We start from the raw sequence: 288,358 nt of genomic DNA, 5'->3' as shown, positions 1-288,358 counted from the left end.
ATTTTGTGTCCTGTGACAGCGAGTATTAGTACACTTCCAAATCAAAAGGCACACTTCCGCAGAGCGAAAGGGTACTCTGGCAAAAGCGACATAAAAAGCGCTATGGACGTTATAGAAAGGTGGGGAGAACTTTCTTTTAAACCGTTCTACTCTTTTCTTTTGCTGTGAGGTTAGAATATAGTCAATTAAAAGTTATAATTACGGTTTGCGCATCTGTATTAGATTGAATGATGGTGACCCCGCCTCAATGGTTTAGTCGCCAAGGTACTTAGGTGCATTTTTCATGCAGGCGAAAATACTGTAGACCCATTTGCTTAGATTTGAATGCACAAGAACCCCAGGCGGCCGAAATTTCTGGAGCCCTCCCCTAAGGCGTCTCATAATGAAATGGTGGCTTTAGGACATTAAACTGCACACATCAATCAATTGGATGGTGATGTGCAAACTTACGTTGAATAATGGATTTTATGTTTCTTGATAAAATTAACAATACTGAGAAATAACTCAGGCTGGTTGAGTATTTCATAACGTTTTGTGCGAAATTTGGAAATTGTATCCAATTGACACAATTGGCACGGCTGCTGTTCTCTTGAACATGCAAATATTAATACGAAAATATTGTCACGGGGTCGTGACGCGGCCGAAGACAGGAAACTTCGTGTTGGGATTTAACTGTTTATTTTGGCGAACCTGTGCCCGGTAAAGGGAAAGTCTAATTACAGCAGCAGTCTTTCACAGATAGCAGTCTCGGACTGATGGCGGCGAACGCAGCGTCGGCCTTCGATCAACAACTGACAAGCAGCGAAGCGCGTCGGCATTTATACTGTTGCCGTCGAATGTTCTAGCGTTATCGCTGGCGGTGGCGTAGGTTCCAGAACAATCTGTACCGTTCGCACAGTGGGCGTGATCTTATCGAAATGATCTACTACAGTCCGGAACCTTCTCGAAACTTGCAGGCGCGGTTTGCGCCGAGAATCTGTGGTGTTTCGGAACTATAACAAAAACTTGTGAAATGGAACGTGGCATTGCCCCCCTCTGAAAAAAAGGCATCGTCCCGATGCTTTAACTAAAGATGAAGGTACAATAATAATGCAAGAAAGTACAATGAATAAATTACAATGCAACAATAATACAAAAAAACACTGTTTCAGTTTGTTAACGTGCATGAAACGGCTTGGGGTGCGCGAAATGGACGACTTCAGGTCGCGATCGGCGTCGTTGAGAGTTCGTGATGCCGTTGGTGACAACCTCGTAATCAAGTGGGCCGAGACGTCGAACCACCTTGTACGGTCCGAAGTACCGTCGCAGAAGCTTTTCACTTAGTCGACGTCGGCGTATCGGCGTCCACGCCCAAACACGTTCACCGGGCTGGTATTCCACGAAGCGTCGTCGAAGGTTGTAAGGGTGGCTGTCGGTCGTCTGTTGATTCTTGATACGGAGACGCGCAAGTTTTCGGGCTTCTTCGGCGCGTTGAAGGTACTCGCTCACATCGAGGTTTTCTTCGTCGGTGACGTTGGGTAACATGGCATCGAGTGTCGTTGCCGGGCTCCTTCCGTAGACCAATTTGTATGGAGATATCTGCGTTGTCTCCTGCACCACCGTGTTGTATGCGAAGGTCACATACGGAAGAATGGCGTCCCACGTCTTGTGTTCGACATCGACGTACATTGACAGCATGTCGGCGATCGTCTTGTTAAGCCGCTCGGTGAGGCCGTTGGTCTGTGGGTGGTACGCTGTCGTCCGGCGGTGGTTTGTTTGGCTGTATGCCAAGATCGCTTGAGTTAAGTCGGCAGTGAATGCCGTTTCTCTGTCGTTGATAAGACCTCCGGGGTGCCGTGACGTAGGACGATATTTTCGACGAAGAACTTAGCTACCTCAGATGCACTGCCTTTTGGCAGGGCTTTTGTCTCGGCGTAGCGGGTGAGGTAGTCGGTAGCTACCACGATCCACTTGTTTCCGAAAGCCGACGTTGGGAACGGTCCCAGTAGGTCCATACCAATCTGCTGGAAAGGTCGGAAAGGTGGATCAATTGGCTGCAGAAGTGCCGCTGGCCTTGTCGGTGGTGTCTTGCGTCGCTGACAGTCCCGCCATGTCCTCACATAACGAGTGACGTCGGTGGTAAGACGTGGCCAGTAGTACCTTTCTTGTATCCTCGCGAGCGTACGGGAAACACCGAGGTGACCTGCCGTTGGATCGTCGTGCAGGGCCTGCAGGAGTTCTGGTCGCAGAGCTGAAGGCACCACAAGGAGGTACTTAGCTCGAAGCGGTGAAAAGTTTTTGTTTTGTAGAAGACCGTTTCGTAGAAAGAACGACGCAAGTGCGCGCTTGAATACCTTCGGGACTTCGGTGGTCGTGCCTTCGAGGTATTCTATTAGGGCCTTAAGTTCCGGGTCGGCCCGCTGTCGTTCAGCGAAGTCGTCGGTAGTTATCGTTCCCAAGAAGTAGTCGTCATCCGGGTCGTCGGGTAGCGGTTAGTCGACAGGCGCACGAGAGAGACAGTCAGCGTCGGAGTGTTTTTTGCCGGACTTTTAAATGACAGTAATGTCATATTCTTGAAGTCTCGGGCTCCATCGTGCGAGGCGACCTGAAGGGTCCTTCAATGTGGCTAGCCAACACAAGGCGTGGTGGTCGCTCACAACTTTGAAGGGCCTGCCATAGAGGTAGGGGCAAAATTTCGACGTAGCCCAGGTGATGGCGAGGCACTCCTTTTCTGTTGTGGAATAATTTGCTTCTGCTTTAGATAGCGATCGGCTGGCGTAACTAATAACCCTTTCAAGTCCGTCAGCCCTTGCACAAGAACGGCGCCAAGACCTACGCTGCTTGCGTCAGTATGTATTTCTGTCTCGGCGAATTCGTCGAAATGGGCAAGTAACGGCGGCGTCTGGAGGCGATGTTTAAGCTCCTGGAAAGCATGTTCCTGTGGTGTTTCCCACTTGAACTCCACGTCGGCCTTGGTAAGGTTAGTGAGAGGATCGGCGATGCGGGCGAAGTTTTTCACGAACCGCCTATAATAGGCGCACAGGCCCAGAAATCGGCGCACAGCCTTCTTGTCCGTGGGCGGCGGGAAGTCGGCGATGGTGGCTGTTTTCCGTGGATCGGGACGAACTCCAGACTTGCTGATAACGTGTCCCAGAAACAAGAGCTCCTCATACGCAAATCTGCACTTTTCTGGCTTCAGTGTGAGTCCGGACGTCTTGATGGCTTGAAGTACAGCTTCAAGGTGCCGAAGATGCTCGTCGAAACTCGAAGACAACACGACGACGTCGTCCAAGTACACAAGGCAAGTCTGCCACTTCAATCCTGCCAGTACTATATCCATAACGCGTTGAAAAGTTGCAGGCGCTGAGAAAAGGCCGAAGGGCATCACCTTAAACTCGAAGAGGCCGTCCGGTGTTATAAACGCCGTCTTCTCTCGGTCTCTTTCGTCGACTTCGATTTGCCAATAGCCAGTCTTGAGGTCCATTGACGAAAAGTACTTGGCGTTATAGAGCCGATCAAGTGCGTCGTCTATTCGTGGGAGAAGATACACGTCCTTTCTTGTGATTTTGTTCAGGCGGCGATAATCGACGCAGAAACGTAGGGTCCCATCCTTTTTCTTCACTAACACCACGGGGGATGCCCACGGACTCTTGGACGGCTGAATAATGTCATCTCGCAGCATTTCATCAACTTGTCTCTTCATGGCCTCACGTTCTCGCGTCGAAACCCTGTACGAACTCTGACGGAGTGGTCTGGCATTTTCTTCTGTTATGATTCGATGTTTCGTGATTAGGGTCTGCCGAATTTTCGATGACGACGAAAAGCAATCTTCGTATTGCAGAAGCAGGGCCTTGAGCTGTTCTTGCTTATCGTTCAAAAGTCTGGGACTGACGTCGAAAGCTATGGGAGGGGCTTGGTTCCTCTGAGCAGGTTCCCCAGAATCGGCGAGGGCGAAAGCACTGGTGGCTTCGACACTTTCTTCGATGTATGCGACCGTTGTTCTTTTGTTCACATGTTTGTACTCATTGCTGAAATTCGTGAGCATAACCGTTGCTTTGCCTCCCCGCAGCTCTGCAATTCCTCTTGCGACGCAAATATTTCGGGTGACCAACCGATGCTGACTGCCTTCAACGACGCCTTCCAAGTCAGGTGATTTAGGAGCGCCGACTGAAATAATGACGCTTGAGCAAGGCGGAATGGTGACTTGTTCTTCCAGCACATTCAGGGCATGGTGTCTTGACGGCGTGCGCGGCGGTAGTGCTTCTTCTGTGAATAACGTTATCGACCTTGTTTTTAGGTTGGTGACAGCACCATGGAGGCATAAGAAGTCCATGCCAAGGATGACATCTCTCGAGCAACGCTGTAGGACTACGAAGTCTGTAGGATAAATACGGCCGTTAATGGTGACTCTCGCTGTGCAGATTCCTGCAGGCGTTACGAGATGACCTCCAGCTGTGCAGATTTCAGGGCCTTTCCAAGCTGTCCTAACTTTCTTTAACTTTGCGGCGAACAACCCACTGATGACAGAATAGTCGGCTCCAGTATCGACGAGAGCAGTCACACTGTGGCCGTCGATAAGAACGTCGAGGTCGCTATATCGTCGTCTCGCATTACAGTTAGGGCGTGGCGTCGGGTCACGGCTGCGTCGGCTTGTTCCACTGCTTCCATGTTGCGTCGTCCGGCCACCTTCGGTAAGTGAGCTTTTGCCTTCAGGGCTTTGCCTGGTTGGTGTTGTGTTCAAAAAGCTCCGTCGCGGCGGCGGCGTCGTCGGAGGATCTTCGGTAGTTCGTCGCACAGCAACCGCACCTCCATCGGTTGCTGCCCATAGTTTCCCGGATACGGGCTAGGAGACCGGCCCCCGTTGGGCCAGAGTACTGCCGGAGGTGCGGTGACATGCGGCGGCTGGGCGACGGCGAACGGGAAGGACTTCTTGGTGTCCATTGAGTTCCTGCCAGGTAGTCGGCGATGTCACGTGGCCGATCTCCTGGCTGCGGACGCGGTGCATTGACGGCGAAGCCACGCAGTCCCATCTGTCAGTACTGGCAACGACGGTATGTGTGCCCAACCTCGCCGCAGTGGTAGCAGAGCGGGCGGTTGTCAGGTGCACGCCAAACGTCCGTTTTCCTCGGTGCACTGCGCTGGCCCGCTGGGGAACGGTAGGACGTCGGTGGGGGTGGTGGCGGCGGTGGCGTCTGGCGACGGAAGTGCGACGGGGCGGCGTTTTTGCGTGGACGGGGAGGAGCGTTGTGGCGCACTGCAGCGGCGTAGCTCATAGTTTCTGGCTCGGGCAGCGGTGTTTGGGGAATTCGAAGCGATTGCCGGACTTCTTCTCGCACAATGTCGGCGATCGAATCCACTTGAGGCTGCGCCGAAAGCAACAGTTTGCGCAGCTCTTCCCGCACGATCGCTCGGATCGTTTCACGCAGGTCGTCGGAGTCACTGGCTTGAGCAGCAGCGCATTCTGGAGTCAGGCGACGATTATACTGTCTGGTGTGCATGTCCAGCGTTTTTTCGATGGTGGTCACCTCGGATACAAATTCTTGGACGGTGTTGGGTGGATTCCTCAGTAGTCCCGCGAAGAGCTCCTGTTTGACCCCTCGCATGAGGAAACGAACTTTCTTTTCCTGAGGCATGTCTGGATCAGCGTGACGGAATAGGCGGGTCATCTCCTCTGTGAAAATTCCAACTTTTTTATTTGGTAGCTGAACCCGGGTCTCGAGTAGAGCATCGGCCCTCTCTTTGCGAGCGACGCTCGCGAACGTTTGCAGAAATGCGCCGCAGAAGACATCCCACGTTCGGAGCGTGGACTCCCGATTCTCTAGCCAGGTCCTTGCGGTGTCTTCCAGGTAGAAGTACACACGACGGAGCTTTTCTTCGTTGTCCCAGTGGTTGAGGGCGGCCACACGGTCGTATGTTTCTAGCCAGGTTTCCGGGTCTTCAAACGATGAGCCATGGAACGTTGGTAGTTCCCTGGGTTGATAAATGACGATCGCGGGCCGGGACGCTCCGGTTGTCATTGTCGCTGCAGTCGAGGTCATGGTCTTGGTTTTCCGCGCCTTGTCTTGTGGAAGGCCGTACTCCGGTGGGAGACCTTGCTGTCGGCGGCTCGTTCGCTGCTCTTGGTTGGCGTCAGTGTCTTCTCCGCGACGGGGGCTGGGTTCACGGCTTGACGGGGGCGTCCGGTACATAAACGAAGCAGCACCTCCACCAGATGTCACGGGGTCGTGACGCGGCCAAAGACAGGAAACTTCGTGTTGGGATTTAACTGTTTATTTGGGCGAACCTGTGCAGCAGTCTTGCACAGATAGCAGTCTCGGACTGATGGCGGCGAACGCAGCGTCGGCCTTCGATCAACAACTGACAAGCGGCGAAGCACATCGGCATTTATACCCTTGCCGTCGAATGTTCTAGCGTTATCACTGGCGGTGGCGTAGTTTCCAGAACAATCTGTACTGTTCGCACAGTGGGCGTGATCTTATCGAAATGATATACTACAGTCCGGAACCTTCTCGAAACTTGCAGGCGCGGTTTGCGCCGAGAATCGTGTGGTGTTTCGGAACTATAACAAAAACTTGGGAAATGGAACGTGGCAATATCTTGTAATATTGTGCTACAGACATTAAACATGTGCTTAAATAGACATGAATGCCTGAATTGGATAGTCAATTTCGCGACGAAAGCACGATCTCACAAAGGAAACACATGGACAGGACGGGTGCTCACTAGCAGCTGTTTGTACCATATATTCATAATATACCATATATTCATACATACAACCTTAAAGAGGTAGCGAGTCGGCATGAAGTACTGATGGTGTTCATTCCCCTAACAAACTAGCAAAGTTGCGCCGGTCCATCGCTGAAAATCATGCTGAGCAGCTAAAAGGCTGTAAAAAAAGCATGGGTAGCCATTCACGAAGTCTGCCACTGAATTGGTTTACAAAATACCCCTATCGTGCACAAAGACACATGTTAGCGAGACGACGAGGCGCTGCGTCAATGATCGAGCGAGGGAACACGCCCTTACTGCAAAGAATAACGACGGTGCCTGTTCAAGAGCGCATGTCACTTCATGTGGATAGACACCAAGAGCAATTTCGAAGGGTTTTCAAAAAAAAAACGGGGTATCAGTTGCGTTAGCAAAACTTCACTCATCATGTATGAGCTGAAAGCACGGAGCTAGCGATCATGTGTCCTATAGCGTGACTAGGTAAGGGACGGCCCGAGTAGGTTGCACAAGCGTTGACGAAAAGTGGGTTTATATCAGCCTATTTCCTCGAAAAATAAACAATTGCAAATGAGTGCCCATCCCGTTTATGTGTTTTCTTCGTTTGTGTGGTCGTCATTTTGCGCGAAATTGACTAATATTTATTGCAAACATGCACCAATTATCCCAACAGCGAGTTCTACTAGAATTGAATGCTGTTGCTGCACATGTAAACAATGATAGCACGTACAGCCGCCTTAGAACTGTGAAAAAAGCAGCATTATACAGTGCCTCAGAGGAGGCACTTTCAGTATATTTTATAGTAAATAAAGAACTTAATAAGCATACGACCTTTTTCTGTGTTCATGACACGTTGTTAGGGTGGTTTCATGCCAAACGCTTAGCCAGTTCGGCGACCATCTCAAATGCATTCGAAAAATATTGTGCTGATTAACTGTATTGAAAGCAGTGATATGGTAGGATATTTCGAAGAGAAAAAATGTTTAGTCACGTGGTTGGCTTTGGAACTTTCCAGAATGTCGTTTGGGTGTTGTTTGTGAAAACATTTGTTTTAAAAGTACGTTCTATACCAAACTTGGTCTACATATTGAGTAAAGGTCCTTATGTAAGGTGTTTGAAGCTCAGTAATATTATTGCAATTATACTGGCTCTTATGTTTCCAAGAAGTTATTCAAAATGTGTTATGTTTGCAATTTTTATTGCAATACTGCAGTTTGTGTGAATATCTGAGTAGTGAATACTTACTCCACGCAAGGTATATTTCGAAAAAAAATTATTTGAGACCTCTCAAGCTGGTAAACTTTATGGGAAAAAATCATATATTCTACAAATTTTTGTTCATATTGAGATGCGATTTACGCCATGTGGTACCTCAACTAAAAAATACCTTTATACATAAATTGAAAGCAAATGAACACTTCTTTTCATATACCAACATTAAGTTTTTTTGTTTTAAGGAAAAAATAATTCTTTAGCATTCCCATTGGCACCTATCTTCCCATTTGGTCATACGACAGCTGCCGCCTTGAAATTTTCTATATTCATCAATGCAAAAGTTCAAAACTTATTTTCTTCTTTAAAGCAAAAAATGTAATGATAACAATTAGCATATGAAAATACCTTTTTTTTCTTTCAATTTAGGTTTGAAGGTCATATTTATTTGGGCCACTCCACAGTGCAAATCGCGTTTCAATATAAACGAAAATGACAATTCTGTGAAATTCATCATTTTTTCTCGTAACTATTAGCAGCTTAAGAGGTCTCATATTATTATTTCATCAAAATATACCTTTTAAGTACTTAGTATTCTTTAGTCAGACATTCATAGAAAGTGTAGTACTGCAATAGAAAAAAAGTAAATATAACACATTTTGGCTAAGTTCTTGAAGGTATAGTAGACGAAAAAAGTGCTTAACAGCGCAAATGACAAGAGAGAAAAGAAGAAACGAGAACAGAGCCCTGAACAAACAATTAAAGTTTATTGCAAACCAACTGCAATATATAGAAAATAGAATCTGTGCATAACCACGCACCATCAGCAGAATCGCGCATACATGCACCACACGGCCTACCTTATCAACAACCGGTCATGTAAATGGACCCCAGATAACTAACTTCATAGCAGTTAAGAAACATTGAGGGTGCGCTAACACAGGAAGCACCAAGTTGTTGAATATAGAAAGCTTCACTAATCTCGTGCTCGCGCCGATTTTTATATCCCCCGTGATCAAACACTTGTCAAGAATTGGCTGACAACAAGACTCATTACAATGGTCTGCCAAGTGGCTGGGAAGAAAACCTTTTAGAGAGTTAGCATGCTCCCTCAACCGATCATTCATGCATCGCCCTGTTTGGCCAACGTCCACAAGTAAATAATATCTTGTAGAGAATCACTAAAACACATTTAACATGGCACATAGCGTATTTCTTAGTGCATGCTTCTTCCTTAGGTCCCTCGCTTTTGACCTTGCGACATAGGCCAGCGAGCTTGTCCATGCGCAGAACGCAACTCTTACACTTATTTGCCAGCGACCTTCTTTAGCCTATGGGAAACTTCGTGTACGTAGGGAATAACAGCCTTGCTAGAATCAGGCTTGTTGAGTTAGCTATTGCTTTGTGTCTTATCAGGCAATCTTAGTGACGTTAGAGGAGTTTCGGCAATAAAAGTTAGCAGGGGATTAGAAAAGCCTGCTATTTGAAGGCGGTGAACTTAGAGCGAAAAACTGAAAATTTCGCAAAAAAAGGAAAGCTTGCGATTCGGATCTGAACGTATGCAACCACAGACAAAAATGTACATACAAATTGGGTCAATCCCCCTTTTTTCCTCTTTCTATCCCCTTGCACGCATAAATCCTAGCAACACCCCTGCAGTGCTATTAGCTTCTTTTAAATAACACTCTGCCACTCAGCAAGAACCGGGGGCTATGCTTTTTTTACCGTTAAAGTACAAAGGACGCTTGCTTTTATTCCATCTTAAACTTTGTGTGAGCATAGCAATGTGCGATTATCAGTGCATTGTAACGCGACAGTAACAACTGTCAATTACAATGCTGCAATTAGTCAACTACTCTCTATCTTTGTGGCACGGGTACATTGCGCTAGTGTTGTCTACGACCGTTCACGTATATATATATATACGACGCGCAAGCGTGCATATCGATGAAATAAAAAAAGAGTAGTAAGTGTCCACAGAGTGGTGCGACCCATTGGAATAGTTCACCCGTGCTTAGCGGATGTGCGCCAAGCTTGTCCTGCGGCGCAGAATACGTGCACAGCAGCTGCATCAGAGTAAGCTTAGCCTGTTAATTGTAAACATGCCTAGTTCCATGGCAATGCGAATACTACAAACATTCAATTTGAACTGATCCATGTTTATAGATCTAAATTAACTCGCTGAATAAATCGGGGACCTGTGTATTGACGCAAAATACTTCAGTGTGAGGAAATATGTGGACCCGCATCAAAAAATTGGCCCCGTATCTGCATGTTTCTGCAAATGTCGTCGAAAGACAATAGTCTTGCGTGTGGAGAGAGTGAACAGGACATTTATTTGGTGTTCTGCGAAAGAAAATCGGTAAGTGGTATTCTGTAGGCACTGCGTTTGAGTGCCAGAACTCACCAGAACTTTGGCATGCGGTTTGATTGCATCCGTTGAGATGTGACATGTATTGACGCTCTAAACTATATACATATATGATAGGTGTAACGTTCAAGGAAACACCCTTGGGTGTAATTTGCTAACATGGACCTATAGTACACGTAAATATGACAAATGGGTGTACAAAAGGTGGAATTGCAGAAATTACACCCGTGCGGATAAGTTTGGTAGAAATAATAGGTGTAAGAAAGGGTGATTTATTGAAACATCCACCCTTAAGGGTGTGAAATGATTTGCAGTGTGCACTCGAACGTTAGCAGTTATGCTCCAACTAGCGCTTGCATTGTTCAAGTAGGCAATTCAGCTACACACACAGACAAAAGGTCCCTTCAAAATCAAGTCCGGCTTCTGTGATCGATCCGCTATACAGTCGCGGCTGCCGGCAGTGCCACACTACGTTCCGGGTGTACGAAAATACCGGTGAAGACAAATTTCACAAAACTAAATGTATTAGCAAGTATGCAAACTTCGCGAGGCGCACCTAACGCGAAGGAATATGCTCTGTTGTCACCCCATGAATCAACCCGAGTTATCACGGTAGTTTTAGCGCAAAAAACGAAAAAGTACCTAAAAGAATGACATGGACACCAGGCCCTTGTTTTCCGTTTTCAGCCTTTTTGTGCGAGAAAAAAAGAGAGCAAATGAACTACCAACACCCAAGCATATGCGTCTTAGATACGCTTGATGCTTACAGCTAACAGGCGCCGTCACCACGCATGTAATATTTAGTAAACAAAAATTGATGTTCATTAGAAGTGGGCCCCGCTAACTTCCAACAAAGGGCACCGCAAAAATCTGTTCATATTCCTCGCTGAACCACAGCCGTGCCTTCGCACTCTGCTTTGTTCTTCAAACAGTCCAAGCAATAAAATCCATAATAACCCAATCACAATCACCCACAATCATTCTTCTCCTTCATCCCAGTGAAACAGTTCGCACAAGTATTCTCGCTAAGTAAACAAATGCTGATTTCTCATCAACTAGTTAAAAACAAAATTGTTTGAAGGCGTCATTCTCGTGCTCAAGCAGTTAACAAAGCTCTGAACGGAACAACATGAGAGCGGCACTCTTTATTTCACTTCGAGTGCCCCACAATATGAATCCGCAGGTCCAGCCTTCAGTATGGCGCATCTTCGCAATAAGCAGCACTGGCAGAACACACAGGTCGAGCACAAAGCGGAGGCACATTTTAAACAGGTAAACACCGAATAATAAACTCTACCAATCGAGAAGTCACGCGCACCACACGCACACACACGGGAGGGTATTTTGCCAGCGCACGCAGTGACTTGTAAGGGCCGGTTTCTGCCCCGCCATGGTGGACTAGTGGCTAAGGTACTCAGCTGCTCACCAGCAGGTCGCGGGTTCGAATCCCGGCTGTGGCGGCTGCATTTCCGATGGAGGCGGAAATGTTGTAGGCCCGTGAACTCAGATGTGGGTGCACGTTAAAGAACCCTAGGAGGTCAAAGTCTCCGGATCCCTCCACTACGGCGTCTCTCATAATCATATGGTGGTTTTGGGACGTTAAACCCGACAAATCAATAAGGGGCGGTTTCCGCTGGCGGCAAGCATGCGTTGGCGACTGACGTTCTTAGGCAGCCGTGGGCGGCTGCTGGCTTCGCCAATCGCGCACGTCTGCTGTTCTTCACCATTCAAAAAATGGTTCCGAGACCCATTTTCGTGCTGTTTGCCGTTTGCCGAAAAGTAGTTCAGCCAATCAGCGACGCAGGAGCGGCATGGCTGAGCCGCGTCATCTGCTTTCGCCTCTCCGCATTGCCTGCGTCTGCCACGAAACGCTTCGAGCTGCTTGCTTCTTGCTCCGTGGTTTTCACGATATGTCGTACGTGTTGTTCCCAGACTACATTCCAATAGTGAATATAGCATTTTCATCTGTCCGGTATTCACAGAGTGACGTCCCCAAAGCAGGCGTTTGGACAAGTGGCGCCAGCTATCTAGCGTTTGCAAAAACAAACGTTTATTATGCCCTATGAGATTCGGCAACGCCTCCTAGGAAGCGTTGGATTCGGAAAGGCTTGCTTAGGCGTATAACATCAATTATTTGAGTGTGGTTCTCAAAAATGGTGCCAAATCGATTCGAGTACTGTGTTGTCAAAGCAAGAGGACATGAGTCTAAAGCGAATGGAAGCATCAGTTCGTAGCTTACGAGCTACAGGGCACACGGCGGCCGCTTGATAGATTCGAGCTTGCCCTACAATTGGAACAGCTCTCCTGCGGGCGGAGCCGGCTGCCGGTGTACGCCACGGCACCGTCAAGGCATGGTTGCCGCTAGCCTGAACCGGCCCTAACACGACGCTATTTCCTTTCCCTCGCTCTGCGCTCACTGCACACGCGCAAAAATCTTGGGAAGCCGAGGTCGCCTAGGCGGTGAGACTAGATGGCGCTGGTGGCGCTTGCACACCACTTAGATGCGGTTTAACGCTAACTCCGGCCATCTACTCGTAGCGCGGGCTCCACATTTCTTCTTTTTTTTGCAACAGTGATCTGTAGCGTTATACTTGTTCTTTAACAGTGCATCTGAATTGCAGTCAACATTGTGACCGTGCAGCGCAGCCAGTACGAGCTGCTAGTCAGAGCGCGCATTTATAATATTCAGGAGCAACATTTAGCGTACTTTCACCGACCTAATGTAGTGAATAATGGTTAAAAAGCAAAGCTTATGGCTTTTGCTTAGCCCTATGGGTATTTAGGGACTGCGCATTCTTACTCAAGCAGGCGATATTTTATCGGCACTTTCATTTCGGTAAAGAAAATGATCCTCTCAACATTGCATCCATTGGCCGTCACACTATTCGATAAGAACATATTGCCAAGTGCGTGCTGCGAGGAACACGAACACGACAGCGCATAAGCGCATCTACACAATTTCATGCAGAAAGCAATAACGAGAAAGAAGAGGAACCTCTGGCCCGCAGTAAATAAGACTGACCTGTTGCTACTTTCTCAACCTGTTAAATACTACTTCTGTCTTCACGTCACGACAATATATTAAATGCGAAGCATTTTTCAGTGAACTTCGGCGACTTTCAGCGTATCTATCTATCTATCTATCTATCTATCTATCTATCTCTATCTATATATCTATCTATCTATCTATCTATTTATCTCTATCTATCAATCTATCTATCTATCTATCTATCGAGCCACCTACGATTTTAGCTCTCCGGGTCGTTTTGATAATGCTATTAATACCAAACTTGGCATGGCATAACATGACTGCATGAAGAACATATTTGACTGGTCCTAGCATGAAATTCATGACATCGATGTCACGAATGTCATCATTTCCCTTCCATGGTCCTGGAGCTCTTGCGGTTATTTCGCTCGCATGGCATGTTGCAAAACTGGTATGGTATGACACGATTGCATGGCGAACACAATCGACAGACTCTAACATGAAAATCATGACATGCGTGTCATTGTAACAACATGACTACACGCGACGATCATGATGCACTCACGGCTGTTTTGCTAGCATCACATATACCTAATTTGGTATTCCGGTATATGAATGGATGACGAAGGTATGTGACTAGTGCAAACACATTAAACATGATATGCGTGTCATGTAACAACATGACTACATGCTACGGTCATGATGCACTCGCGGCCGTTTCTCTAGCTCCACATGTACCAAGCTTGGTATTACGCGAAGTGAATGGACTACATACGTAAATAACACATCCAAACAAGATAAAAACGACATGCGTGTCATGTAACATGACTACTTCCCACACTCATGATGCGCGTCGCAGCCGTTTCACTAGCTTCACATTTGCTGAATTTAGTATTAGGTGACGTCAATGGGTGACGAAGGTATGTGACAGGTGCAAACATGATAACCATGAGAGGCGTGTCTTGTGAAAACATGACTACAAGCCACAGTCAAGGCACAAATACATTTCGACGTGACACAGTGCGCGTGCTCTCGGGCATTCATTTCGTGGCATCTCGCCGGCGTTGCTACGCCAGGTGTCAGTCCTGCCATATAGAAGCAGGCACGCGCCGCACTGCGTTGCTTTGACGCATGCGCGTTTGAGCTGGTCCAGTGTCCCTCCATCACAAAAAGAGGGAGTTGAAGTGTTGTCTAGGTAACGCACCGGCGCGAAATGCAGCACGTCGCATATCGCGCCGGTTGTAGTCGGGCCGCGCCAACGGACGCTGGTCGCGCCTGGCATCAGACTATAGAGTGCTCACGTTTTGCTAACGTAGCGTCGCTGTGCCCAGCATGCGCACGCGTCAACGCTGCATTGGAGTATGTTGGGCCCCTATGATGTGCTCGCGGCCGTTTTTCTAGCTCTACATATACCCAATTCGGTGTTACGTGAGGTCAACGGATAGCGAAATATATGACTGGTGCAAACATGATAATCCTGACACGCCTGTCATGTGAGAACATGACAACATACCACGCTCATAGCATGCCCGCGGCCGTTTTTTCTAGCCCCACCTATACTAAATTTGGTATGACGTGACCTGAGTAGATGACGAAGGTAAACGAGACATCCAAACATGATAATCATGAATCAGAAGTGATTTACGGCATCAATTACCTCACCCTCGTAACACTATGCTGATTTTAAAGTGACATATCAACTTTTCTCTGTTGTGATTCGCATAACATTGATTCGCACTGTACGTGAAATCTGCCAATTTTTTGTGCTTATAATGCAGTCCTTGGAACAAGACTGTGGCTAAAAATATTTCAGCAATGTTGATTTCTCGCTATCTACAATGTAAAGGCTTTGACCGAAGTACGTCCGCTCGGAAAGGAACATAAAATTTAAAGAAGTGGATCCACAAAAAGAGAGAGAGAGAAAACCGGAGAATGCGTTTCGGCTCCCCTGAGGAGAGCATTGTTCGTAACTTAGTCAACAAGGTTCCTGTCATTGTGAGCAAGGCTGCGTTAAGAGCACCGAAATGTCTTTATTCTGCAATTTTCTTCATGGTTGGTATCCTCTTTCTAACTTTCATGACGCACACTCAAGGACACATTAAGAAGAATATTTACTACAGCAATTACATAAAGCGTGCCTGCTAAAATACATTACGTCAATGTTCGATTTTAAGTGACCTGACGGGCCATTGATGTACTGGCTATGGCTAGTAAACTGTGCGGCTGTTTTTTTGCAGGTGGCGGACGTATTACCTCAAGCTTTAGAAGCTTCAATCTTATAGGGGACGGTGGGAGGGGGAGGTGGGGGAGTGTTTCTTGCATGGCTATGCCAATGTGCCCAACATTACCTTGATTAGGGCAAGTTAGTGCAGTTTGTGAGTGTTCAATAGTCATGCAAATGACGCAGATGCCAAAAATTAGATACAAAAGGACTGGCTCTTTCTGTATTGGACAAACGGACCTCCTGTTGTATCTTCCGTCCTATAGTAGTATGCGTGCTTTATCGAGGAACGCTGTGTTTCCTTCACATTACTTCCTGCTTTGATTCATTACTAGACCCGCAAGCAGCTAGTAGTGGGACCCTTGCCGGTATCAAGATGGTTAATGTACACTTACAATATAAGCAAAGCTGCTCGGAAATGTGCATTTGTAGCCTTCTTCATATCACCCCAAAAGTGAGGGCACAAGTGGAGTGTTTTGAAGACGTTTTATTGACATACGCCCCAAATTTTGAAGTGGGAGTGTGATAGGGTGTTTATAAGGGTGCTTTTAATTCATACACCTGTGTTCCATCTTTTAGGGTTTAAACATTTTTACAGTGTGTTTAGGAGATAACAGGACGTAAGCGTAACAATACTCTTTCTAAAAGAATGAGGGCTGTATTTTGTAGGCTGGAGCACCGGAGAAAAAAAAGCACGCATCGAAATTTCAGAATATACCGAACCTAAAGTTGATATATCAATCTTAGTGTATCTCTTCTCATGCCTCTTCGGTAGTTTCCTATCCTACGTAATATGCCGACGCCTCGTGCACCCTTTCCAGCTATGTATTCGATGTGTTGGCGCCAGTTTAGAGATGCACAATAAATTACCTCAAAATATTTAGTAGAGTCAACCTGTCGTATGTCCTCAGAATGACAACATAATGAGATGGGCACAGGGTATTTCAAAAGTAATACGAAATATAAAGGACAATTTACTCAGATTTAGTAACAAGTGATTGTCATCAAGCCAGTTCTTCAGGGTGTTAGGATAAGACTGTAGGCGGTCGTATAACGTCTGAATTGTATCTGCCGTTGCAAAGAAGGCAATATCGTCTGCATACACACCTGTTGTTATATCCTGGTTATGTGGAATGGTGCTCTATAGCACAATAAATAACACCGGGGACTGCACTGAGCTTTTCGCCACTCCTCTCGTTTGTGTGTACATAGTCAATAAAAAGCCGCCTTTGAAACAATAGAACTTCCTCTGTAAAAAGAAATATTGAATCCACGTTGCTATGTATGCCGGAAAATTGAGGGATTCCAGTCGATCTATCAGAATATCATCCTCTACAGTATCGTATGCTTTAACGATATCCAAAATAATTAAAGCGTCATATCTGTTGTCCCGTCGATCTAACTGTTGCTACTTTCTAAGTAAACATGGGCGTTTTATATGGAACATCTAGCCATGAACCCGATTTGACAGGGGCTTACAATTGACCGTTTGTCAATAAATCTCTTGATTCGAGTATGAATAATTCTCTCAATAAATATTACTAGAGGCCATCGTACTTCTTCAGCAACGGGGTAATTTTACTCAATTTCCATTCTTGCGGTTTGCATGATATTTCAACGAATAGTTCACAAAATATTAAAAAAACAGTAGGCAATTCTTAAAGTGAAACTTCTAACATAAAATTTGTTAATCCATACAGTCCAAGGGCAGTCATTGGTAAACAAAGTACAGTTTGAGTCAATTCAGATACAAAAATTTATCTAAATTCATGCGTAGATACCTGCATGTTGCAAATAGTTGAGAGCAGTGTTACGGAATGGGCGCCTACATTCCATTCCGATTCCATTCTGGGGAATGAGAACTTGTCTCAATTCTATTCCTTTCGATTCCTCGGAATTACAATATTTTGCCCATTCCAACTCCGAGAATGGCCGGGCTGTTCAATTCCATTCATGTGATTTCTCGACGTCGGAAAGGCGCCTTGATAGTTTTATTCAGTGAAGAATAAATGCCACATAAAGCTGGCGTCATTCGATTAAACAAAAAGTGCAAAAATATACTTTTATCATTGCCATTTTAAGAGCGTTCTGGTAAACGTAACTCGAAAACATATTGAGACCTGACATATTAGGCGCATTGTTTTGTCGTCTCGCTTACGTCCCTGTTTATTAGCGCTCTATATGTTTTCGAGTGTTTACTTCGGGTGAACATATATATACGCCTTGGAAGGGGAAGAATATTGCGAATCTGCACTGGGAGTCTGTGAGGTATAGTAGATGTTTTCGAATTTGCATAAGAATGCAAAACACGTTACCAAGGTATAGGGTTAGTAGCTTGGTGACATATCTCGTGCAGTACATCACCCTGATAATTCCCGTCGGGACAGTTCTACAGCTACCTATGGCAGTTCTACCGCTACCTACTGCTACCTATGGATTTGGATGATTAGCATGTTTAAACGAATGATGGTGCTTTAACTTTTTATAGGCCTAAATATGTTATTGCGAAAGTGAAGGTATAGCGTATTTTTTGCCATCCATACTAGTTTTCAAGAAGACCATGCAGTTCTGCCAAGTGTAGAGTGGTCGTGAATATAAAGGAAACTAAGATATGCTTAAAGCACAGCAAAACCCTCAAGATATCATCGTATCAGTTGTAACAGTGCACCACTCAGGCACCTTGTGCCTTTGCATCGAATACGCGACACTGGAACGCAGCAGCCTCGCTTGTCAAACGCACCTCGCAAGTGTGGATGGAGTGAGAACTTGTGTTCGCCTGTGCGCAGGTATGCAATCTTTTTCTTTGTCGCTAAGGTTATTTACGTCGATCGGTTACTAAAGTGCTGATTGGATAAAGTTCAGGCTGTACCTATAGTATCAATAGGAAACAACGCGCACGGATAACTTGTTTCTCCCTTCAATAGCTGTTGCGATAATGCACTTGTTTCTACACTAACCTATCCCTCGGTTTCTCCTATACAAATCGGCAGATCATTCATACTTTTACGTCAAGCCTACTCTTGACTCTGGCTTGGCTAACTAAATGTGCAGCTAGAAAATGCGTAGTGATCTTCGACTTCAATATTTATTATTGAGGTTTAACTTCCCAAACCACCATATCACTATGCGTGACGGCATAGTAAAGGAGTCTAGAAATTTCGAGCACCTGGAGTTCTTCAACATTGCCTAAATCTAAGAACAGAACCCTCAACCGTTTTCACCTCCATGGAAAATACTGCTGTTGCGGCTGGAATTTGATTCTGTGGCTTGCGGGTCTGCAGCCGAGAGCCTTAGCCACTAGACTGCCGTGGCGGGACAACTTTCGATTTCATAAAAAAACATGTACACAGGCCTACACAAATAATTTTGAAGTGATATTACATATGAGCATTTAAGGGTATAGCAAAATGCATTCGCCCTCAATGCCCTCTGCTATGCGATACACACTCGGGTGTGCTTTACTCCCGTGATAACAATAAAAAAAAGATTACAATAATTTCAAACTATTTCGATATTATTGTCGTTTATCTTCAATATAAATACTATACTATCCGATATGAATGGTAAAATCAGTCATTCAACTTTCTGTTTTTAAGTACGTTTATTCTTTTTGTTATGAATATTTATTTGAAATGCCTAAAAAAACGTCCTGCCTGCGTGCAACACGCAGCACAGTCACAGCGCAAGCAGGGATAGTGGCCTTCAGAGCCTTTTATAAACATTCTTTGGGTAAATCCGGCCACATTCTAGGTACCCACTACGCCATAAATATTCATAATTTTTGGGTAGTAGGCCAGCATTCACAATGCTACTTTTCGTCAACATTCGCGTAAGCGTGGTATCGGCTACACACTGGTTATGCTATCCTCCGTTATTCTTGGGAGAAGCATGGTATCGGCCACGCACTTGATAGAAATTTTTTGCAATGTTTTTATGCAGTGGCTGATGCCGATAACGAACTAGAATGGAATGAAAAAAATTGCCCGCAGCTTCCCTCGGGGGAACACTGAGGAGGATGCGGACCATATAATTGGTTAACGGGGTGTTAAAGTGCGACTTACTTGGGTCGATGGCTAAATTGGTTAACGTGGTTGTGAAATGGGGTGTTAAATTGCGACTTACTTGGGTCGATGGCTAAATTGGTTAACGTGGTTGTAGGAGGGGGTGTTAAATGAGTGAACACGTACACACGTATGCGAAAGGGCGGCGCTGGTCGAAGGGACGTCGATCATTGTGTTTGTGGATTCGTTGGAATTCATTTCACCGCGACCTTGGACGTCGACGCGCCGTACAAACCAACCGACGAGCGGCAACTGAGCGAGCGAGCGCCGACCTTGAGTATATATACAGCACGACGGCGCATGCACTGTCAGCTGTTGAATGTTCTCGAAGCGCGACGCCACATGCGCGTCCACTGGAGAATCAGGAGAATTGTAGATGTCGAACGCGGTGTGTAGAGGAGGAAGGGTGCACAGATGGTGGAGGAGTGAAGCGCGCGCGGTGTGTAGAGGAGGAAGGGATGCACAGATGGTGGAAGAGTGGGCGACGGCGCATGCGCGCGCGTCAGCTGTCGAATGTTCGAGAAGCGGTGCGGACGGCGCACTACAAGGCGCGAGTATAAGATACTCCGCATCTAAAAAACTTTATTTCAGTCCTGCAGGACGCACTTAGCGCGTAGCAGGCGTCTCCCACGCAGGGACCGACAGGGAGTACCTGGCGGCCACTTCGTGGGCCTGCTGGACTGCACATTGCTGGTCGGCGAGAACTGAGCCCCAGAGTGACCTCTCCCACTTGCTTGAGGTAGAGTCGGGAGGAGTTGTTCTACACTCCCAGAGCATGTGTGCGAGTGTCGCTGTGTGTCCACATGATGGGCATGTGTCGCTGGGGTATGCATCGGTATAATAAACACGAAGCGTGGCAAGGTTTGGGTACGTGTGTGTCTGTAATAGGCGTAGGGTTAATGCCTGCGGTCGATTAGGTTTCGGATGTGGGTGCGGAAAAATGCGGCGTTCCAGGTAAAAGTGCTTTGTTATTTCATTGTGCGTAATTGGTGCATTCCGATTGGTATCTAACCCAGCAAGTTGGAGTTGCCCTGTGGCAGTGCGGTCGGTAAGTGCGCGCGCTGCATCATGGGCGATCTCGCTGAGGTTGGATAGGGCACCCTGCCCCTGGCCGAGATGGGCGGGGAACCAGATGACAGTGTGGTGCTTCAGGGTACTCGGGTCCACTTTGCGCGATAGACGCCAGGCGCGACCAGCGTCTATCGGCGCGGCCCGACGGAAACCAGCGCGAAATGTGACTTGCTGCATTTCGCGCCGGTGCGTTACCCAGACAACACTGCATCTCCCTCTTTTCGTGATGGAGGGACGCTGGACGCACTGAAACGCGCATGCGTCAGAGCAACGCAGTAGGGCGCGCGCCTGTGATTATATGGCAAGACTGGCTCCTGACGTGGAAACGCCAGCGTGACACCACAAAATGAACGCCAGTGAGCACGTGCACCGTGTCACGTCGAAATGTATTGACGCCTTGACTGTGCCATGTAGTCATGTTCTCACATGGCACGCCTCACATGATTATCATGTTTGCACCTGTCACATAACTTCGTCATCAATTGACGTCACCTAATACTGAGTTCGGCATATGTAAAGCAAGTGAAACGGCCGTTAGCGCATCATGAGTGTGGCATGTAGTCATGTTATATGACGCGCATGTCGCGTTTATCTTGTTTGGATGTGTCATTTACGTATGTCGTCCGTTCGCTTCGCGTAATACCGAGCTTGGTACAAGTGAAGCTAGCGAAATGGCCACGAGCATATCATGAGCCTAGCGTGTAGTCATGTTGTTACAAGACACGCATCTCATGTTTATTATAATTACACTAGCCACATACCTTCGTCATTCATTCACGTACCGTAATACCAAATTTTTATATGTTACGCTAGCGAAACGGCCGTGAGCGCATCATGAGCGTGGCGTGAATTCATATTCCTACATGACACGCATGCAATGATTTTCATGTTAGCGTCTGTGGATTGTGTTTGCCACGCAATGATGTCATACAATACCAATTTTGGAACATGCCATGCAAACGAAACTACTTCAAGAGCTGCAATACTATGAAAGGTAAGTCATGACCATCATGACATCGATGTCATGATTTTTATGGTTGGACTAGTCAAATATGTTCATCATACAGTCATGTTATCCCATACGAAGTTTGGTATTGATAGCATTATCATAATGGCCAGGAGAGCTAAAAGTCGTAGGTGGCTAGATAGATAGATAGATAGATAGATAGATAGATAGATAGATAGATAGATAGATAGATAGATAGATAGATAGATAGATAGATAGATAGATAGATAGATAGATAGATAGATAGATAGATAGATAGATAGATAGATAGATAGATAGATAGATAGATACGCTCAAAGTCACCGAAGTTCGCTAAAAAATGCTTCGCATTTAAAAAATGCGGTTAACAATAGCGCGTACCTATAGCTGTGAGTTGCGCGTCACAAACATGAGCTGCTCGAAAGAGGTGCTTGACAGCCGGTTTCACTTCACTGTCATGATCAGGAATGCCATAGAAAAAAACGCGTTCCGCGTCAGCTGATGTCGCATTCACGGTGAAAACTGCCCTTGCGAGGCGGGAAAGCAGGGGAAAGCAGCTTGCATTCGCTTTCCAATAGATAACGGGCTTTACCATGTCTGCACAAGTTGCCTCTGAAAGGTAAAGCGAAATTTCCCCTGAAATAAATCTGGGCATTTTGTCTTGGTGGGCACTATCACTTTGCCCGATATTGTTAAACATCAATCTGCTTGGCTCTGCTTCAGTGCCTGCATTCTAGACGGTGCTGGCGCTTTCCTGCCCTAACAAATGAGGTCCCCTTCCCAGCACAGTACAGCGCATCTACTCGGCCGTTGCAGATGAACACCAAGAACACTTAAACCATGGGTCTAGGACAGCTTCCATAAAAAAAGAGACTCAATCCACATGCTTGTGATTCATTTTTTCAGGCTATGATGTAGGCCTCTAGCTGCCTCTTCTCGAAGAAGTGTGTCTTTGTTTAAGGTTGCCGCGAGGACAACTTCCATATTTAGTTACGCGGGAAGTAAAAGCCCATTTTCCTCGTGCCTTTTCTGCAGCATCTGTGTGGCTTCCTCTTCATGGGAGAGAAGCTCAATCAAGTCTGTAGCCAGCCTCAGTTCCCATTTAAACAGTTTAACTTTCTTGCAGGCCAGCAGGGTTTCTGTCAGGCCTAGGTGAGTGGAAAGAGTGGTAGCAAGCTTTCTTATCATTCGAAGCTGCGAGTGCCACGTCGTCGCGTTGTGTGATCGAAAATGCAGATCGGTCACATTAAACACTTCTTCCGTTTCGGCGGTGCTCTTTCGTATAGACGCAACGATGGCACCACATTTTTGTACGACTTCCTCGGCACTTGGGTCCTACAATAAAGTTAGGATGACAATTGTGAACATTAACATTGCAAGTACCGGTAACGCTAACGATCTATGTAACAGAGTTCCAGGAAGAGAAATACGGCATATGCAATAGAAGAATATCAAAGAAGAAAAATAGCAAAAAGCTCAAAATACAATGAGGCAAAAACACCTCAAACAACAAATCAATCTAATCCAAATCCTTCAAATGTAGCTTCAGAACACCATGGGTGTACTTTGCGTGGTGTGCCGGTTTTGTTCATTTTTGTTTGTTTTTATACGCACTTTAAAACAGTTTATTGAAGTGATGAGAGCTGAAATCGAACTGGTGTAATATTACTGCCAAGCCTGCGGCATAAAAATGATCTGCAGCCACTAATTGATGAGAAGCCTAGTTCGTGACCTAGGCCAGGCAGCAAGTGCTCCATGAATCCCTGAGATGAAACAGCGAAGCACGCACAAAATTTAGGCTAAACATCAGGTGGGGATAAATGCATAATAAAGCATTCGTCCATTGAAACTGTAATAAGTACAGTTGTCCGCCCTTCTCAAAGTACGTACAAGAATTGTATTCCTATATTGTTTGTCCACGCATTCATGGCGAAGTATTTAACAAAGGTTGGCTACAGAAAAATAGTAGTGAATGGACGATGTATCTATTGATGCACATACGATGAAACGGTAATGTTATTTATTGGCACATACCTGCCAAACGGCGTCTTTTACGGTAAGATGCAAGCTGTGCGTGCTGCAGCCAAATCTAAATTGCTCCAGCTGATGGAACTCACTTGAAAACTCCATGGTAAAGCGTTCTGGGCAGTCGTCAAAACTGTCATCTTCATCGTCCTTTTCAGTTTTCAATCCGGCAAATTCAAAAGCCTTTATCATTGATAAGCGTTGTCTGTCACCACGCGAATTACCTATAAAATGAAATAATAACAGTTAACGCAGGCTAAATAATGCAAAAACGTATACTTGACCTTTTCAGCGATGTTCTACTGCAGAGACGTTGCGCCATACTCGCAGCGGATCTGAGCACCTGTGCAGGTTCCCGTGAGGAGAGAGAAAGTCAGAAGTTCCATGTGAGCCACGAAGTTGCTGTCCATGAATGCTCTTCGACAGCCAGGAAACTCTTCGTAGAACTTGACGCCCACACGTCGAGTGCGATGCAGACGCACTCCGCACCTGCAAAGGAGGATGATATTTTGGTCTTCAGCGCTGATAATTTCTCGGGAAGCAACTTTTCTCTGAGTCATCCCGCGATGCCAACTTGCTGCCCAAGATGGTAACCTGGATTTGAAAGAACACAAAGCAGTTACTTTGATCAAAGGCGGCTTATAAAATTGTTAAACTTACGTTTACGGATTGTAGGAATCATTCTCTCTAGACGACACGAAAAGGCTCCATGACTGTGCAAATTATGTTCAGCCTGGCATCGTCAAGAGCAGCCTTTCGATGGACAGGTACGGAGCTGCAGCAAGCGGGGAAGGCGGACGTTATCTTCGGCTGGTTTGCCAGCCCTTTCTCTCGTGGCGTATTCTCATGCTCGTGATTTATTTTGAGGTGCCGAATCAAATTCGATGATACTCCCCCTACAGCATGTATGTTTTCGGAGCAAAGTTTGCAGCGTGCAGCTAATTTGTTTCCTACATGTGTAATTAAAGAAACTGTTTTCAGTGTGCCATGTTTGCGGACTAAAACTGCGTGCACGAGCAGCTGGGCGCAGAAGCCAGTGTGGTTGTGCGTTACGGTAGTTCCCGAGCCACCAGCCAGGCGGCGGCAGCGCTGCCCGGGCTGCCCTCCCCCCCCTCCCCCTTGAAACAGAGCGAACGAACGTGGGTTTTCTTGGGTGCGAATCATCAAGTCGGGATTCCGGAAAGGCGCCGCCCTCTCTATCTGTGTTTACGTGCGCTCCCATGTATCGGCTCCGAACCTATGGTTCGAAAAGTTTATTCTCTCTTCCTCGTACAAAGGGAGAGGCAACGCTGTTCGTCGTGTACGACTGCGCTGCGCTGACCTGCAGACCTTCGCCGACTGAGTTTTGGGCAAAGGCGTCTATGTGCCTAGGCAGGAACAACAGCACTGCGAGACGGCGTGAAGGGGGGGAGGGGATTATGAGGAGAGACGGTGCTCAAGCTGGTATAAGAAAGCTTGTAGTCCACAGGAGCACTGCGCCAGTATCAGTACACATCACAACCAAAAGAAGTGTTTTTTCGTCCCACTCCTGGGTGGGGACAGAAGCAAAAATAACAAATGAATGGCTGGGAGACAACCGGCGGCTGGGCTCGGCTTATAAATGTATATAAACGTACCGTGCTTGTAATGAGTCAAGTAATTTTAAAAATACTGCTTTATTGCTAAATTTGAGGCTCTGCTTTACTAATGTATGAAATTTGAATAACAGTGTGTTGATAAAAACGTGCTCTATTTTCGGGTAAAGACGCGATTCTATTCACATTCAATTCCGCTCAAAATGTGCTCGATTCTATTCCCAATCCATTCCTCCAAGTGTTGTCCCTTATTCCATTCCGGTGTTGCGAAAATGTGGAATGATTCTGCAATCATTCCAATTCCAAAATGGCAACTCTGCAACACTGGTCGAAAGATCTGGGGCCGAATTCACAAAGCTTTCTCTTAGGCTACGCATTTTCTTAGCCAAAAATTCTCTTATCTGGAGGGATTACTATAGCGCGGGTATAGATTTAACTTATTCGGCACTTAAGAGGGCAAGGAGGACACACGATAGCCGATGAAACGACAAGGAAAGAAAGAAGTGTGTGCCGATAATATCAAGGTAGCACGCAAAGCGTCTAGCATCGAGAGTATACGATGATAGCCAATGATTTGCTGCATCTAGTTTCAGTTCCGCGAGCGTCTGCTACAGTGCTTACGGGATGCCGCGTACGTTGTAATAGACATTTTGGTGGGCTGTGCAAAGCCAAGCACTCGCCTTTAATCAACGACTGTAGCTAAAAAAAATAATTGCTCGATGGCCTTAAGCCACCGAGCAATCCATGCACTATCTCGCCAAGTACAAGTAAACAACACTCCAGGTGCACCACATAAATGAAACCACACATAAAGCGATGCATGCAATGTTTGAAAATGTGCCTCGAATGTCTTCCCCTATTTAACGCGACCAGTTACCTTACATTTCATTGAAGCTGCGCTGCTACTTAACTAATTCGGTGCAATATAGCAAGGTATAGTGGTGAACGTAAGGGTGTTTTGTACCTATAGTCAAAGGTAGCCTTTGTTACAATATTCTTATTACAAGACACATGAGTGACTTTGGTGCCTGCAGACGAAATGTGCGGAAATAGAAAACAGCAGTAATCAAATGAAATTGTGAGCGCAATTTCGCTGGTTCCATGCACCACAGCATTTTTAAAAAGCCGGAATGCGAGAACGTGCATACGCTTACGCTTAGGTATATGTCTACGTAAAATGAGGGAGACTCGTCGGGAGGTGTCTCAGTGCTAATGCTTTTCACAAAACACGGTGCAAATATTTTGTCCAGCGTTGTTTGAGAGCGCAAACAAAGCAAAGGACGTGTATACGAGTCTTGAGGTCAAGAGACGTTATCACACGTGTGAAAAGGATGAAAAGAGAGAGAGAAAGAGACTTTTGTTTCGGCTTCGCGAAAGCTTGAAATTGATAGATAATACAGACAATTTTCTGGCCCAGCAGACGTCAGGGAAAGTCTCCGCAAAGCAGCGTCAGATGCTCGGAGAGCATAAAAAAGTGGAGTACGCGTTATATGGGAGTGACAGCCACTCAGAAAGCGAGATGAAGTGTGATTGTCCTTAGATGTGAGAATCAATGCTAATTAGGAGAGTTGAGTTAATGAGCCAAAACTTTCCTAAATAACGATAATGGAAGCAAACTGAGCATTCATCTAGTGAAAGTGACACTAGTCACAGTGAACTCATAATAGTTGATTAGCGTTGTCACAGGCTGATATATATTTTTATTTTCTTATTTATATTTGGCAAACTATGAGAAGGTAGCCTACGTTAGAGCCGGCTATCCCAACGTCATGACAGTAATGTACAAGAATAAATAGCGCACGGTTATACAGTCACACGTGGCGGTTTCTATCTTCCAGTAACCTTGGGCAAACGCATTCTGACTATTTTTTCTATTTTTGACAAAGTTTCACTGGACGTTTTTGCAATTGGCTTCATTCGAAGGAATGACGATATAAGCAATAGGGCGAATGCAAGCACTGCTGCAGTGGACGAGCGGTTACAGCGCTCAACTACAATCTAGGAGGTACTTGGTTCGATTCGCAGAATCACTGAGCACTTTTTTTTTTCAAGAGGTTGCCCGGCCTGACATTATGCGTGGTGGCGGGTACTAAATTTTTGAGAAGTAAGCTTTCGCACTTGCTTCTTTCACTCCCCTTTTGACCCAAAAGCGCTGTACTGTGCTCCTTCAAAAATTAAACAATTCAGGGTTCATAATTTTCTCCTCCGTCCTCTCATATCGCAAAAGTGTCCAGTGCTGAAATACCAATATCATACCTGGTATAAAACTTTTCACGTGTTCGGATATTCGACCAGCAATCAGTCTTCACGGTGTTTTGAAGAAAATCTACACATGCAGTGAGCTAATTGCTTGCAGCCAAGTTGACTGCCTTTGTAGGCACACGCTTTCGTGCTAATTTGGTGGGCATCATCACATGCAGCAAGACCAAAGAGCACGGACAGTTAGAGCTGACGCAAACAGAGTGATTAGTTTGTGTCTTCTCCCGCTATTTGTCATGCTGCACGCTTCAGTGTAATGTCGCTGTCGAAGGTTAAAATTAACTGTAGCAGTTAATCGAGTTCTGCTGAGAGGGTCCCCTATTGTCCAGAATGGAACAGAACAATGGCAATTTGATATGTGTGATAAAGAGATGCCCTGCTTTTGATTACTAGAATAAATTTCTAAACTGAAGTTTATTTTTTATTAGCAACAGTTCCAGTGCAGATTAAAGGTGCATGAACAAAATTCGTGTATTCAGCTTGACTAGGTTTGTGACCTTAATTGTTATTGCGAACCGGTATCACAGTATGCATAAATATCACACACATATACAACCACGGGTGATAGCTTACTTATTCTGATTAAAATTGAAAGGTTGAAATCGACATATTCAACCAACGCAATGTGTACGAGATATGCCATGTAGAGTAGCTATGCTCCAAACTAATCTTCGCAGGTTCGTTCCATTTTACCCAATTTCTTGCCCATGACTGTAGGTTGGTATATGAAACAACTTCTTCGAACACACATAATCTGTGTAAGGTTACATTTATTTTTATGCAGTACAAAACAAATTGAAATGTATAATGGCTCAAAAGAGAAATAACTAGAAACTAATTCAGCCAAATCATTACCAAACTTACTCACCAATGATAAACGGATTTTCCTTTAAAAGATACATACATACATACTTACATGCATGCATGCATGCATGCATGCATACATACATACATACATACATACATACATACATACATACATACATACATACATACATACATACATACATACATACATACATACATACATACATACATACATACATACATACATACATACATACATACATACATACATACATACATACATACATACATACATACATACATACATACATACATACATACATACATACATACATACATACATACATACATACATGCATACATACATACATACATACACTCAGGTGTAAATATTAAAATGAATGGCTATAAAACAACAATTCTAATACACTCATTTTGAATATACTACAGAAAGTAACTTACGAGTGAAATCCACCGGCACTGTTATGTCTGAAGACGGTGTTTCTCGAACCATCTCGAAAAAGCTTGATGCATAGTTTTCCGCTGCCGCCCAGTGACAAGCAGTTTTTATAAAAAACACAAGAATAAAGCCCTTGACAATGTCATGCTAAAGAAAAGGGCTGTGCATCAATATTTTGTACATGTCTGCAATATCACTGTTTATTTACATAGCTTGGCTTATTCACAACCCACTAACAAAGCATGTTAGGACAATTGGGCTGAAAGTTGGCACAGCGCGAGTAAATTCTAGACAATACATGAATAATAGAATTATAAGCTACTAAGCTCCTTGGTGCAAACAGTGTTATATTGACAGCTATAGGTGCCATTTCGTTTCCCCAAAACACTTCTCAAAAGTAGAATCAACTTTATTTAGCTAAAAGTTTCTATTCTGGCGCGTCGTGGTGGCTCAATGGTGGAAGTGACTCGTTCGGCCAAGAAAACAAAGACCAATTATTTTTCCAGTTCGTGAATTCACCCCATGCTAACATTGAGGCAGCTGGTAGGAGTGCTTTTGAAAAGAGGAAACCACCACATTCCCACCAGTTTTGACCTTGGGTAGCTACTTCACTTGGACAAAAATGATGAAAAACACTCCTCAAGAAGACTTCAAAGTTTGCACATCAACACAGTTCCCATACAGCTGTCTATTACACTGATTGAAAAATATTGAGTTTACTGGTGGGAAAAGACTGTACACTACGTAAGGTGATGCTCCAGTGAACTGCATGTATGTCTTGCTGCTGGCCGCAACTGCGATGTTGCTCAGCACATATGTGTAAAATAACAACTAATACTATGCCACTGCAAAGTAATTATGTGTAATTTGCATGAAACAGGGACCACAATAAAAGAACATAACAACATTTGCCTTCCCAAAGTTCAAAAAATGTAAATAAAATTCCACAGAGTTCTCACACTTCATCTGAGGATAGTAATATTGGTTGTAAACATTCTTACTTCCACTAGCAAACTATTTTAAGATGCCAGATTCAATATTAGAGTATACCAGCACTTTTGTAGGGCTAAACAATTGTACAAGCACCTAGAAAAACACAAGTGATTGCATGCTATAGCTACATATAAAAATAAATACTTTTATTTCTAGTCTGAGTAGAGCTGCATAGATGATAAGTCACTTGCATTACATTATGAACAAACCTATCCGAGCAAAGTATACATTTAAAAAGTTACACTTACACAGTAGATAAGTAGACTGTTGAAGGACGGACAGGCAGTGGGATAATACCCAAGTACTAAAATCTACTGCTATGATATACTAGGAGTAGTGATGACCCTCTTCCTTCCAAATAAAATAACCCACATAGATTCACTTCCCAGAGCTTATACACTCATGGCATCATTGGTGCTATACAAATGAGTGTACACTGAAGGATTACATCGACTAAGTACATGATTACTGCATCCATGGCTTTACTTCTTGTACTACAAAGAATGCAAACACAGTTACAATTGGCGACCACGGATGCTGTGATTTCTGGCATGTAAATGTAGAGGCACACAGGCACTTAACACACATGTTAAAAACTTCAGCTCAAAAATATTTGCTCACTAACACTACAGCAGCCTTTAAATTAGTGTCATAGTTTGGTATCTTCCATGCAAAATTTAAATAATTTCGAATGCAAGCAAAGGAACTGCTGAATAATGCACTGCTAAGAAGTTAAGCAGCAGCTGTTCCTGACATCACAATGTGCTCTTTCTGCTGTTGTAAACTTTAAGCAGGAGAACAGTCACTTGCAGTCCCTTTATACTTGTTGGTCTTCTGTGCTCTGTTCTTGATACACTGTACATGACCGTGGAGCACCGAACCCCTTGTTGCTGCTGGAACTTAGAAAAATACAGATCATTGTTACAACCATGCTACATGCAAGAGTGTATAGTTGACAATTATGTGCTCATATTTACAGATATGATATTTTCAGAAGCCAATGACAAGCCTCAACACACACACACACAAACAGTGAAGACTGAAAATATATTTAATATGATACAAGAGCAAAACTACAATGTTATAGATGAAGGCATGAAACTTCTGACAGGCATAAAGAGCCAATAGAGTTTCTTCTATTTCGACTTTACACTAGGTGCGAGAAGTAGACCACAAATAAGTTCACTAAGAAACGCAAGTTAGGCTGCATTACAACACAACAGCCAATGTTCATAACTTTAAGGCTGTCTAACATAGCCAGCTCACCATACCGCATATAGGAGCAAATGGGCAGTCTAGAAGACACAAAGAACTTGTGGATTATGAGTGTGCTTGTTGCTGACATCTATTATTCTAAATGAAGAAAACCTTTTAAAAATGCACTTCATCAAGGGAAATTTTCATATGCAACAAACACAACGGGCTCCTACAGGTGCCACCAGCACTCACCAATATTGTTGATACCAGTGTCTCTCCGGATGGATATGCTGCGTCCTGCACAGAACACCAAAGGAGCACTCCATGACTTGGATTGCATGTGTGCTAGCTGCATCGCTCTGCTGCTGAAATAGGCTAGCCACAGACAGAGAAATGAGAAGCCATGGCTCTGAAACACACTGAACTTCACCTTTATAGATCAACAATGCATACTTAGGTCAGGTACAATTTGTAGAAAAATATATATCAGTATGCAATCGTGGTGAACATGTTCGGCTGAAACACAAGCAACAGCACTGAGAGAAAAAAAGCTACATTAGGTAAAAGATGCAGTTACTGGCCCTATGTCATCTGAGGCTTCTTCAATAGGTCTTTCTCCTTGTAAGTTGTGAACAGCCAGGCAATTTTCACCCACTTGCTATTTCCTTTCAGAGCACTTGATCCACAGAGGGAGTCACAAGCTCGAGAGCTCAATAAGGAATCAAAGTATTTGTGCTCGTTTCAAAGCACAAGCTTTTGAGTCGCAGATTATTGGAGTTTCATTTATAAGCTGCAGGCTTTAAGCTTTCATCATTCTCAATTATCTTGCAATTTAGTTCTATAAATGTTGAATAAGAATTATGTGTAAGAATATTACAGGTATCCGCTGAAAGCAACCATGCTTGGGTTTTCAATTTGTGCACAGTAAGTGGTGTTCACGTAATCGTATGTATTAAAGAAAAACTAACCTTGCAGCCAGCCGTTAGACAGTTTTGTGCCCTCGAAGCTCCCAAGCAGATCGCAGTCCTTCCAGGTGAGGCTGCCATGCATGCTTTCCTGCCACATCCGCTGAATGATAACAGTCCCAGCAGTGACATAGGCCTGCACAGTTAGAGAGAACGTGTCCTTCCTATTTTCGTACAGGTGCTCCAAGTAATGATGAGGATTGATGTGCCAGAATGTGCAACCGATGCATCACAGGACCTTAACAAACCAATCTCTGTGATCTGTGAAGAGCCAAAAACGAGATATTTAAAAACAAGTATTAAAAGCACTCACTTCTAATACTTATTTGAGGAAGCTATCACTTCGTTAAAGTGACCAAAATCTGCTATAATCACTTTGAAATAAACTGAAGCCTCATGTAAAATTAACGTACGCAATATATATGTCCTACTGAAGTATAGTACTACCACAGTGGTATTCGTCTATTGAACTAATTTTCCAAAATAACATAAATTTTCAAGTGCAACCTGGCTCCTGAAAAATAAATTCACATTAACTTTGCAACTATCAAACGTGGTCAATAGACAGGCCCAACCTCATCATCAAACAAGTGCTCACTTGTATCAAATCACAAAAAACTTTTTATGTATTTGCTCCATAATATATGTATGTATATAACAGTATTGGTAAATTTTTTATGCTTCAACTTACCATAGAGAAACATTACATCTGATGGGCTTAAAAACTTGCACACGTTATAGAACTGCGTGACTTATAGTACCGGTGAAATTTAGTTCTGCAAGGTGAACTCACCGATGGCAGCATTTAGTAGCCGTCGGTGTCATGAGGAACCAAGTACGGCCAACAGGCAAGGGGCATCTGCAGACTGGAAGCTGCCAATGACAGCAACGAAGAGCTGGCGAGGAGTGCACGTCTATTGATAAAGTGTAAGAACTGGCCATGACCGGCTGTTGTCAAGGCTCTAGTGCCGTGCGAAACGATGGCCAGACGAACTCGGAAACCTGTCGTTAGGCGCTATTGGCCTACAACTTCATTCAAAGCAAGGCACTGGTGAAATCTTTGCTTTTTGAGGGTGCCGGAGGGAAGCTTGACGTTCACGGGCTCTCGCTGCCACATAGAACTCTCAAGTTGTTACCGAAGAACAGTCTAGGCGCGCTTCCAAAGTAACACGATCCACAACAGAATGTAGCATCTCGCAGCTTTGGTTCATCACATCACAGCGCTAGGTCTGGGGGACGGAGGGAAGCTTGACGTTCACGGGCTCTCGCTGCCACATAGAACTCTGAAGTTGTTACCGAAGGAAAGTCTAGGCGCGCTTACAAAGTAACACGATCCACAACAAAACGTAGCATCTCGCAGTTTTGGTTGATCACATCACAGCGCTAGGACTATGGTTATCACAACAAGGAGAAGTGACGACTTAACAAACAAAAGCGCCAAGCTGCCCCACCACAACTTCGCTGGGCAAAACAGTTATCAACGCTGACTTTCAATTTTCGGTTACACGAGCACAGCTTGTTCACAAGTCTTGGAACGTCAACACAGCACCACTGTTCACAACGAACATCGTTTCACTTCCGAGCAGTACATTGCTCTCAAGTAAATAGGAGCGTACGGGCTAACTAGTGGCGAAGCAAGAACTGAGCGCGTAGTTCATACGTTTCCGTACGTACTTGGGGTCACTCAAGTAACGTGTCAAAACGCCTTCAATCCGAAATGTCGCACAGCACCTAACTGAGAGACTGTAAAGTCAAGCGACCGAACTGTTACCGGTACACAAACACACATTGCAGGCTTCTCGAGTGCTAGTTGCCGTCGATACATCGACACCGATCCCCGCTTGATAACCACACCGACGCACAGGCTTCGCTGCGCTTTACCGTACACCATTGCACTGCCACAGCTTTCCGCACTGCTTACACGCACCGAAAGAGCTGCTGTAATCACAACACATCCGGTCAAACGCTGAAGTAACTCGTGCGAGAAACGTTTGCTGAAAGTCGCACTGACCGATATGCTGTTTACGACGCCATGTTGTTATCGACAACTGCGCAGCACATAAGAGAGCTCTTAGAAAGTACTTGCACTATTTTCACGGCGTGACAAAATTTTCTCTTATGTGCGAGGGGGTGATATGACGAACAGGACAGGCGTGCCAGATGAAAGAAGTGTTTTGGCAACGTCACGGAGTCAGCTGATGTGGAGGGTATTGCTTCACAACCAATCACAAGCTGTGCCTGTCGGCCAAGGTGTCGTCTGCTCGCGTTTGTCGTCTGCTTCGATCAGAGCATGCGACAGGGGATTTGCCTTCGCAACGCTATTATTCTCAGGTCAAGTGTTCGCTGCGTCGCACAAAATACATGTCAGTGGCTCGCTCTACCTTTGAATGATGTTCGTGCGCCAAGTTAAATGGCTGATAATTGACACAGGGATGAATTCAGCCAAGGTTTGCTCCAGAATCTTGAGGGTTTGCCTATTTTCTGTGTCAAACAAAGTTACTAGGGTCATTTCATTCCGATTGCTTGCCATATTATCACGGTCCATATCGGTGTCAAAACAGTGAAGGTGAAGATGCATGATTTGTTTGTAGTTCCATGCGTAACCACGCGCACCCCCACTACGCTTTGGTTTACAAAGTACGCTTTGTTCCAGATCGTCCCAAAGTGTATCGACAGCTGTAATTCAGAGATCGAAACCATTGGACAGTTAGAGCCAATGAAAGTACACTAGAGCACAAACTTTATGAACCACTCACTGAAAACTTCCTCTCATTTTTATTTCCAATAGCGTGCAAAGAATGTGCTTCCATTAACCTCTTTGGTGGTAATTTCCATCAATGAGGCAAGGATCTCGAGTCACACTTTTAATTGGATGAGATGGGGCGCAACACAACAACATTACAAATAAGGTTGATCCTATGCCATGCCGCGTTCGAATGCACCGACCATTCACGTATCACATTGGTTTTCATCCAACCACAAATCTTTACATGAAGTGTTTTATGCCATTGACGCCCAATAGAATTCTTCAATTACTGCGACTTCGAACTTATTGGACAATGGTGGTTGTCAACACCATCCACTGCGTACAAGGGAAACAACACGCGAAGCTCAAAGCGCCGAAAGAAATAAAAACGCACCAGCAGTCATCAGGCAGCCCTTAATGGGCGTGAATTAACTCAAAACCAGCCAGGGCACCAAAGTATACCGCCGCGGCAGCAGGTTCTAAGTAGCCACATTGTTCCTAAGAGTGGTCCGGACCACTCTTAGGATTTTCTCTCAGCCATGCAGTTTTTGCGCACAATTTCGCTTCGTGAATCCACTTACGAGCACTTTTCGATGACGTATGCAAATATAGCAACTGCATCACCATCACTGACATGTTCCCGGGCAGTCACAGCGCGCTTTATTTGCAGCGGCCAATGTGACAACGATGGCCTCTTACGACGTTTTTTCGTTTCGTGAATCGACTTACGCAACAAAGTTTCTCTTGCGCAAAAATGTTTTCGTAAGTGAGTTTTGTGAATCCAGCCCCTGTTCTAAAACGACGTTCTAAACCTTTAGCTATCTTTTCTAGTGAGGCGGTCATGCCTTTCGGCGTCAAGATACATAATTTTAAAGTTAAAGGTATTGGTAGTACTTTTTTGACCACAGATACGCGAACAAAGCACGCTTATTGTTTGATTTAGAAAGGTAATCGTAATATTGACTGTCATATTCTTCTTTCGCGCGTTTAAAAGTGCACTTAAATAGGCCGGCAAAAAACTAATAGTCTTTCCAAATTGTTCGGCATCAATTATGAAGAAGCTTCTTTCAAGCGGCTTTCCGTCTTCTGTAATCACGCGTACATTTATCAGTCCACCAACGAGAGGACGGCCGTTTACTCAATGGAATAACGAACTCTAATTTTTCCGACATCCCTCTAGTATAGAGCCGTCCATTGTCATTCCGAAGTTTTGCAATGGCCGAACCCAGAGAGGTTTGAAATTTCTTATGAATGGCATATACTCGAAGTTGCTGCTCTATGGTTGTTATTGCACATACAACGTCAAAACCTGCCGGTAGATGGTCGCTGTTAGTTGCAGAGTCAACCACGGATAATGACAAAACATTATTTGCACAGGTATAAAACGTCAAGTCTAACACTGAGTCTGACCTCGAACAAATGTTACGTGTCCTTTATATATACACGAAAAATTTTTGGTCAATGGTCCACTTCGACAGCCACCTACCACACAGGTCTGTCTTTCTCCCCTAAGACAAATGGTGAGAATTAAAGTCACCAGTGAGCACCGTTTTCTTTTGACAGGCTACCAAAACACTGCTAAGATGACTTGTACTTTGTACACCTGTGGGGAAATAACAATTTATGATAGAATAGGGGTGGTATCCTGGAAGGTACGAATCTAATGCCATGATTTCACAATCAGAGTCCGACATCCTGAAAGCAGTTTTCGCTTGTTTGATGCCCACTATACGGCATTAATAATAAAAAAATTAGAGTAGTAGGCCGGCATTCACTATGCTATTTTTCGACATTCTTCTAGGAAGCGCGGTATTCGCTAAACCATTGCGAGAAATTTTGTGCCAACTGTTCATGCAGTGGCTGGTGACCATGAGTAATTATGCCTGAAATGGGTATGCGCCACAGTTATCAGCTGAACAAAAACAAGTTTTTGTTATAGGTTCGACCATTGGACGACCCACTCGTTACGCTATTCGCTTTGTGCGACGACTGCTTGTACTTTCGCGTTTTAAAACGCTTTATAGGCGGTGATATCTCGATTGCTTTCCGGACATCAAGCCTGCCTAAGGCAAGCTTCCCACCAAGCGCCAAGCACCAGCGTAGCTTAGTGGTAAATACTGGACTGGAACCCGGTTAAAGCCCCACTGTGTCGTGGGTACTAAATGTTTTTTCTTCTATTTTCACACGATGTGGTTACGCACGCCAGCGGCTGTGGCGGCGCCGGAAGACAACTACGGCGCTGCGCAAGACCCGAGTTGTGACATCATAACAGCTTTCGCTGTAAAAAGTGTTGCATGCGTGTAAGCTGTTATCTGGGTATGTGTGAATATCGCGAACAAAAGTTGACAGTTGGGCTTTCCCGGGAAGACCATAGCGGTATGTGTGCAAGAAAGAAACCCTTATTCGAGTTTCAAAAAGTCATGGCATATCCCGAAGGGAATGTTGATGAGTAGACAAAGCAATGGGATCGTTTGGTGTTACCGTATGTCATTCATGACATTGATTACACACGCATATAAGTGAGTTACCAAGCACTGTACAGCTTTATGCAATGTATATTGATCGTAAATGGTGTAAATGGAAGAACTTCACTTGTAGTCCTGAGCAACGCGACTAGCGTGCAGTGGGCTGTTGACTTGTGAATTTCATTTTGCCTTCATTTTGCGTCACCATTATAGTCATGACCTATAGCGGGCACCTTGCATCTGCTGTGCCTTTATGCCACAAGGAGGATGTCTGAATTGTAGTTAGCTTGTTCTTTATCGTCACCAGCGTCGTCGTAATGGTGTATGGTATACTGGGTACCTTCCTTGTGCTGTGCCAGAATGGAAAAAATAGAATGTGTGGTTTGGAACGTGGTTGTTCATGAACATAAGCCTCGTCATCATCCTCAAGAATTATGCTCTGTGCCGTAATGGCCGAAAGAAATGTGGGACATGAAACACGCTTGCTCTTGTTCACCTTCGCTTGTGGCTCATATGCACTGTGGGGATTAGTCAAAACTTCATTGGTCTTAGAAAGCGCTATAGAATTGTATAGTGATAAAGTTAATAGAACGAAAAAATTACAAATTTATATCACATTTGGATGGCTCTAGCCAAACACGCTTCGTCCATAAAATCCTGTATTTCCGTGTAAGCGGTATACGAAAAGGAATAGTCCGGAAATTCCTTTTTACTTTGATATTATACACAACAATCAAAACCGACCGACATTTTAGACAAGGAAGCCTCGGGTACGAATTTACTGCTTTCTGAACTGCAAAGAAATAATTCCGATTTATATTGAAGGTAATAAATGTAGACAAAAAATTTCTCTTTTTATCACTTTGGTCCAAGTTTAAAACCGTAGAAATATGGGTATGATGCTCCGTCATTTGACTTACGACGCAGGACGCCCTCTTACCCACTTTCAGTTAGCATTTGTGTACATGGGCATGTGCAGGGTTCCCCTACGAGGAGGGAGGAGGTTAGTCGCAGCGCCCTCTCCCCCCTTAAACGTCAATTTATTGGGCTGACTGTTCACGCTTCCCTCCTACATTGCACTCACCCCTTCTCAAGTATGTCAGTATATGGGGCCGACTTGCTCTCCCCCTCAAGTGACAAGAAGGGGCGCCCTCAAGAAACGGGACAGCAGTGTCATCAAACAAAATGCTTTTTACGCGTGCGCCATGGCCACAGACTTTCGAGCAGCTGCCGAGTAATAGTATGCTGGTACAAATACAGAAAAAGAAAAGTGGTGGCTATGATGTCATAGTAACTTGTTGTAGCATGGTCACGTGAAGTAGGGGGATCACCAAGAATCACCTTTGAAGGTGTCAATAGCGTGAACATATTGATCGTTCCCGCAAACTTCACAATAATTTAATGGCAGTGGTCCCACTTCGGCAGCGTCACCCCACCGTTTTTGCTATGTTTATAACTGACGCAGCGGCTGTTCTCTTTCTTTCACTTCTTCTGAAAAGCTCGATCTTTGTTTACTTAAAACATGACAATAAAATCAAGTCAACCATTGCTGTTTGGGCATAGAGAGGCCAGAATATGCACTAGTTAGACGGTTTAGACTGACCGTGCTTCAGCTGTGATGATTTTCAGAAAAATCTGCTAATTTACAGCACTGCTTCTTGCAGAATACAATAAAGTTCTGTATCACTTTTCTCAACGTAGCAAACATTGCAGAACTTCAACTTTATTGCTGCTGTTCTTTTGAAAACAGCGAAATTTATTACATTAGCTGCATACAGCTGCATACTGCAGCTGACACATCTTAGGCGGGTGTCTGACCAGTTCTCCAGGACTGAATAAAGTTCATTTCTCTTCACATCTGTGTTTTAGGATGCTTCTCAGCGGAAAACATCATATCCAGCAGATGTATGTTTACGAATCGACGCCACAAGTCATCGCGACCATCCTGACAAAAAAAATCAGGTGGGAGGACTTGCATTTGACCATTTTACGCCCATTTTTGTGTTTGCTGCGCCGGCAGAAGAGCCACCTGCATAGCGTTCGCTGTAGACACCGCCGCCACCACTCCGTCACATCTAAGCGTCGCGAGAAACCACGAAGAACGCGCGCTCCGCATGTTTGGCGTTTCGAGTTTTAGGGGCAGGCTTCTCATAGCGGCACCAGTTCGTTCATCGTAGTAGTGCGTAACATGTCTTACTCTTTGACCTGCAAGGAGGTGCCGGTGGGAGATTTCTCCTGTGCTTTGTTCAACAATAAAAAAATCGCAGCTTGCGCGTTGACTAAAAGCCGAATTCTCCTGTCTCTCATTCCCCATTAGCAGCCATTAGCATGTACATTAATCACTATCTGAAAAGAAAGGGTTGCTACGTTATACTCGCTGGGCGTAACCTCTTTGGTTTAAGAACAGTTTAGCGAGCGTTGGGCCGCAGTGCCATGAATACAGTGAACCAGTATATACAATGAACTCGATGTGGCTAAACGTGGGAAGTAGACACGAAGCGGAAGCTGTAAGAAAGTGTGCGTATGCCACCTCTCGTTTAGTCCCTGGAATGATTGCTGGATAGTGGTGCTTCTGCATGCGGAATGTATGATGAAAAGATGCGAGATTGTGGTACTTGGAGTGTTGACTAGATGGATGAACGGACACACAGACTAATGCATGGACGGACGCACGGATGGCTGCACGGACGAATGGACGCATGGATGAACGCAAGGGAAAATGCATGGACGAACACAGGGACGGACGCACAAATGAATGTGCGGACGCACGAACAGACGCACGCACGGACGGGTGGATGGACGCACGGACAGTCAAACAGACAGATGCTTGAACGGACGGAAGCAAAATGAATGGACGGACGGATGCTTCACCTTACTCTGCATCATTCTCCCTGTGGATATGCTGCCATTTTTTTTACTAGATAGAAATGACCATGGAGGGAGAAAATATTTCGAAAGAAGAATTTGAGGATAATTCTGAATGGCGACCGGTGGGACAGCGAAAAATTACAGAGCAAATGTTAGACCAGCCAAGGGAGCAGCATTCGACAGGACAGAAGGACAAGAAATGAAGAGAACAACGGCTTCGCCAAATCACCAGAGGTAGCGGAGTGCTGCCCCTTCCAAGGAAAGACTACAATATAATTGTTCGACCTTGTGGTTACTTAGCGTCAACGACCACGGTGCCGCCCGCAGCGCCAACCGCGTCTATGAAGCGGCCAATATACCAAGGGAAGTCCGAGAGCAAGACACAATCTGCCTCAACTACCAACAAAACATTGTTGTGGTCAGCACTCCTGTCAAAGAACATGCCAGCAGATACCAGCGAATTGCCTGTATCAAAATAGGCACGCAAGTTTTGAAGCCAGCGCTTACGAAGCAGCCCCAGAAAAAACCTCTAAAAAAGTGATCCAGAGAATACCGCTAGAAGACACTGCCCGAAATATAACTGAAAGCATCGTAAGCCCCAGGAACTCAACTGCATTCGTGGCCAAGCGAATGGGCAATTCCACCAATGTGATTGTACGGCTACCGTGTGCCACGCTACGTAAAATACGGTGGGGCATTGCTACGATGTTCGTTGCACAGAAAACATCTGGACGTGTGCTACCACTGTGGACGCTTGGGGCATAAGGCGGATGTTTTCCCAAACCCAAAGTTAAGATCTGCCAAGCCTGCAGGGTACCAAATCCTCCCGAAAGCCACGAATGCAAAGCCAGGTGCCAGCTTTGCGACGAAGACCACCCCACAGGAGACCGAACCTGCAAAGCAAGATATGAGACATCATTCCTAGTGCGGAAAAGCCGCTGGCAAAGAGCCAGACAAGAACAAGAGAACGCGTCCTTCGCCGCACAAGACAGGCCAATTCACGCCAGCGCAGCAAGGGACAACATATCGGAGTCTTCCCCCAGTTTGCCGCTTGAGAGGAAAAGCCGCTCAAAGTCCAGGAACCGCTCCAGGTCAAAGCCACGCTCACAGTAAAGGGCCAAGGAACCCCAAAAACTCGGCCCCGATATATCTTTCAGGGTTAGCTGGGCAGACAGGGTCAAGGGGACGCGCGCGGAGGCGGAGGCTGCTTCTGACCAGAAAGTCACCAAACTCGAGGCAAAGTCAGCACAACTGAAACAAATGATTCTGCAAAACAATCAGATAATTGCCGCCATGCGGGAGGAGAATAAAACATTAAGGGAAGAAATTCATAACTACGGAACAGGCATAAAACAGTGCAATGACGTAATGATTATAACACAGGATAGTGTAACCAGTATGGAGGAAAGCTCTGATTCCCCTCTCCCAAAAAGTAAGGCTTTAGAGAACAACGACAATGGTACTAGCAAGCACAAGAAAACTAAGACTGCTAACATGTTGCACAAAGATCAAGGTGAGTCTGAAGAATGCGTATATTTACGAATAAGCAAAGTTGAAGAAGCTGTGAAAGTTCAAATTGAGGCAATAAACGACATTAAGGAAACAATGGTAGCGCAAATCAAAGTGTGGGGAACGGCTATCATGCAGCAAATTGACACATTTCTACAACAACAGCAGGTTCACCAGCAGCAACTAGATAGCTTATCTACAGGGGTAAGAGAACTTGGTAATGCCTCTCTGCTGTAGGCCTACGAGCCAGTGGAGTAGAGCCCATTAAAACAATCATCAAACCTCCGCTACTAAAGCCGTCTATTATGAACCCGTCGCTTCCTCAGCAATAATTGCCGCCATGGACAGACGCAACAAATACGTATTATGGCAACGGAATGGTAGAAGTTACAGAAACAAGAAAGCCATCCTACATCAGTATCTTAAAGATAAAGAAAAAAACAGATATCATCACCTTACAGGAGACGCATGGCCTCGCTAAGTTGTCTGGCTACCGTTCTATCAGCAGTGCCGAGGGGGAGACTAAAGCCCTTACAACTTTAGTGCGGAGGGATCACACAGCAGTGCAACACAGCACACAGGTTACTGATATAGAAAATATTCTAATGGAAATATTACCCACAAGAAAAATAAGGGACAGTGTGTTCATCCCAAACGTTTACAGTACCCGGAATTCACACGGTACATATTTTCAGCTCTCATTAAGCGCACACTTTCTATAGCGGGCGACCGAGTTGTAATAATCGGAGGAGACTTTATAGCCCCTCATTGTACATAGGTTTATAAACACGTCCTCCCCAAAGGCAGGAATCTTTGGCTGGACTCGCAGAAGGAAGGCCTAACACTCATCACTGACCCCACAATACCCACTAGGCAAGGAAATAGTGTCTTTGGTGATACCACGCCCGACCTTACTTTTATAAAGAGCATGCAATCTTCGCTATGGCTGAATACACAGCAAGACTTTGAAAGTGATGATTCTATCATTGAAATCCAGCTTATTGAGGGCCCACCAAACACAAGGGCCAACAGCTTAGGCTATTTGACTAGGTTAAATTTAGAAATATACGAGGGGGCATCACAGAAAGCATTACAAACATTGACCATTGGACAGCTAATCTAAAGAAGGATATTTAAGAGGCAACAAAAATAGTACCACCGGAAGCTAAGCTTGAAATTTTGGACAGTAGGCTATCACATATGTGGGAAGCCAAACAAGGGCTGCAAAAGCGCTGGAAAACGCAGAAACACAACAGAACACTAAGAAAAAAAGATACCCCCACTTAACAAGGAAATCGAACAATACGCACAACAGCTTTGTTGCCAACAATGGGAAGAGACTTGTACCGCTATGGACAACCAACTGAGCCTAGGCAAAACATGGAATTTACTTCGACACCTCCTGAACCCAGAAAACACCAAATGGTGCACAAACAAAATATCAACAAAATTCTGCTTGCCTATAAAGGCACAGAAAAAAGACTTTCTCAAAGAGGTCGCCTTTGTGTACATATCCCAGGCACCACCATGCACTTACGCCAATGACGTAGGAGCGCTGAATTCTGACCTTGATGAAGAATTCAACAAAACCAACATACGAACAGTTCTACACAAACTAAATACTACGTCGGCACCGGGCCCTGACACCATTACGAACAAAACAATGGGAAACCTAGACGATTCGTCCATTGGCAAATTAATAGACCTTATTAATGAATGCTGGAGACAAGGCCGCATACCGCAGCGATGGAAAACGGCGCACGTCGTGCTTATTTATACCCAAGCCTTGTAAACGCTTACAGCTTGAAAACCTAAGACCTAATTCACGAACTTCCAGCCCGGGTAAGGTAATGGAACGCGCCTTACTGACTTGATTGACTAACTACCCAGAGGACAACAACGTACTCCCATGTACAATGATAGGAATTCGGAAAAAACTCTGTACACAAGACGCCATACTACAATTAAATCACGAGATCACAGATGACCCTAGCAGATCAACTCGAGCCAACCTCGGGCTCGATCTAAAAAAGGCATTTGATGATGTCACCCACCAAGCCATACTGGATCATGTCAGTAACGTAGGTTTAAGTGAGCGGATGTAAAATTACATCCGAAGCTTCCTAACAGATGCAGAAGCCAAAATAGTTGTAGGAGGCCTCACATCCGAGGCAATATCTATGGGTAGTGCAGGTACACCCCACTGATTAGTAATATCGCCTATGTTATTTAACTTAGTCCTACCTGAACTCCCAAGTATATTAGAAAAGATAGGAGGTTTGCACCATACAATATATCCAGATGATAATACTCTGTCGGTAAACAACGGCAGCGATGGGTCACTTGAACAACATTTGCAAGAAGCGATCGACACCGTAGGGCAATACGTAGAAGGAACTGGTCTCACATGCTCAGCCGAAACATTTGAGCTGCTACTATATAGACCAACATGAAAAGGCTGACCTCCCAAGCACGATAATACACATACCTACACAGACATACAACCTAAAACACGAGATGGACACACCATACTGATTGTCGACAAGATAAGGGTACTGGGGTTAGTATTAGAAGCCAGAGGTACCCACGGGGAAATGCTGTGCAATATCGAAGCGAAGGTTTCTCAAACGATGCTCCTGATCAAAAGAATTACGAATAAGCATAGCGGCATTAAAGAGGCAAAATGTCATAAAGCTCATCAACGCCTTTGTCATCAGCCACATTACGTATGTTTCTGCATACCATAGATGGTTCGCAGTAGAAAAAATGAAATTAAACAGCCTCTTAAGAAAAACCTACAAACAAGAGCTGGGCCTCATGCAAAGCACAATACAGAGAGGCTGTTAGAGCTAGGTTTGCATAATACACTTGAGGAACTGATAGAGGCGCAACGTATTTCACAGTTTGAGCGCCTCTCTAAAACCAAGCCTGTTAGATACATCCTGGAAAAATTAGACATCACTTAGCACACTCAATATGGCACCAAATGCGACATTTCTCGTGACTTGCGGGCTAAGCCTACAGTGCCTCCATTACCCAAAACCTGCATTCCGTGTACAACGCAGGTAGAAGGCTGAGCAGAGCCAAGACGATGACAAACTGCTACGGAAACAACAATGAAGTGGTCTTCGTAGATGCCGCTTGTAACAAACACAAAAGCTGCTTCGTCGCGGCTGTAGTTAACCACAAGAAACAATGCAGCCCCAGTCTGACAATACACACAAGATGCGTTGAAACGGCGGAAAAGATAGCTATAGCTTTCGCCATATCACAAACTGACGCGTGTTATATAATCAGCGATTCACAAGCAGCTGTACGCAACTTTGCAAATGGCAGAATCTCCCCTGAAGCACTGCGTATTCTTAGAACACGCAAAACCAACCAAGACGACAGATGCGTTTGCATTCTCTGGTTCCCAGCTTACATACCCGAATCCACGGGAGATATCAACCGTAATGAGGTGGCACGCAACGTAGCTCGAGCACTCACTTTCCGGGGTATGACAAAGGTTGATCTCTCGTCAGAATTTCCAAGTGTGTGGGAGTTGGAGGACGTAATTACAACGTTCAATGACATAACTATACATTATAAATTACAGAGGCGTGTTTACCCCTCTCCTGACCATAAATTCAACAGGGCACAGTCTGTCCAATGGCAACAATTACAAAGCAGACCCTACAGGAATCCAGTGCTACTACACGCTATGTATCCAGAGATCTACGTGACCGCTCAATGCAAAGATTGTCAGGCATGAGCTTCCTTAGAACATATACCATGGGAATGCCATGGGTTAAAACATAGTAATGAGAACGCGGCCTCCACCGACAGCCTCCGCGCGAATTGGCTGGCCGGGCTGCTCAGTTCAGCCATGGACGATCAGCTATGGGCAATCCAGTGGGCCGAGGAAGCCGCTAGGAAGCAAGACCTTCTAGCCGACACCTAGGTGGAAGCCCAGCCCACTAACAAGCCGGATACAAAATAAAGTTTATTCCTTTCTTCCTCTCTACAAATGGTCACATCAGTTCTCAACCATTCGTCTTCATATTATAAATCGGAAGCCAATTGGGGTGAAGCGCTTGAATATGGAGGACTAACTAGACAACACAGTTTCTATTCGTCATTCTAATTGGTCTACCGGCTTCCGTTTGGTCACTCAACTTACGTTTGGACTGTCAGTCAAGTTCGTTGCACACATTCCGATTTCAAGACGGGTTTAAGGCAGGAAGACACGATCTCTCTATTGCAACTTACCGTGTGTTTACAGGAGGTTTTCAGGGCCGTGGTTCGGGAAGAGATAACAGTTAGTGGGGAGCATCTTAGTAACCTGAGATTCGCTGATGACACTGTCTTGATGAATAACGCAGGGGATGAATTACAGCTCATGACTACTCAACTGGACATGAAAACTAGAAGAGTAGTTCTGTAAATTAATACGCACAAAACTAAAGTAATGTGCAACAGTCTACGCCAAAAACAGTGCTTCGCGATAAGTGCAGAGACGCTGGAATTTGTAAAGTACTCTGTATAAATAGGGTAGCTAGTAACCGCGGAGCCTAACCATGAGAGTGAAGCAGCAGGATGAATAAGGATCGGTTGGTTCACATACGACAAGCATTCTCTAATCATGAATGGCAATCTGCGACTAACCCTCAAGAAGGAAGTATACATAGTACTACATCTTGCCGATACTTACCTATGTAGCTATACAGACCTGGAGACATACAAAGAGTATTCAGCTTCAAGGGTAACTCCGACTTTTTTTTATACTCACCGACTTTAATAAAGCTTTGAACAAGTGTTCTCGTCGGTGCAATTGTTATATGTGCCAAATCATACAACCGTAGGTCAGTTAGGTTTTTAGGAAAGAAAGTGTGAAATCGATAGCCGATTCACGAGTCACACTTGTAAACGTGGGCCATCCTGTGTATGTGACGTGAGGGCCTACTTAAAAAAACACCTTTCCCGGCAGAAGAATACAGCGCGCACTTACTTCTGCGAGGCGACGACACTAGCACAGTTCAGCTTTGTCAGCTGCATACACTGTGCTAGTTGACGTTAACGTACGGTCTTAAATTATTGAGCGACGAGGCGGTTGATTCGGAGCATGTCTGATGCTTCATGAGCCGGTGCATTGAAATCAAAAAGCGATGCTTCCGCGCTCAAATTGTAGCTTGAATCATCGCTGAGCTTGTCGCTGGCAAGTTCAGACGAGCTGGCACAGCTCGATTTTGCCCTAGATGGGAGCGCCAACTTACGTTTCAGGCGTCAGAAGAGACACGTGAGCTATTCTCATACCCTGGCCGGCCATGGTGGGGTGTAGCAGATCTCCTGACGTCATCGGTGACAAATCGTCGTGACGTCATTTAATACCCTCCATAGCAGCCGGAAGAGTTATGTATTTTGATTTCTATTTTGCTTCATCGTTTATTGTGTAATTAAAATTAATAACGAGTTCCTGGTCAAAATGAACCACCCCAGATTCTACTGGGGTCAATACAATTCGAAAACAGCGTTACCTTCGTATGGTCAAAATGGAACCGGAGTTCCTCTTGAAAGAAAGTTCAGCAAAGAAGGCTCAACTTGAGGACGACGCCGCGAGTAAGGAAAAAGAAAATATTTAGCGACGTGACGGCGTCCGAAGTAAACGTGCTGTCGTCGCAGGTTAAATGAAAGGACGAGACGTCCAGGAGGAAGCGAGCTGGCGAAGTAGAGCAGCGGCCATGGCGTCCAGCCAGCTAGAAGCCTACGAACATTCTAGGCTCTTCGCGCCATGAGCCACCGGCGCTCGTCATCTTTTTCATTAGCCGGCCGGCCACCACTAGCGCTACGCCACAAGGGCTCCCCGCCTAGAGTGTTACGCGATAAAAATGAACAAAATGTCAAATTGAAAGGGTTTGTGAGCAGTCCAGGTCGTCAATGGAAGGGGCTATCGGCAATCAGTGGGTCTCTGGCGGGTGACACGGGGAATGGCGCAGTGGACGAGGGTGGCGACGCAGGTACACTGTTGGAAGGAGCGGGCGAGAGTCATGATGAAGGGACCCTTTTTTCAAGAGCGAGTACCGACGACAAGGTGAAAAAAGGGTTAAGGACTGAGAACACACACGGGCCGTTTCGGTGCGGTCGGCTGTCACACGCACTCGGACACTGATGCTTAAAAGATGGATTGTAGCATGTGCGTTGTACGGCTAGTCCGGAGGGTCTAGTTGTTAGTCCTTGTTGGTGCTGGTGGAAACGTCGACAGGGAAATAGGTCAATCCTGAGAGTGTGTTGACGGTGCTGGTACCATCGCTTCCGGTGGCACATTACCAGCTGCGGCGGCCACCTGGTTTGCTGAGTAGGGTGCAGACAAGTTGGAAGTCGTGTGCTCTGGACCGACAAAGCACGACATGGCTTAGCGTGATAACGAGCCGGCTCAGAGGTCACTGATTGATTGCTTTTTCCGGCCTTTGACGATGTGTAACGTGTAGGCGTACGCCGATCAGTCGTCGCGTTCTTCGAGCTATAGCCGATGTTGGTCGACGCCAGATCGAGCGGCGGGTCTGTGGCGTCACGGTTTTCAGGGGCCGTCAACCGCGTTGAAATTCTCGAGCAGGCGTATGGAGCGGTAGGCAGATGGTTTACCTGCGCGTCTGTTGGGGCATGCACGGTGTGCTCCACCTGTGGTGAGCCAGGCGTGCGGTCTTCGGAATTTTCTGACATCGTCGCAGCATGGTATACGTTCATCAGTACATGCTCAGGGGCTTGAACTTCTGTGGGATACATGGAGGATGATGTTAGTAGGTGCGGGCTGATCACGAGGTTTTGAGCTGCAGGCACCGGTATGCCTAAGAAAATTATGGCATGAAGCGTCACAGCAGGCTCTTGTTCTATAGTGTGAGTAGTGTCGCGGGCCTCTACAGGCGCTGGGCAGGCGTGGGATCTGCAGGAAGGTAAGCTGGCCCGGCTTAGGCCATCAAATTGCCCGGGGCCGACAGTGCAACCCACCAGGTCTCTGCAGCGAATCCGACGGTGCACGGGGAAGCGGCCGGTGTGGAATCTGTAACGGAGAGAAGTGGCCAAGCCTTTGTTGGCAGAACCAGCACATTGGAGGAAGGATCAGTGAACCCCGGGGACGTGGCAGCGACTGATGTAGACATGCCGTCGCCACAGGTTAAATGAAAAGACGAGACGTACAGGAGGAAGCGAGCTGCTGAAGTAGAGCAGCAGCCATGGCGTCCAGCCAGCTAGAAGCCTACGAACAATCTGATGCTGATGCTGATGACCTCAGATGTACGGCGCTCACACACAGAGGGGGATGGGCCAAGAACCGGGTGGCAGGATACCTAAATGAAACTAAAATGAAAAGGAAGCCAATCTGAAAAAAATGTTTAAAAATAATACTATTAAAAACAAAAATGTTTGCTGAGCAAGCTGTCGAACCATCTATTGTTTTTGATAAACATAGCTACGAATTATAAACTAAAGATCTTAAAAGGTTAGGGTTCACTAGCACGGTAATCTTTTAGTTGCGTTGATGTTATCAAACACAGTGGAGCATATATCCCTTTGGCAGTAACCAAATGAAGTTCCGCCAAGTGATAAAATTACTGGTAGATTTACTTGTATTCCTAGCTTTTGTAATGTGGCTACTAAAAATATTTTTCTCTGATAAGAATAATGATGACAAAATAAAAAGAAATGTTCAATTGATTCAATTTCGTTGCACCATATGCATAGCCGTGACGCCTTGTGTCGAGCTTTGTTAAGGTAATAATTTAGTTGCGGGCCTGCACAGCGCAATCTGGTGTAAGTGACCTCTAACTGGCGAGATACAAACCACTGTTTATTGCAGCAATACCTCAAATGCTCGAAATCTTTGAATTTATTCAATTTACCTTTTCGCCATTGCAGGGAAGCATTTCGGAACCTTAGCGTTGTCACGTAAGCCGTATCTGGCAAAACAGGGATGGTGGGCCCACTCAGGGATACTGCTGCTAAAGAGCCCGCCATTTCGTTCAAATATAATCCGTGGTGGCCCGGTACCCATAGCAAATGCAGTGTTTTTTTACGTTTTTCGGTACTAAATACCGAAACGTATTCATCAGCTCTGCATTTACTGCCGCAGACAGTGCATTACAAACTGATAACGATTCTGTAATGATAACTGCTAATAATTTGCTTGAGGGCTATTTGCGTAGAGCAAGGAGAATGGCCAATATTTCTGCAATGAATACAGGGGTATAATCTGGGAGTCGAATCGAAAAGGACCAATCCAAAGAAGAAGAGAAGATGCCAACCTCAGCCTTTTCTTTTGACACAGATGCATCAGTCGAAATGATATTGCTTATCTCTAGGTCAGCTAGATAATCTGCTAACTGGCAATTTAAGTACCTATGTGCCAATTGTTTCGCGTTATGAGTAAATATATAATCAAATTGTATGCTAAGCATTGACTTTAGGTTGTGTATTGGACCGATATGTTTACTTTTTTACATTCATTTAATACTATTTGCGGGTGTGTACTAGCGACTAATGTGTTTCGAAATATAAAGCCGGTTCTTGAATGAAAGCGTAAAATGAAAATCTTCGGTGTGAACTGTATATCTTTAAGAATGCTTGCACAAAAATAATTTTAAACCTATCTAGCAGAGAAGGTAGGCGAGCTTTCATATACAACACGTTATTTGCAACAAATTTTGGTAGACCCAGACACAAACGCAAGGCTTCTCTTTCCAGCAGTATTAGGGGTCTGATTTTATAAGCGGCGCTGCCAGAAAATAATACACATCCAAATTCCATGATGGGCCACACATAAAGTTTATATATCATTATTCTAGGCTCCTCGCAGCACGAGCCACTGGCGCTCGTTATCTTTGTCATTAGCCGGCTGGCTGCTACTAGCGCTACGCCACAAATAGGTAGAATCTTAGAAGACAAGAGAGCAGAGTGTGTCAGGGACCGAAACTGGGGTTAACAGTTTAATAGCTGAAAAGAAGAATAGAAATGGACATAGGCGACTGACGTAGCATGTAAGCAGGATAACCGTTGGTCATTAAGAGTAACTGACTGCATTCCCAGACAAAGCAAACGCCCAAAGGGGAAACAGAAAATTAGTTAGACATATGAGAACAAAAAGTTCGCAGGTATAGCGCGGAAGCAGAAATAACAACAGCGGGTTGATTGTAGGATCCCGGGAGAGGCCTTTGCCCTGCAGTGGGTGTAATCATGCTGATGATGATCATGATTCTCACAGGAAAACCAATGAATCAGTGCATTTCAATTGGCCTTGTAATGTAAATGCTCCTTGATCCAAGTGAATGTCAACATTTGAGTTAGAAAATATTTTTCTATTTAATTAGACCTTTTATTTGAAACTTTCGAGTTGTCGAGTGCTCAAGAAAAGAATGAGGTCTTCGGGATACTCATCATCATTATCAGCCTGACTACGTTCACTACGGGACAAAGGCTTCACCCGTGTTACGCCAGTCATCTCAATCCTGTGTTTGCTGCTGCTACAAACTTCCTAATCTCATTCTCCCACCTAGCTTTCTGTCTCCTCCTAACCCCCTTGAATTCTCTAGAAATCCACTCAGTTGCATTTAAATACCAGTGGTTATCTTGTCTACGCGCTATACGCCCGGCCCATGTCCAATTCCTCTTTTTGATTTCAAGTATGATATCCTGAACCCAGGTTTGTTTCCTTATCCACCCAACTCTCTTTTTCTCGCTTAAGGTCACACCTCTGATTTTCCTTGCCTTCACTGACTCCATCGTCCTCAATTTAAGCTGAACACTCTTTGTCAGCCTCCAAGTTTCTACTTTTTGAGTAGGTACCAGTAAAATGAAGCTGTTTTACCCCTTCCTTCCGCCGATCAGCTTGCTCTCCGTCGTATACACCTGATTTACCAAAGTAATTGCCAACAGAATTGAAACAACATGAGAATTTAATCAACCTAAGCAACAAGCAGGATTTCGAACAGGCTATTTAACAATCGGCCACATTCATACTATCAGCCATACTATCAATCATAAAGGCTAAAAATACAGCCAACCAATATACATAGCCTTCATAAATATAGAATACGATTCGGCATTTGACTTAATAGAAATATCAACACCCGTATAGACACTGCTGATCAGGGCGTCAACAAAGCATATATAAACATCCTGGAAGAAATATACAGAGGATCAACTGCCAACATTGTGCTCCATAACGAAAGTGACAGAATACCCTTCAAGAAAGGTGTACGACAAAAAGAAAAATTTGGGCACCTTTAAACTTCGCCTTTAAGAGTTGAACGGGATAAAACAATCCGGCCCCTGGTGCACCTTTCAACCGATAAGTTCATAATCATTCATATGTTTTAAATCCCATCAAAACAAAAATAAATCCCACCAAAACGAAATTTGTTGTTTTCCACTCTCGCCAACGTGAACATAATTATATCCCGCAAATATTTCTAAATCAATTTGCAATTGATGCAGACGATGAGTCGACGTTCTTGGGAATTAGACTAGACCGTCATTTGAATTTTCATTCGCATGTTGCATAGCTTCGAAAAAAATGGCTTACGGCATTCGTGTTCTAATTAAATTTCACGGCATATTTTTTCAAATCCACAATACTTTCAATGTACTACGCTTTTATTCATTCTCATATTAATTACTGTATCACATCTTGGGGCAATGCCTACAGCAGTCATCTCGTCTCCCTTCAAACTATGCAAAATCACTCTATTAGAATTCTTACCCACAGTCATTATCGCAGTGATGCTAAAGCACTCCTGCATATCGACAACATCCTAACAGTCGAGAACACTTTCAAATATAATCAAGGCATACTAGTTTTCAAGCAAATAAAAAATGAGCTTCCTTTGTGTATAAACCCTCCATCTAGTCAAGAGAATACAAACTTGACAAGGTTTGCACAAAATCACAATTTTATCTTACCTAGAGTTCATACAAACTATGGCAAACAAACAGCCCACTTCACTGGAATCCGTCTCTGGAATACTATACCTTCAGGAATAAAAAACCTCAGAATCAATCGGCATATTCAAAAAAAGATATGAAGACTTTCCTCTCATCCAAGTCCATTATCTGGATAGTTTTGGTGACTTCTATTACTCCCACACCCTTTCATGCTTTCTCACAACCTAACGTTATCAAAGCATCACATCATCATCCTACATTGTTATATGAGATGTCACTGTTTAGTTTTCTTTTCTCGTACTTTATTTTTACTATCTTTCACTATGGCGATTTTCTGAAATTCACTTAGGAGAGTTGAATTACCTCTATTTTTTATGTTGTCTCATTTCAGTTTTTGTTGCTGCTTTCTGCAAATGTTTTTCTTAAGTAGAACTCCTTTTTCGTTTTTACCTGCGATGTATGTTATTACCTGTTTTCTGTAGCACTGTTTGCTGCATCAATTATTTTTTTCTATATTCACTACTGTAGGAGGTCCCGATTCACTCTCTGACTATGGGACCTCCTTCTGTATACACAAATTTTTGTAATTGATTCGATGACAAAATAAAACCATTTCTGAATTTCAGAGTTTCGTTGCCTGGAGATAGTCAGACTGTTTTTGTGGTCTCAAATATTGTTTAATTATATATGGTTAATTAACTAGCTTTTCTATACCAGAAGATATATTTAAAAATTTCAATAAGGAAGTTGTAGGTAAGTTTGCAAAATGGTCGATTAGACAGTATGAACTTTATATCTGTTGGGTATCAGTGTTTTTCTACTAATTGCGTATTCTCACGAAATACAAAAAATACCACATCACAAACCCACTCACGCGTAAGTGCGCACAATGAATCTAGTGCTCGCTAACGTTGCTCGTACGAACGACACCCTTCCCTCGCACCGGTTTATGACAGTGATAAGCAGTTACAGCGGTTATAGTTTTTGTGGCCGATAGCAAAACGTGTTTATCGCAAAGCCACCACCATCGTTCAGTGATGTGTTGAACATTTTACAAAATAATTTAGAAAATGATAAAACACCCTACTTTAGAGTATCTGCTACAAACCTTTGTTGGCAATTTACGTATTTTTGACTGGAGCTGCCGCCGCGCTTTGTTCATGCGAAAACATAGTCAGAAAACGGCTAATAAAACGTTGGTTCAGTACTCCCTTCGAAAAACGGTTAATTTGAAGCGGTAAAGGAAAGTGGTGATAAGTTTTAAAATAACGTGTTCTCATTACGTAATTTTGTGTTGTATCATAACGAAAGGATAGTCTTGCAATTTATAGCAATAGAATGGTGTTATCCGCCATTTTATTCTAAGTTCTTTCTCCAGTTACCCTCATTCCCATTCATCCTTTTTCGTGCTCTTATTGCAGACCGCTTCACTCTTCCCGACTTCTTTGATTACACCTCCTGGTGTAATAAGTGAATACGTTGCCAATCGAAGCACGCTTTCTTTGGAACGAGGCTGCAGTGTACCACACGTTCTTCAAAATCCCGTACTGAGATGCGGTGTTGACAAGTTGGAACGGTTCGCTATATTTGGCATTTGAAGGAGTAACTCGTTGTTTCACAAGGATATAATGTCCCGGTTGGATGGATGGTATGTCACTGTTGTGCCTTTTATCGAAACCCTCTTCAGTCGCCGCTTATATACTTCTTGACATTCGGCACTTTTCTCGGCTTCCATAAGTTGGAGTTTCTCTAGGAGGCCTAGATCAAGATCTGCCGGTAATATGGGTGCTCTTCCAGTTGTAGCGAAATGAGGACTGCAGCCTACACTTTTGTGCACGATCGGTTGTGGTGCTTCACAGCGGCCTCAAGCCAGCACTTCTATTCTACGTTAAAGTCCGGATACATCTTCAAAAACTGTTTGATATTCCTTACGGCTCGTTCTGCTTATCTGTTTGCTGCCGGGCGATACGAAGAATAATCTTTAACAACAATTTTTTGGTATTCAGCCCCTTTTGCTAGCATCGTACCACGGAAAGCAGGACCGTTATCGCAGACTAGTGCCTTGGTGTGCTTAAAACACGCATCTTTTAGTAGATTGATGACACTATTCGCATCTTCTTTCCCTGCTTTTGCTACAGTACGTGGATGGATGGATGGATGGATGGATGGATGGATGGATGGATGGATGGATGGATGGATGGATGGATGGATGGATGGATGGATGGATGGATGGATGGATGGATGGATGGATGGATGGATGGATGGATGGATGGATGGATGGATGGACGGAAGGACGGACAGATGGACGGACGGGCGGGCGAACGGACCAGTCAATTTTCTGGTTCACTTCCTCTATTTTGCATCGACATTCTTCATGCACAAGTAGCTGAATACCTTCCTAGCCCTACGCTCCTCCCACATTTCTCTCAATCGCTTCTCAAATTTTATCTTCCTGCTAACTTCCCTGCCCTCAAATGATGTCCATCCCATATCACCTTGTACTCCCTGATTTGGTGTATTGCCGTGAGCTCCTAAGGCAAGGCTACCTATTCCACGTTGCTTAATTTCTGATCTCATGCATAAGACCACATTGCCGAACGTCAGACTAGGAATCATAAACCCTTTCCATATTCCTCTCACAACATCATACATATTGTAATTACACAGTGCCATGTTTTTCATTACCGCTGCATTCCCCTTACCTTTTATCGTCACGTATATTTCCTGTTCCCTTAGGTACTCGGCGCCATTGCTTATCCCTACGCCCAGATATTTGTATTTATCTGTTATCTCTAGCGTGACCTCCTGTATTCTAAGCGCACTATCTTCATTGTCATTAAAATATATGACTGCTGAATTTTCCTTACTGAATCTGAAATCTAACCTATCTCCCTCATTACCGCAGATGTCCATCAATCTCTGCAAATCTTCCTTGTTGTCGGCCATTAGCACAATATCATCTGCGTACATCAATGCTGGTAGTGCCTGTTCAATGAGTTTTCCTTGCTTGAGGAAAGAGAGGTTGAAGCCCAGTCTACTTGCCTCTTATTGCGCCTCTAATCCTTGTGTATACATCATGAATAATAAGGGAGACAGAGGACACCCTGCCTAAGCCCCCAGTTTACCTCTGCCGGCTTGGATACCTGTTTTTTTCACTTTATAACTACCTTGTTACCTTTATAGATATCCTTTAAAAGATTACTGACGCCATCTTTCACGCCTAGTGTGTCCAGTATTCCCCGCAATCCCTTTTGAACCACGCTATCATACACTCCCTTGATATCCAAAAATCCTAGCCACAAGGGCCTCTGTTTCTTTTCTGCGATTTCGATGCAATGCGCCAGTGAGAACAGATTGTCTTCCAACCTCCTGTGTTTCCGAAACCCATTCTCCAGTTCCCCCGCGCCCCCTCATTCTCTATCCATGCTTGCAGTCTTTCCTTTATAATCTGCATCGACAGTGATGTCATTATTATGGGACGGTAGTTGTTTATGTCAGCTTTGTCCCCCTTTTTTTAGAGATCATGCTCGTCCTGCTAAGTTTCCATCCATCGCGGACTTCACCATTGATTATTACTGTGCTCACTGCCTCTCTCAAAGCCTGCTTAGACTTCGGACCAGATGTCTTTATCAGCATAATTGGAATGCCATCTGGGCTTGTTGATATACTACTAGGAACTCTCTTCTCAGCTCTTTCCACTCTCGTTGTGAAAATGGAGCCATTGCGCCACTTGATTCATCCTTGTCTATTATGATGCATATGCACTTCTTTGTTGAAATGTTTCTGTCACCCTTGTTCTTATATATTCAATAGCTTTGTCCCATTCTAGCCTAGCACCTTGAGCTGTAGTTATAAACCTCAGCTCTAGGCTCGTCTCATTTCTGAGGGAGTTTAGATGGTTCTGAAATTTCGCAGCTGCCTTTCTATTTTTTTCGTGTACTTCTGCCAGCCACTGAGCGCCCTTTCTTCTAATCTTTTCATTGATCAGAAGGAACGCATCTCTTGTACAGCCTAAAAAGATTTCCCATTTTCTTTCAACATCATTTGTCGGCTCACACCACTGCTTAGCATGTCTGTGTTCCCTAGAGGCTTCCTGACGTTTTGCTATGACTCTTTTAACTTCCTCATCCCACCAACTTTTGGTTTTGTGTGTTCTTTTCAGGGTCGACTTATCATGTGCCTTAGCAAGCTCTGGCTGAAACAGTCTAATTAAATTCGTGTATGTCCACACTGTTTTATTATTCTCAAAGAATACTTTCTCAATTTGTTTAGTAGTCATTTCAATTAGCCTTTCTGAATAAACATTTTTCTGTACTTGCTCATCTTGTCTCTTTCCCACTTTCACTGCTCTTCCAAAACTTAGCTTCATACGTTTTTGATTACTACCCAGACTTCTCGAGCCGCCTTCATATATGTCCATTCCCCTGAGCTTATCATACATCCCATGTGACATCAGTGCGTAATCAATTGTCGACTGCAGTCTTCCTACCTCCCATGTTATTTGCCCTTCACATTTTTGGTACTGTTGCAAATGATCAAATCATGCCTTTCACGCATATTCATGCTAATTTTGCCTGTTTGGTTGGTATACCCATTTATATCTTCTATGTGCGCATTCATATTTCCTAGTATAATTATCTCACACTCTCCTTCTAACTCCTCAATGTCCGTTCATATACACTCTACCATTGCCTGGTTTTTCTCTCTGACCTCTGCCCCCATCCACAAGTACACGAAACCAAGGAGTGTCATTTGCCCTGCCACTTTCACTTTTAGCCATAAATGTTCCTTGCACTCCTGATTGATCCTTTGCCAGTCTATACTTTTATGAATGAATGCCCCAATACCACCACGCTTTCTGCTGTCTTTGGTCCATTCCAATATTCCCATGCGTAGTCCGGATATTTAGGAGAATGTTCCATGTCCGTAAGATGTGTTTCTACAACACCGTATACCATCGGTCTCTCCTCCCTTAGCTGTTCTTCTATCTCTTCCCACTTCAGCCTGTTCCTGCCACCCGGCATCTTAATATACCCTGTCTGAGTTGGCTCTGTGCCTGTGGCTACGTCTATTTCGGCCCCGGACTCTACCTATCTTAGATACTGGTGCCACTTTAAAATCGTATCTGTCCTTGCCACCTCTCAAAGAGTCTCCCTAGTTTTTTTTCCTCATTACTAGCTATCCTGCACCCCGAAGGGCCCGCGTGCCCCCTCAACAAAGCTACTGCGCGTCCTGGAAGTCGCCAACCCACCTCATGACCTAGCCGCCCATCGAAGTGAATTCTGTATCGCTGAAAACCACCCCACCTATGCACCTCTCTGTTTATTTCCACCACCTCAAAGCCTTTCTCTCGACTCAACCGCTATATCTCTTGGATTGCGTTGGCAACCGCTATTTGCAGGTTGCTGTCATGCACCGGTACCTCTGGTATTGTGCATATCACTACCTGTACCTGAGGAGAAGTGGCGCGCATGTCGTCGAGCCCCTTTCGCCAGTGTGGTTGCTAGTCCTGCTGTATCTTCATTTAGGACATCGTTTAAACCACCTGAAATTATCACGAGATATCGTTTAAACCACCTGAAAACCACCTGAAATCATCACCCTTTTTGAAAAAGGACGCCCCTAGCGCCGCAGACGCGAACTAACGTCTGCCGCCATTGTGAGGGCACTGCAGCAGACGACGGAGGCTGGGTGTTTCAGCGACGCTGATGTGCGTATATTGTTGCGCGCACAGACACCTCTTGCGTTCCTGCAGGACGCGGACAACGTCGGGCGGACACGCCCCCGATAGTCTCTTGGAAGCCTGATCCATGAATTGCCAGTCATAATAAGCCAAATTGCTCGTCCAACCCGTTGAAGGGTACAAAATATTGCTCATTGTGCAGCGGAAGCAGCTAGGGAAGCTTATCGGAGAGTACTAGGCGCTCGTTTAAGCAAGAAAGCGGTGCGATGGCGTTGAATTATACGGACAACTAGCCGCGAACACAAACATCACAGCACTCACGCATTTGACGGCTGGATTTCATGCCCTCATGATGGCTCTAGCTATCCCACGCTCCTTTGCGAAGCGAAACTGACGAAAAGCTACCGACAGGTGGCGTATTTAAAAAAGGGTATATAGTTCTAGTACATTCATCAATGGAAAGCCGAAAACCTTGCGTATGCCTGACTCCGCCCCCTTTTTTTTAAGCTCTTTAAAGTCTAGATGAAGCACTTCGAAGGGTACTTTTCAATATTTGGTGTTCGTCCTGACATCTGTCGACGGCTTGTACTTCACTTTGTTTACCCGGTAAAAATTGCATCTCCAAATATAATTACCACTCTAAAATTTTTACACTCATAAAGGTGTATTTTTTGTCCCATGGGCAACACGCTTTTAGGGTGTCTAGGAAGACCCTAAACAATAAGGTGTTTAGAAACACCCTGAAACCATAAGGTGTAAAGAAACGTTACACCCTACTTTAGTAGGTGATAAACACCCCTAAACTGTGTGTGTTGGATGAAGCTACACCCATACGAGTGTGTTGTAACACTAAAAACTCCCTTGAAATGATGGCAGTTATATGGATAAGCATACTTGTTCAAATGAAGCGCAATTAACGGGACAACAAAAGCAGAGACACAAGAGGAGATGCTTACTCTTGTTTCTTGAGGAGAGCCGTTCATAGCACTTCATTCTATTATATATGCATCACCGACTGGCCCAAGCCTCAATTCTTTTAAGGGAGAAGCATATATAAACCTTCTCTGCGGCTGACAGGGAAGAAGAAAGATAATGGTGTCACCCACTGCACTTACACCTGCATGCATGCAGCTGATAAAATAAGGTGCCATAGTCTTGAATGAGCCGCATAAGACCACTGTATATATGTGTAGGTACACTGGGCTAAAAACAACAAAGTAGGACGCGGCAGGCACTTGCACATACACACACACACACACACACGCACCACGCCACACTAGTGCAAGCAGTAACCTGTAGCGTTAGGTTCAACCAAACATAACGCCGAAGCAAAAAACAATAAAGCCCATATGTTCACATCTGCCTTTATTACAGAAAAACTGCAAGCCTGACAAACAGACCTCTGATGGCATTTTCGAAAATTCAAAATATCTTACGTGACCAAGTTTTTTTCTTTCTATACTAGAAATTCATTGTTACAATACAATAAATCCCCACAACTTTCAAAAACATTTGGGCTAGTCGGCTAAACGACTGAGAGGTATAGCGTTGATTGACACCTATACAATATAAAACACTCGTAGAAAGAGTAAGCGAGTTTCTGGAGTCACATATACAACCTATTATATCTCGCAGTAAAAATTTCGACCTTAAAATTGAGAACACTCGACAAGGTAGCGTAATTAGGATTGTATTATTGTAATGTCTGTGGTATGTACTTCTAACTGGAAAACCACAGCTCGTCACTGCGGCTTGCACAATCATATTCAGCTGCTGCCTTGACTGGTGCCTTTGAGCGAAGTGGGTCGAAGCTGTTCTTTCTGTACAGGAAACTCAATCCCGGAAACCTAAAATAAATACAGAAGGAACAATGACCGAAAGTTCGCAAAAAGTGCAACATACAGTATGCACGCTGCTAACTAACTGCTTTCTTATGTGTAAGAATAAATTGAGTTCATAGCAAGCATACTCAGCGGCATCAGGCTCCACTGCAGTGAGAAATGCAAGAAAAGGTATGCTGAACATTAAATGCCATAAAAAGCGCACTGTGGCAGAGACATTATACTTTTTGTGCCGTAGATATGAACCTTACTTTACCCTTTCAGCTTCCGCGTGCAGGCAAATAAAAAGGTGCTGCTCCAAGTTGATAATGTTCCATTTACTGCATGCGTCGACCAATCTAAGTGAGACCAAGTGCGATGCTTAAGTATGCATCAACACAGCTGCATGTGTATTTCTGCAGATCTACCATCATACCCATTCGATTAGTTTATTAAAAGGAATGCAAAATGACGCGCAACAACATATACATATTTTATCTGTACTGCACAAAAGCACAATGCCAATGAGCATACATGACGGTATGCGCATAGGTAAGGTATTCAGAGCAGGTACCATGTAAAATTAGGTAGTTTGTAGTCACGTGTTAAATTACGAATGATACTAGTGTTCTTGAAGGGGCCCACATTGACATGATTATATAATGGAATGATTGGCTATTGGGTAATTCCACGTCAGACGTGCGAGCCATATTGGAGGCCGTTTCAAATGTATTCAAAATCATTCTTATTTACTGCAATAAAAAGTTAGCTGCTAGAATAACTCGGAGACAAATAATTTTTGGTCACGTGGCTGCCTCCTGAACTTCTCGGAATCTCGTCTGGGAGTTTGTGAAAAAATTATTTCATAAGTCTTCTTCTTCTTCCGTGTCAAATTTGGTCTACAAGTTAGGTGAAGGGCTTGCGTAAAGTGTTTGAAGCTCAGTAGTATTACCATTTTTTTTACCACATGCGCCTCAAATAATTTAGACAGAATGTGTTATATCTGCATTCTTCTATGTCTGCATTTATTCTATATCAATACTGCAATTGTAGTGAATATCTGAGGAGTGAATACTTAATTCACATAGGGTATATTTAGAGAAAGAAAGATTTTAGACCTCTCAAGCTGTCAAACTTTACGAGAAAGAAGCGCGAATTTCACAAAATTGTTGTTTTGTCTATAATGAGACGCAGCTTGCATCATGCGGTAGTTGAATTAAAAAAGACTTTGTACCTAAATCAAAAGCAAATAAACAGTTCTTTTCATGTGCCAAATTTTGTCATAGCAATTTATGTTTTGAGAAAAACATCACAGCATATCCACGGAGTGAATGCTGATTAGTGCAGCGTAGCGTCCGTCCGTCCGGATGCACAAACGGATGGACAGTCTGATGCAAGTATAGGTGGACATAAAAATGGGCAGACTCACGGACAAACCAACACACGGAAGCCCGGACGGACGGATGCACAGACAAACGGACGAAAGCACAAATGTACGGCCAAATTATTCGCCCTACGAATCATCATTTTGTCCGTGTAAATGCTGTGAAAACCACAAACGCTATTGATTATGCAACTCATAAAGTGGCTACATAATACTAGTACAACTACAGAGGAGGGAACGACCCACGGCCTCAAAAGCTTTGCCCCTAAATGATTTTTGAAGTTCCAAGTTTCCCATAAGACATTTGGTCATACAGCAGTCGAGGCCTCGAAGTTCCCTAGTGCCACCGAAGGGTAATTCAAAAATTATTTTATTCCTTGAAACAAAAATTGTAATGATGAAACTTGTCACATACAAAGAACTGTTTATTTGCTTTCAAGTCAGGTAAAAGTTGATTTTTACTTGTACCACTACATGGTGCAAATTGCGTCTCAGTATGGACAAAAATGACAATTCTGTGAAATGAGTAGTCTTTTCTCGTAGACGTTAACAGCTTAAGATGTCTCAAAATATTTTGTCATCAAGATATATTTTCTGTGAAGTAAGTAGTCACGGCTCAGATATTCATACAAAGGGCATTATCGCAATGAGAAAATGCAAACATAACACATGTTGGCTAAATTCTTGCAGACGTATGTGGCCGACAAATTGTACTATTATTACTGAGTTTCAAACACCTCACATAAGCCCCTTTACTTAACAAGTACCAAACATGGTATATAAAAAAGTAGCGGTACTTGGAAATATTTTTTTTCGCCAACAACACTCAAACAACATTCTGGGAAGTTTAAAAGGCAAGCACGTGACCAAAAAATTTTTTCTCCGAAATATTCGAAGAGTTCAGTGTTTTCAGTGTATTAAATCAGAACGCTTTTTTTTCAAAACATTTGCCATAGCCCCGAAATTGGCTAAAAAATTGGGAATAAAGTGACCTTGTTACTTTCAGTCAATGACTATTGCATATACTGCTAAATTAGGGCCATTTGTTTCAATCATGTTGGCAGGCTGAGAAAGCATAACTGAACATAACTCGGCGTCTCTCATAATCATATGGTAGTTTTGGGACGTTAAACCCCACATATCAATCAAAGCATAACTCCTTCCCGATGCAGCGTATAGCTGTTCAGTGGCTGTGCGTGTTGTGTCCCCAGGCAAATACACTGCCCAGTCTTACATTTTGGCTTCAACACATGCTTAGATACCGTGCAGTATGTATAACATTAAAGTATTTTTGTGCAACAAAAATAATAGTATGCTTCACATAGCGAAAATACCTTTAGCATCTGAAGTACTTAACGAAGTTAAACGCCAAAGCGAAGCGATGGGATTAAAACTCTGAATAAAAAGAATATTTGAAAGTTACACATTATGGAAGCAATCTGAATAAAAAGTGCTCCATCGTTAGCAGTTATGTTCAAACAAGCGTTTGCACTGTTCAAGTAGACGATTCGGCCACACACACAGACGAAAGGTCTGTTCAAAGGAATGTCGAGCTTCAGTGCTCGATCCTCTACACAGGCACGGCTGTGAGCAGTGTCACTCTATGTTGCGGTATAACAAAAATACCGGTGAAGACGAATTCAACAAAAATGAATGCATTAGCAAGTGGGCAAACTCCGCGAGGCGCACCTAACGTGAAGCAGTATGCTGTGTTGTCACCCAATGCATCAAACTGAGTTATCACGGTAGTGTTACCGCACAAAACGAAAAAGGACTGAAAAGAAGGACATGGACACCACACCCTTGTTTTCCGTTCTCGGTCTTTTTGTGAAATAAGAAAAAAAGAGAGTAAATGAACTACCAACATGCCCAAGCATATGCGTCTTAGATACGGTTGATGCTTAGAGCTAACAGGCACCGTCCCCACACATGTATTGAATAGTAAACTAAAGTTGATGTGCATCAAGAGTGGACCCCGTTAAACACGGCTGCCAACAAAGGGCAGCACAAAAATCTGTTCAATTTCTTCATTGAACCTCAGCGGCGCACGCTGACTCTGCTTTGTACTCCAAACAATCTAAACAAACAAACAAAAAAACTTGCCCACAATCACACTTCGCCATCATCCCCGTGAAACAGTTCGGACAAATATTCTCGCCAAGTATACAAATACTTATTGGTCATCCACTAGTTGAAAACAAAATTGTTTGTAGGCGTTATTCTAGTGCTCACGCAGCTAATAAAGTGCTAGAGGGAACAACGTAAGAGCGGTACTCACTATTTCACCTCGACTCCTCCACAATATGAATCCGCGGGTCCAGTCTTCACGATGGTGCACCTTCGCAATAATCAGCACTGACAGAACACACAGGTTGAGCACAGAGCACAGGTACATTTCAAACTAAACACCGACTAATAAACTCTACCAATCGCGAAGCCACGCGCACCACACACACACACACACACACACACACACACACACACACACACACACACGCGCGCGCGCGCGCGCGCGCACACACGCACACGCACACGCACACGCAAACACACACACACACACACACACACACGCGCGCGCGCGCGCGCGGGAGGGTTTTTAGCCAGCGCACGCAGCGACAAGTAAGACGATGCCGGTCCGTTTCCCGCCCTCTGCGGCCGCGCGCGCAGCAATCCCGGCGAGATTTCATGGCGCGGGTGCGCTCTCCGACCTGCAAGATGCGGTTTAACGCTAGCTCCGGCCCTCTACTGATAGCGCGGGCGCTGTTGTTGTTGATTTTTTTTTTGCGGCAGTGATCTGTTGCGTTTTACTCGTTCTTTAGCAGTGCATCTGAATCGAAGAGAACATTGTAACGGTGCTAGGCAGAACGCGGATTTGTAATTTTCAGAAGCGAAAAATGGCAGCATATCCACGAAGTGAATGAGGGAGAGTGGGGAGAAGCATTTGTCCGTCCATTTGTTCTTGCTTCCGTCCATGCGTCCGTCTGTGTGACCGTCCATGCGTCCATCCGCCCGTCCGTGCGTGCATCTGTTCGTGCGTCCATCCCTGCGTTCGTCTATGCATCCACCCCTGCGTCCGTTCATGCGCCCATCCATGCATCTGTCTGTGTGTCCGTTCATCCATCTATTCAGCACTCTAGGTACCACCATCTCGCTTCTTTTTATCATATATTCCCCATATAGAAGCACCGCCATCCAGTGGACATTCCAACGACTAAACGAGAGGTGGCACACTCACAGTTTCTTACGGCTTGCGCTTAGAGGCCACTTCCCACCGTTAACCACCTCGAGTTCACGGTATATACTAGTTCACTGTATTCATGGCAGTGCGGCCCAACGCTCGCTAAACATTTCTAAAAGCAAGGAGGTTACGCCTAGCCAGTATAATGTAGCAACCGTTTCATGTCAAATAGTGCTCAATGCACATGCCAATGGCTGCTAATGGGAAATGAGAGACGGGAGAATTCGGCTTTTGCTTTCTTGCGGTTTGCGCTTCGTATCTACTTCCCACCTTTAACCACCTCGTGTTCAGGGTATATACTAGTTCATTGTATTCATGGCACTGCGGTTCAACGCTCGCTAAACCTTTCTAAAACTAAGGAGGTTACGCCCAGCGAGTATAACGTAGCAACCCTTTCTTGTGAGATAGTGCTCAATGTACATGCCAATGGCTGCTAATGGTGAATGAGAGACAGGAGCTTTCAGCTTTTAGTTAACGCGCACGCCGAGAAGTTTTTATTGTTCAAAAAAGCACAGAAAAAATCTCCTACTGGCACCACCTTGCAGGTCAAAACGTAAAACTGGTTACACACTACGACTACTACTACTACGACTACTACGAGAGACGAACGGGTACCGCTTCAAAGAGCTTCGCCCCTAAAATTCGGTGCGTGTTGGTTAACTAAAAGCGGACTGCGGGTCTCTGTGTCCAATCTGGGTCTTCTGTCTCTGCATGTCCTTAAGCAGCGATAGACATGCTCCAGTGAAAAACACCGTCCATAACTGCGTACTTAGCGATTCCCCAGGTTTCCCTCCTGCGCAACGCCGAGATGAGCGCCAGCGTCAACACCGCGCCAGTGTGAGCGCTAGCACGCGCTTTTTCGCATGTACACGTGGTTCTCTTAATTGGGAGATGATGTATTTTTATATATATATTATTTCTGTGAGACAGCTTGAACATCTAGGCAACATTCGTGCGCACGCTTCCGTGGAGACGTGTACATGAAGCCTCTCTTTAAAGACCCTGCGAAGTACGCCACCTTGTGTCATAGCGCTTTGACAACATGATGATGATGATGATGACTTGTTCTTTACTAGTACATCTGAATCACAGTGAACATTGTGACGGTGCAGTGCGGCCAGCACAAGCTACTAGTCAGAACGCGCATTTGTAATATTAAGGAGCAATATTAAACGCACCTTCACCGACCTAATGTAGTGAATGCTGGTAAAAAAGCTAAGCTGATTCTTTTTGCTCAGCTCTATGGGTCTTTAGTGGCTGCACATTCAGGATCACGCAGGTGATATTTTATCAGCACTTTCATTTCAGTAAAGACATTGCAACATTGCCTGCATCGGCCGTCACACTATTTGATGAGAACATATTGCCACGTGCGTACTGCTAGGAAGACGAAGACGACAGCGCATACGCGCATCTGCACGCTTTTGTGCAGCAAGCAATAATAAGAAAGAAGAGGAACGCTCTGGCGCACAATAAATAAATATACTGACCGGCTGCTACTTTCTCAACCTATTAAATACTACTTCTGTCTTCACGTTGCGAAAATGCATTTGTACTTAGCTTGCAGCCTTTGGAACAAGACCACGGCTGAAAATATTTCATCAATGTTGTTTTCTCACTACACAAAGTCAAGGCTTTGTCCGAAGCACGTTTGCTGGGGAAGTTACATAAATTAAAAGAAGGCGATGAAAAACAGAGAGAGAGAGAGAACTGGATTATGCGTTTCGGCTCCCCTGAGGAGAGCTTTGTTCGCAATTTAGTCAACAAGGTTCTCGTCATTGCCAGCACGGCTGCTCAATGTCACCGAAATGTCCTTATTCTGTATTTTTTATGGTCGGTGTCCTCTTACTAATTTCCATGACGCACTTTTAAGGACACATGAAGAGGAAAATTCGCTACAGTAATTAAATAAAACGTGCCTGCCAAATAAACAATATGTGAATGTTCGTTTTTAAGGGACCTGATTGCCTGTTGACGTGGTGGTTATGGCTAAACAACTGTGCTGTTGTTTTTGTTTTTTTTGCAGGTGGTGGACGTTTTATCTCCAGCTTTAAAAGCTTCGATTTTAAAGGGGACGGGGGGAGGGGGGAGTGTTCCATGCATGGCTACACCAATGTGCGCAACATTACCATGTTCAGGCAAATCGGTGCACTTTGTGAGTGTTGACTAATCACGCAAATGACACAGATGAAAGAAACAGGTACAGGAGAAGCGGCCCTTACTCTATTGGACAAGCGGCGCTCTTATTGTACCTTCCGTCTTATAGTAGTTTGCGTGCTTTATCGATGGAAGCTGCATTTCGTGTATATTACTTCCTGCTTCGATTCATTACTAGACCCGCAAGCAGCTAGTAATAGGAGCCTTGCTGGTATCAAGATATGGTTAATGTATTCTAATAGTATAAGCAAAACTGCCCGAAAATTTTGTGCATTTGTAGCCTTGTAGGCACGTGTGCTCAGATTTGGGTGCACGTTAAAGAACCCCAGGTGCTCGAAATTTCCAGAGCCCTCCTCTACAGCTTCTTTCATAATCATATGGTGGTTTGGAACATTAAACCACACATATCAACCAATCATTTGTAGCCTTGTTCATAACACCCCAAAAATAAGGGTGTAAATGAATTGCTTTGAGGGTGTTTTATTCACGAACACTTCAAATTTTAGAAATTAAGAGTAAAAAGGGTGTTCATATGGGTATTTTTAAAGCGTACACCCGTTTTTCACTTTTTAGCGTGTAATTTTTTTACAGTGCTCTGACGTCGTTTTTTTTATACCTGGCCATTTTAACCTCATAAGCAACTTGTTGTATATGTGACAGTACCGTTTTGCACGTAACGTCGAGCTTAATCCGGAAGACACTGCGCTCGCTAACACCAGTGAGCTCGCTGACTTTCCCACATGCGGCTCTCACAGACAGCTGCGGGTCGCTTTTCCTTACTTGCGCGTAAACGTTGTACGCCACCTTCTTGGCCTGTACGGACAGCTTTTGATTTGACAACGCCTGGTACGGCTGCGCAGCTGGTGGACTCGCGGCACGCGGCGGTGTTTCCTCCGTAAGCGACGTTGACGAGCTGTTACCGGCGGACGCCATCTTTGACAGTGAGGAATGCGGTGAGGTAAAAAGGCGATGGAAGCAAAAAACCCCCAAAAAACCTGAGAGAGCGTGAAACGAAATTTTTTCTACTGCGCAACGTTTTTATTCACTAATTAAAAAATAAATCCGCGAAAAATGTAAGTGACGAATGGTAAAATCTTAGTTACCCAGAACAGTATACAAACGTATTCGTTGGGGGACTACATGCTGTGGCGCAGTAAGACAAGCGTGCTTCGGCTCCGTAGCCTTGGCTGTGCTGCCACAGAAAGTTGTCGCGGGGTATAGTGGTGCCATGGTAGAGTTGAAGAATCTTTTGTACCAGGGCGGGCGGGACATGATACTTTCCACCAACTAACTGTAGATCTTCTGTACCTTTCCATAGCTTATTATTATCGATCACTTCTGCATTTTCGCTGGTCTCATGAACAAGCAATCTAGACAGTGCATCAGCATCGGTGAGAAGCGGGCCAGGAGAGCGCGAAATGGTGAAATTAAATTGCTGGAGATAGTTGACCCACCTAGCAATGCGTCCTCTTGGTTGTGCTATATTCAAAAGTTGTGTCAACGCCTCATGACACATGAATAGCTTAAACTTAGCCCCTTATGGTGAGTTTTGAAACACCGAACTGCTTTTGAAACTGCCAGCACTTCCTTATCTGTAGTAAGTAAATAATTTCAGATGACTTCACCATTTAGCTGTACTATCCCATGGCGTAATGTTTCGTTGGATCAGCCTGTTTTGAGCGTTTCTGATACAAAACTGCACTGGTTGCGTAGTGTGGTGCATCCGTATTCAGTACGAAAGGCAGAAAAACGTCCGGTACGCACAGGATGGGATCCGGTGGTATAAGCTTAATGAATTTAGAATAAACAGCTTAGCACTCTTCCTTCCATTGAAAAGGTACCTCTTTTTGACTTAAGCGTGTAAGTCATCGTGTCTTCACTGCGTAGTACTTGATAAAGGCTCTGAAGTGTCCTGCTAGGCCAAGGAAAACACGCAGAAAGTGCACATAATAAGATTTTGCCAGCTGAGAAATTTTTTCTACTGATTGCCATTTCGTGCTTTTGGTACGTCCACCCTTCCGAAAAGTACAATGTGAGATTTCATTGCCGAAGGTTAGCTGCCTATGCATGTAAGTTCTGGGTACTTCAGTTTAATGTCCTCCGGCTCGAAAATTATTCTTGTTTTGTCAGACGCCTGAGAGAGATCTTCGCGTCTATCGATGTCCTCGACCAGTAGTCTGTCATCTTAACAAATATTATTATGAAGCCTCTTCATGTCTTCACGCGACAACAAAATAATCATAGCTGACGTCAGGGATGGCCAATACGTTAGTCGCAGTTGGTTGACCTCGAAATTTAATGTTTAGGGTATTCCATTTGCTATGCGTGCTTACTGACCCATCATAGGCTTGCACGCGCAATGCTCTATCGGCATGCAGGCGACGGCTATCCACCCGACTCTTATGAATGATCGAGACAGGAGCCTCACTGTCAACAAGGGCCTTCATTTTAGTGCTGTTCACTTTAATAGCACCGTAAAGTAAGGTTGATGATAGCAAGTGAACTGTCTCGGTGCAGGTTTCTGCTTGGGGCTTTTCATCGCACATGATTAGCTCACGTGGAAGCTCTGCATCATGTACCGCTGAAAATTGCCCCTCTTCACCAAGCGTTTGTTAACCACCTCACTGTTCTCGCGAAGAGAATGACGTCACTTAAATCTGTATGCATGGCAAAAGATCGTCAAACGTTCTTGGATCACTGATTTGTATTTCACGGGGGATGTTGGCGGGAAAACCTACAACACAAGATGATGGAAGCTTTGGGTCTGCAGAATCCAGCGGGTGACGCCTCTCAAGACATTACTCCAGCAAAAAAGCCCGACGTGCATGTAAAGCGTAGTGCTACATCCCATATTTCAACAGCAGTGCTTTGGAAAGTCGCCAAAACGTTGCTCTTCCACTTTTTCTGACACGTTGCTGCTCTGTCTTTAAGTTGCAAGTCATACCCTTTCGCCGGGATTGCACCCAAATAACGGCGAATGTTTGCAACCTTTGTGTCGTCACTTCTCTACATATTTTTTTGCATTCGTACTCGACAAACCACATGCAATGGTCTGCATTTTTCGAGTCTCCTTCAAAAAGTCTGCTTCTACAATACTTTGTGGCGTTTCTTGTCTAGGCGAATTTATCAATGTTCCAATTCTTTCAGTTTGTTGTCTCATGTTTCACTGCTCTATAGCAGTCAAAATGACGCTTATTTTTTGGAAGTTGTTTCTTGTCTGAAGGTGCCATGGCAGATGGGTTCCAGAACAAGATCGCTGAGTGTCTGGAGCTGCATGTTCACCTTCACCGAGCCTGTTTGTACTACAGCTTGACGGCTCATTGAAGCTTTTTCCAGTACCATGTCCACCAGTCCGGTCAAGCTAACTTCGCGAGGAATGTCCATCGCTGGCTCACCGTGGACTTGGTATCGTGTGAAAACCAGGAGCTATCATGGCTCTTCGTCGATGAGGAAGGTAACCCCCATTTCTGGTCGTCGCAAGCTCTCGGCTGCGCCAAAACGTAGCGTTTCGACCAGGAACTATCACATTAAACAGAGATAATCTACAATAGACGGGTGTCATCTGCCATTTCATTTTAACTTCTTCCTTAAGTCCCCCCCTTTTCACTCAATTCTTTTTCGGGCTCTTATTGGAGACCACTTCATAGTTTATACTTTTATAAAAAAACAGCATTTGCACGGAGTGATTGAATATGAGTGGGGCCAAGCGTCCAATAGCCCGTACATGCTTCCGTCCGTCCGTTCGTTAAAAGATACTAGTAGACAGCTCCTTGCGAAATAACAGTTCGGGTTTCATAAGGGGATGTCAATGGAGATAGCTCTATTAGCATATATATAAAAGAAAAAACTTTCTAATATTTATGTGAAAAGAGATTCACTGTCGCACAATTTCAGACTTCTAAAAGGCTTTCGATTCTATTAAGCGCAATATTTTATGTTTTAAGCCACTGTTTTTCGGCACTCGAGGGAGCCATAAAATGATTTTGCAGTTATTTTTCTCCTAGAATGCTGTACACGTGTTATCACCGCTACCCATCGCAGTTGAAAAATTTTTATATGGTGTACTGCAAGGATCTGTTTTGAGTTCAATATTTTTTATTTTTTATATCAATGATATCATAGCCATCCCGAAAACTCCTGCGATCATTGTGTATGTTGATGACACTAGTGTGTTTTTCTCTGGCATGCAACTCGATAAAATAGGCGTTCAAGCTAATGCATGGTTAACTCAATCGAAATTATGCTTACATATGAATAAAGTTAAGTTGAATGTTAGTAAAACAAAAGTTCTTGTGTTTAAAGCACGTAACAAACCAGATGATTCCAAACTTCAACTTGCATTTGAAAACAGTGTAACTGAACATGTTTTCCCACAAGTTTTAAGGTGTGTTTCTTAAAGAACACTTGGATAGGTCCTATCACATTAAAAAGTTCTTGCCGACATATCAAGGTCGCTCGCTGTACTCTACAAACATAGAGACCTTGTTCCAAATTACTCCATGTTCCATCTATATTAAACCCTAATTAGTTCACACCTTCACTACTGTATGATGATTTAGGTATCTACATTTAAAACTCATCTTGTTAGGCTAATAATACCTCTGAAGAAAGCAATATGATACGTTGAAAACCTCTCACACAATGGCCACAAAGGCTAATACTTTTTAGAACACTCTTTTTTAAAGGTAAATCAATTATATGAGTTGCATTGGCTCTCACGTGTTTTAAAGAAATTGAGCCTAATTCTTCTAGATACATTGAGTTGCAGTCTAGTCGTAATGTGCTTTGTGAATTAAGACATGACCACTACAGCATTCTACTTGTCGGAACCACCTGTTAAACGCAAGCGCTAATATATTTAAAGCCTTGTCTGCTCAACAGACATACGCTGGTTATAGAAATCACGAACAAATCTTTGTCCCTCAAATCTTTCAAATAATATATCAAAGCTTACCTTCTATCCTGTCCTCAAAATTGATAAGTTGTATGAAAACAATTTATGCATGTAATATATATGTGTTATATTATATCTCTTTGACCATGCTCTGAGTGGTGCATTCGGTTGCTGGGGTTCCGTCAGGCAGAGCACATCTGCCTTTTGCCCTCTTATCTGTGACATACATTTGTCTGGAGTAAAGAGCTGATTCACTGATTGATTGGTTAATTTATTTATTGATTGATTGATTGATTGATTGATTGATTGATTGATTGATTGATTGATTGATGTAGTTTTGTTCAAAGCAGCTTTCTGTATTACGAACACCATGAGGGTCCTTTCCTCACAGCTATTCTCACAGGGTCGTGACGTGGATGAAAGGAGCCGACTCGATGCTAACATGAAACTGTTTATTTGACTGAACATGTGGCCAGGAAGCTGAAGGTCAGATTACAGCAATTCACGGGCACTGATAGCGGCGAACAAAGCGTCGGCCGTCGATCAACTGGGAAGCGACAAAGCGCCATGGCATTCGTACATGTGTCGTCGAATATTTCAGCCTTATGATCAGTCTTCGCACAAGATCTGGGTTATTCTCGATTGTTTGTGCCTTGCGGACAATTAAAACGGAACGATCTACAATGATCGAAAGCCTTCTGGGGCAATTAGGTGCAGTTCGCGCTGAGCATTCCTGATCCAGCGTTTGTGGCCGAGAACCGAATCAAGCACAAGTGAAAATAAGAAACGCGTGTTGCACTATGTAGTTTTTGTTTCCTTTGATCTTTATATTATCTAATTAGATGTTTCATTGTATATTGTCTGATTGGACAGGCTGTGCGAGAAGTGGCTCTGATCAGGAAGGTTAAGGTCCCAGCGGTGGACGGAGCGAACAAGGTCTCGTTCGCTGAGCTTCTGAGCTTGTAGTTCGTTCGGTGGTTTGTCCTAGGCTTGGGGAATTTGCCCAGTGGTAGTTTCTGAGCGATATTTATTACTATCATTTAGACAATTTCAACCGTAATGATGGCTAATTCGTTGCCTTAACAAAGGCACAGCTCTTGGTCAGCCTTTTTGCGTAATGATGAACTGCCATTGGAACCCTTTTTCGGCAGGGATTTTACCAGCATCTCTGTTGCGCTGGTGCCTTCTTCTATTAGAGAATTTATCTGACTGGACAACCCAAACGCTGTCCAGGTGGAGCTAGGAGCTACAGGTCACGACATCGCACTATCAATTGATAAGCGACATACGACAGTTTGGAAGAGGTGGTGTGGTATGTAGATAGTCAGATACCTCATGGGTCGCGGACCTTCTTAAGTGCAAGGCATTTGCGTTGGTTTCAGTGAATGTGTTCATTCCGCCTCATTTAGCATGTACAAAGGGAATTGTTCGAGGAGTTGACTCTCGACTGTTGCTGAACGAGACACTTGAGAAGCTGTCGGATGCTGGCGTCATAGCCGCGTACCTTTTTAACCGCGTAATGAATGGTGAGAAAGTTCACACATAATTGGTTATTGCCTCCTTTGCCGGTATTTCTTGCCCATCCTATTTGAAAATACGGCCCCGTATTTTTCGAGTAAAACGCCTAGGTTCTTTCCTCTTTAATGCCGTAACTGCTGGCGTTTTAGCCACAGCGTGGAGGGTTGCACACGAAGTTTCCGATGCCGTGCCTGTGGTGCTGATCATCCCTACAGTGTGTACACTACTGATATATAAAAGTGCTGTCTGTGATAACAAAACCATACGGCCGATTACCTAAATTGTCAGGCAAGGTCAAAGGAAACCCAGCTGCTTGAAACTATAAATAGGCAAAAATGTTCCCGATTGGAAGCTATTGCTGGTGTCAAAGATCGGCCCTTCGGATATGCTGGCCTTGCTGCGAGGCAAGACTCAATAAATGAGTATTTTGCAACTTGTTGAGTCAGCAGTTGAAAAAGCATAATCGAAGGCGATGGGTCCCATAATCACTACTGTAACTGAGTGTGTCTCGCAAGTATTTTTCTTTCAAGTGAGTCAGCTACTTTCAAAAGCTGCCGCACCGATGACAAGCTGACATCTTGCGCGACAACAGCAGCAGACGCAGAGGTGTCTAATTTCGCGCCGCAGCACGAACATCAGGCAGATTCAACGCATGCTGTAATAGCACCTTCTACCTCGAATCAAGTATAATTTCTGGATCAGATGGAAATTAGCCATTATAGCAGGCGTCAGAAGCGCACTTGGTCCCCAGTAAAATCTCCGTGCTCCAGTTGTAAAAGCAAAGAGGCGATTCTAATACCACTCAAACTCATAATGAAAGTATTTGAAGCAGTTGCTGCCGAAGTAATTCGCGCATCACCATAGATACTTTGAAAGTTGTGCAGTGTAATTATCGTTCTTTGATTTCAGCTTCAACAGATTTACTTTGCTTAGTTATTCACCTAAATCTCGACATAACAACATTGCAAGAATCGTAGCCTATGCTTAAAAATTATCATTTTTAAAGTTTTTAATATTTCAGTTAGATCAGCCTTCGCTAGGAAGTGGTGTAATGACACTAATATCAAACTAATTTTGCCACAGAGCAAATCTTGCTTTTCAGTCTATGTCCTTGTACTGCAAAATTCTGGCTATTGCTCTCAACGTGCCAGAATGCCGCCTTTTTTTGTATTTTAAATGCACGTTTCTCCTCGGGCGTACACAATAGACAACAGTACAGGCGCTATGCAGGGTCAGCCGAATTTCGAGAAACTCGCCATCTTTACAAGCTCTTGCGACACCCCCTTAAGAACGAGCCAACAGTACGAAAAGGTCAAATCAACCCCTTAGCGCACTGCTTTTTGTAGGCTACGATAGAACCTGTCACTGCGCAAAGGATGGTCGACTAAGTCGGGCGGTGTTTTCAAACCAGAGGCATCTTCTTTCATTTGTTTGTCGCTCGACTAAATGCAGAAAAGCCCCCATGCAGTAAAACTGTCAGAAACTTTTCGTGAAAATATTTTTTATATTCACCGGGTGTTAAAATTTATTTTGAAGCTTTTCATGCCTGCACTAAATCTATTTTAGAGTTATCAGCATGCTGGCCTCTGAGATCACTAGCGGCCAAGCATCTTACAACATCACTGCTGCAGCAGTACCTGAGAACACGCGTTTATCATTATGGACAGCCTGTACATTCTAGTGCGCTACACAGCCGGTGCGCATCGTCTTTGTTGTCATCACCCGCTAGCACCCTAGAACGCGCAGCCAGTCAATTCGCTATTAGGAACGAACCTCCTAAACCGTGGGTCTTTTCCCCCTAGCTCGTGGGACGTTACCGCCCAGTTGGTGACTCACTGACTCACTCATCAGGTGTGGACGAACGGACAGACAGACACACAATTCCCGGTTTATACCGATAAACCCTCCGAAACATCGCCCCACTCATCATCATTCACTCACTGGATATATGCTGTGATTTTTTCAGCAGGACGGTGTACTTGGCTAGTCAGTCCAGGAAATGCTATGATGAAGCTAACTACACCAAGTCGTGGTAAGGCCGAGGTAATTAGGCCAGATGTTAGGAAGACAGTGCTAATGAAGCCATGTAAAGCTAGAACTGGGTTAACTGAAGCATACTAGTTGATGAGCCAACTAAACTATGCTCATTAACGCAGCTTTGTTATGAGAAGACCAAATAAAAGCTTGCTAATTAACCCTTACTAATTTCATTACAATTAGTGCCCTGATAATCACGATTACGTTGAATAGGTTCATACTGAGCATGGCCTCGGTAATTCGGGCCGATATAATTACCCTTCAATTAAAGCCTTCTCAATGAAGACAAGACAGCACAGTGTAATGGTCATTAAGCTGCAGCAAATTAGTACAATCAAAATTGAGACAGAACTGATGTGGTCTTCATTTCGAAGCCGCCCATGCTCATAAGAAGGCAACCAACTTCAAAAGCTGCAAGAAGCTAGGTAATCACAAACTCCTCCAAGGCTCCAGCCTTGCACAAGTATTGTAAGCCCACCAAAATATCTTATATTCAAAGAAGCTATCGCTTAGCGTTTACCGCATCAAACTCTTGACACTCACACCGGCACCATCACAGTCAGGAGTTGAACTCCGCCCTTTTAGCATCAATGAGTTTGTATCCGAGTTCACGCGTTCATCAGTTTGATTGACAGACGCCCGTGGCGAATATTGGGTACGCCTACCACGTTTGCTCTTTCCGAGGAGCAGTTCACGGTGAGCACCACGATTGCTCTATCCGCTTTATCGCGCTGACGATGGACACACACACGCAAAAGTAAAAGTGATATTACCAAGCGGCTACGATGCGAGCACTCCTGGGCCCTGCTGACCACCTGTCCTTATTTTAGGGGCGAAGCTCCTCAGAGTGCGAGTCTGTCTATCCTCCAATAGTGCATGTAGACACCGGTGGCACATACCCGAAAGAGCGGTCCTTAAAATGTCCGCTGGATGGCGGCACTTGTATATATGATGAATAAATGATGAGAATACGTGAGATGGCAGTACTTGGAGTGTTCGCTAAGTAGACGGACGGACAGATGAATGGACATACAGATAGACGGACGGACTGTTGGATGAACAGAAAAACAGAGGGTAAGACGCGCGGACGGATGAACGAATGGACGGACGGACGGACGGACGAATGGACAGACAGACAGACAGACAGACAGACATACGGACAAACAGACAGACAGACAGACAGACAGGCAGACAGACAGACAGACAGACAGGGGCACGGCCACACAAACAGACGCATGGACAGACGGATGGACAAATGGAAGAACGGACGTACGGGCAGACGCATGGATAGACGCATGGACGGATGGATGCACCGACGGTCACGCGGATAGACGGACACACGGATGGACACATGAATGGACGGAAGCAAGAACGAATGATCGAACGAAAGCACGGACGGACTGACAAACGCTTCGCCCCAGCAATCACCGTTGACTCCGGGGATATTGCCGCCAGCACGTAGTGGGTTGGCAGCAAGAGCGGCTCTAAATCTGGAGGAAAAAAGAAGATCGCGTTCTTCTCTGCTCGAGAGCCAGCCCCGACTGACGCATCGTCCTAGAGCTAGCCACCCGGTTGTTCAATAAATCCCCCCAGTACTTGTGCCTCATCGTGACAAACTGGTGGAGGTGCTGGGTAGCCTCACGGATGCTGCAGACCCCCCCCAGGAAGCCGTAATACGAGTCCAGTGCCAGTCAACACTCCCGTGCATCGGACCAGCCGCCGAATCAGGGGATTGCCTCCGGAAGTCAACGATACTGCTCCCACCACGTCAACAAATATGACCAGCACTTCGGTACAAACCTTGGCAACCGGCACGGGAAGCACGTCGCCGAACCGCTATACGTTGGAAAGCCCACGGGCACCGCCGACGTTCCATGGTACGGAGCGCGAAGACGTTGAGGACTGGTTGGCGGACTTCGAGCGCGTAGCCAACTTGAATCAGTGGGACGACGCGGCGAAACTGGGTCGTGTCTACTTCTATCTCGAAGACGGGGCTCGCACGTGGTATCAAAATCGGGAGGAGCAGCTGACGACGTGGCCCGAATTCTCTCGTAGACTTCTGCAGACATATGCCAGCACTGACCGCCAAGAAAGAGCTGAACGAGCTATTCTTGCCCGCGTCCAGTCGCCAAACGAAACTGTGACCGCGTACGTCGAAGACATGACGCGCCTCTTCCGACGGGCCGATTCAAGAATGACTGAGGACAAGAAGTTGCGTCACTTGATGCGCGGTGTCAAGGACCAGCTTTTTGCCGGCCTCGTGCGAAGTCCTCCGAAGACGGTCGCGGAGTTCTTGTCCGAGGCCGTGACAATGGAAAAAATGCTGCAGCAGCGATCCAACCAATACGACAGGAGAGTCAGTGGCATGTCTACTGCCGACATTTTCACCGCCACTAGAAACAACAACGACTGTCTACGTGAACTCATCCGTGATGTAGTACGTGAAGAGTTACAAAAGGCTGGTGTAACACCTCATCCTACAGTCAACTCTATTGCGACTGTGATCAAGGATGAGCTGCACCAGGCCCTCCGGGACACCTTGCCTCGCGATACAGCTGTGCCAGCTCCTGCTGAATACCGCCGTGAGACAACCTACGCGGAAGCCTTGAAACGCCCTGCTGCAACGCCGCCATTATTCGTCCATCCTGTTCCTGCTGTTTCACTACAGTCAGCGCAGCACATACCGTACTACGAAGGCACGTACACGCCACCGCCCCTGCCCTTTGTCCCTGGTGCTTCTGTCGCCCATCGTTCAGTGCAACCAGTTCAGTACATCGACAATCGGCGCACGTCTCCTCGTAAGTCTGATGTTTGGCGCACACCTGATCGCCGGCCTCTGTGCTTTCACTGCGGAGAAGCTGATCACTTGTACCGCCAGTGCCCATATCGCCGTCTTGGGCTTCGCGGCTTCTCTGCGTACTCGCCGCCACCCCGTTACGGTCAGAGACCACGCGACATCCAAAACTACCTCTCCCAGCAGCATGCACCACCATCTGCCGGGCGCCAGTCGCGCTCGCCATCACCGAGGCGATTTTCATCAACGCCCCAGCGGTATTCTACCGCACGATCTCCCAGCCCCCGCCGGGAAAACTAGCCGAAGCGACCTCTGGGGGCGGGGTCGCTGAACGTCGAAGCGCTGAAGACCTCCTATTGACGCAGAACAATACAGAAACTGGTCCGACATCACCTGCTGCTGCAAAGGATAGCCGGCTTTCACTCGACATAGCAGTAACAATTGATGGTTGTGTAGTTAATGCGTTAGTGGACACCGGCGCAGACTATTCCATACTGAGCGGGAAACTGACAACGCAGCTGAAGAAAGTAATCACACCATGGCATAACTCGCAGATTCGGACAGCTGGTGGCCATGTCGTTACTCCACTGGGTGCCTGCACAACTAGAGTACAGATTCAAGGGTACACATTCGTAGCAAGCTGCCTTGTTCTACGTGAATGCTCCCGTGACGTCATTCTGGGAGTTGATTTTCTACAGGAAAATGGAGCTATCATTGATCTGCAAGAGCGCCGCGTCACGTTCTCAGCCCAGCGAGCAATCAACGTCCAGGATGACGGAATGCGTGTCGACGTACTCCGTATTTCTGAACAGAGCGTGACGCTTCCTCCCCGAGCCAGTGTTCTAGTCGACGTAACATGCTGTTGTTTGAGCGTTGGCGATGTGGTGGCCGAGACAAATTTAGAACACCTCCTGCAGCAAGGCATATGTGTAGCGAGAAGTGTAATACACGTTCGCGACGGCCGATCTGAATTGCTCGTTACCAACTTTAGCAATGAGCATCGACACCTTTTCCGTGGCACTTCGATAGCGTTTGCCCACGAAGTAGCAAACGTAACCAACTGTCTCACGTCAGAAGTAGTGGATAACGCAGACACATCAATGAGCAACATTGACATCAATCCTGATCTGTCCACCGATAACCAGACTGCGCTGCGAGCGCTCTTGTTCGAGTACAGGTCTTGCTTCGCAAGTTGCTCGAAGATCCGCCAGACGTCCATCACTCAACACAGGATCATCACGTACGAGGACGCACGCCCAATACACCAGCACCCCTACCGCGTGTCGGCTAAAGAACGTGAAGCGATACGTACGCAAGTTCGCGAGATGCTTGACGATGGCGTTATCGAACCATCCAACAGCCCGTGGTCATCTCCAGTCGTGCTTGTCAAAAAGAAGGACGGGTCGCTACGCTTCTGCGTCGATTACCGAAAGCTTAACAACGTGACCAAAAAGGATGTGTACCCGCTACCGCGTATCGACGATTCGCTAGATAGACTTCGTCATGCCCATTATTTCACTTCTCTCGATCTCAAAAGCGGGTACTGGCAAATCGAGGTAGATCAGCGAGACCGCGAAAAGACAGCCTTCGTGACTCCAGACGGCCTATACCAATTTCGAGTACTCCCTTTCGGCTTGTGTTCAGCGCCGGCGACTTTCCAGCGAATGATGGACACTGTCCTCACAGGGCTGAAGTGGCAGACTTGTCTTGTCTACCTTGACGATGTGGTGGTCTTCTCTGCCACGTTCGAGCAGCACCTTCAGCGCCTGCGCAGCGTGCTGGAGGCTATACGATCGGCGGACCTCACACTAAAGCCACAGAAGTGCCACTTCGGCTATAAAGAACTAAAGTTTCTTGGACATGTAGTTAGCGCCGAAGGAATCCGTCCCGATCCGGACAAGCTTGCCGCTGTTGCCGAATTACCAGCTCCTGTCGATAAGAAAGCCGTCCGGCGCTTCCTTGGTTTGTGCGCCTACTATCGCCGATTCATTCATGGCTTTTCACAGATAGCAGAACCTCTGACTCGTCTCACAAGAGACGACACACCGTTTGTCTGGGAAAACGAGCAACAAGCAGCTTTTGATGAGCTGCGACAGCGCATGCAATCAGCGCCCGTTCTCGCTCATTTCGACGATGATGCTGACACGGAGGTCCATACCGACGCTAGTAACATTGGGCTCGGTGCAGTGCTCGTTCAGCGTCAAGAAGACATCGAAAGAGTGATAGCCTACGCCAGCCGCTCTCTATCGCGTGCTGAGGCGAATTATTCCACTACGGAGAAAGAGTGCCTCGCAGTCGTGTGGGCAATCACCAAGTTCCGCCCGTACCTTTATGGTCGTCCCTTCAAGATAGTGACGGACCACCACGCCCTCTGCTGGTTGGCAAGCCTGCGCGACCCTTCAGGACGGCTAGCACGGTGGAGCTTGCGGCTGCAGGAATTTGACGTCACCATCGTCCATAAGTCCGGCCGTAAGCATGAAGACGCTGACACACTGTCACGCGCGCCCCTTCATGTCGGCAGTCAGGAAGCAGAGGAAGACGAAGGCTTCCTGGGCGCCCTTAGCTCATCAGACTTGAGTAAACGGCAGCGGGATGACGCAGAGATTCGTCCGATCATCGATCATTTAGAGGGCCAGGACACAGTCATACCACGTCATTTATTCCGCTCGTTGCCGTCGTTCTGCCTTCGAGATGGTGTGCTGTACAAGAAGAACGCTCGTTCGAACAACCGTGCCTACCTCCTGGTGGTTCCTCGAGACATGCGAGACGACGTCCTCTTCGCTTGCCATGACGAACCCACATCCGGTCATCTGGGCTACTCACGAACACTTGCCAGAGTGAGTGAGAGGTACTATTGGCCAGGACTTTCGGCAAGCGTCAAGAAGTACGTGAAGAGCTGTCGGGAATGTCAGCGCCGAAAGCAACCATCTGTTAAGCCAGCTGGTTTGCTTCAGCCCATTGAAGCACCCTGCACGCCGTTCGACCAAGTCGGCATGGACATTCTCGGGCCTTTTCCTATGTCTGCGGACAGCAACAAATGGGTGATCGTCGCGACCGACTATTTGACACGCTACGCTGAAACCCAGGCGATCCCACGAGCCACGGCTTCTGAGGTAGCACAATTTTTCATGCGCCACATCGTGTTACGACACGGTGCTCCTTCCAGTGTAATAACGGACAGAGGGACGGCATTCACGGCGCAGCTTACGGACGAAGTTTTCAAACTGAGCAACACCAGACACCGAAGGACAACTGCGTACCACCCGCAAACCAACGGACTTACTGAACGACTGAATAAGACCCTCGCAGACATGATCTCAATGTACATCGACGTACAGCACAAAACATGGGACCGGATCTTGCCTTACGTGACCTTCGCGTATAATACCGCCGTGCAAGAGACCACGCGATTCACGCCATTTCGGCTTCTCTACGGCCGCGAAGTGCAGACCATGCTAGACTCAATGCTACCGTGTCAGGACGAAGACGAGTTGGCAACAGACGCCGAAGAATTCGCAGAGCGTGCCGAGGAAGCCCGGCAGCTCGCGCGACTGCACATCGGCCAGCAACAGCAGGCAGACGCACGACGCTATAATACCCGCCACAGAGAAGTGTTTTACAGCCCCGGAGATCAAGTCTGGGTGTGGACGCCCGTCCGCCGCCGTGGCCTTAGTGAAAAGTTGCTGAGCCGGTACTTTGGCCCATATAAAGTGTTACGCCGCGTCAGTGACGTGAACTACGAAGTGGTTCCGGACTCAACACCCCATGCACGGAGCAGGACACGGCTGATGCCGGACGTCGTTCATGTGTTGCGCATGAAGCCATTTATTGCGCGTTGTTCGTAACTTTTCCTTTACCGTACAGCGTTCTTTGTGTTTTTTGTTTATTTTGTGAACTTACTTTCTCGTTCATTGACGTTTCCTATGTAGGCACGCTCTTCAATTTTTACTTTCACTTCATCCGAATTTCCATTTTTTTTCGCGTGCCTATGTAGTAGCATCGCGGTGCTGCTATGTACTTTCCTTTCCTCTTTTTGGTACTTGTTGTTTTTTTTCTTTTCGGAAGGGGGGATAATGCCGCCAGCACGTAGTGGGTTGGCAGCAAGAGCGGCTCTAAATCTGGAGGAAAAAAGAAGATCGCGTTCTTCTCTGCTCGAGAGCCAGCCCCGACTGACGCATCGTCCTAGAGCTAGCCACCCGTTTGTTCAATAAATCCCCCCAGTACTTGTGCCTCATCGTGACAATATGCTGTGATTTTTTTATCTGCAATACCTAATAGAAGCGAAACAAGAAACACGATAGTGCTGCGTGTGCGCCATAGCTGCCTTCGAGAGTGAAAATTTTCATGCTGCAGGTGTAACAAAACAACATGTGTGAAGAAGGGCGCATGCCGCAAAAACGCCTGTGGTAGGTGTGTGTTGAGTTGGCAAAAATACAGCACGACAATCACGCTGATGTCGCTGCACCGCTAGAATGTTCAGTGAGTGGCGGCGCTCATGTGCTGCTCGCATGTGGTGTTTCTTTTATAACCGCCGCTAATGCCCCACATGCGTTTCGAACGTCACGCACGTTCGTGTAGCCACTTTAAAGACGATAGTCTTTCTTGGGGACCTTCAACGCAAAAATTTTGGCCTGTCTGTTTGTATGCCCTAAACAATGCCCTAAACGCCACCGAACAATACCCTAAAAGGCCGACCCTATCTGCAACGCGCACCAATATTGCTCAACATTCAGCGTTCATACTTGTGCGATTGTCAAATAAAAAACAATTAATGCGCATATCTGAGGCACCATAACAACCCGTGAATAATCTGTATGTGTGTCTTTATACTAGAAAAGGCATACATAGGTAGTAATAAGGACCGTAACGTTTATCACGTTGCGCTCACAATGCAACGTTTGCACGAAAAGGCAAGTGTTTCCAATGCTTAGATTACACGACACAGTGGTGGCACCTACCCGTCACCTTGCGTTCTACACCTTATTGTCTCCGAGACGAACGCGCATGCCACGTGCTTCATTTTCCCAGATAACTGCTAGATAACGCTCATGAGTAACGTATGACGTGACTTGATGCGCTCATTCGCCTACGCTGCACGCTCAAGGCGCTCTAGCGCAGTGCCTCCAGAATGCCATTCACCCATTTTCCTGCGCAGAACATCAAATAAACGTTTTGTTCACTCTCTGCAGACGCAACACTGTCGTCTTCTGATGACATTTACAGTGTAACATGAAGACACGGGGCCAATGTTTTTTTTCAAAGCCACTATAGCGCGCTCCACACTGCCTTCATGCCACGGCTAGAGTCACCTAGAAGATGGGGGAGTGTCCAAGCGCCGCACCAATACATGGGAAGAGTAAGGACCTTTTTCGTTGAACTTTCGAGCCACAGCGTTGTCGTGCCAGACCCGTGGGCTTTTCTCGCAATGGAAGCCGCCGCAAAGTGGCGGGCGTCTTCTACGCTCCTGATATTTTTGCGGCTGTAAGCCAACATTGCGATGATTTTGGCGATATTGAATATTATATCCCTGCAATGTAATACTACATTGGCTCACCACGCGTAGAACGAGTTTGTGTGGAGCGAAAGGGAGGTCCGGTTTGTTTACGTCTAGCTGGTATATCACCACAATGGTACACACATACTCGGCCATCTCAGAAATGCTTTCTGGACACACTTTATTATAAGCGAAGGAGGCTTAAATTTGTTACGTGTGGAATGACAATTGTATTTGTGCTAAAGAAGATAATAAGCTAGATATTATATAAATAACCATTAAAATGTAGCAGGTGTGTGCGCAGTAAGTGGCTAGTTCATGCTAATGCGTCTGAAACCTCTTTTATTTTGTGCGTTGCATTTGTTTTCTAAGTCTTCCTCGTACCGTAAGCTGTTTTCAGGATAGATGAAAGCCTTAAATAGCTCAAACAAAGCGGCATGTGCGCGTTGGTGTGGGCGTGGTACCTAACAAAAATTAGGTGATTGGCGTATGCCTGGCGTCTCGTTCAGTTAGTTTATGATCGGCAGCATTGTATGACTAACATGACTAATCGGTGACAAGATCAATAACTGGACACGTTTACTTTCTACGCCACAATTTACAATAACATCTCGCAAGCTTCCTAACTGTGCTGTCGCCTGAGACAGCTTGATGGGAAAGACGCGTTGTTTTCCTTCAGTCAATCAATTTTTTTTAAAAGTCGATAAGCTGTACCCCGCAAGTTTTCTGTATTGAACGTAATTTGGCACTTCCTGCGGTGTCTCAAGTAAATTAATTGAAGCTTCTGCACTTCACTTTGTTTCGCACTGCATCCGTGATTGGTTGGCCGTAGACGAAAACATTGTGAAGTGACGATGCCATAATGAGGTGACATGATGGCGCCACAAACTTTGGTAACGCTTATGTCATGGTGACGTCATCACGTGATAATTTTTTCCATGACTCGTACACACAGGCGTGCTCGCACAGGGTGAAGGCATCTGTAGTCTCCAAAGCGGGGGGGGGTCGCAAAGTGATCACTTGCATATATTGACAATGTATGGAGGGGGTGCTGGGACACGTCTGAGGCGGGCTGAAAGTCAGCCCCAAACGTTTACATATTAGATGGGGGGCACTCTGCCATGAATCGTCACCCCATCCACCCTGACGGGGAGCCGTGTAGTCGTGTGCACACGCCTATGCTCGCACGTGCTGTTGCCACCGAGGCGGGACAACAATGCCAACGTCAATTTGCGCGTTTCAAAAAGAATCCAAGGCTTTAGTCCTAAAATATGCCGTGTGGGTCCATTTGTCTCCATCGGATGATGGAAAAGTGGTCATCACCTATCTCGTTTACAACTTACCCAAAGATTTCGAAGAACTGAGTGTATTCGTAAGATTTCTACAAAAAATATTTGGTACGCAGAGAAACAAGACAAATTATATAAATGAACTCCATGGTACGAGTGAACGTCAGAAAACAAGCGTGCGTACGGCATTAATTACTGACATGGCTTTCGCCGTGAGTTATACAAGCGTAACACTCAGCGAGGTTTAACGTGTCAGTAACTTTACGGATTTATTCAATATACTCGATGTTTCGGGTTTCGTAAATACGCATCGCTACCAATAATTAAACAGTGGGGGTAATGAAAACAGATGACTAATAACAAGAGAATATTCTTTTCGTGTTTTACCTTATTCAAAAATTTTCTACTGATGCGATTCTTCTAGATAAAGACAATCCCGACGCATAATTCACCACATGATATGTGGCATTTACCGTCCCAAAACCACCATATGATTATGATAGATGCCGTAGTGGAGGGCTCCAGAAATTTTGACCACCTGTGGTTCTTCACGCGCACCAAAGTCTGAGCGGACGGGTCTACAACATTTCCGCCTCCACCAGAAATGCAGCCGCCGCAGCTGGATTCGATCCCGCGACCTGTGGGTCAGCAGCCGAGCACCATAGCCACTAGGCCTTCACGGTGGGGCGCATAATTTATCACTGATCGCACTGAAACATACAGTTGCTATACCTATTTAAATAGAACATTTTAGGGGCGAAGCTCCTTATAGCGGCACCCATTCATCCCTCGTAGTCATAGTAGTATTCGTAGTGTGTAACCAGTCTTACTTTTTGACCTCCAAGGTGGTGCTGGTTAGAGATTTCTTCTGTACGTCATTGAACAATAAAAAATTTGCAGCGTGCGCGCTACTTAAAAGCCGAATTATCCTCTCATTTCTTTAGCAGCCATTGGCATGTGCATTGAGCACTATTTGACAAGAAAGGGTTGCTACGTTATACTCGCTGGGTGTAACCGCCTTGGTTTTAGAAAGGTTTAGCGAGCGTTGGGCCGCAGTGCCATGAATACAGTGAACTAGCATATACCGTGAACTCGAGGTGGTTAAAGGTGGGAAATAGACACGAAGCGCAAGCCGTAAGAAAGTGTGCATGTGCCACCTCTCGTTTAGTCCTTGGAATGTCTGCTGGATGGCGGTGCATATGAGCAATATATGATGAAAAGATGTGAGATGGTGGTACATGGAGTGTTGAATAGATAGACGAACGAAGACACAAATGCATGAACGTACTCACGGATGGCTGCACCGACGGATGGACGCATGGACGGTCGCAGGGGCGGATGCATGGACGAACGCAGGGAGGGACGCACAGATGGACATGCGGACGTACGAACAGACGCACGCACGGACGGGCGAATGGACGCAGGAACGGTCACACAGATGGACGCATGGACGGACAGAAGCAAGAATGAATGGACGGACGGGTGCTTCGCCCAACTGTCCATCACTAACTCCGTGGATATGCTGCCATTTTTTTCTATGCTAGAGCGCGTGGGAAATACGTATTTCAACAATTTCCTGAAGTGACTGAACATCTTTAGATCTGTAGTTGCTCGATGTATTTTGGTACAGTAAGCTAATTTGCGCAGCGAAAGTGCTGCTGTTTGTATCTCTAATTTACCATTGCGTGCATATACTTAAGGCACTTTTTTATATGACGTGTTTATTGGATAAACATGGAACGAATTGTGTTATTCTGGCACTGCTCTTCTTTCGAATGTCTGAATTCAAAACAAGCTTGACGCATGGCAAACTTTGTATCTGTACGCTAGGTGTAATAAACGAAATAATTTAAAAGATATTGCAGTGGTACGGCCGTATTTCTTTACTAGTCATTCTCTCTTCTTAAACTGTAGTAGTTAAGGCTAGCAAGTTATCTAATATAACATGTGTGTGTGGCTGCGAAACACCGGCGATGGTGACTGATAATCCCGTGACGGTAAGCCAAGCGTTCACTGCACGCAAGTATTTCAGCTGACTGGAAAAGTAATTTACTGTATTATTAACTCGTATTTGTTGCATGGATGGTGTTATTACTCGCTTGCCCGTGCGGTTCAGGTTGTTTTCGTTCTTTCCTTTCATGTTATGCATCTTTCCGCACGCACAGCTACCAAATTTGCGTACTCGAACTCTCGCACCAGAACATGAGCGCGTTGGTGCCCTTTCAACGATCAGTTTTTGCGTTTTCTTGCTGCCCCTTGCACTAACCCAACTCTTAACGATGGGCTAGCTCTATTCCACACCTTATTATAAAGTTGAGCATGCCTCAAGTGCTCTGCGAGCAAATACAGCGCAAGAACTACCGCGGGTAGCAGGTGCCCCTCGCTTTTCGCGCGCTTCCGAGCGCGGAAAGCCCACGAGTCCGGTGCATCAGCGGCCCGTAAGTTCACCGCAAAAGGTCCACGCGGGAGCCGGCGCTTTGGACACTCCCCATATTCTTGGTCACTCTACCACGGCCGCCACAAGCGAGCTCGGAGCAACCTCGGCTAGCCGAGAAGCTCGGGCCATCCTGCATTGCACCCAAGGACTGTGTCCTAACTAGCTGAAAAAACGAAATAATTCTTACCGGTTAATTCGATTCCCATCACGTGTTATGGGTTTATATAACAGACTCTTCTAGTACTCTTCTGGGGGACGGGATTACGCATAAAAGCTTTACCCGCCTAAATATTAAGCAGCCTATGTGTGTTCGCGGTCGAGCGCGATTAGTGTTAGATCTGACGTTCTATAGCTCAAGAGTTCCACTGAAGTCCTGGAGAAAACTTGATTTCGCTTCAAACAGTGATCACCTGCCGGGATACTTTAAAATAAAGTGTCCCATTAAATCGCTTGGAAGAAAAACAAGAACATTGGTCAATTACAAAACGTTTTAAGACTTCTTGCGTTCCAATACTAATACCTTGATAAGAACGTTCTTTCTGTTCTAGAATTATCGAAAAACACTTCGGAATTTGTGATTACGTTGGCGTCAACCAAGAGTGCTTGACACGGAGTCTATGCGGGACTACAGAAGGAGAAAAGCTGCATGGGGAAATCTTTTACGAAACCAGAGCCCACAAAGTTGGAAAAATTACCAACTCATTGCGGCAACATTCAAACGTACAATATCACGCGCGGAAGAGGAATATAATAAAAATATCTTGGTCTACCTGTGCAAATAGAAAAGTAATAGAGCACTATTCAATTTCCTACGTTGTACAAAGAAAATTTCAATGCCAAGAAATGTGGACTTGTAGTACACACCTCACAAGAATCACGACACACATTAAACCAACTAGCTCAGGGATTAAAAAGTCAATACACATCGTGCCTTCCCACATCTGTTTATACACCAGCAATTTTTTAGTGCACAGCAGTACAACTTTCCGAATTAAATTAGGATATGTTAAGCTTGCCAAAATAAGCGCGAGGGCCTGAGGAAATTACAAACGCCATGCTGAAAAAAATATATACGGAATACCCCAATAATAAACTACTCCGTTAGGAAAGCGTGGATGGCTGATGAGTGGAAGATTGCTAAAATCATACCGCGACTTAAAAACGAGGTGGCTAGATATAATATGAAGATTGTAAGACCAATAGCAATATTATCATATGTAGTGAAACTTGTACAAAGCCTCCTTCTTGGTCATATAATAAACTTTGCTTATAAACAACAACTGTTGAGCCCCAGCCAAATTAACTTTAGATCTGGACATTCAATCTTAAAAGCGCACATAGATCTCGAAAGTCGGGTTCACATTACCCGGCATAAAAACAGCACGCTGCTTTAGTTACGTTATACATCTGCAAAGCATACGAGAGTGTCGAACATTCTGTGTTAATAAATCGTTTACAGGGCCATGGACTCCCTTCATATATCGTACTAGTGTGACAGAAGTTTTGAACGAAAGCGAGTTTTTTGCGTTAAAGATGGCTTTTCTTCCTGCAAGCACAAGCAGACATGAGGCGTGCCGCAGGGATCATTACTTTTATCAGCAATATTTAACATCTTGATGTGTGCTATTCTTATTCGATAAGGCTGCAGACGTGTTTTTGCAAACAACAGAGCTTTTTTCTTTTTGCTATGGCTGCTGAAATATATCGCCTTTACAATACTTTACAGCCGCACTTGAGCGAACTCGAGAATATGCTAGACGGAAAACAGTCAAGTTTTATTACGAATAAGTGTGCTATTCTGGTTTGTCGTGTTAGTAATTCGGTGAGATATATCCGATTTACAAGCTACCGGAGATCCCGCAAGAGAATTCAATAAAATAGCTCGGATATATAATGATCAACTAAACTGGGAACTTCATATTTAGTATATCACAACAAATAGAGTATGGGCAATGGGTGTATTGCACAGGCTGAGCAGCCGTAGAACGGGTATGAAAAGAAAAGCACTCTTGATGGTGTACAAAATAAACTTACGACTGGTATTCGAATTCGGCTGTGTTCTTTTTTTTTGTGCGCTAGCATGCAAGCTTCGGTCACTGGTCTTATTAAAACGAGAGGCTTTACAGCTGTGCTTGGGCCTTCCAAAATATGTTGCAAATGCAAAATTATACATGGAAGCGAAAACGCCACCCCTGTTAAGCCGATTCAACCTACTTACGATGCAGGCTTTCTTACGGTTGTACAAAAATAGTTTTCGTCTCCAATGCTGATTAAGTGTTCTCCGAGCACTGGCAGATTCCGCAAGCCACAAATTATATTTGTACAAACATTACTCGACTCCCTAAATGTACAAATTCTGGGTGTGCATCATATGACGATGCAACCTGAATTCATACACTTTTCTACCGCGATATTTTTCTGAACCATGTGAAAATCTACCTGACAAAATTTTAAATTGAATGGTACAAAAGCATCTAAATAATATGCCAACGAATGTGGTTATTGCAATAGATGCATCGCGAACCGAGGAAAAAGCTGGCATAGGAATATTATGCCCTGAACTCCAGTAGGTTTTTTTTACGACTGCCTGATTTTATCCTAGTTTTTATAGCTGACTTCATGGCCATAATATTAGCTCTTCAAAAGTTAACCAGTACAATTACAGTAGTAGCAATTGTCGCTGAATCATTATCTGGGTGTTCTCTTTATGCACCTGATGAAACGCCTCTACTAAAGCTTTTCAGAATACTAGCTATTCAATGTCTCTACTTATTTGCGTTCTAGAACACAAGGGTTTGTTTTCAAACGAAAGAGCTGATTCTTTAGCAATGGTGTCGCTTTTGGTGCCAATCATTCCGCCTATCTCGCTGAAAGTATACATTGCAATTTCAAGATTCCACACGCTAACAATAAAAAAAATGCTTATCAGGCCCTGTCTTGACAGCTTCTCCGGAATATAGGCACCTATTATTTCCCTTTAACAGTGAGTTACCGTGGTCGAAAATAATTCAAATGATTATAACCAAACTGCACAGCCGGGTTACTTCTCTCAACTTTTACTTACATAGAGCAATTCAAGCGCTTTCTCCTCTGTGTCTCTTCTGTAAGGAGGAGGAAACAATTAGTCATTACTTTTTATCCTGTCGCTGGTAAGCGTCATTAAAGAGAAGGTTCATAGCACTATCTCTTCAAAACTTGGGTGTGAAAGTATCCGAATCAGTTGTTCTTCCTTTTGGCGCCTGTACTCTAGGGTACAGTCACAGGAATGTTTACTACTTTATAGAGTGATTCATCAGTCAGCCTAAATGAATATTGAGGTAAATTCTGCCTCATTTTGAACATTTCAATACCAATTATCTGTAATTGAGATTGTTATGTTCGCTATTTCTAGCTGTAACGGGCACAGAAAATTACAAGTGTAAGGAAAACAAAGAGAGGATATCTTTTAATTCTCAAACATTCGTGTCTATGGTACAATCAATTGACTGGTCTGTCGTAATAAGTGAATCCTGCACTGAAGAAGCCTATCAGCTACTTTTGACTACAGTTATTCAATCCATTAACGAATGCACGATGGTGCATATCATAGCTAGTCATTTTAGTAATCCCAGAAAACCTTGGGTTAGAAGGGTGCTACTTCGATGTATCTTGAAGAAAAACCAGCTTCACAAAAAGTGGCTTGTGAGCCATTTAACCCTGAACCTAAAATTTGTTTCAAGAAATATTCCAACACGCTTGCAGCTGCACTTAAATGTGCAAAATGAGAATATATTCAGAAAAAAAGCTTTGCATAATGGCAATGATACGAGGCGCAACTGGTAGGTCATAAACGAATTCTTAAATAATAAATGTGAGCAGATAAGAAAAATTAGAACTGAAGCAAAAACATACAGCCATCCAACTAATATTGCCAATGCGTTCAGTGAGTATTTTAGCAGTACCTGTGAATCTCTGAGAACTCCCCCATTGCGAACATTACCTCACCAGCCTTATTCTTTCTTCTTTCGACCCACGAATGCAGGGGAAGTTGATTGATATGTGGGGTTTAACGTCCCAAAACCACTATATGATTATGAGAGACGCCGTAGTGGAGGGCTCCGGAAATTTAGACCACCTGGGGTTCTTTAACGTGCACCCAAATCTGAGCACACGGGCCTACAACATTTCCGCCTCCATCGGAAATGCAGCCGCCGCAGCCGGGATTCGAACCCGCGCCCTGCGGGTCAGCAAATGCAGGGGAAGTTATTCGTGTTATAACTTCGCTCACGTCCACGGGACATGGTCTTGACTTTGTTCATTCATCTCACATCAAGTTAATCTCTAGTGAGCTATCTCCGGTCATTGCAGATATTCTTAACAAGATGTTTAAAGCAGGCATATTTCCCGGTTCCTTAAAAGTTAGTAGAATAACACCTCTTCACAAAAAAGGTGATCGCGAACTTCTGATTAATTATAAGCCCATTTGTATTCTTCCATTTTTCAGCAAAATATTCGAGCGTCTTATGAATACAAAATTATAATCCTACCTGACAAAGTTTAATCTGTTGACATCTAAACAGTATGGCTTTCGGCCTGGCTATTCCACTGAGCTTGCGCTTCTAACCCTCACCGATAAAATAAAAGGGGCAATCGACCAAGGCTTCGTAGTTGGAGGCGTACACATAGATTTAACAAAAGCTTTTGAGACAATAATTACAAAAATCTTAAATATCCACTCGAATCGTAAGCCATAACTGGCCCTGCGCTTCAATTTATATCTAGGTATTTGTGCAATTGCACTCAAGTTGTTCAGATTGACGGTAAAGTTTCAGCAGCTAAGAAAGTAAATCAAGGTGTTCCTTAGGGCTCGATCTTTGGACCGCTGCTGGTTCTGCTATTCATTATTGATCTGCCTGATATTTTGACCACTACAGACTGTATCTTATATGTAGAAGACACGACCATTTTTCCTTATGCTTATAATGTCGATGAGCTCATACGAAGCATAAACGCGGAGCTGCATAATATAGGTTCCTGGTGTCGAAGGAACATGTTAAGAATCATTCCATCAAAAACAGTTTTTATATTTTATATTTCCTTCCCGACTGTACTTTCAAAACCTATATCTGTGCGTCTGGACGATAACTTTATTCCCATGTCTGACAGTACAACGTTTCTTGGTGTAATTAATTCTTGACCGGCATATAAAATTCAATCTTCATGTGCAATTACTCATTCGCAAGATAACCTTTGGAATACGAGCCATAATGAAAAGTCGTTTATATGTTCAGCCACACATAATCCACTCTCTTTATCCCACACATATTCACAGCCATTTATCTTATTGCATATCAGCCGGGGGTAACACAAATTTGACCAACCTCAACCAACTACAACGCCTACAAAATCAAGCACTACGACTCGTGGCTTTCAGCCATTTCTTAACCAATGCAATGCCACTTTATGAGAATTTAAATATACAACCTCTCTATCACCTCTTTCAGCTGAAGTTATCAGTTGTGATGTACAGACTTTTTTGCAATAATGTGCATAGAGATGGCATTGTCGTGGAAAACCTTGTAAAGAATAATATTACTAGGTTTTCTGAGCTTGATAACCGCCTTCTGCCTGAATTTCGCAGGAACTACAGCAAGTTCACTACCGCATTTGTGGGAATCAAGCTGTGGAATTCCCTTTCTTATGTAATAAAATCATCAACCACAGAACAGGCATTCAAAAACCAAGTAAAGAGATATTTTTGCAACTGTTATCTGCATCTTAGTAAATGCTTTGAAATGTAGCAATAACAATTGCTACATGTTATATTGTCCTAACGTTTTGTATTATACATTGTGCTTGTTTGTTCTTCGGAGTTTTCTTTTTGCCTTGCTAAACATATATGTATATTCTACTTTCCTTTTATCGCACTGTGCATTTGCTTTCTTACTGGATACCGTAACAACTGACTGTCGTATATTTTGTTTCTTCTATCGTTAAATCATGTATGGGAGCCCCCCTGACAGTTCCTAACTTTGGGGCTCCTTGTGTGTATTACCGATCCTGTACGCAATTTTCTGTAAACTGATAATGTTGTTGCGTAAAACTTGAAATATTGCTAAGAAACAGTTATAGATGAACCTAACACTCGGCTAATCTCCTGCATTGGGTAGGAGCCATGAGAAGGGGTGAATAAGAAGAAGAAAGGGGATGTTTTGCAGGACAATGACATTGGGAATCTCTTGAAGACGGCGCAAGGTCTCTTGCTCAACCTTTCGATCAGCGACTGACGTTTGCCTGCTCCGAGGGTTTGGCCAAGAATTTAGTGGTTGTGATTGATTTTGTTAATTTTTTTTCATAGGCATTTTTATAGTGTCCTAATTGATTAGCAAGTGTATTTTCATATAGTAGGACCAGGCAGATGCCGTTTTCCTCACATGGACCACGGGCTTTCCTCTGGTCTGCTTCTCTTCCTTCACAGGAATTGCTAGTGGACTTGTTTTTACGCAATGGCATCTCATCCGTTGGCATTGGTCGCAAGAAACAATGGTATTATACGAATAAAGAATCCAAAAATAATTCAGACGGAGTTAAAGCCGCTACAGCTCACTACCAAAGCATCATAGAGGTCAGGCAGTTCGGCAAGGGTGGCGTTCTTTGCTTCTCGTCTGACCAGCTCGGTGTTCGATACCTACTAAAATTATCGGTATTCGCTACCAACCCGGTGAGCGCATTCATTCCACTTCACCTAGCTTGTGTCAAAGGCCTCGTTCTGGGTGTCGATGTCAATTTGACCCCAACTGAGATATTAGATAAGTTTTCAGAAGCAGGCTTCTATAGATGTAGTCGAGTTGTGGACAAGAACAAGGTCCCAACGGAGTCCGCGATTGCCACATTTGGCGGGTCGAATCGCCCAACCGAAATCAAAGCGTGGCCTTTAATATACAGAGTGGAGCCGCTATCACCTCGTCCCCTACAGTGTATTGAGTGTTGGCGTTATGGGCACACAGTGGAAGGATGCAGGTCCGTACCTAGATGCAGAATTTGCGGTGAGACGCACAACTCAAACTACAGTAATGAAGAAAAGTGTTGTATTTGCCATGAAGCACACTGCGCTGATAACCCAAACTGCTCCACCAAGGCACGTGAAATCCAAATCCTAGAAATTGTAGACAGAAGGCGATCCTTCCAAAAAGATGCCATTGCTGAAATCCAGGCCCGAACTCAAGGGTACGCAAGAGCAGCTGCCCGCCATAACAGAGCAATGGAAGCATTCTTTTCCCTATCAATCGCGGACATGATCGAGAAGCCCTACTGAAACGTTCCGCATGAAATCTTACGGAAAATATATGGACTCCGTAACATTTCCTTATGCTACATACGGAAAAAATATGGAGTGTTATGGAAATTTACGGAAAGCTTCTTATGGAGTATATGGAAGAATAAGGAAATTGTATGGCGTATACGGAACGCTTTTTATGGAGTATACGAAAGATAAGGAAAATGTATGGCATATATGGAAAGCTTTTTATGGAGTATATGGAAGGATAAAGAAGTTTTATGGCGTGGATGGAGTGAGTTTTATGGAAAATATGGAAAGATAAGGAAATTTATGGAGCATACGGAGAGTTCATTATGGAAGATATGGAAGGATGAGGAAAATGTATGGAGTGTACAGAAGCTTTCATAAGGAAAATGCAGAATGTAAGGTCTTAGGGAAATATACAGATTTTGTAAGGTGCTTACGAAAATGTGCAATAGTGTATGAAAGGCATGTGGATTGTTGCGAAAATGTGGAAACTCTACAGTTGTCACATTTTCAGCAGGAAATCCAAGCTCTATATAGTTATAAATGAATATACAGTGACATATATAGTACAAAAGAATAACGCAGGCTAGTCTATGTTGTCAGTCACCGCTGTTCACCCTTTTCCAGATTGAATACAAGTTCTGAAGATGACCAGCTAGGTGCTAAAGTCTGTCACACGGAAAATGTGTCATTCACAAGGAATGGCAATAACTGTCATTTTACTTGCATGCTGTCACACGAAAACAAATCAAGCAACAAAAGCATAACTTCAAGGGCTCGTTTTTTGGTAGAAGCAATAATAATGAGAACTAAATTCAATGTGAATGAACTTGTCAATATTAATGAAACTGTTTTCATTAACATTGACAAAGAGAAATGTCATTTTAAAATATCGACCATGAGCTTAGCTCTCCTGAGCACCGACAAAAGAAATGAAAATCTATGAAAACTAATTGCATGTAGCCTAAAATAACTTTTATTGATAGTATGTGCTCTTACAATATAAATACAGCTATACACAACTTGCCACAGCTTCACGACAGAAACGAGGTAGGGGCAGAGGGAGTGGTCAGAAAAATAATTAGGTATGAGAGCACAACTGATATGTACGGACACATAATGGTGCTTATCATTGATGCTTGGATGGTCGTGTATAGAGCTGGGTCGTTTTGAGCTTTTCAAAAGCATTGTTTCAGACCACTATGCAGATTACGCTTCAATTGTAGTGCTACATAACACACAACTTATGGGCCAGCTTTAATGAATAAGAAGAAGATTATAGGTTAAACAAATGCTTTAAAATATATCATATCATGGCTGCATGGACGCATACAAGCTATGTAAAGCGCAATAAAGTGAGGACACATGAGCTTCTCTTGATGCTTCAGTTCTGCATAGATGCTTCAACTGGGCTGCAAAGAAATTTATCCAATGTCTGTGTGTACAACATTGTCCATTTTAAACTATCTATATGTATATATAAAATTCCTACTGCGAGTTAAGCTACGTAGCACTCCATAACTCTTCCTTTTATTAAGGGCAATTTTTCAAACAATCAACATTATTCATTTTCTGTCTCATGACTTCGTGCCTGCAATTCTTGGTTTGGCTCGATCACAATTGTGCAGCGCTTATTTTGGAGGAATCAAAAAACATCAAGCAAAATATATTTTGGAACTGCTTCTCGGTGATATTGCCTTCCCTCCACTTCCACAGCTTGAGATGAGCCATATAGCAAATCTCGCGCATACCTAGGGCCTACCCTTGAAGAAACTGGTCCGGCTGTGAAATGCTCAGTTTTTTCTCAAATAAATTTTTTGGTTTGAGTTTTCTCACTTCTCGAGTCCCTTCACAATCAAGCAGACGCAATGTTCCCCTTAGTCCTTAATTTTGTTATATTATGAAGTAAATAAAAAAATTAATCATGAAAATAAAAATACTAATAACTGTTGCGAAAAAACACAGTCCCACATACGTACTTGAACGCAATATTGGTTTTATTTTGTTTTAGAACCTAAGGCGTTAGAAAAGATAGCAGTACAATAAAAACGTTGAAAAAAAAACAAAAAAGTTAGACTTGGCGGGACTCGAACCTGCGCCACTCAGTTGTGCTCGCGTACGTGAACTGAGTGCGTTAGCTTGCTGAGCTATTCGCGCTGAAGAGTGCGCGCGTGTTAAGGTTATGTATATAAATTTTCTTTTTACACGCTATGTGTTGGCATATTTATGTACGATATGCGATCTTATCTATTGTTGTGTGCATATGTTTTGGGATTGTATATACGTCACATGCTTTTCGCATGTCTTTCAACTATAGATTGCTGCCCCGCCGCGGATGAAAACAAGTATTTTTACACCCACACACAAGCTTGAGCAGTTGAAGGTTGTTTCCCGGGGCTCTATTGCGATTGAGTCGGCCACCACAGGGAATTAGAGTGATACGTTATTAATCCCTGCATCTAGCTGTATTCCACTTAGTAGCTCTATCGCTTGATGACAAATCGAGCGCGGAGCGCGACGCTATTGCGCACGACTATGCCTCGCGTAGTGGCGACATCAGCTGATTGCGCCGGCCGGCTCGCTTCGATTTGCTTCAGAGAAAAAAAATGTCATACCATGAAAGATTGCGTACTGCACTATGTCAAAATGTTACTGCTTTGTAGCCATCCTATGGTTCATTGAGAATTGATAACTCTGATATCACTACTGTAGAGCTTTACGTCGGTGACACGCACCGAACGTGAAACCGCACTATGTCTGTCGTAGAAGCAGTAGGAAGCTGTCGTCTGCTAGAACAAAAACAAAAGAAAGACCTGAGAAAATATTCATAAGTTGTAGCATGTTTTTTGAATAACCGTTTATCACTTTTAAAGTTATTTTGCCAGAGAACATACATTTTTTTTCAGTTTATAGCAGTGACAGATGTTTTTTTTTATTTTCCTCACACAGATATCCAAGTCAAATCCATTCACAGCTAAAACCACATGTTGTTTGTCTTCTTTGTTTTCGTGGGCATGCCGTTTCGGTGCGTCTCTCATGTGTTCGCGCTGCTACACACGAGAGCACGAAATGTTAAATTTACGCAAGGAAGCGCCGTTCCTCGTTCGTGTGATGTGCTAAGATTGCGCCCTTTTCCCGCGGTTGTTCGAGTGCGGAACAAGTGCGAGTCGTCCAAGGAATCGGCGGGTTGGGCGGGCGCTCGAAGGACTCCGAGGTGACGGCTGACGCCTGTGGTCGCTTCCCTCAGGACAGTGTGAAAGAAACTAAAGGTAAGGGGGACACTTTTTTATGTAGACCAAGTATGCCACACAGTGCAAGTGTGTGTTGCTGCACTCGAACGAGACGTCGTGAAACGGCAACCTTACGCGCCTTTGCGAGTGCGGTTGCCAATTCGCTTTGACAATGCTAACGCCAGCAGAGCCATGGCGCATCGGCGCGGCCTTACTGGAGCTAATTCGAGACAACTGCGGCAACATGCATGTGTATTGTGATCGATTTTTTTCATATGTGCAATGTAGTGAGGAAGACGCACATGGCGCTTGCTACGTTGTTGATTAAACGAAGCCTGCAGTGCCATTTGATGCAAAGCAGCATTTTGTTTACGTTCGCGGGCGATACAATTTGTAACTTGGCTCGATTCACCTAGCCAACCGCCTAAGTGGGTTGATTAGCATACGTTCAGGGTAGAGCGTTATTATGCCCCTAAACAGTGGCGTGTGCTTGTTAAAAGATATAATGTGTGTGCCTAGTGTAGAGAGAGAGAGGTGTTCGTGCAATCTGCATGTGTACCTGCAAGACGCCTTTGCTTGTAACTAATAATGTACCGGCCAGCACCTACATTGTACGCCTGACTTTGAAGAAAACTTGCATGCACAATGTGAGATTTTGTAATCTGCCAGAGTTGCTTTATATAAAATAATACACTGCCAGCATGTTCAAAATATGTTTCGCTGCTGTGTGGCAGGGGTGCGGTTATCACGCTGTTGTGTAGTTGCTGATGCAAGCACTTATAGTTTTGATGCGTTAATATTTCTCATCTAATTCATCAGGTGTTTGGCTGTTTCAGCACAAACAAGGCAAAGAGAGAAGGAAGACGGGTAATGACAGGACCAGTGCCGACTTTTCTTTGCAGGAGAATACCCATGTTGGTGTATTTATTGTGACAGCCTTTCTGTGTTGCTTTTTTGCCCAATTTATGCAACAACACAGTTGTCAGCAATATGAGAGAGAACACTGAAATTAGCTTTTAAAGATCATGGTGACTGAATGCCTAGTAATTCACAGCACAAAGTAACAACAAAAGACATCAGTATGATCAATGTGGACGAGTACAGTCTTGCATCTAAAAAATATATTGTGCAAAATCTTGCCTAAGTAAGAAACCTCTCTATGTTTGCAAATAGTGTGACGTCACTTCGAGCACCGTGCCAGCCATTCCCACCCTCTGTGCAAGGGCTGGTTGGCAAGGAAGTTGTTTGTGACGTTCCTGATAGACTACTGAGATGTATGCGATTCTAAACCTGTAGCCTAATATATACTTAATTTTTTGTGCAGTTACATCGCTGCATCTGACACCTACAACTTATTTGCATATTTACATTGCTCCCTTAGGACCTAACACACAAACTTGTTGTTTGCATTGTCACTTCATGAATATCGAGCAGTAAAGGTACTGAGTATATGTGAAACGAAAATCTCTGCTTATTACATAAAGACATATGAGGCCTTCGATAAAACTAGTTATACCTTTATTGGGCTTGTGTACTCGTCGGGGCGATTCATACATGCAGCTTCAGCAAATGGTATCTTCCAGCCCGGTGACCATGCAATTTTTTTCTGCACACATCGCAAACACCGAGATGTACCCACTCGCAGATGGTCGTGTCAAGTGCATATTTACCTGGACTTAAATGTCGAATCAAGTTTTTTCATCGACTGATCCCTGCCATGAGTACTAACGTCTTCGCAAACAAGACACATTGTTATTGACACTGCACACACCACACACAATATTCTCAGTTGAACCGATATTCTCAATACCTTTCAATGAACACTACATGCCGCAATCAACAGTGCACATTTTTGAAGACTATGCCGCTGTTCCTCGCACAGGCCACCACGTGTGTTCACTTCTTCAAGATAAACAGACAGCGTGGCAAATATTTTACCACGCAGTTTACCACACAGCTAGATGTTTGCTGACACAAACTACAGCTAATGTCGACATTGTAACGTGAAGTGTAAGCTTTAAAAAATTAAAACTTGCCCCAAACACCGCACGACTGTACCGGGCTGAGCCACCAGCGGGAGTGTTTTTCCAGCCACACATTTTACATGTGCCAGTGTGATGAGTGAAGAAAACGACGACGGAAGTGCGGGGAAAGGCGCGTGTAATGTGCGCGTGAGTGTCAGCGAATCAGCTGATGACCTGTGGTGGCCCATAGAGGTGGCGTGCCACGATTGGGCCACGGGTGACCATTACGTGGCAGTAGGCTGTGTGGCTGGGGACGAGCCGGAGCAGCGGCAGACGGGAGACAGTGGGCCGAAGCGTCAGACGCAGGCGATCCAGGTTCCGGCCAGAAAACGCGGCTGTTTACGCTACTGTCGTCCAACTACCAGCTGGGGCGGCATTGCCAGCACGAGTACTGCATCTCGGGGCACGGCCTGGCCTGCTGTTCTCTTCCTTGCCGAGGGCATCGCGGATCTCGGCGAGGCGTCTCCGTGGTCAGCCGTTCGACACAGTGATGAACGTGGCCTGGCTAATGGTCACGGTTGCGTCGAGCATCGCGTCTCGGTTCACGCTCTTCGCTGGACGGGCTGGCCATTCCCCGCATGGAGTATCGCGTCTCCGATGCAGGTTTACTCCGTAGTCGCACCCATGTCAACAAGTGCCGGTGTCACCACACCGTCGCACATCGGCAAGAGACGAGCGAGACGTTCTGCCGGGCGAGACGCGGGAGTTCGCACAGAGGACCACGGAGCCGTGCAAGATCCAGGGTGGCCGAGGATCCAGGTGCCAGGGGAGTTCTGGCTGAATCGAGGATCACTGAGGGGTGCTGAGCCATACCGAGCGACGCGCCAGACTCGGACGCGGGCCTAGAGCTCATGAGCTGCTGTGTGCACCCGAGGGTACCTGGCAGTGCCCTGGCCAAGAAGAAGGAACGTGCGAAAAAGAGAGCTCGAGGGTTGAGGCCACGAAGGCAGAGGAAGTGGTGCGCCGCTCGAGAGGACGAGTTCCTGGCAGCGTTCCTGAGCCGGGCGTGAGACCCGTACGTGTCGGCCAGGTCGAGCTCCGGTGTGTCTGTTCAAGGTCCAAGGCCGAGACCTGCCGAATGGCTCCTGCCTGGGTGCAGTGGCCGGGAGCAGGTTCGTGGGCGAGACCTACCGGGTGTGGTCCTCGTGAGCTGTGGCCTGATCCTGGACCTCCGGAGTTGCGACCCTGACGGCTGGGTTGGCCACGACGTCCGACTCAACGGCGCTGCACATGGTAGCGTATCCGTGCGCCGTCAGCCGTTCCACCCATGCTATGAAATAAAAAGTTCATGTTAATCCTTTCTCGTCCGCTATCAACAAACATAGTGACGAACGTTACTTAACCATCACAGCCAGTGACATCATGCTGTGACGTACCTCGGCAGGGGCCTATCGCTGCATACTTTATGTGAATGAGGGTCCTGTTAGTGAAAGCAGGCATTGTTGATTTCGTAACTTGTTCATTCCCAACTGGACCTTCATTTGCACGAGTTGTCTGACTGATATTCAGGCGAACTTTTGTGCAATAAATTATACAGTTGGCAGTCTGTGCTTGCCCCATACTGTTGTTACTGGTGTTTCTTGTTGTTACTTTGCACTGCTAATTACTGCTCACCTACAGAAACTAGCCTATCTTGCCGCTGTTTTGGACAAGATGCAGCTGGCAAGTGCGATAGTGTTCATAAATCTAAATTCTCAAGCAAAAATTTTCGTTTCATATTCAGTTAGTTGCATTCATATCAGTACATTATAAGAATTCATCGATTAAACATGAATCCGTGTTCCTTCACATAATGCTCACAACTTTTATATCAAATTGAATGGTGTTTATAAAAAACATGGGTTTTAGCTAAACTTCATGCTCTTTTCTCGAACAGCTGACAAAACGCTATTGCATGCTTACTTGCCATGAATTGGACTGTGTTTGCAATACATTGAAATTCTTCACCGGACTGTCAGTACACTTCACATTGGGAGAACATATATTAATCATGGATTGATTAATTAGGAACGGAAAGAAAGATGCGGCAGGCCGGGATACTTGATATTGGCATCCGTTTTGCTACCCAGCGCATTATCATGCAAACTTCCTATATACTGGTTATGCGTCTTGCATGTGTGTCTGTAAACCAAGAACTTTGGGTAGAACTATATTTATCTTACAAATGGTTGCAGGACTGTGGAGGCTGTAGGGCTGCTTAGGAATGGTGGAATCCCTGGACATGTGTTCAACCATGCTGCATCAGCTCCTTGGTGTTTTCATGGCATCTTTGCAGATGTGTTGGGTGAGTAAGGCAAGCAGGTTTCAACACAAGGAAAAGTATAATATGGCAGCACCTCTTGTGCGTGCCTTACATCCCAAGTATATCAAATATTTATCTTGCACCTTGTGGCCTGTAATTTTAAAGAGACACTTCTTTTTGCTCTAAATTTGAGTCTTGATGCTTCGACAGCAATGTATTTGTGTTTGACAGCAAGTGCTCTTGAACAAATAACTGATCTCAATAATGACAAAACACCCTTCATACTTGGTCCTTAGCATAAGCTAGCACACATCTGAAGCAGATTAAATTATTCATTTTTTGCTGGGATGATAATGAGCAAGTAGCAAAGGCAAGTTCAGATTGGAGTGGTCGGTGACGTCTGTTTAGGCTCTGCCATATTGCTTTGCAACCAGAGTTACTTGTGGCCACATATACAATGAAGCCACATGACGTGCATTCTAAATGAGATTACCATATTACATTTCACTGCATCTTAATATGTGCCAAACAAATGCAGATATCTTCAGCTTGCCACTATAAAGGGATCGTAAACCAACACAAGGTTGAAATTTAGTCGTGGTGTTGTAGATGTGTATGACTCTACAATGAATGCATAGCCGTGATAATTTGTCTATATGTTGTCGCAATAGTAATGTTACACACATTGTACGATACAAAAGAGGTCCTCGCTTATTTAGCTTTTTTTCCCTGTGCTTCTTTCTTGTCTCTTCTTGCCATGTGCTCCTCCTCACTGTACAAGGAGCAAGAGCAGTGGGCACACAAACACGTATTTAAAAAAATGTTGTAAGGGGCGCATTGAGAAGCTGAACACTTCCAAAAGGCTCAAAGAGGTAAAGTTATTGTTTCCAGATACTTTTTGGGCACCCATAGCTAGTTGTGCTGCTGCAGTTAAAAAATAAGTTAAATGTTAAAAATTAATTGGAGGTGGTTTGGCACCCAAAATTGCAGTTACATACAGAACTAGATTTCAATGCGTAAGCAAAATCTGTTCACTCTAAATCAATCCTAATGATATCTGAAATTCAGGAAATATTCACAAAAATGCTCAGGAAAAGGCTAAGTGGTTGCCCCTTGAACGTGAAGGAGATACCCTTCTTCTAAAAGGTCAATAGACAGACTAGTAGTCTCGATATTACATGCACTATAAAATATTCTGGCGTGGTGCTTTTCATGCATGTTATAATGAGAGGGGTTTTTAATAAAACTGTTTTCACTTTGCTCTGCGTTGCTGAAATTGTTCACATAGTTATATTACATGAATCACTTTATGCCTTTTTATTTTATGCAAATTTTTTGCTTACTCAGTCGGTTTAACTTGATTTGGATAAAATCATAAATGCTCTAAAATTGTTTTTACTATACAGCAGGTTTATTTTTAAAATACGCGACCATTGTTGTGAACGCACTTGGTGGCGTGCTTGATTAATCCTTCACTATCACCACTCTAACTACGTCTGCTACAGTGCGTAGTGTGACAAAAGTAATGGTACTTAACATTACTGGCAGCATACACTTTTATGTCTCGAAATGTGTTAAAAAGCCTGGTAAAAATGTGTGTACGTTTTTTTTTCGCTCCAACTAAATATTCTGGTCTACTCAAAGTAGGTTCCGCTCTTTTAAGGTACTCAAACTATTAGGTGTTCAAAAGAAGTGTCAATGCCATATACTTTCTTTGTCAGCCTACTCACCACTCTAATAATGAGAATTACCCGACAACATTACTCAGTAAAATATAGGGATGTTATAAAAAGTAATGTCAATTCATTTGTCAAAAAACATTGCCAAGTTACGTTTTTGTTCACTTTTCTTTTCACAATTTTGTTAAAGTTACTTTTGATAACATCCCCTATAGTTTGTTTGGTATCATTTTCTGCTAGTTCTCATTATAATGTGTTCAACAAAGACAACAAAACCTTAAATTTATAGTTCGTTCCTTTACTCAAGAATCTGAAACAGTGAATCTCAGTAATCTTAGCGGTGTGTGACTTGTTTTTTTTTTATCAGTTGTGCATGTGTTCAAGTACATGCATTTAGGTGGGAGGGCGAACCCTTGCCACCTCCTGTGACTAGCAGATTTTCTGAGAACTGACAGATGCATAATGCTGTGAAAGAAGTATAGGGATATTGGAAGTAGTCTTAATGTAATTGCAATCATAATGTAATTGCCAGTAGGCAAAAAAGGTGTCCCACACTCGCCATAATGGTAACAGGCAGCGCTGACTGACTCTTCCATGTATAAATGCACATATATATTGTACAAAATGAAAGAGGGATAGCCGCCATGGTAGCTGAGTTGATAAAGCATCGGACATGTTATTCGAAGTTCGCAGGCTCGGTCCCTGTAAAGCGCAGGTTATCTTTTTTTTCCTTCTACTTTTCTTTCTTCACAATTACAACACTTTTATTCTTCTTGAAGATTTTCTGGTGTGAAAAAGGTACCTTATAATCTGAAGAGGCAAACAGAATGTGCCAGTGTACGAGTTAGCTTTTGTAGTGGTTACAAGCAAGATATGTTTTGAAGAATAAATCATTCTGCCACTTGCCTAAAGAATGGCTACAGGACATGGCACTGGATGCACTTTGTTATTTTTGAATCTAGCTATCTTGTATTCTATTTTTTATAAATTACATCAAATACACATGATCGTATCACGCACTTTAATGCCACAAAGATTATGCAGCGAACAATGTTATAAATGCGAAATTGCATGAGGATAAGGTGAAAACTGCACCCTCAACGAGAATTTACAGGGAGCACAGGGTGCAGGCGTCATTCTTTCTGCCCGTGCTTTTCAAGTGCGAGCTGTTTTCACCTCGTTCTGAGCAACTAACTAGATTGAGAGGTGTTGTTATGGTGCAAGAGCATGCTCCACGGGAAACTAGGTTTGTCTCAAACTCTGTGTGTGTCTTTCAACCTATACGGTGCCCGGTTCAAGAATTCATGCAGACCAGATCGTGTAAAACAGGACCGTTTAAAATGGACCGTGTAAATAAAAGAAAATGGACCATGTAAATAAACAGGATCATGTAAAATGTCGTTTTCTTGTGCAACTGTAGTGGTGGTTGTGCTGAATGACCTTTCTTTATATACACTACATAACAAACTTGCTCCTTTAGAGTCGAGTGCATATTCAGATCGATTGTAAATGTTTGCATAAGCGAGGCCTTAAGTTTTATAAGAAATTCCTCAGTGTGCCACGAGGAAATGTATGTTCAGCGAAAATTTGTATATCATTATATGCAACTCTTAAAGCCTCGTCTACAACTTTGTGCAGGTTGACCTTGAGCAGAAAACGAGGACCGGCAGCAGCCCCCAGAAAAGAGCAAGCACCCTCCAAGCTCCCCAAGCTCTCTTCGACAGGAACAGCAAGGTCACTGTGTGGCATTGAAAACCATTGCAAGGAGTGCCTTATCAGTACAATGTGCAGCTCTTTCATCGCAGAAGACGAAGTTGACCACTCCAGAGGAACTTCACGCTGTGTATTGTGAGTGCTTCAGTGGTTTTGTTTTTGTCCAGCCAGCAGTTAAGAAATCATGTGTCAGATTCAGCCGGGATGGCTAGAGGGAGTCGGGCAGGCATGTTTGGACATTTGTCTAGGCAAGTAGTGCCAATTTTCGCACTGGTCCTGTTGGAGTTACTGCCACAATCACAAATGCTACGTCATCTCTCTAAATGTACAGATGCGTCGAGGAAGATTAGCTGCATTAGGTTTTTCTATAACTGATAGCTGCCAACATTCTTCATTATACAGGAGTCTTGTTCCTCACTTATGGGTGTAAAGCCCTCCACAGAAAAAATGCAACACTTCTACTTCCAGAAGGCTCCAAGGCCCTACTTGTAGGTTTTTTCGGCTTGTATCATAAGCACCTCGTTTGGGTGTACATGAACATTTTATAAACATTTACAGCGAAAAATTTGGGTGGCTGGTCGTTTTGTCGTTATCATGTTCCTCGCAGTATTCTTAGGCATGTTGTGCATTACGTTGTCAATCTGGTTCATGTGCATAGAAGACATTACGAAGTTTCAGGCTACAGTATAAAAAGCCTGGAAGCAAGCTATCAATAATTTTTTAACAAAGTTGCTTAATCTGATACATGATACATCACTAAACTTTCGTGCGTATTCATCAATGTAAGCTCGTCTTAGTGTTATCCAAAATGAAGATGTGAGTCGACAGATGGAAACATCTAGTGGGGTAATCAGGGTGAACAGTGGAAGTGCCTCAGACAGACTGGCCGATGTTGCGATAGGAGGACCTATTTTTTAGAAGTCACCTTGTCATCCTTGGCGTGTTAGTTTAAATGGGGTCAGTAATGACATCATCTTTTGGTGTAGACGTGGGTGCCTGTTGGAAATGTTTGTCTGAAAAAAAAACCTATAACGTAGAAGAGTGCAGCCCTCGCTTCTTTTCAAGTTAGGTTGCGCTGATACAAAGTGTTCTCCTGTCGGAGGTTGGGGGTAAGGAAAGCAAAAAAAAGATAAATGATAGAAAAGAAAAAAAAGAAGAAAAAAGGGGGATGCAAAGTAAAAGTAGTGCTACACTGCTCCTACTTTGCATCCCCCCTTCTTTTTTTTCCTTGTTTTCTTTTTTCACCTTTTTTGTTACATTTGCTTTGTCCCACCTAGTGCATGAATCAATGACACATGGTTTTGCTATAGCAAAGATGCCTATGTGATGTTGGATTGAACAGTGCATTGTGCTTCATTCAGTTAATTACAGACTGATCAGTCTTGCAATAAGTGCTTCCTGTCTATCACCAAACATGATCAAATGAAAAGTTTGTGCTTGGCTCTTAGTATGCTGGTATATAGCTTGTGTCTTGGACTACTCAATATGAATGTTATTCTGCTGCTGTTTATGGTAATGAATTTATCCAACATGGAAATATCTTGCCTTGTGAACTTTGTCAGACCTGCCTTTCTTTTTCTTTCCTATGCAGGCATTGTATGTGAGGGAGGCAGTAACAGAAAGGTGATAGCTTGAGCTTCGGAAGAATAAATGCTGGCAGTGAGGCAATTACACATCAAACATCCCAGCCATTTTGCCAAACATCCTAAATGTATTTTGAAAAAAAAATATTGTGCTCGTTTACTGTATTGAAAACAGCAAAATGCTAAAATATATCGCAGAGAACAAAATATTAGGCCACGTTGGTGCCTTCTGAACTTCCCAGGATGCTGTCTGGGTGTTGTTTGTAAAAAGTAAAAATAAGTGTTTCAAAAATACTGCCTCTTCTAGACCAAATTCGGTCTAGGTATTAAGTAAAGGTGATTATGTGTAGTGCATGAAGCTCAGTAATATTAGTGCAATTTTTTTGCCACATCAAAAGCAAGGAAGCAGTTCTCTTTATATGGCACGTTATATGATTACACTTTGTCTTAAAGTAGAAATGAATAAAGCAAGGAAGCAGTTCTCTTTATATGGCACGTTATATGATTACACTTTGTCTTAAAGTAGAAATGAATTTTTGAAGTTTTCTTATGATGGCTGTTTTCTGCATTTGATATACGACAGCCCCCGTTTCGAAGTTCCCCATGGCCCTCATTAGAAGACTTCAAAAATCATTTTCCTCATTTAAACAAAAATTGTAATGATAACACTTGCCATATAACAAGAACTGTTTATTAGCTTTCAACTTACACATAAAAGTAATTTTCAGTTAGACAAACACACAGCTCAAATTGCATCTCAATGTGGACAAAAACGATTATATAGTGATATTTGTAATCTGGACCTAACATTATTTTTTTCGTGAAATATAACTTCTGTGCAGTGAGTATTTGTGGCTCAAATATTCAGTGCAGTATTGCCATACAAAAAATGCAAACGATAAACAGTTTGGCTGAATTCTTCAAAGCCTATGTAGCAGAAAAATTGCACTAATGTTACTCGGCTTCAAATACTTTAAGAAGCACCTTTACTTAATATGTAGATCAAATTTGATATGGCAAGAAAAAGCGGTACTTTGAAATTTTTCTCACAAATAACACCCACACGACATTCTCCGAAATTCTGAAGGTACCCACGTGACCACTACTTTTTTCTCTGCAAAACATTTCTGCAAATAACTATTTTCAGAAGAGTAAATTACCATCATTTTTTAAACTATACATCTGTGATGGTCGCCAGGCAGTATGGTTTGTATGTTTGGTGTAGAATAGCCCAGTGCGAAAAACAACAAATGTCTGAGCATCCTTTGACGCTCGGGCAATTTCGAAAGCATTTGTTTGTTAGCAGCAATTCAGTTAAGCCCTTGTCTTTATGCTTAGGCCTACAAACAAAACACAAGTAACCAAAGTAGTTCTAAGAGTCATGCAGTCTCGCTGTTCTAAGGCTTGTGGAGCCTAATTTAGTGCAAGCTTCACCATTTTTTAAAAAATTCAGATTCAACCAACAGGTTTTGGAGGCACAGTGCATTTTCAGCTAACTTGTTTCACACCAGTTACTTAGATAAAAAGCGGAAAGTAGAGGTAAAAATACCATTTTAAAGGCATTGTAGGTAATAACAAAAAGGACTGCTTTCTTTTTTGTGTGGTGCTTTGCCTGAACGCCGTGCTTTTTGTGGTATAGTTCATTGTCTAGTGAACATAGACCTTAAAAACTAACATTAGCCATGTTGAGGTCGATTGCTTGGTTATAGTCATAGTAGCCATATCAAAAATTATCACTTCAAACTTGATTGTTCTTTTGAAGATTTTTTCTTGCATAATGATATTTCAGAGTCTTAGTCAATTTTGTTATAAGAAAACGTGATGTCATAATAGGGTCATTTTTTGTAGAGTCGTTCAGTTCTACTTTACCTTTTACATTCCTAATAGAGCAGTTATTTTCAATATCGATATTTAAAATGGAATGAGCATGCTCTATTTAGTAAGGTGTAAGCACTTACAGAGAGCACATGCACCCAACTTTTCTGTTGGCAGTTTATTTCTGTTATTCTTGATTTATATGTGGGGTTTCACGTCCGAAAACCACTATATGATTATGAGAGACGCCGTAGTGGAGGTCACTGGAAACTTCGACCACTTGGGGTTCTTTAACGTACACCCAAATCGGAGCACACGTGCCTACAGCATTTCTGCCTCCATCGGAAATGGAGCCAGGATTTGATACCGCGACCTGCGGGTCAGCAGCCGAATTTCTGTTACTCTTGCTCCCCTATATGTGTGCAGTTCGGTTATAGTTATCTGGCTTGCACAGATTTTTAATGGCACCGGCCTGGTCCTGCTTGCTTTCATGGTGATTTTAACCTTCATAAGTTGCATAGGTTTAACTCTCAAAATTGTTCAAGATGCCAATTTCGTGCACAAACTGTATAGTATAAAGGCAGCAGATGTACATGCACACACTATTAAATGTACATTGGCCCACTCTCTGCGCCCTGGCTCAACGCAACGCCGCCCAGCTCTCTGGCCCCACCGGCTAAGGACAGACCTGCCGGACGCCCTGGACGAGGCCGTGGGGTCGCCCCCAAGCACTCTTCTTCCGGACACCATCGACGACCTGGACTAACCACCCTTGGTGCCGTTCACTTCAACATTGTGCGTGGGACGCTCGCCAGGACAGTTCCGGCGTCTCGCCGGTTGCATCTGGCAGCGGCAACGCTCCCGTGTTCTTCATGTGAACCAGTAACGATGGCTGCAGCGGAGCTTAAGACGCAGCCATCACAACCATCATCCGCTCCGAAACGCAGTGCGAAACGCGTGGCTGACTCACAAATGGGAATAGATGATTTGTCTGCTTCAGCCACACCGGCAAGCAAGCGGGAGTGCCCCTCTCCGGCAGCTGTCGCCTCGCCTGGCACCGAGTCTAAGTACAAAGTCGTCGTAAAACCTCGTGAGTGCTTCGATGTATCAAAATTGTCAAATCGCCTCCTTCAGTCAGCCTTCGACACCTGCCTCAAAACCACCGCGTTTCAAGGTTTCTCCATTCACCATCCCACCAACAGCGTATCCGTATGGGTGCGTTCGCTAGCAGACGTTGACCGCCTCACCCACCTGCAAACTCTGCCAGTCACAGCTGATTGTACTGTACAGGTGCAAGCGTACTTGAGTTCCGGCTCGGACTTGCGTCGGTATGTGGTCTCTGGGGTTGACCCAGGGGAATCGCCGGAGGGCCTTATCACTGCTTTGACCTGCTCCACACACAAGATTGTAACAGCTCGTTATATGGGCCGTGGACGCACGTGCCTTGTCACTCTCCAAGGGCCTCGAACGCCACCAAGCCGCATTACGTACTACGGATGCATCCTGAACTTTCATGTGTACAAGCCCGGTGTGGTACACTGCTATCGGTGTTTTCGTACCGGTCACATGCGAGATTCTTGTCCCCAACCCGCAGACACCTCCATGGAGTCCGTCGAGACGCGCACGTACAAATGTGGGCTCTGCCAAACGGACGATCATGAAATAACGTCCAAAGATTGTCCAGTTAAACAGAAGGCTCTCAAAGCCCGTCGCCAACGCAAGCGCCGCCAGCGTTCGGTGACACAAGAAGAAAGGGACGCCGACATTCCGACTAGCAACCGGTTTGAACTGTTGTCCCCCTCCGAAGAGGACACACCAGCGTTGGTAGAACCTGAAAATGCTTGCTATGAAGTCCCCACGTACAGCGACGCCGTCAAGCGGGGCAAAAAACGTGTTCAGCAGCCTGCGAATACGCCTAAATTGAGCGTTACGGGTACAGACGATCTGGCGAAGCTTGACCAACAGATACAGCAGCTCCAAATGGAAGTCAAGCGCCTCGCTCAACGCAGAACCCATCTCGCTCGACCCGCTGGACCAACTGCGATGCGCGGTACAGACGTGCCGTACGCTGCTTCTGTGCCTGAATTATCCTGCGCAAGCGCGTCAGCACCAGTCAAGATGACTCCGGCAGAGCTCCTCCACTTTGTTGCCCGGCAACTGCAAGAGCTTTCAAAGGTGGTGCTCGCCAACCTTCCACCGCAATGACCACTCCTTTGAAAGCAACGCGCCACCACTGTGTCCTGCAGTGGAACTGCCGGGGACTTGCAAATAAAGTTGGTGAGCTTCGCTATCGCCTTGCGCTGGGGAAGCTCCCCGCTTGGTGCCTGCTTCTACAAGAAACGAATTCGCTTCCACGCATCCCTGGATTCACTGCGTATGATTCCCCAACCATCCCTGATCGACGCTGCACCAATGCGTTGGGACCTCCAGGCAAGGCTGCAGTGTATGTTGTGACTACATATCCTCAAACGCAGGTTCCCCTGCTGCAGTGGTGTAACCAGTGGCAAGAAGTGGTGGCAGTGCTCGTTAGACTTCCGCGTACTGACGTGATTGTGGTTTCAGTTTACGTGCGCCCGTATAGTGGCAGCGCTCCCCGACTGCGTTTGGGGTGGCTGGCTCACCTGCGTCAAACCTATCCTGGGTGCCCAGTACTAGTTGGGGGAGACTTCAATGCACCTCATCAGTCGTGGGGCTACCCTTCTTCCAGTGCTAGAGGCAACATCGTGCTAGACACATTTACAGACGCGCACTTTGTCCTTCTGAATGCCCCGGCTACTTCTACACGTCGGTGGGATCATCCCTGTGCTCCACCTTATGCGCCCGATCTCTCGTGGTGGTTGGGCATGTGTGACGTTTCGTGGGACCTAGAACCAGACTGCTGGGGGAGTGATCACCATCCGTTGAAAATTGGTTTGGCCGCGTATAACCAGCGCCGCCTCCGACGTCGATGCTACACAACCAACTGGGACTTATTCCGCAATGAACTGAACGACTCGATTGCTGATACATCGTCTGATCCATTGCAGGTGTTAACCAGAGCTGTACAAGCCGCCACGCAGTCAAGCTGGGTAGAGGAGAACCGACCACATCCAAATTTACATCTTCTGCGTCTGTGGGCAGCACGCCGTCGTGCAGAGCTGGCCTTAAACCGAGATCCGGCAGCCGCTGAGCTTCGTGATAACCTCAACAGACTCACCGCTGCGGCGCGTCGCTGCGAGAAGCGTCTCGCCCGCGAACGGTGGATGGACTGGTGTGCGTCACTCGGTCCATCGTCTTCAACCGCCTCAATATGTCGAACGTTCCGGAGTATGGAACTAGGCGCCCGTACGCCGGACCCAGCGGCCAGTGCGTGTCTGTCTTCTGGATGCACGCCAAGCCAGTTCGCTCCAGAAATAGTTAAGGCTTTCTTCCCGGCCTACAACCTGGCCCCACCACAATTCGACTGTCCGTGTAACCTGCCTCCGGAGGTTGGCGTGACTCCCAGTCCGTCGGACATCGAAGGCATGCAAGCGCCATACACGATGGCGGAGCTCCAGGCAGCAATTGACCAGGCAAAAGTACGCAAGGCACCAGGACCAGATGGGATCTCCTATGAAGTGTTCAAGAACATGGATGGCCCTGCACTGCAGTGGCTGCTGGACACGCTTAACGCAGTCTGGACGACCGGAGGGCTGCCTGAATCGTGGAAGCATGCCGAAGTTGTGCCGATACCTAAGCCGGGAAAGCACCCGAACAGCCTCTCTAATCTTCGGCCGATTGCTCTAACGTGTACGTTGTGCAAGCTTCTTGAACGCATGTTGGCGTCGCGCATCTCCTGGTGGCTGGAAAAGCACGCCTGGTACCATCCGGCCCAGATTGGCTTTCGACCGCACCTGGGCACGGAAGATGGCCTAGATCATTTGACGTCCATGGTGCTTGTGGGAAGAAGATCAAGCAGCATTCGAACCCTTCTCGCCATGGACGTTCATAAGGCCTACGACAACGTCAGCCACTCTGCGATCAATCACATAATGCAATGGCTTCAACTTCCGCCTCGCGTCTGCGACTTTGTGGAGTCTTTTCTGGCACACCGTACCTTCTGCATCAGAGTAGGCAAGGAACGAACCGGACACTTTGTAATGAAGCGGGGTGTACCGCAGGGCTCGGTTCTAGCCCCGATACTCTTCAATATTGCCCTGTTGCCCCTCGCGTGGCAACTAGCACGCATTCCAGATGCCTTCTTCCTCCTGTATGCCGATGATTTGACTGTGTGGACACTACATCCAGACCTTCAACGCCAGCAGGAGGCACTCCAGAGTGCTCTCGACAAGGCGTCGGACTGGTGTGCGCGCATAGGACTGACACTATCTGCCACGAAGACTGCATTCATGTCTATCACCAACAGACGAGGTCGCCGTCGCCTCCTGCAGACGCCGATATGTTTGAGCCTAAATGGCCATACCCTCACCCCTGTATCCACTATACGTGTGCTCGGGGTCGAATTGGACGCATCTGGCTCTGCGAATGCGTGGGTTCGCTCTGCTCGCCGGAAGAGTGCTAATACCCTCCATCTCATTCGTCGCATCTCTCAAAAGACGGGGGGTGCCTGTTCTCGAATGGCCCGTATCTTGGTGCGATCAATCCTACAACCTCGGCTCGTTTATCAAGCTCAGTTTCAACGACTGACTTTGAGAGACTGGGACTTGCTCGAAACCGCCAACCGAGATTCCATGAGGGCGATTACATGCCTTCCCCGTATGACACCTATCACGACCCTCCAGGCGGAAGCGCAGCTCAACACCATCGACGAAATTGTACACCAGCGTCGAGTCGCTCGCTACCTAAAGAGTCAAGCTGTTCCTGCGGCGGCAGCTCTAGCTCACTACTATGGTTCAACGCTGCCACAGCCTGACGCACCCGTGGCAGAAGTTCCACCATGGCTCAAGGCACAGGCCAGTGACAACCGACCACTGACCCGCCTGCGACAATCCACCCGACAAGCGGCGCAGGAGGGCATCGTCACTACCACCGAGAACTCACTAGTGGTATACGTAGACGCAGCTACCGATAATTGCGTTCTGCACACCAGTCTCGTATGCCCCGCGCAACCTGAAATCCAACATATCTGCTCTTACGTAACAGAGGCACCGTTCCCATCCGTATTAGCGGAGCTCACTGCTATACGGGACGGGTTAACAGTTATGATATCCAAAATGGATTCTTTGTCACACGATAAATTGCTTGTATATACGGACTCCACGCAGGCAGTTCGAGAGCTGCGAAAAGTGACCAGCTCCATCGATATAGCCTCCGATATACACCGACTGATCCACTCATGTGCCTGTCCTGTCCGCGTTCTGTGGACCCGCCGGTCTGCACCGGCTCAAGTGGAAGCAGATGCCGCTTGCCATCCAGCGACTGTTCAACACCCGCTGCCTCTACTTCGTTTGTCCCCGAAGGACAGCTTGCTTGTGCACAAAGAAACCCTCCGGCGCTCCACGCGTGCTCTCATTCCTCCGCGTGGATCTGACCTTCCCGGCGGCTTAACTCGCCGAGAGGAGGTTGCGCTCAGGAGGATTCGTGTGGGCGCCGCCTTGACTCCTGCAATCCGGGCTACATGGACATCTGGTGCACAGCCTCCCCCAACGACGTGCCCATTCTGCGTTGCCCCAGCCACAGAGGCAACGCTTGATCACCTATTGGGAACCTGCCCGGGCCTTCACCAGGCTCGCACTCGCCACCTACGCGGCCTTCACCACCACCCCGGCCGACCACCTGACTTGACGCGCTGGACGCACGGTCCACTGCATCGACAACTCCTGGCCTTCATACAGGAAACAAAACTTTTCCTTTTTATTTAACTGATGCCGTAGGGCATACTAGCGCCAATAAAAAAAAAATGTACATTGAGAGCTTTCACTTGCAGTTCCTGAAGTTTTACTGTGCAGGAAGCATGTAAATCGTAATTGTATAAGGACATAATAATCGATTATCTCTACCATTGAAAATCGTGACAACCTATTAATTTTCACTGTGATAAGCATGCTGTTTTCTTTGATGTGGCGTAACTAATTTTTACACTCATTCCTTCTATTATTCACATATGCATAACATGAAGGATTGTGTGCCTTACATTTTCAGTTTCATTCTGTGTGTTATATTTCTTGTGCATGTGAACTAGTGCGCTAACATCTGTCTCTGACATTATTTGTGCCAATTATTTTCATTTCCAGGTGCCGATGAAGGACACATAAGTTCTATGGCAGTGACCTTCTAAATTTACAGTGGTGCTGGAGCCTCAAGCAGCATTTCGCCGATCTCCACAAGGCGTTCATGAGATAAACACAGCGCCACACTTTCACAGTGCTATGATTATTATTTATGTTTAAACATTTCGTTCTAAAACTGCTGTTACAATGTGTTTTGCGCCACCATCCTGTGGCTTAGGTGGAGCTCGTGAAATTACGGTGCAGTCACCTCATTTGTGTACCATCAACACTGCAATGTCACTATTCACAGCTGGAGCATACAGAAAAATTAAAAAATATATTGATTGTAGCAGGGCTGATGTGTATAATAATACTTCTCTATTGATGAATGAATGGAATGAAAAAAACTTTATTTCGGTCCTGCAGGACGCGCTTAGCGCGTAGCGGGCGTCTCCCACGTAGATAATAATAACTTTATAAGTTCTTTAAGTCTTGCATAGAACACTGCATTGATGTGTTGCAATGTAACCACCATTTATGATCGCAAACATGTTAATTTGAAAGTTTTGTAATGTATTTTATTTAAAAGGTAATTTTGCTTCCACATCACGACAATTAGAAAGATGCCGATGATTCAATCCCTCATCATGCACATTCAAGAAATATTGTGATTTGTACACAGTGTTGCATGTACTCAAGATGTGGACGTCTATTCAATTTACACATTATATTGCTTTGCACTAGATTCAGACGTAACCTGCCCACATTTCAGTAATTTCTGCATGATACTTGTTTCCATAAAATGCGGAGTCCGCATCATACGTCTTATGCGGAGTCCGCATCATACGTCTTATGCGGAGTCTGCATCATATGTCTTATGCGGAGTCCACATCATATGCCTTCCATATTCCAAAATTCCGTACTTGAGGTCTCCGCATCATACGGAACGTTTCAGTAGGGAGGCTATGGATAAGGCTATGCAACGCCTTGCTACCACCCTATGTGAGTCGCTGTCGCTCATTGTAAATAACGAAATCGCACAAGTCTACGGAGCACAGATAGATATAAGTACGGCTGTAGAAAATGCTGAGTCTGCACACCCGACAAGTGAGGCAGAATCTGAGAACTCCACCGGATGCAAAGTCTGCAGAGCCCTCTGGAGAAGGCGTTCAGAGGCAAAGCGAGGGTGCACAGGAAGCTTCTCAGGACACACAAAATATGGACATGGATCTCAAATGCCTAAAGCGTTCCAAATCCTCTGTATCAAAAAAACCTGGCTCGCCGAAACATGTAAAAAGCAAGCAATACCAGAAAGACAACCTTTCAAAAACCAATTTTCTAAAAGAAAGTATTTTAGATAAGGTAGTTGCCGAAACCATTTTAACGAAATCATAGGGTCTCTTGAAATTATACATTGGAATTGCCGATCTCTTCACGCAGCCATAACAGATCTGTTATACCTGTCTTCCAAATTCGATCCGGCTATTATTGCGTTACAAGAAACTTGGCTTTCCACACATCACTTATTTCACCTATAGCCAACATCCAAACCTTTCGTCTAGACCGTCCATCCAAAGGTGGAGGTTTAGCTTTCTTTATAAACAATAAGATTAGTTTAAAAGTAAAAGACTCATACAAATGTATGTCTTGTGAATGAGAAATTTTTGCGTTAGATATTACCTTTCCAGGATACTTGCCTTTCTCGCTAATAAATGTCTATTTTCCTGTAGGCGTTCAAGACACGAGATTGTAAGATTTGGCTGCTAATTCAGGCTGTAAAGAAAAAATTATAGTTGGCGACTTCAACTCTCACCATACATGCTGGGGTTTTAGAACAGATCAACGTGGACAAAGGTTGTGGGACTGGTCGGTAGACAACACCTTATTGTGCCTTAACACTAGAACTCATACATTGATTCGAGGTCATTCACGCTCCGCCTTAGATTTAAGCCTTGTAAGCTCAGCCATTGCTAGTACATCGTGGACATGCCTTGATTGCGCCTCCAACAGTGACCACTTTCCAATAATGTCCGAGATCGCTTGCCCCGTCAAACCATCATGCTTCTATGCCCGGACCTGTATAAATTATGCAAAATTTCAAGACGACCTAAAAACTGCTTTAGATGCTCCCTCTCAAGATGGAGATGAGACTAAAGCTATGAAATTAAGCGCAGTAATTAAAAGGGCATACAAAAACGCTGAATTTGTTGGTTAATCGGCGAAGAGAGTACCCTATAGACCCTGGTGGAATTACTACTGTTCACGAGATCACAGACGACGACAGGCAGCTTGGAAGAAGCTAATACATAATCAGTCCCCTAAGAACTGGTCAGATTATAAATTTCTTGCCGCTGTATTTAAACACATGGTGGCCCAAGCTAAAGAAGAATATGATAAAAGACATTTAGCTTTCATCTCGAAACCTGAAAATAAGAAAGATTTAATTCAATATATGAGATCTCGCAAAATCCTTCCGTCTACAGTAAATACTGATTATGGAAAACTATCATTGGAAGAAACAAAGAACTCTTTAGAGTCAATTGGGAGAGGTCTTGAAATTAGATTTTTTTCAACTGTGGCTTTCAACTGGCAAAAGTTTAGCATAACCACTGACTTCGAAAACGTAACGCTGTCTGAAGCATCAAAAGTAATTCGAGATCTCCCTCGTAAGCTCCTGGTCCAGATGGAATCACAGTCCTAGGATTAAAATTTTATTCGAGCTATCCCCCGGCGACGTCCTCAATCTTATAAACTACTCTTTAAAGAATGCCTGGATACCGTATGACTAGAAAATAGGTAAGGTAATCCTAATAATGAAAAAAGCAAGGATTAGCTTTACAAAATAAAATATCACACCCATCTCGCTAACTTCGAACATGTTGAAACTCATAGAGAGGCTCCTAAATGGCCGAATAAACTCCTGGATGTCGAATAAGTTCATAAAAAGACAAACCAAATTGGTTTTCACCGTGAATGCTCAATTTGGTGCGCCCATGCGGATTTAAAGAGTGGAATACAGCTGGCTCGTAAAAGCAAACAGTACGCCGCATTAGTAACTCTCGACATAGCTAAAGCGTACGACAGTGTCGAGCGCTCTATTCTACTGACCACCTTGCAGAGCCTTAAATTTCCTCAGTATATTACTGAGTGGATAGCAGAATTCTTAAAATCAAGGAAATTGTATTGCGTGAAGAATGGATGTTGTTTGCATAAATTCAAACAGAAACGAGCTGTTCCCCAAGGGTCCGTCCTATCTCTAGCATTATTCAATATACTCATGAGCTCTATTCCAATTGTTCAGAATGTCAGTGTCTACATTTACGCAGATGATATCGCGTTCTTCGCTGCAGAGAGCGACATTCACTCACTACATCATTTGCAAAGATATAATAATACTCTAGAAATTTGGTTGCAATCTATTTCATTGTCATTGAACATGAGTAAAAGTGCGCTCTTGGTGTTTCCTATAGCAGATACAGTTTCAATTTTTTATTGTATAATCGGGAACCTATTCCACAAGTAGATTCAGTCAAGTACTTAGGAATGATTTATATTGAAAAGCTGAATTGGAGCCCACACATAGAATATGTAAAAGCAAAGGCACAACTGGCGTTAGGTTTATTACGCAGGTTAAGCAACACCAAATACGGGCTGTGCAGACACACGATGTTAATGATATATAAAATGTATGTGCGACCAATATTTCAATTTGGGTGTGTATTATTCTCGGGGGCCGCTGGTTATAAAATTAAACCACTAGTAATGTTAGAGCGAGAAGCCCTGCGAATATGCCCGGGACTTCCCACGTTTGTGGCGGATAATGTATTGTACCAAGAAGCGCAATCGCCAACACACCTCTGTCGATTCCGCAATCTAATGGTTCAAACCTTCATAAATTTCTACAGTTTACCAGCGCGAAGATCAGAGTACGCATTTATAAGTGACCCTGACTCTTTCTTTCTTGCACATTGGCCTCGATTTCATACCCCTCAAATATTTTTTTTAAAAAGAAACTGGATTGCATTAATGTAGACATTTACACAGTAATTGAAACTAATTCCTCAACCCTCAACATTAGAATAGAGTACGATGAAATTTTCCCCCCACCAGCCAAGTTGCAATCTCTTAGATTTTTGACCACTACAATAAAAGATTACTTGGTACATGCAGAAACAAAAAATGTAATAGCTACAGATGCTTCTGTCAACAATGAAAATGCAGGCGTAGGAATTGCGTCTGATTTCCTCGGCTGGTCTTTTTCAGTAAGGCGGCTTCCAGATTTCACTCCTATATTTGAAGCCGAGCCAGTAGCTATTACTTTAGCTATTTGTAAAATTCCTACAACCAAGACCAGTGCAATCATCCTAACAGACTCACTTTCGGTGTGTGCAGCTTTGACAACCACCGAACAATCTCTTGCCCTAGCAGCGTTCCACACATTAGCACCGCCGCATTTAAAACTCCTCAAATTAGTGTGGGTCCCAGGTCCCTGCGGATTACAATTATTTGAATTGGCAGATGCTTTGGCACGAGCATCACTTGATGGACCAGTAATTTCAGTACTTCCCGAGTTAGAATACTTATCCGGGGTTAGATATAGGAAATTCGCTATTTTTACAGAAAGTTTAGAAAATATCACACAATGGACAAATTATCAGCACCTCCAATTTCCATGGAAAGGCCAGTGGAGTCCGTCAAAAAAACTTGAAATTACAGTCTCCAGATTCCGGTGCCGTGTCCCCCCATTAAATTTTTATTTACACAAAGCTGGTCTGACACTTTCCCCCCTTTGTCCGTTTTGTGAAGAATCAGAAACTATTGAACAGTATTATGGCTCATGTCGGAACTATGCATTAATTAGGAAACGACTTCTAGATATTCCATTTGCGAAGCTAGGTTTAAATTTAACCACAGCAAATGTTCTAAATTTTGATGCCTCTGTTTTGGGAAATGGCCACAGAGATTCATTCGATGCGGTGTTTAATTTTATTCAAGACTCTAAACGTTTTTTAACATAAAGCCCACGTTAACAGGTATTCAAAAACGGGTCAAAAAGTAATTTTCAAATCTGGATAAATTCGTGACATACCAAATTAATCAGGTTTGGCGAAACCAGCTGTCTGGGCGGCTCCCAAACTCAAGGTATAGCTATTAGTGTCTACTTTCTTGTTGATTTTTTGCTCACTATCTGAATCTTTCGTTGCATTTTCGATGGAGGCGGAAATGTTGTAGGCCCGTGTGCTCAGATTTGGGTGCACGTTAAAGAACCCCAGGTGGTCGAAATTTCCGGAGCCCTCCATTACGGCGTCTCTCATAATCATGTGGTGGTTTTGGGACGTTAAACCCCACATATCAATCAATCAATGAATCTTTCGTTTCTTTCTTTTTTTATTTATACTGTCTTCACTATACAACTCCCCCCCCCCCTTTTTTTTGTTGTAAGCAATAGTGCAGTTATCGTCCATATGAGACTATATGTTCTCTTGGCCAATCCCCCAGAGTGGGTATGAGCCATGGATTAGAGGCTACAAACAAACAAACAATCTCTTGAATAGTTGTAAGTAATAAGGTGTGCATTGGGAATTTGATAGAAATACAATTCCACTGTTATATCTTGAGTGTTGCTTCCTTGTCGCATGTGTCCTTAGGTGCGCTATCCACCTCGACCATTCGTGCTGTCGCTTATTCATGCTTTTTCGGGGTACTTTGGCTTCTTTCTCTTTTGCTCAGAGGCTTTTTTCAGGGCAGCTTCTCGAGCTCCAATCTCAGCAAAGATTTTATTTAGTAGTATTCCATGTAAGGCACAATGTGCCTTAGGAATGCTACGCTAATAGACCAGCAGATGCTGTGGACTACGTAGACACGCTCTGTTGATAATTTACAAAATGTACAACAATCCAATACTACAATTTGGGTACTTATTGTTCTCAGGCGGCCAAGCTTGCAAACCTAAACCTATGATTGTACTGGAGCGATAATCTGTGCAACTATGTCTCGTGTTTCCTAATTTTGTAGCGAGAAATTTTATGTGTCAGGAAGAGCCCTAGCTAATATTGCCTTGCTGTTTCCGTATCCTGATGGTTCTGCGTATGATCTGCGTATGTTTTTATAAACAATTCTGACTATATGCTTCAGTTATAGACAAAAAGGCAGGCATAGGTATTAACTCCTCTTCACTGGGCCGGTCATTTTCACTAAGACTTCCAGATTTCACACATTTTCCAGTAGATGAAACTGTGGCAATTGCCCTAGTAGTACGTAAACTGTGAGAGTTACTGCAGTTTTGGATAATTACAGACTCTCTGTCAGTATAAAGGCTGCTTACAACTCCATCTAAATCAGCTGCCTTAAAGACGTGCGTTACGCTATTCCCTCCACAGCGGGTGCTCTTAAAATTATTATGGTTGCCTGGTCATTGACGACAAGAGATAAATGAACTGGCGGACTCACTAGCTCGAGTGACGTTGAATGGGCCAATACCTTTGGTCTTTCCGCTAGTAGCCAGTATAACTGCGATACGATATGAAGAATTTTTGCTTCGTTCTGATGCCATGGGATCAGTAACATCAGGGACAACATTTAGACATTTAAAATTCTGTGGAATATCCAATGAGAATAGGAGGTCAGAGTAACTACTCTACAATGTCGTGTGCCTCCGTTGAATGTGTATTTAGACAGGGCTGGTCTTTTGTTTAGGAATGGAAACAATATAGCATTACCTTTGTTATGTCGCCTTTAGAGATTGTTAAGAAAACGACTCTTTCTTATTCCATTCGCTATCGCAGGCTGAGCTTCACAATTGAAAATTTACTAACCTTGTCACCGTCGATGCACTTTGCAGTTACCTCATAACACAAAATTAACGCTACATTAAATAACTACTTGTATATGTATCAGTGCACTATTTAGCACATATAAATCATATTTTTTGATAATACTGTAATTTGTATTCAGGACCACACTGCCTGGTCTGAATGTTAGAACAATTATTGCACACTTTCTGTTTTTGAGTACCTTCGTACTTTAAGAGTATTTATGATCTAAAGGCTGAAAAATTTATGTCGCCAATTTTCGGTCAATCCCCGGAGTGGGTATGAGCCATGGTTGACGCATCATCAACATCATCAGATTGTGCGTCATAGTGATTGAGCGAACGAGAACAGAAAAAATCGCTTTATCCACGGTTTTCTCATCTATGTTTCATGGCCGATACGTCACTCTTGTTTGTTCGAGGATCCCAACGAACAGCAAACCAACCAACCGTTTCTCTCTTATTCCAGGCTCTTCTCGGCACTGCTCAGTTTCTGTGAGTACTTGTTATTTACCGGGTTCAGAACGCATGATTTGGCATAAAGCTTTACATGTACCTTTGCATTGCATACTATGTGCTTTAAAAAACATTGTAAGGGGTTCATCTCGAAGGAACCATGATTACTTAAAACGATCGGTCCACACAGAAAGATGTGTACAAAGCTGCGAAGGGTAGCCTTTTGTCTACGCTGAACCTTAAAGGGACCGACGACTTATTGTTTTCGATCCAATTTTTTCCGGCGCGACAAAAAGCTGACCCTTCGCAGTGTTCTTAACTGCAGTAGTTAATCCCAAATAGCATGTAGTTATAAACAGTATTTTTTATCTGGTAGGTTCTGTATATGTATCTGCCCTTTTGCCCAGCAACGCTGAGAATCGATAGCGATGTCGGTAGCTCTTCTGGCGACTTGTGCACGCTCTCGTTCTGCTTCTGCAAGAGTTTTTCTAACTATAATTAACCATGTTGATTCTTAGCTTTGCATCAACTTTTTTTTTCAAAATAATAGGCCGCTACAGTGAGACGATGTGACTTTATACAGCTTCCGTGTATTTGTACCACGTTACGTGTGCCTGTGTCATAAGTGGCTTGTCCCGTCGTCGTTGGTCTCTCGACACACGAGCCAAGCCAAGTAACCGGAAACGTCACTGCGCATATGCGCGAACATGCCGACCACTGACCTCTGCTAGTGGGGGGGGGGGGCGGATGGCGCATCGAGCACTCGCGCTTGAAGCCACCGCAAGCCGCCGTTGGTGTCCCGGAAGCTACCACTATGAACAGTCGCCTGCAGCTAGCGCGAAGGCTTTTCTTTTCTTTTTAATGAAATGCCGGCCTGTAGTGCAGTAAACTGTACAATTAAACCAGAAAAGTGTCACGAAGACATTTCACGCATGTACCTCAAAATTATATTACTTTTTACGCATTCTGTGAGGGAATCGTGCTGGTTGATCGACTTTTTTTCAACGAGGCGTGTTGAAGATGTTTGGTTTTTTTATGTGCAATTTCCCACGCTCGAGGCTTCAAATATACAACAAGTAGGTCAATAACTTAAAGAGGGACAGGTGGACACCATCTCCGAAAAGCAGTCTTTGCCGTGACCATTTTGCAGTCATGTTTTGACTACTCGGTTCTAAAGACTCATCTTCGAAACAATGCCATCCGAACGCTATTTTCTTTCCGGGATCACTAACAAAAACCAAACCTTTGCGCACCTTGCTGCCATTGCACTCATTGCTACTTTTTTTAATAAAAAACTTCCTTTACGTTTTTTGCGTTATCTGACTGATGATTCATTAACCCTTTTCAAAATTTAGCACCGCCTATCGAACGGAGCCGAAAGCATAGTTTTTTTCCTGTCATATCTTATTCACCCAAGTAACGGTCAATGGCATATCGTGCAAACGTGGTACACGTCCTGCAGAAACGCTTGTGGTGTCTGTGTGTGCTGCAGGGAACGCTCATCAGCGTCACTGAGGCACACAGGCTGTGTTCCAATACTTACTGTAGACGGCTAAATATAGGTTTAAATGGGCGGCGGCCTTCTTAAGCCCCATTCCAATTCTCACGTAGCCGGTAAAATAGATCACTCCGAGAAGTCAGCATCGTAGACAAATGCGATGCAGGCTACTTTGCTGTCTAAACAAGATGGCAGCTCAGCGAATCACTGAGATAGACCGGATCTCGCCAGAATGGCCATCTGCACACAAACTGACGCTTTCCCAGACACTCAATGTGAGTAACGTTTATTTGTTTTCAATGCGAAGCATTTCTTAGCAAGCTTCGAGATTTTGAGCATATCTATCTATCTATCTATCTATCTATCTATCTATCTATCTATCTATCTATCTATCTATCTATCTGTCTATCTATCTATCTATCTATCTATCTATCTATCTATCTATCTATCTATCTAGCCGTCTACGACTTTTAGCCCTCCTGGCCGTTTCAATAATTGTATCAATACCAAACTTGGTGTGGGACAACATGACTGTATCAAGAACATATTTGACCTGTCATGACATGAAAATCATGACAAGTATGTCATGAATGCCATGCTTTACATTTCATAATTCTGCAGCTCTTGCGGTGGTTTTGTTCACATGGCATGTTGCAAAACTAGTGTGCTATGGCAAGATTGCATGGTGAACACAACTGACAGCCCCTAACATGAGAATGATGACATGCGTGTGATGTAACAACATGATTACATGCCACGCTCATGATATGCTCGCGGTGATTTCGCTAGCGTCAAGTATACCAAATTTGGTATTACGGTACGTGAATAGATGACGAAGGTATGTGACTGGTGCAAACATGATAACCATTAGATGCCTGTCCTGTAACAACATGACTACATGCCACGCTCATGATACACTGGCGGCCATTTCGCTCGCCTAAATTATACCAAATTTGGTATTACGGGACGTGAATGGATGACGAAGGCATGATGCAGGTGCAAACATAATAAACATGAGATGTGTGTCATGTAACAACATGACCACACGCTACGCACATGATGCGCTCGCGGGGCGTACGCTAGCTCCACACGTACCAAACTTGGTAGTACGCGACGCGAACCGACATAGGTAAATGACACATCCAAACATGATAATCATGGCATGCGTGTCATGTAACATGACTACATGCCACACTGATGATGCGCACACGGCCGTCTGGCTAGCTTCACATGTGCCACATTTGGTAATACGTGACGTCAATAGATGACGAAATGCCCTGCTATGGTGGTCTAGTGGCTAAGGTACTCGGCTGCTGACCCGCAGTTCGCGGGATCAAATCCCGACTGCGGCGGCTGCATTTCCGATGGAAGTGGAAATGTTGTAGGCCCGTGTACTCACATTTGGGTGCGCGTTATAGACCCCCAGGTGGTCTAAATCTCCGGAGCCCTCCACTACGGCGTCTCTAATAATCATGTGGTGGTTCTGGGACGTTAAACCCCACAAATCAATCAATAGATGACGAAGGTGTGTGCTTGGTGCAAACATAATAATCATGAGGTGCAGCCCCGCCGCGATGGTCTAGTGGCTAAGGTACTCGGTGGCTGACCCGCAGTTCGCCGGTTCCATTCGCGGCTGCGGCGGCTGCATTTCAGATGGAGGCGCAAATGCTGTAGGCCCGTGTGCTCAGATTTAGGTGCACGTTAAAGAACCCCAGGAGGTTAAAATTCCCGGAGTCTTCCACTGCGGTGGAAGACTCCGGAAAGCATTACACCCCATCTAGCATTGACGCCAGCGTGCGCTCGCGTCCATGCTACATTGGGGTGTAATGGGCCCTTCATGATGCGCTCGTGGCCGTTTTGCTAGCTCCACATATACCAAACTTGGCGTTACGTTACGTCAATGGATGACTAAATATATAACTGGTTCAAGCATGTTAATCCTAACACGCGTGTCATGTAATAACATGACAACATACCACGCAAATAGCGTGCTCACAGCCGTTTCGATAGCTCCACATATACTAAATTTGGTATCACGTGACGTTATTAGGGGACGAAAGTCAACGACACACCCAAACATGATAATCATGGCACAGAGGTCATGTACGGCGTCATTTGCCTCCACCTCGTAACGGTGAGCTGATTTTAAAGTGACATACTAACCTTTCTTATCCGTGCTTTCTTATTCGTGCATATCATCGATTTTCACTGTACGTGGGATCCGCCAATTTTTTTTTATTTTATCACGAAATAAGCCAGAAAAAACAACTGTTACGTTTGTTTATTTTAGATTTTTTTCTCGACGCGAGGTGGCGCATCGTCGCGTAAAAGCCGTCCAGAAGTGTTCCAGTTCTCGGGCAGCATGGGCTTGGTGCCGTCTTCTAAGCAGTCTGCGTAGACTGTCTACGTGCTGTCAAAGAATCGGAACACAGCCACAGTCCGCCACCTCACATGAGTGAACAAAATATGGTGGAAGGGGCATGTTGCCAGGCTGAATTTTCTAAAGGGTCTATTGGAAGGTTGTAGGTTATAGCGTTACACCATATTCAGAAGGCGTCACTTCGGCGTTTGTCGTGTTTCGTGTATCAGTGGGTGGCCATAAGAATGTTATATAAAAAATACAACAAAATACTATCACAACAATTGCCATCAGATAATATATGAATCGCGCCTAAAACGCCCACAACGCACCAGTTTCTGGGACAGCAAAGAGACTTCCCGGTGAAGGTCCCTAGATGAAGCCAGTTTCCAAGGTAGTGACACATTTTTCTTTCCTCCTCGCCTATTTTCCTGAAGCGCCCTCTAGAAGGTCAAAACTTTCATCAAAAGCGAATGTTTGGACTCAGTTGCTATGGTTAATAGTTGTGAATGAAATAAAAAAGAAGGAAACGAGTCGAAGAACAAACGGTTACTTTTATGAACATAAACAGCACGTCACAAGAGCATGCGGGATGTGCATCGCATAACTGGCAACGTTGTACAGTTCAATACTTTACACCACTAGTCATTGCGTCTCATGTCGTACATCGTAGTTCGTCCAATTATAACTTGTCCAGTTTTTCGAATGTGCTTTGAGCTGTGGCGCAGTAACGCGCTTCTTGCTGGATCCTGTCAGTGATCACTGGGCGCGTGATGTTGTGACGAGTGATTACAGCCGGCTTGTGCACACGTAAGGAAAAACCGTGGCCAGACTGGTACGAACGCTTGACTAGTAGCACTGCAATGAAGTTTTTTTTAAGTTTTTAATGTGCCCATTTGTAAAATTGTGATGCCGGAAAATTCTGGTGTGGTGCGCGGAACTTCCTAAAATGTGAGAGTTCTACTGGTGAGGTGACCCGAAGCAGCACGTTTCGGCCTGTTTATTACACGTTCTAGTTAACTGGTGAAGTGTGAAATATTTATGAAGGTGGGTTGATTAAACCCTCCAGCTGCTCTATATACATGCATACGCACAAGTATTCGTAACAACTGGCATGCACTAGACTCTCATTAGACGTGCGTCTGGCGTTTTAATAAACTCGCTTTGCAGATCCGCGTTGACGTATGTCGACAAAGTTACAATAAAGCGCTCGCGAGGAATGTTTTATAGCTGCACTTCACGGTGTACTTCATCTCGGATAACACGAGATGAGTTTTAGAGAGCGAAACCGTTTTCTGTTCTTTTACGGCAACCCAGCATTGTTGAAAAATGCGTTGTTCCATTGAATGAGCACCGCCAAACAATCTGATGTACACTAAAACGCTTCTTCTCTTCAGTTTATGTCCTGGCTGCGATTTCGTCTTGTCACGTCGAGAATGCGGCTGGAGCCATTGCTCAAGCATACTCATTTTGAATCTTTTGCATAATATAAATAACACCACAAGCCATTTTCGAGATCACGTGTAAGTAACACACCAATTAAAGACGCGGATGGCAGAAAAAAGGAGGAGTAAGCGAGAGAGTGAGCAGGACGGCTCGAAAACAACGAGTTACGCTACCTTGTAAACTTGTTTCATCTAGGAACCTTACTTCCGGTTGCTTCAGAAGCGCCTGCATAGGTGAGCGGTGATGTGTCGTCCAGCCTTCTTAATGGAGGGCCATGGTGCTGCCTAGCAGTTCACGTCATTAGACAAATTGTAAAGAGAAAGACCTCTTCGATTCGAAGTTTTAGCGACCCGGAAACTGCGTGCACGGTTTCATGAGCACGCAGAAAAGTTCCCAAAGACGCACTGAAGAGCATGGGATGATTACGTCACGCGAAGGCAGCGCCACTTTAATGACTACTAACGCTGGCCTACATTGACATTTTATTGAGTAATATCTGTTACTATCAAGAAGTGAACAGAATTTCAATACTAACAGCAAAATTGTTGACCACGTACAATATTTACGGTCACAAGACAGGGCACTTCAGATAATTGAAGTTTCTTCCACAAGGTTGTGACACAAGCTCTTCTCACGATTTTTAATGACGAATTCAAAATTTAACTCTACGTTTCACGAGAAATGCAGAGTTGGTTGCAGCATGGAAAGGAGAACCTTTCCATGCTGGTAGTCATCTCATTTCTTGTTCTGGACAGTCGTCGGTCCTTTTAAAGGCACACTAAAGAGAAAAAATAAATTTGTTTTGATGAACAAACTGTACTCTGAGAACTCTAATGCCGTGTCGTAAGCTTATTATTACCAGAGAAATTTAGGATTGAAGTTAAGGCAATTAGAGAACTCCAACCAAATATTGTATTCGGGAATCCATCGTTTCGAAGTCAGAGCAGCTTCTTCAACAGGGGTGAAAATACCAGAGATGTTCGGCGCTTACAAACGCTTGCTCACCTTGCGTGAGAGATTCACCGAGGTCCGTCGCAAACCCTGGCACTAAACGGAGGACGATGTCCCAGTGGTGTGGTTTATGCTCCCCGCTGTCGGCTGCTCTACCACCGCAGCCGTGGCCTTGTGGTAGAGTGTCCGCTTCGGCTGCGGGAGGTCGTGGCTTCGAATCCACGTGCCGCCGGATACCCACCGGTTATACAAATTGGGCACAGGCGTACCCCGGCCCGACACTCGGCTACTTTCAGGGGTGAAACGTCTGGGAAAGGCAGCCTGCGCCATTAAATCCCGTTGAAGCATAGGCTGAATGTGCCCAAATTAGATGAGCAGTGGCCGGCCGGTGTTCCTTTCTTTTTCCAGAAGCACTGCCTCGTCCAGGTAAATGTGGGGGTCATTCTCAATATTTGTGACTTGTAAAACACTGTTTCATGTTTACTATGACCTTCCTTCTCCTATCAAACTTTTCTGCCATTTTCCTATGGGATGTGTTATTTATGCTTACAAGAGGACCCTATACATGTGTGCAAATGACATATGATGTTTTGCCTAGCTGGGTTCTAAGGAGACAACAAAAATTACGAAAAATTTTGAAATTCAGCTAAAAGCACACGTCTTGAGTTTTAGGCATTAAAAGTAGCCAAAACTAGCCACGCCAGTGTGAAAACAATTCCAAGTTTTAATATATATAACTGAATGCAAAAGCTTTCGGGCGAAAATTCGAAGTAATATCGGACGAATCCTTCAAGATCAGAATTGCTGTTATTCAACAATAAAACGTTTACTAGGAAACTTTTATTCTGTACGAAATAGTACAGAATAAAAAATTTCCTGGCGGCGTCACAAATAGGCAGTTTCATAACGAAGTTCGTAGAGCTCCGAGTTAGCGTTTTCATGGTGCCACTGTCCATTCGTCATATGGTTATGCCCCTTAACTACACGCGTCATATTTCTAACGAGGGTATTCACCGGCGCAACGCAAACGCTACCGACGTTTTGTTAAACTTTCTGGTGGCACTCTCTTCACGCTTCTTGCTTGAATTTGTATACAAAAAGGATAGCATAATCAGAAGTAAGATTCACTCCAGTCTTATGGGAACAATAAATAAGAGAATTCAATGACTGGGCTTGAGATCTTAGTTGCTGAGACAATAATGTCACGGGGTCGTGACGTGGCCAAAGACAGGAAACTTCGTGTTGGGATTTAACTGTTTATTTGGGTGAACCTGTGCCCGGTAAAGGGAAAGTCTAATTACAGCAGCAGTGTTGCGCAGATAGCAGTCTCGGACTGATAGCGGCGAACGCAGCGTCGGCCTTCGATCAACAACTGACAAGCGGCGAAGCGCGTCGGCATTTATACCCTTGCCGTCGAATGTTCTAGCGTTATCGCTGGCGGTGGCGTAGGATCCAGAACAATCTGTATCGTTCGCACAGTGGGCGCGATCTTATCGAAATGATCTACTACAGTCCGGAACCTTCTCGAAACCTGCAGGCGCGGTTTGCGCCGAGAATCGTGTGGTGTTTCGGAACGATCACAAAAACTTGTGAAATGGAACGTGGCATTGCCCCCCTCTGAAAAAAAGGCATCGTCCTGATGCTTTAACTAAAGATGAAGGTACAAAAATAATGCAAGAAAGTACAATGAATTATTTACAATACAACAATAATACAAGAAACACTGTTTCAGTTTGTTAACGTGCATGAAACGGCTTGAGGCGCGCGACATGGACGACTTCAGGTCCCGATCGGCGTCGTTGAGAGTTCGTGATGCCGTCAGGGACAACCTCGTAATCAAGTGGTCCGAGACGTCGAACCACCTTGTACGGTTCGAAGTACCGTCGCAGAAGCTTTTCACTTAGTCCACGTCGGCGTATCGGCGTCCACACCCAAACACGTTCACCGGGCTGGTATTCCACGAAGCGTCGTCGAAGGTTGTAACGGTGGCTGTCGGTCGTCTGTTGATTCTTGATACGGAGACGCGCAAGTTGTCGGGCTTCTTCGGCGCGGTGAAGGTACTCGCTCACATCGAGGTTTTCTTCGTCGGTGACGCTGGGTAACATGGCATCGAGCGTCGTTGCCGGGCTCCTTCCGTACACCAATTTGTATAGAGATATCTGCGTCGTCTCCTGCACCGCCGTGTTGTATGCGAAGGTCACATACGGAAGAATGGCGTCCCATGTCTTGTGTTCGACGTCGACGTACATTGACAGCATGTCGGCGATCGTCTTGTTAAGCCGCTCGGTGAGGCCGTTGGTCTGTGGGTGGTACGCTGTCGTCCGGCGGTGGTTTGTTTGGCTGTATGCCAAGATCGCTTGAGTTAAGTCGGCCGTGAATGCCGTTCCTCTGTCGGTGATAAGGACCTCCGGGGCACCGTGACGTAGGACGATATTTTCGATGGAGAACTTAGCTACCTCGGATGCACTACCTTTTGGCAGGGCTTTTGTCTCGGCGTAGCGGGCGAGGTAGTCGGTAGCTACCACGATCCACTTGTTTCCGAAAGCCGACGTAGGGAACGGCCCCAGTAGGTCCATACCAATCTGCTGGAAAGGTCGGCAAGGTGGATCAATTGGCTGCAGAAGTCCCGCTGGCCTTGTCAGTGGTGTCTTGCGTCGCTGACAGTCCCGCCATGTCCTCACATAACGAGTGACGTCGGTGGTAAGACGTGGCCAGTAGTACCTTTCTTGTATCCTCGCGAGCGTACGGGAAACGCCGAGGTGCCCTGCCGTCGGATCGTCGTGCAGGGCCTGCAAGAGTTCTGGTCGCAGAGCTGAAGGCACCACAAGGAGGTACGTAGCTCGAAGCGGTGAAAAGTTTTTCTTTTGTAGAAGATCGTTTCGTAGAAAGAACGACGCAAGTGTGCGCTTGAATACCTTCGGGACTTCGGCGGTCCTGCCTTCGAGGTATTCTATTAGGGCTTTAAGTTCCGGGTCCGCCCGCTGTCGTTCAGCGAAGTCGTCGGTAGTTATCGTTCCCAAGAAGTAGTCGTCATCCGAGTCGTCGGGTAGCGGTTGGTCGACAGGCGCACGAGAGAGACAGTCAGCGTCGGAGTGTTTTTTGCCGGACTTGTAAATGACAGTAATGTCATATTCTTGAAGTCTCAGGCTCCATCGTGCGAGGCGACCTGAAGGGTCCTTCAAGGTGGCTAGCCAACACAAGGCGTGGTGGTCGCTCACAACTTTGAAGGGCCTGCCGTAGAGGTAGGGGCGAAATTTCGACGTAGCCCAGATGATGGCGAGGCACTCCTTTTCTGTTGTGGAATAATTTGCTTCTGCTTTGGATAGCGATCGGCTGGCATAACTAATAACCCTTTCAAGTCCGTCAGCCCTCTGCACAAGAACGGCGCCAAGACCTACGCTGCTTGCGTCAGTATGTATTTCTGTCTCGGCGAATTCGTCGAAATGGGCAAGTAACGGAGGCGTCTGGAGGCGATGTTTAAGCTCCTGGAAAGCGTGTTCCTGTGGCGTTTCCCACTTGAACTCCGAGTCGGCCTTGGTAAGGTTAGTGAAAGGATCGGTGATGCGGGCGAAGTTTTTCACGAACCGCCTATAATAGGCGCACAGGCCCAGAAATCGGCGCACGGCCTTTTTGTCAGTGGGCGGCGGGAAGTCGGCGATGGCGGCTGTTTTCCGTGGATCGGGACGAACTCCAGACTTGCTGATAACGTGCACCAGAAACAAAAGCTCCTCATACGCAAATCTGCACTATGCTGGCTTCAGTGTGAGTCCGGACGTCTTTATGGCTTGAAGTACAGCTTCAAGGCGCCGAAGATGCTCGTCGAAACTCGAGGAAAATACGACGACGTCGTCCAAGTACACAAGGCAAGTCTGCCACTTCAATCCTGCCAGTACTGTATCCATAACGCATTGAAAAGTTGCAGGCGCTGAGCAAAGGCCGAAGGGCATCACCTTAAACTCGAAGAGGCCGTCCGGTGTTATAAACGCCGTCTTCTCTCGGTCTCTTTCGTCGACTTCTATTTGTCAATAGCCAGTCTTGAGGTCCCTTGACGAAAAGTACTTGGCGTTATGGAGTCGATCACGTACGTCGTCTATTCGTGGGAGAGGATACACGTCCTTCCTTGTGATTTTGTTCAGGCGGCGATAATCGACGCAGAAACGTAGGGTCCCATCCTTTTTCTTCATTAACACCACGGGGGATGCCCACGGACTCTTGGACGGCTGGATAATGTCATCTCGCAGCATTTCATCAACTTGTCTCTTCATTGCCTCACGTTCTCGCGTCGAAACCCTGTATGGACTCTGACGGGGTGGTCTGGCATTTTCTTCGGTTATGATTCGAGGTTTCGTGATTGGGGTCTGCCGAATTTTCGATGACGACGAAAAGCAATCTTCGTATTGCAGGAGCAGGGCCTTGAGCTGTTCTTGCTTATCGTTTGGAAGTCTGGGATTGACGTCGAAAGCTATGGGAGGGGCTTGGTTCCTCTGAGCAGGTTCCGCAGAATCGGCGAGGGCGAAAGCACTGGTGGCTTCGACAATTTCTTCGATGTATGCGACCGTTGTTCCTTTGTTCACATGTTTGTACTCATTGCTGAAATTCGTGAGCATAACCGTTGCTTTGCCTCCCCGCAGCTCTGCAATTCCTCTTGCGACGCTAATATTTCGGGTGACCAACAGATGCTGACTGCCTTCAACAACGCCTTCCAAGTCAGGTGATTTAGGAGCGCCGACTGAAATAATGACGCTTGAGCGAGGTGGAATGGTGACTTGTTCTTCCAGCACATTCAAGGCATGGTGTCCTGACGGCGTGCGCGGCGGTAGTGCTTCTTCTGTGGATAATGTTATCGACCTTGTTTTCAGGTTGATGACAGCACCATGGAGGCATAAGAAGTCCATGCCAAGGATGACATCTCTCGAGCAACGCTGTAGGACTACGAAGTCTGTAGGATAAATACGGCCGTTAATTGTGACTCTCGCTGTGCAGATTCCTGCAGGCGTTACGAGATGACCTCCGGTTGTGCGGATCTCAGGGCCTTTCCAAGCTGTCCTAACTTTCTTTAACTTCGCGGCGAACGACCCACTGATGACAGAATAGTCGGCTCCAGTATCGACGAGAGCAGTCACACTGTGGCCGTCGATAAGAACGTTGAGGTCGCTAGTTCGCCGTCTCGCATTACAGTTAGGGCGTGGCGTCGGGTCCCGGCTGCGTCGGCTTGTTCCGCTGCTTCCATGTTGCGTCGTCCGGCCTCCTTCGGTAAGTGAGCTTTTGCCTTCAGGGCTTTGCCTGGTTGGTGTTGTGTTCAAAAAGCTCCGTCGCGTCGGCGTCGTCGTCGGAGGATCTTCGGCAGTTCGTCGCACAGCAACCGCACCTCCATCGGTTGCTGCCCTTAGTTTCCCGGATACGGGCTAGGAGACCGGCCCCGCGTTGGGCCAGAGTACTGCCGGGGGTGCGGTGACATGCGGCGGCTGGGCGACGGCGAAAGGGAAGGACTTCGTGGTGTCCATTGAGTTCCTGCCAGGTAGTCGGCGATGTCACATGGCCGATCTCCTGGCTGCGGTGTCCTTGCGGTGTCTTTGCGGTGTCTTCCCGGTAGAAGTACACACGACCGAGCTTTTCTTCGTTGTCCCAGTGGTTGAGGGCGGCCACACGGTCGTATGTTTCTAGCCAGGTTTCCCGGTCTTCAAACGATGAGCCATGGAACGTTGGTGGTTCCCTGGGTTGATGAATGACGATCGCGGGCTGGGACGCTCCGGTTGTCATTGTCGCTGCAGTCGAGGTCATGGTCTTGGTCTTCCGCGCCTTGTCTTGTAGAAGGCCGTACTCCGGTGGGAGACCTTGCTGTCGGCGGCTAGTTCGCTGCTCTTGGTTGGCGTCGGTGTCTTCTCCGCGACGGGGGCTGGGTTCACGGCTTGACGGGGGCGTCCGGTACATAAACGAAGCAGCACCTCCACCAGATGTCACGGGGTCGTGACGTGGCCAAAGACAGAAAACTTCGTGTTGGGATTTAACTGTTTATTTGGGCGAACCTGTGCTCGGTAAAGGGAAAGCCTAATTACAGCAGCAGTGTTGCACAGATAGCAGTCTCGGACTGATAGCGGCGAACGCAGCGTCGGCCTTCGATCAACAACTGACAAGCGGCGAAGCGCATCGGCATTTATACCCTTGCCGTCGAAAGTTCTAGCGTTATCGCTGGCGGTGGCGTAGGTTCCAGAACAATCTGTATCGTTTGCACAGTGGGCGTGATCTTATCGAAATGATCTACTACAGTCCGGAACCTTCTCGAAACCTGCAGGCGCGGTTTGCGCCGAGAATCGTGTGGTGTTTCGGAACGATAACAAAAACTTGTGAAATGGAACGTGGCAATAATATTGAAGGATATATTGCAGCGATTTTCGTCATCACTTTTCCCTGATGACAACGTCTGACCAGGTAATAATTTTCATTCGAAGTTCATAACAAACCTTTAGAGATGGTATAAGAAGTTCATTCCATACCGGAGTTCTGTAATCAAGGAATGTAAAACGCCCCAGATCCAGGCCACTTTTGTTGTCTCCTTCACTACCAACGAAGACTCAGGGTTGACTTCAGCAATATATGGCCGGAAACCGAAAAAAATGGAATCAAGGAAGTGTGACCTTACTTTTAGGCTTGGTGGTCCCATGCTGCCGATTTCCCACAGGACGCGTTCCCTCCCCAGCAACGATGTACAGGGCGGGTGTCGAAATTTCCCAAGCCACTATCCCATGTTTTCCTACAGGAGCGTTGCCTGGAAACTTTTGATCCCCGCTGTACTTCTTTCTGCTGAGCACTAGCGAGAAGAGTGCTTCCGCCTATCTAGCCAGTAGGCACCCATCAGCAGCGATTCTTCGTCTCCCACACCAGTAGGAATGGTAAAATCGATGAACGTTCATTGGATTATAGGCATGCCATTATTCCATAATGCATAATCAATTTCTGCCTTTGGAATGATTGAATTATTTAATTAAAAATACTTTCTTATTCGATTACGGTGACCGTCAAGTCCAGCAATAAACATCAGCCCTGGGCCTGAGCCAAGGTGTGCAAAGGGAGAGATGCGGAAACGCCGAAGACAACCGCACTTACTCTGTATCGCTACAGGCCATATTTATTTGTATGGTATTAGAAAGAGTCCAAAGCCGGTGGCAGCCCTGCCCGGTTGAAGCAGAACTGAACTCACTCTCGTCTCCGTTGTCTACTTCTTCCACCTCCAAGCCCTCCCCAAGGCTTTAGGCGCGGGCAGGAGGCGGGCCCACCCCAACTTGGCAAAAGTGCACTTCTCCGCTTTTCTATGGTCACAAACTATATGGCATCTATTGTGTGCAGGAAAACCGCCAGCGAAGTGCACGTTGTGCTCGTTTGCTATATTGCATAGTTATTACATTTGGTGTGTATGCTAATTTCTTTGTCACATCGTAATGGCGACCAATGATAATAGAGGCGTGGTTTGGCCGTTGTTCACAGAAGACTTGAAAACGACAACCGTAATTTGAGATAAAGGAAGAAAGCGTTGCTCAAAGCGAGTGACGAAAACTTTCATGTTAACAGCCCCTTCACAGAATTATAATAATGTGCTAAAGGGTCATGCTCCAAAGAACATTGGTCATGATTAAAATTTTGTTGTTGAAGATCCCATTGCGAAAGGCACGAATCCGCCTCTTCAGGTAAGTAATCACAAAGGCGCGATTTCAGGCAAAGGCCTATTTTGTTCCTTGCGTTTCTATCAGACCATTTTGATATATGAGCGTGATTTAGATGCTTAGATGTTAGGAATGGGCTTCGTAGTGTTTTTACAGTGCTTATAAATGCGTAAGTTTAGAGTTTGTGCCTGCAATGTCCACAAATGGCTATAAATAAGTGTATGAAAAATTTGTACCTATATGAACGCTACTTCAGCTCAAATTTCACTCTCGAGTCTAGCTTCAGATAAATATTCATGTTGTGCAGCAACATTGACTGTTCCGAGCGCTATGTGGGTCACACTATTTCTTTAGTTCGACCAACTTTTAAAACCTACCACTAGCAGCACTGAAACGGGTTGTGCCAGCCACCATGGCACTGACACGGCGCCAGAAAGTGAAATGAAGGAGAGCCGAACATGAAAAGCAGTGTAAAAGTTATAAAAACAAGACAAACGTTTTTGTCACGCAGTTTTTCTGTGTAGTTTACTTTTTCAGATGCTCACCGATTGTGGAAAAAATTGACCGTACACTGTCCACGCAAATTAGCAATATTAGGCGTTTTAGGGACCTAATAAATGCTGTGTTTTGATCCGTACTCCCTTAGATGTAATGGGTGTCATAAGGTTCTGCATCCTCAGTTTTACTTCATTAGGAAATTACGTGTATTAAAAGTGGGAGAGCTAAATTCAACTTCTGATGATATTCATCACGAGCGAGACCATAAAAAATCCCAGCATATTCACGGAGTGAGTGATGATGAGTGGGGCTAACGTCTGAACGTCTATATGTGCTTCTGTCCATTTGTCTGTCTATGCGTTCGTCCGTTTGTTGGTCCGTGCGTCCATTCATGCGTTCGATCGTGCGTCCGTCATCTTTCCGCTGAGAATTACTGGGAGTGAAATGGGGCGACAACAAATTTTGAGGAGAAAATGTAGCATTACAGTTCGAGAGATACTATCTTCCTTTTTTTCTTGTGTTTTCTTCTCTCGGTTACGCCACACGCAGGACAAGGCTTCGAGTAAGAGGAGCTCCGCCCCTAAAAACTATGTTTCGCTATCTCTCACATGTTTCTTTTTAGCTTCTAAAGGCGTAGGCTTGTGCGGCGTCGAAGTGGCCACCACTATGGCGATGGCGCTGTAACGCTCGTGCCGCTAGTACGCGGTTTTCTCACTGGATGGGATGGGGATGGTGATTGCGATGTGGCACTCACACAGCTACTACTCGGCTTGCCCATTAGATGGTGCCGCGGCGCTCACTCCCCTCCTATGCGTGCTCTAGTGTGATAGGAGACCGCTAGAGGCGCAGCTATAGATAGAGAGAGAGAATAAAAGGAGGGAAACGTAGGGAGGTTAAGCAGAATTTTTAACATCCGGATTGCTACCCCGATAAAGGAAAGGGAGAATAGAAAAAAAAGATAGAAAAGAAAGCGAAAGAGCGAAATAGACGCTCGAAAAAGAAGAAATTGTCACCTGGGGTGCTATAGCCTATACAATAGGCCACTACCACGCAAAAAGTTCAATAAGGTCTTTACTGATTTTTTGTGCGAAGACAGTTCATGTCGTCTTTCAAGCACTGATTGTTCTGACAAAAGTATGTCGGCAAAGCGAGCTGACGCAGCAGCTAACTGCCGTCTTTGCGCGCTGTAACGAGGGAAGGGACAAGGAACGTGCTCTATCGTTTTATCGCTTCTGCATCGATCGCAAGCAGCACTGTCTTCCATGCCGATTCGGAAGGCGAAAACCTTAATGAAAGCGGCACCAAGCCACAGTCAGCAAAGCACTGTTGTCTCAAGTCGAGAGATTCTGGATGGAGTCCGAAATCGACGAGACGTGTCCCGCCTTTGCCGTCGAATTTGCCGTAAGCGCTCAGCATTCCACGGGAATTTTACTTCTTCATTAGCCACTTTTCAGATGTTTATTGCACCATCAGTCCTTAAATAAGGGATAGATTCTTCTTCACAATCTTTGTGTGCTGATAGAGCAGCTGCATCATCATGTTCGTTGCCCAATATGCTGCATTGACTTGAAAGCCCCTGAAATATGATTTCGTGTCCTTCGTCGAAGAGGTGGTGAAGCAGCTTTTTAATTTCCAGCACTAGTTGTTCATGGTGTCCCCGGCGTAAGGCGAATACCAAACATTGTAGTTCTGCCTTAGAGTACGTGAACACGCACCATTTCTTCGCTACTTGGTGTTTAATGACATTATCTGCGCTACGTAGTGCAGCAAGTTCCGCAGCTGTCGATGATGTCTGATGGGATAACCTCATCTTCGTCGTTGACGCTGTTCCAGAAAAGATCACCGACCCTACAAACTTATCCACTTCAGTGGGAGTGTCAGTATATTGATGGTTATGCTTTATGTACTTCTCATACAACAAGAGAGTTCTTGTGCTTCGTGTACGAGTGACGAAGACGACCGAGCGGAGGGCTCGCCAAGCAGCTGCAGCACGCACTGCAGTGAAGCATGCGAAGCTGAAGCTGTATGAAGGCTCCAGCAAGAGCGACTTCAGCTGAGAGCCCACGAAGCGGTAGTGAAACGCGAACGAAGTGTTTGTCACATCTTTACATGACAATTGAATGAGCAATGTTTAACTCCGGGGCTGCTCACAATCATCAACAATTACTCCATGGATATGCTATGATTTTTATTGCCTTCTGGAACTTTCTCTAATGCCTGCAGTGCTACATACGCTGCTGTTAATTCTGATCGACAGAAAAAAAACCTATATCGCTCTACTTCCCACAGAGCCTATACCGATGGTATGTTTGAGGCCCAGATGTTGCTGTGTAATCTCGCACGGATGACCTCGAGGAAGAAATTATGCTTGTACACAACCGCAGTATTATGGAGGACTTCTGCGATACCTAGCGGCAAAACGGTGCAAAGAGGCTGTTCCCACGAATGCGAGTTTCTTGTTCCTCTTCCCTTTCAACTCTGGCTCATGCCCCCTTTGGGGCTCTTATTAATTTCATTGTCTCTCTCGTTTCTAAATATGAAGAGGTAGGATATATAACGGCTCATTTGTTGTTGTAAGACACAATATTAGGACGAACTCACGGGCAATAATGCCAGAGAAGGTATAGGGGTGTTATTAGAAGTCACTGTAAGTGGGAAAAGAGAAAAATGGGCGAAAAAACAGATTGCCACCACATTTCTTGGCAAGCCATCGAATTCGGCTCACTTGACTAGAATTAAAGACTCGGTGTATGTCATTCATGGAATAAAAATTGTTCAAGAATAGAAATAAAGATAAAAAGAAAAGAATACCCATAGCTGATCAGTAATTGCTACAAGAAAATCATAACAGATGTTGCGCAGCAAACACATGGAAGAAAAGCTCATTCATTGACACAATAGAGACAAGGGTGAAATAAAATATCGTTGAGATAATGCAATAAATAAAGCATGCAACACACAAACACGGGGTAACAATACTTTGTATTTGTTACTAACTACGGATCTGGATAATATAGGTGAAATCTCATTCCTCGAAGAGTTCAGTGACCATAAGCTTGTTGAATAAACAATAAACACCCTCTCAAAGTCTCGGGTAAAACTAAAAAAAGGTGATTAAAGACTACAGTAAGGCCGATTATAGTAGTATGAACTTGAACTTGGAAGAAATTTATAACTGCACATTCCTTCCTTCAATGTTAAGTCGTAATGTCGATATAAACTGGTCATTGTTTAGAGATGAGGTTACTTTATTTTTAGACAAATACGCGCCTGCAATTTCCATATCTAATGATGAGAGAAAGCCATGTTTTAACAAACATTTTCAAACCTTAATGAATCGAAATAAAATGGCTGTATTTGACCGTTCCGCATGATTCAGGTGCCTCTGTTTGGAAAAGATATAACGATTATCTTAGAAGTTACCCTTTCGCTTTATTCACTGCAAAAACAAGCATTTTAAACGTGACCTACCTTCATTATTAAAATGCAATCCCACAAAAATATGGCAACAATTATCACCAGCTTCTGCTGTTACAGATGTTGCTTTGAACGGTGAAAATTAATTACCTCTTTCAAAAGATGAGTGTGCAAATACATGTAATGATTTTTTTTTCTTAACAAGGGAAGATTATTCCAGCATTCCTGATTTTCCGAAACTTGATCCCCTCTTCATGGCGCCTGTAGATATTAACATTGGGGACATCACCAAACGAATCAACAGCCTTAAAGTTCCTGCCTCTATTAATCTTGATAATATCAATTCAAATATACCAAAAAACATTTTTTGCGTCCTCCCCAATATTACTTCACATCTTCAGACGGTCCTTGTCTGCTGTCCAACTTCTCATGGACTGGAATATTGCAAACATTATTCTTGTAGCTAGAGCAGGGGGTAAAAAATCAAGTTAAATATTATCAATCAGCCGTAAATAAATACTAATCTTCTCAATCAGCTGTAAATTACTTGAACATATCATTGCTTTTCTCAATTACAATAATCCTGAATCAAACATTTCAACTGTACACAAAATGGCTTCCGAAAAATTTTCTGTTGCGATACGCAACATTTAGGATTCACGTGAGACCTACACAATAATTGGGACTATAACACACAGACAGATTGCGTTTTCCTAAAACTTTTGAAGGCCTTTGATTATGTCGCCCATTGTCATCTGATCTATAAACTGCCTGCCCTAAAATTAGACTCTTTAATGCCATCAGGGCACCGAAACTTTTGTTATTTAGTAAACAGCTCACATTTTTAAATGGTTTTCATTCATATCTCGCAAAAGTCAGTTCAGTAGTGCCCCAAAGCAACGTTCTTGGCCCTCTACTTTTCCTATGTTTCAATAATGATCTGCCGACTTAAATTTCACCCTGCATACGCCTTTTCAAAGACGACTGCGTCATTGATCAATCTATAACTACTTCTACTAATCATGTCATCCTTTGAAATGACCTCTACCTCGTGCTCAAAGGCATCAAAAACACAAATTAACTAGCGTTGAAATCTTTCTAACTCCACATTCAGCATCCACAATCTTGCTTGCTTAACATTTTTACGTCCACAAGCAGCTAGAATATGCCTCACGAGTTTGGTCCCGTCATCAATTCCATTTAACACAGATGATCAAAGTCATTCAAAACAGAGCAGCCCGCTTCATTCCTCTTAACTACCAACTCTATGCATAATTTCTCTAATGATACAAGATATCGAATTACAGTCATTAGAAATCCACTTTGCGTTGTTTCACAAGTATATTCCGTACATGAAGACATTTGCCTCTGCCACACCAGATCGCAGGTCAGCACGTACGCAAAATGAGCGCAGCTTTACGCGTTTTTTTGACAGGGCACGCGCATTTGACCTATCCACATTACCACAGGAAATAACAATGTGGAATAATCTTTTTAATGTGCTTGTTTCAGTGACTAACAGCAAGTTGTCACGAAAGCAACTAAACTCTCATTACACCTAGCGTCACTTCATGGCCATTTACCTAGATGTGCATTTATTTGGCTACATTTAATTTGTAAGCAATGTATTTGTTATCAATGTCATTGTTACGTTGTATCCAGTTTGCATAGTGCAACTGTATACGTTCTCAATGTTTTTTTATTATTTTTCTTTGTATATGCCCTCCATACCCTATAGTTTAGGAAGACCCTGTGACGTATGTTAGGTCAATAACTAAATACTTCTTGGGAGAGTAATGAATCGTGAAATTTATGGCTAGGTTCACCAGTGACTCATTCAAGTATTTTATTTCATTCTGCTAAAGCAATGGAACAGGCCACAAGCTTCGCTTTTGAAAGTAGAACATGGCTCCGTCATGGTGGTCTAGTGGCTATGGTATTCGGCTGCTGACCCGCAGGTCATGGAATCGATTCCCGGCTGTGGTGGCTTCATTTTCGTTGTACGCGAGATTGTTGTAGGCCCGTGTTCTCAGATTTGGCTGCACACATAGAGTTTCATACAATGATACCTAGAGTGGAATCTGGCGCTAATGTCTAAGCGGGCTCCTTCAGTGGCACTTGTATCCGCATGGGAATGATGGGAAGTACAGGCTTCGGATCTGCTTCGGATGGATCACGCTCTGAAGATTTGCGACGCTTTTTCTCCGAGTGTGAAACAAAGTAATATAAAGTCATATCAAATTAAAACTTTTTCATTTTTGTACGCAACTTTTATTGCAAACGGTTCTTGTTATTACGTGGTAGAAGGGAAGTTTCGACATATTTAGCCACCAGGGTATGCATTTCTCTGCCCTTGCGTTCCAGATTTGGCATGAAGATCTAATGAACTATTTCTCACAACATCTGAAAAGAAATATTCGTGGTTTCCTTCGAAAGTTCGCAATATCTATTTATGCAAACAACAACACAGTATTAAGTGAGAAACACTTAACGATTTGTTCAATGAACTGGCAGCGCGGGGGTCAACACAGACACAAAGCAAAGAAGAGGCAACCAGTAACAACTGGTTTATTCTCACGTTCGAAGGACATATAAGTACACGAGGGTGCGCATGTCTACAAAAATAAGATGAGAGTTTGAGCAGCATGCGTGGCGTTCATTCGAAGCACTTGTCTACGAATTATCTATACAGTAAAACTCACAGTCAAGTAGTGATAATGATGGATGGCTGATACATGGATTCTTATTTCTAGAAATGTGATAAGCTTCGGAAATTTCACGCATGGTTTGAAGCCAATGCCGGAAGGGCACACTTGTTTTTTTTTTTTCAAACAACGGTTGACACTTGCAGGAATTGTAATGTGAAGCTAAAACAGAAAAAGGACTACCTTTCAAGGAGCTCAAATGCTCCCTGAGGCGTGTATTCAAACATCGGCCGGTTTGGCCGATGTACATGCAACCGCACGTTAGCGGTATGCAATACAATACTCTTGAAAACACTTAACAAACTTTTCCGCATGTTTCTGCAAACATCCTCTGCTTTTTCATGCACACTGGGCCCTCCTATGCACCATGGCGCATATACGGCCCAATTTATTGGGTGCAGAGAAAATAACGCGCACATCGAGCTGGTTCCCCGCACTTTTCAGTCCATGCGCCATTTTATGAATGCAAGGAATGATGGGTACGCGTTTGTTTCCTTTATTGCATTCTGGAAAACACATGCACGTTTATCACCGTTTCTCACCATCCGCAGAATTCTCTCACACACCAATGTAATTAGTTACGGCGGGTGCCCAGCAGCGAATAACCGTCTTAGCTACGCTAAGAAACCATAGCGCACCATGTAGATACAGCTTATTTCAAGCGCTGAACGAAGGCATGAAAGTACAATTCCTCGTTTTATAAGTTTGGATTGGCCGGACGAGTAATCTAAAACAGGTTTCGTGGATAGAGGTTTTTATTGCCAGCAAAAATGATTGCCTCCAAAGAATAGAGAAATGTCTAGAAATTGCAATTTATGATTACTCGGAACCTCCGATGTGAACTGGAGGCCCATGCCCTCCGTCTCGAAGCATGCCAAAATAGCGTCATTGTTCACTGCAGAACATTTCTTTACAAAAATCAGGTAATCGTCAACGTATCTGAAGATTGCCTTAAGACCGCCTTAAGCACTAAACTACCTTCAGGCACTAAAACCTAACAGTGTCACTACATACTAACCATGCAGAATAGTTGATGTAAAGGTGTAAAATATTAAAGGCATCAAATAATAACATGTCGCCCTGAAACAATGCAACATCAAAGACCATAAATTGGACACACAAATCGGGGTGAAAGAGTAACCTCTTACAGCTAGCAGAGGTGGAACAGCCAAGATAAAATCTGGAGCAATAATTTGGAGCATCATATCTTCTTTTCCAGGAAGAAAATTTAAATTTGGAGCAGGTTTCACGAAAAACAAACGCAGCATATTTCGCCTGAAATTCTAAATTTACAGTATTGATTGATATGTGGGGTTTATTGTCCCAAAATAACCATATGATTGTGAGAACACCGTAGTGGAGGACTCCGAAAATTTCGACCTTCTGGGGTTCTTTACGTCACCCAAATCTGAGAACATGGGCCAACCACATTTCTGCCTCCTTCGGAAATGCAGCCGCGGCAGCCGGGATTTGATCCCACGACCTGCGGGTCAGCAGCCGAGTACCTTAGCCACTAGACCACCAAAGCGGGGCTCCAATATACAGTAGTACAACAAATTGGACTGAATCACACAGAAGAAAAAATATATGTAAAAACTATTTAACATCCGTAATTCATTCAAAATACATGAGAGTGCAGCTATTTCAAAAAGCAGTGTCTTGAACTGCCCCACAGTACTAACAATGCTAAAACTCACAACAGCATTTGCCGAGCTTGTCGAACTGTTTGACAGGCGACCCAGAAATTTGAGAAATTTGTAAAGGAGAAGTTCAAACTGGTGGCGAAAAGAAAAAAAGTGGCATACGATTTTCTTTATCGTTTCCTAAGGCCGAGAAATTCACATAAATCACTTTGAAAGACGGCCAGCACTAATACTAGTACTCGTTATTTTATGGCATCTGCATGCGTGAGTAATCAAGGCCAAAATATTTGTTGTCCTGTGACAGCAAGTATTAATAGCCACTTCTAAATCATAAAGCACTTTTTCGCAGAGCAGAATTGTACGATGGCAAAAGCGACTTAAAAAGCGTTTTGCATTTGTGAGAAAGGGGTGCGAAACTTTTTTTGAAACCGCTCTGCTTTTAAATGAGAAGCATTTCTTAGCGAACTTCGGCGACGTTTAGCGTATCTATCTATCTATCTATCTATCTATCTATCTATCTATCTATCTATCTATCTATCTATCTATCTATCTATCTATCTATCTATCTAACTATCTATCTGTCTGTCTATCTATCTATCCCTCTATCTCTCTATCTATCTAGCCGCCTACGACTTTTAGCTCTCCAGGCCATTTCGATAAAGGTATCAATACCAAACATGATATGGCTTCACTTGACTGTATGAACAACATATTTGACTAGTCATAACTTGAAAATCATAACATGTATGTCATGAATGTCATGATTTACATTTCATTTTTTGCAGCTTTTGTGGTGGTTTCGTTCACATCGAATGTTGCAAAACTAGTAAAAAATTACATGATTGCATGGTGCACAAACAACAGACCCTACCTAGAAAATAATGACTTACGTGTAATGTAACAACATGACTACATGCCACGCTTATGATGCGCTCATGGCCGTTCCGCTAGCGTCATTTTAATAAAATTTGGTATTACGGGACGTGAATGGATGACGAAGTTGACTGGTACGTGTGAACATGATAAACATGAGATGCGTGTCATGTAACAACATGACTACATGCTTCGCTTATGATGCACTCGGAGCCGTTTCGCAACTTGACATGCACAAAACTCGGCATTACGCGCCGCGAACGGACGACATATGTATATGACACATCCAAACATGATAATCACGACATGCGTGTCATGTAACAACATGACTACGTGCAACACTCATGATGTGCTCACAGCCGTTTCACTAGGTTCACATATACCAAATTTGGTATTACGTGACGCCAATGAATGACGAAGGTATGTGACTAGCGCAAACATAATAACTAAACCCCGGCTGCGGCGGCTGCATTTCCGATGGAAGCAGAAATGTTGTAGGCCCGTGTACTCAGATTTGGGTGCACGTTAAAGAACCCCAGGTGGTCTAAATCTCCGGAGCTCTCCACTACGGCATCTCTCATGATCATGTGGTGGTTTTGGGACGTTAAACCCCAGATATCAATCAAGAAATGACGAAGGTATGTGCCTGGTGCAAACATGATAATCATGAGGTGCGTGTCATGTGACAACGTGACTACATGACACAGTCAGGGCGCCAATATATTTCGACGTGACGCGGTGTGCGTGCTCACCAGCGGTCCTTCCGTCGCGTAACGCCCGCGCTGCTACGCCAGGCGCCGCTCCTGCCATATACTCGCAGGTGCCTGCCGCACTGAGTTGCTCTGGCGCATGCGCGTTTCAGCGCGTTCGGCGTCCCTCCGTCAAGAAAAGAGGGAGACGCATTGTATGGTTAACGCTTCGGTGCGAAAGGCAGCATGTCGCATTTCGCGCTGGTTGCCGTCGGGCCGCGCCGACGGACGCTGTCGCGCCTGGCTTCAGACTATAGAATCATTATGTTTTGATAACGTACCATCGCTGTGCCCAGCGTGCGCGCGCATCAACGCTACATTGGAGTATACTGGGCCCTTCATGATGCGCTTGCGACCATTTTGCTACCTCCACACATACCAAATTTGGTGTTACGTGACGTCAATGGATGACGATATATATATGACTGGTGCAAACATGATTATCCTGGCACAAGTGTCATGTAAGAACATGACAACATACCACGCTCATGGCGTGCTCGCGACCGTTTCGCAAGCTCCACATATACTGAATTTGGTATCACGTGATGTGAATAGATCACGAAAATAAACGACACTATAAAACATGATAATCATGACATGGTAGTTTTGTACGGCATCAATTACCTCCACCTCGTCACGCTGTGGTGATTTTAAAGTGACACACCAACAATTCACATTCGTGTTTCAGATGTCATCGATTCCCAATGTACGTGGGATCTGCCAATTTTTTTTCTTTTTTTTTTGCCGTGAGGTTAGCGTATAGTTAATGAAAAGTTATAATTGCAGTTGGCGCATCTTTGTTAGACTGGATGATGATGACCTAGCCGTGATGGTCTAGTGTCTAAGGTACTGGGCTGCATTTTGATGGAGGCGAAAATGCTGTAGGGCCATTTGCTCAGATTTGGGTGCACAAGAACTCCAGGTGGTCCAAATTTCTGGAGCCCTCCGCTAAGGTGTCTCATAATCAAATGGTGATTTTAGGACGTTAAACTCACACATTAATCAATCGGATGGTGATGCACAAAGTTGCGGTGATTACTGGATATTATACTTCTTTTTAAAATTAACAATACTGCGAAAATATTTACTCTAGTGGGGCATTTTATACCGGTTTTGTGCAAAATGTAAATAAACAGTTGTTTTAATATGCCAAATCTCGTCATTACATTTTTTTATTTAAGGAAGAAAACAGTTTTTTTCCCTATTGGCGCCTATCTTCCCATTTGGTCATACGGCAGCTGCCACCTTGAAATTCTCCATTGCCATCAATAGGAAAGTTCAAAAACTATTTTCTTCCTTAAAACAAAAAATGTAGTGATAACATTCGGCTTATAAAAATACCTGTTTGTATTTCTTTCGATTTGGGTTCGAAGGTGATTTTTATTTGGACCACGCGACGGTGCAAATCGCGTCTCAATATAGACAACAATAAGGATTCTATGAAATTTGTGATTTTTTTCTCGTAATGCTTAGCAGCTTGAGAGGTCCCAAAATATACCTTTTGTGTAGTAAGTATTCACTACTCAGATATACATACAAAGCGCTGTATTGCAATAGAAAAACTGCAAACACATTTTGGCTAAGTTATTTGGAGGCATGGTAGACGAAGAAAGTGCCTAACAGCGCAAACGACAAGAGGTGCTAAAAGAGACGGGAACGAGTGCTGAAATAACGACCGAAGGTAATTACAAACCAACTGCAATATATAGAAAACAGAAGCTGCACATATTCACGCAACATAAACAGAATTGCGCATACATGAGCCATATGGCGTATCTTATCAAGAACTGGTCATATCAGTCGACCCCCTATAACTAACTTCATAGCCGTGAAGAAAAGTTCAGGGTACGCTAACACAGGAAGCACCAAGTTGAAAGGGGAAGGCTTCACCAATCCCGTGCTCGCGCCGATTTTTATATTGCCCCATGATCAAACACTTGTCAAGAATCAGCTGACCAGAAAACTGATTACATTGGTCCCCCAAGTGGAGGGGAAGGGAGCCTTTTAGAAAGTTAGCGTGCTCCCTAAAGCGATCATTCATGCATTTCCCTGTTTGGCCAATGTAACTGAGCCCACAAGTGACTAATATCTTGTAGAGGATCGCTAAAACACATTCAGCGTGACACATAGCGTGTTTCTTAGTGCATGCTTCTTTCTTAGGTCCTTTGCTGTTGACCCTGTGACGTAGCCCAGCAACCTTGTCACATGCGCAGAACACAACTCTTACACCTCTTTTACCAGTGACCTTTTTAGGGGCGAAAAGAGAAAGTTGATCGATTGATATGTGAGGTTTAACGTCCCAAAACCACCATATGACTATTAGAGACGCCGTAGTGGAGGGCTCCGGAAATTTCGACCAAAGGGAAAGTTTATTGTACACTTAACCTGTACGTACACAAACGAAACATCAAAAACAAGTAATGACAGTGTATACATCATACAACTAAGCACCAAAATCTAATTGATCACTGAGTATCTAAATGTTACAAGTGAAAATAAAATAAAAAGAATCAAGTTAATCACATTTAACAGGATAACACTTATGCATGCGTACTAGAGTGGGTGCATGGTTAGTACGGGACAACTGGAAACCTCAGCTGTCTCTCTCTTACTTTAAAGAAACGTGTGTGCCATCGTCGAAGGAATGCCTCTTCGCCATGCGTTTCCAGCTGCTGATCTAGGTAATTCCACACAATGAGCCGAATTTTCTGTAGTGCGGGATAGGCGCCTCTATGCGGCTTGTGGCGTACTTCCGCTAAACAGCATCGCCGCCACAGTACGTACAAGATTACTGAAAAGACCAGTCTTGCAAACAGCGCACGTTCTGTTCCCATGCACGCTGTGCGAAAGCCAAAGAGGCGTTGTACCATGTGCCAGACGCCCCTCGCCACCGAGCACTGAAACAGAGCATGTTGGGTCGTCTCTCTTTTGCCACAGTTTGGGCAGTGGTCATTTGAAACGACTCCCCAATGTGCTAACCGGTCACGCGTAGGTAATACCCTCCATCGTCTCAACCAATCAAATTCGCACACCTGATTAGGTACGCGATTGCAACGCCATCGTTTCCATTTTCTCGTGCAGGATGCTGTTTCTTCATCTTTGCGCAGTGTGCTACTTGTCACCATTTCGCTTATTTCTTGTGATAAAACATCTTCCGGACTGCATGAGCCTATTGATTCCACTGTTCTTTTTAAGCCACTGGCAGCTCTGTAAAACTTAAGCGGAATTTCTGCTCGTGGTCTGATGTACGGATTGGCCGTGAAAGTACCTTTTAGTGTACTGCTGCAGTACATCATCAGCCTGTACCCGGGGTAGTTGCTGTCATGCAACAGCTTCTATGTTGTTTTTGCAGCCAGCGCTCTCGTGAATATTGGTGTATCTCGGAGGCTCAAGCCTCCACGGTTTGTGGGAAGCTGTAAAATTTTCATCCGTACCTTGGCTAGTTTTCCTCCCCAGAGGAAGGTCCCCGCTAATGCGGCGAGGCGTCCTGTAACACGGTGAGGTAGCAGGGCGATGTGTGCTATGTAAAACGCAAAAGCGCATGCCTGTGTCTTGACGACTGTTGCTTTTGCCGTTAGTGACAGGTTAAAATGACTGGCTGCTGCTATGACATTGGTAGATCTTCTAAGCACGTCATCCCAGGTCTTTTTTGATACATCTCCTTCATCAAAGTAAACGCCTAACACCTTAACAGTTTGAACGTATTCTAAGTCTCCTGGCAATAGTTCTCTGAAGCCTCCAAAGCGCAATGCCTTACATTTGGTGGTGTTTACGAGAGCACCAGACAGATAGAAATACTCAGCAGAAATGTCAAGGAATGTACTATAGCTAGACAAGTTACGAAAAAATACCGAAATATCATCGGCGTATGCGGCAATTTTGCAGGTTTTCTTGCCAAGCATCGGGAAACCTACTATGCGCTCGCAGTTTGCAACTTTTCTAATTAAAGACTCTAGAGACAAAATGAATAATACCGGAGACAACGGACAGCCTTGCCTCACCCCTTTTTGAATTGCAAAGCTTCTGGTCACTTCATTGTTGAAATAAAGACAGCTTGAGAGGTCCTGATAAAGTATTTCTACCAGTCGCATATACTGCTCTGGGAGGCCAAATATGCGCAAAATAGTGAAAAGATACCCATGTTCAACTCTATCAAATGCTTTGGCCTTATCAAGAGAAATATATACTCCTGAGATTTGTTTTTCTTTGGCATATGCAAAAAGGTCTCTGATGATTGTAAGAGGTACGAAGACGGAACATCCTGGTACTGCACATGACTGCAAGGGGGACATAATCTCTTCCAAGAAAGGCCGCAGACGCCGTAATAGCAGCGTGGCTACTAACTTATAGTCTGTGTTTAGAAGGGTAATGGGAATCCACGACTTAAAATCTGACGGCTTCATACCCTCTTTCAGTAATAGAACCACCCTTCCTTCGCTGAAGGACTGCGGTTTATAGCCATCACGCAAGAAAATATTCACGAGATTGGTGATCGTATCTCCCAAGATATCAAAGCAACGCAGATAAAATCCCGTGAGTATTTCGTCTTGGCCAGGTGACGTGGACATATTCATTGATTTTATAGCGTATTATACTTCTTTATCAGTTTCTGCATATAATACTAAACAGTCTTCCAAGCCATGCAATAGCAAGCCTTCGCAGAAGGCTGAGAGTTTAGCAGTAAACTGGTCGTCCTATGCGTCATGGTCTGCAGTGAACAGTGTTGCAAAGTAGTCTCGGAAAACTTTTAATAAATTCGTCCGGGTCATTAACAATGATGACATCCTCTTTCAGTGCCTCATTGATGTAGCGGGGCTGGCATCGACGATCTCGGTTTCTTCGCGCATATATCAAGTTTTCAATTTCATCTGTCGATAAGCACATTTCCCTTGGGAGCCTTGTAGCCTGGGACCTCTGCTTTAGAAGATTTTGAACTTAATTTTTTGTGCTTCAAGGTATTCAAGCATAGCGAACGTAGTTGACTCATCGCTTTCAATAATTTGACTGCGTCGGAGAATTTCATTCATCTTGACCGTGAGGCGAGCGTGGCGCGCTTTTCCTGCCTGTTGAGCTATGACGCGCCAACGAGTTTTTCAGAGGTCCCATGTAGTCGTAGTTATGCAACCCACTTCTGCTAGTGAGGCCGCCAGCTCAGTTTGAAGTACGGAAATGCCTTCGTCATCATAAAGAAAAGTTAGGTCCATCCTCCATGGTTTGTGGATTTTCGTTGTTGTGCTCACGTTAAACGTGAAGAGTAACGGAGCATGATCGCTGAGTTTCTGCTGGCTTGGCGCGAGCTGGACCACCTCACATGCTTGTAGGTTCGCTAAAAAGTCTTCGGGCACATAAACTCTATCAATTCTGCTTTGTTGCATGCCACAAGCGTGGGTTGCGACGAACCCGACTCCATGTAGAGTTAACCACCCATCTGACAGCTTGAGATCTTGAACTAATTGCTGTAGTTCTCAGGTGTAATAATTGTTGGCGCCTTGACCGGGACCCCTGACGTCTCGTGTAATATCGAGCACGCAGTTGAAATCTCCAACAAGCACATATGATATCGGCTCGATCAAAAAATTTCTGACACCTTTATAGAACCCGTTCGTTTCTGACCTCGTTGCGGGCGCATATACGTTGACAAATCTGACTCGTTTGCAGTTAAGTGCCACATCTACTCTTATGATGGGGCCTTCAGTGTCAACAAGACAGTGAGCACCCCTCCTCAGCATTGCTTTCATGAAAAAAACTCCTGTGTCACGTGCACGCGCATCTGTGAGTGAGAAGAAGGCCTCAACATGAAACCTTTTCTGAAACTCTGCAACGTCAAGCTTAGTACGAAAGTTTGTCTCCTGCAAAAGAGCATGTCTAGGCGATGCACCCGCGCGAGGTCAAGTACTGCCTGCTGCTTCACCTGATTTCGAAAACCGCGAACATTGAATGACATAAAATTAAGTGATGCCATTGTTGAAGTAAAGGCAGAGAAGTTACTTAAAGGAAAGAAAAGGTAAGAGAGAGGAGAGCCAAATGCTAGAAGTACATATCATTGTCGCTCACAGTTGGTGACGTTTGCCGTGGTGGTGATCCCACGCGGGGTTTTTTAAATGTTCCCTGTTTAACTGAGTCACTGCCACTGTTCCCACTGCCTGGCTTGGATCGGCGTTGTGAACTCGAAAGACTCGATGCGTCTGCAGATCGTGCGGGTTTGGTAGAAACCTCGGTGTACGCTGGTTTGCTCCGCGTTGGTGGTCGGCTTCTTAGCTGCTTCATCAATGTCGCAGGCTTAGCGTTCATTTTCTTCAAGGGTGTCGACATTCCAAGCTTAGCGTTTGGTGTGCTGTCACTGGCTTTTGTCACTGTCATGACAGAAGAAATCAAAGCAGTGCTTTCTGCGATGCCTCTTGTAATGGGTACCTGGTCGTCAGGCGTTTGGCGCTTCTCGGACGCCATTGATGCACTACAGTTATGTCGAGTTGTGATGCTGCCTACTAGTGAAGAAAAATCGCTGGTAGTTTCCATGGAACTCCCGTTTGGGTGTTCATGTTGCGTCTGAGCGGGCTGTTAATCTGAAGTTGCCCCGTCTGGCGTACTGGCGGGCTTGACACGAGTAGCGTCTTCCGACTGCGCGTCTACGAAATTATCGGACAGGCTCTCTTCTTCCCAGTGGTCTGGTGTCTTGACTCGTGTCATTTTCTTTTGAGGACGCAGTACTTCATAGGTTCTAGATTGCGTGGCCACACTTGAGGAGCTTGAAGAGGATTCTCCAATTGTTGGGAAGTCTTGGACACACGGTGACGGCGTCTCCTGAGCTGCGTCTGCGTATGATCTGCGCTTGAAACATTCTTTGGTCAGGTGATCACCTCCGCACCTTCTTCAGGCTTCAGTGCACTCTTCCACAGCGTGTCCGTACGTGCTACACCTATGACAAAAAGGTGTTGCACAGGCCACGGCCATGTGGCCTTCGTTGTGGCAACGCGCACAGACGCAACGCATGCCACGGTACTCCAATGTAACGCTGTGTCCATGGATTGAAATGAAGTTCGGTGCCGGCTTTGCCGTTTCCATCTTCACCACTCGTGTACCGGTAAATGTAGACTGACGTCGTTGCAGAGTAACATATGTTATACTACGTACTTTGCCGAAAGGCTGCAAAGCAGAGACGACCGCGTCATCGGGTACGTACGGCGGCAACCTGTACACACTCCCGAACACACTTGGTGGGCCGATGACTTCCACTTGAACTTTTTTCTTCTGAAGGACAAAACCTTCATCCACCATGAGCTTGGTGGCTTGTTCCGCTGTCCTCGTTGCTACCAAGAACTTCAAAGCACCGAGGTGTTGCAGGAACAACACCCCTTCGCTACCAGTCGTCTCTTCGATGCACTCGATGATCTCATCGACGGAGACCGCGCCTTCCGGAACGGTAAACGTGAAACAAGGTTCTTTTGGTGGTGTGCATACTGGACTCGACGCCATCTTCGCAGGGGCCCCAGGGGTCAGCGACTTCTCGGCCGAAGCCCCGGGAAACCTGAACGCGGGTGAGACGCCGAAGAGACGCGGCCGAAACACTGGACGCACGCGTCGGCGAGAGCCACACACACACACACAATAAAACACGAACGCTGATGGCGAAGCTCCTTTTAGCGGCACCCGTTCGTCCCTCGTAGCCGTTGTAGTAGTGTGTAACAAGTACAACATTTTATCTCCAAGGTGGTGCCGGTGAGATAATTCATCTATGCGTTGTTGAACAATAAAAGATAGTGCTCAATATACATGCCAATGGCTGCTAAGGAAGGATGAGAGACAGAATTCGGCTTTTAGTTAACGCGCACGCTGCGAATTTTTTATTGTTCAACAACGCAGAGAAGACAAATAAAAATGGCAGCATATCCACGGCGTGGATGATGGAGAGTGGGGCGAAGCATCCGTCCGTGTATTCGTTCTTGCTTCCGTCCGTCCGTGCGTCCATCCATGCGTCCCCCCATGCGTCCATCTGCCCGTCCGCGCGTGCGTCTGTACGTGCATCTGCACGTCCATCCATGCGTCCGTTCATGCGCTCGTCCATGCATCTACCCTGCGTCCACCCATGCGTCCATCCGTTCGTGCAGCCATCCGTGCGTCCGTCCATGCATCTATCTGTCTATGTGTCCATTCGTCCATCTAGTCAACACTCCAAGTACAACAATCTCGCATTTTTTTATTATATATTCCGCATATAGAAGCACCGCCATCCAGCAGACATTCCATGGACTAAACGCGAGGTGGCACACGCACACTTTCTTACGACTGGCGCTTCGTGTCTACTTCCCACCTTTAACCCCCTAGAATTAATGGTATATACTAGTTCACTGTATTCATGGCACTGCGGCCCGACGCTCGCTAAACCTTTCTGAAACAAAGAAGGTTACGTCCAGCAAGTATAACGTAGCAACCTTTTATTGTCAGATACTGCTCAATGTACATGCCAATGACTGCTAATGGGGAATGAGAGACAGAAGAATTTGGCTTTTAGTCAACGCGAACGCTGCGATTTTTTTATTGTTCAACAACGCACATTAGAAATCTCCCACCGGCACCCCCTTGGAGGTCGAAGCGTAAGACATGTTACGTGCTACGAGGAACGAATGGGTGCCGCTTTGAGGAGCTTCGCCCCTAAAAAGGGTTGCTGCGCTATACTCGTTGGGCGTAACCTTTTAAATTTTAGAAAGGTTTAGCGAGCGTTGGGCCGCAGTGCCATGAATACAGTGAACTAATATATACCATTAACACGAGGTGGTTAAAGGTGGGAAGTAGACACGAAGCGCAAGCCGTAAGAAAGTGTCCATAAGAAAGTGTTCAGTCCTTGGAATGTATGCTGAATGGCGGTGCTTCTATAAGAGGAATATGTGATGAAAAGATGCAAGATGGTGGCACTTAGAGTGTTGAATAAGTGGACGAACGGACACGCAGACAGATGCGTGGACGGAGGCACGGAGGCTTCACGGACAGATGGACGCATGGACGGACGCAGAAGCGGATGCATGGACCAAAGCAGGGACGGACGCACAGATGAACGTGCGGACGCACGAACAGACGCACGCATGTACGGGCGGATAAACGCACGGGCGACCACACAGATGCACGCATTGATGGAAATTAGCAAGAACGAATGAACGGACGGATGCTTCGCCCCACAATCCTTCATCCATTCCGTGGATATGCTGCCATTTTTAGCCTATGGAAAACTTCGTGTACCTAGAGTATAACAGCCTTTCTAGAATTAGGCTTGTTGAGTTAGGTGTTGCTTTGTCTCTTATCAGGCACTCTTAGTGACGTTAGAAGAGTCCCGCCAATGGAAGTTAGCAGGGTATTACGAAAACCTTCTTGTTGAAGGCGGTGAACTTGGTGCAAAAAACTGCACTCGAACTGGTGGTGACAAGAGCGAGTTAGAGCAGCCTTTAGGCAGGGAAGAGCTATGCTTCATTTGACTAGCTTAAAATGAGCGGACCAAAGAGGAGGGCTCTTCCTTTAGCATGGTTCGCACTGCCAATATACATGGTCAACCAAATAAAGCATCTGCAAGTCTAGACATCCTAGCTTGTCGTCATAAATAGACAGTGACGTTAAATACAGTTGCTTCATTTCACGCTGAAAAACGTCAAATATGCCAAATGTGCTAGGGTGTGCATTGGCTCAGGTTTAGCTCCGTTTTTTAGTGACCTTTTCATCGCGCGGTACGAAAGAAGTCTCATGGCTATCCTTGATAAGACGAGTACAGTTAAACTGTTTCGCTATGTCGACGACTTTTTAGTTATATACCACATCGATAAATCTGACCCTCGGCGAACCATCGGTGAGATACTTGACGTTTTTTGACGTGAAATGAAGCCACTATAGTTAACATCGGAGTTACTGACGACAAGCTACGATGTCTAGACTTTGGAAATGCTTTTTTTTTAATTGATCATGTATATTGGTGGCACCTCAGGGGTGTCTGCTTACGTAAGCAGTCGTTTGGTGTGTAGCGACACCACGGACCCGAGCTAAGGGTGGGGGTTTTCACCAGAGTAGGATTGCCGACTTTGGTGCAGTATCTGGCCACTACCTCCCACATGCAAACGTCAAATAACTCACGGCCTTCAGTCCCCAGCAGCTGCGAAGCAACTGACCACGGCTGTGGTCAGATCTGCAACGCAGCAGAGGGTGCTAAGAATCTCTGGGTCCGGACAGGTCGCCATTGGAATCTGAACTTGGCAACGCTTAACGCTGGAACCTTAGTGAGGCAAGTCAAGCTGTACTATTCGAGGAGCTAGAGGGTGTTAAATGGGATATAATCGCTATCAGTGAGCTTAGGAGGACAGATGAGGCCTATACGGTGCTACAGAGTGCGCACGTCCTTTGCTATCGGGGCTTGGCTGACAGAAGAGAACTCGGAGTGGGGTTCCTAAATAACAGGAACTTAGCTGGCGACATGAATGAATACTGTAGCGTTAGTGAAAGGGTGGTAGGTATTGGTATTAAACTCAATAAGAGATACAAGTTGAAGATGATACAGGCTTATGTGCCTACATCCAGCCATGATGGCGCTTCAGATGAAAGCTTCTATGAAGACGTAGAATTGGCAATGAGTAAGGTAAAAACACAGTATAGTATAGTGAGGTGAGACTTTATTGCAAAGGTAGGGAAAAACCAGGCTGGAGACCAGGCAATAGGAGATTAAGGCATCGGTACTAGATATACAAGACGATAGCTACTAGTAGAATTTGCAGAACGCAATAATTTACGGATTTTGACTACCTTCTGCCGAAAACAAGAAAACCGTAGGTGCACATGGAGGAGCCCTAATGAGCAAAATAAGAACGAAATAGACTTTATAATGAGTACACGCAGACATCATGCAGGATGTGGAAGTGGATGGCAAGGTACGATGCAGTGACCGTAAAATGTTATGGTCTCGAATACACCTAGACTTGGAGAAGGAACGACAGAAACTGATACGCAAGAAGCCAATCATTGAGCTAGCACTGAGAGGGAAAGTACAGTATTTCAGAGTCTCGCTTCAGAACAGGTACTCGGCTCTTATTGAGTAAACCAACCTTAGCGTAGATACAATGAATTATAATCTGACGAGTATCATTACGCAGTGTGCAGTGGAAGTTAGAGGCAGGGTATTTTGATAGGACACTGGCTAGCTTTCCTAGAAAGCGAAGAATGTCAGTTAGAAGCGTCACAGCATGAAAGTCTCAAGTACAACAGACAAAATAGAACTGTCAGAGCTTTCGAGTTGACTATTAGGCGTAAGGTATCCAATGTAAGAAGGTATAAATAGGAGAGAATTGAACACGCTCTGAAAAACGGAGGAAGCGTCGAAGCAGTGAAGAGGAAACTTGGGATAGAAAAAATTGTATGTATGCACTAAGGGCAAAGAAGGCAAATAACTACCAATATGAATAGAATAGTTAAAATAGCAGAGGAGGTTTACAGAGATCTGTACAGTAGCCGGGACAACCACGACCTTAATACTATAAGAACTAGCAGTAACCCAGATGACACCCCACCAGTAATGATAGAAGTCAGAAAATTCTTGGAGAGAATGCAAAGAGGCAAAGTTGCTGGTGCGGATCAGGTAACATCACATCTGCTGATAGAGGACAGATTGTGTTAAATATTGTAGCCACACTGTTTACGAGGTGTCTCGTGACGGGAACAGTACCAGAGTCTTGAAAGAATGCTAACATCATCTTAATACATAAAAAAGAAGATGACAAGGACCTAAATATTTACAGGCCGATCAGCTTGCTCTCCGTAGTATACAAGGTATTTACAAAAATAATTGCCAACAGAGCTAAGAAAACATGAGAACTCAGTCAACCAAAGGAAGAAGCAGGATATCGAACATGCTACTCAACAATCGACCACATTCATACTATCAATCAGGTAGTAGAAAAATGCTCAGAATATAACCAACCACTATACATAGTCTTCACAGATTACGAGAAGGAGCTTGATTCAGTAGAAATATCAGCAGTCATGTAGACACTGTGGAATCAGGGCGTCGATGAAGCCTACGCAGTCATCCTGGAAGAAATCTGCAGGGGATCAACTGCTACCATAGTGCTTCATAAAGAAAGCAACAGAATAGCAATCAAGAAGGGTGTAAGGCAATGGTGATACAATCTCCCCAATGCTATTTACCGCGTGCTTACAGTAGGTTTTCAGAGGCCTAGAATGGGAACCGTTCGAGATAAGAGTTTATGAAGAGTACCTTAGTATCCCGCGCTTCGCCGATGACATTGCATTGCTGAGCAACTCAGGGAACGAATTGCAACTTATGATTACGGAGTTAGACAAGGAGAGCAAAAGTTGGGTCTTAAAATTAATCTGCAGAAAACGAAAGTAATGTACAACAACCTCGGAAGGGAACAGCGCTTCGAGATAGGTAAAATGCACTTGAAGTTGTAAAAGACTATGTCTACTTAGGGCAGGCAATAACCACGGTGCCGAACCACGAGATTGGAGTAACTAGAAGAATAAGAATGGGGTGGAGCACATTCGGCAAGCACTCTCAGATTATGACAGGTGGATTGCCACTATCCCTCTAGAGGAAGGTATAGAGCAGCTGTATCCTGCAGGTATTTATCTACAGAGTAAAACATGGAGACTTAAAAAGAGGGTTCAGCTTAAATTGAGGACGACGTAGCAAGCAATGGAAAGAATATGGTAGGTGTAACCTTAAGAGACAAGAAGAAAGCAGAGTGGGTTAAGGAACAAACGGAGGTTAAGGATATAATAGTTCAAATCAAGAAGAGGAAATGGACATGGGCCGGGCATGTAGTGCGTAGACAGGACAATCGTTGGTAATTAAGGGTAACTAACTGGATTCCCAGAGAAGGCAAGAGGGTTAGGGGGAGACATAAGGTTAGGTGGGCAGATGAGATTAAGAAGTTTGCGGGTATAATTGGCAGCAGCAAGCACAGGACCGAGTTGACTGGCGGAACATGGGAGAAGCCTTTGTCCGGCAGTGGACGTAGTCAGGCTGATGATGATATGGTGGTATGAACCACGCTCAAGGAAAAGCCTTCTTCTTTTTCATCCACCCATTCTAAGCTTGTCAAGTGAATTATCGCTTTTCCATGCTGAAAGGCAGCTCTAAATCGCTTTTGTCACCACCAGATAGAGTGCAAATTTTTGCTCCAAAATCACCGCTTTCCACAAGCAGGTTTTCCTAATCCCCTGCTAACTTGCATTGCCGAGACTCTCCTAGTATCACTAAGAGTGCCTTATAAGAGACAGAGCAACAGCAAACTAAACAAGTCTCATTCTAGCAAGGCTGTTATACCCTACGTACACGAAGTTTCCCATGGGCTAAAGAAGGTTCATGAAAACGCATGAAACAGACAAGTGCTGTTAGCTCTGCCTTCTTTCATCCACAGCCATCTGCATCGTCATCCTCATTTTGTTTTTCGTGAGCGCGTTCTGTAGTGGCTAACTATGCGTACACTATTATCATCTGTGCTGCATCTCTGTACCTGAAAGTTTTGTGTGTGTGTGTGTGTGTGTGTGTGTGTGTGTGTGTGCGTGTGCGTGTGCGTGTGTGCGTGTGTGTGTGTGTGTGTGTGTGTGTGCGTGTGCGTGTGCGTGTGTGCGTGTGTGTGTGTGTGTGTCTTAGGACACTTTGGCTAAGCTTTCATATGTAACCACAGCGCCAAAACAAGACACCAAAATATATAGACATATTCTATTCTACAATAGTCTATGTGCCACACTACAACGTTGCGAAAATGCAAAAAGTTGTGTGCAATTGAGTGTGGCTGTTAGAGCCCTTATTAAAGCAGATCAATATTTCTATATTCTGAATATCTCCGATATACTAGTATAGATATAAACAAACATAGTAAGGCATAAAAAAGCGTAAATTACTCACCGAACAAGGCACATATAAATTCCTTGGTTAGCTGCATTATTTTTAACAAAACGTCATGCCGCTGCAAAGCGCAGGCATCAAAGGGGCACTAATACAAATTTTAAATACATTTTAATCGTTGCTTTGAATAGCGTATTTACTCGCATTATAATCTCAACCGCAACTTCAGTCATGGAAATCTGAATTTTTTTCTCCCGCGTAATAATAATGATATCTGAGGTTTAACGTCCCAAAACCACCATATGAATATTAGAGACTCTATAGTGGACGGCTCCAGAAAATTCAACCACCTTGGGTTTTTTAACGTGTACCCAAATCTGAGCACACGAGCCAACAACATTTCCGCCTAAATCGGAAATGCAGCCGCCACAGCCGGGATGTGATCCCGCGACCTGCGGGTCCACAGCCGAGTACCTTAGCCCCTGAACCACCGCGGTTAGGCTCTGCCACGTAATAAACGCACCCCGTTTGTCCACTGTAGTCCCGCTAACTGACAACTGGCGCCTCCTTTCCCATTGATCTGTTTCGTTTTTTATTATTATTTTTGCGCCAACACTTTCGCCCGCCTCGGCTTGTTCGACCCCCTCCCTTTTTTTTCTCTCTCGCTGCCACGCGCTGAAAGGTCTATCGGCGCGCCGCACAACCCCCGTTTTTAGGGGCGAAGCTCCTTAAAGCGGCACCCATTTGTCCCTCATAATAGTGCGTAACCTGTCTTACGCTTTGACCTGCAAGGTGGTGCCGGTGGGAGATTTCTCCTGAGCGTTTTTGAACAATAAAATTCGCAGCATGCGCTTTCACTAAAAGCCGAATTCTCCTGTCTCTCAATCCCCATTAGCAGACATTGGCATGTACATTGAGCACTATCTGACAAGAAAGGACTCTGCGTTATACCCACTGGGCGCAACCTCCTTGGTTTTAGAAACGTATAGCGAGCGTTAGGCCGCAGTGCCACGAATACAGTGAACTAGTATATACAATGAACTCGAGGTGGGTAAAGGTGGGAAGTAGACACGAAGCGCAAGCCGTAAGAAAGTGTGCGTGTGCCACCTCTCGTTTAGCACGTGGAATGTTCGCTGGATGGCGGTGCTTCTATATGCGGAATATTTGATGAAAAGATGCGAGATGGTGGTACTTGGAGTGTTGACTTGATGGACGAACGGACACACAGACAGATGCATGGACGGACGCACAAATGGCTGCACGGACGGATGGACATATGGACGGACGCAGGGGCGGATGCATGGACGAACGCAGAGATGTCATACTCGCTGGGCGTAACCTCCTTCATTTTAGAAAGGTTTAGCGAGCGTTAGGCCGCAGTGCCATGAATACAGTGAACTACAATACACCATGAACTCTAGGTGGTTTAAGGGGGGAAGTAGACACGAAGCGCAAGCCTTAAAAAAGTGTGTGTGTGCCACCTCTCCTTCAGTCCTTGAAATGTCCACTGGATGGCGGTGCTTCTATATGCTGAATATATGATGAAAAGATGCGAGATAGTGGTACTTGGAGTGTTGACTAGATGGACGAACGGACACACAGACAGATGCATGGTCAAACACATGGATGGTTGCACGGACGGATGAACGCATGGGCGGACGCAGGGGTGCATGCATGGACGAACGCAGGGAGGGACGCATGGTTGGATGTGCGGATGCACGAACAGATGCATGCACGGTCGCGCGGATGGACGCACGAACGGTCACACATACGGACGCATGGATGGGCGGAAGCAAGAACGAATCGACGGACGGATGCTTCGCCCCACTCTCCATCAATCACCTTGTGGATATGTTGCCATTTTTTAACTGTGCGCCACAGCAAGGTTCACGAACGCTGCGACTGTTCAGACATTGCAGCTCATAAGCACACAGCGAAGGTCACGAAGCTACCGGCGCCAAGAGAAGGTCGCTTCCTGTAAAAACGAGTATCGCGGGTAAACCGCGAGTTGGCAGGCAGGCACGCACCTCTGCACTTCGTTGTTCGCATGCACGAAAGCTTACCTTTTCAGGAATAGCACGAAATCCAAAAGCGTTCTCCATGGAGCTCCCAGCGTACACTCCCTTGAATTCTTGATCGGAAACACGGATTGCGGCGTGCAGAAGCTTCAACGAAAGCCGTTGACAGAGGGCACACTCTCTACCACACCGACTTTGTTCTGTACTTGCCGACGCACCACAGATTGCAGTGACACGTATACTGTATCTACTGTACGCGCGAGTAAAAACCGCGCGAGCTGTATAAGTACACATCCTGGACAAATCAAGTGAATAGTAAAATAATCCACCACCATCAGCCTGCAGCAAACACGCACACGACATGTTACCACCCAATTCAAAGTCTGCCTGCGGACGATGGCGATGCGCAGTTGCTCCGAGACATAAAAACCGAAACTGAAATTTTTAGCAGCACCAACTTATGATATTGTCACGGAAAAGAAGAGACGCCGTATCGACAAGGCTGGGGAGGAGATGTATTCAAAACCAGCGGTAATGGCGTGACCGGTTTACCAGCGATCGAGCGGAGACAATCCTTTGTCTTCCTCGTCAGGCGCACACGTGCGTCTCCCCCTACAATATCAATTTATATGCATGTAGCATAACACCCAGCGGAACAAGCGCTTTCTCGGCGCACCTAATGTCAACGTCACTAGGAACGTTGTAGAGCTTCAAGCACGCAACATGTACAATATCGGTAGCCTGTTGGGCATTTGAAGGCGACGGGGTGGCAGGATCACTGTCATATCTTACAGGAGTACCTACACAAAGGGGCTCGGTATGAACCTGTGTAGCGAGAAAGCAGTTTTTATGACAAGCCAACTTGATGGGTCGGAGACCTGAGCAGTACCAAAGAACCAAGCGGAAAGTGTACGTCGCAGTGTCGTTGGTCATACAAGCACCGCTGCTTCTCTTAAGAGGTCAGAAGGCGAGTACGGGTGATTTCGCGTGCGTGAGCGGCCCGAGTGATAGCGTCCATGGCATATTGATTGGTCCGTACTCCAGAGGACGGTATGACGGTGACTAGAGGCAATGTTGGTTCTCGGCCAAACAGCAGAAAAAATGGAGCGTAACCAGCAGTGTCATGGCGCGAAGAATTGTAGGTAAATGTGACGTACGGCAACGCGAGATCCCAGTCGGTGTGGTTGGTAGAAACATACTTAGCGAGCTTGGGTTAGAGTTTGATTTAGACGCTCCGTGAGTCCATTGGTTTGCGGGTGGTATGAAGTAGTCAGCTTGTGTTTCGTTTTACAGGACTGCAAGATGTCGGCTATGACCTTCGACAAAAAAGTGCGGCCACGGTCTGCAAGCAGCTACCGTGGGGCCCCGTGTTCCAAAATCACGTCCTTGAGGATTAAGTCGGTGACATCTGTGGTGCAGCTTGTTGGAAGAGCTCGTGTAATGGCATAACGCGTGGCGTAGTCGGTGGCCACGGCTATCCACTTGTTACCCGAAGAAGACAAGGGGAAAGGGCGAAGTAGGTCCAAGCCAACGTGGAAGAACGGTTCTGACGGAATATGAAGTGGTTGAAGGCGCCCGGTGGAAAGTGTCGTTGGTGTTTTGCGGCGCTGACAGTTCTCACAAATCGCAACGTATCTTCTGACTGAGCGTGCAAGCCCTGGCCAAAAGAAGCGTCGGCGTATTCGGTCATAAGTAGGTGACACGCCAAGGTGACCAGCAGTCGGAAGGTCATGAAGTTCATGTAGAACTTCCGAGTGAAGGTGTTTTGGAATGACAAGCAGCAGAGACGGTCCATCCGGCTCAAGGCTTTGGCGGTATAATACACCATCGTGGAGCACGAATGAGCGATTGCACTGATTGGAAGATGGTGATTCGAGGCGCTCAGTGATAGCACGCATGGACGCATCATGGCGATGCTCGTCACCGATGCATGTCATTTGCGAAAGCGAAAAGACGCAAGGCTTGGTGTTGGCGTCAGGCATAGTGCTCGACTCAGCAACCGGGTAGTGGGACAGGCAGTCTGCGTCCTGATGTAGGCGTCCGGACTTGTACGTCACCGTGTAGGTATACTCTTGCAGTCGCAGAGCCCAGCGCCCGAGCCGGCCAGTAGAACCCTTCAGTGACGTAAGCCAACATAGCTCATCATGGTCAGTTATCACAGAGAAATATGGGCCATACCATATTATATACCATATAAATATGGGCGGAACTTTGGTACTGCCCAAACAAGAGCAAGACATTCACGCTTTGTGATGGAATAGTGGCGCTCAGCAGCTGTGAGGGGGCGGCTAGCGTAGGCGACAACTCGGTCGTGTGCCCGTTGGCGTTGGGCTAAGACAGCTCCGGTTCCTTGACCACTAGCATCGGTTCGGACTTCTGTCGACCGAATGGGTCAAAGTGAGCCAATATAGGTGGAGTGGTCAGTAGCGTGATTAGGTGAGAAAAAGCAGCAGCTTGGTCGGTACCCCACGCAAATGTGACGTCTTTCTTTAGAAGCTTTCTTAGGGGTCGAGCGATGGTTGCGAAATCTTTGACAAACCTTCTAAAATAGGAGCAAAGTCCTACAAAACTCTGGACGTCATTGGCTGATTGGGGTACAAGAAAACTGGTTACTGCACGAATTTTCTCGGCGTCCGGCTGCACACCAGAGGCGTCGATAAGGTGGCCCAACATTGCAATTTGCCGGCGGTCGAAGTGTCACTTCGACGAGTTTAATTGAAGGTCTGCAGTGTGGAATATGTCGAGAATAGCTGACAAACGCTGAAGGCGGTTCTCAAATGTTGGGGAATATACAACGGCATCGTCAATATAACAAAGACATGTTGACAATTTGAACCCTTGTAGCAGAGAGTCTATCATGCGCTCGAACGTGGCTGGGGCGTTCCATAGCCCAAACGGCATATTCTTGAACTGATATAGGCCGTCTGGAGTTATAAATGCAGTCTTCTCTTGGTCTTTTTCGTCGACAGCAATCTGCCAGTAGCGGTAACGTAGGTCTATTGTAGAAAAGTATCAGGCGCCGTGGGGACAATCGAGAGCGTTATCGATGCGGGGTAAAGGGTAAATGTCTTTTTCCGTGATTCTATTCAGATGACGGTAATCCACGTAGAAGCGCCAAATGCCATTTTTCTTTTTAACAAGCACAACGGGAGACCCCCAAGGGCTCGAAGAGGGCTCAATAATTCCTTTGGCTAACATCTTGGTGACTTCTCGTTGAATTACTTTACGCTCGGTGGCAGACACCCGGTATGGTCGCCGTAGAATGGGATGAGAATCACCTGTGTTAATGCGGTGCTTGACGAGTGAAGCCAGGCCGAGAGGACGGCTCTCGATGTCGAATATGTCGTTGTATGAAGCCAGAAGGCGGCATAGCGTGGCTGACTTCTCAGGTTTGAGGTCCGGGGCGATCATGAAGCGTAAGGTCGCATCGAGGCACGTGGCATCCTACGAGTGATGTGGGTGCTCGGGGCATACGTCTGCCGTAAAACAGGTGACGCGGTCGTCAATTAAGGGCCTTAGCGTGGCGAACGAAATTCCCTGAGGTAGCACTTTTTTACGAAACCGAAATTGATAACAGGTAAATATGTTCGGTTAGAGGCCATGGTTACGACGGAGTGTGGGACAGTAATGTAACGCACCAGGAGAACATCAGTAATCAGCATCACGATATGATCACCATCGAGCACGGGAGATAGTGTTGCCAATTCAACGAATGTGAGAGCTTTAGGCGGTATGCGAAAGGAGTCAGTGGTGGACAGGCTGTTCGCGAGTTCAGGAGGAGAATCCGGGAGAAGAGGAAGTTCTAGGCAGAGAGTACCGACGGCACAAACTATCAGGGCAGAATGCGTCGATAGGAAGTCCATGCCGAAGATTAGTTCTCGAGGGCAATTTTCAAGCACTGTAAATAAAACGGGGACATGGCGGCCGGCAATACTAACACGAGTGGTACACATGCCAGTGATGGCCACAGTTCCACAATCAGCGACACGTAGGGCTTTAGTTGCTGCAGGCGTGAGGACTTTTTTGAGCAGCCGACACAGATGGGCACTTATTATGGACACTTGAGCTCCCGTATCAACTAACGCCGTCAAAGGAATACCATCCACATACACCTCAATCAAGTTCGTATCAGTGGGAAGCGTCAACGGAGAGTTTGGATCAGTCGTAAGTGATGCAGCACTACCTCCCAGAGCTGCATAATCTAGTTTTCCGGCCGAGGGGATCCATAGTTGACCGGCGACGGATAGCGGCATAGTTGGGGCGATTGGGAACGGCGGTGTTGAGCTGACGGTGAACGAGCAGTGGAGCAGCTGTTAGTGACGTCGGCAGAAGGGTACACACCATTGGGTGAATATCGACGGGATTCCTCTTATGGGCGAGAAGAGAAAAATGGGCTCCAGTTCGAGGGCGTCCAAGTGCTGCGGCAGGAGCGGGAGATATGGCCAACTCGGTGGCAGCGGAAGCCGATCGGTTTGTCGTCCGCAGTTCTTCATTCCACCGGATTGCGGGATCCTGGAAGAAAATGTGAGTCATGGCGTGGTGCATTTGTTGTCATTGGTCTGGAGACGGGTCGGGAGACAGAGCAGGCCACAGTAAAACCGAGCTTTGCAGTTTCCTGGCTCACGACGGCTTGAATAACGGAGACCGCCAGAGGCGTTTGTGTGGCGCCTTGGTTGAGTGGATGTGGAGGAAATGGTGCCGGACTTGACGCCTCAATCTCCCATTGAACTATTCGTAGCACGCTGTCCTGCATGGGTGGTGCGGCACCGAGATCGGTGCAGGTAGATGTAACAGCCGTGTTTGGTAGCTGCGTAAATTGAGGCAGAACACGGTGCCTTTTCGCCATTTCGAATTGGCGGCATTCTTTGATAATCATGTCTACGGTCGTGACGTTGGAGTAGACGAGAACGTTGAAGGCGTCGTCCGCGATGCCCTTGAGTATGTGGCCCACCTTGTCACTCTTTGTCATTTGCTCGTCCACTTTTCGGCACAACGCGAGCACGTCCTGTATGTTCGAGACATACGACTCAGTTGGGGACTGCACACGAGTGACGAGTTCTTTTCGCGCTTCGATTTGGCAATTGGACGGGTCCCTAAAGATGTCGCGTAGTCTCTCCTTGAAGGTATATAAGCTGGTGAGCTTGGTCTCATGGGCGTCGAACCAGACCCGTGGGGTGCCGTCCTAGGAGAGTATTACGTTGGCGAGCATCATGGTAGGGTCCCGTTGGTGTGTCTGGCTAACACGCTCGTACATATGGAGCCAGTTGTCAACATCAAACGCTGGTTGTGCGGAGAATGTACCGGGATCACGGGGGGTGGGAATCGTCAGTTATGTAGTGGCTGGAGCTACAGATGGAGACGCTGACGGGTTGTCATTGGTAGCCATGGCCGGAGACTGAACCGTGCGGCCACTGCGAAGCTTCGTGGGGAAGACGGAGAACGTTCCACCTCCACCACACCTCCACCAAATATGTTACGGAAAAGAAGAAACGCCGTATCGACGAGGTTGTTGATTAGATGTATTCAAAACCAGCGGTAATGGCGTGACCAGTTCACCAGCGATCGAGCGGAGAAAACCCTTCATCTTCCTCGTGAGGCGCACACGCGCGTCACCCTCTAGAATATCAATATATATGCGTGTATCTATATAATTTCCAAGCTGTCAAGCCACCAATATATAGTGTAATATTTTATGCTTCACAACATACTTATTTGCTAGCAGAGCTTCAAAGTCTTTTCTTTGCCACTGACGTGTGCAGGTGGCAAATGCTTAGCCTTCGTAATGCACCTTTTTCTTTTCCCAAGTGAGACGTCATTGCGGCGTTGTTTCGGCGTTATGGAGTCCAAATTTTTTACTTGTGCAACATAGATATGAGTAAAAAGTTAGAGAAGGGTGGTGGGGCTGTTGTTCCGTATATGTCACATTCTTACCCCTTTTTTATGTTTGTTTGAGGAGCTTTTTTATTCAAAATGGGGCAAATCTAGAACCAAAACATTCTCAACTAACTCTGCCTTGGCATATACATGCTATGAACGTTCTTCTAGAACAGTAATAATTATAAGTAATGTTTTATTATTACTGTTTTAGATGAAAGGTGAAAGTATTATAGAGCCAATTGAGTGTCAATTGAGCTAATTTCGAGTCAGGATTTCGCTCATTTCACGAAAAAAAAACAAAGCTCCCGATTCGGATCCGCACGTATGCAACCACAGGCAAAAATGTACATACAAATGGGTCGGGCCCTCTTTTTTTCTCTTTCTGTCCCCCTGCATGCCTAAATCCTAGCAACACCCCTGCTGTGCTATCAGCTCCTTTTAAACAACACTCTGTCATTCAGCAAGGACCTGGGGACTATGCTTTTTTTACCGCCAAAGTATGGATGCCGTTTGGTTTAATTTCAAGTCTCAAATTTCGTGTGAGCATGTGATTGTGCGATTATCATTGCATTGTAACGCTATAGTAAGAACTGTTAATTACAATTCTGCAATTATTCAACTACTCTCCATTCTCGTGGCACGGGTACAGTGCGCGGGTGTTGTCGGCGATTGTTCACGTGTATATTATAGGACGCGCAAGCATTCATATGAAGGAAGTACAAAACAGCAGTAAGTGCCCACAGAGAAATGCATCCCATTCGACGAGTTCACCCGTGCTTAGCGGATGTGCGCCAAGCTTGTCCTGCGGCGCGACATGCACATCAGCTGCATCAGAGTGAGCTTAGCCTGTTATTTGTAAACATGCCTAGTTCCATAGCATTGCGAATGCTGCAAACATTCAATTTGAACTGATTCATGTTCATAGATCTAAATAACTCACTGAATAAATCAGTGACTTGTGTATTACTGCAGTGTGAGAAAATATGCGGATCCGCATTGTAAATAAACCAGGACCTCTGGTACGAAAAACTTTGTGTTTTAAAATCAGAAAGCGCGCATGATCGCCTGCCGAAAACCATGTGTAATCGTTTCATATTATGTTTAAGCGCAACATAACCTCTACTACCGATGTCTCTTTGAGAATTAGGCATAAAAGTACATGAGTGGCAGCAAAATATTTTTTAGTAAGAATACCAAAACGTCAACCCATGAATTAAGTCGTTGAGCATGTGAGGAATCTTCTGAATTATTTAAATATGGGGTGGTAAAATAAATATTTTACATAGCACGATATATTTTCGCAAATGAAACAGGAAATGAAAAGAAATGCCGAAACATCGATCTTATCACCAGAACTTTGGCATGCGGTTTGATTGCATCCGTTGAGATGTGACAGGTATTGATGCTCTAAACCATATGGACATATGGTAGGTGTAACATTCAAGAAAACACCCTTGGGTGTGATTTGCGAATATACACCTCTGGTACAACTAAGAATGACAAATAGGTGTACAAAAAGTGTAATTGCATAAATTACACCCGTTCGCAAAAGTTGGGCGGAACCAATTGGTGTATGGTAGATGATTTATTGAAAAACCCACCTGTAAGAGTGTGAAATGGTTTGCAGTGTGGTGATTACCAGTGGCCTCATTTCAGAAATTTTAAAGTGGCTGAGGAATATTCGTAGAAAGCACTTTACTTCGCACACTAGACTCATTCGGCTATTGCCACTTGTTAAAAAGTTAGTTGTCCTCAATTCAGTAATTAGTCCCATATTTATTGTTTGTACATATCACCAGGTGCCTTATGCAAAAGTAAACGTAACGCCGCAGGTAGCGCACTGATGCCACTTTTTTATTATTTTAAATCACATTGAAAACATTTCTTGAAACACTCTGTATAAACTCGCAGGTCACGGCATCGAATCCCGGCTGTGGTGGCTGCATTTCGATGGAGGGGAAATGTTGTAGGCCCGTGTGCTCAGATTTCGGTGCACGTTAAAAAAACCCAGGTGGTCAAAATTACCGGAGCCCTCTACTACGGCGTCTCTCATAATCATATGGTGGTTTTGGGACGTTAAACCCCATATATCAGTGAATCAATCCATGTAAGTAAATAATATATATATATATTTATATATATATATATATATATATATATATATATATATACATATATATATATATATATATATATATATATATATATATATATATATAACAATGACTAGTGGGACCATCTCTCTCGGAGTGCGAAGCGCGAATGTGTGCATGAGCTGTAGAGCTGAACTGCTCGAGCATTTCTGTCCGTACCGGCTGCCTGCCTACTACCTGGCGTCGCTATTAAACTCCCTTGCATAGTGGTGGAAGTGTGCTGGGTACACAAACCTGGAACTTCGAAGCCGGAAGCTGCCCACTGCATCAGCAATGCCTAATCAGACGACCGAGCAAGGCACCCCCCTGCAGAGCACGGCCCAATCTCAACTGGTCATCTTACCTACCACCCTGCGCCAACGGGATCCCCCCTTCTTCAGCGGCACCGAGGACCAAGATGTGGAAGACTGGCTGCAGCTGTTTGAAAAGGTGAGCGCCTCCAACAAGTGGGACGACCCCTCGAAATTGGAGTACGTCCCATTTTATCTCAAAGACGTCGCCGGCCTGTGGTTCACAAACCACCGTACTGAATTTACCACTTGGGCCGCTCTCAAGACCACCCTTGCAGCTGTGTTCAATCGCCCCGCAGTGCGCAAGCTGCGTGCTGAACAGCGCCTACGCGGACGAGCGCAAAGGCAGGGCGAAAACTTCACTAGCTACATTGAAGATGTTATCGATTTATGCCGGTGCTTTAACCCTGAGATGACCGAACAAGACAAGATCAGGCATATCTTGAAAGGAATAGACGATGATGCCTTTCAAATGTTGCTGGCAAAGGGCCCAAGTACCGTATCCGAACTTGTGACCTTGTGCCAGAACTTGGAAGAGATTCGCAAGCAACGTGCATTAGTTCGGAGGTCAACGACAGCAGACAACTCTCTCGCTTCCCTGGCCGTCGGTGGTGACAGCACCCTGCTGGAGCAGATAAAAGTATATGAACGTGAAGAGGTCGCATGACAGCTTTCGTGTCTCTCGTATCTGCCCACCACCGAAGCACCAACGAACCATCGAACGCCGACAATCAGACAGGCTATTCAGGAGCAGGTCTCCGAGGCGTTGCTATTACTTACGCCTGCCTCTCCATCAACGCCTGTTGCCGCGCCACTGAATTATGAGGCCGTCGCGGCAATGCCTCCGCCTCGTCTGCCATTGTATACGCCACAACCTGTGCCACCTTCCACCGCGCCGTTTCCAGCTACACAGCAGCACGCTGGAAATCCTTGGCGCACTGCTGACAACCGGCCAATATGTTACTTTTGCGGGATTCCAGGTCACGTTGCGCGTCTATGTCGTCGGCGCTTCGCAGCTAATACACCAAGATACCCTGACTACTCGTTTCGGCCTCCATGCCACGAGCCTCACGTGCCACCTGAAGTTCACCAACGCGATGCGCAAGCTGCTTCCGGCACCCGAACCACCACTTCTCGACGTTCTACTTTCCGCTCGCCTTCCCCTTCACCAAGTCGTCGTTCCGTGTCGCCTATGCGTCGACGACCCACCTCCATTGAGACGGAAAACGAACTGCCGCAGCTCCGGAGGCACGAGCTGCGTCATCGTCTAATCGTTTAAGTCCTCGCCTGTCTCCCGCCAATCTTATCGATGTAATCGTCGAAGGTGTACGAACACTTGCACTCATCGATACCGGTGCCGCGATATCTGTGATTAGTCAACGACTCTGCCGCTCTCTTCGTAAAGTGACGATGCTTTCTCCCGTAGTTTCTCTTAGCACTGCGAGCGCCCAACAAATTGAGCCCGTCGTGGCATGTACGGCAAAAGTGGTTATTCGAGACGCGCTGTACATCATTGAATTTCACGTGTTGGCTTCATGTTCCCACGATGTCATCCTAGGATGGGATTTCCTATCACGTCACTACGCCGTCGTGTACTGCGCTCGGGCCGAAGTGGAGCTGTTACCGTTTCGTGATGCGCCTTCTGTTGATGCGGCCGTACCTAGTGTGGCTAACCTTGTCGTCACGACGGACATAGACCTTCCTCCTTTCAGCGCCCAGTTTGTCCCCGCCTGATGTGCTTCACTTTCTGACGCTACCGTCCTATTCACGCCATCACACATTGCTGCCAATCGCCGTTCTTGCGCTTTGTCTAGATACTACGGGAATATTTATTTCCAATCCGAACTCGTGCCCCCTCAGTTTGCGCTGTAACCAGACGCTCGGCCACATTCAGCTTATTGATGAAGGTACTATCATGCCTGCCGATTTCTTCGACACCAAGCCGAATATGGAGCTTAACGCGTTGGTTCCTCACTTTGCCTCGAACAGTGTGTCGTCCGATGCATTTCATCATTCTATTGACTGCCATCTAGCCCCGGCTCAACGAGAGCAGCTTGTTACCCTGTTGCACAAATTCAGGCGTTCGTTCGACTTTCCCCAAGCGGTTCTAGGAAGAACGAACGCCGTTGTGCACACAATTGACACAGGAAAGAGTACTCCTTTGCGCCAGCGCCCCTATTATGTGTCTCCGGCGGAGCGTCGCGTGATTGCAGAACAAGTAGACGACATGCTACAGCGTGGAGTCATCAAGCCTTCTTGTAGTCCTTGGTCTTCACCAGTTGTACTCGTCAAAAAAAAGGATGGTTCGATCCGGTTCTGCGTAGACTACAGGCGCAACAACATTACAACATTACGAGGAAAGATGTTTACCTTCCTCCCCGCATAGACGACGCTCTCGATTGTCTCCAAGGTGCAGAATTCTTTTCCTCGCTTGACCTTCGCTCAGGTTATTGGCAAGTCCCAATGGCTGGGCCTGATCATCCAAAAGCGGCGTTCGTCACACCAGATGGTCTCTATGAATTCACCGTAATGCCATTCGGACTCTGCAATGCGCCCGCCACATTCGAGCGAATAATTGACAGCATTTTACGCGGTCTCAAATGGAACATATTCTTGTGCTATCTTGATGACGTCGTGGTCTTTTCACCCGATTTCACTTCGCATCTCACTCGTCTGCGTAAAATTCTACAGTGCCTTACAAACGCCAGGCTTCAGCTTAACCTGAAAAAGTGTCACTTCGAAGCTAAACAACTCACCATACTTGGTCATGTCATCTCGAAAGCCGGCATCCTTCCCGACCCTGACAAGCTTCGTGCTGTTGCCGAATTTCCTAAGCCTACTACAGTTAAAGAACTATGCAGCTTTGTGGGCCTGTACTCCTATTTTCGTCGGTTTGTCCAGAACTTTGCTTCCATCATCGCTCCGCTCACCAACCTCTTTGCTGGCCCTGCAGATCTTTCGAATTGAACAGCAGCCTGTGACTAATCCTTCGCAACACTGCGCCAAATCCTTACCTCACCACCCGTACTGCGTCAGTACGACCCTACTGCACCGACCGAAGTACACACGGATGCAAGTGGCGTCGGCCTTGGTGCAGTACTCGCGCAACGCAAACCAGGTTTTACGGAGTATGTGGTCGCCTATGCCAGCCGCGCCCTCACTAAGGCAGAACCCAACTATTCTGTTACTGAAAAAGAGCGCTTGGCGATTGTGTGGGCGTTAAACAAGTTTCGAACCTATTTGTACGGCCAAACTTCTGACGTGGTAACAGACCATCACGCACTCTGTTGGTTGGCTTCACTGAAAAATCCTTCTGGTCGCCTCGGACGTTGGGCACTCCGCCTCCAGGAATTCGACATACGCGTCGTCTACTGATCGGGGCGAAAGAACTCTGTCGCAGATGCACTTTCACGATCACCCGTGAAATCTGATGATACGGAAATATCAGCCCTTGACCTTCCCCTCTCTGCCGTCAGCGTCACAGACATGTCATCCGAACAGCGGAAAGACCCTTGGATTGTCTCGCTCTTGAATATGCTTTCTGGCGCATCAACTTCCGGTTACCCGCGTGCTCTTCGCTGCCAAGCAAGGCATTTCGCCACACGAGATGGCCTGTTATACCGTCGCGACTATGAAGTGGTGGGTCGTAAATGGCTGCTAGTCATACCCAGCCATATGCGCTCTGATATCTGCGAATATTTTCATGCTGAGCCGCAACACGCACACGCCGGTGCGCTAAAGACGTATGAACGGATCCGCCAACGTTACTACTGGCGGGGTATGTACACGTTTGTACGCAAACACATTCGCTCATGTTCCCTGTGTCAGCAGCGCAAGACCTTCCCTCATTCACCCGGTCAACTGCAGCCTTTACCATGTCCTGCACGCCCATTTGACCATGTTGGGATTGACCTATACGGCCCGCTACCGTGCTCTGCTGGTGGTAATCGATGGGTGATTGTGGCTGCCGACCATCTGACAAGGTACGCCGAAACGGCAGCGCGGCCTTCGGCTGGTGCTCGTGACGTTGCTACCTTCATCTTGCACCGGTTTCTTCTTCGTCATGGTGCACCACGGGAGCTCCTGAGTGACAGGGGCCATGTATTCTTGTCCGAAGTTCTGCAGCAGCTCCTACATTCATGCCGTACGGTACACCTTACATCAACAGCCTACCACCCTCAGACGAACGGCCTAACGGAACGTTTCAATAGAACCGTCGGAGACATGCTTGCTATGTATATTGACTCCGACCACTCCAATTGGAACGTTGTCCTTCCTTTTGTGACGTATGCCAACAATATGGCGATTCAATCAACAACGGGCTTTTCTCCATTTTTTTCTTTTATATGGTCGTGACCCATGCAGCACACTCGACACAATTCTGCCATACATTCCTGATGCCTCCGAGTTCAGCCCAGTTTCTGAAATGACAGAACATGCCGAAGAGTGTCGTCAGCTTGCACGGTCCTTCACAGCCGATAATCAGGCCCTCCAAAAAGATCGCCACGACCGTGATCTTGTTCAGGACACTTTCCCCGTCGGTTCTCTCGTATGGCTTTGACTGCCTTTCCACTCTCCTGGACTGACTCCCAAGTTTGCACCGAAGTATACGGGCCCTTACCGCGTCATACAGCACCCTTCTTCTGTCACCTATGTGATTGAGCCGCTCAAGCCATCCACGGACAAGGGCCGCCTTGGTCGTGAGACGGTCCACGTCAGTTGCCTGAAGCCCTGCTACGACCCTCCTGTTCTCTCGTCACGTTGAGTCGCCAGGATGGCTCGTCTTCGTCGCCGGGGTATTGTAGTGGGGAATTCACAAGGCACTGACTAGTGGGACCATCTCTCTCGGAGTGCGAAGCGCGAGTGTGTGCACGAGCTGTAGACGCTGGACTGCTCGAGCATATCTGTCCGTACCGGCTGCCTGCCTACTACCTGGCGTCGCTATTAAACTCCCTTGCAATACATATGTCTCTCAACAACGCCACGAAAAAACCGTCTGTGCGCATAACATTGGCTGTTTAGAACTATCCTAGCATGCCTTCGGCTAGTAAACGGTCACTTCCCGTTGGTAAGGCAATACGCAAACAGGCCATGCCTATTGAATAATTGATAAATATATTAATAAAAGATAATATAGAAATAATGTTATTATCAAAATAATAAATTATAAATATGTCTAAAAGCTTCGTAATGGGTGAACATTTAAAACATTCTCTTGCTGCGCGATTCATCGGTTTTATAGGCCTGACACAATTGTACACTTGTGACACGCAGTATTACATGTGTTAACTCATGCCACTATATTACATTCGAATATTGCTTTTTTTCCGAAGCAGTTTAAATCCATGTCATGGTACTGGGGCACGGTACCGTGTAACCGAAGTTTATGTTTGTTTTATTCAGCGTTTTGTCGATTTTTCACTTCGGGACAACGACGCCGACACTAGCGCCGGAATGTCTGCGAAACGACCTTCCCAATGACATTGTGTTAAGCATATTTATATGCGTTATGCATGAAGAACACGTAACTAATCTGGTTAGAGACATAATCTAAGAACAATTCTTTGAATTGAAAATGTTCTCAAACTTTCTGGGGCTAAAAGATACAATGTGTGACATGTCTACATAAAAATATCACTTTTTGGATTGTGTTCCTTTTATGTTACTGTAGACACGAGAAATAGCACTTTCATTTGTGTTATGGAGAAGAGATTTTTAGCAACGATGTGAAAAAGCTACTTTCTTCTTGATAAGCCTCTAATGCAGTTATAACACCCGGGTGGTTTTTAATCACTTCTTACTTGGATTACAGGTACATTCTCGTCAATTAAACTCAGCATTCTCAGTTCGCGCAGTGACCAGCCTGGGTCAACTGATCCATAGTCAGGGGAGACTGTCAAAAATATTTGCAGATTCTTACAAGTTCTATATTACTGACAAGTATGTCTACTGCAAGTATGTCAGCCTTACCATTGTCGCGACTGTACTTTTTGGACGGCTGACGCGTTGGAAATTCAGGCGATATGTTGAATACAGCACTACTATGGTCTCTCAATAACAGACGCAAGACATTGAGTGAACGAGCTCCGGCTTGAAAATAAAGACAAGGTCAAGTGTGTAACTACCACAAGTCGCTGTGTTCACGGATTGCGTTCTAATGAGCAGTTAGATTTGGTCAATCTAAGTTGCCGTGACGCTGCAATGAAACGGCCACTAAATGTGAAAGTCACCCCCCAAAAAAATATCAGCACGAAAAAAGTGGCAATAAAACTAAATAATGCAGAGTGAAGCTCGTGAAGGACAGGGTGTTCAGATGTACGGAAGTGGCAGCAAGTGAAAATACCTTCGAGCCAAGTAACAGCTTATAATGCACAAAACTTCATGGTTACTATTTAACGGAAGTGGATAAGAAAACAAAAAAAGATTTCATGAAGTGCAATGCGGCACCATATAAGCGCGTGCTTCCTCCAACATTACTCTGCTACCTGCACAACATTGAAAGCATGACTTTCATGCGTGACGAAAATGCGATTCGAAGCTTATCGCTGTTGTTATACAATACGCTGCGCAGCACCGCTGACTGCGCAGCACTACTGTTTTAACCAACGAAAATGGTCCACAAAACTTGTCATTGGCCGTACGAATTTCTTTCCGGATTAGAACAATGTCACTGTTGCGCCTCTTGTCAAACTTCCTCTTCATGCTCTCTCTATAGGAGTCGCCTTGGCTCTCGCCTTTCTTGGCTTCTTTGAAGACGAGCTTTTCAAGCAGGTCAAGCTCGTGGTCAGCGGGGAAGGTGGGGACCAGGCGTTGCAAAGAAGAGAAAGTAAACAAATTTACAAGATGTTTAAGTACTTGAAGCGAAAATGACACTAAGAAATTCGGGGCTGCGTGGTCTTTTACCTAGAGAAGAGTTCATAATATATTTGGTTGCTATCGATGGGCCAAGCCATCTAAGTCTGTTCGGTCATAAGACGGGCCCACCCTTAGCCTTATTGCACTAGCGTAAAGGAAACTTATTGGAAAGAATCGGACGTTTATTTTTTGTTTCTGTTTTATAATTTTATTTGTTTATTTATTTATTTACATAGTACCCTATCGCCATATATGCATTAGGTAGGGGGGGACAAAAACAATCCGTACGAATGAATTTGTAGCAAAATACATAAACGCACATGCAAAAACACTGCCAAGTTTATCAGAACATAATAATGGATCACAAGTACATTTTCAACTATTTGGTGCTTCTTGTCATCGGAGTTTGAACAATTGCTCTGTTTTACGCACCGGGCTTTCCTGAAGCGCACCGGAACAGGCAGCTGCTTGGGCGCATGAGGCAAAGTCCATCGCAGCCATTCACATTGCTGCCCCTGCTGCTAGCTCTTGTCCTCGAAGTTGCGTGCTTCAGCACAGGAGCACCTGCCAGCGCCTGCAAGGAGATGGAACCGCGCCACAACTTCATGCCGCAGAACCAGCACCACGACTACCAAGTGAGTGACGGCGTTTTAGAGCGCAGGTTCAAGCTCCGATTCGCGCGCTTTGTGACGTCGCGGCCGCAGTATAGAGTAGCGAAGAGAGCTAAATGAGTAAATACCGATGTTAAAAAGACTGAGAGGAAGGTGGACTAGCAACACAGATTTCCGTTGGTGGTGCTCTGTCTTCGGCAGTCAGGAGGCGGCGCAATTTATTCTCACCTGTTTTCCTTGACATCATTGGTGAGCGCGCATCATTTAAGGAACCTGGGCTGTCGTGTGTTGTCTTCGCTTGGTGTAACGTGGGCAATACCTTGTAGCATTCAACAAGGGGAGTGAAGGGAAATAGGGCTGAGGAGCAGGAAGGGAATAAGATGCCCCCGCTACACATCGTATACGCGAAACAATCTACAACACAGCCATTTGTAACAAAAGGCTGAGAAAAGAGTGTGAATGAGTGGAGGGTGATGTGAAGGTGGGGAGGATGGTAAGACAGAGCGTCGAGAATAGCATTTTTATGTATGGCGTCACACACGCACACCAAGCATAGCAGGGGTCTCAAACCCGCCACCCACGGGCTGTGTACTACCGGCTTCGTCACCAAATCGTCTTGTTTTTATGGTTCTAATAAGTACTTTCATCAGCTATACAGACACGAGTGGTCTCAGACATTCTTGTCGGGTTCTAAACTATTGAATTACTGAGTGTTAACCATAGAGCTGAGAAATGGGTACTCTACATTTCAGAATCGGAGTCGATTTCAGTCATTCTGCAAATATTTTTTGTTGTTTGTAGAATCATGACTTTAAAATAAGCCACACATGGACACGAGGTAGGCTGACAACTATAGTGGCCAACCTCTCGAAATAGAACAACGTAGTTGTTTGGTGTGCGCTTGCTCTGGTGTTAGTCATTTTTGCATAAAGTAAACGCCTTTTTTTCTTTCCGCATCGTTGTGTTTTCTTGCACTTGTTGGCTAGTGTGGTAACAATCTGCAACATGGAGAACGCTGTTTTTGAAATGGCAACGTTAGCTGTCCGACTTTTCATGCCTGCGCCTACCCCCCTTCTCGCTTCCCCGGGCTTGTGGCACTCTGTGTAGTTACTATCCACGGCCTGCTGGCCCTGTTGCAATCGAGACCCTTAAAACAACTAAACCCGTCCGGGAATACAACGACATTCGTTATGCATAAGCAGCATCCAAACAGTCAAGCCATGCATAACGCAACGTCTACATACAAGCGCGCCAAGGTTCCGTGACTTCAAGGTGTAAGCGAAGCCATATTGCCCGCGTGTTGGAACAACGTGGAGTGCAGATCACGCGTGTGCTTGCAAACAAACTTAAAGCTGAATTTCTAAATGCGAGGATTTTTTTCTCTCTAAAATGCCTCCCTGGTGTGATCTACAAAATCGCGAATCGGTGTACGTTCGCGAAAGTGACACTTTCTGCAGACGTATAAAGCAGGACAATATTGACGTCACAAATTGCCACACAGTGGCAGTTGAACTTGCAGAGCATGCCGAGAAGATGGACTACGAGATGAACCGGGACATCGCACGAGTCATGACTACAGAGTCAACCTGGAAACACTAATCATGCAGACGAGTAACACACCTGGCATAATACACCACGTGTGCTCCCGAACCTTACGTCATGCGCTCAACGCTACCTAAGAACCCGCTACTGAGCCCTCATTCAATTTTGAACAAGCGATCCGTACGGATCCCAAAAAGTCATTTTTGTTTCGTTCTTACATTGGTCACCTACCTCTTTTTCAACAATATCCCTGATATGTAGCATACAGATTGATTTATTTAAATGCTGCTAGTCTATAAAGGGTGAACCTATAAGTGGCGGGACAAAAAGGGAGGAACACTAGCACACTATGAAAAAAAGAGATAAATACATGCTACACATTGTCTATTGTTCAAAAGCTATAATATTGCCGCATTGTCATGAACTGGATGAAGGAATCAGACGTTATGTACAAGATGAATCTGTTTGTTTGGCCCCGCCGCGTAGGTCTAGTGGCTAAGGTACTCTGCTGCGGAACGGAAGGTCATGAGATTGAATCCCGGCTTCGGCGGCAGCATTTTTGATGAAGTCAAAAATGCTGTAGGCTTGTGTGCTTAGATTTCGGTGCACGTTCTTCAGGAATTCTGAATTTCTGAAGTCCTCCACTACAGCGTCTTTCATAATCATATGGTGGTTTTGATACGTACGTTAAACCCCACATATCAATCAAAATTGTTCATTTGGCCAAAAGTGCGGCCGCTAGAGAGAAATCCAATTTAGAGTGATACGCACTTGCACTGATAGTGGCGAAAGGAATGTGTGCCCTCTGTCAACTGGTCGAATGTCCTAGCCTTATAAAGCACTGAAATAAGCTCGATGGTTCAAAACTATCTGCAACAAAACGATGTACAACAGTCCTGAAGCTTCTCGAATACTTCAGGTGCGGTTTGTGATGAACACCACTTACAATATTCGTATATGCCAAAACCGATTTCCACAAACATGTCATGAAAAACCCGCATGACAGTGTCCTTCTCTGAAAAAGCATAATCCCGATGCTTAAAACAGAACGTGCGGGGTAAAATGCAGGCAATAAAAAACAACAATGAACGAAAACGTAAAATAAACGATAAGAATAAGTTGTAAAGTACAACAGTGAAGCAAAAAGTACAGTTCACACGACAACTTAGGCACAAAAAATGGCTTGGGACGCACATAATGGATATTTTAGGTAGCAATCAGCGCCGTTGAGAGTTCATAATGCCGCCTTCTTGTATGAACCGAACTATTGCTAAAGCATTCTTCTTCTAAGGCCACGTTGGTCTTCACACAAAAATTTGGTCTCCAAGCTAATAATCTACGAAACGTCATCGAAGGTTGTAAAGGTGGTGGTCTCTCGTCTAATTATTATTATACAGCAATAATTCCTGCTTCTTTTCTACTTTGGCATTGAAGTCGCCCGTCAGTACAGTATACTGTTCTTTTACCTTACTCATTCCCGATGCCACGTCTTCATAGAAGCTTTTAACTAATACGTCATCATAGCTAGATGTATACGCGTAGGCCCGTACCATCTTTATCTTGCATCTCTTATCGAGTTTAACTACGATATCTACCACACTGTCATTATTGCTATAGTATTCCTCAATGTTACCAGCTACGGTTTAGTGGAGAGAAGCCCCACCCAGCGTTTTCTTCTGTCAGACAAGTCACAATAGCAAAAGACGTCCCCATTCTGTAGCACTGTATAGGCCTCACCTGTCCTCCTAACCTCACTGAGCCATAGCTCCCGTTAAACACCCTCTAGTTCATTCACTAGCACAGCTAGACTGCCTCAATAAATTAGGTTCTAGCGTTAAGTGTTACCAAGTTCAGGCTCCAATGGCGGCCTGAACTGACTCAGAAATTCTTAGCACCCTGTGCTGCATCGTACATTTCACCACTACCATGGTGAGTTGCTTGCAGCCGTTGAGACTGGGTTCCTAAAGTTAAATGGTGTATCCATGTTGGAGGTATGCGGCAGATACTGCACCAGGTCGGTTAATCATTTTCTGGTGAGGGAATGCATTACTGGCGGTGGTCACCGGTGAGGCCACACCCCTGGCTTTTTAAGGCAATTCCATCATCACGCTTCTTTGCTTTACTCTGGTGGGGAATTTCGTGGCTCCAGGGTTCGAACCAATTACCTCTTGCGTGCGAGGCTCATTCCCTAACCATTACGCTACCACTGCATGTCCATGTCCACTGCATGTATTCGTACTTGGAATACCAGAGGGGACTTACAAGCGGAATTGCTGGAACACAATAACTTACAGATCATGAATACTTTGTACCGAAAACAAGTCAATCATAAGTGGAAATGAAGGAGCTATAATAGCCTAAGTAAGAATGAAATAGGCGGTATCCTGACTGCACATCCAGACAACGTGCAGTATGTCGAAAGGCTTATCAAGGTGCGATGCAGTGACCATAAAATGGTAAGGTATTGAATTCGCCTAGACTTGAAGAAGGAACTACAAGAATTGTATGCAAGGAAGCCAATCGATGAACTAGCGCTGAGAGAGGAAGTACAGGAATTCACACTCTCGCTTCAGAACAGATACTCAGCTCTTGTAGAGGAAACCAGCCTTGGCGTTGCCAGAATAAATGATATTCCGATCAGTATCATTGCGGAGTGTGCAGTGGAAGTTGAACGTACGGTATTTAGACAGGACACTAGCAAGCTGTCCCAGGAGACGAAGGACCTCATTAAGAAACATCAAAGCATGGAGACCTCAAACAAAACAAATTAGAACGGGCAGAGCTTTTAAAGACGAATAATAAGCGTAAAGTATCTGGTGTAAGAAGGCATAACATTGAGTATTGAACATGCATTAAAGAATGGAGAAGAATTCAAAGCGGGGAAGAAGAAACTTGGATAGGCAAAAACCAGATGTATGCGCTAATGAAATGGAAAGCAAAGTAACTACCAATGTAGATAAAATAGGTAAAGGAGTGGAGGAGTTTTATGGAGATCTGTACAGTAGCCCGGATGACCATAATTAAAACTAACATAATCCACATTAAAACCCGCCTGTAATGAGAGAAGTCACTGCAGGAAAGCTTTGAGGGAATGTGAAGAGGCAAAGCTGCTGGGGAGAATCAGGTGACGCCTGGTCTACTGCAGAGCGGCGAGCTTCTTGTGTTAAGTGTCCTAGCCACCCTGTTCAAGGAGTGTCGTCTGACGGGGAGGGTACGAGAATCTTGCAAGAAGGGTAACATCATCTTTATCCATAAGAAAGGGGACAAGGACTTAACTACTTACAGGCCCATCAGCTTGCTCTCTGTTGTATACAAGCTATTTACAAAGGTAACTGCTAACAGAATTACGCTAACATTACAATTCAGTCAACTAAAGGGTCAAGCAGGATTTCTAACAGGCTACTCAACAATCTGCCACAAGCACACTACCAATCAGATGATAGAGAAATGCTGATAATACACCCAACCACTACACACGTATCTTACATTGATTACGAGAAGGCGTTCGACTCAGTAAGGGTATCAGCAGTCATGCGAACGCTGCAGAATCTTGGCATCGAAGAACCATATGTAAACATCGTGAAAGAAATATATAGAGGATCAACTACAACCATTTTTTTACTTTGGCTTTGTTACGAGTGTACTTGCTTCACAATTTGTATTATTCGTTTGTACTTTTTCTCCGTTGCCTAGTATTATATGCGTGCTGCATGAGGATAGTTATTGAATACCAATAAAGAAGGGTATAAGACAAAGAAATACGATCGCCACAATGCTATTTAGCACGTACTTACAGGCGGTTTTCAAGTGCCTAGAATGAGAAGAGTTATGGATAAGAGGTAATAAAGAGTACCTTAGTAATCTCCGCTTCGCGCATGATAATGTAGTGCTGAGTAACTCAGGGGACGAATTGAAATTTATGATTACTGAATTAGGCAACGAGAGCAGAAAGGGAGGTCCTAAAATTAATCTGCAGAATACGAAAGTAATGTACAACAGTCTCGGAAGAAAACAGTACTTCGAGTTAGGATGTTTCGAGATAAGACGCCTCGGCATAGGATCCTCCGGGATGTTTATATATAACGCACTTGAAGTTGTAAAAGAGCACGTCTACTTTGCTAGGTAGTAACCATGAAGTCAAACCACGGGATTGAAATATCTAAAAGAATGAGGTGGAGCACATTCCGCAAGCATTGTCGAATCATGACTGGTAGATGACAACTATCTCGCAGGAGGAAAGCATATAGCAGCTGCATCTTGCGGTATTTACCGACAGAATAGAAACCTGCAGGCTTACAAAGGGGGCTCTGTTTCAATTGAGGACGACGCAGCAAGCAATGAAAAAGAAAATGATAGGTGTAACGTTATGAGATATTTTTATTCTGAAGTGAGGCAAAACAAATCCTTGACCTGCATTATAAACATATAGCAGCCAATGCCAATGAGAAAGAAAAATGAACAGGGCAGAGCAAAGTGATATTTTCAGGGGGAGAGATGTGCAGAAGAAGTGGACTCCAATCGAACCTAGAGGTAAGCCTGCCGTGACGCCCTGAACCGAAATTCCTCTGCTTACACTACCTAGACGAAACAACCTCATCCAAGTAGATGTCGACGGCACACCTGCCATAGTACTAGTCGACACCGGCGCTCACACGTCGGCTATGAACTCAAACCTCCGTACACGACTATGAAAGATTCTCACTCCAGCTCCTATCGCTGTACTCCGCGCAGCCGATGGTGTGACTCCAGTTGTCAGTCAGATGTGTACGGCTCGGGTCACTATTGCCGGACGCCGTACTTATGTTTTGTTCATGTATTCGAGCGATGTCCGCATGAACTCTTATCAGAACTTGATCTTCTATCCTCCTATTCAGATTTCATTGACTGTGCTATGGGTGTCGTCTAACACGCCCAACCATTTGCCCTTGAGCCTAGTGGTCCTGAACTGAGCATGGTACGTTCCGCTGATTACGTTCGCGTCACCTCTCTAGCTGTTATCTATATTGTGGTCTCTCCTAATTCAACCGTGCCTGATGGTGATTACGCAGTGTCACCCAACCGTGCTATCCTCTGCTCGCAAAACGTCACGTTCCTGCACACGGTCATCAGTATAAAGGACAATGCCACATGTCGTCCTCGCGTCAATTTGGGACTATGCTCACAAGTTCAGCCCCAGAGTATCTTCCTTGCATTCCTTGACCCGGCCTGCGACTGCCATATTTCCGCCATAACAGGAGATAGGCTATCACCCACGAGTCCTCATATGGGTCAAACAACTCTCGAAAGCCTGACAAAATTATCGCATTAGACCTCCCGACTGAATATACGCATGCTCTTCACGACCTTCTCGCTTCATACCAAGACATATTTTACTTTGATGACAGACCACTGGGCCAGACAAATATTGTGAAACAGCGGATCCACACCGGCGATGCTAACCCGATATACCGGTGGCCCTATCGTGTTTCTTTTACAGAGCATCAAATAGTCATACAGAAAGAAGTCGACAAAACGTTTTCCCGGGAATTCATTGAACCTTGTTCAAGCCCTTGGGCTTCCCTGTCGTGTTCTTCAGAAAAAAGGACAACAGCTGTCACTTTTGTGTCGATTACCCAAACCTCAACAAGGCAACAAAAAGACGTGTATAGATGACGCCCTTTACTGTCTCATTGGTGCGAAGTAAATCTCCTCGATAGATCTTCGTTCGGGGTACTGGCAGATTGCAGCTGATGACATGGACCACCAAATTGTTACGGGAAGAAAAGTTGTCACAGGGTATAAATACAAGGTATGTATAAAACACATAACGCCAGACATAAAGACGGAGACATAAAAGCGAGCGTCGTCTTCTTCTTTGCTGTCTTCCTCTTCATCTCCGACAGCGCTTAGTGGCAATATTATTAATTTCGTGTGTTATGAATATTTACTTGTGCTCATCGTATAGGCATGTTATGCCATACCATTTTTGGTATATATCTCATTGTCAAAATGGCTAAGAGAGCTAAAAGTTGTAGGTAGCTGGATAGACAGACATTCACGGTCAAAGTCGCTGAAGTTTGCTAAGAAATGATATGCTTTTAAAAAAGATTCAAAGGAGGGTAATGGCACGATACTTATTTTCGGATACTCACATGACCCCTTTTGGAAGATGGACATAAGAGAGCTGCCGTGTCTAGAGGAGTCACAGAACGCACGTGAAGCACGTTGCGATGCGTTTGCTGTTCAGGGTCGTTCGGCAGGCCTGCCGCCTACGTGCTGGCTTGGCTAGCCCCAACGCCGGCGTGCGTTGTGCCTCCGCTGCTCACTCCGTCCTTCGAAATGCGCTTCGCTGGTTGCGCTGGTCCCGTGTCTTGTAGCTTTGAGTTAGAGCGGACATGCGCTTCTTTGGGGGCGTTTACACAACGCTCTGACCTCGAAGTAAAGCTTGGAGTAAGGAATATTCATGAACTGCGGAAAAGCCATCAATGGTTCATCCATGCGGCTAGAAAATTATTATTTTCGCACTCGAGAGTCGTTTCCCGCCACTGATGCGGTAGATATTATGACAACAGGTGATTACTTTACCATTAGTATTACAATCACCTACATCTGCAGACCACCCCAGCACTAGAATCGTACTCGGGACTTAATGCACGTGCAGCAGATGTCATACTCATTGCACCACAGCACCAACGCGTGAAGGCGAAACTTTTTCGGGGGTATATATCTACCAAGTGGCTTTTTGCAAACAGTCGGCGGAACTTTGAACTTTTTTTGTGCCATATGCATTTGTTTGCGCATGCATTTGATCAGCAAATAGTTTGTAGGGCTTCATGAAATCGAGACAACAACGGTGAGCGCTATCGGCTCTGACTTTAGTTCGTGGTGTGCCGTTCTGCAAAAACAATTGACGTGTGTTCGTGCGTCGTGTTAGTGCTTCCCCGTGAACCACAGGTGTTTCGCTAACTAAAATTCACGGATACCAGCGCGACGAGGTTGTGTTCGGTTGTCGAAACCTGCGTAAGTTTCTCGCACGTGCGTGTGCTGTAAGCAATTTCACTTATTTGGGTCGTGAGGTACACGTGTGTCAGTGACAGCAGCCTATTCTCAGCTGTTTGAAGACAATGCGCTGTCGCACGTAAACGTTGCATGGGTATTTTAGTGTGCCCAATCATGCGCGAACAGCCGCAAGCTTCACGCTTGGACAGCAGCGCCTTTTTATGATTTCAACCATTACGTACTTCCATAAGTAGAATTTATGTGCACTATTTCGTGAGATAGAGTGTTTTTTACTCATTTTCAGTCTCTAACTGAACTGATTTTAGGGAGCGGCTCTTACCTTTATTCAGCATCACACCGCTGTTCAAGTAAATGCCGAAACGCGCGCCAAAGTCAAGTATGACGTGCACAAATTAGCGACGGATAGGTAAGTCTCCCTTTAAATAAATAATGCTTCTGCACAACTCATTCGCGAACGTCCGCGTGCAGCTGGGGTCTAGAAGTGGTGCAGAATGAACCTCAAAATTTTTATTGTTACTGCATGCAGTTGCTCTTTAGGAAATGAGAATTACGATAGGTGGTACAATATCTCCACAGCAGTACACTGGTTGCCTTGGTCATGGTTCACTGTTACAAATCCATGATGAAATACGAGAATGTTACTTTCATTCAAAAGAGTGAGCAAATGTCGGTGGCATACGCTCTCCTGCTGACTTCTGCACCTGACATCTGAATAGTTGATTTTCAAGTTCATTTTTTAATTACGCAACCCCTAATTAAACATCAACCAACATTCAAATTTGGTCTTTTACTGTCTCGCTGCCTTCCGTTTTGTTTCTTTTTCTCCATGCTTTCCTAAAATGATCGTTCAATTTGTTTTGTAGAACACGAGCATCAACATATAGGCCAGTGTTTCAGTACTGTCACGCATGCACTATAGAGCAGCCGCACCGTGATCATGAAACTTCTCAGATTTGGCGGTTCTCGCCTCTGTTTTTAAAGACGACAGTCTTTCTTGGGGACCTTCGACGGAAAAATCTTGATCTGTCTGTCTGTCTGTCTGTCTGTCTGTCTGTCCGTCTGTGTGTACATTTGTCTGTTTGTCTGCTCTTAAAGATATCTCAAACGGCCGACCCCATCCGCAGCACCCACCAATATTGCTCAAGGTTTAGTGTTCATACTTGTGCGATTGTCAAATAAAAACGAATCATCGCGCATATATGAGGTACCATAATAACACGTCGATGTTTTAAATGTGTGCCTTTATACCAGAGAAGGCCCACACAATTAATTCTAAGAACCGTAGCGTTAAACACTCTGCGCTGGCCGTGCAACGCGATGCTAAAAAAGGCAAGTGTTGCCAACACTTTGCTATACCGACACCGTGGTGGCACCTGCCCGTCGCTTTACGTTCTACACCTTATCGTTTCTTAGAATGGCACGCATCTTTCTCCGCAGGCGCGCATGCCTTCCTTCGTTTTCGAAGATAAATGCCAGATGGCGTTCGGGTCTAACGTGCCTCGATGCGCTCGTTCGCCTTCGCTGCATGCTCGAGACACGCCAAAGCAGCACCTCCAGAATATCCTTCACAGATTTTCTTGCGCAGAACATCGAACAAAGATTTGTTCACTCTTTCCAGACACAAGACTATCGTCTTTTGACGACACTTGCAGAGTAACATGCAGATCCGGGGCTAATTTTCCTGTTCCTTTTTTCCGCCTCCTGCACGAGCGTGCGCATGAGAACATGAGTAGTCGCGACTCAATTTTTAGGGGCGAAGCTTTTTATAGCGGCGTCCATTCGTCCCTCGTAGCCGTTGTAGTGGGTAACAAGTATAACATTTTGACCTCCAAGGTGGTACCGGGGGAAATTTCTTCTGTGCGTTGTTGAACAATAAAAACTAGTGCTCAATGTACAAGTCAATGGCCGCTAATGAGGAATGAGAGACAGGAGGATTCAGCTTTTAGTTAACGCGCACGCTGCGATCCCCGTTAGCAGCCACTGGCATACATGTACATTGAGCACTATCTGACAAAAAAGGGTTGCTACGTTATACTCGCGGGGTGTAACCTCCTTAGTTTTAGAAAGGTTTATCGAGCGTTGAGCCGCAGTGTCATGAATACAATGAACTAGTATATACCATGAGCTCGAGGTGGTTAAAGGTGGGAAGTAGATAAAAAGCGCAAGCCGTAAGAAAGTAAAAGCCGAATCCTCCTGTCTTTCATTTACCATTGGCAGCCATTGGCATGTGCATTGAGCTCTATCTGACAGGAAAAGGTTGCTACGTTATACTCGCTGGGTGTAACCTCCTTAGTTTAAGAAAGGTTTAGCGAGCGTTGAGCCGCAGTACCATGAATACAATGAACTAGTATATACCATGAACTAGAGGTGGTTAAAGGTGGGAAGTAGACCCGAAGCGCAATCCGTAAGAGAGTGTGCGTGTGCCACCTCTCGTTTAGTCCTTGAAATGTCCGCTGGATGGCAGTGCTTCTCTACGGGGAATATATGATGAAGAGATGCGAGATGGTGGTACTAGGAGTGTTGAATAGACGGACGAACGGACACACAGACAGATGCATGGATGGACGCATGAACAAACGTAGGAGCGGATGCATGGACGAATGCAGGGACGGACGCACGAACAGACGCATGCACGGATGGGCGGATGGACGCATGGACGGTCACACAGATGGACGCATGGAAGCAAGAACGAATGGACGGACGAATGCTTCGCCCCACTCTCCATCATTCACTCCGTGGATATGCTGCCAATTTTTTCTTATGAAATATTGCTTAGGAAATATTTCGTCCATGGTTTTTTGATAGAAATGAAAGAATAAAAATTTATTACAAAGTGCTCAACAAAAGTATTGTTTACGAAACATTTTGTCCGTGGTTTTTAATAGAAATGAGACAATAAAACTTTTATTGCAATGTGATCAACAACAATGTTGTTTACGAAAATTTCGTCCATGGTTTTTTATATAAATGAGACAATAAAACTTTTATTGCAAAGTGCTCAAGAGAGATAAATTGTTCACAAAATGCTTCCTCAATGGTATTTCAATAAAAATGAGTCAATGACATTGACAATGGAATGAGTCAATCACAAGTATTGAAGCAAAGTCAATGAGTATTGCGGAACCATTAATGATCAATAGAGTCAATCATTCGATCACAGTCCAACATAGGAAAATAACAGTGATCTTCATAAGGGCATTGCTGCCGACCACATAAGCGCGTAGTGGCGCTCGCCAGACCTGTTGCGGGCAGAAATGAAGGCGGATGGCAGCAAGCGTACGATTGTATAGAGGTAACGTTAGAAGATATCGTGGCGTCTCATCAGAACAGACAGAACTAATATGTGTCATTTCAGGGGCAAAGCTCCTTAAAGCGGCACCCGTTCGTTCCTCGTCATTGTACGTAACATGTCTTACGCTTAGACCTGCTAGGTGGTGCTGGTGGGAGATTTCTCCCATGCGTAGCTGAACAATAAAAAATTCGCAGCGTGCCCATTAACTAAAAGCTGAATTCTCCTGTCTCTCATTCCCCTTTAGCAGCCATTGACATGTACATTGAGCACTATCTGACAAGAAAAGGTTGCTACGTTATACTCACTGGGCGTAACCTCCTTGGTTTTGAAAGGTTTAGCGAGTGTTGGGTTGCAGTGCCACGAATAATGAGCTAGTACATACCATGAACTCGAGGTGGTTAAAGGTGAGAAGTAGACACGAAGCGCAAGCCGTAAGAAAGTTTGCGTGTGCCACCTCTCGTTTCGTCTTTGGAATGTCCGCTGCTTGGCGGTGGTTCTGTATGCGGAATATATGATGAAAAGATGCAAGATGGCGGTACTTGGAGGGTTGACTACATGAACAAACGGACAAAGAGACAGATGCATAGACGGACGCACGGATGGCTGCACGGACGGATGGATGCATGAATGAACGCAGGGGGGGATTCGTGGAAGAACGCAGGGACGGACGCATGGATGGCCATGCGGACGCACGAATAGACGCACGCAAAGACGGGCGGTTGGACGCATGAACGGTCACACAGACGGACGCATGGATGGACGGAAGCAAAAACGAATGGACGGACGGATGCTTCGCCCCACTCTTCACCATTCACCCCGTGGATGTGCTGCCATTTTTTTCTTTTCCATGAGTTTCCATTGAACCCCAAACAGACGCGGCCACAACAACAAAAAAATTACAGCATATCCACGTAGTGAATGCTGATAAGTCGAGTGAAGCGTCCGTCCGTCCGTACGTCCGTCCGTCCGTCCGTCCGTCTGTCTGTCTGTCTGTCTGTCTGTCTGTCTGTCTGTCTGTCTGTCTGTCTGTCTGTCTGTCTGGTTAACTTCCACTTTAATCATCAACTATAGGGATACCCCACCGCCATCTTGTGATCTTATATATAAATTTATTTATGGAGACACAACGCAGTCTAGAGAGCAATTTATAATCCACGACTGTCCACATACTGTGTATGAAGGAGAGAACGACGCGCTTTTAAAGGAGCTTCGTCCCATAAAGATCACTACGGCTACGAAGCACGATAAAGACGCTGGCTGCCATATCGCTTCTGCATTTTTGGCTTGCGTGGGTCGAATGTATATACTAAAGGCCTCTCTCTTCCCTCTTCTTGCGTCTGTGCTTTTGCGAGCCGCCTCTTTCAGCAGGTGTGGAAGGCTCTTAAATTTGTTGTTGAATGAGTGCAATGCACGCCTGTGGTTCGTCGGGAGTTTCCTTGAACAACTCGCGAATGTTTAACAGTATTTCACCACAACCCGGCAGGTCATTCCATAAATTGTTTTCCAGCATGCGATCATCAGGGGATGACATGGAATGTCCCTTCCTTCTCGAAGGAAAATACTACCTGACTTCGAAACAGTAGCACCCGCTTACGTTTTGACAAGTCATGAGTCAGGCACCGTGCTGGTGCCCCACTGCTGCGGTCTATAGTGGCTAAGGTACTTGCTAAGGCTTCTGACGCACAGGTTGCGGGATCTACTCACGGTTCCAGCGGCTTTATTTTCAATGGTGGCGAAAATGCTGTAGGAAAGTGCGTTCACATTTGAATGCACGTTAACGAACTCCAGCTGGTCAAAATTGCCGGATTCCTCGACCACGGTGTCTCTCAAAATAATATGATGGTTTTGAGTCCTTAAACCCCACATATCAATCATCAATCAGGCAACATGCTGGTTTTTGTGACGAGGTCTACAAAACGCGGGAAAAGACAAGCAACAATTATGGGCGTGCTTCCCCTACGTGGAGCTTCCAGCTAATTTCATGGGGCGGGAGCCATCTGACTTCCCAGGAGCAGTTCCTGCGAGTGAAATGTGGCCTGGTGACCCTGCGAATATCATGTATTGATTAAATAATCAACGTGGGGCCGAAATAACCACTGCACACAGAAAGAAACAAATATAAACACCACGGGCGCTCACTTACAACTGCTCATTCCTTGAGGAAACAGGCTAATATAAACCCTCTCGTCGTCGACACATGTACAACATGATCAACCCTTTTCTTACCAATTCACGCTATCGGACACAGGCTTTCAAGATAACGTGTTTCTGACTCATACAGGTTTAGTGACGTTTCGCTAAAAGACTTAATACCCCGTTTATTTATGTGATATGCCTCCAAAATTTCTCGTGCTAACTTGTTCGTACTTCTTCCCAGGATGCTAAACTGCGTTAAGTCTGGTGTGCATCTACAAGCCTTAACATGATCGCTGAGATGTGCACCGTCCTTATTCCTTACCGTAAGAGCACGTTATCACGCTCGATCATTGACGCAGCGCCCCGTGTGGCCAACATAGCTATTCCCGTCCGACAGGGGAATTTCATGAACCACTTCAGTGGCGAACTTCGTGAACGGCCACGCATGCTTCTTTTTGCAGCCTTTCGGCTGTTGAGCATGACTTTCAATAATGCGAGAGCACAACTTCGCCAGCTTGTTTGGGGCGGTGAACACCAGCGGTACACCATGCCGACTCACCGTTTTTTTTAGGTTGCGTGCAACCTTATAAATAGAAGGTACCACCTCCGGCTGTTCTTTATTTTTTTTTGCATTTCCGATGGAGGCGGAAATGTTGTAGGCCCGTGTACTCAGATTTGGGTGCACGTTGAAGAACCCCAGGTGGTCGAAATTTCCTGAGCCCTCCACTACGGCGTCTCTCATAATCAAATGGTGGTTTTGGGACGTTAAACCCCACAAATCAATCAATCAATCAGCTGTTCTTTATTTTTTCCTGCTTTAGCTGGGCCTTCGATTACCTTCTGCAGAAGGCATTCACCAACCGCATAGAAAATCGAGCGAGGTAACGCAGCGACCTTCACACGGCCTAATTGTGCAATAAAACTAGACCTCATAAGATGCGGACATGATTTCAGAAGTACGGACCCCAGGGAATGCGTTGCAATGCCCCTCTTCACAGTTTTCGACTGGGCCGAACCAAAGGTTAAAAGTTCCTTCTTCGCACGGGGGGAAAACACGAGCAAACAAAGTTTTTACAAAGGGTCAATTTTAAATCTATAAACTGCAGGATTCCATGGTCAGGCAGCCCATGCGTATAGGACAGGCCTTGACTGCTCTGTCAAAAAGTCTTTTTTCATCATTACTTCGTTCGTCAAATCATCCCGTTTTTTTTAGTAAAATTGGAAAATCGTCTACAATCTAAAAACTTTAAACACCATGTCATTGCTGAAAACCTGCTTCAGTGTTTTGTCAACCTGCGAAAGAGAAATATTGCTCAAGAAAGAAACAACCAAAAAATTCCGCCATATCCACGAAATGAATGATGATGAGTGGGCGAAGCTCCGGAGGTAAACATGGTAAACCATAAATTCTCTGTACATTTTGCCCACTCGATTTTATTACATCGCTCTCCCTAGCGTACGTCCACGCACTAAATCGAACGATTGCCTTCAACCAATGACACGCGCCATATGTGACATCATTCCTATTTTATAAGATCCCGCGTCTTTCATCAACTACAAGTACCGCTTTCTAGTTTATAACATCTTGCATCTTTTCATCATCAGCTACAAGTACCACCATCTAGTAAACACTACAAGAACTAAACGAGAGGTGGCTACATACAGGAGACGGTACCGCCATCTAGTGAACACTGCAAGAACTAAACTACAGGTGGCTACATGGATGGATGGATGGATATGGCTGTACCCTTTAGATCGGGCGGTGGCTAGCGCCACCAAGCCGTAATACCTAAAGAACCAAAATATATATTTATTTTTTTTCCTTAAAAAGTGAGTTTGAGGATTCGTACTTTGCAGTGAAGAGTTTAATTTTCACTCGTGTCTTGATTTTAGCCACCAATCAGATAACCTCCTTCTGGTTAAGTCTACCCGCTTAAAGTTTATTTTGCCCTCCCGGTCCCTAAACCCCAGTGCTTTGAAAAACTCTGCGCCATCATCCTGAACTATAGGGTGAAGCCCTTTACAGAACATTATCAAGTGTTCGGCAGTTTCTTCTTCCTCTCCACACGCACTGCATACTGTGTCTACCCCTTCGTATTTGGCCCGATATGTCTTGGTTCGCAGTACTCCCGTCCTGGCCTCAAACAGTAGAGAACTACCCCGAGTATTATCATAGATCCTTTCCTTGGCAATTTCCTGCTTAAAAGTGCGATAGATCTCTAGTGCGGACTTCTTAATCATGCCCATTCTCCACATGTCAGTCTCCGTTTCCTTCACTTTCTTCTTAACCGATAGTTCTTTTTGGTTTGGCCACCTGCTGTTTTCTAAGTATTTACCAGTCAACTTCCTGGTTCGCTTCCTCCATTTTGTATCGACATTCTTCATGTACAAGTAGCTGAAAACCTTCCTAGCCCAGCGCTCTTCCCCCATTTCTCTCAATCGTTTCTCAAATTTTATCTTGCTGCTAGCTTCCCGGCCCTCAAATGATGTCCATCCCATATCACCTTGTACTCCCTGATTTGGTGTATTCCCGTGAGCTCCTAAAGCAAGCCTACCTATTCCACGTTGCTTAATTTCTAATCTTGCTTGAACTTCTGATCTCATGCACAAGACTGCATTGCCGAACGTCAGTCCAGGAACCATGACCCCTTTCCATATTCCTCTCACAACATCATACCTATTGTAATTCCACAGTGCCCTATTTTTCATGACTGCTGCATTCCTGTTACCTTTAGTCGTCACGTATATTACGTGTTCCCTCAGATACTCGGTCCCATTGCTTATCCATACGCCCAGATATTTGTATTTATCTGTTATCTCTAGCGTGACCTCCTGTATTCTAAGCTCACTACCTTCGTTGTCATTGAAAATCATGACTGCTGATTTTTCCTTACTGAATCTAAAATCTAACCTATCTCCCTCATTACCGCAGATGTCCATCAATCTCTGCAAATCTTCCTTGTTGTTGGCCATTAGCACTATATCATCTGCGTACATTAATGCTGGTAGTGCCAGATCAATAAGTTTTCCTTGTTTGACTAAAGAGAGGTTGAATCCCAGTCCACTTCCCTCTAATTTTGCCTCTAATCCTTGTAGGTACATCATGAATAATAAGGGTGACAGGGGGCACCCCTGCCTAAGCCCCCGTTTTAGCTCTGCAGGCTTGGATGCCTGTTTTTCCCACTTTATAACTACCTTGTTACCTTTATAGATACCCTTTAAAAGATTAGTGACTACATGTTCCACGCCTAGTGTGTCCAGTATTCCCCACAATTCCTCTTGAACCACGCTATCGTACGCTCCCTTGATATCCAAAAATGCTAGCCACAGGGGCCTGTGTTCCTTTTCTGCTATTTCGATGCACTGCGTCAGTGAGAACAGATTGTCTTCCAACCTCCTGTGTTTCCGAAACCCATTCTGCAGTTCCCCCAGCACCCCCTCATCCTCTATCCACGCCTGCAGTCTTTCCTTTATAATTTGCATCGCCAGCCTGTAGACCACTGATGTCACTGTTATAGGACGGTAGTTGTTTATGTCAGCTTTGTCCCCCTTTCCTTTATAGATCATGCTCATCCTGCTAAGTTTCCATCCATTGGGAACTTCCCCATCGATTATTATTTTGCTCACTGCCTCTCTCAAAGCCTGCTTAGATTTCGGACCTAATGTCTTTACCAGCCTAATTGGAATGCCATGTGGGCCTGTTGATGTACCACCAGGAACCCTTTTCTCAGCCCTTTCCCACTCTTGTTGTGAAAATGGAGCCATTGCACTACTTGATTCGTCCTTGTCTATTGTGGTGCATAAAGTACCTCTTTGTTGAAATTTTTCTGTCACCCTTGTTCTTATATATTCAATAGCTTCGTCCCCTTCTAGCCTAGCACCTTGGGCTGTAGTTATAAAACTCTGCTCTAGGCTCGTCTCATTTCTTAGGGAGTTTAGATGGTTCCAAAATTTCGCAGCTGCCTTTCTATCTTTTTTATGTACTTCTGCCAGCCACTGAGCTCTCTTCCTTCTAATCTTTTCATTGATCAGAAGGGATGCATCCCTTCTACAGCTTAGAAAGGTTGCCCATTTTCTTTCAACATCATCTGTCGGTTCACCCCGCTGCTTAGCATGTCTGTGTTCCCTAGAGGCTTCCTGACGTTTTGCTATGGCTCTCTTAACTTCCTCGTCCCACCAACTTTTGGGTTTGTGTCTTCTTTTCCGGGGTGATTTGTCACGCGTCTTAGCAAGCTCTAGCTCAAAGAGCCTAATTAGATTCGTGTATGTCCACACTGTCTTATTATCCTCCGTGATTACTTTCTCAATTTGTTTAGTGGCTATTTCAATTTGCCTTTCTGTATAAAAATTTTCCTGTAGTTGCTCATCTTGTCTCCTTCCCACTTTCACTGCTCTTCCAAAACTTAGCTTGATACGTTTGTGATCGCTACCCAGACTTCTGGAGCCACCTTAATCTATGTGCATTCCCCTGAGCTTATCATACATCCTATGTGACATCAGTGCATAATCTATCGTTGACTGAAGCCTTCCTACCTCCCATGTTATTTGCCCTTCACACTTCTCGGTACTGTTGCAAATGATCAAATCAAGCCTTTCACACATATCCATGATCATTTTGCCAGTCGGGTCGGTATACCCATCTATATCTTCTATGTGCGCATTCATGTCTCCTAGTATAATTATCTCGCACTCTCTTCCTAACTCCTGAATGTCCTTTGATATACACTCTACCATTGCCTGGTTTTCCTCTCTGGCCTTTGCTCCCGTCCACAAGTACACGAAACCAAGGAGTGTCATTTGACCTGCCACTTTCCCTTTTAGCCATAAATGTTCCTTGCACTCCTGCTTGACCCTTTGCCAGTCTGTACTTTTATGAATGAATGCCCCAATACCACCCCCCTTTCTGCTGCCTTCTGTTCTATTACAATATTCCCACGCGTAGTCCGGATTGTTCGGAGGTTGTTCCATGTCCCTGAGATGTGTTTCTACAAAACCGTATACCATCGGCCTCTCTTCCCTTAGCTGTTCTTCTATCTCTTCCCACTTCAGCCTGTTCCTACCACCCTGCATGTTAATATACCCTATGTCTGAATTGGCTCGGCGCTCGTGGCTCCGTCTATTTATGCCCCGGACTCTACCTATCTTAGATATTGGTGCCACTTTGGGATCTTATCTGTCCATACCACCTGTCGAAGAGTCTCCCTGGTTGTTTTCCTCGTTACTAGCTATCCTGCACCCCGAAGGGCTCGCTTGCCCCCCAAAAAAGCTACTGCGCGTCCTGCAAGTCGCCAACCCACCTCATGACCTAGCCGCCCATCGAAGTGAATTCTGTCTCGTTGAAAACCCCCCCCACCTATGCACCTCTCTGTTTATTTCCACCACCTCAAAGCCTTTCTCTCGACTCGTCCGCCATATCTCTTGGTTTGCGTTGACCACCGCTCTTTGCAGGTTGCTATCACGCACCGGTACCTCCGGTATCGTGCATATAACTTAGGAGAAGTGGCGCGCATGTCATCGACGCCTTTCGCCAGTGTGGCTGCTAGTCCTTCTGCATCATCATTGAGGACATCGTTTAAACCGCCTGAAATTATCACGAGGTTTCGTCTATCAGCTGTCGTTTTGAGCTTTGCGCTCGCTTGCCTCATGACTGCTTCCAGCTTGCGTCCTGGGAACGCCCCTACCGCAACCCTCTTGTCACCTCTTACCCTCTCTTTGATGGCTTCTGTGCATCGATTTAAATTCGAGTCCCCGGCTATTATCACATGCTGTGACTTTTCAGCTGGAGGGTTCTGCACCTGGGGGCTACTTGCACCTGTGACGCCGGCTGCTTTGTTCCCTCCCTGCCCCACCACTACCTCGCTGAAGCTGGGCCTTGCGACAGCTGAACCGGCTAAACCTGTTTTTTCCAAACTTGCTTGCTTTTCCTTCTCCACCGTTCTGGTTGCCGGTTCCCTACTGTTCTCTCGGTAGGTCGCTTCTTTGTTCAGCTTCGCTAGCGCTTCCTTGGCGGACTTCAGTCTTTCTCCCATTGCCCTCGTTTTCTCTTGCTCTGTCGCCACCGCAGTCTCGAGCTCGGCGATTCTCCTCAGCAGTTCACTCTGGGCAACCATCATTTTCTCCATTTTTTCCTCGACCTCACATTGCCTACACTTCGCGTCAGCCTCTTCTCCATCCGCTTCTACGCTTGGGTCCACTTTCAAACCCACTCCACATCCTGAACACTTTACAGTCTTTTTAACCATACCTTTCTTACACCGATTGTCCCTATACTCAATAATTACTAAACTCGAGCCCTGCACTTCGAAGAAAAAAAAAGGAAAGTCTAAGCTCTACTACAAAAACTTGCGTGTTCAATGTACGCGCACCTCCCCCACGGGGTGGCAAAAAAACAACAAAAAAAACAAAAAAAATTCAAACACACACACCCGCACTAACTAATAAATACCTGGTGTCTGGCCCCCGAAAAAGCCGTACCATAAAATAAGTACTACGAAGATTTCAAGCGCTGCCTTATAATTATAAAGACAAGCTCAAAACATGCAAAAACACTTATCTGCGCAGTCGATCCGGAGCGCTCAAAAAACACGTCCATCCACCTTGACAGCCAGAACTGAACCTACATACAGGGTACGGTACCGCCATCTAGTGAACACTGCAAGAACTAAACTAGAGGTGGCTACATACAGGCTACAGGGGACGCACAGCCTACGCCCTAAGGAGCTTCGCCCCTAAAAAGGCCCGGCTGGAGAACGGAAGAGTAAAGAACGGCCGGAGGTGGTACCTTATATCCATAAGGTTTGACACTACCTAAAAAAAGGTGGCGAGTCGGCATAATGTACCACTGGTGTTCCCCGCCCCAAGCAAGCTGGCGAAGTTGTGCCCTCGTATCAATGGAAGTCGTGCTCAACAATCGAAAGTTTGCAAAAGTGAGCATGCAAGGCCGTTCACGAAGTGCGCCACTGGATTGGTTCATGAAATTCCTCTATCGGACGGGAATCGCTATGTTGGCCACACGGGGCGCTTCGTCAATGATCGAGTGAGGGAAAACGCCCTCACGGTAAAGAATAGGGACGGTGCGCATCTGAGCGTTCATGTTAAGGCTTGTGGATGCATACCCGACTTAATGCAGATTAGGATCCTGGGAAGAAGTACAATTAAGTTAGCATGGAAAATTTTGAAGGCATATCCATAAAGAAAATGGGTATTAAGTGTGTTAGCGAAACTTCACTAAACCTGTATGAGTCAGAAACACGTTATCTAGAGAGCATGTGTCTCACAGCGTGATTAAGTAAAAAAAGGGCTGGTTATGTTGCGCATGCGACGACGAAGAATGGGTTTATATTAGCCTGTTTTTTTTTCAAGGAATACATAGTTGTAAGTGAGCGCCGGTGGTGTCTATATTTGTTCCTTTCTGTGTGTGGTTATTCTTTCGGTGCGACCTTGAATATTTAATTAAGACATTCACCAACTAGCCCAAGAGCGATTTCTACTGCGAATATCAGTTGGAGGGTAGGCACTTTTTCTTGTATATTTTTTATCTTCTCAATCAAACACTGCCAATCTTGCTGCATGAGTCTGTCTGTACTTCACTCTACGCAACGCTCGAGTAAAAGAGGGGTGAAAAGTGTTGAAGGGCCTGTTTAAGGATTGGTTTTATTCGTGAAACCTGCGGTCATTGTCCACTCATGTCATGCTCCCGGCTGCCGGATGATGAGCTTCGTTGTTGGAATATGCTGGAGGCTTATTCTAAAAGGAAGTTTTGAAGCAATTTACGAAAATTAAGTGGTTTCATTCATGCCAGCCAGTGGCTATGGTGAAACGAGGTCCCCGCCTTCTTTTACGTGAATATATGTATTCGTTGCGAAATTAAAGCAAAACAGTCATGTAAAGTGCATGTATACTGAAACAGTGTGTTGAGGAAAGAAACGTTCACATTAACTTAAGTATTCTGTGTCTGTGTTTTGGTTATACCCCGAATCCCGGATCACTTCTCCAGCATCTTCACACTGCCGCATTCTGGAAAACGAAGGTGTTGCTATGGTCTGGTGCCTTACCACTTGTGATTGTAAAATCAACAGTGGTGTTCGTCCTGTCAAAAAGGCAGTCGATCCCACATTTTCTTTTGTTGGACAAGATGACATACGAAAAGAAGTGAGTGTCACCTGTGCTATGAAGCCAATATTATTTTTGTAGTGTAAAAGAAGCTTACGTCATCTTGTGCTTCAACAGAATCGAAAGTTGGGCTAGTCGGATATGCATGGTATAACTATCATTTAAAGCGCACGAAAAAACAGACATAGAGAGAGGACAAGCGCTTTCTCGCAACTAAACTGTTTATTAGAAAGGGCGGAATATATATACAGGCAACTGAAAAACACGACTCATGCCTGTGCAGGCAAAAAAAGTACATCATTGGCACATCAAGAACACATGGTAAAAGAAAACAGATTATCTCGGAACATACTACTAGGTTTCTTTGTTGTTATGGATGAGGGAAACTTTTCAGAGAAGGCCGTGAAAGCACTCGACAAGAACTTTGTGTCTGCCCCGCCGCGGTGGTCTAGTGGCTAAGGTACTCGGCTGCTGACCCGCAGGTCGCGGGATCGAATCCCGGCTGCGACGGCTGCATTTCCGATGGAGGCGGAAATGTTGTAGGCCCGTGTACTCAGATTTGGGTGCACGTTAAAGAACCCCAGGTGGTCGAAATTTCCGGAGCCCTCCACTACGGCGTCTCTCATAATCATATGGTGGTTTTGGGACGTTAAACCACACAAATCTAATCTAACTTTGTGTCTGCAAATTGCAAGAGTTCAAAAGTAAAGAAAAATGCTTGTTCTTTGCTCTCTGACATGAATTTTGAGCGGTTAGCTTCTGAGGTCAAATCTGCAAAGCGATCTGAACTTGATATATTTTTTTCGGTCAAAACACACAAGCCAGAAATGCCTTTTAGAGCGATTGTGTCCGAAAGGGACACGTGGCAAAGTGTTGTTTCTAGATACCTGCAAAGCTGTTTAGAAACTCTTGCTATTCCGGATCCTTATCGTGTCCGTAATTCAGAAGAGGTGGTACAGTTTCTGAGCACCAATAGTTCTAGCAATTGTAGGGCTTTTAGCATAGACATTGAGGACTTGTACTATTCGATACCTCAAGATGAGCTGATGGCAAGTGTTCAAAGCTGCATCGTGCAAGATAATGATGAATTGTCTTTCAGCCTGAAGTGTGGAACTTCTATATCCAGCTTTCTAGAGTTACTTAGCTGCTACCTGAAGTCAACTTTTGTGGCTTGGAGGGGCAATCTTTTTGTCCAGAGATCAGGGATTTGCATAGGCTCTTCAGTAGCTCCGATCTTAAGCGAAATTTTTCTCGGAAAAATTGATGTAGCACTTCAAAATCATTTTTCAGGACTCCCGGTTCGCGTATTCAGATACGTCGACGATTTTCTTGTGTTCACTACGTCCTCAGATTTTATGCGAGATGTTGTGAATATTGTCAAGATTTTTAAGGAAACAGGCAAGAAACTAAACTTTTCTTTTGAATTGCCGCGACTAAATCAACTGCAATTTCTAGATCTCAACTTGATCTTTGAACACCAGCATGTGTGCTGGTTTTATTGTCCCAGATCTGTAAAGCCTATACTTAATTACAGGTCGAGCCACTCTAAGCTGGTGAAGAGAGGTATCGTTACTACGAGTTTGGGTTTTGCTCTAAAAAAGTCCTGTCTACACAGAATGAAAATGAGCTTTCATGGTCAAGTAAAGAAACTAGTAGAATCAGGGTATCCTAATGATGTCATTACGTCAGTTTGTAACAACATGATTAAGAAACTTAAATTTGAAGGGAATCACTCGGAGCGTCGTGAAGAGAGCAGAAAGGATAGGAGGGTATCAGTGATTCCTTACCTTCATAAGACTTCACATGAGCTTAAGCAATTAGCTAATAGATATAAAGTCGATGTGCTTTTCTCAGCCAAAGGCAAACTGCAGTCTATTTGTTCACGCATGCGCAAAGAGTTTCCGCAATGTCACATAAAGCACAGCAAAAAGTTCGTGGAGTGCGCAATGGGCGTTGTTTACATGACTCCTTTTAGCTGTGGTAAAGTATATATCGGTCAGTCGGGAAGATGCGTCAATGTTCGTCTCAGAGAGCACGATTCTTCCTTGAAATCTGTAGGTGCATCGCATCTTGCGGCTCATTGCAGAGAGTGCGGTTGTCACCCTCTTTTTCAGGATACTGAAGTGGTTTTTCGGTCAAATAATAAATTAACTCGCGAGTTGACAGAAGCGTTTCACATAAGAAAAAGAGGGGAACAATGCGTCAGCCAGCCTTCTGTTTTGCTGCACGATAAAGAGTTTGTTTTTCTTGAGTATGTTCCGAGATAATCTGTTTTCTTTTACCATGTGTTCTTGATGTGCCAATGATGTACTTTTTTTGCCTGCACAGGCATGAGTCGTGTTTTTCAGTTGCCTGTATATATATTCCGCCCTTTCTAATAAACAGTTTAGTTGCGAGAAAGCGCTTGTCCTCTCTCTATGTCTGTTTTTTCGTGCGCTTTAAATGATAGTTATTGTGCTTCAAGTTTGTCACTCATCACATGTTACGGGCGCTGTTATTAGGCAGTTGTGCTTCGCACAATAACGGCAAGAAGCATGTTTCTTACTGTGCCTGTTGGCATTTGTTCTTTTCTTTTGAGCCTTCTGTTTGTCAGTGTAAATCACATATTGTGTACGTTTTTCAAACTCCGCACGATTCCGTTATCTTATCTTGATGTCACGTTGTTCTTTTCAGGTTCCGTTTTTCGTGGCTGCTCTCGCTGAACAGTAGCAACAATATAGCAATACCCACAAGTTTGATTTTACCAGCATTCACGACGTTTTTATTTATTCATAATTATGAGCAATAAACGTAGACACGTAGAGTTTATGTTTGCATTTTATTTCGCATGATTTGAACTTGTGCACTTACTGATACAAGTGTGTAAATGAGAATTAGTTCGTCTGCCATATTTGTATTCACAAACCATCTTTTTCTTCTTTTTGTGCTAGAAAAATGTGTTGTTAATAGGGTGTTGTTCAGACTACTTTTATTATAGTAATGCTAAAATGAAAGTAATATTTCGTGTCAGTTGTTGGGGACATTGTGAAGTAATAAATAAAGTTGCTTTTCATGATGACTTGCTTAACATTGCCCGAACTAATCCAAAGAAGTTTTGGAAACTTCTCAACCCTAAAAATAACACGCACAATATATCCTTAACCAACTCCGATGGTTCTCACGTTCCTCTCCCACAGCGGGCGGACGTTATGAATACTTACTTCACTTCAGTCTTCACTTCTGAACCACTTCGCAGTATTCCAGTCATGCCGAGATCTAATTTTTCACAAATGCCGCCCATTGACATTACCTCCGAAGGCATCAGCAATCTGATAAAGAAATTAAAAATATCCAGCTCCCCCGGACCTGACAATATTCCTGCCAAAGTTTTAAAGGCTACTAATAGCATTTCTAGCAAATTTTTGGAGATAATTTTTAAACAGTCCATTTCTGAAGTTTTCATCCAAGATGATTGGAAACTTGGGAAGGTTGTACCAGTTTTCAAGTCTGGCAAGCGATCTGACCCATCTAACTATCGCCCCATTTCACTAACGTGCATCGCTTGCAAACTTATGGAACACATTATATACTCACATGTTGCTCGTCACCTCGATGATCACTCTTTCTTTTTTCATAAGCAGCATGGTTTTCGTTCAGGGCTCTCATGTGAAACTCAACTTTTTGAATTTACGACTGATCTTCATCTCAACCTTGATTCATCATTTCAGACTGATGTTATTTTTGTCGACTTTTCAAAAGCCTTCGATCTCGTCCCTCACCAACAACTAATCAGAAAACTTTCCTCACTTTTCCTCGATCCCCTGACCTTATCATGAATTAAGTGCTTCCTAACCCACCGGTCGCAATTCACTGTTATCGGTGGTGCCCTTTCTGATACTACTCCAGTAATCTCTGGCGTCCCTCAGGGCTCGGTTCTCGGCCCGCTCCTCTTTTTAATCTACGTAAATGACCTTCCTTCCGGCATTTCATCAACGGTTCGGCTTTTTGCTGACGATTGCGTCATCTACCGTCGTATATCAACTCCCGAAGATCAGCTAATACTACAGCAAGATTTACACATCATTGATAACTGGTGCGCCCAGTGGATGATGAGGCCGAATACTTCCAAATGTAAGTTCATGCCTGTCTCACGAAAACACACTAACGTCATCCACCCGTACTCATTAAACTCAACAGTGTTATCCCAAGTGGATTCTTACCGATACCTGGGTGTTGTAATTACAAGCAGACTAACCTGGACCGAGCATATTACCAAACTAGCTGCCGATGCCTCAAAAACTCTTGGCTATCTTAGGAGATCATTGTCATTATCACCTGCAAGCCTTCGCAAATTGGCCTTTGAAACTTTTGTTCGTACTAAAATGGAATACGCATCTGCAATTTGGAGCCCTCATCAGATATACCTTATTAACATTCTTGAATCCGTCCAAAATCGTGCCGCCAGATTCATCTCCGCAAATTACGACAAACGAGCAAGCATCAGTCAAATCAAATCATCCCTCGGTCTTCCTGTTCTGTCAGCTCGACGCAAAATTTCCCGTCTCTGTCTCTTTCACAAACTTTACTACAGCTTTCCTCACCTACATGGCTCACTTTTACTTCCGCCTGTCCGAACGTCTCGTCGCCTATTTAATTCCCTGAGTATCCAACGTCTGTTTGGTTCTACTAACGCTTTTAATAAATCATTTCTTCCTACGGCTATCGATGAGTGGAACGGTTTGACGGATGCTATTGTCAGCGAAAAAGTTGCTTTTAAATTTAGAGATTTATTACTAGCTACCCTTGACTCTTAATCGCTGTTTGTCTTTGTTGTTTATTCTCTGCCGCCTGTATATTTTGGACCGCGAATTGACTGTTGAATATTTCGTTTGACATGCTCTGTTTTCTTTTTGTTTTTTGTTGCTACCTGTATGTTTTCAAAAACTGTAACCATGAACTGCATTTTCATTGAAATTTGTACTTGAATTGTTCCCCCCCTTATGTAATGCCCCGAGAGAGGCCCTTAAGGGTAGAATAAATGATGATGATGATGCATAGTTAACTATTTCCGGCAGTAGTCGAGCAAAAGTAGAACAAGGGTAAACTAATTAGCTTAAATTGGTCGTAGAGTCATTTGACCCATGCAGGAGTGTCACCGGCAAAAGTTGCCTGTCTTTCTCGGAAGTGGTGGTGTGATCCTTCACAAAAGAGCCTTTTCACTCTTCCTAAGAGAGACAGGCGACTCTCCTAGAGTTCGCCGACTCTTGCCCACCAGGAGAGTCACCCTGTCTCGAAAGAAAGTCGTATACGTGGCTATTCAGAACACTCCAAAAAAGAGTCCTACATGCGCTTTTTTTAGAGTGTGCTGACTGTTAAATCTACACGGTTTCACAATTCTAACAATAAAAAATGAAGAGAAATTGCCGTACAACCTCATTATGCTATGTGACCGGGATTGAGATCACACTTTGATTTACTGAGGGCTCGTAGGGCCGGTTTATTGCAGGCCATAGAAACAACCCGCAAGAATGTAATTTCCAAATTTGTGATATTGCAGAAAGCCGATAGCTTTGTACTTGAGTCGTCGATAGAAGAGCCTTTGATATCACTTACTGAATTTTTATTGGCGTATGTCCAGTGGAAGTGAAACTGTTTTGGTAGCTGTCACGTGCTTTTTATGTCTAACGTTGAGGACAGGCCATTAAGCAATAAAAAAGTTATTGTTACCGCAGCGGGTAGTGCACGCGGGTTCTATCGTCGTAGCACTGAGACAGACGCCGGAGGGAGGCGGGGCTGGGTGAATCTGAAAGAAAATTTCGTTTATTAACAGATCAGTCGCGGTCACTCACGGGTTGGGATCGCTTGTGCCAAGTCTAGCATTTCTGGAGGGAACGCACAGATGGCTCATGTATTCCTATAGACGGGACGGAAAGAAACGCTAACAACATAGTGTGCTTTGTGCATATCTTTATATGACCATTTTAGCCATTAAATGAAGCTTCATTGGACCTTAATTCCGCGAGTGACGTATATAGTTTTTTTCCTTACCATCCAGGCTATAGAGTAGCTGTTCTTACCGTCCAGGCTCAAAAGATTATTCTAAGTTCACGGTCACTCCAAACGCACGCCTTGGGGGGCTCTTTTTTGTTTGTTGTTTAGTTGCACGCCACAAGCACACCTCACCTTGCAGGTTACCGTGGAGCGTTCCAGCCGACACCTAATCGTGCGCCTGGCGAGCCTTAACAAAAGTTGGCCCTTCAAGGGCTTCATGATGCGCGGCTTCCGTGTCAGGGGAAACAAGAGCATCTTTTTCGAGGGCGTGTTTGAATCCAGTTCGTTCTACCATTACGTTGCGTGCGGAGAGTCCTTCAATCGGGTGGGTGTCCCTGCCTTTCCACTGCTTCTTGTATTCGGTGAATTGTCCAGCTACATGGCATTTACATCTGTTGATTTACACAAGGTGAAAAATGTGTCCCGAAAAATTCTAATGCAGCCAGCGAGCGCTATGTAGCGCGCTGAAATGCAGAAACACGTGAGCCTAAACGTATGGGCGAACCTCGCGCAGGAGAAAAACTTCACAACAACGTGGGCAAACGGCGCAAAAAATGCACATGGTAGTTGCTGCTCTCTAACAACATGATCATTTATTTTGTAAAAAAGGCGGGGAAAACGAAGCTCTTCGCATTTCTCTCGACCACTACATAAATATGCAATCTTTCAATGCATAGTCAATGAATCTCTTTTTTGGTTAGTACGATCAATGCTGCGCTTACATAAAATGGCCCCATAGAATGAATGAACGCTTTGCAGATTTTCCTTGCGTGGAAATCACAATATATGCGTAAAATGCGCATCCGTTGGAAATATATTGAACGACAACAAGCCATCGACCAGCGCCAGTTAAGCGTCAAAGTATGGCATGCTAAGTAATCATGCTGAAAAACCTTCCACGGCAACTTCGGCAATTTTTGTAGCCACTGATCTCAGCAAAATAATCGGTGCAGGATCCCTTGTGGTACCCCAATAATAATTTATGGACAAGAGCAAGATATTCACTTCTTTTCTGATAATCACTTGTAAAGATTTTTTGTGAGTTTTTTAATAATGCCTTTTATTGAGGGCCACAATGTGTTTCTGACGTCGCTAGTTTTACCTGTAGCTCCTGCTCTTAATGAACAGGAGCTACAGGTAATGTGAAAACCCCTCCGTAATGTGAAAAGCCTGAGAGTATAATAAATAAATAAATAAGAGAGGAGCGGTGCAAGAGCGCACCAAAGGGCTCCTTAGTTCCAAGTAATCTTTGCTGAGCCATAGTGCTGAAGCCAAGACACACATATGGTAACTAAAATAACAGGTCTGTATCATTAAATCTTACAGAGTGTCATAACGCACACAAGCCCGGCGGACAAAACCTTGGTCGTGGCGATTTGGAGGCCAGTACAGTTAACCGAACCCCTCATCGAGGTTTTCTTCCGGTAGGTGTGACTTTGAGTGCTTAATATATATTGGTAAAGTAAATAGTAGAACCAGATAATTTGATTACTTGTGCGACACCCTGTTAGCTCTAGATGACGAAATGACTATACTAAAAAGAAAATACTGATGGTAAATAAAGATCGAAAAGGCTCAAGAACCCACTCTCAAGCAAGAAGGTTCAGTGGGCTTTGGCCCACTGAACCTTCTTTTCACTCTTCTTAGTTCCGCAGGGATCCCAGTTGCGTACCGAGACTATTGTGAAGAACTATTCTGGAGACATGGCTTCTATACCGAGTGATTGCTGCAGAAAAACCTTGAGATTTGTAATGCGAGTAGTGTATTTTTGTGTAACTTGTGTATTCATTTGCCTGTACTATTCCATAGAAGCAAAGTGAGCTGTGCGAGAGTGCTGCGTGTGCGCCCTGGTTGCCTTCGAGACGGAAAATGTCCTTGCTGCAGCAGGAATGAAAGAATTTGTCCCAATGAGGACAAAATCCCATGGCGAACATGCCTCTGAGAAACGCGATGTTCAGTGTGCAAAAAGATAGTGCGACATTACCGCTGACGTCACTGCGCTGTGGAAATATTGAATAAGTAGCGTCACTGACGCTTTGCCCCACATGTGTTTGTGATGCCGAGCCCGTACTTGTAGCTGTTTTAATCAACGCTGCTATGGCGCGCTCCACACGGTCTTCTTGTAATTTCCACCAAAGTGCCAACCTACATCAAACTCGTGTTTTCTGAAGAGCTCGAATCATCCGGCAGAACACCTCAGCAACAAGTACCCTACCTAATAAAATCAAGATATATCTTTATTAGCAAGAAATATCTAACCAGCCTTATAGTGCACAACTTTTAACACCAAAGTGTTTTACGTTGGGGTTCATCACGGTTCCGCTGCCGTATTTCCGTCACGGGTATGACGTAGAAAATATCTGCTAAGAGACTGCAAGGAAAACAACGACCAGAAAACTTTGCATAGCAAGGCGTCTAACGAATGACCCCTCCCTTAGCAGCAGATGACACGAGCCCCTAAGTCACGAAGCGTGCGTTGTCAAACTCCCGAACGGCGAGCCATTGTATACACCATATACCGTTGGCTGTCATGAGAGCTACTCAAATCCACCACGTTTTAGTCACCAGTTGCGAGATAGTGCAACGGGCTCGCGTTGGGTAGGGAGGCGAGCCGCCCACCTTTTTAAGGCTGGAGACATCTCAAAAAGTGCTCTCAAAACTCAGCCAAAATCAGTGGGCAATCGAGCACGCTGCTACCAGCTTCCGCCAAATATAGCATCATTTTTTTTTTGTGCGCCACCATTTCAGAGCCAGCCATACAAAAATGATTGATTGATTTGTGAGGTTTAACGTCCCAAAACCACTAAATGATTATGACAGACGCCGTAGTGGAGGGCTCCGGAAATATCCACCACCTGGGGTTCTTTAACGTGCACCCAAATCTGAGCAGACGGGCCTACAACATGAGCACAACGCCTCCATCGGAAATGCAGCCGCCACAGCCGGGACTCGATCCCGTGACCTGCGCGTCAGCAACCTAGTACCTTAGCTACTCGACCGCCGCGGCAAACGAGCCATACAATATCCCCCTCTCCCCGAGCTACTCGTGATCAGCAAAATTATTAGTGACTTGCAGTGTATATTCAAAGGCCTTCTTTAAGGCTAAAACCTTATTATGGCAAAAGCCTTTGATACATCACGCGCGAAAGGTCGGTGGCATCTAGAGTCGGCGTCAACACGAAGTATTAGATGAATCAACCGCGAAATGTAACTGTCGGTGGCGTTGTCCAGCGGTGTCAACACGTTACCAACGCGTGCCGTTACATGCATCAAATTTGAAACGTAACCCTCGGTCCTTTCCAGCGTCAGCGTCAACACGTTACTTGCATCGAGTTCGAACCTTAATGGCTGGTGGCGTTGTCCAGCGTCGGCGTCAACACTAATATTTAGGTGCATCAAGTGTGAAATGCAACCGTCGGTGGCGTCCAGCATCGGCGTCAGCACGTTACATGCATCAAGCTCGAAACGTAACCATCGGTGGCGTCCAGCGTCAGAGTCAACACGTTAATTGCATCAAGTTCGAAACGTAACCATCGGTGGCGTCATCCACCGTCAGCGTCAACACGAACCCTTAGGTGCATCAAGCGCAAGATGTAACCGTTGGTGGCGTCCAGCGTTGACGCCAACAGGTTACATGGAAAGCTCAAAACGTAACCATGTCAATTACCTTCGTCGTCCATTCACGTCACGTAATACCAAATTCGGTACATGTGAAGCAAGCGAAACGGCCGCGAGCGCATCATGAGTGTGGCGTGTAATCATGAGTCATAGCTTCCATGACAATAATGTCATGATTTACACATTAGAATCTGTCACTTGTGTTGGCCATGCAGTCATGTCATACCATGACAGTCTTTCAACATGTCATGTGAACGAAACCACCGTAAAAGTGGCAGGACCATGAAAAGTAGATCATGACATTTATGGCATACATGTGATGATTTTCTTATGCCTGGGTGACTTATGTTCGTCATACAGTCATGATATCCCATACCAACTTTTGTATTGATACCATTATCAAAACGGCCAGAAGAGCTAAACGTCGTAGACGGCTACATAGATAGATAGATAGATAGATAGATAGATAGATAGATAGATAGATAGATAGATAGATAGATAGATAGATAGATAGATAGATAGATAGATAGATAGATAGATAGATAGATAGATAGATAGATAGATAGATAGATAGATAGATAGATAGATAGATAGATAGATAGATAGATAGATAGATAGATAGATAGATAGATAGATAGATAGATAGATAGATAGATAGATAGATAGATAGATAGATAGATAGATAGATAGATAGATAGATAGATAGATAGATAGATAGATAGATAGATAGATAGATAGATAGATAGATAGATAGATAGATAGATAGATAGATAGATAGATAGATAGATAGATAGATAGATAGATAGATAGATAGATAGATAGATAGATAGATATGCTTAAAGTCACACAAGTTAGCTAAGAAATGCCTCGCATTTAAAACACCAAGAGAGCAATGGGATTGAACCCGGGGCACCTGTGTGGCAGGCCAGTATTCTACTATTGATCCACACATAGTGGTAGAATCGGCCAAAGGCAAGCTTCATGTCGATAAAAAATTGCTTTATTACGAATAATAAAGTGTTATGTAACAGCGAAGTAAGAGTCAGGTTTCAGATAGTGCGAACTGCGCAGTGAGCGCGTCGTTCGGTGCCCCAACCCTTCACAAAAGCTTGATCTCGTTCACCTATTAGCTGTGATGCACACCCGATTGTGGGTATTACAGAAGCTTTTGGCATAACTTTTTAACGACTGGCTTCCACGGAAGCTGGCAGACAGTTACTAGCACATATTTGTATACGTTCTCTTATCACCAGACAGAGGGAGTTTGCGTTCTCTATAAAAATCAAGGGAATTCATTCTCTTTTGCAGAAACCTAAGAACATGGACCCCCAGTACAATTTCAGCAGACATAAATCAAGGGACAGAGCTGCTCTTTCAGGAGTGGTTACGATTTTTTAATTAATTATTTATTTATTTATTTATTTAGGTACCTTAAGGTCGCACTAGGAGATTACATAGGGAGGGGGAAACATAAATACAAATTTTTGCAGCGATTGAATAATTGTCGGTGAATACAATTCAGTAGTACAGAAATTCGTAAACATCAAGGCAAGCAATACAAGCAATACAACATTGCATACACTTTTTTTTTTTCAAAAAATGTCTGAGTTTAGTGAAGACCTTGCTAGTGAATCAGTGCCGGGGCATGTCTGTAAATAAAAAAAAAGAGCAGGCTCCGTTTCACGACGACCCTGTAATTTTTTTTTTTTGTATCGCCCCACACAGCCGCTTTCTACGTGAAGATACCTGGCCAACACGCAACGTGCGGGTGGCATATTTTATCACACCGCTCCCAAATGCAATCACATGTATAAGTTAACGAATCACTATGCGCGAACAATAACCACAAAATGTTGCACGATGCCCCATAACCACCACCGACAACTCCAGAACAGTCAAAAACGTTGCTTCCGGCTTCCCAGCTGCTAGCGCGCCACGTGACATTTAATACACATCAATTGATGTTATTTTCTTCTTTTCTACGAAATGACTGCAGGAACGCAAAAGTTAGAGTACTCGTTTACGGTCTTTCCCATCGTTCTGTTAATAATGCCGCACGAGAATGTTGTTGTAGACGTTCACTTCTGCCATTTTTCGAGAAACAAATCACAGTATGTGGTTTTCACAGTTAGTTTCAATGTTGAAACATGGATATTTGTCACAGTGTAAAGCTTAATAAATGATGAAAGTTACATGATTTTAAATACCTGAGTCATTCTCAATTAACCAAAAAAAAGGTTCAGTCATAATAGCAATCCTGGAAGGTAATGCATTTCATTTTGAATTAAACAAAAAAGGTTCAGTTATAATAGTATTACTGAAAGCCAATGCGTTCCATTGTTTTATTGATAACGTTGATAGCGAATGTTTGTATTTCTCTGTACGGGTGAGGATAGGGTTGGCTTTGAAAGCTTGACCGTTGGTGAAACCGATCAACCTTTCAAAAGACGTGATGAGATGGTGGTAAACTAATATGCGTCTGGGTAAATGACGTAAATAACGATACAGGGCGTGGAAAAAAGATAATTTGGAAAATCGCCTGCGCAAGCAAGGGGCGACACGTAAGCTTTGCCTTCGAAGATGAAGCGCTTTCAAATCGCGATTATAAAGATATGATGAATCGTGCTGCTTTATTCTGAAAGGCTTCAAATAGGTTAGTGAGGCTTGCTTTGTGGGGATGCCAAATGATTGATGCGTATTCTAATGAAGGGCGCAAGCGAAAATTGCATGCTTGGAGCCTGGTGTTCCTGTAAGCCAGATATAGCCGATGTATCTAAGTCTACTATTTTTCAATTTAGTGTATATGTATCAGATTGTGATTTAAAAACAGAGTTGAACGTTGAGGACAACGTCACCTTCTTTGACACTGCGCAATACGCAGCCCCCAATCACTTTGTTTCAGCAGCTACAATACTACGGGGGAAGCTACTGACATCAATTGGGCTTAAAAATTCGGATGCCGACAAAGCCGAACAGGTGGCAGGTGTCATCAACATGGCCACTACGAACTGTTCTCCTACCTTCACAGAATTGCGAGCTGCCACTAGAGCAATCATGAAAGGCTCGGTGTGCAAGGAAGCCACACGCGTTCTATGCTGCAACTTGGGCAAGCAAAAAACATATGATTTGGTTCCCTGGTCTCGTGGGTAGTGATGCTCACGAAACCATCTCTAACACCAACTAACTTGAACATTCCCTGGTGCTAGGGCGTCGAAAGTTTCCGCTTCCACACGCACACTTAAACAGACTGCAGGCAATCACCTGGCGAATGCTACAGAGGAACACATATCTATTTCCATTTCAATGCAGAAATGTTATAGAAGGAATAGACCCACGCTATCTACGTTGTGGTCATCCGAGATGCTCCCTTCAATACCTGCTTTGGCAGTGTCACGACTTGCGCGGGGCTCAGGATCTCTCTCTACTGTGGAAGACTGGCTCCAGCTAATAATCAGCTCTGCAAAGGGCCAGCAGCTAAGAGTTTCCAAGAGAGCCCACGAACTAACCGAGCGCTTGAACGTCCAGGCGTCAGCGTGGGTGCGGCCCCAGACGGTACACATTGACGGGAGCATTCTCGTATTCTCAGGACCAAATCAAGTTATCTGACTGACTGACTGATCGCCATCAGTCACAGTACACAAAAATTGCACAAAGTTCTTTGCAAGTGAGCAGCAGCTACCACGCTTCTCCGAAGAATGACGAAGGATGGTACAGTCAACGCCTGCCTTCTACACAATAATAAATAGCGTATAGTGGCTACCCTGCAAGCTTGCTTGCAGCAGCTACCCGAATAGTGTTAAAAAACCTCTTAAAGGCCACTTTTTTAGCTTTCGCTTTGACAGTGCTGTTCATACAGCGCAGGTCTGACGTTTTCTTTTATTTTATGTCGTGTTTACTACTTTTCCACGTTATTTTTTTTCGTGAACTATGCATTATCTTGTCAGCATTTTCACCTGTACTATTTTTTGTTCTCTATATTCTATTGTTACCGGTGTTTCACAAGCTATGAATACTATTAAGGACAGACTTCATACTTGTTCCACAGACTTTTTGCAAGGTGTATTCAATGTTTGTCTCATTCCTCTCTTTTTTGCAACCTGCTCCTGCCAATGGCTAGCAAAGCAACCTTTCAGTGTAAATAAAATTGCTTATAAACAAACATAGAAAAATAAGAACAAAACATAAATAAAAATATCAAAGAGAACTTTTGGCATCGTGACGGTCTCACCGAGGCGCACCTCGACCAGTTTATGATTCCATTCTACTCGTGTCACATTCTGAATGCGAGAGTGATGACAGTTATAGCTACATGAGTGGAATAGAATACCTCACGTGAATGTAAGCGCAGTCGACAGGGTAAACTCATAAGTGTAAACTGTGATATTGTTATGTAAGCTTGTGCGTATCTCGCGCATAGTTATATTTTTCCAAAAGTTTAAATGGGCCGACATTCATAATGAATAAAGTTTGTTTCTACAAACGGCATTACGCTGTTTATGTAACTTTGTGTTCAGAAAATTACATTGCACTTCATTGCGCTGCTTTGTAACAGAGCCTGTGCTTTTGCACACGAGTTCATCTGAACAAGGACTTCTTCTTTTTTAGATCTATAACCCTTTGCGACACGCCGTGTACAATCGTGCACGTGACTTTTAACAGACGTTTTGTGAATCACAATCATCGTCATTTCAATTTGAATTGAACTAAATTGAATTGAAGTTTATTTGTCCTGAAATTCTTACAGGATCGGGAGCAGAGGCTAAAGGCTTTATAGCCTGACATGGGGCCTCTGCTCCTAAATACAGTTTGGCACGCAGGCCGCTCAATCTGTCGCATATGTTTTCAGAAATAAATATGCAACACAACAAATAACACACAGAAATAAATAAATAACACAATAAATAAACCATAACACAGCAAAATTTAGCTTGGTCTGGTCACACTATTTCAGGGAAAACATTAGAAAAATCACTTTATCACAAAAGCGTCATCTGAAAAGAAACTTAAATACAGAATGTAAAATAAAGCATAAGAAAAGCAACTACAACACATAACACAAATTGATAGATAGGATGTAACAAATCAAGTACGGAAACTTTAGTAAGCATACTCAATATCATGGTTCATTAGAATGGACTTGATGATGGTGTTTGAAGGTACGGAATTGAAATCTATGAGACCGTGTAAACGCTTTAACATTGTGTGTATTTGATACTGAACGTGTTGCTTGCCATAACTTGTCCTTCTTGCTGGTATTTTCCGGCGTTGCTGACGCATAGTATAATGAGTGTTGTCAGGCGGGTTCTGAAGACACTGTGGCTTGTTTTGTTTAATCCACTGCAGAAGTTTGAAATGATACAGTTTTGTTATTGTTAGTAATGCGTATTTTTCAAAGAGTGGTTTGGTTTTCAAGTCCCTGATAATACCATGGTATTGCTCGAATGCTCGCAAAACTCTTTTTTGCAGAACTAGTAATTTTTGATAGCTTGTTCGTGTAGTAGTACCCCATACCAAGGTACCGTATGTCATTTTAGAGTAGAAAAGGGCATAATATAATTCTATCTGTAACCATTTTGATAAGACTTGGCTGAGCTTATATAAACATCCAACGGTTTTACTGAGTTCGACCATTAGTTTTTCTATATGTGTGTCCCATGTCAATCCCTCAGAAAACCATACACCTAGGAACTTCTGGCAGGTGACTTGCTCTATCTCTTTGCCCTCAGATAAAACAGTTGAACTATAGTTACGCGGCTTATTAGGTGGGGCAAAGACACTGTATTTAGTTTCACTAACATTTTGTTGCAGTTTATTCAAACTAAGATACGCGGACAACTTTCGTAGGTAGTTATTAACCTGGTGTTCAAGCTCTAGAATGGATGTGCCGCTAAAGAATGTGTTAGTGTCATTTGCATACATTATTAACTTGGGAGAACATGGTATATCACACAGGTCGTTTATATAAATTATGAACAATAGAGGACTAAGAATTGACCCTTGTGGTGCTCCTCTTGTTTTGTTTAAGTAAGTGGACGCACTTTTGTTCATGCAAACATATTGATGGTGGTTTGTTAGATAGTTTTTCATTAACTGAAGAACCACACCACGTACATCATACTTGCTAAGTTTAGCCGTTAGTACTTCATGACTTACCAAATCAAACGCCTTTCTAAAGTCTATGAACAAACCTAGTGAGTACAGTCTATGTTCAATGTTTGTGAACAGTTTGTGTTTAATATTAAGCGAAGCTGCTTCACAAGATTTATTTTGTTTTTTGAAAACCATACTGAGCCTCACAGATCACATTGTACTTGTCAAAAAATTTGTACAAGCGTACGTTTATTGCATTCTCAAATACCTTAGATAAAACAGGAAGAACGGATATTGGTCTGTAGTTTTTGAATAGCCGTTTATCACCATCCTTGAAGACTGGGCACACTCTCGCTATTTTTAGGCTGTCTGGGAAAATACCAGTTTCGAACATTCTATTTAATATATAAACAATCATTGTAGCTATAATATCATCTACGTATTTTAGTGGAGTTGGCTTGATCTCATCAAAGCCAGTGGCTACGTTATTTTTAATCTGTTTTATCAATTGTATTACTTCCTCTGATGCCACTGGGGATAGTGACAGAGTTTATAGGCCCACACTCTTTTAATGTAACACAGGGAGCTATATTGCTATTATTTTTGTATTCTGCACTGTTGACAAAGTAATCAATCATATTATTCGCTGCGTCACTATCAGATAAGGTACCTGCATTAGTATGAAAACATAGCGGTGGTGGCTCTTTTTTCTCTGACATCAGATTCTTAACCTCGTCCTACACCTTCCTAGACTCATTTTTTATTTTCGTAAATAACTTTTCATAATATGTTTCCCTCGCACGCTTTAGGTCGGTGTTCAACCTATTTCGGTATTTTTTAAACTCTGTCAACGCCTCCAAGTTCCGTGACCGAACAAATGTGTGGTACATTTTATTTTTTTTAATCATTTTCAATAGCTTTTCATCAATTCACGGCTTCCTTGCACGTTTGGGTTTTGGTTTTCGCAAGGTCATTGGAAATGCTTGATTATAACATAGTCTAAATTTTTCGAAAAATGCCTCGTATGCTGCATTCGGATTTCTTTTCTCAAACACACATGTCCAATTGACTGATTGATTATGTGAGCGAAACACTTCTTAGCCTGCAGCACTAATGCTGCGAGATAAGGCTTCCACTGTGTCAGCCGTTAGCACTATGTCAGCCGTTACGTCAGTCGTTAGCAGTCCAGAAAAACAGTCTCGGGAATGAATGTTTGTTACACATATGTCGAGTGAAGTTGCACTTTTTTCTGTTAATCTTGTGGCTTCCGTGATAAGATTGGTGCATGCAAAGGAGTGTGGGATTTCAATAAACTTTTTAGCTGCAGCGCTACTCGATAACATATCTATGTTGACGTCCCCCATTATTACAAAAGGCATCGAAAATCGACATAGAAAAGAAAGCATACGCTCTAAATACTCAAAAAAGTCTATTTTGTTGCCCATTGGTGGTCGATATATTACTACAACCATTAATTTCTGTAAACTAACCGACATACATTCAACGCTGCTGTTTATTACTGAACACTCAGAAATAATTGCATGCCTTAATGACGTTTTAACATAAATTGCTATGCCACCACCTCTACCGCTTGAGCGCACGAAACCATTATATGAGTAACCGTGGTAATGTGGCGGTTTTTTTGTTTCTGTTAGCCAGGTTTCCGTGTACATCAGAATATCAAAGCTGTAGGTGATCGAGGCATACAAGTCACTAAGTTGTTGCTCTTTATTTCTAATACTACGTGTGTTTAGGTGTAGGACTTTAAATGGTTTAGAATCACATGAAAAAGTTTCGTTAAAAGTGGCAACATCGTAATAGCTACATACTTCAGGACTGTCCATTACATATGCGGCACTCTACAAGTGCACCCGGAAGACCGCGCACTACGTTCCTTCGTTCATCTTTTCAGGGTCGCCAATGCATGCGATCCTCAACACTGGTGAGTTTTCATCTTTCCTTGCAAACACTTTGCCTCCTGCAGTCCACAAGAATTTCCATCGCAGTTCTTTCTTTCTTTGTACTGTGGCACCGAGAAGTTGCTTGCCATAGCGGGTTAAATGTTCATTCACATAAACTCTGGAAGGGGATTGGAATCCAAGTTGCTTTGCATCTATTCTTGATTTCTTCGCTTTGCTGAGGAAAGCATTTTTTTTTTGTTCTACGGATGAACCGGACTATTATGTTTGATTTGTCGTGCCGAGCAGTAGGCACATGGTGACAAACATCACTGTCAGCTTCCGTTACTTCCTCCTGTATGACTACACAAATTCGTTTGATTATAGCGACTGGTTCACCTTCAAGCGGAAGGCCCTTAATCTCAACATTGTTGGAACGCTAATATTGTTTCAGTTCTGCTAGTTTGTTTGTCAGTTTCATATATTAGGCACGAAGTTCTTTGTTTTCTTTCACTACCTCCTGTAACTGCTTTGTGATTTCCCCAATGCCCTAAAATTTTTTTTAAGCCTCTGATTTCTAGCCTACGTTCACGCTTGAAATCTTCGAAGGTCTTTGTCATTTCTTTAGCCATTGCAACAGCAAACCAACAGTAAAACAAACAGCAAGCCAACAGCCACGACTATGCAAACAAAACAAGTGACAAATTGTTCGGCAGCAGTGCTCACTTCTAAAGCATAACAGGATTTTTCACGACTGCCGCCTACCTTTAAAAGCAAGCGCAATATTTAGGTGCGGCTCAGGCGCGCACCGCTGCCGAACTTGAATTCTCGTTGCGCTGGCCCTTTTAAAGCCATCGGCACTTCAGGCAGTCCTCGCAAATGTGGGCGTTGCCTCGTCGTCCACGCGCCAACACAGCTGATGCAGGATACTCTGGGCTCGTGGCGTAAATCCATCTTATCTGGGCTGTGCACCAGCAGTTCCCCTTGTAGCTCCGACAGCACTGTAAAAGCAAGCGCAAAATTTAGGTGCTGCTCAGGCGCGCACCGCTGCCGAACTGTTGAACCGCTAAGCCAGCATGCGAATTTTCCACTCAAGAAAACAGTGCTGCTACCTCGCGAATGTCGCGCCAACTTCTTTACCAAAACAAGAGAGCAAGATGAATGCCTCGGTGTTCCACGGCGCGCCAAGTAGGTGCTCTTGGTTTTGTATTTTTTTTCTCAAATTAAAACATGTGTTAAAGCAAAAATCGAGCTTTAACGTTATTATATAAGGGCTTAAGGTCATATTATTGTGATTACGTTTTCTATTGTATCAATATTTATGAAGCGGTGGTCACGTTTACGATGGCGTGTCCATTTGTACACAACGTGTCACTATTGCCCTCCGTTAGCGGCCGCCCTGTCAACCTTCTGTTACTACTGCAGATGTAGCTTATCTGCTTTTGTCAGTTGTTTTTTGTTTTTAGATATCCGCAATCATGCCCGAACAAGGCCAAGGGCTGTAAACTCGGCGGTTGATCAGCTTTTTGAGGATCTCATGAATGGAGACGTATCAGACGCTGAGCTTTCGGACGATGAAGTCGCCGATGCACAATTTGTTGAAATGGTAAGCAGAATGTGGAGAAAAGTTTTGCTAACTGCTGCATCATTTTGCGTTTACAATTCCAGGAAACTGCATCGGACGAGGAGCAGGGCCCTACATTGCATCTGGCAGAATCTGAGACTCGTCACAGTGACAGCGATGAGCCGCCACCGACAAAAGGAAAGCAAGTCAATTAATTGGCTCGCAAAGGCTTTTGATCCAGTGGATACGCGCTGCACCTACCAGCCGCTTAACGGGTTCGCGCCAGTGGAACCGCTAAAGTATTTCGCGAAGTATTTAACTGAAGACGATTTAAGGACTTAACGAAGTACACAAATATCTATGCCTTGCAGAACACAGGAACAGAACTTTCGTGCTCTGTTCAAGAGATGAAGGTGTTCTTTGGGATTTTGATTTACATGGGAGTTCTGAAATTCCCAAGTGCCCGCATGTATTGGCAAAGCGGTACCCGAACTTCTGCAATTGCAGATACAATGGCAGTAAACAAATTTTTTAAGCTGCGAAGCGCACTGCATATAACCGACCAGAATGAGCCAAGGGACACTTCTAGCGATGACAAGTTCGGGAAGGTGAGGCAGCTCCTTGATGTCATTAGGTCCTGGTGCCTTCAGCTTGAGGAGCTTGAGCAGAACTGCATTGATGAGCGGATGGTGGCATTTTCAGCGAGGGTCCCAGCCAAGCAGGTCATGAAGAGCAAGCCGAACCCTGTAGGGGTCAATATTTTTGTGCGGTGCAGCACGGATGGCCTGGCATATGATTTTAAGCTGTATCAGGTCAAAGGCACAAGCATCGACCGGGAATTTTCCTACCTTGGACTGGGGGGATAAGTAGTAATGAGACTTGTAGAGTCATTTCCACAGCACCGCAACTTCAAACTGTTCTTTGACAATTATTTTACGTCTGTGTTGCTTCTGAGGGAGCTGAAATCAATTTGGAATCCTTGCCACTGGTACAATTAGGTCCAACAGGCTGCTGGGCTGTCAGCTGAAGGGAGAAAAAGAAATGCGAAAGGACGAGCGTGGGAGCACCGACATCAAGGTGACGGAAACGGGACACGTCGCTCTTGTGCGATGGAAGGACAACAATCTTGTGACGATGGCCTCAACACAAGTTTCCACTGGGGAAACTAAGGCTGTTAGCAGGTGGAGCTCTTCAAAAAAGGAGCGCATTGAAGTGGAGTGATCAAAGGCTATAGTTGAGTACAACCGCCACATGGGGGGGGGGGGGTTGACAAGCTTGATTTTATCATGTCGTTTTACCACATCCGAGCAAAGACAAACAATAGCCGGTAAGGCTCATTTCACACCTCAGCTCTTTTGCACTTGCAAACTCATGGCTCGAGTATCTAAGAGCTGCTTCTGCTGAATGCCTGGTCAGGGAAAACACAAAAGGCATACTTCAGTTTCAAACTGACATTGAAATTAGCCTTCTTGTCCCCAGTAAAACTTTGGAGCGGAAGCGCGGGCGACCAAATGCAGAAAATCTGGAGGACGTCCCAAAAGCATGCCATAATAGTGGACCACTTCCTACCAACTCTGTTTGGCTAGATGGTAGAGAGCACTGGCCACAACACGTAGCGGCAAGATTCGCACAGCGTTGTCGGAAACCTGGATGCAATTCCAAGTCGCGAGTTCGATGCAGAAAATGCGAAGTTTTCTTGTGCCTTTCTGCCACTAACGACTGTTTTTATGAATACCACATCAAGTAAGAAAGAAGGTTGATACAAATGTTTCTTTTACCACCTTGGACCCCGAAACATGTTTTGTATTGCAGTAGCTGTAATATTTCTATGCATTAAAGCATCTGCTTGTCTTGTACAGGTTTGGTTGTCTGGAGCCACACTGTGTACATATGAGGACACGGCCTAATTTTTTAAATACTTACGCGATCGAGTTGGTTATGGTTTTTAAGTGAAATTGGTGCCATCAGAAGCAATCACGAGCAGTTTCAAAATTTTCTGATGGCGTATCCTAATGCGTGTCGCAAAGGGATATATTTTGGAAAGCATATATATATATATATATATATATATATATATATATATATATATATATATATATATTCATTTATTTATATATTTATTTATTTATTTATTTGCATACGGAAGCGAGAAAGCACGACTTACGAGGAAACACTTTTATGAATCACATAAGATTTGGCTGGTGGGCCAGCCTTCGTCAGTGACGAAGGCTGGCCCACCAGCCGAAACATATGTCAATATTGAAAGCGTTTCCTCGTAAGTCGTGCTTTCTCGCTTCCGTTTTTACTACGGAGCCAGTGCGCTTTCTTCCTCGCTACGTCTCTCTCTCTCTCTCTCTCAAAATATATAATATATATATATATATATATATATATATATATATATATATATATATATATATATATATATATATATATATATATATATATATATAGTGTTTTCACACTCGTTGTTTGGCTTATAGATGGCGCTGACTGTCACTCCTACTTCTAAATTCACATATAAACCCCAAAAAGTGGATGGAGGGACGGCCGCTGTGATAGCTCAGTGGTTAGAGAATCGAACGCGTTATTCGAAGGTCGTAGGTTCGATTCCTGCTCACAGCTGGTAATTTTTTCATCCACTTTTCTTTCTTCTTTCTTCTTATTTACATTCAATTGGTTCTGATAACTTCCCCTGTTCATTCCTTGGCATTACTGTCTGTTGTATCTCATTAATATTGTGTTAAACCACGGAAATACGAGCCCTTAGGTATACACTTCTCTCCCTTATTTCATTGAACGAGGGTCTCGTACTGGCAGACTTGGTGTGTTTAGGTTGTATAAGAGGGACAATTAATCAGCTGCCCGCTCATAAAAAGTTTACGGGCTACGTGACGCCAAAACATGCGAATAAGAGTGTTTTCACACTCGTTGTTTGGTTTATAGATGGCGCTGACTGTCACTCCTACTTCTAAATTCACATATAAACCCCAAAAAGTGGATGGAGGGACGGCCGCTGTGATAGCTCAGTGGTTAGAGCATCGAACGCGTTATTCGAAGGTCGTAGGTTCGATTCCTGCTCACAGCTGGTAACTTTTTCATCCACTTTTCTTTCTTCTTTCTTCTTATTTACATTCAATTAGTTCTAATAACTTCCCCTGTACATTCCTTGGCATTACTGTCTCTGTTATATCTCAGTAATATTGTGTTAAACCACGGAAATACGAGCCCTTAGGTATACACTTCTCTCCCTTATTTTATATATATATATATATATATATATATATATATATATATATATATATATATATATATATATATATATATTGTTGCGTACATGCACGAAGAAAAAGAAGCGTATACGGTGAACGCACTTGTCGCCCAGAGCGAGAGAAGAAGAAGAGGATCAGGAGGATCGTTACCCAGTCGGCCGCTTCTGAGCTGCCCCTCGCGACCTAATAAACGGCCCCTTTCAACGTCTACCAGTCTCTTTCAAGCGTAACAGAGTGGTGGAGGAGCTGGGTAAGCGCTTCAACTACGGAACGATCACTGCCACAGCTTCGACGAAGCCGTCGACTTGCCGGTCTCCCACCATCTGCCGTGAGTGACTTCGACATGCCCGAAGAAGCAGGCGTTTCCAGGACGGCACCATCTGGCCCGCTTCCATACTACCGAGTTCCACCACCCTTCGGAGGAAAAGCCGAAGAAGATGTCGACGCCTGGCTCACCAAGTACAAACGTGTGGGCAAATCCAACGGTTGGGATGCAGCCGCTATGCTAGCCAACGTAGTGTTCTCCCTGACCGACACCGCACTGCTATGGTACGAGAACCACGAGGACGCACTCACGACGTGGGATCTTTTTGTTGAAGAGCTCAGGGCGTGTTTCGGCGACTCGGTTGCTAGAAAGAAGCGGGCTGAGCAAACACTGTCGCAACGGGCACAGCTACCAGGTGAGACATGCACCACTTACATAGAAGAAGTGTTAAGGCTGTGCAAGGTGGTCTGTGCTACCATGTCGGAAGAGGACAAAGTTGGGCATCTGCTGAAGGGGATTGCTGAGGACGTGTATAATTTTCTAATTGGAAAAGAAAGCCTCAGTTCTGTGTCCGACGTCATTCAGCATTGCCGAACGTTTGAAACGCTCAAGATGCGTCGAATTGCGCCCAAGTTTGGTCGGCTGGCTAACGTTACAACTGTTGCCAGTGTGGACACGAATCCTGGCCTCGACCTTTTCTCTACCATTCGACAGATTGTTCGTGAGGAACTGTCGCACCGAGAAATGTCGTGTTCGACAGCTGACCATCGCGAGTTGTGTCTGCCACGTGAGGCTACGGATGTGCCTCCTTTGACCCAATGGCAACCGACGATGAGCGCGGCAACTGTGGAGTACAGCCCAGCCCCACAGTCAAGAATGACAACCAGATTTACCGCGTCGCGGTATGACCGACGCTCTCAGCGCATGCCTCCTCGACGCCCGACGTCTCGGTACGACGCACCCAACCAGTACATCCGTCACACAAGAGCAAATGATGACGCTCTATTCATCGACGAGCGACCGACGTTTCGACCTCGGCCGGTGTGCTATTCCTGCGGTGTGCCAGGCCACATATCGCGATTTTGCAACCGTCGGGTGACTCCTCGGTATCACCAACCATGCGATTTTTCACAACCCTTCGAACAGCCTCATGGTGTCCGGCGGCCGGCCCACATACCACCTGATGACAACTATTGGCCCAGCAACTTCCGCAACTACTCCCCGGCATCTGACAGGAGTTTAACGCCCCCACCGCGACCTCGTGCTCATCGTTCTCCTTCACCGCTGCGTCGCAAAGCGCCCTCTTCGCCACCGGAAAACTAGCCAGCGCGGCCAATGGGGGTGAGGTCGCTGGAAACGTGCTACTAAGAGAAATACCTCCTGTGTGTATGTTTAAAAACAAAGTGCGTGTTTTGGTGGATCATGTGCCTGTGATGGCGTTGGTGGACACAGGTGCAACGATTTCCGTGATGAGTGGTTCTTTTAAAGACGTGTTAGGGCGGAAAGTTGTTTTTACCTGGGATGAAACTTCGACGTTCTGTTGAGTGAGTGGAGAGCCATTGCGCCCTATTGGTGTGTGTAGTGCTGAGGTATTTTTGGGAGGCCTTATGATAACGACAGAGTTTGCGATTATTCCTCGGTCGACACATGATGTCATTCTCGGCATGGACTTCTTGCGAGAATGTGGTGCCACTGTAGACTGTCGCACGGGGAAAGTCTTTGTGAGTGGCCAGATGCCTTCAGAACTTCTGGAAACTCCAGCGAATGACCAAACTACGCTGTGTGTCTGTGGCGATACGTTCGTACCTGCGTTGTCTACCGTACGTGTTCCTGTTGTTTGTCGCGGCGCTGATTCTGACAGCTTCGATGCGAGCGTAGAACCAATGCACATAAACTGCGTGAAGAAGAATGTGTTGGTTCCCCATTGTGTGGTGTCGATTGATGGCGGAAGAACTGGCCTATGGACTGTAAACTGTTCCTCTTAGCCCGTGACCCTACCCAATGGTTTGAAATTAGCTTCGGTCAGCAAAGAACACGCGACCTTATCAGTGGTCGAGCTCACAGACGTGCCGGAAGAACGTGACGGAACTGGTTGTCACAATTTAGACGGGGCGCTTATGGCAACGATAAATAAGTCGCTTAGCTCAAGCGAGCGCCGAACTTTAATGAATGTGCTGTTGAAGCACGTTTCGGTATTTGACTTTGCGCAGAAGGGCAAAGTAATCCCTATCCCCCTGTCTCGAACGCGCCATACCATCAACACTGGCGCGGCAAGTCCGATTCGCCAAAAACCGTATCGTGTTTCCCCGTCAGAAAGACAAATTATCAACGACCAAGTGCAGGAAATGATGCAAAAGGGAGTAGTACAAGAGTCAGCCAGTCCGTGGGCAGCACCGGTAATCCTTGTTAAGAAAAAGGATGGATCTTGAAGATTTTGCGTCGACTATCGCCGACTGAATGCCGTGACTAAAAAGGACGTATACCCGCTGCCTCGTATAGAGGACGCAATAGACTGCTTACATTCGGCCTCTTATTTTTCCTCCGTAGACTTACGATCCGGTTATTGGCAAATTCCGATGCACCCAGAGGACAAGGAAAAGACTGCCTTTGTAACCCCTGATGGGCTCTATGAATTCAACGTAATGCCATTTGGACTGTGCAATGCACCGGCAACCTTCGAGAGGTTTATGGACACCATTCTGCGTGGCTTGAAGTGGAACATTTGCATGTGCTACCTCGATGACGTCATCATCTTTGGCCGCACGTTCAGTGAACACAACTCTCGTCTGGATACTGTTTTGAACTGCATCCGAAACGCTGGCCTAATTTTAAACTCGAAGAAATGCCACTTCGGAGACCGCCAGACGCTTGTGCTCGGGCATCTCGTTGACAAGGATGGCATCCGCCCTGACCCCCAGAAGACAGCAGCAGTTGAGGCGTTCAATGCGCCGCGTTCCGTCAAGGAGCTTCGTAGTTTCCTGGGGCTTTGTTCGTACTTCCGCCGCTTTATTCCGAAGTTTGCCGACGTGGCGTATCCTCTCACATGCCTCTTACGAAAGGACAATTCCTTTGAGTGGACTCCGGAGTGCGATTCTTCATTCCGTCAATTGAAGTTTTTGCTGACGTCACGACCCGTCCTTCAGCACTTCAGTCCTTCTGCTCCGACAGAGCTTCATACGGATGCTAGCGGCATTGGTATTGGCGCCGTCCTAGTACAACGTTACGGCGACCGCGAACACGTCATCGCATACGCAAGTCGCTCCCTAAGCAGGCCGGAACAAAACTACACTGTTACGGAACAAGAATGCCTGGCGGTATTATTTGCAATTCAGCGGTTTAGATCTTACCTGTACGGACGCCCATTCACAGTCGTAACCGACCACCACTCGTTGTGTTGGCTTGTCAACCTTCGTGACCCTTGTGGTCGCCTTGCGCGCTGGGCACTCCGGCTACAAGAATACAGTTTTACCGTCGCTTACAAGAGTGGTCGTCGACATGCTGACGCGGACTGTCTTTCACGTATGCCACTTAGTACAACAGACTGTGAATCCGATGACCTTGACCAGCTTGTAGCGTCTGTGTCGCCTACGTTCCCGGACTATCCCAGTTTCAGAGCAGAACAGCGGAAGGATGCTAAACTGGCACCACTATTCGCCGCTGCATCCGCTTCTACTAGTGCCCGCCGTTTCTGTATGCGTGATGGACTGTTGTTCAAAAGGAACCTCTCCAGTAGTGGCGCGCGTTTCCTTCTAGTGGTCCCGGAGAGCCTGCGAACAGTTATTATGAGTGTCATGCACGACGACCCTACATCTGGACATTTAGGTTTGGCGCGGACGCTTCACCGGACTAAAGAGCGCTTTTATTGGCCTGGTATGCAGAAGTCTGTTGAGAGCTATGTGGCAAGCTGCATGCAATGTCAGCGTCACAAACGTTCATCAACTGGTCCAGCTGGTCTTCTACAGCCGATGCCTACTCCAGGCGCACCTTTTGAACAAGTGGGCATTGACTTTCTGGGCCCCTTCCCAAAATCGGCTAAGGGCAACCGATGGATAATTGTTTGCGTCGACTACCACACACGCTACTGCGAGACGGCGGCCGTCCCTTCCGCAACTGCCAGTGAAGTTTCGTCGTTTTTGTTACAGTACGTCATCCTCCGACATGGCCCACCTCGCCTGATTATCAGTGATCGTGGACGACAATTCACAGCGGATGTCGTGGAGGAGCTACTCCGTTTATGTGAATCCCGCCTGCGTCACTCGACACCATACCACCCCCAAACTAATGGGCTGACGGAGCGTACCAACCGCACCATTATCAACATGTTGTCTATGTATGTTTCCTGCGACCACAAGAACTGGGATGACGTACTCCCTTTCATTACTTACGCGTTCAACACCGCGAAGCATGAGATTACAGGCTATAGCCCTTTCTTTTTGCTTTATGCTCGTTCGCCCCGGTACACAATCGACACGATATTGCCTTTCTGTGACCACGACAACGTCACTGTCGCCGAGACTCTCTGCCTCGCCGAAGAGGCGCGTCGCATAGCTCTACTGCGCACATTGGCATCGCAAGACAAGGCGAAGGCACGCTATGACATTCGCCATCGACCAGTGATTTATCGCCGTGGTGATCTGGTGTGGTTGTGGACTCCGATGCGCAAGCGCGGGTTATGCCAAAAGTTTTTGGCCACTTACGATGGACCTTTTGTGATTGTCGACAGACTTACAGAGGTCAACTATGTAATAGCTCGTCTCACGGCGAGTGGTCGACGAGCTGCCAAAACTCAAGTGGTTCATGTTGCCCGCCTGAAACTGTACACGCCACGACAACTTGACTGACTCGTCCGGCGGCCTTCGTCTGCGCGGAGAGGAATGTTGCGTACATGCACGAAGAAAAAGAAGCGTATACGGTGAACGCACTTGTCGCCCAGAGCGAGAGAAGAAGAAGAGGATCAGGAGGATCGTTACCCAGTCGGCCGCTTCTGAGCTGCCCCTCGCGACCTAATAAACGGCCCCTTTCAACGTCTACCAGTCTCTTTCAAGCGTAACAATATATATATATATATATATATATATATATATATATATATATATATATATATATATATATATATATATATATATATATATATATATATATATATATATATATACTAACGTGGACTGAAAAAGCGAGGAACAAGAGATCGGACACTCTCGAGTGATGGTGATTCGGCAGTGACGGTTGAGCGCTGACATTTTTCAGTGTAAATAAACCCCTCGCACCCGTAACAGCTTTGGTGGAGCGGTGCTGGGTGACTTGCCATCCTGGACCCCGCAGCAGAAGTTCTTCGAAGAAGCAGACGCTTAGCTGGCCTATCCCCGGACAACATCAGCATGAACGACGACACAGCAAACCCATTGACGTACTACGCTGCGGCATCCACCAGTGCCACCGACACGGCATAAGGTGGCAGTCAACCTCGACAACCAGACTACTGGGCACCTGAGCCACGAATATTCTCAGGTAAAACTGACGAAGACGTGGACGATTGGCTAAAGCACTTCGACAGAGTGAGCCGCTACTACGAATGGGGCGCACCGGCGAAGCTCGTGAACGTAGTATTCTTCCTTGCCGGGACATTGCTTTGGTTTGAGAACCATGAACATGTCCTCCCCACTTGGGATTTATTTTTTAAGGAACTGAAGGCCTGCTTTGGCGACACGAGTTCTATGAAAAAAAAAGCTGAGCAAACGCCGTCACGTAGGGCTCAGTTGCACGGCGAGACGTGCACAACCTACATTGAAGAAGTATTGAAGCTTTGTGGGATTGTCAGCGCAAATATGTCTGACGAAGACAAAGTCGGTCATTTGTTAAAAGGCATCACCGAGGACGTGTACAATTTTCGATAACAAAAGAAAACTAGAACACTCCTTCGATTTTCAGGCAGCAGTGTCACGCATTCGAGGCGTTGAAGACCCGGAGAATTTACCCAAGTTCGGGCGCTTCGACAATGTTCCCACTGTTGCAAGTATGGACGTCACCACCTCCGAAGACATTCCCTTCCTAGTACGTCGGGTAGTTCGAGAAGAGCTCGTACGACTTCAAGCAGGTGACGTTCACCACCAATGCTCGTTCGCCGCGTGCCCCGAACCACCTCCCTACTGGATCCGAGAGCGCCACGTCGAAAACCGACCAGGCACAGAAACTGCAGATTTTACCCCGCGGCTTCCATTTTCCCCGACGGGTCACGGCCACCACCGGATGTCATCATCTCGACGTGCCGCTGCGGACCTCCAACCGTCGTCAACCAGGCCTCTACCAGAAGAGTAGTTTGAATCATCACAAAATGTTCCTGCGGAGCACGACCCGTCTCCGCTTACTTCTGCCACCTCTGCTCCTGCTAATGTAAGCCAAGTCCCCGTTTGCTACACATGTGGTCTTCCAGGGCATATTTCGCGCTTCTGTCCCAGATGGCCGCCTGCACCGCCACGTTTTTTGACACACCCGCCTCGTATGCACGAAACCTGGACCTCTCTCCCGGCCGACCACCATCCCCGACAGCAACGACCTAATGAATTTCGCAGCGAGTCCCCCGCCTTCGAGCGAAGCCTGACGCCGCCTCCGACAAGGTCCCGCCGGTCGCCGTCTCCATGTCGTCGGTCACCTTCCCCGCATCAGCTGGGAAACTAACTGGTGCGACCGATGGAGGTGCGGTCACGGGATGGTCATTTTCTCCAATTCCTCCTTCTGCTGTGATGTTGATGAACTAAGTACGTGTGTGTATAGACGGTGTAGATGCTCTTGCTCTTGTAGACATTGTGCTGCTGTTTCGGTTATGAGTCTTCGTTTCAAACATCGTTTCTTGGGTCACAAAGTTATGTTCACGTGGAATCGTAAAGAAACTTTTCGTGGAGTTGGAGGTGAAACGTTATGCCCTGTTGGTATTTGCTCAGTTGTACTCACGATTAGTGGACAAAATTTCCGAGTTGAATTCACTGTACTGACTCGCGTAACTCATGACGTCATTTTAGGGATAGACTTCCTTCATGAATGTGGCACTACGCTTGACTGTGGAACTGGAGAGGTTCTTCTACAAAGTACGTTTCCCGCTGCAATAGCTGACGATTTTCTGACTCTGCCCATCGATGCGCTTTCGTTGTCTGAAGATGTGACGATCCGTGGTCAGACAGCAGTGTTCGTACCCGTATGCTCTTCTCATGCCCGCTCAGGACCCTGCACTGGACTTCTGGAGCCTGAACATGCAAACGCAATCAAGAAGAATGTGCTTGCCCCATGGTCGGTCCTTACAGCCATCGATGGACATGCTTGCTTGTGGGCGATCAACGCAGCCTCAGAGCCTGGTATTCTACCAGCCGGATTCAAACTGGGAACGTTCGAGTAGCAGGCCACAATTGACGTCAGAATGGTCGCAAAGTCTCCAGCCATCAGTCAGACTGCACCCAACTACTAAGCCGAGATTAAACGTATGATCAATAAATCGTTGCCTTCTTCCGAGCCGAATGTCCTTGAGGAGGTGCTTACACGCTACGCGGGAGTCTTTGATTTCGCTCGAAACAAGCGTTGTTCCATGTTGCCCGAATCCCTTATGCACCACCGCATCAACACGGGAGATGCGACACCGATACGCCAGAAACCCTATGGCGTGTTCTCGTCAGAGAGGCAAGTGATCGCCGATCAGGCCAACGACATGCTGCAGAAAGGCGTTATTCAAGAGTCAAGGAGTGCCTGGGCCACTCCTGTTATATTGGTAAAAAAGAAAGACAACTCTCGGCGATATTGTGTCGACTACCGCCGTCTCAACGCCGTCACAAAGAAAGACGTGAATCCGCTACCACGCATCGATGATGCCGTTGATTGTCTGCACTCGGCCGCATACTTTTCGTCAATCGACCTAAGGTCTGGATACAGGCAGATACCAACGCATCCGTCTGACAGAGAGAAGACTGCTTTTGTCACGCCTGATGGGTTATTTGAATTCAACGTTATGCCGTTTGGCTTGTGCAATGCCCCAGCTACCTTCGAGCGATTCATAGACTCCATCCTTCGCGGTCTCAAATGGGAGATATGTACGTGTTATCTCGGTGATGTAATTATTTTCGGCAAGACATTCCACGAGCACAACCATCGGCTTAGGGTTGTTCTATATTGCGTCAAACAAGCTGGTCTCGTTTTAAACGCAAAGAAGTGTCATTTTGGTGAGTGTCAAGCCCTTGTGCTTGGATATCTAGTCGACAGGTACGGTATACGACCAGACCGATCAGTGCTGTCCGAGACTTCAAGCAACCAACGCCTGTGAAGGTTCTCCGTAGCTTCGTGGGCCAGTGTTCTTATTATAGTCGGTTTATCAAAGACCTCACCCAGCTTGCTCATCCCCTGAGAGAGTGGCTCCGCAAAAACGCCCCATTCAGATGGACCGTTGAGTATGAGGCTGCTTTCGAGCAGCTGAAGTATTTGCTTACTTCCGGGCCCCTCTTGCGCCATTTCAACCCGGAGGCACTCACGGAACTGCATACAAATGCTAGCGGTATCGGTGTTAGTGCCATGCTAGTTCAATATCACGACAGCCGCCAGCACGTCGTGGCGTATGCAAGTCGTACTTTGACTAAGGCGGAGAGGAATTATACGGTCACCGAACTGGAATGTCTTGCAGTTGTTTTCGCCGTCCAAAAGTTCAGACCTTATTTGTACGGCTGGCAGTTCAACATCGTCACAGATCATCATACGCTTTGTTGGCTTGTCGGACTACGTGACCCAGCTGGTCGCTTGGCTCGCTGGGCCTTACGGCTTCAAGAATATAATTATTCTGTGACCTACAAGAGCGGTCGATGTCACGCAGATGCCGACTGCTTATTTCGTCTTCCATCTCCGACTGTGGATGCTGATGATGATGATTTCGACAACTACCTGGCCGCAATCTCATCGAAATTCCCAAATTTGGACGTCTTCCGTCACGAGCAACAGCGTGATTCTTCGCTGAAACCAATTATTGATGTGGCTCGTAGCACTAAACGCGCCACGCCATTCGTAATTCATGACGCCCTACTATATCGCAAGAATTACTCCAGCCTTGGTTCCACAGTACTACTCATCGTGCCAGAATGCCTGCGTCTTGCGGTATTCTAAGCCATGCACGATGGCATCACGTCTGGGCACCTTAGATTTGCCCGAACACTTTACCGTATCCGACAACGTTTTTACTGGCCTCGACTCTGGAAGACCACCAAGCACTACGTCGCAAGTTGTGATGTCTGCCAACGCCACAAACAACCTACCACACTATTGGCCGGCCCACTGCAGCTGGTTAAGCCACCAACATCACCATTCAAAAAAGCCGGCATAGATGTACTGGGCCCTTTCCCCAAGTCTCCCATCGGCCGCCACTGGATTATTGTATACGTAGATTACCTGACGCGGTATACTGAAACGATGGTGGTTGCTTCAGCCACATCATCTGATGTGCCATGGTTTCTTCAACACTCGATCATACTCTGTCATGGGGCCCCTCGTGTGGTGATAAGTGATCGCGGCCGGCAGATTACCGCTGACGTTGTCGAAGAGTTGCTACGGCTTTGTGGGTGTCAGTATCGCCATTCCACGTCATACAACCCTCAGAACAACGGCCTCACTGAGCGCACCAATCATACCATCATCAACATGCTTTCAATGTACGTCGCAGCGGATCACAAGAACTGGAATGCCGTATTACCTTTTGTTACATACGCCTTTTTTACCGCGAAACACGAAGTCACGGGTTATACGCCTTTCTTTCTTCTCTATGCTCGTCATCCCCATAGTTTCCTTGACACCATACTTCCTTTTTCGACGAACGAAAACGCCAGCGTCTCGCAGACATTGTGTCGCGCCGAAGAAGCTCGTCGACTTGCTCGGCTCCGAACTCTTTCCGCCCACGCTCACGCGAAAGACCGTTACGACGCCAAAGACCCACCCGTGACTTTCGCTACAGGTGACTTAGTCTGGCTGTGGACGCCCGTTCAAAAGAAGGGACTTTGCAAAAAGTTTCTGTCTAAGTACTCAAGACCATTCGTCATTACTCAGTGCCTAAATGACATCACTTACGCTGTTGCGAAAGTGACAGCTCAGAACCAGCGTTCGTGCAAGACGCAAATTGTGCACATTGCCCAATAGAAGCCTTACAAGAACCAATCGCTTCTACTCGCTCGGTGAGCTTCTTCTGGGCCGGAGGAAAATGTAACGCGGACTGAAAGAGCAAGGAAGAAGAAGAGATCGGATGCTCTCGAGCGATAGTGATTCGGCAGGGACGGTAGATCGCTGTCATTTTTCAATGTAATAAACCCATCAAATCCGTAACAGAATATATATATATATATATATATATATATATATATATATATATATATATATATATATATATATATATATATATATATATATATATATATATATATATAAGAGAAAGAAGTGTATACCTAAGGGCTCGTTTTTCCGTGTTTTAACACAATATTATATATATATTGTAGAATTGATATATGACACAGGCAGGAGGGCCAGTGAAGCAGAGAAGGAAGAGTGTTCTTGCTGCTCGCACTCGCTCTGCTTGACAGCTGCTGGGCTTTACATCTGCCTTTCTCCAAATAAAGAGTCTTCGGCTCACTGCGTACTAACAAGTGGTGGAGAGTGCTGGATCCATTTCCCATTCTGGAGCTCCACAATCGAACTCTACCTTCGCGGTCAAGGATGTCTGCCGACGTTGCACAGCAGACCATTCCTACATCCCCACCTGCCCGCTGTCCCGGTGTCCCGAGAGAGCGAGACCCAGTCATCTTCAGTGGCACTGATGAGCAGGACGTCGAGGAATGGCTCTCTCTGTGTAAGCGTCAATAATAAGTGGGACGAAAACGACAAACTTGGCCGCGTCCACTTTTACCTTGGAGGAGTAGTGGAGCTCTGGTTCAAGAGCCATGAAGCTGAGCTTACCGACTGGGCCACTTTCAAGACCACCTTCACGGACGTGCTTGGCCGACCAACAGTGTGCAAGCTCCGCGCAGAACAGCGCTTTCGAGATCGTGCCCAACTGGCTGGAAAGGGTTCATCGTGAACTAATTTACAGCGCAATACACCCTAAGCAACTGGCACAGCTTACTGTCTGTCCGGAGATGGTTTCCCGTCCTACATCGAGGACGTTGTGGGCCTCTACCGTCGCTACAATCTCGGCATGTCCGAAACAGCCGAGGTCAAACATATTATGAAGGGCATCGAAGATGATGCTTTTCACATGCTGGTGGTGAAAGACCGGCGAACAGTTGCGGAAGTTATTCAGCACTGCCAAAACCACGATGAGTTGCGAAACAGCGCATTTCAACGCGACGCCCCACTTTCTCCTTGACCACGACGTCACCATTGACAGATGGGGCAATTTCACCGGAACATATGGCATTGACGCCGCAAATCCAACAATTATACCGAGAGGAAATGACTTGCCAGTTGTCTCTTGCGACCTTCCTTACCAGCAATACTCACGGGCTGACCTCATCGCTGCACCAAACCATCGAAGAGCAAGTCTGCGAGGCACTCCCGCCCACGTATCAGCCAACACATGTGTCCGCTCCACTGACTTACGCTGACGTCGCGCGAAGGCTGGCATATGCGCCGTCAAACATCGTCGACTGTGCCGACCAATGAAACGCCTTCCACGCAACACGCGTTCCCGCAGGTTCGCATGTTCTCTTTTCCCACCGTCCTTCAACGCTTCCGAACAATCCTTGGCGCACAGCGGATAACAAACCCATCTGTTACTACTGTCGTTTGCCTCGCCATGTTGAGCGCTTCTGTCACCGGTGCGTCTCTCACCCAGATACCACTGACAGAACCATTACAGACGCTGCCTCTTGATGCTACTTTGGATACCCTCCCCCGAGCAGCCGCGCCTTCAACCAGCACCGATCGCCCTCCCCACGCCCACGTTTGCCTTCACCGATGCTTCGGCGTGCACCTCCTGCTCAAACAGAAAACTGACTATCGAAGTTCCGGAGGCAAGAATTGCGCCCCCGTCGAGCTCTACAAGACCTCGTTCTCTACCCACTAACGAAATAACTGTTTTTATTGAGTGTGTTGCCGTTCAAGCATTGATCAATACTGGAGCTGCCATGTCTGTTTTAAGTGAAGCAATATGTGCTACAAGTGAAAGTAAGTTATGATTCCATTTTTTGGCTTCTCCCTGCATATGGCAACCATGCATCAAGTAAACCCTTCTATGGCGTGCACAGCTCGGCTACTCATCCAGGACGTTCTGTACGTGGTCAAATTCATCGTTTTTCCATACTGCTCGTATGACGTGATATTAGCCTGGGACTTCCTTTCCACACATCATGCCGTTGTTGATTGTGCCCGGGCTGTACTAGAATTATCATCACTCCCTGACGACGATTCTAACAAGTCTTCCATTTCTCGTGTCGTCGTCGCAGCAGACACGGATATCCCACCTATGTCTTCGGTTATTGTGCCGATCTCCTGCCATCATGCTGCTTTTTCGAACGTCATGTTAACGCCGCCTGAAGAATTCACTTCTCGAAAAAAACGTTGTTCTACCTTTGCTTTTCTGGTGATCGAAAACACTTTCGCAACCATTTACGCCACAAATTTCTTTTCAGGGCCAGCCAGATTATTCGGGTGGTGAATGCATCAGCCGTTTCGAGGATATTGATTGTGTTTGCGCCAGTCAACTGCTCGATCACGCAGCAAGCCTTCAGACTGTCAGTGTTACTCCCACTCTCACGTCCACCACATCTTCCCTAGGCGCCTTCCTTCCATCGATTGATTCGGACCTTCCTGTTGTCCAACGGACCCAACTCTTAACACTTCGTGACCGCTTCCGGACGTCTTTCGACTTTAAGCAAACCAACTTGGACCGAATATCTGCAATTGTTTATTGTATAGACACCGGCACCCACGCACCATTGCGTCAGCGTCCATACCAGGTCTATTTCGCTAAACGCCAAGTTATTAACGATCACGTGCCTGATATGCTCAATCGCAGCGTCATACAGCCGTTCAACAGGCCGCGGGCCTCCCCAGTGGTACTGGTCAAAAAGGAGGACGGGATCATCCGATTCTGTGTTGATTACAGGTGCCTTAACAAGATCACACGCAAATATGTTTATCCGCTCACCAGAATTGACGACACTCTCGACTGTTTGAAGGAGCAGAGTTCTTTTCCCGCTGGATCTTCGATCAGGATACTGGCAAGCACCCATGTATAAACCTGACCACGCCAAGACTGCGTTTGTTACTCCGGACGATTTGTACGAGTTTTACGTGATGCCGTTCAGTGTTTGCAACGCCCCTGCCACCTTCGAGCGTCTGATGGACAACACACTTCGAGGCCTCAAATGACAGACGTGTCTTCGCTATCTGGACGACGTTGTCGTTTTTTGAAAAAACTTTGATACTCATCTTCTGCGTCTCGCAAGTGTCCCGAAATGCCTGACACATGCTGGACTCCAACTAAACTTGAAAAAGTGCCATTTGGTGCCCGCAAGCTCACCATCTTAGGGCATGTTGTCAGCAAGAATAGTGTTTACCTGACACTGTTAAACTCCGTGCCGTCACCCAGTTTTCTCACCCATCGACACTAAAAGAACTCCGGAGCTTTATCGGTTTATGTTCATACTTTCGTTGATTCGTCCGTAATTTCGCATCCGTAATAGCACCTTTATCACGGCTACTTTCTGACAGTGAAGGAATTTCAGCGTGGTCTTCCGCTTGTGGTGACGCATTTGCGAAACTACGTCAGTTGATGACATCTCCGCCGATTTTCCGTCACTTTGACCCAGATGCCCCTACCAAAATCCACACCGACGCTAGTGGAGTTTGCCTTGGCGCTATTCTTGCTCAACGCAAGTCTGGCTTCGATGAGTACGTTGTTTCTTATGCCAGTCGCGCTCTTACTAGGGCTGAAGAGAATTATTCAGTCACAGAAAAAGAATGTGTGGCCATCGTTTGGGCAATCCCAAAAGTTCGACCCTATCTCTATGGCCATCCATTTGACGTCGTGACTGATCACCACGCCCTCTGCTGGTTACCGTCACTAAAAGGCCCGTCTGGCCGTCTGGCTCGTTGGGCATGGCGTCTCTAAGACTATGATATCCGGGTCGTCTACAGGTCGGGCCGCAGGCATTTTGATGCTGACGCTCTTTCCCGCTCTCCACTTCCCCATGAACATGAAAGTGCGTCTGTTTCCAGTCTCGATGCGGCGGCACCTTCATTACAGTGGCTAGAATAGGAAAGTGTGATGAGCGGCAAGCGGCGCCTACGGAGGGCACTGAAGCCTCCGAGGAGGAGCCGCGTGGGGGTGCGCGCAGTCGTTTATACGTTGTTTGTACAGTTCCAACAATTTCGTCAGGCGCTTTCGTCCTCATTTCCGTTTGTGCGGTAGCACTCTCATGGCGCGAAAACAAAGTCATTGCTTCGTCCCGGCGGGCACTACAGGCTACAAGTGAGATAAAAAGCAGCATGCGTTGTTCGGGGTTCAAAAGAACGAAGCTCTGTTTGCGCAATGGCGGAGAGCGATCCCGTGCGCTGACAAGCTACTTCAAGAAAACTCGGCTGTGTGCGAGCTGCACTTCGATGAGAGGTACATTTCCCGGCCCTTTGAGCACACTGTGAACGGCGAAATTGTCTGCGTTTGTAGCGGTAGGCCGAATGGCGTGCGCAGGAATTCTCTTTCAAGGAGAGGGGGGGGGAGGTTCATTGCAGCGCTCCCCCTCTATACTAAATCAGTGCATGAAGCAGATTTCGCACCCCCCTTTTAGGTGACTAAAAGAGTGCCCCGCTGCCTAAGTAAATGTAAAGAGCAGATTTAGCACCCCCCTCCCAGGTGACTACTCCTACGGGGAGGCCTTTCGGAGAAGCTCTTCGCATTTGTAGACGCCCTTGAAATCACTTTTTCAAAGTGGTTTAGCTAGAACGAGCTTCACAATGACAGCTTGGAAGAGCTTGTTTCCTGCTTGCAAAAAAAAATATGTCATACTGGCTTGCGCACAACATGGCTCGAGCCTCACCAATTAAGTGACAAAGTTTTTCTGGCTTGAACAAAATTTATCCCGAAATACAGTCAAAGAATACATGTATCTCCTGCGACGATATAGCTCCTTTAGAACATATACTCTGCCGGTGCCCCGCGTTACGCTGTGGGAAGTCATCACGCCATCCAAATGAGAGGGTGACAAGCTCCGGGCTCGTACAACAGTTATTGGCAGTCCTTTGACTTTCTGTCACGACGTGGGAGCGGCTCGCCACGTGCTAAAGCGTGTTCCGAAGGACCAAATAAAGTCCATCTATCCATCCAACCTATCTGCGTTTTTACACAAAGGCACTCCACAAGGAGCGAGCATCTTCTCATGAGAACAGGAAGCACCTGAAGCTAAGGCGCGTCATGTAGGTTTCCAGCCCAAGGTGAACAATGTTCTGTGATGCGCTTGTGAACTTTAGAACTTCTTTTTCTTGGAGATAAAAGAAAGACAGGCGACCAACTATTAAGAATGCATTGTTGCAAACAGATTGTGAGTCACTACTTGGCAAAGTAGTGTATGGCCAGTGTGCAGAATATAAAATGTTTTCATCCAGGTACCACTCGTGATTCCCGTTTCTGAGTTTGATAATGCGTTAGCAGAAGTTGCTATAGCAAGCCATGTATGTTAGAAATAATGGGGCTTTATTTACAGATTGATGCTTCAGGAAATGATGGTTCGCCGTGGAAGGTGTTGCAAGCAATGACTCACAACAGACTTCATCGTTCCACTCTTCTGCCACTTCACATCGACAAAAGATTTCAGTGCCGTCACATGCTCACTATCGGCACCCTGTCGATATTTCAGTTCAGTCGCGAACCCGCGTAGGCATTCTGTAATTTCAGAAGCTAATTAACATATTTGCTCGGTTGCCATTTGAGGCCGTACACGAGAAAAAAATGTATTTTAAATGTTTCATACTACCCACGCACGTGGTTGATTCCCATCTCTGCCAGCGCATAACCGCCTTGCGTGACGTGCAAACGGGTTCCAGCGCCACCAGGTTTCCTCCCGAGGCGTTACGCGCAAGCCGACACGTTCATCACACTTCCCTATTCTAGGCACTGTATTTTTATCATCGGACTACTTGACGCTGTAACATATGTACATAAGCTTCGCCCACGTCACTGTGGCTGTGTTCCCACAGAGTGTTGTCGCCGAATCTATTGGCCATCATGTCATCGGTCAATTGAATGTATTCACCTATTAATTTTTGGCTTCTTTGTAAACTCGTTTTCTTTGATGCTGGACCAATTCATAGTTATCTTCCTGCGCAGGGCGACCATCGTTCAAAAGTTCGACACCTTCTGGCAAAACGTGGACTCCAACCACATATTAATCAACTCGTCGTGGAATCTCCTAGGCGCACGATTCCTGCTGCTTCAACTGGCGATGGCGCTGTTGCTCACACTTCCCTACTGACATTTCGATCGACAAAAAACGATAGAGGGAAAGCTTGAAGCTGCAAAAAAGTACAACACTAGATGCTTTCTCAGCGTTGTACAATAAGTCCAGCCGTTACCCCAATCTCGATTTTTTAGTGTACCAACTTGTCATCGATAGTTGCACACAATAAACTTTGCGTTATTTCATTAAAGCGACTTATCAATTAAGGGTGGTGTGTGTGATACTTCTTTCTCGTGGTAGGCATTACAAATCTGAGATAAGGAACTGAGAGAGTCTAAAAGTAGAACTGATCAGAGCGCCGCCTTTGTCTGTTTGGTTGGAGGAACTAGACGAGAGAGGGGCACCAGTACATGTAAGAAAATTGCGGGAGCCTTAAGCTACGCCTTTATGACTTAAACACGATAGCAATATCCTGTCTGTAGTGTATACTAAATCCAATATGGCTTGTGTTAGGGGAATTTTCGCATACGCCTGCACTTTTGTGAAGGGTAGCAGGCCTTAAAGCACGGCAATCGTGTGCGTGAAATCTTTTCGAACTTCCTATGCACCCACTGCGTGGCCCTAACTAAAAAAGAGCAGCAACGTGTGTGCCTGTTGTGGTGGGTGCCCGTTTTAACCCATGAATACAAGATCATCTCATGCTCTCACACTAAAACACAAGTTACGCTTGTATCAAGCATCATTACTACAATAATACATGTTACATTGCGAAGCATGCATACAGTACGTGCGCGTTTGTAATGTATGAAAGTTACTTTTCCTACATATCCAAGCAGAGAAACTTAGTTTCACTGTATTTCCAAGCAGACGTGTTGCTCTGAGGTAATAATGAAAAATACAGGGTCTGAGTGGGAATGAAACCCGGATCGTTTGTTTGACAAAGGGTGAACTACCACACAGTTGGGCCTCGCTTGTAAATTGTGGGGTATCACAATGGAGAGTGCCAAGCTCTTGGAGTGAACGGACACAGTATATGCGGTCTAAACGAACCAAACAACACGCATAAATATCACTGCTTTTATATCGACATACATCCATTGTGATCAACACACTAAAACAATATTACACAACACTCCACAAAATAACAAACACAACGCGGCGTCGCCAACGCTTCACTCACCAAGAGGGCCCACGGCCGACGTCTTGCCGTGTCGTCTACCGCAGACCTGCCGCAAGAGCCGACCACTCGCGCCAACCGCCACCCGCCAGTGAGGCCCGCTTCTCTCTCATGTGCCGCCACCCAGGCTTGCCGCTAGCAGTCACCGCCGGCGCTACCTTTCTAACTATGATGATGATGATGGTGATAAACGCTAGCGAGCACAATGCCACCTACCGCTCGATAGTTGTGACCCCTGAATGCAGCCTATGCGCGAAACACGTGCGCTACGAGGCGCAAACGATTCTACAAGAATGTTAGCACATCCCAGAGTACAGAAAAAATAACTCACTCTGCTTGGAAATGCAGTGAAAGTAGCTTTCATGCTTTACAAACACACGTGTACTCCATTACTTGTTTCAAAATGCAACATTGATAACTATTTTGTGGGATTAAACATCCCAAAACCACGATATGGTTATGAGAGACGCCCTAGTGGAGGGCTCCGGAAATTCAGACCACCTGGGGTTCTTTGATGTGCACTCAAATCTGAGCACACGGGCCTACACCATTTCCGCCTCCATCAGAGATGCAGCCGCCGCAGCCGGAATTTAATCCCGCAGCTTGCGCGCAATGCAACATAAAATACTGCCGTAATAGTGCATGGTACAAGAGTACATTGCTATTGGGCGTCAGAACACGGCATTATCATACTCAATTCATAGTTGAAAGCCAGCAACCCACTACAAAAGTCACAACGCTAGTACCGATTCCACCTGGATATTAAACCTGCTCATTGTGTCGGCCATGGGCTCTGACGTCACTTTGTTTTGACCAGTGTGTTTCGCTGCACAGACCTCCCTACGTGCGCTCTCGTCACTCGACAGACATGGATTGCCAAGCCAGACGAAAGGCTTCGGGGCGTGCTAGTGCTATTGTTGGCGACTTCAGATGATCATATTTTTCTGTGTCCGTGAACTGCAGCGTGGATATGTGATGCGTTTTGTGCAGTTGTTATTCGCAATCTGTACGGCTGAAAATCCAAATGGCTGGGCGATGCCGCGTGGCGAATTGTCGCGTCAAAGGGACTGATGCTGCGTGTGTTCAAGCTTCCTAAATACAATCGAAGAACGAAATGGGAGCATGTCGTTCATCAAGCTGACGTCGACACCCGTTTTGTTTATGACACGAAGGCACGTGTGTCCTTTTTACACATTTATAAGTCGTTTCCCATCGTCACCATGTCCCATTCTTGCTCCAAAATAAAGGTGTCTGTGCTTCTGACTTCTTGGCGTAGGCCTTGAAATCATATTGATAAATGCTCGTACCAGGACATTTTTAGAGCAGGCGTTTTTCCTTCAGAGTAAGTAAACATTTTGCAACTGGCGATTAGCGCCGCCGACTTGCATTACCTTCATTCACTTCGTTGATAAACATAGAATGAATGCTGTTGCATTACTCATTGGATCGATTTTGTGCATATTATTTTCTTGCCGGTGTTTATATCGCGTTCTTGCATTGCGGTCAGCACCTTAGTCTAGTAATATGTTTCCTTCAAATTTACATGCGTGTAGACGCTTACAGTAAAGCGCTTTATTAATTGGCTTTCAGATGTGCAATCTCTGCTTCAAGCTAGAGCAATTAAGAACCACTACCAGACATATACCAATTTAAGAACCGGCAGTGTAGTAAAAATGCCCACGGGGGATACACGGTTTAATTTAGACCCATCACTAACACTTTTCTCAGGCCCCAAATTATATGACTGACTACGCACCTCTGCGAAAGGAGCCAAGCAAAAGAGGAAAAGCTGGTCCTTGTGCCAGTCAAAAGACCATTTTCGTTTTTGTTAAACGATAGATTTTGTTTTCTCTCGCAATGGTCATCACCCTGATCTTGTGCTAATTACCATACTAGTGGCAGCAGCACACACTCTCCTACGTGTCTATCAAGACAGGTACTGAAAAGAGCACAAACAAAACTGCAGAAGCTTTGCAAATGCGTTAAGAACAGTTCCTCTGTATGCTCTATATAGTGTGGGTGTGCGTGTGTATATATACTGTAGGCATTCATTAAGCACATCTACTACCTTTACACATATTCATCATCATGAGTGGTCGTCATCTTCATCTGCTGTGGGGACTTGGCTTGTCTGAGTTCTGTGCCTTGGGCGTGGTCGCTTCATCGTGTCTTCTGGGCCTAATAAAGGTTGCTTTCGCCGTTACATCACACGTGGTGGAGTGTGCTCTACGATCTTCCGTCCTCGCCCAGCCCGATCTGCCTCCTGGAGCTCCGCTCAGGTCGTCGTTTGTGCCAGGTGTCCGGTAACATGCCTCAGGACGTGCCAACCGGCGCTTCTGCGTCTACCTCCACGGCCCCGGCTACCGTGGCCTATCCATCGTGGATTATCACCACGCACCAGCGTGAGCCGCCCACGTTCGTCGGACTTCGAGGTAGAGATGTGGAGGATTGGTTGGAAAAGTTCAATCAAGCGAGTTCCACTAACAACTGGGATGATCATACCAAGCTTCGCCGTGTTTCTTTCCATCTGACAGGCGTAGCGAAAACATGGTTTTTCAATCATGAAACAGACATTACCGACTGGAGACGTTTCAAGCAACAGCTTTGCCAAAATCTCGGCACCTCGGTGGTTCGTTCAGCTCTCGCGAAGAAGACACTGGATGCTCGCAAGCAACAATGCGGTGTGTCCTACACATCGTACATAGAGGATGTGCTTGCTCTCTGTCGCCGTTTCAGAACGTCCATGTCTGAATCAGAGAGAGTTCGTCATCTATTGAAAGGGATCGGCACGGTCGCGTTCACTGCCTTGGTCATTCAAAACCCGACTACAGTCACTGACGTTGGAACTTGAATCCCAACGGTTACCGCCGGACAGCGCTGAAAACACCACCACGGCTGATGCCTCAATGCGTGCCATGATCCGGGCGATTATACGGGAAAAGCTGCAATTTTTCGGCCTCTCAAAGACACCGAGTCCACCTCCCCCCTCCAACACTGTTTTGCGCGACGTTATCAAAGAGGAGTTGGCGTCCATGACCGGGCCAGCGCATGTAGACTCTCCAGTACCTCGACTCCAGCCGACGTACGCACAAGCCTCGCTTCGCTGGCTCACCACCCGTCGTACAACCGATACCCGCACACTCGACACCTGTTCTACTGGCTTCGTTGACTCCGAGTGCGCCTAGCCAGCCCTTTCACCCACCGTGGCGGCCGCCTCGTCCGATCTGTTATTACTGCGGCTATCGGGGCCAAATTGCACGCGGCTGTCGGAAGCGTCAGCAGGACGAGCGTTGTGGATTCGACACCTACGGACGAGATGATAAGACAAGCTGGTACACTTTCCAAGGTCGTCTTTATGATCCGCCGCTACGCCGCTCACCATCTCCAACTGCGACATCTGAGCCAACCAGTTCCTACCACTCTACTAGACGCCGCTCACCCTCACCCCTCCGCCGTTCCACGTCTCCATTGCGACCTGTCTCGCAATTCACCAACCAACGCCCGGAAAACTAACCTCTGCAGCTTTTGGAGGAAAAGCTGCATCGAACGAAAAGACAGAAATTCCTCCAGTGCGTCCATATAATACGATAGCTGTTTCAATAGAAGGTGTGTACGTGGACGCTTTAATAGACACTGGTGCCTCTTTGTCTGTGATTGATCGTTCTTTGTGCTCACGTCTACGAAAAGTCACCACCCCTTATGATGGACCTACACTGCACGCTGCTCAAGCGGACGCCATTAGACCTGCCGCTATGTGCACCGCTCGTGTTTTCATCGCTGGTATTCTTCATTTTGTACAATTTGCTGTGCTGAATTCGTGTGCCCACCAGATTATATTAGGCTGGGATTTTCTGTCTACGGCGAACACTTCCATTTGCTGTAAAGAAAATGTTGTTCATATGATGGAAACTGACTATGCCCTGTATGCGGATGACAAGCCCGTTCGCTTGCTCGCTGCTGAAGAGACCGAGCTACCACCTGGTCATCAGCGGATAGTTGCCATCACTTCTAATGTGATCGACTCTGGTGACGTGTTTGTCCAACCATCTGCACGCTGTCTCGCAAGAGGTATAGCCTTTGCTTCAGGTCTAGCGTGATTCGACAATGGCTCCGGACTTCTCTACGCTACAAACCAGACTTCTGAGAAAATTCTCATTCCTAAAGGCACCACAATGGCTTGCGTTTCTGAATCTCAACCTGTCTCTGTTGTCTCTCTTATGCCAGCGTGTTCTGACCTTCCTTCTATTGGACGTTCATCAAGCGTTTCTGTTCTTGCTGCGACTATTAGTCCAGAACTGACCTCTTCACAGACAGATGAGTTGCTTGCCTTGCTACAAAAACATACGAGATTGTTTGATGCCCATTCCTCATCTCTGGCATTATTAGGCATCGTATCCAGACCGATGGCACTTTCATCGTACGCCGTCGACCATATCGCGTCTCTTCGTCTGAGCGTGAGATCATTGAACAAAATGTAGCCGATATGCTGCAATGGAACATTATGCGTCCCTCCGCGAGTACTTGGTCATCCCCTGTTGTTTTAGTAAGGAAAAAAGATGGCTCCGTGCGATTTTGCGTGGACTACAGAGCACTTAATAAGATTACCCACAAGGATGTTTACCCCATGCCGCGCATAGACGATGCTTTGGATTCACTGCAAGGTGCTGAGTACTTTTCAAGCCTAGACCTGCGTTCAGGTTACTGGCAAATACCCATGCACGAGGATGACAAAGAAAAGACAGCGTTTTCAACACCAGATGGGCTGTACAAATTCAACGTCATGCCATTCGGCCTTTGCAATGCTCTAGCAACATTCAAGCGGATAATCGACACAGTTTTACGAGGCTTGAAGTGGAAGACTTGCTTTGCTATTTAGACGATATCGTTATTTTCTCGTCAACCTTCCCTCAGCACTTGCAACGACTGGACGAAGTTCTTACGTGCCTTGCAAACGCAGGCCTTCAGATGAAAACCAAGAAGTGCCGTTTTGCGAGCAAGATGATTAAAGTGTTAGGCCACATTGTAAGCAAGGACGGTATTCGTCCCGATCCTGACAAGCTTTCCGCTGTCCAACAATTCCCGCGTCCTGAAAAAGCCAAAGATTTGCGCAGTTTCTTCGGCCTCGCTCCTTATTTTCGCCGATTCATTCGAGAATTTGCCTCAATAGCTTCACCACTGCACAAGCTGCTCGGATCAGGCGTCGCCTTTGTGTGGTCTCCTGAATGTGAAACGGCGTTTGCCCAACTGAAGTGTGCACTCACATCCGAACCAGTCCTCGGCCATTTCGACGAAACCGCGCCTACGCTCCTGCATACAGACGCTAGTGGTCGAGGTATTGGTGGAATTCTCCTACAGCGAGACAAATCTTCAGGTGAGAAAGTCGTCACATACGCGAGCCGAGCACTGACCCCTGCTGAAAAGAATTATACCATCACCGAACAGGAGTTCCTAGCGGTCGTATAGTCGATACAAAAGTTTTGAATTCTCCACGGCCGCCACTTTACTGTGGTTACGGACCATCACGCCTTGTGCTGGCTCTCGACAATCAAGAACTTGTCCGGCCGCCTTGGGCGCTGGATTCTTCGCTTACAAGAATACGACTTCACGATCACATACAAGTCGGAAAACAAGCATCAAGACGCCGACGCACTTTCGCGTTGCCCGCTCTCCTCGGAGCCACTTGACAAACCCGCCACTGCCACACTCCAGAAGCTTTCGTCCGTCTCTTCCCTACATGTTTCGTCATTAGCTACTGTGGACCCAACTTCTCCAAGCCAGTGTGGTTTGTTCTTATCTCACCAACGTGCTGACCCTTACTGTCGCCGCATCATGGACCGTCTTGACGGGACATGCCGGCCCCCTAACGCCCGTCTTCGCCAACGGCTGACGCAATTCAAGCTCAACAACCACGTCCTGTACCGTCATACCTACGACCCTGATGGTCAACGCTGGGTGCCCGTTCTACCTCACTCTCTTAGGGCTCAAGTCCTCAAGACATATCACGACGACATGTCTGCTGGACACGTGAGCTTCCAGAAAACGTATGACCGCTTAAAATATCATTATGACTGGCCAGGCTTGTCCACCTGTGTCGCGAAGTACGTTGCCTTATGCGCCCTTTGGTCAGCGTCGCAACCTACCTACATCAACTTGAAGTGGACAATTACAACCGCTCCCGTGTTTCCTGCAACCATTCGAGGTAGTTGGCATTGACCTGTATGGTCCTCTTCCTATGACTGTCACGGGCAATCGATGTATAGTTACAGCTGTCGACCACCTGACCCGCTACGCCGAAACAGCTCCCGTACCTTCTGCATCAGCTTCGGAAGTGGCCGACTTCATCCTTCGTGCAATAATCCTTCAACACGGAGCTCCTTGTGTAATCCTGAGCGACCGTGGAAGAGTATTTTTTTCAGAACTCGTCGAAGAATTGCTCAAGGCATCCGGCACTACACGCAAAACAAGCTCCAGTTACCATCCTCAGACGAATGGCCTGACTAAGGGCTTTCATCGTACACTGTCAGATATGATAGCAATGTATATTAAACCCGACCACAGAAACGGGGACACCATTTTGCCATTCGTCACTTTTGCAAATAATACCTCTGTACAGCGCACAAGTGGTTACTCGCTGTTCTACCTCGTCCACGGTCGCTTTCCCTCTTCTTTCCTCGATGTTTCGTTCTTCTCTGTGCCTGTAAAACCATGTTCATATTCAAGTGAAGAATACGGGTCTCGTCTACTTCATTGCCGACAGCTGGCTCGCGTCAACACTGAAGCCAAGCAACGGGATCGCAAGCTTGAATATGATGCCTCTCATCATGCCGTGTCTTTCAGCCCTGGTGACGAAGTCCTCCTTCTTACACCCATTCGCACTCCCGGACTGTGCGAGAAGTTTCAATTACGTTTTATTGGCCCCTACACTGTCTTGGAGCAAACGTCTCCTGTGAGTTATTGCGTGGCACCCGTTCTTCTTCCGACGTACCGCTGCTACAGGGCAGAAGAAATAGTCCACTTATCCCGCATGAAGCCTTTCACACGGCATTCATCTTCGCTTTAAACTGCGGCCAAGAACTGCGGTCAGGATGACCGCTTTCACGTGTGTGTGGGGGGGGGAGTTAGTGTAGGCATTCATTAAGCACATCTACTATCTTTACACATATTTATCATCATGAGTGGTCGTCATCTTCATCTGCTGTGGGGACTTGGCTTGTCTGAGTTCTGTGCCTTGGACGTGGTCGCTTCATCGTGTCTTCTGGGCCTAATAAAGGTTGCTTTCACCGTTACATCACAATACATATACATATATACATACAGTATTTATGTTGTCAATTTAATGGGTCATAAAATTCACTCCTATAGATCGACCACACGTTCCATTGCGTCAATCTTTCGCTTTTTTGTGAAAGAAATGGCTCACAGGTAGTCTCCAAATGTTTTAAAGTGCAATATATTACTTAAACCAGTATTCTTTTTTTACCCAAAAGACAGAATAAAGCAGTTAAGCATGTAAAACTTACCGGGTACAGTATATTTTAACGGAAGACGATTGTGCCAATGGATTCACAGACTTCCGTACGCGCGCTCGCTTGGGCATAACGAGTGACGTCATGGCGGCAATGAGCAGGCCTGATAATCTTCTAGGTGACATTGCTAGTGCACCCGTACGACCCCGTAGAGGGTGGATACCAAATTCTAAAAGATTTCATACACCAAGTGTTTGAAGAGTGCACTAGAAACAGAATGTCGCTATCGAGTTCAACTCCTAAAGAGAAGCTTGAGGGTCCCCCCAATTGTTTTTTTTTCTGATATGTTTCTATTTTGGGTGGCACACAAGATGATGATGTTTCTTTCACCACCAATTACACTGACTACTACACTAAAATATCTGCCAAGTGATGTAATTAACGCTATCGTGGGAAAAACATGGCGAGGATGCGAAGCTACCTTTCTCCACAGTCACTCATCATTCTTGAAGATAAACATGTGAAATATTGTGGGAAAAATATTATTGGAATACATCATTGACACTTTTACTTTTCATAAATATTTTCAGTTCACTTATTTCTGCTACATTTAAATTGACGTACTGCACACACATCAATATCACTGGCTCTCTATCACTCTCTGTGCTAAACAGATCACACTTCTTTTTGAGCGTGTTACGTCAGAGCAAGGAAGTAATGAAAAGTTTATTGAAATAACTGTTTACACATAAACTTGAAAGTATGTATGGCTCCATCCTTCGCCGATAAGCACCGCCTAGGCGTAGCTGATAGAATGAGAACGAAATTGTGGGACGACGCAACGTTGTTTGTTTATTTTATTGCGTTGTACTGCACCAAACATTCCTTTAGAAAATTGTTTAATCAGCCATAATATGTCACTGATAGGAAATAATGAGTGGGCCTGCTCTCAGTTACTGTTCCTTTTTGGTCATCTTGCATAGTTACATATATACCATCAAACTAAAACATCAGTTTCACGACCTCAGTGTTGTAGTTTTCCTCTTTCTTTTTCTGCTTTTTCTTTTTTACTAACTGCCCATATCTTCCGCCATTCGCTGGCCATCCAACTGATATGACAAACGCGATGACTAAACGAAGGCTGTTTTTCCGCATAACGTGCTTCAATTGAGAGCCCCTGGTACTTGTACAGATGCTCAGCGTACATGTACTGGTGCTCCGCAGCCGTACCGACATGGTTGAGCATTCGCTTTGAATGCGCGTGGCGCCGGGTTCGGTTCCCAGTTCTGACCGGGAACACATCAGTTTTTCTCGGTGTGTGGAGAAGTACACATACACAGCGCTCGGTTGTTTCTGGATGCTCAGCTCGAAGGGTAGCCCCATAAAATTTTGCGAAGGCCCCTGGGCGTGCCCTAAAGGTTAACTCCAGTGATTTTCGAGGTCTATGGATCTCAGTGAAATTTGCTGGGTACGTTCCTTTGCACACTACCATCATTTATGCTAAATTAAAGGCTTGAGAGCCAACGTGATTGTTGGCGAACGAATTTTAAAGATTGCCTCGAAACGGCTCACCTGGTTTGCCAGAATTATTGGCCCCACTGTCTGTGTGCCGTCACGTTTGGCATGTCAACGGAAGTGATGCAGCAATGACATCGCTAACCTTGGCCCCTTCAGTGTTTACTGTGCCCGCCGTAGGCGATGGCGGTGGTGTTCGGCGTTGTTTTTCCTTCCTCCTTGGTGTTTGGCTGGCACTTCGCTGGTTTGGCGCGCAATTTTCTCTTCCCTGTGGATAATTGCGCGATAGGTGGTAGTTGGTGTTTCGTTTTTGGTTGCTCAAACTGCTCACACAAGACGCAGATTGTTTGCTATCATTGTTTTTCACGTGATAGTGCCCTCCGTGATAAGTGAATCAGTGCAATCAGGCGGGACAACTGGTTACAGAAAAAAACGGCACGCGTGTGATCCGATCATTTCTCGCGGGAGTCCTATACGACACCGTTCACTTGATCGAAGCTTTTGGGTTGCAATCCATTTAATAATCCCAGCATAGCATGAATCAGATGGCAACAGACATACTCGTCTTTGCACGCTGGTCTGCAATCGCCACAAATGCATCTGTGTAGCAAAGACATGCTTCTTCATGTAAGAACAAAACATTGACAAATCATCCACAGGTACGACTTACCCTTCATCGTGATATTGCAACGCTAGTTGCTTCCCTTACAGAAATGCCAAGTATGACACTTGTATAGGTTATATATGGCCACATATAAGCATATATGTCAGCTTATGTAGTTTCCTTTTACCATATATGGATGTATATCTGGCGGGGTAGGCTCATGTATGCGGTTATATACAGCCATATATGACGTGTTTGGCCCATATAAGGAGCCGAATCCGGGCTTATAAGGCACGGCCACACCATATATAACATATCAAGTGGACCGTTATATGTGAAAGTGCTCCCTTATAAGGGATGAACCACGTATATATTTAGCACCATGATGACACACTTTTATGCGGATTGTAACATATAAGAATTCGCACACAAAGGTGGCCTGCTTATTTTCGACAACAACAAGAGTAATAACTATATATATTGTTTCTGTCATGCAAGAAAACAAAATTTTAGGTCAGCTTTGTGTACGTAGTAGCTGCAACTATGCATGCTTCGTGTAATTTAACTTGTACAAATTTTCCATAGAATTTAGGTTTGAAACAATAAGTTGCAATTATTATGATGTAAATACTGTATACGAGAGCAGACAAGTTTTACAATGAAGGAATCGTGTCAGGTCGCAAAACGTAATGAACCTCCCGAACCTCACCATTATTACAGTGCATTCCTGTATAGTATTATGTAAAAACGAAATGCTTGCAAATAATATTGTTCCCATTATTGCATTGTTTGGAGTGGCAGCAAGAAATAGTAATTTCAATGCACTTTTAGCTTCCACATCGGTGAACAAAATTGCTGATTATTTGAAGGTTTTCAAGGCTATATGCTCCCTCCATATAACAAGATTTCAGTTAATCCTCTATACTCCCAATCTGCGATTGCTTTCACCGGCCATTTACCATAATTGCATGCGCAGTGCAATATTTAGGGCAATATCTTCGAAAACAAAAAGAATTTTTGTGAATGCAACTCGCGGGCACTATTATGATTAAATTCAAGATGGAAGTTGTACTAATTGCAAGAATACATCTTGCATTTCCTTTGGCTACGTATAATGTTCTTGACTGTGCAGATAGTAAATCTTTCAAAAATTTTATGATAGCTGAAGTAAACGGATAATTTGGTGTATTGTTTGCAAGCATCAAATAAATCTCACGTTATACACAAGTACGTTAAGAATGATGCAACTGACTCACACATGATACACATTTAGTGGACCATGTATTGAAATGCTGAAGCTTTATAGCAACATTTAGCGTAGGCTGCCGAATACATAAAGCTTCTATTTTGTGTGGGTGTGTCCTTGCTTGGTCGAGGTCACTAATTAGCACGTGCTATCATCAAGATTAGTTTAAACATTACCTTGCGAATACAAATATTATGACACATTTTTGCGAATAACGGCTGGCGTGAAGCCAAACTCTACATTATGTAAACAGGCCCCTCACTGTGCAGGCGTGTAATAATTAAAACTGCTTGCGAACAAGTCCTTTCAACACCAACACTGTGGTGCATTTACCCATAAAATATGTATGCCGGTACATACCCACCAAAATGCGCAACTACACACTCGCGTATAGAGATTCATGCGCACCCGGACACTAGCCTTTTCTTCATTGTGGTCACATATTTTCGTCCTTGTGAGAATGATATGAGTGTATTATTTTTAATAATATTAATATTATTATTAATATTGTTGTTGTTGTTGTTGTTGTTGTTGTTGTTGTTGTTGTTGTTGTTGTTGTTGTTGTTGTTGTTGTTGTTGTTGTTGTTGTTGTTGTTGTTGTTGTTGTTGTTGTTGTTGTTGTTGTTGTTGTTGTTGTTGTTGTTGTTGTTGTTGTTGTTGTTGTTGTTGTTGTTCGAAACGTCCAACGTTTCAATTTCATACGCTGTCAATACGGTGTCGTTAAGTAATGTTTACGAGATCAGTGACCTTCATGTTCTTTTTGATAGCACGCTAAATTTTTTCTACTTGCAAAAATGCGCTGCCATGTGAGGCCTTCGTTCTCTCCCTGATGGCAGAATATCTCTCGAGAATCCGGTTCTCCTACAGCCTTCTACAAATTGTGCACCATGATATGTCGTACTCAACTTGATTGCATATGCATAACCAATCTGCCCCGCCGCGGTGGTCTAGTGGCTAAGGTACTCAGCTGCTGACCCGTAGGTCGCGGGCTCAAATCCCTGCGGCGGCGGCTGCATTTCCGATGGAGGTGGAAATGTTGTAGGCCCGTGTACTCAGATTTGGGTGCACGTTAAAGAACCCCAGGTGGTCGAAATTTCCGGAGCCCTCCACTACGGTGTCTCTCATAATCATATGGTGGTTTTGGGACGTTAAACCCCCCCTATCAATCAATCAATCATATCCGATCTGGAATGGCCTTCTAAGTTCAGCATTGATGCCACTGAATGAGTCCAAAGAAACTTCGTAAGCATTTACCCCCATCGTTTCACTAGAATGATTTCAACACTGCTAGAATATTATCTTTGTCATCACTTAACGGCCGACAAAATCACGCTAAGTTGTTATTTTTTTTACAAGCTAATTTAAGGTTAGATATTCTGCCCTTCTCGGATGTTATAATTCTCAAATTCCGCGTGAGTTATCCAGAGGGAATCAACCGTTGTATGTACCTGCCAGCTTCTTCCAACACTCTATCCTTTACAAAATACCGAGTCTCTCCAAGGTCAATATTCTTGATTCGTTATGTTTTTCATACTCTACAGTCATTTTTTGTCAGTGAGGGCTGTCCTGTTCTAACGTAGATTTGCACATGCAGATTCTTCCCTTTTCCTTTTTTCAGGAAGTCTTACGCACAGTTGTGGGTATTCCACATCATTTTTCAGTCCCATGCTATGAATATCTACTCTTTTGTTTGTTCTTCTCATTGTGCGATGATTTTTTTTGACTGCTCATTTTTGCTCTCTTTATTTATTTGGTTTTCTGTGGAGAGTCTGTAATATATTGTTTTTTATTTTTGTTTTACTTTGCGCGTGCCAGCACGAAAGACACTATGGTTGTTCCCGGATACGTTAAAAATGATTGATTGATAATTGGTTGATATAGTACTATTACTTTTAATAATATTTTATAACTATTTAAAAGCTTGAAAAATAGGATTAAAATCTGGCTTGAATGCGTCTTGGTAGCCAGCGTACACGAAGTAGGAATTTCCGTTTCACAGAATGCCTGTCTCAAAGTTCATGCACGTGCAGCTTTCTGGACCCGCGGGCAAAGTTGAGGTCCATTGTCCCCAAAAACTTCCCTGACCACACTGCAGCTGTTGGCAAGTTTGCAAGGGGTGCACACAGTAAAAAATACAAAAAAGGGCACCAGTCAGAGGGGTGGAAAATTCGGAGAACGTTGTTCGAAGAAGCGCGCGTAGGTGCCATCCAGCCCAGCCATGGCTTACAGCAGTCGGTCGACACAGCAGGAAAGAAAGTGCCACGGCCTCTTTCAAGTAATGAGAAAGAAAACAGTTTGCGTGAAAATTTAGTCGCGTGGTTATAATATTGCGTCAATATTTGTTAACAAATGAAACTTCGTTCACCAATAGCTTCAGGAAAAGTTAGTTCCAGTGAAAAGCGCGTAAATCATGGATCTCAAAGGGTAACGTATGTTTCATTATCAAGCCTGCACTGTATCCATCCGCGCCATTGTTGCTTTTTCGCTCGCCGGAGTCATGGGTATAGTGCTGATCGAGTTTGTCACTTTTCACTTCTCTTGCTCTTATTTGGTGTTCAACTACTGCTCCAACTTACATAAGATAATCACGCAGCTCTCAGGAATCTACTTCGCTGTACGTGGCGAAATTGTGGACGGACGTGGAAGTGTTTTCGTGTGAGAGTGCATGTATACGCCGCTGGATCGGCGATCGCCAACTTTTCGTACAAAAAAAATGGACCCTCATGCTTGCAGGCAAGCGTTCCGCAGTATAAATGGACGAGGTGGCTTTAAGGTGTGAATAGGTTATCAGGATTAACAGGCTCCTCGAAAGACAAGTCTCGGTCAAATGTTGAGGTAATTTCATCATTTCCATTACCATTGCACGTTGTGCGCAAATATCATGATAATTCAGAAAACATAGCGCATTGCATGCTTCCTGCTAAATAACTTCACACTAATCGTGGTTATGTTATTAGGCTGTTTTGTTTAGGTGATACGACAAGACTCCCTTTTTTTTATTTCTTCCAGACAGTGTTCTATTTCATGGAAGACTCTAAACCAGGAAAATACGGGTTTTGTGCTATTGTACTTTTATATATATATATATTGATGTAAATATACTTGTCTTCAATTTTTCTCATTTTAACTCTTGAGGCGTTACCAAGGAGAAATTACAACTTGCGCAATTAAACTAAATAACAGTTGGATATCTACAACTCCAAGGGTGTCATGAGATTTATGAGCCCGCGTTTGAATTTATCTTGCGTCTGAATTTGTCTTTCTTCGTCTACATTCCCCTTGTTTTTATATTTACGTGTGCTTTGATAAGGGCACGCACTGAAAATACTTTTTCCAAGTTTGGTTCTTCAAAGCAGGGTGCGATGCTCATGGATCGAAGCGGAAAATTCTAGAAATAGCCCATATTTTGTTTCCATCATCTACAATTTCGGTGGTATTATTGTAAACTTGAGCGGAATGCATACATCACAGGCAACATTATCGTTACAGATGTCGCAACATCGCGTGGTTATCTTGATGAACTGCACACCAGCATGCATAGTACACAAAATAATGTGATGTCACGTTTTATTCCGTGAGCACTGTAGATAATTTTGCGCAAGCCAACAAATAAACTGGTCTGATGCATTAGGGCTTGCTACTGTGTGAAAAAACTAGGGGACCATTAAGCTCCAATTTTCAGAGTTGAACGCAATAGCAATATCCTGTTTCTTGTGCGTAATTCATCCACTCAGTGTTTACTTTTTCTGTATGATGCTACTTGAACAAGTTTTATTGTGGAACAGCACTGTGTAATTGAGAAAGTTGAAAGTGTTTAGTCTCTATGAAGGTCTCGCACATGTCTGCATTTTGTGTAAAAAAGGTAGCATGGGTTAAAGCACGAGCAATATTATGTTATTACTGAATTGCGCGAAAAAATTTAAATACAAATGTAAGACACCTGGACACGGCACACACTGACAACTGAAACTTTGTTGGAGAAAACAGACATATATATATGTGGTTACGAGAACACGTGCGGTGAAACAAAATGATTAGACGAGCAGACATATTGTATAAATGATGCGCTTCCAGAAAATCTACCTCAGTAGCAAGCAACATAACCGAGAGTTACGTGACCCATCAATCACCAGCTTTGTTTTTGAGATACGCCTCTTGGACTTCCCATGCTACCGTGTTTCGGAATCAAGCTTTAACTACTGTATCATCGAACAAGTGAGTGCAGCCCCGCCGCGGTGGTCTAGTGGCTAAGGTACTCGGCTGCTGACCCGCAGGTCGCTGGTTCGAATCCCGGCTGCGGCGGCTGCATATCCGATAGAGGCGGAAATGTTGTATGCCCGTGTTCACAGATTCGGGTGCATGTTCAAGAACCCCAGGTGGTCGTAATTTCCGGAGCTCTCCACTACGGCGTCTCTCATATTTATATGGTGGTTTTGGACGTGCAAGCCCACATATCAATCAAACAAGTGAGCGCAGCCGCACTCTCTACAATATTGTTACGCTGAAACGAGAACGTGTGAAAAGAGGAAGAGGAGAAAGAAGTGGTCTGTCTTGGAAGGAGCACGGTGTTGTCGCGGCTGCCATTCGCTCTTCAATAAACACGTCTCATTGTAACAGTTTTGGTGAGAGGTGCGGGGTACGATAACGGCGCCCCTCACGAACGGCGACTCATCGACCGCTGAGGTGCAATACGTGGAGCTTCGCCGAAGCCGATGACTTGCTGGTCTGCCACCTGCGATGGCGTCTCACGACAACAATGACAACAAGTCACCTGCTTCCCGCATTCCGTGGCAGCCCTACATCCAGCCTCCATCCTTCGCTGGACAAGCTGGAGAAGATGTCGACTTGTTGCTCAGCTCCTACTAGCGGGTGAGTCGGTTTAATGGCTATGATGCCACCAGCCAGCTCAATAATGTGGGACTCTTTCCCAAAGGAACTGCATCTGTATGGTTTGAAAATCATGAAGAGGGTCTGACGACGTGGCGGAAGTTCGTCGATGAAATCAAGTTGTGCTTCGGGGATCCGGCAGAGAAGAAGAAGCGTGCCGGGAAAACTCTTATGCAACGGGCGCAAGTCCCCGGGGAAACCTGCATGGCGTATATCGAGGAGGTGCTCAAGTTGTGCAGGGCAATGGACCCCTGGATGGCAGAAGAGGACCAGGTTGGTCACCATCTAAAAGGGATCGTGGGGAACGTTCACCAGTTCCTCATTGCAAAAGAAACTTTGGAGCATTTAAGTGACGTTATCAAGCACTGCCGTACGTTTGAAGTGCTGAAAGCACGACGAATTACTCCAAAGTTCGGCCGCCTGCCCAACGTCACTAATGTCGCCAGTGTCGACGTGCATTCAACCCCATCTGATTTCGCGTCCATGATTGGCCAAGCAGTGCGCGAAGAGCTAGACCTACGTGAGGTGGCTTCTCGGCCGGCACCTAATGTCCGAGAACTCTTGCCTTCCTGTGACTTAAGCGCTATGATTATCAACGCCGCCTCCCTTTATGCCTACAACTATACGCCTCATCCTCGAGGGCCAAGCCAAACTATGGGTCCATACTACCCATTGGATGACAAATACGGGCGCAGACCACCTACCGGTTATCAGGCTTCGAACGGCTGGGTCATTCATTCTTCTGCTGAATTGAGCGCACCCCGCGAACGTTTCATGTGTTTTACTGTGGCATACACGGTCACGTTGCCCGATTCTGCCCCCATCACCGTCACACGGCAGCACCATCCTATGGGCGACCACGCACTTTCTACGGGCGCAGCAATCAGCACGTTGACGAGACACCCTTGCCCTCAGACTCCAACGGCAGGCCAAACCATCGGGGGAATCACCGCAGTGACCCACCGGCGCCTGTGCGGAGCTTGAGGACACCATTTTCACGCTACACAAGATCCCCATCTCCTCGACGACGTCGCACTTCACCGCCGCCGGGAAACTACGCGGCGCGACCGATTGAGGTGAGGTCACCAGTCATCTTCAGCTACACGCCGCTACGCCTCCACCAGTTACTAAGCGTCATAACAAGCTTTGTGTTTTTGTGGACAATGTTGCAACGACAGCTTCAGTGGACATGGGAGCGTCTTCATTATGAGAATGGATTTCAAAACCCATAAGGTGATCTTCAAGTGGGATAATGCGAGCACATTTTGTGCTGTGAGTGAAGAATCGCTATGGCCTGTTGGTGTGTGTACCGCGAATGTTTATTTCTCTAATAACGTCTATCAAGCCGAATTCACAGTGCTCGCTAAATCAACGAATAATGTGATTCTGGGTCTAGATTTCTTGCAACAATGCGGTGCCACTCTTGATTGCGGTACCGGCGAGCTTTTTGTCTCTTATTTCACTGCCTACCAACCCGCCACTTGTTCGCACACCCTCGCCGTCTGTGAAGATTCTGTCCTACTGCCCCGCTCGTTAGCCAGCGTTCAAGTTAATCTTGCTAGTGCCGACAAAGATGTATTCGGCGCTGTTGTTGAGCCGATGCCATCAATCGTCACAAAGAATGGTGTGCTCGTGTCTCGCTGTATTGTCTCTGTGGCCTGTGGCACAAGTACATTGTGGGTGTCAAATTTGTCTAACCAGTCTGTTGTGCTTCCAATCGGTATGTGACTTGCCTCGTTTGAAGCGGATTCAAGTCTTAATATCGACGCCTTAAGCCATCACGCCTTGAATGGGTCCCGGGCGCATGAAAATAGCCCTGGTGTGCCCGAAGACTCTTCGCCGTTTTAGGGGCGAAGCTTCTTACAGTGGCACCCGTTCGTCTCTCGTAGCCGTTGTAGTGTGTAACAAATATAACATTTTGACCTTCAAGGTGGTGCCGGTGAAAGATTTCTTCTGTGCGTTGTTGAAAAATAAAAAATAGTGCTCAATGTACATGCCAATGGCTGCTAATGGGGAATGAGAGATAGGAGCATTCCGCTTTTAGTTAACGCGCACGCTGCGATCCCCATTAGCAGCATTTGGCATGTACACTCAGCACTATCTGACAAGAAAGGGTTGCTTCGTTGTACTCGCTGAGTGTAACCTCCTTAGTTTTAGAAAGGTTTAGTGAGCGTTGAGCCGCAGTGCCATGAATACACTGAACTAGTATATACCATGAACTCGAGGTGGTTAAAGGTGGGAAGTAGATACGAAGCGCAAGCCATAAGAAAGTAAAGGCCGAATTCTCCTGTCTCTCATTTCCCATTAGCAGCCATTGGCATGTACACTGAGCCCTATCTGACAGGAAAAGGTTGCTACGTTATACTCGCTGGGCGTAACCTCCTTGGTTTTAGAAAGGTTTAGCGAGCATTGGGCCGCAGTGCCATGAATACAGTGAACTAGTATATACCATGAACTCGAGGTGGTTAAAGGTGGGAAGTAGACCCGAAGCGCAAGCCGTAAGAAAGTGTGCGTGTGCCACCTCTCGTTTAGTCCTTGGAATGTCCGCTGGATGGCGGTGCTTCTATAAGGCGAATATATGATGAAAAGATGCGAGATGGTGGTACTTGGAGTGTTGAATAGATGGACGAACGGACACACAGACAGATGTATGAACGGACACATGAACGGACGCAGCGGCGGATGCATGGACGAACGCATGAACTGACGCACGCACGGACGGGTGGACGGACGCATGGACGGTCACACAGGCGGGCGCATGAACGGACGAATGCTTCGCCCCACTCTCCATCATTCCCTCCGTGGATATGCTGCCATTTTTTAACATGATTAGTAAGGCACTTTCCTCTGGGAAGAGTGAAGCCCCGGTCAGCGTTCTTAGCAGGCATGCTTCATTGTTTGATTTCACCCAGGATGCTACCAAAGTTTGTGTTCCCAATACGCGGGCTTGCCACAGGATTGACATGGGGTCCGTGCATGCCATAAGGCAGAAACCATACCGTGTGTCTGCATCGGAGTGCAAGGTGATCGCCGAACAGGTGGAAGACGTGTTGACTAAGAGCGTCATTCAAGACTCTTCTAGCCCCTGGACTGCGCCAGTCATCCTCGCGAAGAAAAAAAACGGGTCCTGTAGGTTTTGCGTCGATTACCAGCGTGTAACTTCGGTGACGAAAAAGGATGTGTATCCGCTTCCCCGCATAGATGACCTTATCGACTGTCTTCATTCGGCATCTTACTTCTCATCTGTGGACCTCCGATCGGGCTATTAGCAGGTAGCTATGCATTCCGCCGACAAAGAGAAAACCGCTTTTGTCACGCCAGATGGCTGGTTTGAATTCAATGTCATGCCGTTTGGTTCACGCAACGCCCCTGCTGCGACATTTGAGAGGTGTATGGACACGGTACTGCGTGGTTTCAAATGGGAGATTCGTTTATGTTACCTCGACGACATCGTCATTTTTGGACGCACTTTTGCTGAACACAACCATCGACTTGACGTTGTTTTAACATGCCTTGAACAAGCTGCCCTTACCCAGAACTCCAAGAAATGCCACTTCGGTCAGCGAGAAGAGATTGTACTTGGTCATCTTGTAGACAAACATGGTTTGCGCCCATACCGTCAGAAGGTTGCTGCAGTTAGTTACCTGTTTCAATCTACCACAGTAACAACGCGAACAAAAGAGTTTGCTGGGTCTCTGTTCATGCTTTCACCTATTTGTGCCCAAGTTTGCTGATACTGCCTACCCAATGACTTCACTGCTTTTCAAAGATAAGGATTTCTTCTGGACAGCCGAGTGTGAAGCCTCGTTTCGTGAACTTAAATTCCTTCTCAGGTCTGGACCCGTACTGCATGATTTCCACCCGTCTGCCACGACGAAAGTACACGCCGACGCGAGTGGCATCGGTCTCGGCACCGTGCTCATCCAGCGCTTCGATGACGCCTAGCCTGTCATCGCCTACGCCAGCCGTTCGTTGAGCAAGGCCGAGAAGACTTACACTGTTACTGAACAAGAGTGCCTCACTGTACTTTTTACTGTGCATTAGTTCCGCCCATATCTCTTCGGGCGGCAGTTCATGATCGTGACTGGCCACCATTCACTATGTTGGTTGGTTGGTCTCTGTGACCCTTCTGGTGGCCTCGCGCGATGGGTGCTACGTTTGCAGGAATTTAACTTTACACTATGCTACAAAAGTGGCCGCCATCATGCAGACGCTGACTGTCTCCCGAGGCTTCCCCTACCAACCACTCTATGTGACGTCAACAATTTTGACAATTTTCTAGCTGCCATCGACGATACTGCTTTTCCTGACCTCGCTACCTTCCGGAAAGAACAGCGCAACCACCGCACCTTGGATCATCTCTTTGACTCAGCCGCTCAACCTATAGGTAGCCATGGCTTTATCGTCCAAGATGGCTTACTTTACAAAAAAATTACGCGGCTGTTGGTGTCCGCCTTCCTTTAGTAGTCCCAAGAATTTGAGAACACACGTACTCTATGCTATGCACGACGGCGCATCAGCGAGACACCTGGGGTTCACCAAAACGTACCATCACCTCCAGGCTCGATTATACTGCCCTACCATGCGACGCAATACAGAAAGTTATGTGGCCAGTTGTGATAAATGCCAGCCATTCAAGCGATCAAATACTACTCCGGTTTGTCTCCTCCACCCCTTTATGTCAGCCTTGTCTCCTTTCGAAATGGCTGGAGTGGATCTTCTTGGTCCATTTTCGCGCTCTATGAACTACAACCATTGGATCATAGTCTGCGTTGACCACATGACACGTTATGTGGAAACCAAAGTGCTACCAACAGCCACGGCCATCGATGTATCGAGGTTTCTCTTCTCTTCTGTGATACTGCGCCATGGACAGCCTCGGATATTTCTGAGTGATCGTGGTCGAGAATTCGTAGCCAATGTTATAGAAGAACTCTTGCGTCTCTGGGCTTGCCAGTTTCACCACTTGACCCCACATCACCCGCAGACAAATAGCCTCGTCGAGCGCAGCAACAGAACGTTTACCGACATGCTTCGATGTACGTTGACTCCAGGCACAAAAATGGGATGACATCTTGCCATTCATCACGAACGCTTATAACACGGCAAATCATGAAACCTCTGGCTACAGTCCATTCTATCTTTTTTATGTCAGACCACCCCACCACTTTCTTGACACCATTCCGCCTTTCCATGCGCATGAGGACTCTTACATAGCCCAGACTGTCTGCCGCACGGAGGAAGCACGTCGCCTAGCTCAGCTGTGCACATGGCAACCCAAGACCGCTCCACGTTCGCCTATTATTCACGGCACAAGAACGTGTCGTACGAAAAAGGAGAAAAAGTATGGCTATGGTCACCCTTTCGCAAGCGTGGTCTGTACCAGAAGTTCCTGGCTCGTTACTCTGGTCCTTTTGTCATCGTCGATCGCCTCAGTAACGTGACATATTCAATCGCTCGTCTCGTATCTTGCGGCTACCGTTCTAGGCAGACGCAGCTTGATCCAATCACTCGCCTAAAACGCTTTCATCCTCATGTCTGATGCTCGCCCAGGGGGCTTCGTCTGGGAAAGGGGGAGTGTTACGCTGAAGCGGCAACGTGGGAAGAGAGGAAGAGGAGAACGAAGTTGTCTGTCTTGGAAGCAGCTCGGTGTCGGCGCGGCTACCCTTCGCTATTCGCTCTTCAATAAACACGCCTCATCGTAACAATATGATGACTGGTTAGATCATGGTTTTCTCTTTAGAGAAGCTTTGTGATGTACAGTTATAGTATTGAATCCAAAATAATACTTCCCGCACGACAGCGCAGTGCCGTACACCGCACGATGTCCACGCGGTAAAAGAACATGATTAGATGTCTGCTCATCTAACCATTTTTTCGCCTCACTTGTTCTCGTAACAGCATATATGTGTGTGTTTTCTCCAATAAAGTTTCAGTTGTTAGTGTGCACTGTGTGGTGTCTTCCTTTTGCACTTCACATTTTTTCCCGCAACTCAGTACAGACGAAATACCAACTCACCCAGGAGACCTTGCTCCTCAATAATATGTGTCTAAATGTTTTAGAACTTTATGCACCCACTACGCAGTCGTGAGGGAATACGCGCAGTAACGTGTGTGCCTTTCGTAATGGTTGGCTATCTTTATACCGCGAAGTCACGTTGGTAATAACGTGTTGTGATGCCCGATGACAATGCATGCTTGTGTCATGATATATCGCTGCGATATTAACTGTTGCGCTGTGAAACATGTATACAGGATGCGTGCATTTGTTAAACATGACAGTTACTTTTCTTGCATTTCCGACAAGAGGAACTGATTAATGCTTTATTTCCAAGCAGACACATAGCTGTGACGTATACCACTTGCTTGCCATGCAAATTGCCTGCATGATTTCGATCATCACTCAGACCCAAAAATTTATATCATTTGTTTTATTTGCATTCTCTCAATTTTATTTCATGTACAAGACGATTTTTCACTGAGAGCCACTGACGCCTACGCCGGAACTTTCGCGGAACGAGCACTTTACCGCTGTTGCGTTAATGATGCATTATTGGCAGAACGGAAAGTGGATAACGTTTACAAAAGACATTTTTTAGTGTCCGGTTGGCAAGAAATATTGGTAAAAGCCTCTGTTTTCACGCGCACAAAAACCTATAGACACCAGTTTTAGCGGTCATGCTATAGGCCATTCCTAGTCACAATACTTGTACATGATAACCTTGCATACAAATCACTTTTTAACGAACTTCTTAATTTAAAGAACTTCTTAAAGATTGATTATCAACTCATTTGAAGGGTCCTTGAAACGGTTTTTTCACATTCCGTTTTTGATTCGACCACTACTGGAGCTAATCATTGCCACCATAATTCAATCGAAACACCAGTATTAACGGAGCTACGAGTACTGAAAAGGTGCCCTTCTCCTCTGCTTCGCCTTTCACCCTGAACTTTTCCTTCAAGTGCTCGGGGCTAAGCTCTGCCTTCACAGAGCCTGCGTCACGATGTGACGTGGCAGAACGTGTGTGTGACGTTGTGTCATCTGCTTCCGGTAAGTCAAAGCCAAAACAGAGCCACTGGCAGTCAGGCGCTTGACCGCGGCTGGGCCAGCTGGGTGTTGGTCTGTTTGTGCGCTCAACGCGAGCAGCCTATGTTTTGTTTCACGGCGCTTTGCAGCACTGCTCACCATGGACCCCAGACTTGAAGAGCGTTATGGTTTTCGAACCATAGAGCGACCGACCATTTCGCGATTCTGCGCTTCGTGCCGAAGATGACAGCAGTGATCCGCCGCCGCCTGACTCACCTTACTTCCATGACGATGTCAGCAATCACAGGTAAATGTAAATGATTTAGGTAGCCCTTTTTGTTCGTTCTCGCGTTCGCATTCGCTGTGTCGCGCGCGTAACTTGTACGTTGTGCTGCATAATCACGAGCGTAGAAACAATTTCGTCATTGTCTTTCATTTCGCAGTGTTTGTGCGGTGTTCACGATAACCATAACTTAGGCCGATTTTCGCGAGTGCAGGTGCGACAGTGGGCTTTGTGGAGCAGTGCCAACAGCCTTTGGACAACTCTGCTGTCGCGACATACCGCAAGTTGTTCGGGAAAGTCCGGACTGCAGCATAACTCGGTACGAAGACTTCCGAAGCGTGTGCCTGCACTCCGCGGTGCTGCGTGCTGGAGAAAGGCGTCGTGGTTGAAAGATAAGTGCACAGGTAATAGTGTATCAAACGAACAAAAAACATTTTTAAGTTGCAGTTCCAGCAACGTCATCTTATGCCTTCTTCCTGGAAATAACACTTTCTAGGGAACCGCTTCTTCGCGCGATGGGTTTGGCAGAGGCTTAGGCGATACAACACAGTTGTATTACCTGCGTGCGTAATCACCGCCACCCGGAAGCAGTTCCCGTCAGCCGACTACGAGGGCTTCCGATATACTTCTGTGCGCACGTGAAAGCTCTTACATCTTAACTTGAAATAAACTGCAAGCTGTTCGTGCTTTCAACTACGCATCAAAGATATCAGCGCTTAAGTAATTTCCGCATTCATGTTCTTTTAGGTTGACCTGTTTTGCACAGGTTTCTTTTTCCAATGGACTTGGTATGCAATCTTTCGGTCCAAAATAGTTGTGCTTCGTGCATGATTTTTAAGAGAATGATATCTAGGGCTTGCTTATGGCATCACTTATGACGATAATCGCAGGCTATTTCATTAGTCAACCGTTAAAAAGTAGGTGCACAATTGCCAAACAGAAGCAACTGCCAAGCAGAAGACTCACCCAAACAAGAAACGAGGAGCATTTCTCAAATACGCCCGTCTAGTCATTCTGTCAAACTTGTGATGTCGTCTCAAGTAGATCTAGCTCTGTTTGGGCTGCCTTCCGTAGCACACAGACGCGAAAATATGATGTAGCTCTCTCGCTTGATTCACACAGTGGCTTTTGTGAGCTGCTAGCCGTAGCACACATGCAAAAATAACATTTCACGCACTTCACAAAAAGCAATTGTGGCTGCATTGTTGCCTGACTGCCAGGAAGGCTGTTCCTTCAGTCAATTGTGGCTCTCTCGCTCGATTCACCAAGTGGCTCTCTGTGTGCTGTTAGCCGTATGGCACACACATTAAAATAACATTTGACAGCACTTTCCACAAATAAGTCATGGTTGCATGGTTGCCCAACTGCCAAGAAGGTTTGTTCCATCGCACTTGTGTCAGCAGACTTCAGGTACGTCATCACTATGGTTGCATTCTCTCTGCTTAACCGTCCTTTTGACGTTGCCCCATTCACCAGTGTGAGAAGCCTTCAGCTGTGTCATCTCTACGGTTGCATTTTCTCTGTTTCACTGAGCTTTTGACGTTGCTTAAATTCAGTGAAGCTGTCTCATTCGAACCACACAGTGGCTGTCTGTGTGCTGTCAGCCACAACACACACACGTAAAAATAGATTTGATGCCAGTTTGACGGTAAGCTTTACATGCTGTGCTAAGTATTGATGACTACCCGCTATGGTGGTCTTGTGGTAATGAACTGATAACCCGATGGACGCTGTACCGAATCTCGGCCGTGGCGGCTGCATTTTCAGTGGAGGCGAAAATGGTTGAGGCCTTGTACTTAGATTTAGGTACATGTCGAAGAACAACATGTGACCGAAACTCTTGGCAGCCTTCACTATAGCATACCTCATTATTATTGCATCACTGTTTTGGGGCATCGAACCCAAACCAACATCATCAGAATGAATGCATGTCACTGATTCGAGGTCGATAATGTTGGAAAGCGTGTGTTCCTCTGAGCAATAAGCTCCTACTTAGATGGCCATTAATAGGTGAGGAATATACACCATGGCTTTGCTGCCCCATCGATTGTAAAGCTCTGCTTATATGATGAGAGTTCACGGAGGTCCATGGCATGTTCCAACAGCTCTTAACATAGCCCCCATGGTGAAGAGAGACAAAGTCACTATCATGCAAGGACACATTACAAGATAAAAGTAATTACCATATTTACTTGATGGTAGGTCAACCTACCTCATGAATGATATAAATCCACACTTTTGGGGGGGGGGGGGGGCGGGTCGTGTGCCAATAAAAAAATTTATCTGGTGCAGCTGGTGACGACCACTAACATGAGAAGCACGCATGCTGTGGCGTGGTTACAATCTTCTATTTCCCTTCAGGCCCTGCTTTTAGCAAATATTTATTGCACGCTAATTCAGAAGATTCTTTTGTTTAACTATTACCTTATCATTGATTGTCATCTGAAGTGGCACAGTTTGTTAGAAGTGAATCTGCTCATAAACAGCCAACACTCCTTACCAGATGCGCACCCCTTTCTTGAACTGTTTTTACTGCCCCGCCGCGGTGGTCTAATGGCTAAGGTACTCGGCTGCTGACCCGCAGGTCACGGGTTCATATCCCGGCTGCGGCGGCTGCATTTCCGATGGAGGCGGAAATGTCGAGGCCCGTGTGCTCAGATTTGGGTGCACGTTAAAGAACCCCAGGTAGTCAAAATTTCTGGAGCCCTCCACTACGGCGTCTCTCATAATCATATGGTGGTTTTGGGACGTTAAACCCCACAAATCAATCAACTGTTGTTACTAGCTGCACCAGCTGAAAGCTCCTCTGCAGTGGTGACAATACAAAAAGTAGAGGGTCACCTTCAAGCCTTCTTATATGAAATTATTGACAACTAGCTGATACAGAAACCAAGGAATGTATAGCATATGTTAATTGTGCTCTTTTAATTGTACTGTGGTAGCAATTGTGACATAAGTGTGGAAAAATACAAGACAGCTTTGTACCTGCAGTAACCAAACCTACAACCCTAGGATTACATGCCCGCTCATTAACCTTATTTAAACTACACTGCCAGGTATTGGATTTTTATGTTCAGTACAGGGACTTGCTTTTAGTGTGATAGCATAACAGAGCTCAGATGACAGATATTTCGTTGTTCTAGTGAACTGTAAAATAGAAAAGTTTTTCTGAGAGCAATGTCTCTTCTCAAAGTATATGGGGATGCGGTTGCTTGTAATGTCAATACATGTTTGAGCAGCCAAAGTGATGATAGGGGCTAGTTGTTTTGAGTCACTTGAGTTCATATTCGTATTTTCATGTTTCATATGTCATATTTCGTTCATATTCGTAGTTTTGAGTTCATATTCGTAGAACAAAAACAGATGCAGACGTAAGAAACACATACGTAGGGCTAGTGCTCGTACTGTGTACGAGATTATTAATTGTGTCTACGCATGTCTTTTTCGCTACAAATATGAAAAATGAAATACAGATGTTTCAGCAAATTTTAGGTTCATATTCGTATTTAGTTCATATTCGTATTTTCGTATTTCATATTTCGTTCACATTCGTAGTTTTGAGTTCATATTCGTAGAACAAAAACTGACGCAGACGTAAGAAACACATACGTAGGGCTAGTGCTCGTACTGTGTAGGAGATTATTAATTGTGTCTGCACATGTTTTTTTTGCTACAAATATGAAGAATGAAATACAGATGTTTCAGCAAGTTTTAGGTTCAGAGTTGTATTTAGTTCATATTCGTATTTTCATATTTCGTTCATATTCGTAGTTTTGAGTTCATATTTGTAGAACAAAAACAGATGCAGACGTAAGAAACACATACGTAGGGCTAGTGCTCGTACTGTGTATGAGATTATTAATTGTGTCTGCACATGTTTTTTTCGCTACAAATAAGAAGAATGAAATACAGATGTTTCAGCAAATTTAGGTATAAGCATCTTCAAAGTTACACTAGTCTCAGGATTTCTTATAGGCTAGTATGTTATTGCTGGTTGTCTTCAATATTGTACCTAAAACATGCATGGAAGAGGAAACTTGCAAGTTGCAAGTGCATCTACCATGATTACAAGTTGAAAAGGCGGTTTTATGATATTATTAATGTGTAAATATCAGCCTTTTAGGTAATTTAACAGTTGGCTGAATTAGTGTACATTTGCCACACTAACTTTATCAATAGCGTACATGCTTACATTTACCAGCGTGCCAAAGATCATACCAGTGTGGCATGTTTGCCTTGTGCTTGCGGCAGTATAGCTTGACACTAGGATGTCAATCTGGGAAAAATTAGGCCTAATGAGTCTTCTGTACCTGCTGTTATGGGTACACACAGTGCTTTTACAAGAGTGATAAAACTCCCATACCCCTTGCATCCAACCTTCCTTATTGAAACAGTAATTTATAGATTTCACACAAAGATATACTTTTATTAACTTAATGTTTCTGATATTCACTTGCATATTTTGCACAAACATATGGTACTTGTTGCCAACGACCGTATGTGGATGCCTAGATTATCAACAGCAGTCAGGCACTTAGCAAGTTCTTGCTTTTCCATGGAGACATTGTAGGAGACTTCGGGTGACGGTGAACAAAAGTGTAGCTAGAGGTCTCTTGTTAGCACTTGATAAGTATGCTAGTAGCACTGCAAGTTTAACTCTCCGACTTGTACCAGCTCAGTGTGTAAAATACAATCATTCTGCATGGCAAGCACACTGTACGTGAGATACTTGACGCTGTAGCCAGGAGACTCACATCACCCATCACCGAGTGCATCCACCATGGCTGCTTGTTTTTTTTTTTGAGGAAGAGCTGGAAAGACAGGTGGCGCAATGCATAGGTTCGCTTAGTATTCCACAGTATAATCAGGGGGCGCAAACTCCCTGTACCTCCCATGTATTCGCTCTCAGCAGCGGAAGCGCTGCTTTTACCACCGGCGGTTGCCGGGCATCCTACTAGAAATAAATCACGAACAGAAAATTTCTTTCATGACGTCACTGGTTAGGTCGCCAAATAAAAGAAAAGGACTAAAATTGAGAGGAGGCTTGCCACTGAAGCCCTCCTTTCCCACTTCGCATGCAAGCGGAATGTGCTCGCGCATTCTTGCAGGCCCGCTAGCCGCTTGAGCAATGCGGCCATAAAGTTTTGGTAATCTTTTTTTTAAATATTGTTCGTATTTTTGAAGAGGCGAAAGTTAAGCTAACTGATTTCACAGTAAGACGAAACTCAATCGACACGAATTAAATGCTTTTTTTATTACATGTTTTGCCTAAAAATACAGGTACATACACGTAGTGTGAAAGTGTCAATCTATAGATGCAGCTGCAATTTACAACTGACATATGGACATAATGAGCAAACGTTGAACCCAATATTTGAACCAATGTTAAAATTATCAACAATCGTGGATAGGACATATATTTGACTCTATCACGTTTGTTATGACGACGGGCGTACAAATTGAGTACCAAACGACACTGAAGTTTACAGGCATGAAAAGGCCCAAAGCGATCAGAAGTTATTCGAGAAAGAGCGTCGCTGGAAACAATGTTTCGGCAAGTTCACTTGTCCTCATGAGAGCAACAGGGTTGCCTTGACGAAGAAAAGTTCACTTGTCAAAACGCTGCCTCCATCAACATTCTCTGTAATAATATTTAGAAGCGTTTAGAAGTAAGGACTCACAAAATTTGAAACCACAACTACACGATTTTCATAAGCTGGAAGTGGCCTATAATTATTTGACATCATTTGAACTAGTTGCTAAAAGTAAATGTAGCTAAAACAATGTAGCCGAGCCAACTCGAATTCAAGCCTTTCAATAAACTCATTTTTTTCGACAGGAGTTTGGCTGCTGTTTTCACTAATTAGTGAAGCGACACTGCACTTTTCTCAATCTAGTCTGGCTTTCGGAGATCTGGGTTTGCTCATATGTACTCAGGCAAAATTAATACTTGCTCCAATAATTCGTCTAAGTTCTTCCGCTCACCCGTTGCTTTTAGTAAACACTAAAAACCTTCGCGGAACTAGAAATATCTCGGTTGGCACACCACAAAGCTGCAAAAAACATGTGTTTCCCGAATAAGGCATCTTCGACAAATGCATGGTTTACTTGTTCGGCATATCTCACTGTGGTTCATTCTCTGCCCGCCACAAGTTGCCGTCTTTATCTTTCTAGTAGTTGACATGGTAACCAACCGTGGTAACTGAGTGACATCCAGCGTCTAATATCACTGAGCGAGAGGTAAGAAGAAGCGGAGGCAAGCACTACGAACGCAAGTCAATCACCCTTTGCGCTTCACCTGATTTAAAATTCACGAAATAAGGAATAAGAAAAAACATATAAACAAAAGAGAAGTTCTTTACGGGACGTAGACTTTTTTGTTTGTAAAAACTTGCGATGGCCAATAAATGCGAACATTTTCATCAACCCAACTTCATTCAACCGGATCTTAGGATGTCCAGCAACTTTTAAGAGTATGCATGTTCTTTGAAACTGAAACTAGTGCTGAGTTTCTGGGGCCTGGTATAATAGCAATGATGTTTGATGCCGACATGCCCCCGAGTATGCCACCACTGCTACATTTTTACCACTGTACAAGTTCATCATCTCAAACTCAGGTCTATTTTGATTATTCATATTACACAGTAAGATAAATAAGGCAGTATGCTAAAACTGTTTGTAAAAGTATGATTTTTCCAAATGGCTTGTTTCTACATTTTGATAATAGCATGCAAAAATATTAGGCTTCTTATTTACATTGTAACCATTTAATCAGATGGGCTTGTTTTGTACAAGTTTTATACAAAATGATTTCATGTTCTGAATTCAGACAACATTGACAAAGATATACAGATGGAAGCAAATGCTTTGCAATGTATAAATTTATGGCAAAATTATGCTAAAAAAGTAAGATTCACTTTAATGCAAGAGAAGTATAAGCATTTGTGTTCACGCTGCGTAATATGTCTACAATTCTTGCTATAGTTAAATTTAGATGTTAATCAATAAGTGCACCTGTTTTACTGCAGGGTGCAAGTAGGCCCTCTGGTAGTTGTAGAAGGCGCACTCCGTGATAACTTGAGCACCAAGGCATTGGATGGTTGCAGCCACCACGCAGCCCTAGTAGAGCATGCCAGTGTCCAGGAGAAAGTTGCCGGCTCCAGCTCCGCTACCTCGAACAAGAAGCTGGCTTCTCCACCGGAGCTTGTGCAGTTGCTCGCACACACCCTTTACAACGACCAGAGTTCCCATGACGTTGAAATTCAGGTTGCCAACTACTTGGCCACGTATGGAGCAGTTCGTGAAGGGAGCTCTCAAACACAATGAGCTTTCATTCCCTGTGGAGAGGCTCTTTCATTGTTAGAACTCCAGTGCTGTTGTCTTGAGGGATACTGCAGATGAATGACCTCACAAGACATGTTAGTGCTTGTGTATTACTCAGTATTGCACACTGAACAAGTCGCATGGCTTCGTTGAAAGAAAGCAGTAAAAGTTTAAGGTTTTCTTTTTCTTTGCTAGACATAATATTAATGCGAACTAACCTACCATATAGCCATAAAAGTATAGGGGACACTAAATATAGTAAATATAATGTACATGAGAAGAAATTAAGGTGCACAAAAAAATTGCTTGCCGGGAGCTGGGACAGGTCCTGCGAGCATCACATAACGCGTCCGATGCTCTGCCAAATAAGCTAACATGGCGGCCATTCCCTCGTACTCTTTATCCAGTATATATGTGCATTTACAAGTGGCAGCGTAAGTCAGCGCTACTAGCAACCATGATAGCGAGTGTGAAACACTTTTTTACCTGTTGGTGTCGCGTAGCACGTAGTGGTGCTGATGCGCACTTAAACGCGACGCACTCGCGTTTAAGTGCGCATATGTCCCCCATAAAGTGAACGAGGGAATGGCCGCCACGATAGCTCAGTTAGTAGAGCATCGTATGTGTAATTCAAAGTTCACAAGTTCAGTCCCAAGTCATGAAAAGCAATCTTTTCATCCACCTTTTATTTTTTCACATTTACATTACATTCACAACTAATAACGTTCTCTTTACTTTTTGGCACTATTGTTTGTTAGTTCTCATTAATATGGCTTGGTTAGGTTAGTGGTAACTGACAGACAATTATGCCAAGAAAAGTATAGGAGATGTTATTATAAAGTAATCTTATTGTAACTGTGAAGAAAAGTGGACGAAAAATAACTTGGGGTGGGCAGGGACTGAACCTGCGACCTTCTAATAATGCATCCGACACTCTACCATCTGAGATACCGTGCCGGCCTTCCCCACGTCCATTTTATGGAATATTGATGTGCATTTGAATGAGGTAGTGTCAGTCAGCGCTGCCTGTTGCCATTGCAGCGAGTGTGGGACACTCATTTTTTGCCTATAGGCATCATACAACAGGCGATGTTCCTACGGCTGGCAGCTGACTAATATTATCTGGCATACTAGCCGATGGCATTAAGTCTGCCAGAACGAGACCCTCGCTATGAATGAAAAAATTAGAGTTTATTCAAGGGAGTGTTTTCTTTGTTAGACAATATAATGCGAACTGACTGGAAATTATGCTAAGGAAAGTATAGGGGACGTTATTAAAGTAATTGCAATGTAACTGTGAAGGAGGTTTTAGCCGCAATCATTGTGTTGACTGTAGCATGTGTTGTGTTGCTTAGCATGTGGGAGCAATGCACAATGCCACAGAAAGTATATAAAAAGCCAGACCCACCAAAGCAAGGCTTCCTTTGACCCCTATTCCTTCAATACGAGATAGCCTTCTGTTTTTTAGACTGACACAAATGAAATAAGACTTTTCAGTGTCCTTGAACCGCATGGTCTGCCCTTCTTGCATTTCACCTTGCAACAAATCTAGTGATCAGTGCTAATGCCAGGCAACCTTCGAGAGGAGTTGCCGACATTTTGGCAGTGGCGGTCGTGGCAGCAGGAAGTCGAGTCCACTGAGCAACGTTCTTCCTTTGCGCAGGTGCTGACTGGTGCATATCGTGACAGTTGTATGGTTCGGCTCTTCGGGCTATCGGGATATTTCTCTGGATTTCTCGACCCGTCTACTTGGAATATCTGGTCAAGCAACGTCACTACCCTGTCGCTACAGCCACAAAGAACAAACTTTCTGCGCAAGCACGGACTGCGAGGACACCTACCGGAGACACTACTTAGGCTCGACACTGTGCTCGTGTAGCCACATTTTGGCAGTGGCGGTCGTGGCAGCAGGAAGTCGAGTCCACTGAGCAACGTTCTTCCTTTGCGCAGGTTGGTTGTGCATTATTTGCACCGCTGATTTTTGCTTCTACTCTTGTTGTCGCGACTGCTGCTGCCAGTGGTTATTGTGCTGTAGTCACTGTTACGTTTATATGATGCCGTCAAATGCTGAGCTGTCACGCGAAGTGCAACAGCTTCGAGCCGAAATTGAACAGCTTCGTGAAAGTGTCTCTGCCATCAGCACTTTTTATGAAGAAATGAAAAAGAAGCATGAGCTTACCTCAGCCGAAAACAAGTCTCTTCAAAAATCAAATGATGAACTGGCTGCTAAACTGGCTGACATGGAACAGCGTTCGCGACTTAACAACGTTGAGATAAAGGGTGTGCCATTAAAAAAGGGGGAGGATTGCGCCACCATTCTTCAGAAAATGGGTGATGTAATTGACTGTCCCATAAAAAAAGGATGATATCGACGCTGTGCATCGCGTGCCAGCAAAAAAGGACACGAACATAATCGCGAGGTTTTGTTCTCCGGTCAAGAAGGATGAATTTTTGCGTAAAGCACGCAGGGCACGTCTAACAACCGAGTCACTCGGTTTTGCTCAGTCACAAGGTGCCAATGTGTACGTTAATTACCACCTCACACCCAACAACAAAAGATTGTTTGCACAAGCGCTCTCACTAAAGAGAGAAAAGCAATGGAAGTTTCTGTGGGTGGACAATGGTCGCATCAAGGTGCGAAAAACTGAGGACAGCCGAGTTCACGTCATCGCCAGCGTGCAGGACCTCTCAGTAATGAGAGAATAGCCACTGTTAATGACCAAAGTGACTGTTACCTAAAGAGAAAGATGGCAGACAAAGATTACGTGACACTCGAAAAATTAGGCGCATTACTTTCCACGAAAAATAATGGCTTGTCCTTCCTTCATCTCAACGCACAATCTGCGCGAAATAAAGAAGACCAAATAACCGCCCTTATTTCAACTATACGCTCTGAACCTCATGTTCTTATGATGACGGAAACATGGTACAGGGATGAATCTGAGGTTCTAAGATCACCCGGCTATGAAACCTTCTTTTTGAATCGCCCAACAAAAATAGGAGGTGGTGTTTTGATGATGGCTAAAAACTCAGTAAAATGTAGGCTGGTTCACGAGTTTTCGCATGTCACTAATGATTATGAAATATTGACTGTACAAAGTGACGGTTTTGTTTATGATGTTTTATACCGCCCTCCTAGTGGTAACAAGTCGAACTTCTTAGTATTCTTAGATACATACTTGCGTTGGGTTGGAGACACTGGTAGTACACTAGTTCTTGCAGGTGATCTCAATATCGATGTTGCAAAGCCATCAGAAAGTCAGTTAGAACTTTGTCAAGTTATTGAATCCAATGGGTTTTCTAATGTTATCACCATCCCAACCCGCATTGACAAAAACACTGCGACATTAATAGATATGTTCATTACTAACATAGAAGCTTCGAAATGTTTGTCCGGCGTACTAAGCGCACCCATCAGTGACCACCTTCCTATATTTATGCTGATAAACGAAACCGTAAACTGTGCGCCAGCCCAACTCACAGAACCGATAGTTATTCAAGATATTAATGAATATACACTGGCTGCATTTCGCAAGGAGATATCGTTAACCGATTGGTCAGGCGTGTATTGCGAGCAAGAACCTGAAGCCGCCTATGATATTTTCCATGACAAACTGATAAGGGTGTACAAGAAATGCTTTCCGTACAAACAGCTCAAGCATACGCGCAAAGCCAAAAAACCGTGGCTGACTAAAAGTTGTCTTAATGAAATAAAACGTAAAAATAAATTGTTCGAAAACTTCCTGAAAAACAAGAACGAAGAAACGCTTAAACGTTTCAAATCCCAGCGAAATAAAGTAAACAGCCTGTTGCGTTACAAAAAGAGAACGTACTTAAACAGCATCTTCAACAAAGATGTAATGAATAAACAAGACTTGGCTTGGTCTAGACTAAACGAATTTCTTGGCCGTGACGGTGATGACTTCAGGCCTACTGAGCTTGTGATAGACGGTGACGTTATTTGTAAGGATGATTTAGAAAACTTATTCAATGACTATTTTGTATCGCTAGCGAAGGAACAGTACAATTCAGCTTGTACCACATATTTGTCTGACAGTATATCTGAGAGTGCGTTTTTGGCGCCAACAACAGCTGGTGAACTTTCACATGCTTTTTCGTCTGTGAAAAACAGCACGTGTTGTGACGCATATGACATACAGATTAAGCCCATCAAACACGTATTAGATATCATTGCTGAATTATTAGAGCATATCTTTAATCTTGCTTTTTTCACCGGAATTTTCCCACAAAAGTTACAAGTTGCAAAAGTGGTTGTGCTGTACAAAGGAGGAGATAAAAATGCACTAAACAATTACCGACCGATATCTATACTTCCAGTAATTTCAAAAGGTCTGGAAAAACTAGTTCAAAAGCGTATGGTTTCTTTCCTAGATAAGCACCACATCATCACTCCTTCGCAGTTTGGTTTTATCAAAGGTCGTACGACTGAACATGCTCTTTTAGAACAGAAAGAATTTATACTAAATGCTTTTGAACGTGAACTACACACTTTAGGCATCTTCGTAGACTATTCAAAGGCGTTCGACACAATAAATCACATTACGCTGCTAAAGAAATGTGCACACTATGGATTGCAAGGTGTTTTCTTACAACTCATTGAATCATACCTAATGTACCGGCAGCAGGAAGTAGTCGTCGGCAATTGTACCTCCAATTTATTAAAAATTTCAGCGGGTGTACCACAAGGTAGCATATTAGGGCCTCTGCTTTTTTGTATATACATAAATGATATTGTAAAGATTGACACGTCTGTAAAATGTATTATATACGCTGATGATACAACCTTGCTTCTTACTGCTGAAAACTATACAAACTTAATTAATGACGCAAATGAGGTACTGGCGAAATTGGCCACGTGGACATGCGTTAACTGTTTAAAACTTAACACATCAAAAACAAAAGCTGTATATTTCAGGCCGAAAAATAAACAAACCCCTTGTCGTGTCCCATTAAAACTTGGCAGTTCAGAACTTGAGATAGTACAGCGTATTAAGTGTCTGGGAATAATTTTCGATCAACACACGTCTTGGAACGCACACACTGAAAAATTATGTGGCACTATATCAAGGATTTCGGGCATATTATCCCGGGCGCGTTTCTCGCTACCTAAGGCAGTTAAACTTCTCATCTATAAATCCCTGTTTTTATCTCACGTCAACTATTGTCATCTGGTTTGGGGTACGACAACTCTAACAAATATCCGCAAACTGCACGTCATACAAAAAAGGGCTGTTCGTGCCGTTGCAAATGCTCCATATCGCAGTCACACCACTCCCATATTTCACGACATGAAGCTGCTACCTCTACCTGAATACTACCGCGCAATGCTTGTGAAACGCTGCCATGCAGGATTAAAAGGCGACAACCTTTTAGGAACCATTGCCAACTTAAACCACCGCAAAGTTCTTTATAACACGCGTTTCAATCACACATGGCTTATCCCGCGCACGCGCACTAACTACGGCAAATAAATGTTGCGCTTCCTCCTGCCGTTTCACTTGAATGCCATATCGTCTTCCATTTGAGTGACTGTTCTGATTGTAAGTGTAGTAAGCGTATGGGCACATGCCCCATATTTTTTTGTTTTTTTTTCTTGTTTTTTTTTTACTTTGGTGCTAATCTTGCGATCTTCTTTTCTTGCATCGTTACACTCTCTTATTGATATCGTTTGTGTAAGGAAATAATTACGGTCATTTTTTTGAGTTTATTACTTTTCAATCTTCATGCTTCATTATGCTTATGCTTTATTATGCTTATGCTTATTATACTTTATGCTTTATGCTTGCTCAAATTTTTGTACATTGTCACTGCAATGAAAGTGTTGCCTATGCTGCCCATTTGTAAGGGGTCGTGGTCCCAGTCAAGCCCATTAGAGGCTTTTTGACCACGGCCCTCAGCATCCCGAATGTTGAAATAAATAAAGTTCAAAGTTCAAAGGTCAATCAGTAGAGTGAGCACTGGGATATCTAATAGGTGTCAGCATCCACTCACCTGAAGTCATTACTTCGCCTCCAAAGATACTACTACAATTTTTTATTGCTTATGGTCGCGATTAACTTCATTTCTCCAAATACTCTTTAGTGTTCACTTATTAATAGTGCACCGGAGTAAAATTAGGTGGCCGATTTAGGTAGCGTCACTGTAGTGAAAGATTCAAGTGTAATGTCGACAAATAGCTACAGCTCAATCGTGCACTAGTGACAGTTGCATTCTCGATAGGATCAGGAGGAAAAGTCATGATGCAAGGTGAATACCTGAATTTACGGTGCTTATTATTACAGTGTGTTGTAACAGAAATGCTAACGCAGCTTCAGTTAACCATTTCATGGACCCTTTAAGTGCATCTCTTCACAACCAAGAAAACGTAATTGGTGCACTTCATTTTAATAATAGCCGGAAACGTGGCACAAGTATAATATCGCAAAACAGTCACTCCATGAGCTATTTGTAGAATTGTTGTGAAGTCCTATATAAAGTAACCGGCAATGTCTTATACAAAAGAAGTTGGTGTATTAGCACATAAATAATGTGCAAATAGTGTCACATGAAATCATTTTACTGTTCCTTTGTGTCCGCTGTGAAACTGCTTTGGTAGGTGGCAGCCCGTTGTAGATGCTGTTAAATATGTAGTTGTACACATGTGTCATTGTGCCCCTTCTTATTTGGTGAACATCTGAAAACACGTGCTTGTATTAAAAGAAAGTGTTTATGAACCACAGTGTGCTTTTGTATAAAATAAGTCTTATGCATTCGGCCGGGCTGTGTTCTAGTCAGGCATAGGTTTCAGCATAAGTGCTGTAATAATCTTACCGCTGAGCTTAAGCGTACTCACTGCAGGGGAACGTGGTATCCTATGCTCTTCGTTATCTCATTAGAGGTTGTGACGACATCTAAAAACACTGCTGTTATATAGAGCATCATGAGTTGCAAATGAGTACCAACATTTTTCGTTGCTGTTGTCATAGAAATCCTCTTGTCTAGCTAATGTCAATGAAGACGCTTTTTAAATGCTGCTTATAAAGTCTAACTCCTATATAAGATACACTCATATAGGAGACAAAGTAGCATAAGAGAAACCAGTGTGCCTACTTTGAAATAAGGATAAGAAAATTAGCAGGACTCTTCAATTGCTCCCCAGTGCCTGTCTCTTATACAGGAGCTTAAAGAGGCCCATGGCCAGAATTAAGGGTGCCCTAGGGGCCTGCCCTGCCCTCCTTGAAATTTGGATGAAGGGGTGTGTTCTACCGAACGTGCATTTTGAAAACACGAGTGAAAATAATGAAAATAGGCCCTCAGCAGGTGGGCCACTTCTGAAACTTTTCTGCAACGGGCCTGAATTTAATTGTACAAGCTCTTATGTGCATCATTATAAAATCTGCAGGCTGCCCGTAATGCATGAAAGTGTCTCGGCAGGTTTTTTACTGGAATAAAACTGCCTCGTCACATTCGTATATTTTCAAAACACACAGGTGGGAAAATGATTATGCACTGCAGAATGGACCATTTGTGTTCTGGCAAAGATACGTGAACTGTCATGAACTACTCTACAGCGAACTAGCTCAGGCTCACTTCTCTGCCTTCTAATGAATTCTCAAAACTACTCTGAGGTGAAATGTTTCACGGAACTAAGGGGCTTAACTTCCTTTGTTGCAACCAAGAAAGGGCACACACAACACCAGAGAATACATGTCTCACGTGGTGGCTTCAGTATGCGAACTAGTTTGTGACTACATGCCCATCACATGTTAAATATCACTGAATGCTTGTAATACCTGCAGAAACTCTCGCTGAATGAAGGCAAGTATGTAACGTCAACTTCAGCAGCTGTCTTTTCTTCCTCAGCAGGGAAATATTCGTCCATTTGGACAGATGATTCAGCAGCTGGCTTTTTTTAGCATGGAAAGGTTCATCCATTCGGACAGATGTTGAGCCACTGAGAGGCCTGAAACCTCTGGGAACTGTGGCACTGAAGCAACATCACGTGAAGCTGCTACTGCTGCTCATGTGATGAAGCGCCACACTGTGTCTGCACTGTGGATTCTGTGGTGAATGCAGCTGCTGTCTGTGTATTGGCCGAACGAGCACCTTCAGGGTCATGTTCACCTGCGTAGCTGAGATGGTTATGAAACACTCAAATAAACAAAACTTTTCCAAATGGTGTCATGCACGATTGTTCATCACAATGTATTATTTCCTGCTAATTTTCTTTGTTTAGGAGCTTAGGTGTGAATCCTGTAACTGAACAGCTACTTTAAATTTTATGCCTCATACGTGCATTTTTCAATCTTTAGGTAAACTTAGCAACGGACCGGCATTCCATTGCCTTTCGAGTTGCCACTGTACTCGTTGTGGCCTTGTGCACAGTTTTTTTGTGTGGTTGCCTAAATATGAGGTCGTGATAATAAACATAGTATGTTACACCTTCACTCTGGATAAACTATATTTTATACATCACACTGTCTTTGTGGCCAGTGATAATAAAATTACTTTATATAAAATAGGTTGTGTTTGTTTTGAACATCAACACGCTTAGGAATAATAAATTGCTTCTGGTTTTTAGGATAACTTCCCTGGTGCCAAGGTATGTTTCCAAAAACACAAAATATTTTCTCATCTGGGAGCTGACAGCTGCGTAAATTGAGCGGCCTTATCCGGCATCAGCTAGTTGCACAGTGTGTGACTGCATAAGAAAGGTGTTACTGAGTTTTTTCATAATATGCAGCAATGCTATGCAACACATACAAACTCCACTCTAACTTTTGTGCAGTGCCAATGTACACAAACAGAGCAGGACTAACCTGACTAGCAAAAGGTACCAACACTCTGCCACACTCTCCGACACTTTTCTGGGGCAGTGTGTGACATTGAAAAAAATCAGTGATTTCTTTTACGACAGGCACAACGAATGACAATGGTCTTAAATGTTGTCTTTGCATTTCCATTCACATATTTTATATGCAATATTTCCATATAAATAGCATGAATTGTTTTATGTCTGTGTACTAAAAACATGCTGCCAAGAAATCTTGTATAATACTCAAAGAGGCTGGAGAGTTTATTGTATTAGTATAAAAACAACTTCGGCATTTTCGTTTTTTTCCACATCTCGGATGGAATAAGCACATCAACTCTGCATGCAGTTCTACTAATTAGCAGTTCTATTTCTGATGAGCTGCCAAGTACTTGTTAGATGTGAAGCCAACACTTCATTGCGCTGCTGTGATTTAGTGATCATGAATTAGGGCGTAAACAAATGGAGTATTGCAGTTATACAATTAATTTATTAAGATACAGTGTGGTGCAAATATTTCTCGGCTTCTTCATTTTTTCCGCATGATATGCCAAAACGTAAAGCTGCATGCTTATAATCGGCCCCGTAAGCAGCCGTAAGCTTTTTGCATGAATTTCCCCAAGCACAGTCGATGAAATAAACTACCCATCAATCGGCACGCTTTCCCTCGCAAGGCTGCCTTTACACATACATAATTGTGCATTCACACCGGCAAATAAATGAACAAATAAAGCATATGCGCTACAGTTGAATCATAAGCTTGAACGCACTTTGGACGCCGGCACTGTGGGACGATTTTCTAGCGCGCCGTGCTATTGCTATTCGGCATGAATATAACACGAGCGATCAGACCGTAGCCTATCAACGCCGTCAAACACGTGTTGCACTTTTGCGGGGCTTTCTTTGAGCTCATCATGTATAACATGCATGCCGTACATTTGAACCTGCATTTTACAGCTGGCCCTACAACGTATACACTTGTGCAAAAAGGCAGCCTGCCATTTTATATTCGGTTCTGGAAATTGTGAACTGGCGAAAGTCTTTCAGCGTGTATTAATTATTGTGAAGTGGACCACATTGCATTGATAGATAGATATGTGGGATTTAACGTCCCAAAACCACCATATGATTATGAGAGACGCCGTAGTGGCGGGCTCCAGAAATTTCGACCACCTGGGGTTCTTTAGCGTGCGCCCAAATCTGAACACACGGGCCCACGACATTTCCGCCTCAATCGGAAATGCAGCCGCCGCAGCCGGGATTAGATTCCGCGACCTGCGGGTTAGCAGCCGAGTACCTTAGCCACTAGGTCACCGCGGCGAGGTGTGTCACAGTGTATAGGTGTTATGTGGTGTCGCAAAAACCGCGTGATGCCCACTCGTTGCGCAGCTCACGTCAACATAGAGCGTGTGGGATCCAAGCAGACAACGTTTGCCGTGTGCCGGAAGTTCCAAAGTTTAGTTGAAAACTGCGATCGTCTTCTTTTTCTTTGTAAAAAAGTTTTTATTCAAAATAACTTTTAAAGTGTTTTACAAATTACGAACAACATTTGTTCCCTGTTTAGTAGAAAAGAAATACCTGTGCTGAGTGTTCCGCAGTCAAGCAGATCAGCTTAAAACGATGAGGTCAATAGGGCAGATCATGTCGCTTGGTGTATGGGCGGTTGAAAATGCGTTTGGCCGAGTCGCAGCGATCTGCAGCGATCTCGGGTGATTCGCAGCTTTAAAGCTTTGTAATAAATTACACAATTTACGCAGAGAGCTCAAATTGGTCTCTAAATTACTCTTTAGGCTTGGCCTACCGGCCCAATGTGTTAGTGAAAAATCACCAAAACCGTTTCAGGGTGCCTTTAAGATATTCAATGCACACGCAGTTCATAAGGTCAACAGCAAGTAAATATTTCGTTTTGATTCCCTATGAACGCTTGATTCCCTATGGACGCTCCATTAGCACGTAAGAAAAGTTTTAAATAAGCACACTGTGGAAAATCTCTTTACGAAACTCAAATTGGGTTCTTTTATGCTATTTATTATTATCAAGTCGGAATCGATAAAACGAAATATTTACTTGCTAAATACTAGGTGTGAGACCATGTTGACCATATATGTTCAAGGTAAAAAAAATCGCATGCAGGAGTGTTGTACTTCAAAATGATATTCACCAAAATAATGCGAAAATGGAACCAATTGCCTTCTAGCATTGCCTCTTCTATCTTAAAATATTTGTTTTATTCTATGTTACAATCAGTGTGCTGCATTTTTTGGGTGTTCTACAATTTTATTGATATAAGTATGTGTGTTGCAGATTGTCATTGAAGCAACTTTGATTATTTGTTTGGCTGACTATGTATCTTTTTTTCTATTCCACTTTTTGTAAACGCTCTTCCACTGTCATGCCCATTGGTGCGCTGGATAATGAAATAAATAGATAAATAAATAAAGTGCCGATATATAAGCAATTAATTTAAGAACAAAGAATGTATCTCTTCAGAGAAAATGGACTAACAGTGACATGTGCCCACCAAGAACTTCAAATGTGTTGCCAAGTTACATTTTTAGCAATTATTTCTTGATAATAACTCGAGATATAATGACGATAACTTCAAGAAGAATGTTTAGAGGATATGTACTGCCTTTTTTTGGAGACGATCGTGACTGCATGCAGTCCTTTAAACGAACGGCTATTTTTCTAGCTGAAGGATTATTTGTGGGGCTATAATTTATGCCAGCGACACAAGCTGAACTCGTATAGATGAATCATCTGAGTAACTATATATAAAAGTATTCATATAAGGCCATGTTTAACCCTATATGGAGGCTTCTATATATAGCCGTATATATGGCCATATAAAGCAACACTCATATATGGCTACATCAGGAATTGGGCATATCGTGCTTTATATGAAATCCCCATATATGGGCCTTACATCACCTGATATGCCATATATGGCATATCAGGTGATGTAACCTTATATGGGGATTTTTATATAAGCCCATATATAGCATTTTTGTAAGGGTCAGCTTGATCAGTGACTGAGCGTCGTGGCGGTGGGTCGAACAAAAAAGTCACAGCATAACCACGAGGTGAACGATCACGAGTGGGGCGTAGCGGACGGATGGACGCATAGACGGACGCATGCACGGGCATACGGACGGATGGACGCATGGAAGCACAAACGGATAGAAGCTTCGCCCCACTCATCATCATTCACTGCATGGATGTGCTGTGAAAACATTTTATTGACATGCGATTCAATGCAACTGGCTACTACACTGACTATGACGACACGGGACATACGACCCATGGCGAAGGGGCTTCGCCCCTAAACACTCACAGCATATCCTTTGAGTGAATGCCGATGAGAGGAGCGAAGCATCCGTCAATCCGTCCGGGCTTTCATCCGTGCGACAGACCATGCAACCGTCCATGCGTCCGCCCTTGCGTTCACCCGTGCGTCCAACCGGCCATTCGTCCGTCTATGCGTCCGTTGTCCATCCGTCCATCCACTAGTGACCACTCCATGTACTGCCTTCTCACATGTTTTCGTCATATATTCATCATAGATAAGTACCCCCATCCAGCGGACATTCTAAGAACTAAACGAGAGGTAGCTACCGTCTACTACTACTACTACTACTACTACTACTACTACTACTACTACTACTACTACTACTACTACTACTACTACTACTACTGCATACATACATCAGGGACGCACCAACGGCTTCAGGAGCTTCGCCCTTGAAACCGCGAGGTAACGACATCATTTGCGTCAGAGTCATCACTGTCTGACAGCTCTGATAAACTGCAAGTCTCGGACATGTTGACGCTCGGTGTGCTCCCCCCTGTTCTGAGCATCTGCTCGACCCGGCATTCACAGTTTTCATACACTGTGCCGGCAGGACCGGTATGCCTTGTACAACTTCGATTCTAGGTTCCTATCAAACTTGACGTCATACGTAGAATGTGTTCTCGGTTGGGTTTCGGTATAGCGCCTTGATCTTATTAAAAAAATCACAGCATATCCGCGGAGTGTATGATGATGAGTTGGGCGAAGCATCATTCAGTTCTTCCGCGCTTCCATCCGCGCGTGCGTCCATCCGTTTGGGCGGCCGTGTGTCTGCCCATCTGCGCGTCCGTCCTTGCGCCTGTGCATCCGTCCGTGCGTCCGGTCGTCCATCAGCGCATCCATCTCTGCGTTCTTCCGTACGTTCATCCGTCCGACCATGCATTCGTCCGTGCATCTGCCTGTCCATCCATCCGTCCACCTAGTGAATACTCAATGTACACCCATCTCGCATCTTTTCATCATATATTCATCATATAGAAGTACCGCCATCCAGCGAACATTCTAAAATATAAACGACCGGACTATAGATGCGGTAAGTGCGCACTCTCTTACGGCTTGCGCTTTGTGTCAAGTTTCTACTTGTCACGGCCGCTAGTATATGGCACTGCGGCCCAACCTCGGTAAACGTTGCTAAAACCAAGGAGGTTACGCCCAGCGAGTTTAACGTGGCAACATTTTTAGTCCAATACGGATCGAAGTGCGCGTTTCTGGTACTACATTTTTAGTAAGCACCAAATTTAAGGCGAATTTCATTGGAGATGAAGTCACCGATATTCGTCTCGGTAGGTAGTTTCATCACAAACAACTATCTTTTGATTTATGATTAACGTGCTCGGATTTCCTCTTCAACTCAAAAGAGTACGCGCGTGCCGCTCCTTTAGTCCTGCCTCGGAGGTGGCTACCTCCTACTACTACTATTACTAGTACTACTACTACTACTACTACTTCTACTATTACTACTACTACTACTACTACCACCACTACTGCTACTACTACTACTGCATACATACCGGACGCACGACCCACGGCTTAGAGAGCTTCGCCCGTAAAATTAACCAGAGTTGGCCTTTAACCCACTACAGCCTCGGTGAAGTAGTTTGGCATCCGTTGCTGCTGTGGGAGGTAGAAAATCGCTGCTGCCAGCTACCTTGGTTAAACAGGTACAAGCGCACTTCTAGCATGGTGCTCAGAAGAAGGAAAAAGAACAAAGTTGGTTAGGAGAGTACCAACCCCGTGGGCAAATGACCGTATGGGAATGCCAGATAAAATTAGGTCATTCTTTTTCTTTGTGTTTCTTTGTGCTTTGAGTTTTTCGGCCTAGGGAAAGAACCTGAAGCAGTGTACCGAGGAAGCTAAGCCAGCGGATAATGGAAGTAGCAAAAATAAACGCAATCCATGGGCCAAACCTCTGTTTCTGTGCTGGCACTGACACAAGAAAAACTGAAATGACGTGTGACCTTCAGTTTTAGATATGGAAGACAATACCTTAAATAATAGGGCACCTGCGCATTGCTTTAAACCATGCCGCAAGAAGAGAAGCGTTTGTGTGCGTAACAGCCATTTTAATCTGTCGTACAATGTCAACTGAATGTACAGCTGCCTGGTACCTATGATGGCTTAAAGCGGGAGACACATGGTGCGAATTCGGATGCCATTTGCCGTACGGCTGTTCGTGCCAACAGCCGCATCCGACAGCCGTCCGACAGCCGTCCGACAGAATGCGGCGATGATTCGCATGCCGCGCGTGCATCCAACTTGCTGAATGTAGCCGCACGGCAACCGCGGCGGTCTGTCGGCCACAGCCAATGGCAGCGCTGCATCGTATGACGTCAGCGTCCCACTCCATCTCCCCAGTACAAGCTGCATGGACGCCATTTCGTCAACTTCATTTCAACTGTGCGCACGTATAGTTTTTTGCCATGAGTGAAGCCGCGGTTCAAAATGATCTACTAATATTGTGGTGTAACAGTAAAGGCAGAATTTATTAGGCCCGGAAGACACGATGAAGCGACCACGCCCAAGGCACAGAACTCAGACAAGCCAAGTCCCTACAGCAGAAGAAGATGACGACCACTCATGATGATGAATATGTGTAAAGATAGATGATGTGCTTAATGAATGCCTACACTAACTTCCCCCCCCCCACGTGAAAGCGGTCATCCTGACCGCAGTTCTTGGCCGCATTTTAAAGCGAAGATGAACGCCGTATGAAAGGCTTCATGCGGGATACGTGTACTATTTCTGCTGCCCTGTAGCGGCGGTCCGTCGGAAGAAGAACGGGTGCCACGCGATAATTCACAGGAGACGTTTGCTCCAAGACAGTGTAGGGGCCAATAAAACATAATTGAAACTTATCGCACAGTCCGGGAGTGCGAATGGGTGTAAGAAGGAGGACTTCGTCGCCAGGGCTGAAAGACACGGCACGATGGGAGGCATCATATTCAAGCTTGCGATCCTGTTGCTTGGCTTCAGTGTTGACGCGAGCCAGCTGGCGGCAATGAAGTAGACGAGACACGTATTCTTCACTTGAAGATGAACATGGTTTGACAGGCGCAGAGAAGAACGAAACATCGAGGAAAGAAGAGGGGAAGCGACCGTGGACCAGGTAGAACGGTGAGTAACCGGTTGTGCGCTGTACAGAGGTATTATACGCAAAAGTGACAAATGGCAAAATGGTGTCCCAGTTTCTGTGGTCGGGTTCGATATACATCGCAATCATGTCTGACAGTGTACGATGGAAGCGCTCAGTCAGGCCGTTCGTCTGAGGATGGTAACTGGAGCTTGTTTTGTGTGTAGTGCCGGCTGCCTTGAGCACTTCTTCGACGAGTGCTGAAAGAAATACTCTTTCACGGTCGCTCAGGATTACACGAGGAGCTCCGTGTCGAAGGATTATTGCTCGAAAAATGAAGACGGCCACTTCCGAAGCTGATGCAGAAGGCACGGGAGCTGTTTCGGCGTAGCGGGTCAGGTGGTCGACAGCTGTAACTATCCAACGATTGCCCGTGACAGTCATAGGAAGCGGACCATACAGGTCAATGCCAACTACCTCGAATGGTTGCAGGGGACACGGGAGCGGTTGTAATTGTCCACTTCGAGTTGATGTAGGTAGCTTGCGACGCTGACAAAGGGCGCATGAGGCAACGTACTTCGCGACACAGGTGGACAAGCCCGGCCAGTAGTAGTGACATCTTATGCGGTCAACCGTTTTCTGGAAGCCCATGTGTCCAGCAGACATGTCGTCGTGATATGTCTTGAGGACTTGAGCCCGAAGAGAGCGAGGTAGAACGGGGACCCAGCGTTGACCATCAGGGTGGTAGATATGACGGTACAGGACGTGGTTGTTGAGCTTGAATTGCGCCAGCTGTCGACGAAGACGGGCGTTCTGGGGCCGGCAAGTCCCATCAAGACGGTCCATGATGCGGCGACAGTAAGGGTCAGCACGTTGGTGAGATAAGAACAAACCACACTCGCTTGGAGAAGTTGGGTCCAAAGTAGTTAATGACGAAACATGTAGGGAAGAGACGGCCGAAAGCTTCTCGTGTGCAGCAGTGGCGGGTTTGTTAAGCGGCTCCGAAGAGAGCGGGCAACGCGAAAGGTCGTCGGCGTCTTGATGCTTGTTTCCCGACTTGTATGTGATAGTGAAGTCGTATTCTTGTAAGCGAAGAATCCAGCGACCAAGGCGGCCGGACAAGTTCTTGATTGTCGAGAGCCAGCACAAGGCGTGATGGTCCGTAACCACAGTAAAGTGGCGGCCGTGGAGATAAGGTCGAAACTTTTATATCGACCATACGACCGCTAGGCACTCCTGTTCGGTGATGGTATAATTCTTTTCAGCAGGGGTCAGTGCACGGCTCGCGTATGCGACGACTTTCTCACGTGAAGATTTGTCTCGCTGTAGAAGAATTCCACCAATGCCTCGACCGCTGGCGTCTGTATGCAGGAGCGTAGGCGCAGTTTCGTCGAAATGGCGGAGGACTGGTTCGGATGTGAGTGCACACTTCAGTTGGGCAAACGCCGCTTCACATTCAGGAGACCACACAAAGGCGACGCCTGATCCGAGCAACTTGTGCAATGGTGAAGCTATTGAGGCGAAGTCTCGAATGAATCGGGGAAAATAAGAAGCGACGCCGAGGAAACTGCGCAAATCTTTGGCTTTTTCAGGACGCGGGAAGTGTTGGACAGCGGAAATCTTGTCAGGATCGGGACGAATACCGTCCTTGCTTACGATGTGGCCTAACACTTTAATCGTCTTGCTCGCAAAACGGCACTTCTTGGTGTTCAGCTGAAGGCCTGCGTTTGCAAGGCACGTAAGAACTTCGTCCAGTCGTTGCAAGTGCTGAGGGAAGGTTGACGAGAAAATAACGATATCGTCTAAATAGCACAAGCAAGTCTTTCACTTCAAGCCTCGTAAAACTGTGTCGATCACCCGCTCGAATGTTGCTGGAGCATTGCAAAGGCCGAATGGCATGACGTTGAATTCATACAGCCCATCTGGTGTTGAAAACGCTGTCTTTTCTTTGTCATCCTCGTGCATGGGTATTTGCCAGTAACCTGAACGCAGGTCTAGGCTTGAAAAGTACTCAGCACCTTGCAGTGAATCCAAAGCATCGTCTATGCGCGGCATGGGGTAAACATCCTTGTGGGTAATCTTATTAAGTGCTCTGTAGTCCACGCAAAATCGCACGGAGCCATCTTTTTTCCTTACTAAAACAACAGGGGATGACCAAGTACTCGCGGAGGGACGCATAATGTTCCATTGCAGCATATCGGCTACATTTTGTTCAATGATCTCACGCTCAGACGAAGAGACGCGATATGGTCGACGGCGTACGATGAAAGTGCCATCGGTCTGGATACGATGCCTAATAATGCCAGAGATGAGGAATGGGCATCAAACAATCTCGTATGTTTTTGTAGCAAGGCAAGCAACTCATCTGTCTGTGAAGAGGTCAGTTCTGGACTAATAGTCGCAGCAAGAACAGAAACGCTTGATGAACGTCCAATAGAAGGAAGGTCAGAACACGCTGGCATAAGAGAGACAACAGAGACAGGTTGAGATTCAGAAACGCAAGCCATTGTGGTGCCTTTAGGAATGAGAATTTTCTCAGAAGTCTGGTTTGTAGCGTAGAGAAGTCCGGAGCCATTGTCGAATCACGCTAGACCTGAAGCAAAGGCTATACCTCTTGCGAGACAGCGTGCAGATGGTTGGACAAACACGTCACCAGAGTCGATCACATTAGAAGTGATGGCAACTATCCGCTGATGACCAGGTGGTAGCTCGGTCTCTTCAGCAGCGAGCAAGCGAACGGGCTTGTCATCCGCATACAGGGCATAGTCAGTTTCC

The 288,358-nt window shown here is 45.2% G+C and overlaps 3 protein-coding genes and 1 long non-coding RNA gene across 6 annotated transcripts; 2 read left to right on the top strand and 2 right to left on the bottom strand.

Annotated features, from left to right (window-relative positions):
- Nucleotides 1–23,618: 23,618 nt before the first annotated feature.
- LOC142767973 (uncharacterized) lies at nucleotides 23,619–24,646 on the bottom strand. The gene is made up of 3 exons (XR_012885182.1): nucleotides 24,301–24,646; nucleotides 23,925–24,129; nucleotides 23,619–23,864 (listed from the first exon to the last, which is right to left on the bottom strand). It is a non-coding gene; the product is annotated as an uncharacterized LOC142767973 (long non-coding RNA).
- A 4,167-nt stretch (nucleotides 24,647–28,813) lies between these two features.
- On the bottom strand, nucleotides 28,814–34,023 carry LOC142773631 (uncharacterized). 3 transcript variants are annotated; one of them, XM_075874557.1, is made up of 4 exons: nucleotides 32,689–34,023; nucleotides 31,899–32,156; nucleotides 31,183–31,305; nucleotides 28,814–30,632 (listed from the first exon to the last, which is right to left on the bottom strand). In XM_075874557.1, the coding sequence occupies exons 2-4, from the start codon at nucleotides 31,993–31,995 to the stop codon at nucleotides 30,520–30,522; spliced, it is 333 nt and encodes a 110-aa protein (XP_075730672.1). In that variant the 5' UTR covers nucleotides 31,996–32,156; nucleotides 32,689–34,023; the 3' UTR covers nucleotides 28,814–30,519. The 3 variants fall into 3 exon arrangements, with proteins under 3 accessions (XP_075730672.1, XP_075730671.1, XP_075730673.1); XM_075874556.1 differs by having other exon boundaries at nucleotides 31,899–32,031; XM_075874558.1 differs by having other exon boundaries at nucleotides 31,183–31,227; nucleotides 31,899–32,031.
- A 63,409-nt stretch (nucleotides 34,024–97,432) lies between these two features.
- LOC142773335 (uncharacterized) lies at nucleotides 97,433–115,253 on the top strand. The gene is made up of 4 exons (XM_075874554.1): nucleotides 97,433–100,911; nucleotides 101,853–101,962; nucleotides 105,238–105,447; nucleotides 114,923–115,253. The coding sequence occupies exon 1, from the start codon at nucleotides 99,772–99,774 to the stop codon at nucleotides 100,522–100,524; it is 753 nt and encodes a 250-aa protein (XP_075730669.1). The 5' UTR covers nucleotides 97,433–99,771; the 3' UTR covers nucleotides 100,525–100,911; nucleotides 101,853–101,962; nucleotides 105,238–105,447; nucleotides 114,923–115,253.
- Nucleotides 115,254–122,121: 6,868 nt separating this feature from the next.
- Nucleotides 122,122–239,090, top strand: LOC142773495 (putative defense protein). The gene is made up of 5 exons (XM_075874555.1): nucleotides 122,122–122,204; nucleotides 177,443–177,630; nucleotides 205,857–206,042; nucleotides 207,044–207,141; nucleotides 238,755–239,090. The coding sequence occupies exons 2-5, from the start codon at nucleotides 177,472–177,474 to the stop codon at nucleotides 238,897–238,899; spliced, it is 588 nt and encodes a 195-aa protein (XP_075730670.1). The 5' UTR covers nucleotides 122,122–122,204; nucleotides 177,443–177,471; the 3' UTR covers nucleotides 238,900–239,090.
- Nucleotides 239,091–288,358: the final 49,268 nt, after the last annotated feature.

This window comes from Rhipicephalus microplus, chromosome 1 (assembly GCF_043290135.1).
Source record: "Rhipicephalus microplus isolate Deutch F79 chromosome 1, USDA_Rmic, whole genome shotgun sequence".
In the NCBI taxonomy this organism is placed as follows: Eukaryota; Metazoa; Arthropoda; class Arachnida; order Ixodida; family Ixodidae; genus Rhipicephalus; species Rhipicephalus microplus.
The sequence above is the reverse complement of the archived record's forward strand: the minus strand, read 5'-3'. Positions and strand labels throughout refer to the sequence as shown.

Excerpts from the sequence above, each read along its gene's own strand:
- LOC142773631 (XM_075874556.1), bottom strand. Across the intron at positions 31,306-31,898 it reads GTCTAACGGCTGGCTGCAAG|CCTATTTCAGCAGCAGAGCG; the intron begins GTTAGTTTTTCT and ends GTCTGTGGCTAG. Across the intron at positions 30,633-31,182 it reads CACTGGTATCAACAATATTG|TTCCAGCAGCAACAAGGGGT; the intron begins GTGAGTGCTGGT and ends TATTTTTCTAAG.
- LOC142773335 (XM_075874554.1), top strand. The coding sequence starts at position 99,772 with ATGAGTGAAGAAAACGACGACGGAAGTGCGGGGAAAGGCGCGTGTAAT.
- LOC142773495 (XM_075874555.1), top strand. The coding sequence starts at position 177,472 with ATGAGGCAAAGTCCATCGCAGCCATTCACATTGCTGCCCCTGCTGCTA. Across the intron at positions 177,631-205,856 it reads ACCAGCACCACGACTACCAA|GTTACCGTGGAGCGTTCCAG; the intron begins GTGAGTGACGGC and ends CTCACCTTGCAG. Across the intron at positions 207,142-238,754 it reads CTCATCGAGGTTTTCTTCCG|GGCGACCATCGTTCAAAAGT; the intron begins GTAGGTGTGACT and ends CTTCCTGCGCAG.